This window comes from Cyanistes caeruleus, chromosome 16 (assembly GCF_971803275.1).
Source record: "Cyanistes caeruleus chromosome 16, bCyaCae1.hap1.1, whole genome shotgun sequence".
Classification (NCBI taxonomy): Eukaryota; Metazoa; Chordata; class Aves; order Passeriformes; family Paridae; genus Cyanistes; species Cyanistes caeruleus.
This window is the reverse complement of record NC_141716.1, coordinates 6971801-7194511: the sequence shown is the minus strand read 5'-3', so window position 1 is coordinate 7194511 and position 222711 is coordinate 6971801. Positions and strand designations below refer to the sequence as shown.

General features: G+C 50.6%; 12 protein-coding genes and 1 long non-coding RNA gene across 36 annotated transcripts; 7 read left to right on the top strand and 6 right to left on the bottom strand.

Annotated features, from left to right (window-relative positions):
* Positions 1 to 6008: 6008 nt before the first annotated feature.
* Positions 6009 to 14039, bottom strand: NSFL1C (NSFL1 cofactor). The gene is made up of 9 exons (XM_023939732.2): positions 13824 to 14039; positions 13014 to 13111; positions 12361 to 12435; positions 11062 to 11227; positions 10644 to 10736; positions 9880 to 9989; positions 9326 to 9463; positions 8688 to 8852; positions 6009 to 7776 (listed from the first exon to the last, which is right to left on the bottom strand). Exons 1-9 carry the CDS (start codon positions 13923 to 13925, stop codon positions 7614 to 7616), a joined length of 1110 nt encoding a protein of 369 aa, XP_023795500.1. The 5' UTR covers positions 13926 to 14039; the 3' UTR covers positions 6009 to 7613.
* Positions 14040 to 14055: 16 nt separating this feature from the next.
* Positions 14056 to 15235, top strand: LOC147650149 (uncharacterized). Its single transcript, XR_015277115.1, has 3 exons — positions 14056 to 14122; positions 14803 to 15024; positions 15147 to 15235. It is a non-coding gene; the product is annotated as an uncharacterized LOC147650149 (long non-coding RNA).
* On the bottom strand, positions 14778 to 17469 carry LOC111943935 (tyrosine-protein phosphatase non-receptor type substrate 1-like). 2 transcript variants are annotated; one of them, XM_086853350.1, is made up of 5 exons: positions 16857 to 17469; positions 16175 to 16742; positions 15653 to 15964; positions 15158 to 15502; positions 14778 to 15004 (listed from the first exon to the last, which is right to left on the bottom strand). In XM_086853350.1, the coding sequence occupies exons 2-5, from the start codon at positions 16473 to 16475 to the stop codon at positions 14898 to 14900; spliced, it is 1065 nt and encodes a 354-aa protein (XP_086709476.1). In that variant the 5' UTR covers positions 16476 to 16742; positions 16857 to 17469; the 3' UTR covers positions 14778 to 14897. The 2 variants fall into 2 exon arrangements, with proteins under 2 accessions (XP_086709476.1, XP_086709475.1); XM_086853349.1 differs by having other exon boundaries at positions 16175 to 16531; positions 16857 to 17439.
* A 92-nt stretch (positions 17470 to 17561) lies between these two features.
* Positions 17562 to 20487, top strand: LOC147650148 (tyrosine-protein phosphatase non-receptor type substrate 1-like). Of its 4 annotated transcripts, none has more exons than XM_086853354.1 (5): positions 17562 to 17652; positions 18563 to 18922; positions 19046 to 19247; positions 19633 to 19672; positions 19984 to 20487. In XM_086853354.1, exons 1-5 carry the CDS (start codon positions 17589 to 17591, stop codon positions 20110 to 20112), a joined length of 795 nt encoding a protein of 264 aa, XP_086709480.1. In that variant the 5' UTR covers positions 17562 to 17588; the 3' UTR covers positions 20113 to 20487. The 4 variants fall into 4 exon arrangements, with proteins under 4 accessions (XP_086709480.1, XP_086709481.1, XP_086709482.1 ...); XM_086853355.1 differs by having other exon boundaries at positions 17577 to 17652; positions 19987 to 20487; XM_086853356.1 differs by lacking the exon at positions 19046 to 19247 and having other exon boundaries at positions 17586 to 17652.
* An 8611-nt stretch (positions 20488 to 29098) lies between these two features.
* LOC111938123 (tyrosine-protein phosphatase non-receptor type substrate 1-like) lies at positions 29099 to 45109 on the top strand. Its single transcript, XM_086853351.1, has 9 exons — positions 29099 to 29150; positions 33834 to 33963; positions 40245 to 40601; positions 40812 to 41123; positions 41274 to 41618; positions 41880 to 41978; positions 42378 to 42399; positions 42791 to 42830; positions 43615 to 45109. The coding sequence occupies exons 1-9, from the start codon at positions 29139 to 29141 to the stop codon at positions 43867 to 43869; spliced, it is 1572 nt and encodes a 523-aa protein (XP_086709477.1). The 5' UTR covers positions 29099 to 29138; the 3' UTR covers positions 43870 to 45109.
* Positions 45110 to 45967: 858 nt separating this feature from the next.
* On the bottom strand, positions 45968 to 50569 carry PDYN (prodynorphin). Of its 2 annotated transcripts, none has more exons than XM_023939729.2 (3): positions 50364 to 50569; positions 47424 to 47571; positions 45968 to 47158 (listed from the first exon to the last, which is right to left on the bottom strand). In XM_023939729.2, the coding sequence occupies exons 2-3, from the start codon at positions 47550 to 47552 to the stop codon at positions 46598 to 46600; spliced, it is 690 nt and encodes a 229-aa protein (XP_023795497.2). In that variant the 5' UTR covers positions 47553 to 47571; positions 50364 to 50569; the 3' UTR covers positions 45968 to 46597. The 2 variants fall into 2 exon arrangements, with proteins under 2 accessions (XP_023795497.2, XP_086709484.1); XM_086853358.1 differs by lacking the exon at positions 50364 to 50569 and adding an exon at positions 48223 to 48480.
* Positions 50570 to 55315: 4746 nt separating this feature from the next.
* Positions 55316 to 72151, top strand: STK35 (serine/threonine kinase 35). The gene is made up of 3 exons (XM_086853343.1): positions 55316 to 55742; positions 61113 to 61860; positions 68023 to 72151. The coding sequence occupies exons 1-2, from the start codon at positions 55331 to 55333 to the stop codon at positions 61823 to 61825; spliced, it is 1125 nt and encodes a 374-aa protein (XP_086709469.1). The 5' UTR covers positions 55316 to 55330; the 3' UTR covers positions 61826 to 61860; positions 68023 to 72151.
* Positions 72152 to 79539: 7388 nt separating this feature from the next.
* FNDC11 (fibronectin type III domain containing 11) lies at positions 79540 to 83234 on the top strand. Of its 3 annotated transcripts, XM_086853342.1 has the most exons (3): positions 80569 to 81263; positions 81474 to 81634; positions 81733 to 83234. In XM_086853342.1, the coding sequence occupies exon 3, from the start codon at positions 82202 to 82204 to the stop codon at positions 83168 to 83170; it is 969 nt and encodes a 322-aa protein (XP_086709468.1). In that variant the 5' UTR covers positions 80569 to 81263; positions 81474 to 81634; positions 81733 to 82201; the 3' UTR covers positions 83171 to 83234. The 3 variants fall into 3 exon arrangements, with proteins under 3 accessions (XP_086709467.1, XP_023795492.1, XP_086709468.1); XM_086853341.1 differs by lacking the exons at positions 80569 to 81263; positions 81474 to 81634 and adding an exon at positions 79540 to 79684 and having other exon boundaries at positions 82184 to 83234; XM_023939724.2 differs by lacking the exons at positions 80569 to 81263; positions 81474 to 81634 and adding an exon at positions 79577 to 80162 and having other exon boundaries at positions 82184 to 83234.
* A 660-nt stretch (positions 83235 to 83894) lies between these two features.
* On the bottom strand, positions 83895 to 114505 carry HELZ2 (helicase with zinc finger 2). The gene is made up of 20 exons (XM_023939720.2): positions 114382 to 114505; positions 104146 to 105282; positions 103862 to 104045; positions 102614 to 102721; positions 101538 to 102061; positions 100568 to 101200; positions 98662 to 99445; positions 98160 to 98235; positions 93348 to 96858; positions 92445 to 92530; positions 91931 to 92062; positions 91530 to 91697; positions 91179 to 91320; positions 90585 to 90701; positions 89974 to 90166; positions 89042 to 89176; positions 88588 to 88806; positions 88182 to 88338; positions 87521 to 87688; positions 83895 to 87044 (listed from the first exon to the last, which is right to left on the bottom strand). The coding sequence occupies exons 2-20, from the start codon at positions 105138 to 105140 to the stop codon at positions 86920 to 86922; spliced, it is 8457 nt and encodes a 2818-aa protein (XP_023795488.2). The 5' UTR covers positions 105141 to 105282; positions 114382 to 114505; the 3' UTR covers positions 83895 to 86919.
* A 435-nt stretch (positions 114506 to 114940) lies between these two features.
* GMEB2 (glucocorticoid modulatory element binding protein 2) lies at positions 114941 to 130836 on the bottom strand. 5 transcript variants are annotated; one of them, XM_086853339.1, is made up of 10 exons: positions 130707 to 130836; positions 128008 to 128175; positions 123210 to 123307; positions 122372 to 122499; positions 120889 to 120992; positions 119497 to 119654; positions 118232 to 118303; positions 117581 to 117718; positions 116933 to 117055; positions 114941 to 116751 (listed from the first exon to the last, which is right to left on the bottom strand). In XM_086853339.1, exons 2-10 carry the CDS (start codon positions 128136 to 128138, stop codon positions 116105 to 116107), a joined length of 1599 nt encoding a protein of 532 aa, XP_086709465.1. In that variant the 5' UTR covers positions 128139 to 128175; positions 130707 to 130836; the 3' UTR covers positions 114941 to 116104. The 5 variants fall into 5 exon arrangements, with proteins under 5 accessions (XP_086709465.1, XP_086709464.1, XP_023795490.1 ...); XM_086853338.1 differs by having other exon boundaries at positions 122372 to 122502; positions 130707 to 130809; XM_023939722.2 differs by lacking the exon at positions 130707 to 130836 and adding an exon at positions 129694 to 130660.
* A 4095-nt stretch (positions 130837 to 134931) lies between these two features.
* STMN3 (stathmin 3) lies at positions 134932 to 154917 on the bottom strand. 2 transcript variants are annotated; one of them, XM_023939719.2, is made up of 6 exons: positions 154857 to 154917; positions 150725 to 150873; positions 141037 to 141132; positions 140516 to 140691; positions 139875 to 140066; positions 134932 to 139395 (listed from the first exon to the last, which is right to left on the bottom strand). In XM_023939719.2, exons 2-6 carry the CDS (start codon positions 150741 to 150743, stop codon positions 139336 to 139338), a joined length of 543 nt encoding a protein of 180 aa, XP_023795487.1. In that variant the 5' UTR covers positions 150744 to 150873; positions 154857 to 154917; the 3' UTR covers positions 134932 to 139335. The 2 variants fall into 2 exon arrangements, with proteins under 2 accessions (XP_023795487.1, XP_023795486.1); XM_023939718.2 differs by lacking the exon at positions 134932 to 139395 and having other exon boundaries at positions 139788 to 140066.
* Positions 154880 to 200125, top strand: RTEL1 (regulator of telomere elongation helicase 1). 10 transcript variants are annotated; one of them, XR_002868886.2, is made up of 37 exons: positions 154880 to 154962; positions 155572 to 155692; positions 157107 to 157305; positions 157681 to 157774; positions 158702 to 158783; positions 159374 to 159434; positions 159670 to 159745; positions 159915 to 159999; positions 160503 to 160568; positions 162015 to 162168; positions 162503 to 162541; positions 163167 to 163245; positions 163891 to 163988; positions 164994 to 165049; positions 167665 to 167742; positions 168614 to 168695; positions 171989 to 172121; positions 172448 to 172561; positions 173972 to 174012; positions 174795 to 174880; positions 175679 to 175756; positions 176464 to 176541; positions 177723 to 177866; positions 178634 to 178749; positions 179598 to 179721; positions 180896 to 181049; positions 182613 to 182767; positions 184793 to 184888; positions 186021 to 186228; positions 187450 to 187587; positions 188273 to 188389; positions 190163 to 190405; positions 191847 to 192017; positions 192870 to 193055; positions 193566 to 193669; positions 199022 to 199244; positions 199366 to 199892. XR_002868886.2 is itself a non-coding variant. In XM_023939715.2 (36 exons), the coding sequence occupies exons 2-35, from the start codon at positions 155591 to 155593 to the stop codon at positions 193665 to 193667; spliced, it is 3831 nt and encodes a 1276-aa protein (XP_023795483.2). In that variant the 5' UTR covers positions 154880 to 154962; positions 155572 to 155590; the 3' UTR covers positions 193668 to 193669; positions 199022 to 200125. The 10 variants fall into 10 exon arrangements, 8 of the variants coding, with proteins under 8 accessions (XP_023795483.2, XP_023795481.2, XP_023795484.2 ...); XR_015277100.1 differs by lacking the exon at positions 193566 to 193669; XM_023939715.2 differs by having other exon boundaries at positions 193570 to 193669; positions 199022 to 200125.
* A 2715-nt stretch (positions 200126 to 202840) lies between these two features.
* On the top strand, positions 202841 to 211536 carry TNFRSF6B (TNF receptor superfamily member 6b). 3 transcript variants are annotated; one of them, XM_023939711.2, is made up of 5 exons: positions 202841 to 202999; positions 205090 to 205166; positions 205640 to 206012; positions 208178 to 208372; positions 210607 to 211536. In XM_023939711.2, the coding sequence occupies exons 2-5, from the start codon at positions 205125 to 205127 to the stop codon at positions 210882 to 210884; spliced, it is 888 nt and encodes a 295-aa protein (XP_023795479.1). In that variant the 5' UTR covers positions 202841 to 202999; positions 205090 to 205124; the 3' UTR covers positions 210885 to 211536. The 3 variants fall into 3 exon arrangements, with proteins under 3 accessions (XP_023795479.1, XP_023795477.1, XP_023795480.1); XM_023939709.2 differs by lacking the exon at positions 202841 to 202999 and adding an exon at positions 204393 to 204465; XM_023939712.2 differs by lacking the exon at positions 202841 to 202999 and adding an exon at positions 204428 to 204679.
* The last annotated feature ends 11175 nt before the right edge of the window (positions 211537 to 222711 follow it).

The following is a 222711-nucleotide window of genomic DNA, read 5'->3' as shown; positions in this document are numbered from 1 at the left end:
GCATTTCAGTTCCCTTTCACAGTCCTTTTGTAGCTCAGAGAATCCACCAGTCTCAGCATCACAACCCAAAAATTACTCCTGCATGAAGAGTGATGGGAGCCGAGTTCCTTGGCGCTGGCTGTGTGGGAGCAGCGGCGTTCCCAAGGCAGCCGTGCTCACAGCTCACAGCCAGCACTGCTGCAAGTGCTGGGCAAAGCAAAGCAGAGGGAGAAAGCAGCTTCAGAGGACAGAAGGAACTGGAAAAGGCTGGCAGGGAAGGATGGTACCACCACTTTGCCCACTAATTGTCTGTTTGGCACATCTAATCCCATCGGCAGCTCTTTAAAAGCAGATCCTACCTCAGTCCCTCACACTGGATTTATCTGCAGCAGCCAAAGCAGAAGAACAGAGGCAAAACCCTCTCCCTGCTCTCAGTAGAAGCATTAAAATTGTGTTAGTGTCTCTTTACCACATCCTGTGTCCAAGGGGAACTAAGCACCCTTTCTGCAAGGTTCATTACAATGTGTCATCTTCAGCCTTGCATTGTCCAGTGGGGGTTAATCTAAACCACCTGAATTTCACAGGCTGAGTCAGAACTTGGTTAATAAGGCACAGTACAAGTGAGTCAGTAGCATCTCTCCTCACTGCTGTTTTACTGACATCCCAGATAACAAATAACACTCACACTGGACCATAGCCAGTGTGGTGGGATCCAAATCCCCATCTCCCACCAGCATATCTTGGCATACATCTCTGTAAGAAAGCAAAATACATCCCTCCCCATTCAAGGGGAAAGGGGAAGCTCAAAAGGAAATATCAAATCCCGATTTTTATTTTTTTTCCTAGGCGATTTTCTACCCACTCACCACACAATTATATTTGGACAGACACAAGGTACTTTGGAAATTGTACTCAGCACTTAATCCTCTGGCTCTTTGGCACTCATTTACTCCCCAGGTGCACAGAGCTGCATTTGCTGCTCACAGACTAGAAAGCAAAGAGCTGACCAGCAGTTACCTCTCCAAGTAGCTGAGTAGCTCTTGCTTCCTGGCTAAGTCAGTGCGCAATTATCCCCAAACACAGGGAAGCTTTATTCCTGCTCTGCTCAGCTCCTCCCAAAGCCTCTGTCGTGCCCTCAGTGCCTCACAGGAGGCAGCGTCACCCACTGGAGCTCGACAGGATGTCACGATTGCTCGAGCAGCATGGGGAGCTCACAGCTCGCCTCTCCGAGACAGCAGGGCTCAGCTTGGTGCTGGAAAGGCACATTTGGATGAAAAGCACCAGTCCCAGCGTTAATCACACAGTGGTTGACTTGCTGCAAGCAGCAAGCTCTCCAGTAACACTCTGTGCCAAGGCCTGAAACCTCACCAAGGGGCTGGAGTGAAAGGATGATGCCACTTCCATCACTAACTGATCTTTTTCTATCAGTTGCTTAAAAATATGTTTTGAAAGAAACAGGAAATACTCATCAACACAGCAGCTACACTGCATGTCCTGTTGCAGATACTCATCAAAAAGCTCAGAGAAACCAAAGCTCTGCAGCTTGAGAAACAAGGTCCTGTTGGAATTACTCACTGCAAAGGAACTTCCCCAGAACCCTCTTCTCCACTGCACAATCATAAGATCCCTGTCCAGTCAGCCCAGGGCTCAGGAATGTGTGATACCAAGAGCTTCTGGCCAAGCCATGCTGGGTGAACAGGGCTTTCTCAGGGCACTGTGACCTGGAGATGGGCTGCTCAGGCAAGGAAGCCCCACTGAAAACAAATAAAATAAAACACAGTCTAAAGCCAGCAAATGGGGATATTTTTTTTTGGCACAGCAGCAGGTGGCAGCATTTGGATGTGTTCCACCAACAAGTCCTCCAAAGGTTTACCTCTCCTTCACTGCTCCAGGCATGGCCAGAGGCTCTTGGGTTCCCCTTAGCACAGCTGCCTTCTCTTGGTGGAACAGGAGCCAGGACTTAACAGCCTCCAAGATGGATGAGGCAGGAGAGAACCTGTTGCCATCCTAGGCCCCATAAACCATTAAAGAGTTAACTTAAGGAGGGGTCATGAAATGTACCTGGGTAAATAAGAACATCTGGAACCTATTCAGGAACTCCCAGGGCTGGGACTGACAGGCTGAGTGCAGACAAGTCAGAACAGTAAATAAGGTAATCATTTAAGAACATTGTAAATAAGCCACAAAATGATAAATTAGTAAATTGAGAGGTGCTTGACACTCAGCATTGAGCTGTTCAACTGCCAAAGATGGGGGCCTGTGGCATCATTAGTATTGTACTAGTCTCTGTAGATCTGTGTAATTGGGAAACACGGGACTCATTTGGAAAAACTGTTCACAGGTAACTAGAAAAGATTTCACCTCCCATTTCTGTGTAATCCTGCAGGATTCTGGCAGCTCCATCACCTGGCCTGCACCTGCAGTGAGCTGCTCCCTTGGTTGGATGGTGTGTGTTTGTTTGGCTGTCCATCAGTGGTGCCTTAGGAGCCCACTCAGCACTCTGGAACCCATGGAGTCCCCAGGTGATCCGCAGTGACACACTCCACCAGCTCCAGGGCCATTGTGCCAGCCATGTGTGGTCATGCCATGTGGCACAGCACGTGCACTGCTTACCTGAGCGAGGAGGGACTTGCAGCTGAACTCTCAGCAGACATCAAATAACTTCAGTCTTTTTTCCTTCCTGAGGTAAATGAAACTGCCCAAAGCACACCATAAAGCTGGCAGGGCAGTGGTACCTCGTTCTCAAGGATGTAGGTGAGGAGACACAGCTCTGCAGGATTCAGTGACTCTGTGCCATGGCTGATTCTCTTCACACCAGGCAGAGCAGTGATGTGTTTGTGCCTGCAGGACAGGTACACAGACACACAGCTTGGAGAAGTTTGGTCTGAGCCTCCCAGCATGAGAGGAGCCAGGCTTTTCTTTCATGGGGATGCAGCTGGGATGCCAGGAAAGCACTCCTGGCAGCAGGCACAGCCAAGAAATGTGGGCTCCAGCTCCCAGTCCTGCCTGGAGTGGCTGTCAGACACTTGGAGGATGCCAAGGCATTTACCACACAAGCACCAATGGAAACACACAACCTGGTAAGAAAAGCAACTTCACTGCTTAACTAAACCTCTCATTTAGGAGTACCAGTCTCCATCTGGTTCACCAACAAGGCCATTCAGAAGCAGTAAGGGGCTGGCTCTCTCTTGCTTTCACAACCCAGCAATCCTTCACGCAGGTACCTCAAACAAACTCCTGCAGAGACAGCAGCTCCTGCCCAAGGATTAACACAGGTACCACAGCTCCTCCCCTCGTGGTGCTCGGCTTTGAAGAACCCCATAGCACCTTGTGATACACGACTGTGACACCAATCCCCTGGGCACGTTTTCCAATTTAACTACAGAATCAGAAGAAACATCAATTCAAAGTCCTTTTTCTTGATAAAAAAGGACCTGTAAAGCAGAGCTGTTTTCAAAAGAAAACCTCCTGACTGAACTTCCAGATAACGTCACAGGAGCAAACTGACATCCTTTTAATCACTCCTCTAAGTCAAGACACAGAGAGCTGAAGATCTACCCAAGAAGCAGAAGGTCACTTTTTCCTTCTGGAAGGATGTGGGGTTGTCCAGAAATGAGAAGCAAAGCCTAAATTAATTATCACTGATTATAACAAAAAGCAAGAAGATAAAATAAAATAAAATAAAATAAAATAAAATAAAATAAAATAAAATAAAATAAAATAAAATAAAATAAAATAAAATAAAATAAAATAAAATAAAATAAAATAATCCTATATTTCCAGTCATCCTCTAGTAGTGCTGCTGTGCCCACTGGGATTTCTTTCTCCCTACCTTTTATGCTGCTTCCATTTATCTGCCAGCTTAGCTAGTGGAGTTTGGGACCAAAACAAGCCAATCAAAACTTGCTGCTTCATGCTGTTAATTTTGTTTTACCTGAACAGGCAGCTGAAGGTACAGCTACACCTAGAAATGGGTGTTCCTCCACCAGGATCACTGAAAATCTTCATGGCCCTGGGATAGCAGAACCTCCTGAGGTAAGCAGAGCACTTAAGAAACACAGACCAGGAAACATCCCACAGCAAAGCAGCATTATAGAGGGGGAGGCAAAGTTCCCAGGAAATGGTGTGAAGTGCTATCAGAAAACACAGGAACTAAGCCTTAGCAACAAGGAAATGTGAAAGGAAAGAAGAGGAAACAAAGAATTGCAAAAAAAAAATCCCAGGTAGTCCTATAATTACCCAGTTGAGGAAAACTGTTAAAATGCAGCATTTGGAGAAAATGGTTCGATACAGTGAACGACATCAGTCCTGAAATTGAGCTGTATCTAACCCAGAAATTGAAAAGAAGTTGAGTTTTCATGTGAGACGTGGAGCACTGCCTTAACACTGGGATGTGAAAGGCCAGGAACACAGGCATGACCTCCTTGTGGGAGAATGATCAATGGAAAAAAAAGGAAAATTTTGCAGGGAAACACTTCTCAGGCAAAGGAGATAAAAATACATTTTTTGTGACCATAAATATCAGTTTTAGAAAAGCCCAGTCTATGGCTGTTAGAACAAAGAAATGGAATGACAAAGGCAAGAGATTTTACTAGCAAGGAAGTCAAACTCGCTAATAATCAAAAACTACACAAGTGTCAGAAATAAGGATTTGTCTACTGCAGTGGCACACCATCAAATAGAATCATGAAATCAAGGAGTAGTTTGGGTTGGAAAGGATGTTAAAACTCATCCCATTCCAATCCCCTGCCACAGGCAGGGACACATTCCTCTACATCAGGTTGCTCCAAGCCCTGTTCAACCCGACCTTGAACTCTTCCAGGGATGTGACTGTGCAAGTGACAAGGTGATTTTCTTTACAAAATCACAGTGTTTCTTTCCTTCACTCTTTTTTTCATGTTCCCATACCCCTTCTCGTTAATTAGCTTATTATTTTTGCTTTAGAGCTTATTTTATTTTATAGCAAAACACTTCACCAGCTCACAGTAGGAGACAGTTTAATATAGGAGATGACACATATGTCACTTCCAGTTGGTTCCACAGACTCTTTTGTCAGGTTTGTGAGAAGACAGGTCTTCCTTGGTCACTGATCCCACCTCAGCACTCCCTCAGGCAGTGCTCACAAACCAAGGAGGGAATCAGAGGCAGGAGGAGCTGGCAGCGATGTCCCAGAGGAAAGCTCACGGACACACCAGAGCACGAGGTGCAGCTCCCAGCAGGAGTCGACAGAGCTCCTCAAAGAAGCCTTCGAGGGAGAGCGGCTTTTCTGCAGCACTGCCACCCTCCGGCTCCAGGGAACATTCCCTCTTCCTGGCAGAGAAAAGTCCCTGAGCCCCTGGGTTTATCCCCTTTCCCTCCCAATGGCAAGGAGAGAACTGGCAGCAAAGCTGGATGTGAAAGTTCCCACCGGTGAGCAGAATCTGCACAGCAAAACCTTGGCATCAGCAGCTTGGAAGAGCTGTCTGGCTGCCAACACTCACTGAATTTGGGGGCACAAACGTGGCCAGTTCATCCAAAGACCAGGGACACCAGCTGGGCACCACCTCAGTGCTCCTATGCCCCTGGCTAACAAAAACAGAAACAGGAGACAAGTAACTTGCACCCTTTCTGTTAGATAAACTTTCTTTCTGGCTCTAGGGGTGCATCCTGTCCAGCACTCTGGAAGATGCTGTCCCAAGTCTCCAAAATGGCATATGTGAAGATCATGATTCAAGAACTCCACAAGGCAGTTGTGACTCTAGCTCCAAGGGAAATTCCCTTTCTCAATTCTCCCTGTGCTGGTTCACAGGGGTTACTCACTGGTTACAACATACAACAGCAAGTGATGCACAGGCAGGTGAACCCCAAGCTCTCCTGTCACAAAAAATTATCTTTAAAAATGCTGCTGAGAGGTTGAATCTCATTTAGTAGAAGACAGCTCAGCACAGGAAATCTGCTTGCAGAGCAACCCGAAGAGGAGACACCCTCAATGAACACGATCCAAAATCTGAGAGCAGATGGCAGCTGTTATTACAAAGGGTCAAACTCTGTTTTCCTGTTTGCGGGCTTTTAATGACAATTTTCACAATAATTTACAAATTGGTTGTTACGCACACTCTATGTCCATTTAGTAATGAAAAATGTGAGTTAATTCAGCTCTCAGTTGAGAAACTGCTGTAAAAATGTCCTTGCTGAGGGCTGCTCTCTGCTCCTGCTGGTTTGTGTTCTACAGGCAGCCAAGCGAGTTCCTCACGCTGAACCTGCCCAACCTGCCAGCCCTCCCCAGGCTGCTCCCGAGCTCCCTCTGCTCGCACCAAGGGGAGGACCTGGAAGTTCCCAACTCTGAGTGGGGCGGAGTGACGGCACAGCGGCCGCGGGGCTCAGGTGTGCCTAAGGCAGGATGGGGAGGGAGCGTTCCAGCCCTCGGCAGGGCAGCAGCGCAGCCTTTCCCAAGGATCCCGCTCCCAGGGAGCCGGGGCTGCAGCCCACGACTCAGCACAGCTCTGGGCTCTGCTTGGAAGCCCTGAACAAAGACAGAAGCAGCTGAGGGGCAGTGCAAAGTGCCGTGGCAGAATAATCCATGGCAGCTATGCCAGCACTACTACTGCCTGGGTGTAAGGAATTCACCCACAGGATTCTGTTGAAAGGAGGGAAAGAGACGGAGACCTGAGCCCAAAACACAAACAGAACAGATCAACACTGGACAATTCCAGTTCAGCTATGTTAGTCCTCAGGAGAGAAGAGGAAATAATACATCAAAGGGTACTACAGCTCTGAGTTTTTCCACCCAAGCTGTTGCAACCCTCTCAGTAATTCACCTCTCAGGACAGAACTTGCTTTCCAGTAAGACAGACTCAGCTTGCCTTTTACTTCCAGTCACTTCAAGCTGGTTCAGCTTTGTGCCTTCTTGGAAAGAAGTCAGCAGCAGGGCTTCTCGGAGAAATGCAATACAGCAATTTAAACCTGCAGCCAGTCTGGCCTGTCGGAAAAAGTGAAGGCAGAGCAGGTGGGGACTGCAATGAATGCCCCAAGAGTTCTACTGAGGGAAGTCAGGGATTTCTTTCCAGAAAAGCATGGGATGTGTTAAACCTTGCACTTCACACATGACAGAGCTTTCCCCACACTGAGCTATTTCACAAAGACTTCTCCCACAATGCTTTTACAGGAGTGTAACTGTTATCCTGCCAATCAGTTCACTCATTCTCAGATAGTTTATATTTAATGTGTGGAAAAAAAAGGGAATACTTTACAGCAGGCCTTGGAGGGAACAGAAAGGACTGTGGTGAGCAGTCCATTGTCAGAAACTGCTCCCTGGAGTTCCCTTCCCCCTTGCCTTCCTCCCCTTTCCAAGTGCAGAAACTCAATCCACAAGGTAACTGAACTCTCCTGGAGGAATCTGGGGCACAAGAGGCTGCAGCTCCTTTCCAAACGAATTTGTTTCGTTTATTTATTTTAAAGTCCACTGATCATCATCATCACCATTATCATCATCATCATCACAAAAAAACCCCATGGGAAATGCAACTAAAGAGAAAAAGTCCAACCAAGACCTAAGAACCCAGAGCTACGAGCAGATGTGGGCCTGCGTGGCACGGCGCCGGCGCGGGAGGAGATGACCCCGTGCGCCGCAGTTGTGTGGCCAGAGCTGGGGTCCTTTATGTCAACCGCTGAACGATGACAGCGTTGAGCAGGTTGGCTTCCTTCAGGGTCTGGTTCTCATCAGTCAGCTCTTTATTGGGGAAGGTGGTCATGAGGATGAAACTGGTGGCAGCCATTGCTGGCCGAGCATCAACTATGAAGAGCCGAATGTCACGGATCCTGTCCAAAGGGATCAAACACACAGGGTGATGCTGTTACTGCACTGCTCTGCCCAGAGTGTGCAATTGTATTCCAGCTCTCAACACAGGCCACACCAGGCTATTCTGATTCATCCTGCTCCTGTTTAGTCAAATAGCAGCAGCTGCCTTCTGGGCTACAGACTCAGCTCAGTGTTCTCTGTCTGCATTGTCAGGGGGGTTATCTGAAACTGAAAACCTCCAAACCCTTCACAAGAAACAATTAACAAACTGACACTTTCTGAGCTTCTCACACACAGCAGAACCTAGAGGATTTCAGCTCCTGTGAGCAGCCACACAGTGACACAGGGTTCATTTCCTGAACCCAGTCATGGGCAGAGGTTTTTGTAACTTTCTGCCCTGAGCTTGACCCTTATAGAAACTGGAGGAATGAGTATAAATCATGAGATCAAGAAAGTGAGAAAGATTTCAAGAGATTTCAAATGAAGCAGTGGCATATCTAAGCCAACTATGCTCATTGAAAGGAACAGAATTGTGGCAAGAGCATCCCTTGGTGCTCCATTCAGCACAGGGAACAGCCCCATAGGAAAATCCAAATTGAGTCAGAGTAACTGAGCCAGGTTCCTAATTATCTGCCAGTTTCCAAAGCCTTTAGAAGAGATTCAGGTTTTTACAGGCAACATCAAGGTAAGTTCTACTGGTAACACACTCCCAGGTATGGGGTAACTGTATCCCAATTTGGAAAGCAAATCCTACCCAACCGTTAGCAACTGTCTTAAAAACACCACAACAATTTTATTTCCTTTCACTTCTATAGAATGATGCCCAGAACTCCTTTTGGCAGGCTAATCCAGGATTTTAACATTTGCTCCACCAACACCCTGTCTTGCAGGGCCATTTATGCCTTGTCTGTGTTCCCTGTGGCACTCGTACCTGTGACTGTGGTTGAACTTCTGGACCAGGCGGCCGCCATCAGCGAGCCGGATCTGGATGTTGGTGATGGGCTCTGACTCGTTGATCACGATGGCTGAACTGGCTTTGGCTTCGTTCTCTGCCTGCTGGGCTGGCGAGCTGGTGCCCATCACCTGGGGCGCGGTGCTGCCAACAGGGAGGTGCAAGGTGAGCTGTTAGAAACCAAACTCACCTGGATGCAGGGTACCAGATCAGGCAGCGAGCTCACTGCCTGCCAGGCCCAACTACCAGGGCTCCTCCACAAGCAAGCTGGAAGTCGGAATTTTGGAGTCAGCCAGGCAGCAGGAACTTGTCTAGAAGTTCAACTCTACCATCCCCTTTGTGCCATGGATCCTTACACCCACAAGTAAAGAGGAGAGTGTGACTTGGAAACAGTGCTCCAACCATGGAGGTTCCAAACCAGCAATCTGGCTCTTGGCAGGGGGAGGCTGGGCCACCTCACAGTATACGTCAGTGAGCCTTGTTTCCTCAGAGAAACACCTCCCATCCCACAGGCACCCAGTGACTTTCTTTCAGAAGGATGAATCAGAAGGCTCCACCTGGCAAAGCTCAAGTGACTCTCTCACATTACATGTAGTAAACCACTGTCACCATCTCACCTTCCCAGCTTCTGTCCTTCTCCAGTAAAAGCTCTGAAGACACTTTTAGGTTTCACATACTCCTCATCACGGTGATCTTCCATGTCCAGGCTCACCTGTCCGCCCCGTGCTAACCTGCGCAGCTCAGCTGGGACTTCCCTGCAAAGAGAGTGTTCTAAGGCAGCTGCCTGAAGCAGCAAGGCAGGAACGTATGGACAAAAAGCCCAAGATCTCTGGAATTTCAGGAATCACAGACAGCCTTTGCTTAACTGACAGGGCAGACAACTGACAGACACAAATTAAAGGTTACTTCTCCCTGGCCTTCACCTGCAGTGACACAATGCATCAGAAATTCTCAACACAAATATGAACATGTTTGTTTACTCCAAACTCTCAAGGCCCTACATAAACCAAACCCACTCCCTGTTTACCTGAACCAAATGTTCCATATTAAGAGTAACTAACTTCTTGCAGGAAAGGTCAGGTGAAATGTGTCATGGATTCAGAAGCCTGGATTCCACAGACACTCATGCTTCAGAAAACAGCTGTCCCTTTTCTCCCCTCTCACTACGTACCCTCTGCGGATATCATCGAGGAACTGGGCATTGGACGGATCCTGGTAGCTCCTCAGCTCTCCACTGTCCAGACTAAATCCACTCTTCCAGAGCTTCAGTACAACGTGCACCTGCAGCAGCCCCAAAAGAACAATCAGCCTCACTGAGCAACTTGGTGACAACAAACACTGAAGCAAAATGAAAAGTTCCACATAGCAGAGGAGCTTCAAGGTGCAGAAACATTCCAGCAGGTTTCTCTGAGTTAAGGGAAAAATACAAAGCACTGGCTTTTATGTAATGGTCAATTCCTAGAAGGTGGCACCATGGTCCCCTTTCAGATAAATATGCCTGAAGGGCCAGGAATGTGCTGGGCCAGGAGCTGAAACCAGGCTCCCACCACAGCCATGACCTTGTCTGGTCACAAACCAAGCACAAGGGAATCTTGAACTGATGCTATCAGCTCCCATCTATGGATATATATTGGATACATATAATAATGGATAAAAAAGAGTTGATTTCCCAATGCTCTTTGCACACTATTTTTCCCAATCTGCACTTCTAAGAAAGGCTCAAATTCTTAATTAAAAGATCACCAGGGAACTACTTACCCAAGACCTAATCATCTATTATTTTCTACTTGTAAATCCCACAGGAAGCAGGATTTTCCTTATTTCTGTCCTTGTGAATTTCTATCAAGCTTTGTAACTCTCGGGGCTGGCAAGCTCTGTAGCTGGAGCAGAGAAATCCCTGGAGTGACAGCTACAAACCCCAGCAGAGATACTCACATCCTGAGAAGAGTTCTGTCTCCTCTCTCCTGCCACATAAGCTGACTCCTCCTCTGGCGTAGCCCCAAGGCGATACCCTCCCCCTGCAAAGGGCTGTGAGAGAGAGGCAAGCACAGGGTTACAGAACCACACGGACCCAAAGAGCTGCTTCCCTGTCCCCACCACCCTGTGGGTGAACAGGGGCTTCATGGCATCAACAACATCTCCTGCCCTGCAGGCAGTGACAGCTTCAGCAAGTTAATAAGTGTGGCACAACAGAGCGGCTTTTTTGCCACTGTGACACAAAATGGAGCTGCACTAAGAGAGGAGCCCAGCCTTAGCTGCTGAGATAATTCCAGGACTCCTCAGTACCAAACAGCTGGCATGGTGGAACCTTAAGTGAAATGGGAAACAGAAGTAAGAACTCTTCCCTCCTCACCTTTGGCTTGCTCGTCTCACCACCACTTTTGGCCATCCGATCGACCGCCACCGCGCCGTGTTCCTTGGCTCCCTTGAACAGATCCTCCACCAGCTCGTTGGGACTCTTCTTCCTCGGAGGACCCACGATCTGCTGGCCACTTCTCTCTGAGCCACCAGCATAAAACCTAACAGAAAGCACCAACTCCTGGTCAGCCCTGCCCGCTGCCTCTGCAGGAGCCAGTGGGTTGGATCAGGGCTCACTTGTTTGTGCTTGTGCAGCTCAGTGAAACCCCCTGGATCTACAAACACTGGCTACCACCAGTGTGTCTCCCACTGCAGCCATGTGCAAGCTCCTGTGCTGCAAAGGCTTTCTTTTTATGTCAATTACTGTAAATTACCCATGGATCAATAGCAATAAATAACAATGCTCAGACCTGGGAAGAGGAACAGCCCAGAGGGACAAGCCCAGTTTTAAACACCAGTACCAGCTCGATTACCCAGCTGAGCAAGGCTTCCAGCAAGTCTCTGACCTGTCAGAGCAACATGCAGCTGGAATTCTGAGGGAAGGCACACGTTCATGCCACACAAAGGACGGATCTCAACTGGAAGCAATGGATGCAGAGTCAGTGAAGTGCAATTAAGCACTTCTGGAAGATTGGGTTTATTAGCTTCCAGATGGCTTGTAACACGCAGAGTGAGCTCCCAGCTGCCTGCAGACCACAGCCCATCCAGGCTGAGCCACCCCTTCAGATACATCAGTTCCATTCCATTTACCTTGCCTGTCAACCTTAAGGGTATTTAACTACTTAGAGCTGACATTGCAGGAGACTGTCCTACTAATACTCCACATTCCCCCTGGAAAGGGGCCCTACCTTTTTATTCCTGACTCCACACTCCATTACTTTACCCCTAAGCAATGCTTAAAAAAAAAAATAAAAAGCCAAAACCAAAACACCAACCAAAATAAACCCCCAAAACCCCAGGCAGTACGAAAACCAATCCTTGCATAATTCCCACATTTCCATTCCCTGTGGACACAAATGAGGATCTGGGCTGTTTTCTATTCTTAAGCCAGGGCTTCCACATCCCACTTTAGGCTTGCTCTCAGTGCTGAGAGCCGGTGCTTACACAGCTGAGCACATGCTTGTGCACAGGCTTTGCACTGACAAACCTGCCCTGTCAAACCTCAAATGTTTCATTACAGGAACTTCATATCCATATAAACCTGTTTTCTCAAAGAAGCTGTACGCAAGCAACAAGTCCTCCCAAAAGGAAAGGGATAAACACCCAGCGTTTGAGCCTTCAGCTGCAAACTTACCGCTGTCCCTCCTCCTCTTCATCATCCTCCTCCTGCGCATGCACAAGGTCTCTGAACGAGGTTACTCGATGGTCACTGCAAAAATCCAGCAAGAAGGATCTCAGCCTCGAGGCCCATTCCCAGCTGGAACATTCCACACTGCAACAGGCTCCTTCTGCAAGGTGAGCTCTGTTCACCAACACCTGACCCGAGAGCACTTCTCCTTCATGACAAAGGCAGCAACTCCTCTTTGGAACTGGACAGCATTCCTTTACTTCTAAGGGATTTGATATGGTAAAATTCACTTTTTTGTTGTGTGAAATGCTCGGCCTGATCAGCTAAGGTGTCACGTAAAATGAGAAAATATTCTTCCTGCAGAGATATGATCTGCTTAAACAAAAGGTCACCACCAGACTGTTTTTAATGTCAAAAGATAAATCAAGCTTTTCCTGAGCCATGAGGCAAGTTTTCCTAACTGATCTCTGGCTTAGTTGTGCAATAACAGCCATGCTCGCGATGTACAAACACTTGGGTTTTCACAATTTCTACAGAGCCACACAAGGTGAAGCAAACCTAAACACAGAGCTACTTCTCCTGAAAATCAACACAATCAGTGCTTTAGAGAACGTGTGTTTTGTCTGCTTTCCAGCATGGAGCTGAAGCTCCCTCCTCACCTGGCTCCAGTGCCTCTGGATATGGAGCTGGGTGTGGGCTGGGGAAGGGTCAGGATGTCCTCATCACCCCCGTCCTCATAGAAACTGGCGAGTGCAATCTGGAAAAGAAAACCACCAAAGCTGCTCAGGAAAAATACACACAAAGAACACAGCTGAAGAATCTGTCACCTGGACCTCCTAAGGCATGTCACACTAAAGACACTTCATGTCATTTCCCCTGCTGCAGGCCCTGGCAAAGACGAGGCCTCAGCAGGTTGTGCTATTTGGCTGTGTCATGGCAGGACACTCACTGCAGCGGGGATGTCGCCCTCCCTGTCAGGGAATGTCAGGGCCCTCCTTCAGCAGCACTTGTATAGGAGTTGTGCCGAAATGACTGCTCTGAAATAGCAGCTTTTGTGTCGTCAATGAGCAGACTCAGAATTTACCACAGCCAGTTTGAGGAGAAGCAGGGACAGCAGCAGGTCGGAATGGTGGCTGACTCCCTCTCGGTTTGTTTGCTGACAGAGCCAACAGCACAGCACTGACAACCTCGCCAGCATGCCAGGAAAACCTACACAACCCCGGCAAACCCCAGACGCACCGTCCCTCACCTCGCGCTAGAAAGTGAACGACAGAACCAGGAGGGGCCTCAGTCTCAGCCAGCCCAGGGCCTCACTGCAAGGGCTGAGTCCGGAGACGGACGGGGGCGAGGCCTGAGCCTGCAGGACAGCGACCTCCGGCCCAGCGCTGCCCCCCGCCAGCGCCACGGCCTCCTGAGCCGCGGCCCCGCCCATCTCCGCACCGGGCCAGGGAGGGCAGTGGCAAAGGTACCTGGAGGTCCCAGCCGGCGGACTCGAGGAAGAACCGCGCTCGCTCCTCCTCGGCGCCGGTCACGGCCACGAACTCCCTCAGCGCCTCCTCCCTGTCCGCCATCTTGCCGCGGTGCAGCGCCCAAACCCCGCCGGGCCGCCCCGCACCGCCCCCGCGTGCGCCGCCAAACGCGCCCGGCCGGAAACACCCGGGGCGACGCGCGGAGCCCGCCCCGCACACAGCGACCCCTGCCGGCCGGGAGGTGGCACTGACCGCGCCCGGCCCCGGAGTGAGCACGGGCACCGGGCACCGGGCACCGGGCACCGGGCACCGGGCACCGGGTATCGGGCACCGGGCACCGGGCACCGGGCATCGGGTATCGGGCACCGGGTATCGGGCACCGGGCACCGGGCACCGGGCATCGGGTATCGGGCACCGGGTATCGGGCACCGGGCACCGGGCACCGGGTATCGGGCACCGGGCATCGGGTATCGGGGCACCGGGTATCGGGTATTGGGCACCGAGCACCGGGTATCGGGTACTGGGTATTGGGCACCGAGCACCGGGTACCGGGCACCGGGCACAGGGTATCAGGTACCGGATACCGGGTATCGGGTACTGGGTATCGGCCACCAAGCACCAGGTATTGGGCACCAGGTATTGAGCCCCAGGCACCGGGAACCAGGCACCGAGTACCGAGCATGGGGCACCGGGCACCAGGTATTGGGCACCGGGATGGGCAGCACCAAGTACTGGGCAGCGAGCACCAGGCAGTGAGCACCGAGCACAGGGTACCGCGCACCGAGCACTCTGTAGCACTGGGTACTGAGCCCTGGAACGGGCAGCACCGAGCCCTGGAACGGGCAACACCGAGCCCTGGTGTGCAGCACTGAGTCCCAGGCATGGGCAGTGCCAATCCTCCGGGTGTGAGGCCACAGGCAGGACTGGCAGCGCGGAGCAGCCCACAGCAGCCTGTGCATCGTGGCTCGTTTATTTCCAGGTTCATATGTCACCACTGGCAGTGGCCAAGCCCTGAGACCTGGCTCAAGGAGCCAGGGACTGAGGTGGAGCAGGATAGGGCAACATCTCCAGTGCTTATCTCTTCATGCGCTTGAAGAGGAAGAAGAGGAGCCCACCAAGGAGCCCCTTCTCCAGCAGGATACCAAGCCAGAGGAGGAGGAGGCTGGACACAAAATTTACACCTGGAACGGGGACAGAGGATGTGAGTGACCAGGGCTTGGGGAGAGGCATCCCAACCCCCTGCAGGGAGCCTTTTCTGGCACTGCAAGCTCCCTCAGGGGGTGACACCACACAGCTGCCCTAGCAGGCACCCCATCCCAGCAGCTCTGACGCACCCTTAATCATCTGAGACTCCTTGCTCAGTCCCTGGGCCGTGTTGGAGATCCACAGGACGGCTGAGTAGTTGGCAGGGGCCTGGGCATCGTGCACCACCATGCAGGTGATCGTGGACCCGTTTTTCTCCTCCATGGCTTGCACCTCCACCTGGCTTCTCAGCTCAAACAAGCCCTGGGGGAGCTCAGATGGCCGGGAGACGTTCTCTGCCTTTATCTCCATCCCATTCTCCAGCCAGGAAACGGACACCTTTGCTGGGTAAAACTCCTTCACGAGGCAGGTGAAGACCACGGTGCTGTTCACCTCAACGGAGCTCGGCTCAGTGCGCACTTCCACGCTGGGGGGAACTGGGAAGAGAGACAGAGCTTGGTGTTTGGTGTCCCCGGCTCTGCTGCCCACAGGGAGCCCCGTCCCAGCCCCAGGGGCCCCTGTCCTCCTCCCAGGGACCCCAGCCCCACGGGAGCAGGACACCCCAGTGCGAGTCCCCCAGCCCTCACCTCGCAGGACACTGCTGAGCTGGAACCTCCCTCGCAGCGGCTCCGGCACCGTGGAGTGCTGCACCTCACAGGTGAGCTGCGAGCGGACATCATCCTTCTGCAGGGTCACCATCACTGTGCTGGACATGTTGTAGGTTTTCATCCTCCATTCGGTGACCTGGGGCATCTGAGCCACCATGGGGTCCTTGTTCTTGAACCATTTCACCCCAATCTTTTCGGGAAAGAACCCTCCAGTCGTGCAGACAAAAGGCACCGACTGCCCTGGCCTCGCTCTCTGCCTGGGCCCAGACACGAGCGGGGGGCTGGGTTTGGCTGTGGGGAGAAGCACGGGGCCATCAGACCACGCTCTGCCCCCTGCCCAGCCCTGGGCCTGCCAGGAGCAGAGTCTTCTACAAGGGCATGGGGACGGCCCATGGGATTCTCTCCTGCACCAGCCCTGAGCCCCTTCCCCATCCCTGCTCTACCTGAGCAGAGCCCACTGGGCTGGTTCCCATCAGGAGCTGCTCTGGGAGCCCCACTCACCTTGCACAGACACCTCAGTGCCCCTGCCACGCTGAGACACCTCATCCACACCAGTGTCTGTCTTGACATACTTCACACAGTAGTAGGTGCCCATGTCCTCAGGCTGAACGTTCCTGATGTGGATGGTGAAGTCTGTGTTGGTCTCAACCACTGCTCTTGTCACACTGGGTAAGGAGAACCCTTTCTGGTCATAGATGGTCTTGCTCCCACTGCCCCAGCCCTTCAGCCACTTCACAGGACCCGGTCCAGCGATTCCAGACGTGGTGCAGTTCAGGGTGAGCGTCTCCCCCGCTGTCACCATCACCTTGTCCTGGGGCTGCTGCAGACTGAAGCCCTGATCCTCCTGGGCACCCACACCTGGGCACAACAACAGGAAGATTTGGAATTGACAAGGGGCCCCAGGGCTGGGGCACAGCACGAGGCATCATCAGACCCCAGCCCTGAGCCTGGAGCAGGGGACAGAGAGATATTCCTGTCCCTTGTCCCCCAGGCTCCTGGGGACTGCAGGATGAGGAGAGCTCAGATTCTTGCTGGAGTAAACTGAATTTCATCTGGAGACAAAAGTAAGCTGGAAGGGAGGCAGAAAGAGGAGATCCCATGGGCACAGGGAAGGACTGCCAGGCCTGCAGCATGGGGATAGCGTGCATGGGAAATGTGATGGGGCTGTGCAGGCCCCACTTACCCAGGTCTCTGCAGAGAAGGAGCAGCATCAGGCACATGAGAGGCAGTTCCTGTGTCACTGGAGCCATGGATATTCCACGTTCTGCTCCCTGATGGCTGGGCTTTGCTCAGCTGCATTCAGCTCTGTTGGACTCAGCTGGACTGGGCTTAGCTTAGCGGGGTGCTGGGCTCTCACCCCGCAAAGCGGAAGGAAAAGGGCCACAACCAGCCCAGTTCCTCCATGCAATCAAATCCCCTTTGTTTCTCAAAACCCACATCATCTCCTGTCACAAGGCTGCAATGTCCACCCCACTGTCCCCTCAGATGTGTGCCACAGCCAGGGCCATGGGCACAGGCACCGAGCAGCCAGCAAGAGGGACCCGGGATGCGGCAGGGTCCCCCACACATGGCCAGCCTGTGGCTCAGCACTCCGGGGTGCCCCTGCCAGCAGCATCGGGCTGCGGGATGCTGCAGAGCAGTGCCTGGGATATACTGAGCATCCCACATCCCGAAGCCCCGGTGCTGCTGCCCCTCCCCGGGCCGGGGAGGACGCAAAGCCGCTCCCTGTCCCGAGCCCAGAGCAGCCTCTGGGTGCCAGCTGGCCCCGGTGGCGGGGTCCCGGCAGGGCGATGCCCGGTGGCACTGCCGGGACCCCGCCTGCCCCGGGCAGACACCAAAGCGTTAACCACCCGCTCGGCTCCATTTCCTGTGCCGCTTGCTTCCCCATTTCCTTCCCAAAGTTTGGGCAGAACCCATGGCCGCGGCAGCAGCTCCGCTCCTGTCCCGGCAGCGAAGCCCCGTCCAGCGGCAGCCCTTGGGTGAGTTGGAAGCGGATCCCCTCCGGGGCCTCTCGGAGCTCCCCTGCCCCGTCTGCCACATAAACGCGAGTGGGTGGCAAAGACAAACACCGGGCGGGGCGGAGGATGGTCCTTCCCCAACACCTTTTGGTGCCAAACCTTCCTCGGGGGTGCAGAGCATCCCCAGCCCCGCAGATGGGCAGAGCCGAGTGGAACCCTGCCAAGCCGCTGCAATACGTGTCGGGGACTTTGGGCAAGAGAGGTTTGGGGACTGGAGGGCTTTTGGGCAGCAGGAGGGATTTTGGGACAGGGAGGGGTCGGGGACCTTCGCTGGGCTATAGGGCAGCACATCCTTGCCTAGAACAGTGGCTCCTGGCTGGCTCCTGGCTGTGAACCCCAATTCCTCGCAAATCCCCAGTGTTCCTGGCTGGTATGGAACAAAGCCAGGGTGTTAATGTTTAACAGCACTCGGGAGTTTTTCCTGACAGGAGTTCCCCTTGGCTCCCTCTGCACCTCTCTGGTCTCCAGGCAGCTGCAACTCCTCCTGCAAATGACAGAACAGGATGCAGATTTATCAAATCATAAAATCACAGAACTGTTTGGGTCGCAAAATCCCTCTGAGATTCTCGTCTCCAGCCATTAACCCAGCATTGCCAAGGCCACCACTAAATCATGTCCCCAAGTGCCACATCTACATGTCATTTAATTCCCTCCAGCAGTGGTGACTCCACCACTGGGCAGATTTTCCCCTTGTTCATTTTGAACCGGTTTTTGAAGGGTTTCCTCCCTCCCAGTGCCTGCACGTGGTCTCTGCCACATCCCAGGATATGCCTCAGCTACAAACTGGGGTATACTGGGGCTTCTCTGCCTGTGAGGCAGCCCTTGCCTCGTCCCATGGCTCATCCCTGAACCCTCCTGTCTCTGTGCTCAGGTGTGGGTGCCCAGGCGGGTCAGGGCTTCAGTCTGCAGCAGCCCCAGGACAAGGTGATGGTGACAGCAGGGGAGACGCTCACCCTGAACTGCACCACGTCTGGAATCGCTGGACCGGGTCCTGTGAAGTGGCTGAAGGGCTGGGGCAGTGGGAACAAGACCATCTATGATCAGAAAAGGAAGGATCCCTCCTCCCGTGTGACAAGAGCAGTGGTTGAGTCCAACACAGACTTCACCATCAACATCAGGAACTTTCAGCCCAATGATGTTGGCACCTACTACTGTGTGAAGTTTGTCAAGGGGAGGACTGGTGAGGATGAGGTGTTTCAGCATGGCAGCGGCACAGAGGTGTCCATGTATGGTGAGTGCAGCCCAGCAGGACACTGCTCCCAGGGATCCCATCCCATAGCCCCCACCCTGCCCACAGCCAGGTCCTGCTCTGCCCCACACCCACCACCCTCTCCTGCTCTGCCTGTCTCCACAGAGACAGCCCTGGTTCCTGGAATGGTGGCTGCAGCTGTAGTGCTCTGCTTCCTCCTTCTCCTCGGCCTCTTCATCGTCCTTTGCATGTACAGGAGGAAGCGCCAAGGCGGGGTGGGCAGCCTGTGCCCGGCCAGGACAGTGGCCATGGGAAGCTTCTTGTCTGTCCCTCTGCAGTGCTGTGCAGGGAGCCCCAGCACCCCCAGGTTTGTACTCAGCACCTCTTCCTTCTGCACCCTTAAATGAGCAAACTGTCTTATCCACCTGCTTTATCCTGGCTTCCTTTCTTGTCTGGAGCAGTAACTTGCCCCAGAAAAGGTCCTTTACTCACAAGTGCACTGTTCTGTTGGTTCTTTCTGCATTTCACAGAAGCTTCATGGTGGGGAGCACCCAGTGCCAGGGAGCTCCCTGCAGCCCCTCACCGTGTGTCTGAGCCCAGCCCAGATGTGTAGACAGCCCTTTGTTCCTATTCTCTGCCTTCAACAGGGGCATCCTGCTGAAATTCGGGAGGGGAATTGAGGGCTGTGCTGGGTGGGGAAAGGATCCAGCTTCCTTTAGTTCTGATGGCCATCCTTATCCTTCCCCTTACAGTGAAGTCCTGGATGCAGAGAGCTCCCACCTGCCCAGCCAGGTAAGAGTGAGCTGTGTGGGGAAGCACATCCCATGCCTGCAGGAGCCCTGCAAGACTCTGGGGCCAGGGGGGACATTGGGTGGGCAGCAGCTGCCTGCATGAGCACCATAGCACAGGGCCACCTCTGCAGCTGTGGCATCACCAGCCTGGCTTGAGCTTCTTGGGGTTGTCCAGTGCAGGGCCATGAGTTGGTCTCGGTGATCCTTGCGGGTCACTTCCAACTCTCAACATTCGGGTTTAGTGTTATTTTGGCAAGATTTTCCTTGGGGCAGCATTCCCCATTTGTGTGGGAATGCACAAATCTTTTGCAGCAGAGCAGCAAGGAAGAGAACGACATCCACTACGCCGACCTGCAGCCCCTGCCCCCGGCCCCGCGGCGCGGCAGGAGCCCGGGCACAGCCCCCACCAAGTATGCCAGCCTCAGGGCAGCTGCCAAGTGACGCACGGCACCGCTGCCTGCGCGGCCAGCCCCTGTCAGGGTGGAAGAAGGGACGTTTCTGCAGGGCACAATAAAGAAGAAGTGGAGCTGTTTGCATGGTGCACCCTGATCTCAGCTCAGCACACCCCGATCTCGCTCACCATGCTCGCCTCTCTCAGGGGGAGCTCTCCCAGGACCTGGAAGCCATCTCAACAGCAGGAGCAGACCACGAGGCCAAGCACCTCTACCTTGTGCAAGCTGTTTGGCGCTGATGACACCAAGAGGACCTCACACACACTTGTGTCCACCAGCATGGGCCTCCACTGGCCCATTCCCAGCCCACAGGTCCATAATTTGTGTTATCTTTTCACCACCCTCATTAAAGCCAGCAAACAGCCTTCTGTCCATGTCTTCTGCTGTGCTCAGAGCAAGGGCAATAATGCCAGTGCTGCAGAGTTCTGGTCAGCAGCCACTCCCACCTGCCCCAGGCAGGGAACCTGCCCAGCCCCATGAAACCTGCATCTCCTGGCAAGGCAGCAGGAAGCTCTCAGGAATGGCCCCTGGTGCTGCTGCTTCAGGCTGAGGCCCAGCCCTCGCCCACTTCTCCCTGTCCTCCTCAAGGGGCTCATGATGCTGTTAATTCCAGGGCAGCTGGTACCAGCTGGCCCTTCTGCCCCTTCCCCTGGTCTGTGCACATCTTCAGCTCCAGTCCCAGCCAGTCTGTGCACATCTGCTCCTGCACATCTGCTCCTGCACATTCCCTGCTTCGTGCCCGTGTGTTTGGTGCAAGGGAAGTGCAAGGGAAGTGGGCCAGTGGCAGGAAGCCAGCAGGCAGAGCTGGCAGTGGCAAGAAGCCGCGGATCACACTCCGCACTGGGCACTGCTGCAGCCCCCAGGAACACCCAGTCACCACTTACCTCCCAGCCACCATCTCCCCAGCCATGGCTGCTGAGCTCCCACCACGTGTGGCCCCAGCAGCCCCCTTGGCAGGAGGAACTGAGGCCAAAACAGGCTTTCCAGGCAGAGGAACCTGCTGCCAGCACCACTGCCTGTGACCTTGAAAGCTGATACAGTCACCAGTTTTCAGCTTTATCTACTTTTTTGTGTGAAATGAGAAAAGGGAAGTGAAACAAGACAATGTGACCAAGGGGAGTGGGGAGGGCAGGGAGATCCTTGAGGGGGCAGAATTGCCACAGTGGGGAGAAAAGCCACTACAGAAACTTGTTTTCATGACTGAATAAGAATCCCTTGCTCTGAGGATGTGAAGCGGGGACAGTTTGGGGTCAGTCATTTCTCAGGGACAGCTTGGGGACACTCAGAGCCCTGTAGGCATGGTGGTGATGATGAGTTTGCCAGGTCAGGGGTCTGCTCTCAGCCTAGCTCCTCAGTGGAGGGTTGTGGGGTTGGGGCATTGGGATGAAACCTCTCCCAGCATCGTTTCCCAGGTGGAGCCGTGACCATGCCATGGATCATTTCCCAGCTGAGGCAGTGGCTGCTCTGAGCAGGACTTGGGTTGCCTGGGCACTGTGCAGGGACAGCACCAAAACTGGCAGAAATCTCACATCAAGTCTGTGAACACGAGTATGTAAAATATGTGGGTGAGACCAAAACCAGGATAGACCTCGAGGACCAGAGGAAATGAAATTCAAGGGGATTTAGAGCTTTTTAAGCACTGGCGTGAATCAAGAGGGGGGAAATCCAGTTTGATATAAGCATATGCAAAGCAGGGGGTGAGCAGAGCACTGGCAGAATGCTCTACACCTAGGAAAGGGCCCAGGTCTGCAGCTTACTGGCCAGGGGAGGGATTTGGTGGTTATTAAAGGAAAATCCTTTAAGCCACCAGCCTGGGGTGTGCTGGCAGTGAAAGCACAAACAAGCGCCTGGGCACGGACACAAGGTAAGAGCGTGCTGGGGAGCAGAACCTCGCTCAGGGGCAGAGCCTTGCTTGGGGGGCAGCACCAGGCAGTGCTGGGGTCATGGATTCACTGTTCATCTGTGCTGTTTTCCTGGTGCTGCTGGTTGTCACATCCCACTAAGCGACCCTGCCGGTGGCTGTGTGTGGGAGGTCGGAGCTGCCATGGCTGGGGGGATGCACAGGGCAGTGCTGGGGTTGAGGCTGGCACCCACCAGGCTCCTCCTGCCACAGCTGGGGGCTTCAGTGCAGAGCAGAGATAGTGCCTGGGTGGGTACTGAGAGAGTGTTGGTGTCCTGGGGGGAGAGGACACGCTGGCTCCAAGCAGGTTTTGAGCTGTGTCCCTGTGCATGGACACTCTGGGGTGGTGCCATGCCAGGTTCACCTCAGCTCTTCCTCAGCATGGTGTGTGAGTCTGCTGCCAGGACCTCATGTGACAGCAAGGCCAAGGAAAAGGGCTGGGGAGGCTGATCTGGGCTGCACTGTGATAGATTTCTGGGCAGCCAGGGGATGCTCAGAGGCTGCTCTGGCATCTGATCCACTCCTGATGCTGGGAGCTGGGAAACATCTCCTGGAGGTGCCAAGGCGAGAGGGCTGGCAGGGCTTGGTGGAGAGTGGTATATGCCATGGTGTGAGCCACAGTGTGAGCTGTGGTGTGAGCTGTGGTGTGTGCCACAGTGTGAGCTGTGGTGTGAGCCATGGTATGAGCCATGGTGTGTGCTGTGGTGTGAGCTGTGGTGTGTGTTGTGGTGTGAGCTGTGGTGTGTGCCATGGTATGAGCTGTGGTATGAGCTGTGGTGTGAGCTGTGGTGTGTGCCATGCTGTGAGCTGTGGTGTGAGCTGTGGTGTGTGCCATGCTGTGAGCTGTGGTGTGTGCTGTGGTGTGAGCTGTGGTGTGTGCTGTGGTGTGAGCCATGGTGTGTGCCACAGCCTGCCATGGTGTGCTGTTCCATGCTGTGCCAGGGGGTCAGAGTGGGAAGTGTGTGCTGTGCCAGGAGCCAAGGGGGAGCATCAGCCCACAACAGAAAGCACAGAGTAACCGAGAGCGATTGGCCTGGAGAGCAGTGATGGAAGGGGCTGATCCCACAGCGAGGGGAGGGGAGCAGTGATTTAATTAACACCAAGGAAGAGCATGGTCTCAGTGCACGGGCTGGCTGAAATGGGGGGATGCAGGTGTCTCCTTTGTGTCCTGGGGGACAGGAGAGAGCTGGCTGCACTCACAGGGAGTGGGACAATGCTGAGCTGTGTTGGTGCCAGGGCTGGGCAAGGAGAAAGGGAGAGAGAGGGATATATGCTTTGTGCCCTGTCCTGGGATGCTCCTGCTCAGCAATGAGCAGCAGAGGCACTCCACAGTGGCAGTGTCTGTCACAGGGGTGGATGCCCAGGGGATATTGTGTCTCCAACTAGTCTCCAGTGTCTGACTCGGCAGTAGCTCCAGCCAAGGGCCTGGTATGTGGCTCTCTGTCCAAGACACCCTTGTGCCCCTGCTCTGTCCCCATCCCTGTGAGCCCGTGGTGGCCACAAGTCCATCCCCAGAGAGACACAGACCAGTCCCTTTGCACATCAGCATCACCCAAATAGCCACAGGTCTAAAAGCATCCGATGCCACAGGGACCCCATAGGGCCCCCACGATGCCACAGACATCCAGTGATGGTTTGGGGACCCCTTGATACCAAAGGGACCAGGCAGTGCCACGGGGACATTGTGCCAGCATGCCAGCAGGAAGCAGCAGGAGAAGCTGGAGGAGCAGCTGGGTGTTTTGAGGGGGTTGGAGGGAGTGAGAGGGTCTCAGAGACACTTTGATTGTCCTCCAAAAATGTCTCATGGGTCTTCTTTGTGCCTGCTGGCTGGTCTGGGCTGGGTTCCTTCCAGAAGAGACAACGGGAGGGAGAAGTCCTGGGATGCTGCACAGTTGGAACCTGCTCCCTCCAATTCCAAATCTGTTAGCTCCCCCCTTTGCAGCTCCCTGTTTCTCAGGCTTTTCCTTGGGAAGGAATGAAGCCAGAGTAAAAGGGTGACATGCTTTACACTGGTTCTGATTTATTTCACGTCTTACTATTGAATCTTATTCCCTGCTTTCACGGTTGTTGTGGATTTTCACCAAAGGGGACAAACAGGTCTGGGATTTGGGGTTGTCATAGGAACTGTTTCTGTGCCACAGCCTCACTGCCAGCCTCATCCCCTCCTGATAGAGTGAGGGCTCTGGCCAGCACAGTGCAGGTATCTCCAGCCCCCCAGGCACAGCCTCAGTGACAGCTGGGGTATGGGGCAGCCACCCCATGGCACCAGGACACTCGGGATGTTCAGGGAGGAGAAGAAATCCCAGGCACTGCCCAGCCATGCCCACAAAGCAAACTGAGACCCCCAGGCTGCAGACCAGGGCTTTCAGTTGAGAAAACTGAAGGTGTTTGGAGGATGCTGCTTTTCCCTGTGGATTCTCTGGTATCTAGTAGGAGGTTGTGCTATTGCACTTATTACTCTGGCCAACCCGGAATAATTTTCATTAAATCCCTGGAGCTGAAGGGGTGTGAAGTGGATGGGGGGGCTTCCCTATGATCATTCCTCATCTCTTCAGTTGCAAGGAGAGGGCGGTAGGCAGTGAAATTGAGAAGTGTCACGCACATCCTTTGTGCCCAACACTCCTTTGGCCCGTGCGGTTCTTCACTGTGGGACACCGTGAGGCCAAGACTCTGGCAGTGTTTAAAGAGGGGTTTTCAGGGCCATGGGACAAGCAGTGCTTAAGAAAGACTCACATTGTGCTTTCAGTGTTGGACGGGACATTGCTCAAGGACAATCACACTCTGGAGCCGGCACAGGGCAGGCAGATCAAGCTGCAGTGCTGGGTCCTGCCGATGCCTGAGTGAGGGTCCCAGAGAGGGTGGGAGAGGGGTCCAGCCTGCACTGGGGTTCCTGGGGGGCTCTTCGTGCTGGATCAGCTGTTGGTGTCGCTCAGGAATGGTCCTGGTCCTCCCAACACCTCCATTGTACCCAAAGTGAGCCGTGCACACGCCTGGGGATGCTCCAGGTGGTTTTGTCCAGCGAGAAGAGCTCAGGCTGGGGAAACCCTTTGGGGAGATCCCTGTCCCGAGGACAGGACACTGTGGGGTCCCTGGCGCTCCCTGCTCCTCCCGGCACCGAGCGACCTTAAACTGCGGCTGTGCTTGGCCGTGGCCCCAGCGCTGGCTGCCCCGAGCCCGGCACAAGTGTCCCTCTGCAGAGAAGCGCAGGGAAAGGGAAAAATATTGAGAGAGGCAGGAGAAGGGGGAAAGCAGGCGCTGCGGGAGGGAGCACAGCACGGCCTGAAAGCTCCCTCTCAGCGGGCTTTTGTTCGCCCTGGACGTGCCCAGCGATGCTGCCAGCCCGGAGGGGCTGTGCTGGCGCCGCTGGCTCCAGGCGATCCCGGAGCTCCGCAGCCTGCCCGGCGCCTCGTTCCGGGGACGTGCCCTTGGGCAGGATGCGGCTGCCTCCAGCGGGGACCCCCATCACCCCGCTGGGCTCGGCCCCTCGCCGCCGGCCCTGCGGTGGGCACTGCTCAACGCGCTCCCGAAAATAATTCCTTCTGACAGATCCATTTCTTCCACATGGTTCAGGCTTAATTTTATAATGGTATCAGTAGCTATGGCAACGTGTAAAAATAACGGATCCCCGAGCCCGGCAAATTCTCCGTAAACAGCTCCCGTCTCCCGGAGCCCGGCTGGGTGGGCATCACCCCTTGCCCACGGCTACCGCGGCCGCCGCGCTTTGTGGCTGGGCTGGGATTCACGCGATGATTAATTAGCAGCGTTAACTGCTTACGCTTTGGGATGATGATTCCATCCGCTAATCCTTGCGGCTAGGCTGGGCTAATTGGGTGGATATCATTAACGCTGGCGGTCAGGAGCTGCCCGTCCGGGGCTGCAGCACAGCGAAGGCTGGAGCTGCCCTCTGGCACCGCAGAGCTCTCCTCTGCCACCGGACACGGCTCAGCCCCCGCGGTGTCACCAGCCGCATCCACACCTCCTGCCCGCCCCAGAGCCGGGGATGCCGCACATCCACGCGTGTGCACACGAGGGAAGGCGCACACGAATGCAAACAGGCACTCGCAGATCACAGATCAGATTTCCCGCACGCAGGACCCCCCCATCAGCAAACATCAGCCGCTGCCGGCGTCTGCCGCGGCTCAGAGGTCTCCGGTCACCGCCGCGAGTGGATAATCCCAGGCAGTATTTTCTAAACCTGTTAGACATCACACAGACCCTCTAAATCCCTGATCCCCCTCCAAGGCTCCAGCGGGATGGCAGCACTTGGCAGCTCGGATTTGCAGCTCTTTATCAGGGCCAGCCCCTTGCAGCGATGCAGTCACCGGGAGCATGGTGGATCCGGCCGACCCAGAATTAATCTAATCCCCTAGATTTTTGTTGCCTTTCAACTTAAAATATATATATATATATATATATATACATATATATATACCAACACAAACCCCTCAGAGAAGCATTTTTCTCCATCCAGCCTCCAGCAGCAGGACCAGAATAACCCCAGCCCCACAGAGCTGAGAGTGCTGAGTCAGGCAGTGTGGATGTGTTTGATCTCAACAGGGCCAAAATAAAGAGCCAACAGGTGCAGAATGTGGCTCCTGAGCCTCGGGCTGCTGTGGGATACTACATGGGGACAGTGACCACAGGGACAGCCTGGCAGGAGGGCTGGGGATGGCCCTGAGGGCTGGTCAGCATCCTCTTCCAAGGGCTTGGTCTGGCTGTTTCAGGGGGTGCAGCCCCCCTGCATCCCAGCAGTTGTGCCACTCCCACCAAGGGGCATCAGATCCAGCGCTTTCACAAACGACCCCATGAAGCCCCTGCTGCCAGACACGCCATCCTCCTTTGCAGCAGAGTGACACGGGGTTGTACCAGGTCTCCTACAGCTCCTGTGCCGTGTCTCAGCCCTCTGTGGGGCATCACTCCGGCGATGCCCACACGCCAGGTTCCACAGCACAAATCCCACCTCTGAGCCTGGATTTTAGCACTTTACAGCAAGGGCTCTGCCAAGAAGGAAGCAATGGGCTGAGCTGGCTGAACATGATCAATCCCCCACGTTAGCAGTTTTATTTCCATCCTCAGCTGCCGCAGGACTCTGAGGCAGCGCAGCCTCGATGAGCTCCAGCCGCCGGCCCGGCAGCACAGCGTTATCTGCTGCTGCAGCCTCGGATGCGCTTTCATGATAACGATTTGCAATCAACAAAGAACGTGGAGAGGATGCAGAAAAAAACAAACCAACTGGCATTAGAAACTGAGATGATATCGCTCTTCCCTCGGCCGAGCTCCACCACGGTCCTGGTGGTACCACCAAGGGGAGATCAGGGTCTTTGCCAGCATCACTCCATGGGGCTGGCTGTGAGCTGGGGGATGTGGGTACTGGCACACACCACATTCCCATGAGCCAGAACAGTGCAGAACGAGGCTTTAGTTCAAACAGCTCCCAGGAGCCCATCAATGATTAACATCCAACTCTGAAATGTCCCTGCATGGCTGGAGCTCTCGGTCTGCACCCTGTCTGCCCTCCCCCCGTCCCTGCCACTTCTTCCTCCACAGCTCTTCTGCTCCTGGGGTTGGGGCAGGGTCCCAGGGTGGGACACCAAAGCTCCCCGTGGCTCTGGAGCCCATCAGAGCTGGGGTGAGCCCCATACAGACAGCACAGATGTCTCCCAGTTTTGCAGCCACTTGCACAAAGGGTGCAGGATTGGGGCCACGCTGTGTCCCTGCTGAGCTGCCCTGAGTGGGGCCTCTCCTGTGCCCCCATCCCTGTCATCAGTTAAGGCTGGAACAGCCCCCTAAGATCATTGAGTCCAACCATCCCCCCAGCACTGCCAAGCCCACCACTAACCCACGTCCCCAAATACCACATCCACATGTTTTTTGAACACTTCCAGGGATGGTCACTGCACCACTTCCTGTGCAGCTTATTCCCAGGGCTGTGCATGTGTTGCAGACCCACAGCAGAGAGCAAACCCTTCTCTGGGGCAAGGGGCAGGATCCTGTCTGCCAGCCAAGGTCAGCACAGCCCTGCCAGCGCTCGCAGCACCTCAGCAGGCACAGGCACCAGCACTGCCAGCCCTGTCCTTCCTAGCTGGGTTTTCCCAGCCTGTCAGCAATTTTACCCTAAAACCCCTCACCTCAGGTCAGCCAGGGCCGTTTCCAGGCCAGGCACAGGATATCAACCACCTTTCCTGCTCTGACACAGCAGTGAGGAATTCCCCCAGAGTGTGAGCGTGCGGGCTGCATTAAGGAAGCCCGAACAATTCACCCAGTTTGCAGCATCCCACAGGGCACCAGTGCAGGGTGGGAGCAGCCTGGGAGCACAGCCTGCCCCTGGGATGGCTGAGCTGCCCTGTGGACACTGTCCCTGCTGTAGCCTGTGGGTTTTCCTTCTTGCTTGGTAGACAGTAGAGGACATTCTGATGGTGGTGGGTGGTGGGACACTGGGCTCTGCTGCCACTGCTGAAGGTGACAGCGTGTGAGTGCCATGGGGACACTCAGAGCATCACTCCAACCCAGCAAAGCCCAGCGTGGGCAGGCAGAGCTGTATCCCTCCCTCATCCTCCCTGAAAGTCATTTCAGGGGCTTGGAGGGAACCAGCTGATCCTGGCAGTGCTGGGGATTAATTCAGTGCCAGAGGGACATTAAAAATTATGTGGGCTGTGATTTGAAGCCCTGTTCCCTAAGGAGGGGGTAGAAACAGGCCAAGTCTGGCCAGTGTGCACAAAGGGGCTCCTCAGAAAATGCCCCATGCCAGGGAGCACCTCACCTCCACCCCACTCATCCCCACGCACACCATCTGCAGCAACTGGGTCCCAGAGCCCTAACAAAGACCTGAGAGAGCTGAAACAACTAAGCTGTAACTCCTAAATCACACAATAAAAGCTTGGCTAAAACAATTACAGGTAGTTCCCATGAGCCCACTCAAAAGGTGAGGGGGAAAAGCCCATGCTCACAGAGCATCCTCCACAGCCTATCCCCACCCTTTCTCCTGGCAACCACAGCCTTAACGAGGCCTCTGTAGCTCATCACTCTCTCCAAGGTCTCTCCCCATATAAGAGGGTGATTTGTGCATCCCTTCCCTAGCTGCAGGTGATCATGGTGGTGGATGCTATCACAGGAGTATGAGGACACAGGTAGGATACAAACCCCTGCTTCTTAAACCCATGTTTAGAGGGCTGTGGGTGCCCCTTCCCTGGGTCACAAGTCCATGAAAACCATGCCCACATTAACATATTGCTTGTTAGAAGTTAATATGAGATAAACTAATATGAGATAAAATTAAGCTTCCCCTGTACTGCATGTCTCGGATTAAGTTGGCAAGGTACCTAATGAAGCTGCAGCTCCATTTGTTGTGCTGGAAGCCCTAAATATCATCAGTGTAATTGGTGCTCCCTGCTGCAAAAGACGTTTGTGCTTCTCTCCCAGCTGAAAGCCCTCTTTGAGTGTTGAGTGAAGCCTGAGAGGTGGGGAGGGTGTAGGATGTGTCCACTTGGATCTTAAGCTGGAGGGGTCTTGAAGTTAGTTTTTGAAGGTGGAGGATGGATGGGGGGAACATGCTGCTCTCTGGTTGTATGGAGGCTGCACTGTCTTATGGCTGCCAGAACAGACCTTGTGTGGGCCTGGTGCTCTGATGTGGTCCCACAGGGTGTTTTGTTGTGGGGGGCTGGGCTGGGAGGTGTTTGTGGCTGGGGCTGTGCCAGGACAGCTCTGAGTTTCTCCAGGGTGGTGAGTCCCTGCAGCTCCACGTGCTGCATGCTGTGCTTTTTGGCTTATCAAGGAATCTTTGCGGTTGGAAAAGACCTCTAAGATCATTGAGTCATTATTCTGGAGGGCTCCCACAAGTGCTGGTTGCTCACTGGTGTTTGGGCATGGCTCTGTGCCCACAGCCCCAAAACAGCACCTCTGGATGCTGAATTTGGGGTACTTTGCAGGCTGATGTCCAAAGTATTGGTGGGGTTTTTTTCTGTATCCCTAAGCTGGTTTGGGTTTTGAAGGGTGGACTGAGCATTTTGGGACAATTCCTGTGTCCTGGTGTGATGTGGCCACTCAGGCTATTGAGCCATCCCACTGGTGGAGGGAGAATTATGAGGGACAAAGTCCCAGGCAGGGAAAGACTGCAGTCACCTCTGTCAGTGAAATGTGATCCATTAACAGGCCCGGGTTTGGCCCTGCAGGGCAGAGACTGGAACCTCTCCCATCTCCATCCCCTGCGAGTCCCCTCCAGCCAAGTGAGCCACCGCTGTTCCCGGGGGCCACGGGGCTGGGAGAGGATCAGACAGGCAGCTGATTGAGGCATGAAAGAACAGTCTGGGAAAAACCAGTGCTGCAAGACTTTCCACTGGGATCGCTCTGGCAAGGCTGTAATTGTTCCCATTGGATGCTGCCGGGCTCTGATGAGAAATGGGGTGCTGTTGCCCTGGCTGGGGTCTCTGTGTGTGGATGGGTCCCCCCTTCTCCTGGGGAGGGAGCAGATCCTGCAGAGCTGCTCAGCTGGGAACAAGGGAACGTAAAAAGGACATTGAGCCTGTGGTCCTGGAAGGGGAGCAGACCCCTGCCTCCCCAGCACCCAGACCTATGGGGTGGCTGAGCCTGGCCCAGCCCTGCCACACAGAGCACGTACCTTCCCCAAACAAGTGCTAGCAGCGTGATGCGAGGTCCTCACTGTGCCTCAAAGCTGTGAAAATCAACTTATTCTTGAAAAGCTCTGCTGAAACACTGCCCTGTCCTCATGCTGGCTGCTGCCCAGCTACTGGAGCCAGGGAGAGCCGAGCTCTGGAATCCTCCAGGGTCTCCAGAATCCTCCCTGCCGGGGCAGGGGTTTTGAGCTGAGGCACAGAGATGCTGCAGAGCGAGCACAGCCTGGGTGCCCGCTGGCAGCACACAGAGCCTGGCAGCGCTGCCCGTCCTGCCAAGTGGCACTGCAGCCTCCTGCTCACCGTGGGTGTTCTGTGCACAAGGAGGAGGATGATGATGGCGGAGTTGCACTCCCAAAATTTTGCATTGTCCCCCTGTCCCAGACACACAAGGAGCCAAATGCTCCTGTCCCCCTGGCTCCTTGCCCAGTGCAGGGACTGCCCTGTTGGGGTGTTATCCCTGCCACTGTCCTCCAAACCTCTCGTGTTGGAGCAGGGCCCCTCTGATGCCGAGTGGCAGGGCCATGGGTAGGAGGGGAGGCAGCTGAGCCTGCCCATATGCTTCCTAATGGGGAGCAATAGCAGCTCTTCCCGGGAAGCTCGCGCCGTGCCATCTGCTCTGCGCGGTACCTTCTCTTACAGAGCTTTTTTAAGCTCTGACTTCCCTTCCTGAGCGCTCTGCGGTGGCTGCTGCTTGTGTGCGAGCTGGCTCCGCTCTGTAATCGCCTCAGAACAGGTTGTCTGCACCTTCAGCACTGAGCAGAACATCTCAGACAGGCTGAAGGCAACCAGGCCTCCAGGATCTGTGCTTCCATGTAAAAATAACCAGGAAAGGTGGCTGTGAAAGGCTGCAGTGTGTCCCTGGCATTTGCCCTCCTGCTGGGCACCCACTTGCTGTGAGGGTCCCTGCTTCTAGACTTGGGCTGGGTGGGATGCACTGCCCACAGTGGTGTAGCTACTACTAACTGATGGACTATCCAGAGCTGAAAGTGACCCACAAGGATCATCGAGTCCAACTTCTGTCCCAGTACAGGACATCCCAAGAATCCCACCCTGTGCCTGAGAGCATTGTCCAAATGCTTTTTGAGCTCTGGCAGGCTTGGGGCTGTGACCAGTGCCCTGGGGAGTCTGTTCTGGTACCCAAACACCCTCTGGTAGAAGAACCTTTTCCTAATATCCAACCTCAAACTTCCATGACAGAGCTTCATGCACTTCCCTTGAGTGCTATCACTGGTCACCAGAGAGCAGAGCTCAGCACCTGCCCCTTTTCTTCCTCTTGTGAGGTGCCTGTGCAAAGAAATTATTGCTATGTGCAAAAGGCCAAATCCAAGGGTTCTTCTGGATCTCTGCTCCTTGTTGGCCACTCTGGCCAGCTCTGTGAAGGGAAATGATGGCTGTACTGAGCTTTTCAGGACCAGTGCTGCTGGCCACAAAAGTTTTTCCAGTACTGGCCACAAGCCTTGAGCACAGCCTCCAGCTGCCAGAGGTTCGCAGAGGGAGGTGAGTGCAGAAGCCTGGGGAGCTGGTCCCGGCTCCCAGCAGTGCTAAATTAAGGCTGGATGTGCCCCATGGGTGTAGCTGGGGCTGAGGGGGAGGCTGGTGGGGCCGGGGATGCGCAGGCGGATGCCGTGCGCAGATTGGTGGTGCCAAGTCACTTCAGATATCTCGGCTGTGTTTGTGCGAGGCTCTAAATAAAACCGACAGCCCTGGCGGCTGCCTGGGGAGGGGGGGAGGAGGGGGGAGCCGGCAGCGGGTCCTCCAGAACGGCACCCAGTGCTGTCCTCAGGGACCCGGCCCAGCGTGGGACAGCGATTGGTGCGATCTGTGCTGCAGGTGATGCTGGCTGGGCTGGGCGCTCCCGCTCTGCAATGTCCACCCCATCCCTGGGAGGGCAGAGAGGACAGTGGGGCGGTGCTGGCAGCTGCCAGCGTTGCACCTGGCACCCCAGGTACCTGGCCTTGCCTGGCTGAAGCGCCCCTGGGCGGTGTGAGAAGCCACGAGAGGTGCAGGCAGTGCAGATTGTGTCCTTGCGGTCCCCTGGGAAGGACTCTGTGTCAGGGGGAAGCAGGGCGCTGCAGGGACATGAATCCCATGGATGCTGACACCCCGACACCCTCCTCCTCTTCCTCAGCCCTGCCTACCATTACAGCTGCCTTGTCCTCAGGCTCTCGCTTCTCCCTGCTGCAGGCTCCCGCTGAGGGGACATCACGGGGATGTCCCCATGCTCCCAGCGTGCTGTGCAGGAATTTCCTCTTTCTCCCCATTCACCCTCTGCCTGTCTGTGCTGCCAGTGTCCCCTCCTGGCCCTGGCCCCCTGGGCCAAGCTGACCTGTCCCTGTGGCACCGGCAAAACACCACTCGTGCCTCTGCCACGGGTTGAGAGCTCAGCCCTGCGTGGTGCCTTGGGAGGTTCCTGGGCATTTGGGACCCCGAAGGCTGCGGGCTGTTTGTGCCTCTGCCGCGGGCTGTCCTGGCTCAGTCCCAGGTGGTCTCTGGGTGTGCAGGACCCCGAAGGCTCCTGCGCCCCAATCCCAGCTCGGGGATGCTGGGCTGTGCATTGTGGCCGTGCCGAAGCGGCGGCTGCACCCGCAGCCCTGGGGCCACGGAGCCGCCTCCTTCTGCCCCGGCCGACAGGCACCGGGCACTCCGGGGCTCCGGGCTGCCGGGGCCGGGGGTCCCCTCCCAGCCCACCTTAAGGCAGCCGCACACCGGGCTGACCGGAGAACTCTGCCCCGGGGCGGGCGGGGCTGCTCTCGCCCCCGCCACGGGGGGAAGCGGCGCTAAACCGGGGCTGCTGGGAGCCGGAGGGGGTCTCCAGGCTGGGGCCAGCTCCGTCCCTCCCCGGTACCACGGCAACGGAGGCGGCGCTGGGGGGAGGCGGCTCCGCGCGGCACCGGGGCACGAGCCCGCCCGGGGCCCCGCCGCGGCGGCCCCGAGCCCGGTCCCGGTGCGGTGCCCACGGGCGGCGGCGGGGCCGCGGGTCCGTGTCGGTGCGTGCGTGTGTGCTGCCCGCCCGCCGCGGGGGGAGAAAGGGGGGAGCCCGGCCTCCTTCCTCATTTTGGGGCTGAGAAGAGCGATTTCCTTCGCCAGCTGCAGTTCTGCGCTTTTTTTGCTTGCCATTTTTTTTATTTTTTTTATTTTTTTATTTTATTTTTTTTAATTTGTCTTATTTATCAAACCCAGCCGCCGAGCCGGGCGCGGGGCCGCGCTGGGAAGCCGCGGGCTCCGCTCCCCGCACCGATGGAGCCGCATCCCCGGGATCCCGGCCGCACCGCCTGGGCACTGCCCTGCCTGCTGCTGCTCGCCCTGCCCGGTAAGCCATGGCTTCTGCCTGCCTCCCTGCTCCTTCCCTTGCCCGATTCCCCCCTTTCCCTCCCACCCTGCTGCCCCGCTCTGCCCTGTTCTCCCCGTTCTCACGCTGCTCCTCTCCTCTGCTCTGCCCTGTTTTCCCCCTTTTTTCCATCCTGCTCCTGCCTCCTCTGTCCTGTTTTCCACCCTTCCCTCCCACCCAGCTCCTCTCCCTGCCCTGCTTCCCCCTTTTTCCCGCCCTGCTCCTCTCCTCTGCCCCGTTCCCCGCCTCGTCTCCGTGCCCTGTGCGCCGTTCTCCCCGATCTCCCCGTTCCCGCACACCTCCGGTACCGATGGCGCCGCCTCTCCGCGCACGGTCGCTTTGACCTTTCCTGCGGTGACCTGGAGAGCGGCGGTGGCCGAGGGGCTCCCGCGGGGCGCTGGCCCGGCCGTTCTTCTCAAACCAAACTCCAAGGCAGGCAGGCAGGCAGGCATTCCCCTTCCCAGCGAGGCAGGGAATTCGGCAGGGGCATGAAGAGGCATGTTGTTCCCACCCATTTGCGAGCACCCCCTGCCAGCTACGGGTGAGGCAAATCTCAGCAAGCAGCCCGAATTCCCACTTGGAGATGGTAGTGGAGAAGGCATGGGGAGGCTCTGGTGAGGGCTGTCTGTCTTCTCTGCCAAGAACTTGTTTTTCTTGCTACCCTCCTGCTTCACCCCACCGTGGGCTCTTTCTCGACTCAACTGTTGGGCACTGAAGCGGTGGAATTGCAACACCTCCGGGCACCCTGTGCCACGTAGAGCCCTGTGTCGCCTCAGGGTGCCCCAGGCCTCCCAGGGGCTCATGGCTCCACCAGGCCCTTCAAAAAGCTGGGGGACACAGCAAAGGACCAGTCAAAGTGTGCCACTCTTGGCTGTTCCTCTTACCGGCGGTGGGAGGTCTCTCATCCCACCAGGAACTAAGCCCTGTGGTGATTGCTGCTTTCAAGGATGTTTCCTTTCTAGGGTGTTTCGTTTTGGGTGATTTCGAAGGAATCGCTCTCCCTGCCAAGGGAGGGACGGGTTTTTTGAGGCAAACCTGTGGCAATAGTGATGCATCTTCAGGAGCTTCTTGCTGCTGAGCTTTTTGCTCTATCCCAATCCCACCCCTTCCAGCCAGCTACAAACAGCCCAGGCCAGGTTCTGCGGGGGAAACCCACATTCTCCCAAGCCCATTGAAATATTTACCATCAAAGCTTTACTTGGGCAAAGAGTTGGATGCAAACTTGGGTAGAAAGCAAATGCTTTCAGCACAACGCTCCTTGCTTTGAGTCGCCTGATCACAACTGAGAAGTGTTGGCCTCAAACTGAGAACTCCGGCTGCTGAGAGCCAAGAAGCCTTTGGCGGGGAGAACGGCTTCCCAGTGAGCCACTGCGATTTCCTGCGTGAAAGAATAGCTCCAGCAAAGCTCCTGAACTTAATTAAATGTGGTCTTGGAGTAGGAACCCCATTTCTTTGAGTTGGCCATGGGAAAAATACCGCCCTGGGGTTGTGAAGTGATTTTCTTCCCTGATTTTAGGTGCAAACTTGCACGTCTTTTCCTTTTCCATATGGCAAATCGCTCCTGGGCCATGGCTCAAACTAAGCTGAACTCCAGCAGAGTTGGCCCAGGCCCCCACTGCCGGCTGCTCTGACAGCTTCTGCAGAAGTGCAGGGGAAAAGGAAAGGTCCTGGAGGAGACCTTCCCGTGGGGCAAAGGCAGGGAGATGTGGGAAACCGAACAGCAAAGCCCCATTGAGAAATTGTGCCCTGCAGAGCCCTTCCATGCCCGTCTTTCCCTGTAGAGGGTTTCAGCTGTGCTTCACAGAGCCTATTCCAAAGGGGAATTCTGTTTCCTGCTGGGGCTCTGGCTCTTGGGATGAATTTCTGCTGATGCTGGAGGAGGGGAGCTTGGAAATGGTGGTTGCGTGTGAGCTGAGGCTTCCTCTGATGTCACAGATATAAAACACAGCCTTTACTACAACCCTCCCCGAGCGCCCCGGGGTCTGCTCAGGGCTCAGCAGCTATACCCAGGGCTGCTCTTGCCTTCCCTAAACAGCAGATTCCAGGCCTTTTATAGTCAGCACCTGTTAGTTTCCGCCCCTGGCAGCCCTGCTGCAGGTGAAATTCCAGCAGGATTATTTTGGGGTTCCCTTGCCCGTTGGCCTGTTCCTTCAGTGAGTGGCTGTGGGGCTTCGGATGCCGGTGACCAGCTGCACATCGTTTCTGGAGCACACAGCCATCCCAGAGCTCCTTACCCAGCTCCTTCAGAGGAAAAAATTCTATTTATACCAGGAAGCATCCAAGCAGCCTCTCCTGAATTAAACCCCGGCCTCTTGCAATCTGTTCAATATCAGATACTTCAAAAGGTGGAATATAGAAAAAAATGTGTCACCGACATGGAAAACTTGCATTGCAGCGAGAGCTGGGATTATTTTGCTCCCAAATTAAACTGAATAACGGGAAGGAGGTAGGCTCTGCCAGATCATGCTTCTGCCTCTGCTCCGGGCTGGAAGTGCTCCGGGTCTGCACTGCGAGGGTGCTCCCACCTACGTGGGAATTGTCAGGTGATGCTTTTCAGGGCTCTAAAACCCTTGGCTAATTCTGGAGTGTAGGATAGAACAGATTACAGGGTCAGAGCACCTAAATTCCCCATGATCTTGGGGGCAAGAGGATCGTGTTCCAATTCCAGGTGGTTTGAAATCCAAGTGTAAGGAAAAAAGTGTCATCAAGGGAGAGGCAGGGAGGCAGTGAGAAGTTGTGGTGTCCCATGTGTTTGCAGCCTGAAGCCCCCCAACATCCCACTCCTGGTGCACAAACACGCTGTGAGCTGCTGGGAGGGAGCTTGGCTGGGCTCTCACTCCCGCTGGGTGAGCACCTCAAAAGGGGAAGGAGAAGGGGAGGCACTGGCTGTGTGTGAGGAGAAGCTGTGTTCAGGGGGAAAGAGGAAAGAAGCTTTGGTGGAAACTTTGCATTTTTCAACTTGTGTTTTCTGGGGTTTTCTGCCAACTTCCCCTTTGTGTTTTCCCTTTGAGGTGTGGGAGGGGAGGCATTGCTGTGAGCTGCTGCAGGGGGTTGGGATCATTCTGAGCAGGAGGGGTCAGGCTGGTCCTGGTGTGGGGTGTTGGATGCAGGCAGGAAGTGGAGAAGCCAGGTCTGACTGGCACTCCTGTTTCTCAACCAGGAGGTGCAAGCTGGTCTTTGTTGGGCTGTTCTGTGGTGGATCATGGCTAGAGGCTGTGTCATAGATCAGAAATCCCTGAATGGGGTGATCTGAGCAGAGCTGGATGAGGATCTCTGAGATAGCAGTGCAGAACACTTGGAAAAATACCCCAAAGCCCCATTTTAATCCTTTCTGAGGGGCTGCCTGCAGCCTCACGGTGTTTTTTGTGGTGACCAAGAGCTGCCAGTGAAGCCTCTGGACAGGCAGCGCTGCTGGCAGTGTGAAGCCCTTTTTCCCCTCAATCCTCTGGGAGCAGTAGCAGTCAGGAAAGCAGGAAAGCACCTTGCATCCTATCCCTGGACAACAGCATGCTCTGTGCCTGCTAATCCCTGGGCATGGGAGGCAGGCACGCTGCTGCCCCGGTGAGGAGGGAATGTGGGCTCGGTGCTGTGGAATGCATACAGACCTTCCACATTTGGCTGCAAATCTGGACCCTGCCAGAGTTCCCTGCTGCTTGCAGGGATAAATCCCTGCGGTTCCAGAAGGCAGGACCCTTGTGCCAAGGTAGTGGGGAGCCCTTGCTGCACACCAGGCATGGCAGCCAGCCACAGGCAGGGCACCCAGCCACGCTCAGCTCAATGTCCCAGAGCTTTCTGTGGATGTTTCTCTGAAACTGTGAGAAATGAACCTTGGGGTTGAGCAGCGCCCACCCTGACACTCTTTGGTGCTGGGGTCAGCTCTGGGGCCCCAAAGCAGGCACATCCCCAGCTCTCCCCCTCAGCACACCACGTGCCTCATGGGGAGATGGGCAGATGGAGAGAGGGAGGATGAAGAGGAGGTGCTCAGCTCGCTCAGGTTGGGCTGTGTGGGGCGGTGCAGGCAGTTCTACCCAGTGCAGGGGACCCTCAAGGAGACATGGGGGCAACCACTCCATAGAAATTGCTCTTACAGAGGGGAGCAGTGAGTGACACACTCATCACAGGACACAGAGTGCAGTGGGGGTGGCCCTGGCCTCCTGCTCCTGTGACCACACATGGGACGTGTCCCTTGCTGTACTGAGTGCTGCTCGCTAATGAGCTTTGTTTGCCCAATTTGGTGGAGGCAGTACTTGGTGTTGTGGCCCCCCTGGGTCACAACAGGGGCTGGGGGTCTGTGTGGTTGTTGGCTGGGGGTGCCAGTCTCTCTCTGCCTGTGGCAGCCTGGTCCCTGCCTGCATCACATCCACGTGCAGTGGTTTGGTGAGAGACGGATGATGTGATGGTGCTTTGTGCTCGTGAACTTCCTCTGTGCGTTTCTCGACCATTTCTTGCTAAAGTTCTCTCAGCAGCAGGAGATGGAGAAGTTCAGGAGATTACACAGAAGCAGTGGTGTTTCTGTGTCAGTACTGTGTTCAGCACATGGAGTTCACGAGGCCTCTGCTCCGGGGCTGCTCCCCACAGTTTGGGTGTCTCCTGAGAAGCATGGGGTTGCCCCACAGGTGCCCTGAGCACACTGTTCAGGTGCAGCACCAAGGCTCAGAGTGGATGACTCATCTGGACATGACACAGACCAGTTCTGTCCCTCTGTGCTTGTTTTGTGGGAAAAACTTGTTCTGGTGTTGAATGCTGCTGCCACCTTAACCCTGACATGCCTTCAAAGGGAAACACCGAGGCCTGAAGGTTCTGGCTGAGGATGCTGTGGACTGATGCCCTGGGCAAAAAGGCCTTTAACTGGGACAGTCTGGAGAAACTGCTCCTGGTTATTCTGGCCATAGTTATTGAGTAATTCCACACACTGTGGAACAGTGAGAACATCTGTGGGTACAGCACATACCACTGTGAGTCAGGAGGGATTAACAGCTGCCAAAAGTCATCTCTGGTCTCTGTGAGAGCCAGCTGTGGCCAGAGGGGTCAGAGCAGCTTGTCCTACAGCAAGTCCTCCTGGGACCATCCATCCAGAGATTATCCTGCTGTGTCCCAAGGGGAGCCTTGGCATGGGTTGCTGTCCTGGATTTCCCTGAAAGGAGGCTGTAGTCAGGTGGAGGTCATTCTCCTCTCCCAAACAAGCAACAGGAAAGGGGGAAATGGCTTCAAGTTGTTCAGGAGAGGTTAAGGTTGGAACTTCGGGAAAAGTAAGAGTAAAAGGTAAGACAGCTGTCCAGGGCAGTGGTGGGGTCACTATCCCTGGAGGGTTTTAAAAGATGTGTGGATGTGGCACTTGGAGTCATGGTTTGGTCAGAGGCTTGGCAGTGCTGGCATAATGGTTGGACTAAGTGATCTTAGGGTTTTTCCTGCCTAAAAGATTCTGTGATTCTGGTGTGAGAGATGTGGGTCCATGTGCTCCCCATGCTGCTCAGCATTACCTGCTCGAACACAGTGATCTCTGTGTGACCGTGACCAGTTCTGGGTGCCACAGACACCTGTTACCAGCAGGTGGATCTAAGTGGTTCCCCCACTTCTCTCCCCATGTGTCTTAAAAAAATGTTCCCTTAAGCAGTAACCAGGATTGAAACATTTTGTGGATTTGGTTGCAATAACTGTACTGGTATGGAAAGCACTGGTGAAATGAACCCCTGGATAACCCATGGATGTGTAGTGGGGGTTATCTGGGATGTCACTGTGTGTGCAGGGAGGTGTGGCACAGGTGACTGGACTGGGGACCAGTGGTGTGGAGATGCTCCAAAGGTGATATCTCCCTGTGGTTGCTGCTGAGCAGGAACAGTGCCTGCTTGGCTGGCATTGGTGGGGGGGATTGGCTGCACTCTGCTGGGGTCACCGGGGCTGGGACTCCATGCAGAAATGGGACAGATTCAGGACAGAAAAGAGTGTCACACTGGTGATGGGAGCTGGCTCTTTGGAGTACCTCGTTTTGTATGCTTCTTTCTCCTGGCTGACAAAGCCAGGTGGCTGTGGGAGGCAGCCCAGCATGTTGGAGTCATGGGCAGCTGGGATGTGCTCCGTGATTTATCTGTACGGAGCACAGCACAGTCACCAAGCAAAGCTCCGTCAGTCGCTGCCGAGCCCTGCAGGCAGAGCGCAGTGCCCATGGCCACAGCCCCTCACCTGGGGTGCTCAGCCTGTCCCAGGGCTGGAAGAACAGTCTGGATGTGTGCTGCCAGGCAAGACTTGGTGTCTTTTTCCTCTAGGTGTGGGTGCCCAGGCGGGTCAGGGCTTCAGTCTGCAGCAGCCCCAGGACAAGGTGATGGTGACAGCGGGGGAGACGCTCACCCTGAACTGCACCACGTCTGGAATCGCTGGACCGGGTCCTGTGAAGTGGCTGAAGGGCTGGGGCAATGGGAGCAAGACCATCTATGACCAGAAAGGGGACTCCTTACCCAGTGTGACAAGAGCAGTGGTTGAGTCCAACACAGACTTCACCATCCACATCAGGAACGTTCAGCCTGAGGACATGGGCACCTACTACTGTGTGAAGTATGTCAAGACAGACACTGGTGTGGATGAGGTGTCTCAGCGTGGCAGGGGCACTGAGGTGTCTGTGCAAGGTGAGTGGGGCTCCCAGAGCAGCTCCTGATGGGAACCAGCCCAGCGGGCTCTGCTCAGGTAGAGCAGGGATGGGGAAGGGGCTCAGGGCTGGTGCAGGAGAGAATCCCATGGGCCGTCCCCATGCCCTTGTAGAAGACTCTGCTCCTGGCAGGCCCAGGGCTGGGCAGGGGGCAGAGCGTGGTCTGATGGCCCCGTGCTTCTCCCCACAGCCAAACCCAGCCCCCCGCTCGTGTCTGGGCCCAGGCAGAGAGCGAGGCCAGGGCAGTCGGTGCCTTTTGTCTGCACGACTGGAGGGTTCTTTCCCGAAAAGATTGGGGTGAAATGGTTCAAGAACAAGGACCCCATGGTGGCTCAGATGCCCCAGGTCACCGAATGGAGGATGAAAACCTACAACATGTCCAGCACAGTGATGGTGACCCTGCAGAAGGATGATGTCCGCTCGCAGCTCACCTGTGAGGTGCAGCACTCCACGGTGCCGGAGCCGCTGCGAGGGAGGTTCCAGCTCAGCAGTGTCCTGCGAGGTGAGGGCTGGGGGACTCGCACTGGGGTGTCCTGCTCCCGTGGGGCTGGGGTCCCTGGGAGGAGGACAGGGGCCCCTGGGGCTGGGACGGGGCTCCCTGTGGGCAGCAGAGCCGGGGACACCAAACACCAAGCTCTGTCTCTCTTCCCAGTTCCCCCCAGCGTGGAAGTGCGCACTGAGCCGAGCTCCGTTGAGGTGAACAGCACCGTGGTCTTCACCTGCCTCGTGAAGGAGTTTTACCCAGCAAAGGTGTCCGTTTCCTGGCTGGAGAATGGGATGGAGATAAAGGCAGAGAACGTCTCCCGGCCATCTGAGCTCCCCCAGGGCTTGTTTGAGCTGAGAAGCCAGGTGGAGGTGCAAGCCATGGAGGAGAAAAACGGGTCCACGATCACCTGCATGGTGGTGCACGATGCCCAGGCCCCTGCCAACTACTCAGCCGTCCTGTGGATCTCCAACACGGCCCAGGGACTGAGCAAGGAGTCTCAGATGATTAAGGGTGCGTCAGAGCTGCTGGGATGGGGTGCCTGCTAGGGCAGCTGTGTGGTGGTGTCATCCTCTGAGGAAGGTCAAAGCTCCATCAAAATGTGGTTGAAGGACCAAATCTCTATATCAGGGGGCTGGGGAATGTGGTGGTGGCAGGCACCGAGCTGTCCTCCTTGGTGCTTCATGCATCACTAGGCCAATCCCAGTTGTGAGGCTGCAGGGACTGGGAGGTACCAGGTTTTGGGCCATGGTGACCTTTTCATTGATGTTTCAGATGATATGCTCATCTACATCGTGGTGGGTGTGGTCTGCACGGTGCTGGTCCTGCTGGTGGCAGCGATTCTGTACCTCATCCGGGTGAAGCAGATCAAGGGTAAGGGAGCTGACTGTGTGGCAGGGAGGCAGCTGTTCCCAACCCCGTTTTTCCTCTTTTTCCCCATGGGTTTCACATTGCCCCGTTGGACAGTAACTCCTGGCAGTGCAGCTAGAGGTCCTACCCAGTGGGGTGATGGATAGAGCTGCCAGGTTGTTTACAGGCTGCAGGGAAAGCTCTGGCTGGTCTAAACCCTGCCCTGCACCTCCTGTGCTCCCCCAGGAACAGTCCGGAATGAAATTGATTGAAACTTCAGGGAATTGCAGCCATTTGCCTCTGGGAAAAGATGTGTACTTGTCCTTGAAGCAGTCTCTGCATGTGTTCTCTGTGCCCAGGGAAAGGGGGTGTTTATCTTGTTTCCTGAATTATTTCTTTCCTGAACTTCTTCTCTTTTGGCAGGTAAAAGCTCGCCATCTGCCAGGTGAGTGCAGATCTCTTCTAGTCACTGGGTAACCTGTGGGAACTCTGAGCTGGACACCTCCAGCCCATAGAGTCCCTCAGGACTGGAACAGAGCTGTATCCCCAAAACCTGTGGAAGGGACAGCAGGAACACAGTCTGTGCCCATCTCCCCAGCTGGGGTTCTGTGCCCATGGGGTTTTTTTACTCGTGGTGGGGCTGAGCAGGTTGGTGGGAGCTGATCGCTGGCCAGCAGTGAGGCAGCTGGACCAGCACAAGCCAATGCTCAGGACCTGTCTTGCGGGGTGCAGCTGCAAGGACCTTGGCTTGCATTTGACCTCCCCAGCTGCGTCATCACCAGGGAAAGGGCAACAGGATGCTCCATGCATCTGACTGATTTTGTCCCTCCTTCCAGGTTACATGAGCCAGAGAAGAGCAGTGAGGCCACGACCCAGGTGGGTCATCTTGGGACTGGGGAGGGAGAGTGGCTGGGAGCCACTGGAGATGGGAGTGGAGGTGGTGGTTCCCCAGTGAAACATCTCAGTGTCTCCAGTGGAGGGTGGTGGTTCCCCAGTGAAACATCTCAGTGTCTCCAGTGGAGGGTGGTGGTTCCCCAGTGAAACATCTCAGTGTCTCCAGTGGAGGGTGGTGGTTCTCCAGTGAAACATCTCAGTGTCTCCACTCTGTGGCTGGAGGTGGAAGAGAGGCTGCCCCAGTAAAAGAGTAGCCACTTCTCAGAATCTTTTCTGCTTTCACCGTCCTTCCTCCTTCCTCCTCCTCCTCCTCCTTCTCCTCCCAGTAAAGTCTGGGGTGGTGCTGCCTGGAGAACCAGCTGTGCGATAGCCAGCCAGGCTATTTGTGGAGTTATTTTGCATTTGGTGACGCAGCTATGAGCAAAGTCGTGATCAGCAGCAATCTGTCCATCCCACCCAGGCTCTGCCAGCTCCCGCGTGGGCATCGCTGGGCAGTCTGGCCCTGCTGGGATGGAGTGGCTTCAGTGATAGCTCTGGAATGGTGGCAGTGGTTTTGAAGCCAGGACAGGGTGACAGGGTGGCTGACGATTGGAAGCTGGAATGGGGTGTAGAGCATGGCTGCAGGGTGGTGGCTGCTGGCATTGTTCCCCCACACAAGCAGGGAACAACAGTCCCCTGGGCTGAGCTGCAGTGGGATTGACTCCAGAACAGGGCTGTGGGTACAGGGGCATCTTCCCAGAGGAGGAACTCTTGGTGCCTCTCACAGGAATCCGACCCCAACAACCTGACCTACGCGGACCTGAACTTCGACAAGGAGAGGAAGACGATCCGGCGGATGGTGGAGATGAGCCAGCAGTCGGAGTACGCCTGCATCCAGACCAACCAAGCGCCCAACGGCGACGACAACCTCACCTACGCCGACCTGGACATGGTGCACCTCAGCAAGGCGCCCAAGCGACCGGCCCCGCGCCCCGAGGAGGCCGGCTCCGAGTATGCCAGCGTCCAGATCACCAGGAAGTGAGCAGTGGCTGTTGGGACCCCCTGTCCTGCGGGGAGCAGCTCTGCTCCTCTCCAAGACTGTTCTCTTGGAAGCACTGGGAGCGATGTGAAGATGCACTGCGGTACCTGTGTTTTAGGATGGAAATGGAGCCCACCATACCTGTGGGGGGTCTTCTCCCATCCAGAGAGACAGGATTTTTGGGGGCAGTTTGGTCCTGGGGCTCCCAGCTCCATACCTTCAGGACCCCCGTGAGGGCTTGTTCAGCCTCAGTGTGCCGGGTTTGCCCACAAGCAGATTCAGCCAGCGGAGCAGCAGCTCCTTGGGAAGCTCCAGCTGGGCTGAGGGGACAGGTACAGTGCCTCCACACCAGCTCTCATGGGGATGCCACTGCCTGGCCCATGGCTCCCCAGGACCAGCAGGGCCCCCACACTGCCTTCTGGGGCTCTGCCACCACGCCTGGACACCAAACTCTGGCTTTAAAGGAAGGACCAAAGTGTCCGCCTCTCTTCCCAAGTGTCCCTTCTGCGGGACCTCTGTCTCGCCCCAAGGCCAAGAGGCTGGAAGGCCGCTGAGCCGAGGACCCCACCCTGCTGTCCAGGGGAGCTCCAGGTCTGGCTCTCCAGCACCAAGCATCCTCTTCATCATCATCATCATCATCTTCCTGTGCACAGCCTTGCCCCGCACTGGGACCCACCAGCGCTGCCCCAGGCTTGTACAAAGCGTGTGAGGGCCCCCCCAGCCTGGCTCCCCCCGGGAGCTCCCCGCAGGTACCGTGTAACATGTTTTGACTGTTTGACATGTAACTGTTAATTTTTAGAGCTGAAACCCCCAATGTTTTGTGTTGTACGTGGGTGTACTGCTGTGTACTTAACACTAGAATAAGATGTGCAAAATTAAGACCGAGGCCTCAGTAAAGAATCCCCCAAGCCCTACAGAGTTTATAAGAGACTTATATGCTCCCCACCCCATACCCCAGCTCTGTCTTGGGGGCCAGGCAGGCTCCCCCAACCCACCCATGGGGACAAATGTCTTCCATGTGCCCCCTATCTGGGCCACCATGTGGAGCCTTGCCCTCTGTTGGCTCCTGCAGCAGTGGAAATGTGGGGGGCGTGGGGGCACTGGGGTCCTTGGGGGTGCTTTGGGAGCAATGTGACTGCTTGTACAGACTATTTCTTGGGGTTTTTTTGGTTGTTTTTTTTTTTTCTTTTTGCTTGCAAGATATTTTTATAATAAAAGTGAAAAGTCCTGTGCTGCTCCCGCACATCAACGTGTCCCTGTGCTCAGGGGGGTCACCTTGTCACTGGGGCTGCAGGGTGGGGTTGGGGTTCTGTGTGTCCTGCAGGGAGGAGGAGAGGAGGGTTCATCCTGCACAGCCCTGTAGTGTGTGCTGGAGGGAGGAAAGAGGGAGGGAGGTCGAGGCTGGGATGAAGGCTTTGGTGCTGGTTCCTCTGGGCACCATAACGGGGAGGAGCAGTGCACCCCATGGGCAAGGACTGACTAGGGGCTGGCCCTGCTGCATCTTTAGCTGAGCTGGAGCTGGGGTGCCCAGACTGGTGTGCAGGCAGCCTGGGTGCTGGCTCCAGCCCATGCTGTGAGTGAGCTGAGTGTTCCAGGGACCTCCCTGCTTTCCCAGCCTGGAGCTGGTGCCTGGGCTGTGTCTGGGACATGAACTGTGTCTCACCAGAGCCAGGAACTGCTATGTGAGGCTACACAGACACTCAAAAGTGAAGCTGCTGCCCAGGCTGGGCTTCCTCAGCACTGAGCTGCTGCTGGTGGTGTCACACATGAGTAGAAAAAGGACAGTTTGCCCTCAGCACAACTGTCCCTTCCCTACTGGGGCAGCAGCTGAGATTCCCAAGGAAGTCTCCCCTCCCTGCTGCTGCAGGACGTACTTTCCAGCATCCTACATGCCCCTGCAGCAGGCTGAGCATTCCTGCTTAGCTGTGATGGCCTTGTCACACTCAGGACATGGCTCCAGAGGTGTGTAGGGTCCCACATTCCTTTTGGCACCCTTAGCATGGGAAGGATACCACCGTGTGCTGCCTGCAGGTCTCACAGCCAGCACCCTGGCCCATTCGGGCACTCCCAGAGGAGGCTCAGCACCCAGCATGGCTTCAGCTTCGTTGGCATCTGCCTTTTATTGACTGCAGGGGGGAGTTGGGTGTTGGGGCAAGGGGCTGACCCTTCCTCTAGAGTCGTTCTTGGAGGGGGAACCCAGGGGCACCAGGTGGGTGCTGGGATTAGTGGGACACTGTGAGAGGCTCAGGGAGGGGAGTGGGGGCTGGGCTCAGCACCGCTTGAGCACCTGGTGATGGTGCTGTGGTTCCACCAGCCACCTCTGCCCATGGCCACGGATGGCAGCCACCTCCCTGATCCTGCCCTGGCTCATCCTTCCCAGAGCTCGGAGCCCACTGCCCTGTAACTCAGCTGTGATGGTTTCCAGACCCTGCTGTGCTCCGGCAGCCGCGGGAGGACAGAGGATACGTGCCCCCAGCAATGTGCCCCGGGAACCCTGGGCTGGGCCACAGCCACACCGCCAGCACCCGGAGGAGTGGCACTGTCCCTTCGGTGCACAGGATGGGCAGGTGAACCAGCGAGGGATAACTGGGGATGGAACTCATGGTCCCCTGGGGGAATGAGGCAAGGGTGACACCAGCCATAGCGAGCTGGGCAGGGGACAGGGCTGGGGGCGATGGCACAGTCGGGGTGGCAGTGTGGGGACCGTGGTGCTGCCGTCCCACGCCTGGCTCTATAGGTCTGAGACCTCCCCTGAGTAGGCGCTGGGATCCTCGTCCGACCGTGTGATCACCTTGAACTGCCTCCGCAGGAAGCCCCCGTAGCGCTTCTGATTGTCCCACTTGAGCTTGGGCCGGATGCGGCGCATGAAGCCCCCGTAGCGCTTGTGCAGCTGCTCCTGCCCCTCAGCCCCAGCACCCGTGGGCTCTTCGTCCCCGTCCCCTGCCGGCCCCAGGTAGTCCTCGGGGGCGGCTCGCTCCCCTGGCTTGCGGATGAAGCCCCCGAACTTCTTGCTGAGGCCGCCCTTGCTGTGAGCGTTCTCACGGAGCAGGGACAGCAGCTTCCCTTTGGACATCATCTTCATGAAGCCTCCGTAGCGCTTGGCCGGTGCCAGCGGCAGCTCTGCGGGGCCCAGACCCTGCTCCGGCTCTGCCTCATCCTCCTCTGCCTCCTGCGGGGATGGCTCTGTCCCTTCAGCCAGGGCCACCAGCGGGGCCAGGAGCGCCAGCGCCTTCCTGCACATCTCCCACTCGGGGCCGGGTGACAAGGAGCCCTGGCATTCCCACAGGCACATCTGCAAGACAGTGGCCGCAGTGGCCCCAGGTGCTCGAGGTAAGCCCCTGCCTTCCTCCCACCCCACCCCAGGTGTGTCCCCACGCCAAGCCCCTAGGTCTGTGCCCACCTCAGATGCTCATCTCAGTGAGAAGCTGAAGTTTGCACAACTCCAGCACCCTGGGGTGCCCATGACCACCAGGTGCCACCCAGCTTTCCCACCCTGCCCCCGTGACACTCCACTGCTGTGGCTCCCTGGCTCACGTCCGTGTGGAGCCAGCACTCACCAGGGGCTGGACGCTGCTCTCGGCACTGCGGGTCTGGGCTGCGCAGAGGGAGCACTGGGTGACACAGTTGGCAGATGCCACCGCAGACAGGGACAGGCAGAGTGCCAGTGCCAGTGCCCGCCTTGCCATCTCGCCCTGCAGACACTGCCTGGAGAGGGGAAGACAGTACAGAGCCTGTCACCATCCCTGTGCCAGCTCTGGGGCCCCACCACCTCTCCACAGGCACTGAGCACCTACCACCTCCATCTGGGAGCTGCTCCCGGGAACATACACAGGGACCTGGGCCGTGCCCATTCCCATATGACTCACCTCCAGATTCCGCTCCCAGAAAGGGCATGACAAGATGTGACCCTTTACCCTGGCTGCAGCCTGGTCCTTGCCACAAGGCCAGAGCCATAGCCAGTCCCTGGTGGCCACCAAGTCACTGTGGGCATGACCACTGTTGGGTCTCATCATTTCATCTCATCTCAGTTCCATCCCATCTATCCTGTCCATCTCTCTTACCGTACCATCAGAAAGTAAAGTCCCTTTTTTCCCCAGCACTGGGTTTCTCTGTGGTTGCCACGTCTGCATGGTGCAGGCGGATGAATCACCAGCTCTTCCCCTTGGCCTTGGGGAAAAGAACCACAGCAAATGGAGGCTGCTGTGGCAAGTGGTGATGCCATGACCCAGTGTGGACTCACTCCAGGCTGCTGTACCCCACACCAGTGCAGCCTCATCTCCCCTCCCACCCCCCAGGTCTGCTGGGTTAGTGCATCAGGAGAAAGGGGGAAAAAGAAGGACTTTGGTTCAAGCTTACCTGTAGACCACAATCACCATCCTCCAGACATTTGAGAGCTGTGATGGAGCCTCTGGCCTCTGCAGAGGAGGACACTGTGCTCAGCTGGGAGAGGGGCTCTGCAGGTGGCAGTGCTATACCTGACCCCAGGTGAGGCTGCTGGGGCCACTGCCTGCAGTGCCTCAGGATCACAGTGCCACCAGTACCTTGACAGCCCCAGAGCAAAAGCAAGCCCCAAAGGGGTGCACTGGCTGCAAGCCCCTGCCTGCCTCCATTGCTGCTTTTATCTAGGGTGGGTAAGGCATGACCCAGAGGGATCTGTTACACATTAATGACGCATATTAGAGACTATTGTGTTCTCCAGCAGTAGCTGCTAATGTACTGTAATTGGTACTGATGAAGAAATGTTAATGCCACAGTATTAATTCATGCTAGATTAAAATTTAATTTGAATTATCTGCACCATCGTGTGTCGAGCTGTCTGCATTCCTTGGCTGCACGGCCACCAGCTCCGTGAATCCTCCCAGTGCCCTGGCAGCACGGCAGGGAACAGGGTGGCAGCTGCCCAGAATGGCAGGGGCACAGTGGGACCTCAGCCAGCGCTCGCCACTGAGACCCGGGGACGGTCCCTTATTGCGTCAGGGCCACCGAGACAGCACCGAGGAGCGAGGACACACCAGCTGCACAGGTAGGTGCCAGCTGCAGCACTAGGGGGAATGAAGCTCCCAAAAAGAGATGATGACTGCTTCCCAGGAGCCCCACCGGGAACCTTTTCCCTTCCTCTCCCCACTCGTTTCTCCTCCCTTGCTCCTCTGCTGCCGGTAGCCCCGTGGGTGCCGCCAGAGCAGCGCGCAGGGACGGCACCAGGGATGTTCCCGTGCTGGGAAGAAGCTGCTGGTTTGTCTGACACTGCACAGTTCATACCTCTGGCATTCTGGACACTGTGTGTCCCATCCCTGTCACCCTACTGCAGACAGAGGATTTCATGGCACTCAGGGGAGCTGCAGTTCTCTGAGCACAGCGTGGCCAAAGAGACCCTGGCACACCCCACTGCAAACGTACCATGTCCAGGTGGCGCTACAAATGTCCTGGCAGTCCTCTGCCTGCCCCTGAAGCTGGGATAAGGAGGACTGGCAAAAGAGGAAAAGGAGAAGAAAACAAAGAGCTTTGGACAAAAGAGGAAAGAAGCAGCAGGGAGGGAAAAAGTGAAAAGAACACAAAGGGAGAAAGAAGAAAAGCAGAGTTCGAGCTCAATCCAGTGTTACCTGGAGGAGCCCAAGGCTCCGGTGCCATCCCTCCTGCAGGAACACCTTGGAAGGATCGTGGCAGGGTCTGGCAATGCCAGCACTGAGTCCCAGCCTCTGTGGCCACTCTCAGCACATTCTGCCTGTGCCAGGTGCCTGCCAGTGTCCCTTCCTCTCCTGTCCCATTTCCACCTGAGTCTTCAAAGACCAGACTTTGTGTTGGAAAACCCCCAAGCTGCATCCATGCTCCCCAGGGGCCAATTTACAGACCTGGTGACCCAAGGAGGGATAAGGATCAGGATTGTGTGTGCCGGACAACAGAGACTGACCCCATCTTGACTAACCTGTGATTATACCTAATGAAGGATGTGAACAGCTCTCCCAGACTGAGCGGATCCCTCCTCCCACACAGGTCCAACTCCACAGGTTTGGATCCTGCACATATTTCTGGTGGAGAAGAACAGTCAACCTTCCAGCAGCTCCTTTTCTCACCTCTAAAAATTTCCTGGAAACACCGTCAGGACAAGGCTTCTCAAAAAAGCTGGTAACTTTTGGAATAGAATCACTCGAAACTCAGCAGCCACACTGCTGTTTGAGCCAAGAAGGGGGAGAGATAACCCCCCATCCTCTCTGCCTGCTCCCTTTGCCCCTCCAAGCCCTGGGTGATCCTGCTGCCAGGATGGCAGGCACGGCATCAGCACGGAAATGAACCCCAGCAGAGCTCTGGTTCGTGGGCTCTGAAACCACTCAAGGGACGGGAGGGACCTGCAGCCATGTGGAAGCTCCCCAAAATAACACAAGTCCAACCACAAGCCACTCTCAGGGGGTGCTCTTAAACAGTCGCTTTTTGGGGAGCAAGAGCGATCCCCTGATCGTGCCCACGTAATGGAAGGGGAATGACAACCCCGGCAGCCCTACCTGCCGCTGCTCCCCGTCCCGCCGAGCACCCGCTTCGCCAAGTCAGGACGGGTCGTGGCTGATGGGTGTCCCTCCACGGGCGTCAGGCTGAGCCAGTCATCGGCGGCAAGGCCACAATGGCAGGTGGCCCCACGGTGCTGCCCGGGTTGCCCACCGGACTCGCCGCCGGCTGCCTCTCACCCCGCTTTTATGGCCACGGAGTCTCCTCCTGCGGCGGGGCCCGGCTGTGCGCGGCGGCAGAGCCAATCGGGGCGAGGGAAGCTGTGAATAATCAGCCCCGCAGCATCCCCGCCACCTCCCGAGCAGGCTCGCCCGCACCGCCGAGGCCTCCCCGCAGCCCCCGGCCGCCCCGGGAACCGAGGTGCACATCCCAGCACTGCGGCTGCATCGCTCGGAGACTTCCATCGTGCCCAGCCTCGGTCCTCGGGGCCGAAACGCGTGCCCCAGACAAGGCAGAGGACTGGGATGGGGTCTGTCCGTCTTCCCACACAGCTGCGTCCCAGAGGGGTTTGACTGCTGGGGGCTGTGAATCCCCTGGACACCAAATTAAAATCCTGTCAAAGACGGATAGAGGGGGAAAGATGAAGCCCTGATCTCCTCTCACCCTGCTCCCCAGCCTGGGGAGAGGCACCGTCCTCGTGGCGATGCTGGGGAGAGAAGTGAGCCCATCCAAAGCTGCTGGGAAGGGAGAGGATGTTCATGCCCCAGGAAAGGAATGTCCCAACCCACACAGGCAAGCTGCTGTCAGGTGAAAAAGCCTTTGCACAGAAATCCCCCAACCTCTGCAATGCCAGGGCTCAGAAGCACAGGGCTCCCCCCCAGCTCCACATCTCCCCGAACCCCCTCCTCATGAGGGCAAACACAGAGATGAGCCAAAGGGGCAGGGGGAGCTGGGTGGGAGGGAAAAGACACCCCCACTTTCCCCACTCAGCCCTGATTCCTGTTCTCACACATTTCCAAGCCTGATCTGGGGACAAAGGAGAGCAGCACTGGGGCAATGACAGGCAACCCCTGAACCCCTGCACCGCTGTCCCACAGCACCATGTCACAAGAGATGTGTGGGACGGGGTCCGAGGTGCAGACCCCACAGGACATCCTGTGTCAGTCCCCACACCCGGTGGGTGCAGACACATCCCCTGCGTCGCTGGCAGTGCAGCCAGCCCTCTTGCCTTGAAGATGGAGCTATTTTTATCGGAGCTCAAGAGGGATGTTTCCCAGCAACCTGCTGTTCTCCCAGCTCGAACACCAGCTGCTGGACCTGGTGCCCCCTTGCTCAGCCCTCCCAGCACTGGTGAGGGAAGTGGGGGGCCATGGACATGGCTGGGACCTTCTGCTGGGCACCCAGCAGTCATGGCTGTTGTACCTGTGGTCCTCCATCAGGGAGGGTGATCAGGTCCTTCGGCATCCTCCTGCACCCTGAAAAGCAGGCAGGACCCCACTGCTTTTGTTTGGAGGTGGATTTTAACTCATCCAGGCCAGGGCTGTGGCAACACAGGGGGACTAAGGGAGAGGGCATGGGGTGGGGAGTGAGAGCCCTGTATCCTCCTCAAGGCCAATGGAGGAACCCATCCCTCCACCTCTGGTGCTGCAGCAAGGGGGGATGGAGCTCAGGCCCCGCAGGGGCAGAGGGCAGCCACAGCCCCACCTCGCTGTACCGGGATGTGCTGGGCTGTGCAGGCACAGAACAAAGCTGAGAAGAACAAAATGCATCTGCAAAAGACCACAACACCCTGGGCGAGGGGCTGTGGGCAGCCCTCAGGCAGTTTAATCCTTTCTGCTGGGATTGATGGCCGTGCACCACAGACACGGTGGGGTGGAGCATTTCTACACCAAAGCCATTATTTTTATATGAATATGTATATATGTATATATGCACCCAGCGGCCTGGGGTGCAGTCACTTCCCCGCACAGGGTAATTGCACACGAGGGAAATGTGTTAGAGATTGAGCAAATCCCAAGGACGCAGAGGGAAACGTGGTTTGGAATAAGGTTCTTCCCTTTGGGTGGGAGGTTGAGCTGCTCCTGTCCCCAGAGCAAAGTGCCACAAATCTACTGACCTGGGTAAGAGGGCCCTCCATGGGTCCAGGGCGTGGAGGGTGACAGGGTCCCCCGGGAGAGGAGCTGGGAGCCAGCCCACCCACCACCAACTCAACTTAATATTCATCTGTCTTTTCCTAATGGGAAAGTGTCTCTGAGTCACACTGACATTTCCCTGGGACAATGGTAATTAAGTATCTGGATAAGTGAAATGAGCGGTAATAGAAAAGTTAACTTTTCCTAACTACATGAGTGAAAGGCGCGTTCGGTGAGGAGGGGGCCGAGCGTGCCAGGCACCCGCGGAAAGCAGGTGGGAGTTAATGTCAGCTCGCGTCTGTCACACGGCGCTGCCACCCTGCCCCTGAGCCCCCAGGTCCCCACCGAAGGACCCTCCCCCAGACAGAACAGGGCTCCCCATCCCGGGATGGGGTAAATCGCCCTTGCAGCTCCTCCAGCGGCCGGACTGTCCCCAAGCAGAGGGACCGCGACCCAGAGCTGCCGGCGGGAGCTTTGCTAGCAAGGCAGCCGCTGGGCTGTGGATCCTCCAGCACGGTCAGCTTTACCCCATTCCGGGACACGGCTTTTCCAGAAACTCCCAAAACGTTTGCACTCCTGCCTGGCCATGCCGGAGGCAGGAGAGGGAGGTGTTCAGACGCATTTTGTGGGACGTGGGGAGAAACGCCGGGTGGGCGATGCCCGGGGTTCTGCTGCTCCCGCGGGGGCTCCGATCGAGCGCGGCCGCACCGGAGCGAACCTCGGGCAACGGGAGCACCGGAGCAGGGGGCGGGCAGCGCTGCCCAGGCGGGCACACGGTGACCTCCCTGCGTGGGCAGGAGGCACAAGTGCCACTCGACGGCGATACGAGAAGCGGCGCTCTCGTAAACACGGCGAGTCACGCCGCTGCCACCGTCCCTGTCGCGCCAGGCTGCCGAGCGGCACCGGGGGCACGGGGCTGCGGCACTACCCCCGCAGCCTCCCCGGGAGGCCAAGTGGCTCTATTTAAAAACAAATTGAGGCCAAACCACTTGTAGGAGCTGCAGCCGGCGCCGTGGCACCGCGGGGCAACCCCGCATTAGAGTCGCCGGTGGCTCGGGGGATCGCCGTCCCGTCCCCGGGGGGACCAGCTTGACGCAGTGGGCTGGGGTACGTGATGGCACCGACACATGGCTCAGCAGTGGGTCAAGAAATCAGGGAATTTTGAGAGCTCTTCCGTAAACCGGCTCTGCAGACGCTGTCTTTGACCGGCCGCAGTGCCCGCTGCCAACGGCACCGCGCGGGGGGCAGGAAAACGGGGGAGAGGCGGCTGGAAAAGAACATTTCGCGGGGTTGGATCGCCATTCCCTCCCCAAATCCACGGGGAGCGAGGCGGCGGCGTGCAAAGCCCCGAGCCCCGGCGGGCTGCCAGCCACCAGCAGCGCCAGGAACAGAATGAGACCCCCGGGCAAGCAGGAGCGGACGGATACTCGTGATGCCCACGGCTCGGGGGGTGAAAAACAATTTGGGGAGGGGACAGAGACCTCTGTGGCCCACCCCACCTGCTCGCAGGAGAAATGCCACCAAAGCAGCCCCACAAGACAGCTCCGCGGGGACACGGCCATCCCGGGGGGACACACTGCGGTCCCACCGTCTCCCCCCGGCCCTCGCCACCCCTCGGGGTCCCGCCGTAGGGCGGTCGCTCTTGGTGACCAGTGCCCGTCCCGCCACACGGACTCCCGGTGGGTGCCCCCAAAACCCTCGGTCCCGGCCCGCAGGGCAGCGGGATTCTCTCGGGATCGCAGCCACTTTCCCGGGGAACTTCCAGTTGGAAACTCCCTGGTGATCCTCGGCAGTGGCGTCAAACTTTCGGGGTGAGCGCGGCGCCCGGGAAGGGTCCCCGAAAGCTGCCGGAGCTGTGAAACCGCCCCCGAGCCGCGCGTCCGCCCTTCCCGGTGCGGCTGCACAGAGCCAGTTCACCGAACATCCAGCACCGCGCGGCTACCGCCGGCACAACGGGACCCGGGGATTTACCGGGTCCCGGGGATTTATTGGGTCCCGGGGCACCACTCCCTCCCCGGGGAACCACCTCCTTGACGGCATCACCTCCCCACCGGGTCATCACCTACAATGTGCACACCGCCCCCCTCCCCGGTGCACCGAGCTACTGCCGGCGCACCGTGTCCCGGAGCATCACTCCCCTGGCGGCATCCCTCCCCGGTGCACCGGACCCCTTGTACCGCACGGCTACCGCCGGTGCACCGCTCCTCCCAACCCGCCCCGGGGCATCCCGCCCGTCCCGGGGCGGTGGGAGGGGGCTGCTGGGGGCGGGTCACCCCCCGCCGTTACATAAGGGGTTACGTCAGGGCGCGCGGCCACGCTCTTATCCCACCGCCGCTGCCGCCGCCGCCGCTCCCCCACCCCTCCCGTTCACACGCCGCCGCGCGGCGCCCGGCCCGGAGCCCCCGCCGCCGCTCCCCAGGTGAGCCCCGCGGGCCAGGCCGAGCCTGCACCGCCTCCCCCGGGCTGCACCCGGAGGGAGGGAGGGAGGGACAAGGGGGGACCCGCGGCGGACGCCGGGGCCCCCATGACCGGCCTGTTTACACCGGCGCGGCACGTACCACCGTGGCGGGGGAGCGGGAGGGGCCTGCCGCCGCGCTGAGCCCCGGCCACGCCGAGCCGCGCTGGCGGCGCAGCGACCCGGTTACCGCGCCCGGTGCGGGAAGCCCGGACCCCCCTTTCTGAGTACGGGGCCGGCACCGGGGAGAAGCCGAGCCCCGCCGCCGCGGTCGCGGCCCCCCCCCGGCGCCGCAGTGGTTCGCCCCGCGCGGCCGCGATTGGCCGAACGCTTAAAGGGGCCGGCAGCGCGCGCTTTTCCGCCCCGCGGCGCGGCGGCGGCATCGGCGCGTGCCCCCTCGCCCGCGCGGCGCTGCCCGGCACGCGGGGCGGGGGGGGCCATGGACGGCGGCCGCCGCGGGACACAAAGGACGTTGCGGCGGCGGCGGGCGACGCGGCGCGGGGCCATGGCGGCGGCGGCGGTGGCGGGGCCGGGCATCGGAGGTGGCGGCGGCGGCCCGCGGTACAGCCTGCTGGCCGAGATCGGCCGCGGCGCCTACGGCGTGGTGTACGAGGCGGTGTCGGGCCGCAGCGGCGCCCGGCTGGCGGTGAAGCGGATCCGCTGCGACGCTCCCGAGAACGTGGAGCTGGCGCTGGCCGAGTTCTGGGCCCTGACGAGCCTCCGGCGGCAGCACCCCAACGTGGTGCGCTTTGAGGAGTGCGTCCTGCAGCGGCACGGCCTGGGGCAGCGCATGAGCCACGGCAACAAGCGCAGCCAGCTCTACCTGCGCCTCGTCGAGACCTCCCTCAAAGGTACCGGCACCCCCGGGGCATCTCCGGCAAGGCCCCAGCGCCCTCCTGGGGCACCTCCCCGGCTGCCCTCCCCCGCCCAGGGCCTCCAGGGTCCCTGTTCCTGATACCCGTGTCACCCATCCTTACCCCTGAGCACCTGGATCTGCCACCTTCCTGCTGCCATCGATGGCCCCCACACCCAGATCCTCCTGCCCCACTCCCGGGTTACATCCGCGGAGCAGGTTGACTGCTGGGATGCCCCGTGCAGGACATCTTGGTTATGTCTTCCTTCTCCATGGCACCCTTCCACAATACCTGCACCTCAGGCACTGTCGCTGCCCTTGCTTGCTCCCCATCACCCTATTGCTCAAATCCTTCCTGGGCATTAAGACCACCCTGCACTTAACACCACTCAAAACTCCCCCCAGCTCTCACAGTGCCCTTCTTCTCGCCTTGGCTCACTGCTTTTCAGATTAACCACCTCTGGGCTCTCCTCACTGTGCCCCTGAGCACCAATCACCCCTGCACTCTTTGGGTCCTCCCTGGGATATCTGCTCTAGGCTTCCTCACATCACCCATCCCTGCAGGGCTCCCCCACAGGGTTCCTTTGCTGCCAGTTGCTCTGAACACACCTGAGGGGCCCATGTTCCTGTCCCCCATTGTTGTGCCATCCTCTCCACTCTTGTTCCTGTATGAAGCTCCCAGGAAACCATTCCCTAAACCCCACCAGTGTCTTGCAGCCAGTGGGGTCCCACCACATGCACTGTAGTCCTGCTCCCAGTCCTGAGGGGCCCTGTTGTCACGTCCAGGCTCAAACCCAGCCCTTGGGGAAGACATCCCTGTGTGCTGGACCCCTGACTTGCACCGACTCATCCTCCCTTACACCTTAAATCCTGAGGTTCTATTTGCTGCCCTGACCTGTGCCACAGTCCATATGCACATCCCACAGGGACCTTCACAGCCTGTGCCCCAGTCACACCAAGGGGACATCTCTCCCTCTCTGCCCAATGTACTGTCCCATCTCTGATCACCCCAGGGCTGCAGCCTATTATGGCTCAAGATCTCACAGCTTTAGGACTGTTCCCATGGCCACCCCATTGCTGGCTCTATGGGAACAGCCCTGGAAGCTCTAATGGCTATAGCCTGGGCTGATACACTCATTTTCCCCTGGGGTCCCTCAGCAGCATCATGGGGCTGTCAGGGGTCACCTCCTGTCACAGCCAATGGTTGTGATGGTAACATCTCCAAAATGCTCCCTCCCTCCCTTTGCTCTCTTAGCTGCTTGTCAGACCCACCTTTGCCAATGTGCTGTGAAGATGTGGAAAAATACTGGAGCCCTGATGCCCCTGTGCCCCCCAGCCTGCTGTGAGCAGAGCCAATCACCCCAATCCTTCCTTCCCCAAACTTGTGTGCCGGGATTCCTGTCAGCTCCTTGGGGTGCCCAGTCTCCCTGAGCCCCCAGACCCTGTGCTAGGCACAGAGTTCATGCAAAGCTCCTGAAATCTTTGGGTAAACCTGTGACTCTGACTGTCCCTGCCTTGCCTGTCCCCTCTATCTGTGGTGGGTGGACATGTCCAGACCTGCCTAGGGAGACCTGCATCCCAGCTCCTGCTCTTCCTTCACACAACCACCCAAGGGAGGCTCCCTGAGAAGTGTCCAAATTCCTGTACAGCCAGGGCACGCAGTTCCCTGGGAGCAGAGCCAACTCTTCCCTTTGGGTGTGTGTCCAGTTGTAGCAGGAATGGGGCTGCCCCCCCTCTGTGATGTTGCACATTCTGAGGAGAAGTGGCTTGGCTTTGGGAAAGGTCTTGGGTAGCTGGAGGTGCTCCATCTCCGGGTGGGGAAGGAGACACTTAGATGCCCCGTCTCTAGGTGGGGGCTGAGCCTCCTGAATTCACAGCAGTGGGGAAGGCTTTGCATGCTCTGGTCCTGCTGCAGGCCCTCAAGGGGAGCGGAGCTAGGTTGTGCATCCCCAGTCTGGACAGGAGTAGCTCCTAAAACCAAGCTGGAGCACATTCTCCTTTCTGTCTGCCAGGCTGCCCTCGGGGCTGTGTTGTGCCAGGCAGCCTGTGCTTGCTGCCTTCCCAAGCCTTGGGTCTGATAGATGTAAATAAATATTTTCAAAACAAAAGCTGGAGCTGGATGAGCCCTGCAGGTCTCCTGCCCTCCTTCCCTGCCGGCAGCAGAGCTGGAGCTGTGGCGGTGGCCGTGGAGCTGTGCTGCCGTGCCATTCTGCACGACCGCAGCTGGGCTATTTACGGGCCAGCGCAGATGCTGTGCCAACGTGCTGGGGCTCAGGGCATGGCGAGGATTAATCCGAGACTTTCTGAATTGGGAGCACAACTGCCGGGATACCAGGCGGGGTTTGGTCTCAGCTATGCACAGAGCCTGAACCTTTATCATTTTAACGAGATGTGAAGTAATTAAATTTAAGGGCAGGATGTGAAAAGGAAGGTGAAAGCTTGGTGCTGAGCTGGAGGAGAGGCATGTACCCGAGCAATGTGCTCAGAGCCCTGACACAGGAGCACCTCCAGTGCTTGTGCACATCACATGCCCCTCTAGTTCCTAACTAGAGCAGTGACAGAGCTGCCTGAAGTGAACAGGTATAAGGTGTTGCTTCCTGTTCCTCCCATATCATCTGTGGGTCCATCACCCTGCCACCAGCACTCAGCCTCACTCATGGGCTGCCCTGGCATCACCTACCTTTGTTGCCATCATTCCAACTGCCTAGAATTCCATTCTGCCAGCTCCTGTCTCTCTGGTGCAGCCTCTGTGCACAGAGGGAGTCAGAGGTTGCATGTGATGGTGGGCATTGGGGGTGCTGCTTCTGCTCTCACTGGATTTTTATTTCCCGGGTGAAGCTGAGCAAATCGGCACGCTGCTAATGAGCTCCCCAGGATGGGGTGGGGGAGGTGTGTGTATGCTGCTGGAAAGATGGAGTGTGAGTGTTTGCCATCCTGTGTTTGGGCAGGGAGCACATGGGGATGCTGGCTTAGTGATAGAGAACAGGTCCAGCCTGTCATTGGCATCTCCTCAGCTCTTGACTGCTTGTCTTCAGTTTGCTTCATCTTTAGGGAGTGCCTTGCCAGCTCTTTATGTTTAAAGATGTTTGTTTTGAAGGCAGGAAGATGATTTAACAACTAAAACACTTTCAGATTATAGAAAGAAAATGAGGAAAATGAGGCTTTTGGCTTAAGCCTCTACTCTCAGTGCTCCACCCAAAGTGAAGTGCCTGGTGCTCACAGCTACTGCTGGATCCCCATCATCTTTCATGCCCTTGCTGAGGTTCGGGGGCCAAGTTTTAGATCAGAGCCTTCCTTATGCTAAAAACAAACCTTGGCTTGTCAGAGCTAACATGTCCTGGCTGCTGAGCGTGTTTGAGCCACTTCCTGTGGGAAGGGGCTGCCAGCAGTGCTGTGTGGATGCTCCCACCTGGCTGTGTGTGAGGGATGTGGGGCTCTGCCATGCTCCCTGTCATGGTTTGATTCCTGGCAGAGAAGAAACAGGCACTCCTGCTCCTTGTGTTGGGGCTGTATGGCTGCAGAGGGGAGCAGGGAGGCCAAACCCTGTGTCCTGCTGTGATGTCCCTAGGGTTTATCAAATCAAGATGGTGGCTGCTGTGTGAGCTGGAGCTCTCCTGGCTGTGCCAAGGCCTCTGCTCCCAGGACAAGCAGCCTCTCCTTCAGTTTCTGTGCTGTCATGCCAAAGGTAGCTTGCATCAGAGAAACTGCTTTTCCTGGTCAGCATTTTGGTCTCCAGAGCCAAGCTGTTCTGTGCTGTTCCCAGCTGGCCCTCGGGCTTTCAATGGTGAGCCTCCTTCGAGTCAGATGAGACCCCCAAAGTGCATCCAGTATCCTGTGTAACTCCATCCTGTTCTTTCATCCCCCAGATCTAACCTTCAGACCTAATCTCAGCAAAAGATTGTTGAGGATGGGGAGGTGCAGCCAAATCCTTCTGTTGTGCAGATTTCCATTTCCATAGCAGTAGCCATGGATACAGACTGTTTGTGCAAATAACCAATATTCCCACCCACACCAACTGCTGACCAGTGCAGCCCAGGGCTGAGTGTCCCTGGTAGTCTTTGGCTTTACCTGCTGCTGGAAGCTTTTTGCTTTCCCAGATGCTCTCTAGGGCTTTGCTCAAACAAAACCCAACTTTGTCAAATGGGTGGAGTGATTTAACTGCTTTCAAAAACACTTGAGTTTGGCTGTGGGACTTTAACTGTGGCAAAGGTGAGTGGTATCCTCCAGCTTCTCTCTTATAGTGCTTGAGGATAAAAAAAAATCAATTTCTAGAGCAAAATTATGCTCTGGTGGTACATTCAGGCTCTGCCAATCACCTGGGGGCTCTCTGGAGGAGACTTGGGGTCTGACTGTGGGGTTTGCATTCCTGGCATCAGCTAATGGGGATGGGTCTGTTGCCAATGCTCCCTGGGGCATCCTGGCATCCCTGGGGAGTACCAGTGGCAGACCTGGCCCCATTAACTGATACGATGCTGTCATGTTCTTCACATGTCTGATTGATGTGCAAGAGAGTCCTTCCTTAGGCAGGAGTTTTATAAAGTCTGAGGTGCTCTGAGCTTGAAGAGTTCAGTTTGATGTCTGGTAAAGGTAGAAGCTGTTTGGGGTGTAATACTGAGTAGTAGGAGTACTTATAGTCACAAGTGTGGCTGAAATTACACTCAGCAAACATTGTTTGCAGCTTGGACCTCCAGTTTCCTCTCATTAAAAACTTGTTGACACTTAATAAAAGCTGGATGAAGTGGCAGAGTTTCCCCAGCACAAATACAATCCTTAAATGTACAAAATTGGTTGGGGAAGACCCAGTGGGCCATAGGGCTTGGACACTGGTGTGACGACTCTTGGCAAGACTGTGCTGGCACGGTGTTAAGGGCTGTGATTTACTCCCTGTGTGCAGTTCCAGTAAAGTATATGGAATGAACAGCCAGCCTTTGCCTCCTGCAGCAGAGCTCAGGTGGAAGAGGAGGCATTCATAAAAGTGTTTTTTTTATTTTTTTTTTCCTGTGGACTCACTGTTAATTGTGCTTTTAGCCTCTGCTGCTTTGGCTGTCAGAGCCTGGGGAGAATAGCCTGATGGTAGGACTAAAGAAGATGTGTTCTCTGCACTTTGCTGGGAGGAAGTCCCTGAGCTGGCTCTCAGCAGTGGGTTTGGATGAACGTGGTGCTGGTGTGTCGTGCTCAACAGGATCCCAAAGTGCTTGAAGCCACAGCAGTGCCACCATCACTGCTGGTGCCCTGCATTGCCATAGGTCCCGGTCACATTCCCCAAATTTTTGCTATCCACATAAACCAGACCTGTTCCTCAGCCATCCTGGGGTTAGTATGTTTGAAATGTGTCTAAAAAACCCACTCTTTTATCCCTTTTGGTCAGGTGAGAGGATCCTGGGCTATGCAGAGGAACCTTGCTACCTGTGGTTTGTCATGGAGTTCTGTGAAGGGGGAGACCTCAACCAGTACGTGCTGTCCCGAAGGCCCGACCCAGCCACCAACAAGAGCTTCATGCTGCAGCTGACCAGTGCCATTGCCTTCCTGCACAAGAACCACATTGTCCACCGGGACCTGAAGCCAGACAACATCCTGATAACTGAGAAATCTGGCACCCCTGTGCTCAAGGTGGCAGACTTTGGGCTGAGCAAGGTCTGTGCTGGCCTGACTGCTCGGGGCAAGGAGGGTGCGCATGAGAACAAAAATGTGAATGTGAACAAGTACTGGCTGTCCTCAGCCTGTGGCTCTGACTTCTACATGGCACCCGAGGTGTGGGAGGGGCACTACACTGCCAAGGCTGACATCTTCGCCCTCGGCATCATCATCTGGGCCATGATTGAGAGGATCACTTTCATTGATGCCGAGACCAAGAAGGAGCTGCTGGGGACTTATATCAAGCAGGGGACCGAGATTGTGCCCGTTGGGGAAGCGCTGCTAGAAAACCCAAAGATGGAGCTGCACATCCCTCAGAAACGCAGGACTTCCATGTCTGAGGGGATCAAGCAGCTCCTGAAAGACATGTTGGCTGCTAACCCGCAGGATCGACCTGATGCCTTTGAGCTTGAAACCAGAATGGACCAGGTTACATGTGCTGCTTAAATTCAGGGCAGGGCACCGCTGTGCTTTGCAGCTGGGTAAGTGATTCGCACTTTTTGTCTTATTTCTGTCACCTTTACTGGTCCAATGGTGCACTTTGTAGTGGCACAAAGGAGTCTTTTATGTTCCTAGAGCTATTTCTGTAGTGACTCATCAGAGCACTGCTTCTGAGGTTGTTTTCACCTATTCTACTGCAAAAATAAAGTAGAGGTGAGAAATAGAATTAGCAGCTGCACATGCTGTCACTGCCCCAGGGTCCAGTGGAGCTGGAAGGGCTGGGCAGGAGCCTTGTTCCTCAGAGGTGCTGGCCAGTGTCTGAGACAGGCTGGGGCACAGTGGAGACACCTGCAAGCGCTTGGTTTAAGCTTTGGGGACATCTGTCTCTCTCAGGGTCAGGGAGGAATCTGCCAGTTCTGCCTCCTTTGCTGTGTGATGTAATTTCCATGGTCTGTGCTGGAACTCCTTATCTAGTACCATCCCCTTCCCTGGTGACATTTGGACAGGACACCTCAGGGCCCATCTGGCTCAGTGGGTAGGCACCAAGTAGCACATCTGTCTTGGCACAAAACTCTTTGCTTTCACCTACAAGGCACATGGGTCCATCTTGTGGCTCTGTTTCATTTCCCTATTAAAGGCAGGACTTCCCTTTGGTGTGAATGTCAGTGGCCCAAACCCAGGAGATACTTTGGTCTCCAGCATGTGTGTTTGTAGACCTGTGTCTACTCAGGAAGGAAGCTTAAAAACAGCTCTGCTCAGACTGAGCTCAGCTCTGTCCAAACAGAGTCCCCTCCCTTTTCCCCGCCCCGCTAAACAGTCTCAAGCTCAGAGGTCCTGATCCTGAGGCCTGGGTGGTCACACATGGTCTGGAAGGACCCCCAGGGATGTGATGCAGCTGACAGTGTAACTCCCAGTGACACAGCAGGACTGGGAGGTGTTGCCTAAATGGCAAAGCTGTCTGTAAACAGGAGCTGTTACTAGGGATTCTCCCAGCCAAACATTTCAATGAAACTGAAGAATTACATATTACCAGGGGTGAGGCTGACGTCTTTCCAGCCCACATCCTTTCTCAGGCTCCTGCAGAGCTGCCTGCCCATCACTGGTCCCAGGAGATCTTTGACAGCCTGCCTGTGTCAGGTGTTGCCATCAAAGCTTGGGCCACAGCCCTCAGCTCACCCCAAAACCACACACAGCCAGCTGGACTGGAGCTGATCATGGATGCAAGGGGGCAAAGAGGGAGGAAAACGTGTCCCTGGCCAGCACTCACCAGTCCTCAGCTGATGGCTGTTTGCTTGTCCAGTGCTGAGAACAAGCCTCCAGCAGCAGGTGGTAGGGAAGGTGCAGGTATTTTGGTGAGTTTTGCTAAAACCCCTCATTGCTGCCACCTGAGGGTTTCTGAGCTTATGGAAAACGCTGTGGTGCCTGACCCCCCTCTCTCTGTGTGCCCAGGTACACTCTGTGCTGTATGTAGAGAAATAGGATGGAAGTGAAAAGAGCCATTGGCTGGGTCTTGTTCTTCTCTGTTGGTTTGTCTACACTGGTCCACAGACCATCCCCTCTGCACTTTTCCATGCACAAAATACTTAACACCTATCTCAACTGGTTCAAGCACTGCTGCCTGGGGCTGCATACTGGTCCCAGTGCAAGTGTGGGCTGGGGATTAGGGTGGGGGAGTGAATCTGTGGAAATGCGAGCCCTTAAGATGGGTGTGCTCCAGCCCCGGGCCAAGAGCAGACACCCTGCCTTGTGCCCCGGGGCGAGGCGTGGGGCAGTGGGAGCAGCTCTGCCGCACGAGGAGGGTCAGGCAGGGCTCTGCCATCTGCGCTGGCTCTGTGCTGACACGATGCTGCTGCGTTATGCAACCAGCCCCTGCCCTCGGGGGAAAATTCATCCTGCGCAGATCTGCGGAATAGTACATGAAGGGATAACAAACACCGAGGGGACAGTCCTACCCCGCGGCTGTTTGCTCAAACCCAGCTGCCTTCTGCAGCCCCCCCCCCAGCACACACACACTCCATCCGTGAGTCTGCACCGATCACTCCGTCGTGACACAGCTGCAGCAGCCAGGGATGCTCTTACATAACCCAGCCTGGCACATGGAGCGTGGTCGCTTGGCCCAGATAGAGCCCAGCACCAGCCATATGTTCTCTGCAAACCCACAGTGTTCCTCCACCTCACTTGTGGGGCAGACAGAATATTTGGTGTGCTCTACCGTACGGTTTTCCTGGTGTAGTTGTGCATTCAAAATTCAAATCTCAATCAGCCTTCTTCTGGCTGCTATTAAATGCAAATCTTAAATTGGAAACCTGCTTGAGAAGCTTAAAATGGGATTTAGAGCAGAGCCTGAATTCTGCTCTCAGGTAATTTTAGTTGACCGAGAAACTCACGTAACCTCTTCCAACTTATTTGTGGCACTGGCGTGTAGCTTTGCTATGCTGGGTTATGCAGCAGATTCTTCCCCAGGATGGCTCATGAACCCTGCTCAGCCTTGGTTCATGTCATAACCTGGAAAACTCTAACCCTCCCTGAGCCAGGGAGTTGGATTTTTGCTTATTCTTTGCTATGCCACTGACCTCTTCAGATTTCGCTTCATGTCTCAGTAGCTTTGCCTTTTCTTCTGTCATGGATGCTGCACACACCTGAGAGCTTCATGCTCTGTTACTCTTCCAAAATGCAGATAGCAAATGTCAGTCTCAGACAGGAAAGTGTTTTTGGCTTGGTTTATGCTGGACACTGGGCTGCCTGAGGTGGAGATGACTCCTTGACTTCTTATCTCCTTGCTCTTCCCACTGCTGGTGGTCTGGTGGCAATAGTTCCAGCAGAGATGGGCAGAGGGGAAAACAAAGGTATTCTCTCTTTAATTTGAACATTTCTTCCCTACCTTCTGCAAATGTTTAGATATAGCTAAGTTTATCTACAGTTCTCTAGAGTTGCTGGCAAAAGCTGCCTTTTGGGCAAAGAGGACAAAAGCCTTTCTAGTGCAATTAGGGAGTGGCTGGGCTGTGCTGGGTATCTGCTGGGTCTCTGTGTGATAGCCCAGCACTGACTGCACTACCCACTAAGGGAGTATTTCACCCCTCCTTCACACTAATGGAAAGCTGGAATGACTCTCCTTTCCTGCAATGTGACATCTTTCTTTCTGTGTCGACTTTGTAGTTGCCCTCCAGGTTCCCTGGGGATGGTGAGGGTCCTCCTGGAGATGCTGCTCCTCTGATGGACTGGGTTTGTGCAACCCTTAGGTTGCAGAGGAAAAAGGTGCAGTGGCAGTGTCTCCCTTTGCTGCTCACTGCAGTGACACAGGGGCCTTGGCCACAGAAACACAAGGGACAAGTGTATAGCATCACCCACCACAGTTAAGTGTTTAAGAAACTTTGTAGTTTTGATTCACACAGGACATCAAACTCCAATTGCTGTGATCAGTGTAGAGGCAGTTTGTTCTGGTAGATTGTATTCCATATTTTCACTTGTGGGTAAAATGCTCTGATTTTGGGTGGATGCTCAAGATGAATGGCAAGAATCCGTGCAGGCTGCAGCATCTCGGGGGCTGTCATGAGCAGGCGGGTGTTCAATAGCTGTGGCCAGTCTGGTTCTCTCCAGCTCTCCTCTGTCACTGGGTTTGATTATTCCAGTTTCAGCTGAAAGTGGCTGTTTGTATTTCCATTGTTCTGCTCTTTGCATTTCCAACGTGCACCAGGAGCTGAACAAGCTGAACAAGCTCATCTGCTCACCCTGCATGATGGTGTCTATCCTGGCCAGAGCTCTCTGGTGCTGTGCCCAACCACTCCCAGCACTGCTGATAAACTGCTGCCCTGTGGAATTTCAGAGCTGGAGGATGGACAGGGATCAGGGACACAGCAGCAGCTCCGAGAGCTGTCAGTGAACAGGGGCTGCTGCGTCAAATTAGATGTTGTCTGTTAGTATCACTCAGCTGAAGTTTTACTCACTGGCCAGTTAAAGGACAGCAATTTAATTCCTGAAACAAAGTTGGTTTTGACTTTGGACAGTTTTCAGTGTGGTTTGTGGATCTTGGCATGGACAAAAGCCACAGGACAGTAAAAGCAAGGTCAGTTCCTCTTCTCATAACTGTAGAATGCAGCATCACAGGGTCCATCCCATAGAGTGGTGACACCCTTCTGTTGATTCTACCTGGGGTGAAATGAAGCCCTGAGAGTGACCTGGACCATGTCACCTCTGGCCAATTGTATTGGTGTTTGTGTTTGCTCAGTGTCACCCCTGCTTTGCCTTCTGGGGAGGTCACTGCAGTTGGATGTAAGGATGCACACAAGGAATGCGTCACAAGTATAGGTACAGAGCATGAGGGAAGGCTCAGGAGATAAATCAGGCACTCAGCCCCCTTCCCTTGCACTCTGTGTTCCCACACAGGGGCAGATGACATGGTTAACACGAGGAGGTGAGGGGTTATCTCTCCCTCCTCTGCAGAGTCCTCTCTGCCGCCGCCCCTCTGTGTGACCGACACGCTGGTGTCATCTTGCGTGCTGGGTGCGAGGTCCATGGGCTGCTGGTTCACATCCTGCTGATGCCGAATGAACATTCGAGCTGATTAAAACTATAAGTGGCATCAGTGGAGGGATTAAATGCTCTTGAACAAGCCCCTGCAAAAACGTGCGTCAGTGGGGTGAGCTCTCCTGCCTCAGAGCAGTGAGCTCAGGGCTACTCGAGCAAGCGCCTTCCCTGAAAATGTTCCTACTCCAGGGAAGCACAAACAGAAACCCTGCCCTACTTGCTAATGAAGCTGCATAATAGGAGAAATCTTCCAGAAGAATCCTTGTGTGTTTGCCATGACCTGATGTCTGTGTGCCTCTTGCCTCCTCAAACAGAAAGGCTTTATTCTGATGGCAGCCTGCAAAAGTGGCTTCCATTGGTTAGCCTCTCCTGGAAAGGAGTGTGCCCACGACCCTGCCTTCTGCTCTGAGCAGCCTTGTCCTTTAGAAATGTGTTCCTCAGACAGGGATTTCTTTAATGAGATTTCCTAGGGCCAAGGGATTGGAGTAATTTCCCAGGCAATGGCATTTTTTGTGCAGCGGGTCTTTCCCACTGCTCCCTTGGTGTGTCTCTGCAGAGCCCCTTGCTTATCCCTGGTGGGGTGGGACCTGCCCCTGCTGAATGGGGAGCTAAATCCACCCCCCACATTTTTTTCCCATGTAACTGAGTATAGAGATCATGGACTACCCCCTCTGCTTCCCAGCAGAACCACTGCCCTCAGCTCTGCTGGTGCCTCCTTGAGTTTGGAACATCCTAAAGGATGTATTTTCAGTACAGAAGTGACATCATGTGTACGTGTGTGCTGTTCTTCTGCTGTTCACAGGGAATGTTCTGGGTTGCAAACAAATTGTGTGGAAGATGCTGGTGGCTTATGTGCAGAGTTGAACATTCCCATGTCCCTGAGCTCAGAGGACAGGAGGGTGCCAGGGCTGTGGATGAATGGGTGCAGCACCTCTGCTGCTGCAGGGACTATGGGGGTTGTGGTGTGTTGAGGCTTTGGCTAAAGCAGGGATTGGTGCAGCAAATACCTGCCTGTTCTACTCTAAAACCCCTGTCACTGAGTATTGTTGTGGGCTGAGCTGCAAACCTCTCCTGTTCTGCTTCCATTTGCACCAGCCTGGATTTTACCTTCTGCAGAGCCACTCGCAATGTCTGAGCTGCTGCTGACGCAGGGGGTGAGTGGTGCAGGGCATCTCTGGGGTTGCAGCTTGTTCCATCTTTCCTGATGGAGTACGGAGAGCCAGCACTCATTGACGTGTCACATGTACTCTCAAGGCCAGGCTCTGCTGTGGGAACACTTATCCTTGTTCCAGCAGGAGCTGTGTGGGATGGGGCTGTGTTGTGGAGGTGTGGGGAGATGCTCAGCCCCAGCCAGCCTGTCCCAGCTCAGCCCCTGCCCTGGGGCAGCTGGACATGTGCTGTCCTTGGCAGTGTGCTCCATTATGCTGCTGTCTGAATCCCTCTGGGGAAAAAACTGACTGTAAACTGAGCCCAATTCCTATCTGGATCAATAGCAAAAGCACTGGGCAGTAGAGAGATGTGGCAGCACTCGTTTTGGACTAACTGGGATAAGTGGGCAGGTGGCAGGAGTGGTGTCCTACACCCCTTCCATCCAGCAGCCAATTCCTGGAGTCACAATGTAGTAACTGAGACAAATCACTGACAAGCCTGACCTCTCTTTCTCCTCTTTTTTCTTGCAGATTTATTTACCAGGGACCCATAATCTCCATTATTTACGTGCAACAAGGAAGTCAAAGATAAGGGAAGATGATGATACAGAAGATCCCTGGTCTGCAGGATCTCTGGCAATGTGAAATATTTGGGTGTTACTTTTTGTGTTGGGAAGGGGTGTTGTGGGGGTGTGGGAGGGGGCTTCAGGGGCCTGTGGAAAAACACAAGCTGGCAGCTGTCACACTCATGAGACTTTGAAACAAGATCCAGAGAGCAGAGCTGCCTTTGCCCAGCCCTCCCTATGTCTCCTGTGCTGCTGTTTGACTCAGTAGATGTTTCTAAGAATGTGGTTTCATAAAGAAGTGGGAACCAGCAGCCTGGTAGTGAGGTGTGCTGCCAGGCACCAGCTCCAAGTCTGGCTGGTCACAGTTTTGGGTTCAAAGCTATTGATTTTGCCTAGGGAAAATGGGAGCAAAGTGGTGGCAAGGTTTGCATTGGGAGTGCAGTGCTTTAGGAAAAATAAATCTCTTGGACCACATCTTGCAAACAGCTAAATAACTTCATAACAGGCAGCTCCTGAATAGGTGGTGCTGCCCAGGCTTGTGAGCAGCTGACATTAGGATAGAGTAGGATAAACAAGCTGGAAAGCCATTTGTCAAAGCAGGTCTTCCCAAGCTGGATTTTATGATCATCTTTGTTACTGTCTTTCTACATAGAGGGAACTGGGGAGCTGCTGAGTACATTTTCAGGTTGATATCATCCAAGAGAAACAGAAAGCAGTCCACTGCTCTGATCCATTTAATGCCAAACTTCAGTCGATAGGAACAATGCTGTGGAGAGAAGGAGGTTTGGCCTTAATGGGTCATGGGCTGGATTCTAGCCTCCCACAGGACACTTTTTTCCTGCTAGCTAATGATCTCCAGGAAGCAAAAGGCAATGCTGCAGTTCAGGGTGTGTTACAGTACAGCTCAGGTCAGGAGATTGGAACCTCAGGCTGAGCAGTTAATACTCATAGCAAAACTCCTATTCTCGGGCTGCCCTGTGTTGATGATCTTTAGACTTTGCTCACTGTAAATGCAATGTAAAGCACCACCTCTTCTCCACCCTGCAGCTTCTGAACCACCTAAAATGTTTCTCAGCAGGTGAAATCACCCAGCAGTGGTTTGAGAAGTGGGCTGGTCTGACCCAGCATCACTCCTGAGCAGTCTGGAGCTGGCCATGGGTAGGAAAGGGTCAGCCTGGCCCCTTCATCCCTGGCTGTGGGAACTGCTGGCCTACAGCTTTCCTCTGACATCACTGGAAGGTTCCTAACTGAAAGCACCTCCCTGTATCTCCTCAGTGTACTATGCTGACCTCACAGGAGTGAATGGCAAAGGAGGAAATTCAGGTGGGCTCAGGCAGAGCAGGGAAAGGATGGAGAGGCTTCTTTCTTCTCTTCCATCTATTCCAGGACACAAAGCTAGAGCTGTGGCTGCAGGAAGGCCTGGTCCTTCTTAGGAGGACCAGGAGGCTCTAGACTGGTTGTCTGTGACTTGTGAAGGTTTGGACAGCACAAATGCACTGCCAAGCCCTTGTTCTCACACCGTGCTTGTGTTTGTCCCTAGGGATGCTTCTGTGGGCTGTCACTGGGTGGGATTCCTCCAGCTTCCTGTGCTGCATCCCACAGGAAGGGGAGAGTGAACCATTTAGCTCACAAGTGCAGTGTTAGTGCCCTGATCACTGGACCATCCTTCCTCCACCTGGCAGAGCCTTTGCTCCTGACTGTTACAGCTGTTCTAACCAAACCCTGGCCTGAATGGGTGCAGTAAGAGGGCAGGAGGTGAAGCTGGAAGGCAGTGAGTGGATTGCCCTGTTCTTCTCAGGACAGGAGTGAGTCCAGCAGGCCCTGGGAGGGTCAGCCCTCTTGGTCCACTGCTATTTCAGGCCATCTTCAAACCACACGTCTCCACCTCAGCTTTTGCATTGCAGATGTGTTTTTCAAGCAGCTTGATGTTAGTGAGCTAGACCGTAGTGCCTTACTTAGGATTTAGCAAACACTTCCAAGGAGGGGTCCTAGGGCTGCTAGCCTTTGGCCAACATGGATGTTTCCCTGATTAGTTTGTCCTTTTAAGATCATTTCTCTCTGATTTTGCTGCTGTTTGTGCTCAACTCCCCAGACTATACAGGAACCTTGTGTTTACAGCTCCCTACATCTCTCCTTCAGTTACCTTGGCCCAGACCAGCACTTCCTCTAGAACAAGGTGGCAACAGAGAACAGCACAAACCTGCATATGCTGTGGGATGGAGAGTGTTTAAGCTTCTCTTCCCAGGTGGGTCTATTTGGGCTCACCAGCCCAGCTCCTGCAGGCCAAACTTCTTCCTCTGCTGTGGATGTTTGGCACTAAGGTGCACTGCTGGGAAAATCCAAGTTGAAGAAAGCAGCATCGAGCCTGTGGCCCATTTCCCAGCCCAGGGCCATGCTGTCTGTCTCTTCCTGGATGCAGTGAAGCTGAGCATCCAGGTGCTGGGGGTAGCTGGTTAGTCTGGGGGGAGCTAAGCCCCCCTTGCAGAACTCTCTGGGCTCGTGTGGCCCTAGATGGTGTCCACACCAGGAGAGTGATTGTATGAAACTGTTTACTTCTGATTTTGCTGTTTACAAGAGGGATGTGGGGTGGGTGGGGGGAACAAGCCAAGCCTCAGGAGGATTGGGCAACGTGTTATCTGCACCAGCCTGCAGCAAGGCCAACACCACCGGCATCATGCAGGTGTCACGGGGATCTCCCAGCCAGCTTTGGTCCATTGGGAGGAAAGCAGTGGTGGCTCTAGCCTAGAGGGGTTAGATTAGCTCCCCTATATCCCCTTGCTGCTGTGTTTGAGGTTCAGCAGTGCTAGTGACAGATAAGAGTTACCCCTGTGGTCTTCCTTTACTCCTCAGGACCCAGCTCCTTCACATATCACAGGCTCACAGAGCCTTTCTGGAGCAATAAGATGTAAAACAAGCATTACCATCGTGGAAATCCTCCGTTGTGTGCAGTGTCAGTTTCCTCCGTATGCAGTACGAGTCTGGGTTTAAGCCTGCCAAGTGTCACAGGGTATCTGCTGCAGGACACAAACTGGGATTTGTTTCCCTGGGCTTTCTGCAGGTCAGGAGAACAGGGAAACGTGCTGCTGCTTTCCTTCCTTACCCCAGACCTGTGCTGCCCAAGCCTCACACTACAGCTGCCCGGAGCAAGGGTACTCCTGGTCCCCTTTTTGGCAGTGCTGGCATGAGAGGGGTGAGTGGAGCTCAGCACCATGCTCCACTCCTCACAGCCCCATCCCATCAGCCAGGGCAGCACTGGGAAAGCAGAGCTCCCATTTCCTTTGCATCGGGATGCAGCCAATGCTTGGGATGCAGTACTTCTCTTCCCAATGTATACTGGCATGGGAAGAGTTGTGCTGGTGGCTCCTGTGCTCCCCAGCTGCTTACAGGCACATCCAGCATGTGGGTCCTTTAAGTCCAGAAGCATTTCACACTTCAGGGCAGGGTGTCTGGGGTGGTGGATGTAGCTGGAAGGGAAGTGCAGGGAGCTGCTCTCTTCCAGCTGTGATCTGCCAGATCATTTCTCTGCAGCCTGCCCAAGTGCTTTTAGCCCTGAGGGTGTGTCTAGGCTGCTGGAAGAGCTCACAGGGGCCACACAGAAGTGCCTGGTGTACCCAGGCCAGCATGGGTCTTCAACTCATCCAGCAGACAACAGCATCTTTGCAGGATGAGCTGCTTCACTACCACACCAGCAGGGTTCTGGGTGAGCCCCAGGATGGGGGCACCCTGCCCCAGCCCTGCTGAGGGCTCTCCCTGCTGCCCACAGCTCCTGTGATGAGCTAGCAAGAGCAGAAGGCTTAAACCCAGACTCTAAACTAAAGATAATATTAGTAAATAAATCTGTATTTTTCTTTTATTTCTTTTTTCTTTTTTTTTTTTTTTGCACAGAAGCTGGTAATCTAGGACCTATGTGTGAACAACTTTATATAAATATTTTTTGTACTTGGTTTACTTGGGTTGGTATGAAACGTTCTATTTAAGTTCTTTGAACACTGTGGATCCCCTGATGTGTATGAATGCAGAGGCTTTGTAAATTAAGGGACGTTTGTGTGAATAAAGCTATTTGATGGGGTTGAAAAGCCACACACAACTTGAAATGTGAGCTCTGTGTGTTTGTCCTTTGCTGGCAGCAGTGGGCAGACCAAGGCCCTAAAGCAGCTCTGGCTCCATCCTGGAGGGCAGGATCACCTAAACCCAGCTGGACCTGGGCTAGCTGGCCTGACCTCAGGGCTTAGGGTGCTAAACCAAGGCACCCTGGCCAGTGCCAACCAGAATGTGGCTCCCTGGCATGTGGCACTTGTGGCCCTTTATCTTTGCCGTGGATTAGGATTAGCCCTGCTCTTGATGCAGACACCAAGTAGGACATTGTGATTAGCAGGACCAGCAAGCTTGGCCTCTGCCTGCACAGAAACACCTCCCCATCCTGCTCTTTCCTCCCCATCTGGCCACAAACTGGCAACCCTATGGTTCAGGAGCCAGAAAGGATGAGCAGCCCCTCACCCAGCTGCCTGCCCACTCTGGAGGTGCCTGCAAACCCCACAAGAAAAATGCCCAGCACAACTACCCCTTGAGTAGCCACAGTTTCTCCCTTTGCACAGATCCTCTGCCCCAAATCCCAGATGACCAAGCTGCTCACAGCAGCTGGGAGCCTCCAGTGCCACAACTGCCATCCACGATGCGAAAAGCATCACGAGGCTGAGCCGCATCCTGCAGCCACGAGAAGCTTTCCTATATATGTGATGTTCCACAGGTGCCCAGCAGCCTGGGGCCACCCCGAGCCGGCGTGGGACACAGGATGTCCAGGCATCCAGGGGCTGTGCTCTGCTGCTCGCCAGCCCTTGCGTAACGGCCCTGCAGCCTCGCACGACCCGCGGCAGCCGCAGCGCCTGCACCGGGACGTGCTGGGCAGCCAGTCCTTCCCTCCCGCTCCCCCTGCGGCAGCCCCAGCACCGCGTGGCCGTGGGCTCCCCCCGCACGGCCGTCAGCATTGTGCTCCTTAATCGCTGCCGACAGGCACTTAAAATGGATGTTTTCAGCCCAGTGGGGCCGCGGGGATGCTGGTCGACCACAGCCGGAGTGATGCCAGAGCGGCCCCGCTCACTGGCTGGCAAGGGGGCCCCAAGCTGTGTTTCCTCACGCTTCCTGCTGGGTTATCTTGGGCACTCGCTGTGCAGCACCCACTGTGAGGGGCAGCCTGGGGTGCTGAAACATCCCCCCCAGTCCTGCCCAGAGCATGTGGCCTGCAGTCAGGGAAGGGGCTGCATTGCCTCCAGTCACACTGGCCCCCAGTGTGGGACAAACCCCGAGACTGTCCCTGTCCTGGTGACAGGTGCAGCTGCAGAGACTCACTGTGCTACACTGCTGTTCCCCACCAAATGCAGTCACCCCCAAAATCTCTGTCACAAGTGCTGTGGCACCTCCAAGAACACTTCTGCTCTTTCCCCTGGTTTAAGCTACACCGATGACAAGGATCATGTTGCCTCCAGGCTCGTGGCATCTTGTTCTTCTTTGTGACCAGACCCAAAATACACTCTGTGAGCTCCATGGCCTCCGATTCCCATCTCAGCCCTTGAAAATGGGGTGAAACTGAACCCCAGCAGGAGCTTGGGGCTGGAGCCTCTCACGTGTGCAGCAGGTGAGGAGCCGGTAAAAGCAGGTGACCGCACAGCACAGCTGAAAAGCACCATTAATGAGGAAGTTGATGTCAGTCACCAGGAGAGATGTTTCACTCTGGATTTGCTCTCTGGAGACCTGCTATTTCATATGCAAAGAGGTTTGCTGAACTCCACAAAGGTGCTTCAAGCATTTGACAGCTGACAGAATCCCCCAAGAGCCACCAGCCCTGTGCTCCTTGGGGTTTGGGAGTGGGGCTTGTGCTGGGGCAGAACTGCACGTGGCAAAGGCCACAGCCAGGGCCAGCGTGGGAAAGGCAAGGACAGCCCTGGCAGCCACTGTGGCCGTGAGGCCAGTCACACTCCCTGAGTGTCAGCACCAACCTCACCTGGTTAAACCTCAGAGCAGAGGTGAGGTGCTGCAGCCATGGCTTTGCTCTCTCTATCTGCTTGCACACAGAAACATTTTCAAGAGCCTCCTCTCCAAAGAAGCTGTGTTTTACAGCTGAAGCACTAAGTCTTTAATCACAAAACATAAGTCCATGTTTCTTTTAAGACCTCTTGAGCTCCTCAAGCAGCAGCCACTTCAGCAGCCCTCTGTGAGCCAGAGCGACACCAGCTGCTGCTTGAGCTGGTGGGAGGAGAGCAAGGTCCATTGTATCGGCAAAGGACATTCATTTGCCTCATCCCCACATTGATGAATTGCTCCACTTGCCCGTGTCAGGCTCCAGCACAGCAGAGGATGAACAGCTAAAGCAGCACTAAGCCCACACACTCCATTGAGCTGGGAGATGACTCAGAGGAGGCTCTCGGTGCGGGTGGAGGTGACAATAAACACAAGGGACAAAAGCCAAATGAGCAGGGACTCTGCTCTCCCCAGTGACCCACTATGAGGCAGAAGCCTGGACCCTCCTCATCCCCTGTCCCTCTGTTCAATGGCAAGACAGTCAAGAGGGTCCTTGGACAGCCCAGCCCCAGTGCTCTGCCACAAAGCACACAAGGCACGGATGGCACCAAGCTTAAATACCTTTCATGCCACTGCACACAATATCCCAGCACCTCCCCAGCGCTGACAGGAGCAGTGCAGTGTGTGTGTAATGGCCGTGGCCCCCATTCCTCCCTCTGCAGAACCCAGGCAGCCCTGCCCAGGGGACCCAGGGGATTGAGCAGGGGGAGCAGCATCGCCCAAACCACCTCCTGATTCCACCCAAGGCTTCAAAATATGTGATTTTTGCCTGCAATCTGTCTCAAATGCATTGTGCAGTCTGCCCACCCCACGCACACCCCACCTGCCTCTCCCCACAGTAGGGACTGCACGTGGCAGCAGCAGCAGCATCACCCAGAGCCACTTCGGGTCAGTCTCAGTTCCGTGAACAAAAGCTGCTTCCCCAGCTCATTTCCTGACAGAGCTGATGGCCTGTGCCCCTCTGGGGACCCAGAACTTGCTGGGAGGCATCAAGGGAGGGAATTAAGAACTATTTCCTCTGCCAGAGATAAGATCTCTAAACAAGCTTCTCAGCCAAGAACTTTAATTTTTTCATTTTACAGGTTTTGCAAGGGAATCTTATTCTCCAGAATTGCATCCGCCTCCAACCCCACTTAGAGCTGCCAAAGCCTGCACTTCCCCCGGGACCAGCCTGCAAGCAGCAGAGATGGATGGGATGACATGGGCATGACTTCACCCTTCTGTCCTGCTGCTGGAGCCAGGGGCTCTCAGGGCTCCCAGAGGAGCCCCTGCTCTGGCCCTGTGCTGTATCCCCTCCATCTCCCCTGGATCACAGCCATAGGGTGCCACAGCCCCTGCCTCAGCATAGGGGATGGATGAGCCCCTGGGGAGAGCATCCCTGTGACCAGCAGCAAAGCTCAACATGACTCCTCGCTCTGAGTCTGCTCCCTCTGCACAGATCCAGCCCCACAGTCAGTTCCATTTAACCCAGGAAGGGCCAGTGTCTGGTCGTGTGAAAGATGCTCATGTCCCCCCACTCCCCCGAAAAGCTTTCTGGGGATCAGTGAGGGCACTAAACTGGCTGTGCAGTGTTCACCTCCCCTTCTCCACAAACCCAAGCAGGTTATCTCACTGCGAGCCTCAATCCCTCCTTGTGGCACAGACATGTCACAGTCCTGGCCTTTCACACAGACAAATGTTCCTTAAACCACTGTAGCATTCAAGAAATAAAAGTCCCTGCCTTGCTCCTGCCCTGGAAGTTTGCAGTTCCCCTTGCTGCTGTGGGATCAAACGCTTCAGGCTGATTTATCCATGGGAGATGGAAGCCCAGACAGATGGGAGGGAGCACAAGCCCAGCCGGGCGATAAATCACAGCAGGGCAGCTCTGCCTGCCCTGCTCCGCGGCTGTGCCGGTCCCCACGCTCCCAGCGGGATCAATGCCCGAGCCCTGAGCTGTGTCCATGTCCCATTCCTTGGGAAGGGCAGATATCCAGCTCCCCAGGCATGCTGCACCCCGGCATCATCCCGGCTGTGCTCCCCGCCAGGCACAGCCCGGAGCAGTGACCAGGGGACAAAGCCGCAGGCTCAGCAAGCTTCCCATTTTCCGTCTTTGCTCTCCCACAGCCGAGGGAACGTGACCCCCTTGGGAAGTTTCCTGGAAAAAAGGGAAGCACGCTCGCTGCTGGAATGAGGCTGCCACAAGGGATGTCTCATGGGACCTGGGACAGGACAACCTGCCTTGAACTTACGCTCAAGGACATCTGTCCTGCAAAGCTCAGCACAGCACAAGGAGATTCGAACGGGCTTTTGATGAGCTTCCAGCAAGATAAAGGAGCTCCCCTGACCCTGCTCCATCTCCCTGAGCGAGATCATCAATAAACCAGAGCTGCTGCAGCCTGCGGCTCAGATGGGCTCTCCACTCTCATGTCCGCACGTGTCGGGAGCTTAAATTAATGTCACCGCTGGAGAAAGGAGGGGGTGCCCACCCCAGGGGTCCCCTTTGGTGCCAAGATTTGTCCAGGCTGTCCATCCATCATCAGGGGAGGAAAGAAGAGCCTAGGAGGCAACTGCTCCTGTGGAAATATGGGGCACTCAGCCCTGCATGATCGCGAGGCTCAGACCAGGGAAGATTTTTGTCCCGAACCAGTCTCCAAACCCCCAAATTTATTGACCTGCTGTATGCAAACAGCACTACAAAACTCTGGCACGTCCAGGCTTTGGGGCTCCTTCCTCGGGTGCCATTGGTGGGTGTAATGAGCTGGAGATAATTGCAGCCTCGGGGACACAATTAACTCTTTCCTGCCCTGGTCCAGCTGGGGCTTTTGCATCCCACAAGAGCAATTCCCTCCCTCCTTCCCCCGGGTTCCTTAGAAAACTTTAATTCCTCTTCCTTCTCAAAGCGAGCCTCTGAATCAGAGTCTGACAAACGCCACGAGTTCACTGATGTGTGGCTGTGATTTAGAGTTGGAATATATTTGGAATGTATAATTTATTTCAGGTATTTGAGGCACCAGTGAAACTGGGAGAAAGCAGTGAGTAAATCAGTCATACCCTTGTGATGATGGGGGCTGCAGCCTTTATGTTGCTCTGAAAATCCTGCTTCCACACAGCCAGGTGAATATCTTGAAGGATGGGTACTATTTGGGGCTGCAGGGATAACTCAGGCACCCTGGAAGAGGTGATGCTGGGAGACTTTCATGACAGTGCTGCCATTGGGACACAACCTCTAGCAGAAAGGTGAGTGGTGCACAGCCCTCTGTTCTGGGACAGTGATCACCTTGAAGTGCTGCCCAAAGAGCTGCTCCAAACCTGGGACCCACCTCCACCTGCCAGGTACCACCTGGAAGCAGCAGAAGAGGAAGCAGACACAAAGTCCACCCTCCTCTGTGGTTGTTGCCTTTACAGCGAGTCTCTTTTTCAGAAATGCAGAAGATGTGAAATATGAAGACAGAAATTGCCAGCGACTTTTAATTTGGGTTCTGCCAATTTTTCTGTTCCAGCTATTGATTTTCCATAAAGATTAATCCCTGCTCCCAGCCTTATCTGACAGGCACTATCTAGATGTTTTGCTTACCCTGAGTGGGGAAATATATGTTTTATTAAGTGTCAGAGCTCACTAATGAGAAGAAGGAGGAAAATCAATTGTCTGCTTATATCTTGATCTCAGACAGGACTAACAAGTTCTTTATTTTGATGCTGTGGACAGGCAGAGTGACAAACAGAGTGACAGTGGCCGTCAGCTCTGTCATGGAGACAGCTCAGCTGATGAGGAGGGCAAAGGGTTACATGGTGTTGAAGGCTTCAAACACATTTGTATGTGTATTAATTCAAAGAGATTCATAGAATGCTATAAAATCCTATAGTTGAATTGATCCCTGATGAAAAGTGATGGAAAACACTAAAATTTCTGCAGACTCTAAGCAGGTTTATTCTCCTATCCCTAAAACCAAGAAAACAGCTTAGCCAGCAGCTCAGGGTAGGGACAGCCAAAGGGGTTCCATTTTTCCACGCTAAAGTTGGGATTCAGGTTAGTATTTATGGCAATAGAAGTACAAGCAAGGTCAGTGCAAGTCTCTGCACAACTCCAGCCATAACCCCATTTCAAACACGCACTATGCTGTGGTTATAAAAAGTGCTCAAGTGAAAGGACACGAGCATTAAGGTCCTTTCCAGACCAAGCCATCCTGTAATTCTATGATTCCATGATTCCTCCTTGGGTATCTGGCACAGAACCCAGCTGGAAAAGGAGGCAAGGTAAGCTGGACCTCCACAGGACTCTTCTCATACCCTCAGACCACCAAGGCTGATTGGAAAGGACAGCTCCATTTCCCAGCACACACAGTCCAAACAACAGGATCGAGACCCATGACATTCATTTCCCACAGAAACTTTGTGTAATTATCAAATACTAATCTCTGCTGGCCCTCCTCTCCAAACAAGGCTACCAACCTGCTTTCACTCATATTTGTTATCTCCTTTGTCTGTTAGAGGATCACACCTGACAGTTGTATAGTTAATCTCTTGGCAGCTGTGAAATGAAATGGTAAGCTCTGGCTGCCTTGAGAAGATGCATTGATTTCTTAAAATGACACATCGCCTCCTCCCTTGATGTTCAAGCAGGAGCTTGGGGCTGTCGTTATGGATCCTGCCTGTCATTCAATTAAAAAAGCTTAGCGGAGATACTCCAGCTGAGTGCACCAGACAGCATTAAGGCTAAGCCCTGACCCAAAGATTTAATAGCAGGGAGTACAAAGGCACCTTCAGCCCCAGAGGCTTGACCAGCTTGCTGAGGAGTTCACCAGTTGGGGTATGGAGCTTGCCACCATGAACCAGACAAGGCACGCTCTTCTCCACAGTAACACAGCTGACTGGGTGGCCAGGTCCCATAGGAAAGCAGAGCAGGAAAATCCCTTCCTTCCCAGAAGGAAGTTTGCTGCACTTAATGGAACATTTTATATCCTATTTCAACACAGCTCTTTCATAAGGATTATGTGTTTAACAAAACTCTTGACACTGTGAAACAGCTGCAGTTTTACTGTGGAGAGTGAAGCATTGGTGTCTGGCCTCAGATGGACTTTGCAAGATTCTCCCTCGAGATGCAAATAAGCCCCCATTTGCAGCAATAGCAATATGCAGCCATAAATCCCAGAGGGCTTTATCTGAGATTTAGATCAAATATTAGGAAGAAATTCTTACTTGTGAGGGTGGTAAAGCTCTGGCACAGATTACCCAGAGAAGCTGTGGCTGCCCCATCCCTGGAAGTGCTTAAGGCCAGGTTGGATGGGGCTTGCAGCAGCCTGGGACAGTGGAAGGTGTCCCTGCCCATGCAGGGGGTGGAACAAGGACCTTCCAGCCCAAGCCATTCTGTGAATCCATCACTTCACGGTTCCACGGTGTTACATTCCATCTTCCCCGGTGCCACCATCCCATTGTGACACAGCAGTGGGCATCGAGCGCCGTGTGCTGCCCCATGTCAGCACTTAGCAGACGCTGCAGACACGTCTCGTTGCACGGGCAGAGCAGGTCCCCTCTCCCCACGACGCCCGCTGTCACCGAGCCTGCAGCCTCCGAAGGTCCGAGGGACCGGGGAAGGGGAAAGCGGCCGGGAAGGAGATTACTGGGATTTACTGCCATCGCTACCCATGGCAGGGGCTTGGAACGGGATGAGCTTTAAAGTCTTTCCGACCCAAACGATTCTGTGAATTACGGAGGGGAGGATACGAGCGATTCCAGGGCTTGTCCTGGTTCGGCCGCAGCTCCCCAGGCCGAGGGGTCGCCGTGGCAACGGCCGCGTCCTGCCGGGCCTGGCCGGGCCGGGCCGCGCCGGGACCGGAGCACCTGGACACAGCTCCCGAGGCCTGAGGAGCACCTGGACACAGCTCCCGAGGCCTGAGGAGCACCTGGACACAGCTCCCGAGGCCTGAGGAGCACCTGGACACAGCTCCCGGGGCCTGAGGAGCACCTGGACACAGCTCCCGAGGCCTGAGGAGCACCTGGACACAGCTCCCGGGGCCTGAGGAGCACCTGGACACAGCTCCGGGGCCTGACAAGGTGGGCCGGAGGCCGAGGGGGCAGCCCCCGGGACCTCTCCAGGCCTGGGTGAACACAGAGCCCCCTCCTTGGGTGATGCAGCCCCCGTTCCCCGGCTGCAAACAGAGCAGCAGTGCAGGGAATGCAGCCCGCCCTCTCCGGCAGGAGGGGAAAAAAAAACAAAAAACGGGATGTAAAAGCACGGGAAAAAGCAAGGGAAAACAAGCACAATGACAGCTCGGTCTGTGGGCAAACACATTGCTCGGCAGAGCCAAATCCCTCCAAGAGTGGGGAATGTCACCTGGCACATGTGCTGGTCCTGCTGCTTCGTGCACGATGCCGGGAGCTGGCACTGCTTTGGTTTAGGTCGGGGTTTTTTTGTGGAAAGAAAAACGTGAAAAGGAAATACAGCTTGTTTTTCTTTTAGTTGGCAGCTCTCTTGGAAGATAAAGTTGCAAATGAGTGACTTACTATAAACTGTGGTGCAGCTCAGGGCCAGACAGCTGAAAGGTTTACAAATGCTTGGAATTCCTATGAGGAAGTGTTATTAGTTCTGTTATGAATTTAGGGAAAATGAGACCAAGAAAAATGTCTTTGTTAAGTGGATCTCATTATCTAGCTTCTATAGGGCATGTAAGAATGAAGATATCCCAATTAGATCTTAGTTTCAGAATACTGTATTTATTTTGTTTTAAAATCAAGTGTATTCAGCTTGTGAAAACCACCTAAATATCTGTCTGAGTTCTCATTACAGTGTCACTGAGAACAGGGACACAGGTATTTATTTAGCTAATAAATACATAAGTATTTATGGTACATAAGCTGTGTGAGCCACAGGCACTTCAGCTAAAGCACAACAAACACCTTCCACCTTGGCACAGATGGCACCATCAGCCAGGGCACATTTTTGCCAGTAAATGAAGTATAAAATCATCCCAGAATGGTTTGAGTTAGAAAGGACCTTGAAGCTTATTTCATTCCAATGCCCTGCCATGGGCAGGGACACCTTCCACTATCCCAGGTTGCTCCAAGCCCCATCCAACCTGGCCTTGAACACCTCCAGGGATGGGGCAGCCACAGCTTCTCTGGGCAACCTGTGCCAGTGCCTCTCCACCCTCACAAGTAAGAATTTCTTCCTAATATCCCATCTAACCCTGCCTTCTGTCAGTTTGAGGTCATTCCCTCTTGTCCCCTCACTTCAGAGCCCTGTAAACAGCTAAGATTAAGCCAGCAGAAGTGGTGCTGTAAGAACCACTGCCTAAACACCCCCACAGCAAACTGTTACTTTACAGGTGCTTTACATTTATGTCATTCTCTTGCTGTACATTGCAGAAAAGCAAATAGACCTCATGGTCTGAGATGATGCAAACTGAACCCAGAGATAGGGAAAGCAGCACATCACAGAAAACACTGTCAGGTTATGACTGTCAATCCACTGGTGAAGGTAGAAGCACAAGGAAAACGCTGTCATTCCTCTTGGAAGCTGTTGTGAGGTGGCACTGGGTGGATTGTGTTGTTCTGCCTGCTGCATTCCAGCTCACGTGGGGGCAGAGGGTTAATTTGAGTCACCAACGTGATTATATATCTGTAGGAACTGGCTGAGGAGATGGGCCTCAAACCTCAACAGCCTGGCAGATTACAAAGAGAGAAAAATAGGCATCTCCAGAGAGGCAGAAGAATGGAAAGAAATTGCTTACAGGAGTACAAAGGCAGCTAATTAAAATGAAACAAGATAATAAGATAGGGAGAAATTTTGGCAGAGTGTATCAGAGAATAGTTCCTGTCAGTGAATCTATTAAGTAGAGGTAGAACCTCTCAAGGGCAGGTAGAGGGAGACCAGTTGGAATACATATAAGTAGAGGATACAAAACATTAGAAACCATACAAGTATAAAGGATAATTCCTCTGGAACTACATCTAGTCTGACAGTTCTTTATAAGCTAAGCTTTAATTAAGAGAGAAGAGTCACAGCCATGATTGTACTCCCTCACAGCTGCTTTCCCTTTGGTTCTTAATGTTATTATTGTTACTTTCCTACACAGCACCCAAGCTTTGGAAACATGGCTAAGGTTTCGCATGAGAATGAAACCACTTCGGACAGTACAGCACCCAGAGAAGAACAGGATGACAATGCCAGCATGGAGCAGTACCTGAGAAACAAAAACCTTGTTCTGGATTTCCTGCGCTCTGACCTGAACCCTCACCACCTCCAGTACCACTGGAACAAAGTTCATCTTCTGAAGAAGTGTTACTTTTACTTGAAGTTTGAGCCCAGACACGTGTGCGTGAGAGACCAGAACAATATGATGATTTTTGCTGACATCTTGCAAATAGCAAACCCCTGCCAACTACAGAAGATCAAGAAGGTGGGAAAAAAACAGACTGAAATCCAGCTGGCACTTTTAACTGAGCTGTTGGAACAGTTGGAACGAGGTCGGGAGGAGCTCAGCCGTTACGTACAGATCTGTGACGTGGAAACTTTCCTCTCCCAGTGGGACTTGAATATAAAGAGAGTGCTCAAGCTCTCCATGTTTTTCAATAAGCTCATCTCCTTGGAGGAGCCAAGGAAGCTCCATGTCAAGCACAGTTTGGTGTCACAGATACATCTTGGAGGTGCTCTACACCCTCCCATTAATTTTTCTATCTACACTAAGAAGCCGCCGATTTTTGATCGGATAGAGTCATTTGCATGCCAGACCTGGGCCCAGCTCAAATGGTTCACTGAAAGTCAAGAGTCACACCTTGAACGATGGCAGCTGGAGATCAAGCTCGTGACAGATGACAGTCAGACAGAGCCAGGATACGGTCGGACCCAGGAAGTCATCTCCAACCCGTGTGTAATCAACCACCTGCTGCCTGGCAGGTTGTACGAGTTCAAAGTGAGGAGATCCGACACTCACACGCTCGTCTACTCGCAGTGGCACGACTGCATTGTATTGAAGACAAAAACTCACCCTACTGAAGACACCAAGGAAGCCCCCAACCGCAGCCTGATGCGGAGGCTCTCGAGACCGACTCCCCCAGTTTAATGGTTTAATGAAAAAGATGAGTAAGAGTAATTAAAAATAAATTGTTTAAACAGTTTGCTTAAAATCAAACTCGTTCCGTTTTCAATAGCAATTGTACAGGTGCCTTCCCAAAATCTTTCCAGGTTAGCAGTAAGCCATTCGAAATTTTCTGCAAAAAATAACATCTTTAGGCAGCATTTGGGACTCAACACTTTTGTCCCACTGCCAGAGGCAATAGGTGGGAGCAGCCAGAACCAGGAAATCTTGCAGGACACCTCCAAAGCAGAGCACAGGAGACAGAAGCATTTCTGCCATCCAGTGCTTTCCATACATTGAAATATGTGAAACTCAGTGTCAGCTTCTTCCAATGATGTTTTGGGTTTTTATTGTCCTTCCTCCAAAATACCTGAACTCTTAAGCTCTTCAAATCACCTCCCCAGACTTATGTCCATCACTGGTTTCTCTCACCCTCTACACCCTGTGCCATGTAAGAACCTAAGCATGACTTTACCCCCTATAGTGCATGAAAAGATCCCTTTAATAAAAAAAACCCACAAACAGCCAAAACCCAACAATAAATAATGCCCAAGCCTCCCAACAAACAGGGAAGGGTAATACACCAATATGTAAAAAATTATTTTTCTGCCTAAAACCTGCAATTAATGTTAATTTTCTTTTTTATCATTTGATTCAGTCCAAACAGAGCTGTTCCCACACAGATTCTAGTCAAACCATCACATAAATAGACCTTTTCATAATAAAATTTATTATTTAAATAAATTCAATCATTTTTACAATTATGGCTTAAATATCAAAAAAGGAATGTTGAGGTTCATTCTTATGAACAGTCAAAGCAGATAAAAATATTTGTATCCAAAAGGTCATTTGAGGTTCGCTGCAAGTCACAGACATACAAAAGATAAAAACCTGCCCCATTTCAAGTTCCTTAATTCAGACTTCATGCCACTTGACATTTCATTTCTAGTTTTAAAAAACCCAACAATTTATTGCAGTAAATTGATTGTCCTACACAGATCTGTCCAAATCCTCAAAAACAGTCCAGCCAGCCTGATGCTGGGCTCACTACTGGCTGCATGCACAGGTTCCCCTTGTTCAATTTGTGCTCCAGCTCTAGCTAGTGCCGAGGAAATTAAGTTAATGCTGTCGGATGAACTGACATTTGTGTCCTGCAGCCATGTGCTTTTGTCTTTGTCTGTGGAGAACACAGAGCCTGTGACTGGACAGATGCCCTGGGCACCACACTGCCAGGGTGTTCCTACTGGGATTACCAAAAGTTTGGTATTTTAAGAATATTGCTTGAACATAAAATTCTTCCAAAAGTAAATTCAAAACTCTGCGTGCAAATGAAACCAGACTAATTTGAACTGTCTTTCCTCTATTGATTTCTATGATTCTCTCCATGAGCATAAGGACAAGAACACGATACTCAGCTGTCACTACAGTCTATAAAAAGTTTAATTGCACTTTCTGCTATCCCTGACTATTGCATGACCAGCTCTCCAGGAACCTGCTGACAGCACCAGCAGCCCTAGGGCCCAGCCTGGCTGTAACTGCTGCTTGGGTGCATTTCCTAATCACCAGTTATAAAAATACATCCTCAGAGGAAAAAATAAAAATAACATGTATATTGTCTTGCAACACAGAAGTGATCAAGCAAAACATTTCATTCTACCTCCTTGGAGTAGAAATAAACACTTTTTTTCCCACTAAGGACAAAGGGACCTGCTTCATGAGGACTCTCTCTTGGCCAAATCCCCTCCCAGGGGCACTGACTAAGCCACTAAATCTGGGGTGAGTCTCCTTTTTTGTGTTACCTGTATGAAATAATCAGCACAAAACCCAGGGGAGAAACTCTTCACTTACAGGAGATCATGAAAATGAGACCCACTGGTTCTAAAGGAACCAAAGTTCCATTGTTAAATGAAGCTGGCACCGTGCTAAAGTCGTTATCCCAACAATTCCAGCATTTTTTGCAATTCTCCATAGCATCTGAGTTAGATGATTGCATTTCAATAGTCCACAGATTGATCCCCAGACAATCTTATTTTGGAATTGCAATAATATTTGCTAATCAGGCTGCTGAAGAATCTTTTAAGATCCCACGCAGGATGACTTCAAATAGGAACAATGAATTTTACACCTTACCAGCTTTTACCAAGCATCTTTAGAACCAGCAGGAGATACTTCCTATGGGTTTTTATCCTTCATGGAGTGCCAGCCATATGCCCACTCTTATGCTTCGGTAGGACAAGAGCAAGCTTGGGTGGTCTTTGGCATGCAGCTCAAACCCCCCAAAGGCAGACTGCAGGAAGGTAGCTTAAACTAGGAAGAGAACAACAAAACCTCTCCATAGGTTCTGGAATCAAGTCTGACACAGATTCAGTAGAAGAAACACAGCATTAAATGGAGACTTTTCCAGATACAATGATTTCCTATTGCCATTCCTCCACACAGGAAAGAGCCACGCTGGATTTCGGTTGCAAACAGGACAAAATTCCTCCTGCCACAGTGCTGGGACATCACAGGGATCCCTGCCACAAGGAAAACTTGTGTGATTGCATCTCAGCTCCATCCCACATGAAAGTCTAAGCACAGCCAAGCATGTGGCTTGGGGAGAGCCGAGGCAGGCACTTCATACATTCAGAATTGAAATGAGATAAAAGACACCCTCCCTCAAAACTGTCATGCTTCCAAAAGCAGCTCTGTGATTCTCAGAGAGCACCATTCACCACAATACATCTCTACCAGCCACATGTCACTGGGTGAAAGTAGCCTCTCTGATGAACCACAGCTTCCAGCTCACAGCAGTTTGGCTACAGAAAATATAAAAATACATTATACACATACACTCGTTCACTGCTCTTAAAAACTCAGGCCATAAGGCTGTGAAACAAATTCACGGAGTTAAAAGTTAATAAATTAAAAGCAGCTTTAAAAAAAGTGGGGGAGGAAAAGGAGGGGGGATCAACAGGAGATATCAAATAAAATTCTGAACAGTTTAAAATGGGCTGACAAATCCCAACTTTTCCTGGTAGGAGAGGTCCCCGCTTTTCGTTGCCTTTATGCTGGTGAGGACAATCTCCTTCATACAAAGAACACATAAATCTATTTACAAAATCACCTTGGTCTTGCTGTTGCGATATTTACATGCTTAGAGAACATTTTGGCTAGACAAAGAGTGGTGCATGCATCTCTTGTTGCTTTCCTCCTTCACTTAAAAAAAAAAAAAAAAGTAAAAAATAAGAAGTCTTATAAATTTCCTGTCCTTGGATTTAAAATGAAAGGCAGTACTCAGAAACTTTGGTCCTCCATGGCAAACAGCAGCTTACTGTGCCACTCCACTGCATGCAGTCGTTCCACCCTGATGAAAGGACTGAGCATTTGATCCCCAAAGTACAATCCTGGCAGCTGGAGTAATATTTGCCCCCCCCAAACTGCAGCTGCTGTGGCAGGTAGGATGAGGGTTCTGCTGAGCAACTTACAGTTACAAAAATAGTATCATCATCAGTAAAGTCACATGCCCATCATCTATCTCCAATGCCTTTTTGGTTTGCTAGAATTGAAAGTTCCTGCCCAAGATTGCACTGATTAAAAACAGCTCAAGATGCTGAAGCAGACGCTGAAGCTGTCATGGTGCAGGAAGCTCCCAGATCCCCTGCTGCATTTGGCTCTGTAGGTCATTGAATAATGGAAAGCTTTGGTCCTTCCCAAGGCACACATAATGCAGTTCAGGCAGAGGGGGCCTATCCTCACCGGGAGATGGCTGAGGTCCTCCTGACTCGAATCTCCTGGGCTGCAGTGTAGCTGTTGTGCTGGTAGTAATGCTGGAGCAGTCTCCTCCACAAAGGGTTGCACTCCAGGAGGTACCGGTTCCCTGTGGGCACAGGGATGGGGACAGCAGGTTAGTGGCCAGAAGAGGCTGGGCTGGTACCATTTTTGTCTTTAACCTCTAGCTAAGGGGGCTGGGTCACTTGCAGGGACATAGATATCTGTGAAATCCCAGCTCCCTGATATGCTGTCATATCTATGAGCAGCTTCCCTACACATCACAGCCTACACCTGCATGATTAGGAGCAAAATGAGCAGCCAGATTTTTCTTAGGACAGAGCTCTAGCACGAAAGCAACAGAAACAACAGGGTCTAAAACAAAGAGTGCGAAAAAATAACTACACTTGCTTGTATTCAAGCTGTGAATGAGCTCTGCTTTTCCCAGATTGCCCAGTTTCAAAAGCCCAGACTAAAGGGCAGAAGAATAAAGCAAGACCACTTGTTGTGCTAGCTTGGATCACCACCCTTTTATCTGAGAATCCTATTTCCCTGAAGGCTTGTGCATGTTCCAAGGATACCCACCTATGATGCAGAGTCCTTCCTGAGCTCGTGTGATGGCAACATTGACCTGGTTTGGGTCGGTAATAAACCCCAGGTATTTCTTCTGCCAGCTCTTTGTGGGCTTCCTATCGATCTCAGACCGGGGGCAGGAACGTACAGTTGACAGGATCACGTATTTCCATTCACTTCCTAGAAAGTGGAAGCAGACCAGATTTTCTTAGAAGGAAGCATCTGGCCATTTCTCTATCCCACTCACTTCTCTACTGCCACCCTCAGGGTTTCTCCAGCTTTGGAGGCTTTGGACTCCTGATCATTGCTTTCCAAAGAGAACTGTCTTCTGACAGTTCTTTAACACCCTTCTCAGATACAGAAGCACAGAATCACAGAATGATTTTGTTTGGAAGAAACATTCTGTGTTCCAGCTTCCCTGACATGGGCAGGGAACCTTTCACTAGAAATCTTCCACTGGAGACCCTCCACCTTCCTGCCTTCAGCAGCCTCACCCTGCCCAAGAACTCCAGAGGCTTCCAAAGGATTTATTATAATCACAGATCACCCAGAAATCTGGTCTTCCCTGGCTGAAGTGACCCTGGGGTAGGGTTTGCTTGAAGGCTGTATCTGTGAGGAGCATCTCAGGAAGGCAGGAGGGGTCAGACCCAACCTCCCCTTCCCATCCCCTCACCTTGACTCTTCATGATGGTGCAGACGGTCACCCCGCGGATGCCTTCCCTCTGGAGGCTCTTGTTGATCTCGGACACCTGGGCACTGTAGGGGCTGAGGATGGCGATGCTGTCCGGCCGGATGGTGCCATCTAGTGTCAGCTGCTTGGCAATCCTCACCTGGGGGGACCAGAGTCCTGCTCACCTGGCAGCGGGGCCGGGGGGAAGAGCCCCCTCCCCAGTGCCGACCTTAGGATCACATTGCCCTGCACCTGTTTCTGCCCAGGGGCGTCCTGCTGTGCTCCAGACCCGGGAGGCACCAGGCAGACGCTATTCATCTTTATATCTTTATATCTTTATCATCCCTCCACAATTCCAGCACAACACCCTCCCTTCTGCACCCCCAGCAATTCCCAGGACCCTGCTCACCGCGTGTGCCACTTCCTCCAGGTTAGCTTTGGAGTTCTCGTTTCCTTCCTCAGTAGAAATCATGAGGGAGTGCTCCTTCCCTTCCACGTGCCCAAAGATGATGGGGCAGCAGTTGTTACCTCTGTGGTGGAGCATGCTGGGCTTCTGAACAAGCTGAGAACTTGTTTTCAGCCGCCTTTCATAGAACTCCTGGGATGGGAACTCACAAATGCTCTTGTGCTGGCAGAGAAAAGGGAGGAAACTGAGGTGAATGAAACCCAAGGAGCTTCTCACCCTGCAGCGTCTTTCTGGGCCGGCTTCACCCACAGTGCCATTCACCTGGAACTGGCACTGGCATATTCCTAGATATAATCCTGTGTCTAGGAAGGGGAAGCACTAATGGAGACTATCTGCTGCTTAAGGCAAGCCTCGATTTTCTGTGATGGAGAGAAGGCAATCCACGGGAGGGCCTCACCATGCGGTACTGCGTGTCCAGCATCCACGCCTGTCCCTGGTAGCGCTCAAACAGAGACATCTCCATGCCAAGACTCTTGCAGACATCGTTGTTAACCACTGGCCGCAGCTGTTTGTGATCCCCCAGCAGAACAACCTGGAAGGAAGAGCAGACTCCTCAGCTGCGAGGTGGTGGCACTGCAAAGGCCATCAGCTCTTTGAAAGGCTGTTTGTGCACAGACATTTGGTGCTACCTATTTATGTTCCGTTTCCAGCAACCTCAGCCAAAGACCACATTGGACATGATATAAATATCCTGTTCTAGATAACGTTTCCATCTGATGGGAGGAAAACAAAGAACCATAGAAATCTGGAATCACAGAATGGTTTGGGTTGTAAGGAACCTGAAAGCTCACCTCTTTCCAACCCCGTGCCATGGGCAGTGACACCTTCCACTAGACCAGACTGCCCCAAGGTCTGTCCAACCTGTCCTTGAACGTTTCCAAGGATGGGGCAGCCACAGCGTCTCTGGGCAACCTCTGCCAGAGCCTCACCATCCTCACAGGGAAGACTTTCTTCCCAATATCTAATGGAACTCTGCCCTCTGTCAGTGTGAAGCCATTCCTCCTTGCCCTGTCACTCTGTCACTTTGCCCTTGTCCAAAGTCCCTCTCCATTGCTTTTGGAGCCCCTTTAGGCACTGTAAGAGGCTCTGAGGTCTCCCTGGACCCTTCTCTTCTCCAGGTTGAACAGCCCCAGCTGTGTCTATGCTTCTTGTGACACTAATACTTTGTACCTGGGCCAGAATATTTTTTCAGTGGCAGCAATACCCACCCCATAAAGAAGCACAAACCTTAAAATCCTACCAGGTCTTGTAAGAGCATCATGGTAAAGGATGGAAGAGGTTTGAGAGCCCTGAGCAGCTGTCCCGGAGACATCTTTGGCAGGGACATACCTTCTCAGCACGGCGGTGGCAGACCAAGGGGATGAGGGTCTCGGGCTCTGTGGACATGGCACACTCATCAATGATTATCTGCTTGAAATTGAGCTGCTCCAGGGCGTTGGCAGATGAGACAGAGCAGGTGCACAGGATGACATCGTGACGCTCCAGCTGATACGAGCGACCTTGTGACAACCAATTTTTGTACCTAGTGTTGATGCAGAAAACACCAGGTTATGCATAAGGGAACACCTTCAGATTCCTCATGCAGGAACCAGGCAGAGGTCATGCTTTCCCAAACGATTATGGCCTCACATCCCTCCCCAGGATGAGCTGGTCTTCCCAGAAAAGGGCTTTGGATGGACACTGTAGGAAATGTACTTTGTCCTGAACTCAACAGGGGAGGGGCTCTGGGTGCAGGATTCAAGGGTCACACAGGCAGAATAGGAATTTTGGTTCAGATGGACAACAGCACCAGTGCAAAAGGGATTCTGAGGCTCTGTGCCTGTAACCTCCAGCTCATCATTTTTTATCACTATTCTGAACACACAGTTTATTAATCTGTGCTTCAGAGGTGACACAAAGCCAAAGTCAGCCATCTCTCACCACGGTCTCTTCCTACTCACTCCTTTGTTTCAGCTTCTGTGATCTCCTCTCTGTTCCTCACCCGAGTGTCAAAGTGACAGATCTTCTCCCAGAAGGGGCTGGGCGCCCGCCGGATGAGATGATGCAGGATTATTTTGCTGAATAAAGAGTCAATATATAAATATTTTCCCTCAACACTGAGACCTGAGTGATTTCTTCTACAGTGAAGCAGACCACACCACCTGCCTATGTGGAAAAGCCCCATTAGCTAAAAAACTCACAGCCAAACTTTCCCATCTTTGTAGACCAAATAATTCAACCTTGAGGACATAAAATACAACTGCTTCCCTTTAGCAGCTGCAAGTAGGAATGAAGCCAGAGACATTCAGGGCTGTTCCAGAAGGAGATGAAAACATCTATGGAATTTTCAACAACTTGGATTTCCTGACTAGGTGCTACATTAGAATGTACACATTCACTTGAAAAAATTAATTACAAATTATTTAGAAAGCAGGTTAATAGTGCTGCTCTGCAGTGGTAGAATGAAACTATTTGCTCTGGTTTGTTCAGCATTACTGATGCAGAAGCTACCTCTCCCCAGCATCCTAGGAGCCTGCAGGGCCATGCTGTCCTACCTGAGCTCATGTTTTGGCTTTGCATCCCGTAGGGATTTACGGGAGATGTTCCGGTTGCTCCCTGGGTATGGGAATTCCATTGTCTCAATGGCCTCCCCATAAACCCTCAGTGGTTTCAGGTTCTTCACCTTCAGCAGCATCTCTGGAGAAGAAAGGCAGCTCTGCTCAGACAGCAGCAGGCACTGGTGATGCTCTCTCCCTGCCCCTCACTCATCATCCCATCTCCACTGGTCCTCGCCCTACAGTGCAGGGTCTTCTGTAAGGACCAGCCCCACTTTCTGCCCCTCCACACCACATGTTCTCCCTCCCACCAGTACAAGCCACTTCAGGGGCTTAAGAGATGATAGTTACCAGCAACAACATCAACAGACTTGTTGGATGGGCCACAGTACAAGATGCACTTTCTCTTCTTGTCCTTTTCATCTTCCAAGCATGCTGTTTTGTCCTTCTCAACACTCTCCTCATTTAATTTATGGAACCAGTAGACAATGTGAGTTCCAACAACGGTCTTCCCTGTGCCTAGAAAAAAAAAGGAGTATGCTGAGAACATTTTAACCACAACACATGCTCTGGATCAGCATCCAGCTGATGAGCTACAAAATCAAGAATGGAGGGGACTGCCTTGCACAGCTGTAGGTGATGCCAACCCACGTTCCCTTCTCCTGGCTCACTGAGGGTCCTATGGAAAGCAGCAGATCAGCTCTCACCTGCCATCCATACCACAGCAGGAGTGTTCTGCTGTCCCCCCTTACCTGGTGGGCCTTGGATGAGCATGAAGGATTTTTTTAGAGCATCCAGAACAGCCTGTTTCTGACTCTTGTTAAGTTTCCAGCTGTTACCAGGGATATCAAAGGAATTTTGCTGCAGGAATCTGGATATTGTCACTGTTACAGCAAAGAGCCAAGAAAACAAATTTAAAGAAAGTTACTGAGGGCAGCACAGAAGTGATTCAGCAAGAGGGTGCAGCAGGTACCTAGTGATGGTGGTCCATTACAAGACCACCTAGAAATAATCCTTATCCCGTGCCAAGATACTCTGCCCATGAACCATGTCTGTCAGTCCTGGGGATGACAATCTCAGCTGTGCCAGCCACCAGCAGGGCATCCCAAATTACACAGCAGCTCCTCTCATTCCCTTGCCAGGGGAACCTCCCGGTGTGGGAGCATCAGCCCTATGACAAGGGCCCACAGAAACTGCCAGGGCACCTGCCTGGCCAGAAGCAAGTAGCCACAAGGTAAGAAAGGTTTGCACTTTATTTGCACTTACGTTTTTGAGGAGGTTCGTGGCCAAGGGCGATGCTTTTAGCAAGATCAGAGGCATACTTGAGCTTCCAAAGTGCTTTTTCTTTCCGTCTGACAGACAAGGAAAAATAGGAATGAATGGAATGTAGCATAAAATAGCAAAAGTAGTAATTCAGCTTTGCATAACAGCTTTACTTATTCTTTCTCTCTGCTTTGTTATTGCATTAACTCCTTCCACAAAGAACTTAAACCACAAGTAACTTTAACTTAACTCTGCTCCTCTGCATCTGGGACCATTTCTCAACTGACTGAAGAGCTGAGCCTGTAAAGATGTTGAGAGCAAGGAACAAAACTACTGTCCCAACTCTGTTTTGTTATGGCCCACTCCCTTTTACTGGATTAGCTTCCAATGTTTCCTAAAATTCATGATGGAACAGGAAGCATATTCTGCCCTGAGAATGCTACAGCATTGGGGGTGCATAGCAGCCTTTGCTGTGTATGAGGAAGGGCAAACTAAACATCAGCTCTGATTTAAAAAAAACAGAACTTGTTTTGCAGCAACAACAAAGGGGAATGATTTGGAAATCAGGGAGCTCTTCTAAGTAAACCCCACTCCAGAGCTTCACTTGGCCTTTTGTAACACATATTGCAGCAACCCGGTAATATAAGAAGCTGGTCCTGAGGGAAATTTCAGCACCTTCCCCTATCTCCCCATTCTAAAGGACAACCAGAAGAGCATGATACTCTCTGGAGAGCAGACCCAAGGAATGCTGCCACACTCCCCAGAGACCCACAGCCCAACAGTATGGCCAGTCAGAATAAAGATAAGGGCAGGTTTTTCAGGGGATCAGCCACAGCAGTGAGAAAAGCCCATGGGGGTGCAGCAGAGGGGTCCTGTGGGTTGCCAGGTGAACCAGAGCACACTTACATGTCTGGCAGCATCTTTGGAATGAGTTCCACCGTGAACCTGGCAGAATCCTGTGAGACCTCCACAGGGATGGTCTCCATAGACATATAGTGGACGTAAAAATTCATAGTCTGCTGAGCAGACCTGTCCAACTTGTCATCATCACTGAACTCCTCCGTGACCCCGTGAGCCACCCAGGTGTAGGTATCAGGATCAACCACAAGTTTGTTCTCCAATTTGCCATTGTCAAGCAAAGACAGGTTCTGGAGGCCATGGCTAAGGCATTCCTCAGCATTCTGGGGGCTCTTGGGAAGCTTCAGCCCACCTAAACGAATGCACAGGTAACAGTTGAAGAAGTCCACTTCAATGGAGCAGTCCTCCAACCACTTCTTGTTCAGCATAAAGCTCCCTTGCAGCTGTCCTTTGCTTGTCCTTTGCTTTGCCCACTTTATTTTAATATCATGGAGGACAATCGAGTCGTTCTCGGCCACGGCACACGATGCAGACTCCATGGCACTCATGGGCATCCACACCTTGTTGTACTCCGTTGGGTTCTTGTACCTGTCCTTGGATGGCAGCGTGGCATAGGCCGAGAAGCAGTCGATTGGCTTCTCCATGTGCTGCAGGCAGACCTCAAACCCCGGTGTCACACACCACAGCTGCACAAAGGGCACCAGGAAGCCGCGGCTGACGTCGGTGGTGAGCTGGAACCACAGCGCGTCACCGGCGCTCAGCTCCAGGGACAGCTCCATGTAGTGGGAGCAGGAGCTTTTCCGCACCCAGCCTATGTGCCGGTGGTACAGCTCCTTGCTCTGCCGCAGGAGGGACGCGGCCTTGTCAAACTCCTCGTTCCTGATAGCCGTGAGCACGTCTTGCCACGTCTGGGTGCGGAAGAGGGTGACGCTCTTGTCGCAGAGGGGTCCTTCCCGCAGGCTCTGCTCCTTTGTCTCTGCAGAGTACATCCTCCTCTTCCAGGTCAGCCTGATGCTGCTCCGCTGCTGGATGAACACAGGCTGCTCTATCAGCTGAAGGGATCTGTAACTAATTCTCTGGGGATCCGGAAGACTCTCATTGTTCAGGGGAAACAGGGCTTTAAAAAACCTGCTCATCTCTTCGATATCCACCACAAAGGCAATCTTCTGCAGGACTTGGTCCTTCAGCTGGCAGGCCATCTGCAGGGAGTGGGCTCTCTTCTCGTACGTCATCGCCTGGGTATTCTTCCTGTTGAAGTCGTGACAGAGAAACTCAATGTCGTCCGCAGAATAGATGAGGGGCTTCTTGCGGAGCACAGAATGCAGGTGCCGCTGGACCACGACATCCACGTACCGGCGGATGGGAGAGGAGGCCCAGGTGTAGGAGTCAACATGCAGGGAGTAATGGCCTGCCTTAGACTGGACAGTGGAGTTGGAGCGACAGAAGTAGGAGCGGCTGAGCAGCCTCCTGAACTCCAGCACCACTGGGGCCAGCTTTGGGTGGATGTCATCAGTGACAACGAGGTCGAGCATCTTCTGGAAGTCATGGGCATTAGCAGCTGACTGCAGGTGCTCCCAGATGGGGCCCAGAAGACTGAACTCCACATTTTTAGGGGAGTCTTGTCCAGGAGGCATTTCTCCCAGGTGATGTAAGAGATGGATGGACAAAGGAATGATGTGGCTGTACTTTTCTTTCATGTGTGACAGCTGTGTAAGGCTTGGCTCACACTGACACCGGAGAGGAGTGACATTTCTGGTCACCTCCTGATTGGTGAGGAACTCGGCCACAAAACTATTGAACATGATCATTAACTCCTCTATCATCTGATGGGACCCCCTGTTACCTGGGGAACTCTCCTCATCCAGCCGGTCATAGAAGCAGTCCTCCTGCAGCCGAAACTTCCGATGGATCCTGGAGAAGTGATAAGCCACAGCTATGCAGTCCTCCAGGGTATCAAAACGAAGGGCCTTTGCTGCTCCCCTGTAGCAGTTCTTAATGCAGAGCTCTGCCTCTTCGTAGGACAGCTGTCTGTCTGAGCGGATCACGGAGATGGTGAAGATTCCCTTTAACATCTGATCAGTCTCCTTCTCTACGGTGACAAACAGGGAGATCACCCGTCGATCCTTCTGCGGCAGGAGGCTGCAGACATCTTGGCTGATTTTGGGTGGGAACATGCACAGAGGCTCCTGGTTGGGAGCATAGTAGGTCACACCTCGCTTCTTTGCTTCCAGGTCCAAGGCACTCCCTTTGGGAATTATGCCAGCCACATCTGCAATATGGATCCCAACCTCATAGTGACGCCCAAGATCCCTAATGCTGATAGCATCGTCCAAATCCCTGGCGCCTTGGGGGTCAATAGTGAAGGTCATGTAATTCCGACAGTCCTTCAGAGCTTCCTTGGTGAGGTTTATGTTGCTGTTGGAGGTGTATTTGGCTGTCTCTCTGGTGACAGCAGCTGGGTATTTGTTCTCCAAACCATACTCCAAGGCAAGGATCTTTAAGCCTTCTTCCAAATTCAGTGCTGCCTGCAGGATCTCTGTTATTATCCCCAAGGGGTAGTAAAACCCTTCCCGCCAGGAGATGACCTGGACACAGAAGAACTGGCACCTCCTTGTCTCCTGGCTGATCTTCTCACAGCTGACCACTTTGTACTTCCCATTGACAAGCCTGCGGATGGGAATGACATTGGGTTTCTCCTTCAGCCCCGGGACAAATATTTTGGTGACAGTGGGATCGATGGGTATCATCACACGGGGATCAAACTCATCCATCATGCAGATGAAGGTCCGTTCTCTCTCAGCACGCTTCAGGATGCCCACCACCCTCCCCTGTGGGCGGTGGCTGCTGCTGTTGCCTGTGCTGTTCTGCAGGATTTCCACCAGCACCTCGTCCCCAGTGAAGGCTGTCCCACAGTTAACTCTGCCTTTGATCTGGATGTTCATGGCAGGGGAGTCATTGAGGGTGAAGGCAGAAGCTCTGTCAAACGCCTCTTTGACCAGCTCGCACCTCTTGTACATTTGTGGGTGCATATGCAGGTACTGCTGCATCATCTGAGAAGAGAAGCTGACATACTCCCACTTGTCTTTCCACTGGTTTGAAGCCTCAGACTTCACATTCAGCAGCCCTTCATCAGACACTGTCACCAGCATGTTCTTGCTCTCATCTAAGAGCTCCTGGAGGATGGGATCATCAGGATTCATGCTCTCACCCTCAGAGCTCAAGGAGTCTGTGTCACAGTCTTCCTCGTCCCCCTCCAGGCTCCTGCTCCAGCTCTCCTTGTCACACGCAGCCTGTTTGATCTGAGCCATTGTCAGGTTCTCTGGGAAGATGCTCCCATTATCAATGCACTGCTGGATGAACCGTTTCCATACTTTGCTGCACTGGCCGTGAGAGCACAAGGCCACGGCGTCCCCCACCACAGCCACCAGCGACTGAGCCCGGGTCATGATGGTGTTGAGCACTCTGGCCTCGTTGAAGAACTCGAGGTGGTGGGAGGCTGAGACATGCAGGCTCTCGCTGGTGTGGACTGTGCTGATGATTATGACTCGAAACTCACGCCCTGCACCAGAGGGGACAAGGGAAAAGTCACCCATGAGAACACAACGGGGAAGACCCTGCCTGGCTGCTACCTGTCTATACTGTGTCACCATGGAGTGATGTAACCTCGCTTGGCTGAAACGTGGGGGTCACCCAGTGTGGGTAAAGCAGCTCTTGGTGATCATGAGATCCTCAGTGCATGAACCAGGGTGGACATCACAAGGCACCACCACGCACACACCAGGGAGGAAAGGACAGCTTGGAGATGGGATAAAGACAGCACTTGGGCAATGCAGCCATGAGCACCCATAGAGTAGTCCAGCGTGCCCAGTGCCACCAGCAGCCCCTCCTTGCAAACACAGGAAAAGTTTGCTGTGAATCTCAAATTCCCTGAGGAACTGAGGGTCTTGCAGGAACAAGAGCAGTGATCATTTGCAAGGATCCCTCTCCCCTCAGGAAGAGCTGTGCTGATCACACAACAAATAATAACTAACAAGAGGCATCCTAGTGATGTCAGAGCTGGGAAGAGGCTGTAAAGAAAGGGTGTGGCAATCACAAACACCCCCAGGGGAAGTTATTCTCACCATGAGGAGTCCCAGCTGCACAATAAAAAAAAAAAAAAAGATAATGAAAACACGGATGAGTCATAAACTAAGTCCTTGAGGACAAAATCAGCCTTATCCCTCTCTTGTCATCCAGAGCAGGAGACTCCTCCTCTAGTGAGCTGTTCTGTGATTGGTAGCCATCCTGGTTTCAATTCCCTTCTGTCACCCGCCTCCCTCACTGGTACTTAGGGCCTCACATGATTCACACATACTCAAGTCTCTGGGATGGCACTTACAGGGTTTTTACCCTCCTACAAAGAAACGTCCATATATTTGAAATGAGTTGACAGCTGGCTGCAGATTTAATTCAATGTGAAATCTTATTCACTCAGGAAAAGACAAAATCAAAGATCTACCAACCCGAAGGGAATGGAAATCAGCCAAAGGAGTTCCAGACACTCCCTCCTAATTGGTGTTAGGTGGACTGCATTGGTGGCAGAGACATGGCGAGGGCAGGGGAGCTCTGCCTGGCAGCACCTCCCAGACAGTATTTTTCCACAATAGCCAATATTTTGCATTTTAACAAGGAGGAAAAGGTAAAGATGTTGGAAACTCCTCTGCTAACACCCCAATGTCTCTTCCCCCTGCCTGTTACACAGTGGCTGTAGTTGTTATGGACCCTCCTGTCCACCAGCATGACTGCAAAAGCTGTGCATAACACACACAAAAGACCCCAAAATGCAGCCAGGCATGAGGAACTGTTGCACAAGACACAAACCTGGCAAATTTTCGTAGTTTTCCACCACCACATCTTGTAGATGATTTTTCCTCAGCTCTTGTCTTGTTGCAGAAACCTGGTAAGAAAGAGGCACAACTGAACTCAGCTCAGAAATGCCCCCCACCAAGCACCAGGGTCCCTCATCCTGCCCAGCTGCAGGTTCCCCAAATTACTTGAAAGCAGCCACATTTCTGGGCTGACTTCAGCCAGAGCTCCCACTGCCCTGTCATTAACCTGTTTAGAAGATGCTGACAGAAGAGTTTAACTAGGTCATCCCACCATCTTTCCTCCAACCACCCAGGACACACTGGAGATTCCACAGTGGAACTCTCCACAAATGGAGAGTGCCTAAAAAATACACTGAAGGCACGTGAGACCCCAGATTTCTTATTTTTACTAGCACAAATAATAATAAATAGATTAAAAGGTCTTTCTTAGGGGATGTTTAGTCAGCAGTGCAGGCACGGCCCCCTCAGATGGAATGCAGGATTCCTCTACGCACCTGCGTCCCATGGGAGACCACACAGATTTTCTTCAGGTCCCGGACACCCCACTCATCTGGCCACCTCTGGTAGATCTCCTTCACTTTCTCAATCACTTGTATTATCTCGGAGACATTTTGCCAAGAAATCATGGAGATATCCCTTTCAGCCACACCAGACACGTGGCAGAACACAAGGGGATAAATTTCGGGATGGGGTGGGATGTTCCCACTGGCTTGGATAGCATTGCCGTTGCCGATGTAGAAGTGCTTGGAGATGAACTCAATAATTCCGGCCGTGGATCGGTAATTCTCATTGAAGATGATCCTGCTCTTCATGGCCACCTCATGCCTCTCCCTCTGGTAGAACTGGAAGAGCCGGTTCAAGAGGGTGTGATCAGCAGATTGCCCACTCCCAACACTGAACAGCTTTGGGGTTATCTGCATGTGGTCCCCAGCCAGGACAATGCGGGTGTCAGAAGTGGCGTAGGAGAGCGGAACCAAAGCTTCGCACTCCAGCATCTGCGCAGCCTCGTCGATCATGATGTGGGTGAAGTAGCCCCGGGGGACCTTCAGGTCCTTGGATAGCATGGAGGTGGTGATAATGATGTGGTGCTTATCAATCTCGGCCTGCGTGGGGTGGCGGAAGGAGCGCTGGTCTGGCGAGAGGCAGCAGTACATCTGGGTGATGGGGTCCGTCATGTTGATGGACCGGTCGGGGGAGATGATCCGCAGGGGAACAGCCCATGGATGCCCCGTGGTCACGTAGTTGTGAAAATACTCCCGGATGTAAATGTCAGCAGCGCTGGAGGGCAACAAAAGGGAAAAGCATCAAGGAATTGTTGGTGCCGTTCCTAAATTCTGTGACACAAAGTTCTCTCACATTCTGCAGCACACATCCAGTTTCTCTCCTGGCTCTGGTGACACCACACTTGTCACAGCAGACATTTACAACTGCACAAAGGAACCAGTGCCTACGCAGCCACCAATTCCCAGCCTCTTTCAATAGTATGATTTAAAATAGGAACTGGTATTTGGGACTACTACATCTCTTGAAATACTTATGGAAAAATGTGATGTGCCCAACAAAACCTATGGCCCTGATGCTGTCCAGGGCCAGCCAAGTGACAGGGAGCTCTCCTCTGAGAGAGGATTCAAAACAAAGCATTCCCATCCACGGGTGAGGCAAGACTTACAGGAGAAGCTTCTGTGCAAGCAAACAGCCTGGAACAGGCTAAGATTAGCAGTCACCATCTATTATGCATTAAAAACTGAGGCAGTAACAGCCTGCAGGATCAGATGTGGACACTCTTTTCAGTGTAACTGCTCTAATTTTAACAGTCCTGGCCTGGTTTCTCTGAAGGCAGATCCAATGGCATTCAGACCAGATCTGCTTTTACTCTTCCCCAAACTCCGTGGAAAAGTCAATAGATTGGCATGTACACAGAGCCAAACAGTATTCAAGGGCATCTAGAGCACAGTATTATCCCAGCATGGTCAGACAGCAGCTTTCTACTTGTTTCAGTACACAATAAAGGCTGGAGAAAACTGTCCTTCCAGCCACATTCCCATTTTATCATGAGGTAGGAATATGTTAAATGTTCAAGGCCGGGGTGGACAGGACTTGGAGCAACCTGGTCTAGGGGAAAGGCTTGGAACAAGACAAGCTGTAATGTCCTTTCCAGCCCAAACCATTCAGGGATTCTGTGAGTCTGTGTTGCCACTTCCACAAAGACTTCCACCCATGCCAGGCTTCCTCCTAGCAGGAACTAGAGCAGCTTAAGACAAATTCAATAATAACTAATTTATTTAAACAAGCAATTGAAGGGCAGCTTGCCTCCTGTTCATACACCTTGTCTCCCATTCAACCCCTCAGTGAGCAATGCACCAGCTTGCCCACAGTTCTTGTTGCCCCTTCCCTGCTAACCTGTTTGTGTGGGTGCAGATGAGCACCCGTGCATTGGGCTGCCTGAGGATCTCCAGGGTGGCCATGGCCAAGGTGAATGTCTTCCCTGTGCCGAAAGGCCCATAGATGAGCAGAGGTGGCACCTGCCGGCTGGTGGTCGTCTGGCCTGTGATGAAGGAGATGGCTTTTTTCTGCTTGCTATTGCCTCTCTGTGGTGACCCAAGAGAGTAGGGGATGGAACAACTGGCAACATCTGGCAGGACCAGTTTCTCATCCAACAGGTTGTCCACAGCCTGGTGCCACTGCCGGAACAGCAGCTGGTCTATTTGGAACTGGATCTCCACCTTGTGGGAGGTGTTTGCCTTGAAATTCAGCTCCGAGCAGCATCTGCTAGGTATCTGTAGCCAGATGGTCTTCTCCGTGGTGGCTTTATGCTCCACAAAAACTTCATAAACCCGATTGTTCACAGGTGGGTCAAGCGCCAGGAAGGCGGTGGGCACAGACCTGCTCAGCAGGTACCCCTCATCCGTGTCCGGGGAGAGGTTGTAGGGGGTAGGCACTTCAGCAAACAGCTCCCCAGAGAGAGCAAACTTCGCCCCCATGGAGAGGCTCTGCAGCATGGGGGTCAGTGAGATGAGCACACGCAGGTTGAGTCTGAAAGGAGGAAACACCCAAATGAAGAGCAGAGAAAGGATCTGTCAGTTCTTGAGCCTTCCCCCATGGAGAGGGGATTGCCACCTACACCCAGAGAGGGTCTGCCAGCCCCCCGAGCACATACAGACAGAAACCATGCTCTAGATAATCCACAGCCACAGGATGAGACACAGCAAGCCATCCTTCTTGGCAGGTTTCCAGTTTTCTGGGAAGACACCACAAGACCCAACCCGGAATGGACAAAAGACCCCAAGAGCAGCGTGGCCCCAAGGGTTAGCAACAGGCTTGTGGTCCCCAGTGAAGGGGAACCCCAAAAGGGTCCACGCCTGGCACTTACTTGGCAATCAGAGCCTGCTCAGCTTCTTCCTCACGGAAGAGGAAGCTGTGCATCCTCTCCCGATAGTTGAGGCGGGTGATGGTAATGACTGCACTACTCTCACTTTGGAAATCCAGTGCCAGAGCAGGAGGTTTGTACTTTGCCAGCAGAACCACATCTTCATCAGTCTTTGGCATGCTGGGAATGATGATCCGGTTACCCCGATCCCAGCGCACGAAGTTGACGGGGCGGCTGCTGTCCCTGGTGCTGGGGACGTGCTGGGGGGTCTCCCGCCGGCCCACCTTCACCTTGATCTTCTGCATGAGGACGGGGCGCTTGCCGAAGTCGAAGACCACCCACTGCTCAAAGATGCCCAGGGTGCAGCACTCCATGCTGACCTCCACCAGTGCGGCGTGGCGCGAGGAGGACACGGTGGCCACGTGCTCCCCACAAAGGTACTGCAGGCCCCGGGAAAGCCCATTCCCCGAGAAGTAGAAGTTGACTCCAGGCTTCCGCTTCAGCAGGGCCACGTGCTGCAGACGCATCTGCCATTCAGGAGAAGACAAGGACACAGTGAGGGCAGCCCACGGGAAGAGCCCAGCAGCTGGTGAGATGCTCCAGCAGCATTTCCTAGAAAAAGCTGCTAGAGGAACCAAACACTGTGTCAGTTGCACCACAGCTTATTCCTCGTGCAATCCCGCAGCAATTAGTCTAAGGTCTCAGAGAACCTCAGGTTTCAGTTCAATATCAACCAGTGTGCAGTAAATGGGAGATCTACTTTGAAGAAGACAGGCTTTTGCCCCCAACATCCACAAAATCCTGGGCAGGAAAACAGTTGAATGTTGTTATTAGTGATGATAGAGGGAAGGTGTTGAGAGCAGCCAGGTCTGTCCCAGGACCACTGCACAAGACAGGAGACACAGTGGCTGCACTCCCTGCACACAGCCCCAGTGCAAGCACCACCTGAGCAGCTCCTGAATACCCAACACGTGTCCTCATTTAAACATGCCCAAATCCCCATCCTTCTGCTCCTTGCAGAAATAATAACTAAATAAAAATCCCCAACCAAACAAAACCCTCCAAAGGTCTGAGCTTACCTGAGAGTGGACCTTGAACCGCCATTGGTATTTCTTCTTCCTGTCCTCCAGCTGCACATGCAGAGGCTGCTCACACACTACTTGGACACCCTCGACATGCTCAGCCATCTGTGGGGAGTCATGAGAGGAGAGGGACTGAAGGCAGCATCCCAAGGACACACCTCAGAGCCCTCCACAGTGCCACTTTATCCTTGCCTTTACGCTACATCCTCCCAAGAGGGATCAAGAGGGCATCCTCATATTCCATCCTCACCCACAGCTGCTCTGAGTCCCCACGCAGCAGCCTTGGGAAGCAAGAGAACCCACGGCATAGCATGGCTACCCCAGCAGGCTCTCCTATCTCCAAAGAGATGAAGGAAGGAGGAAGCCACATCCCTTTTTGCATCTCCATTAGGAAGGTGATCAGTGGTGTAATAAAGAATTGAATGAATAAAAATTCGAAAGAAAAGGTTTAAATAAAGTATATGTAATTGTAAATGATGAAAATATGGAATGAGAAATCCTCCTCCAAGTCGAGGCAGGATTTCTCTTCCAAAGCAACAGATTGCAGCCAAGCACCCAGATAACAATCGCAAGCAGGCACATCAGCCCCGAAAGAATGGGCAGGACACGGGCCATCGAACAAACAAAAGAACGGGCCGGACGAGATATCGCCGAACCTGAGCATCTCCGCCCTGCCCACCTGTGCTGGAGAAATGGAGAAACTAGACAAAGGAAGAGGAGCCAGCCGAGATAGCCATCGGCTCCAGGATGAGTCCCACCACTCCACCCTAATGGCCCGGACCAAAATGATATCAAAAAGACATCCTGGACCTCTTTACATATGAGGAGCCTCTGCCCAACGTCTATTGACCCTATTCTCCAGTGCCAGGAAATCTATTCTTCGAACAATTAAGAACCTCTTAGCAAAGGGTGCCTGCTTGGAATTTGGCCTCGGGACACAAACTTCCTATAAAAACCCAGGCCAAAGGACTCTCAGGCGTGGATTTGAGAGCATCTATACCTTGTGTATAGACCCTGTCCACCCAGCGCTGCGCTGCTTATTTTATTGTAGTTTTTTCTCTTTGTTCGAATTTATTATTGTTTGATAATAAATTTTCTCTTTTATATAACCCGAAATTGCCTTTGCATTTATAACAGTGGGTTCCATTCCCAAGTTCTCACATCAGAGGATTCTCCTGTGATGGGCTGGACCAAAGTGCTCCCACCCTGTGCCCACCACTCACAATTAACTCTCAATTAACTCACAATTAACACCTCGTTGGAGCACATCCTATACTCAGCAAGGAGCCGGTCCTGGTAGGACAAGAGCCCATCCTTCATGGCTTGCTTCTTTTTCTTCACGGAAACCTTCACCCTCTGGATCCACTCCTGCAGTTCCTCTTTGGAATGAGCCTTGGTGCAGCTGTTCCCCATTTCACACACCTCCGCTCTGTCGGGAGAGAGGTGTCCAAGGTGCCACCTGTGCCTGGTGGCATGGGGATCCTCAGGGAGCCAGCAGCTCCTGCCCTCTTCCCTGTTGGTCACCTTACCTGCTACACAGGGAGAACTTGGTCAGCCCGAGCGGCGGCGCGCGGTGGACCCACTGCATGGAGCTGTCGGCCGAGAGCATCTGCACGTGCTCGATGGAGGAGCAGTGGTTCTCAAAGCTCTCCTGCGAGCCGCAGGTCACCAGGCAGAGGCAGCAGTAGAAGTGCACGGGCGCGGGCGCTGCCGGCTTGCCGTCGGTGCTGCCGGCGCCCGCGGATGGCAGCAGGTCGGAGCGCAGCAAGCCGTGCTCCCTCTCAGCCTCCCAGATGGCCATCTCCACGTCACTGTGCGCGTACTGGCAGCGCTGCGGGCCGTGCCTGCAGGGCCGGCCCCGGGACATGAACCGGCAGTAGGTGAGGGTCTCCATGAACTCGGGGCAGGGCCGGATGGCCGTGTACTGCTGCTTCTTCTGGCTGTCCAGCACCACGTGCACCAGGAGCGGGTCCCAGGTGCGGTGGGACTCACAGAGCCACCCAGGGCCACCCACTGTGATGCGCTGGGGGCAGCTGAAAAAGCAGCGCTTGCAGATCTCTTGGAAGTACCCCCCAAACTCGCTGGTGATCTCACCGGCAGCACTGGCAGTGGGGGTGGCAGCGGGGTGGCCCCCCAGCTGCGCCTGCAGCACCGCCGCCTTCAGCCAGCGCCGCTCCAGCTGATGTTCCCTCTCAAAGTTCCAGACCATGGCCTCCTCCGCGCTCCAGGCGAAGGTGCACTGGTTCTTGTGCCTGTTGCAGCCCAGCCCCATGACGTAGTACCTGCAGACGGCGTAGCGTGCCGGGTTGGGGAAGCCGGGTCGCCGGGACACTTTCCTCCATGCTGTGCTCCTGCGGCTGCGGCAGCGCGCCAGCAGGATCTCGTACATGCACTTGTGCTCCACCTCCCGCGGGTGGTAGGTGATCTCGTTCTCCTTCACGCTGCACTTGGAGCAGACCAGGAGCAGCTCCAGCTGCTGCTGGAGGCTGCCCAGCGGCACCTTCGGGCTGTTGGCCGTGGGCATCTTCGGCTGCAGCTTGAGCGGGGCAATATTAATGGCAGGAAGATCCTAGAAGGTGATGCCGTGGGGAGGTGGTGCCATGGAGTGAGTGGCCTTGTCCTAGCTCACTGCATACCTGCCAGTCATCGGTGCGAGCTCATGAAGCCTGACAAAGGAACAAGGAACAAGTGACCTATCAGGAAACATCAGACAATCCCTGGCTGGTTGTACACAGAGGCACCGGCACTGCCAGGAACCTCACCCAGGCAACCTCGGCTTTGGCACCCTCTCCCACCAGCCCAGTCCCAGGGGAGTGTTTTGCACAGCAATCAGGCTGCTGAGTGGTGCTGGCTCCCAGGTCTCAGCCTGGTCCCCAGTGTCCCCATAGACCATCAGTATTTACCATCCAAAGTGGCAAAGCAGTGACTGCTCCAGAGGGCCCAGCACAGTCCCAACAGCGGCCACTGATCTCCCCAGACCATGGACACATGATCCAACTTCCTGCTGCCAGCGCCTGCCCCACCTTGGGTCCCTCCAGCCAACTTTCTTTATCCTGTTTGCTTCCCTGAGTTGGCCAGGCAGCCCCACGCCGAGCAGGCGGAACCCAGCTCCAGCCCCTCAGCCCCGTAGCACAAAAGATTAATTGGAATTAATTAATGAAGCAGCCGCCCTCTTTGCTCCTGGGACACAGCACCCAAGGCTGGGAGATGGGCATGCTGGAACAGCAGCCTGCCGGCATCTCTCCATCTGACAGCTCAGTAAACATCCGGCTGGGAGAGCTCGGCCCTGGCGGCCAGGAAGGCAACTCACAGCTCACTGCCCTCTCCAGCCACCAGCTCCAGCATTTCCCATCAGTTTCCTGGGTAACCAGAGGCCAGGAGCATTCCTGGGAATGATGCTGCAGGGTTTGGTGGCTGGGCCACGTGGTCAGGGTGAAGGGAACATGCCCGAGCACATCTGTGGGCAGAGTGTGCTGCCAAGGAAAGCCACCAGCCTCATGCCGAGCACCCAACTCGGGCTCCTGGCCAGCAGCCACCATAGACTGATCTCTGGCAATGCCAGGGAAGAGCAGGATTTGTGGTTGAGGTCCAGTGGAGGAGGAAGGCAAACCTTGCATTGCTTCTGCACCTTTAATTAAGAATCCTTTCCTCGCTTCTGGGTTAAATAGGGTATTGGGCAAGGTGGGAAAGGGATGCTGAGGCTGCTGCTCCAGCTGGAGCTCCAGACAACAAAACCAAGCTGGAAGTGGCTAGAGCATCACTCACATTCCCAGCATACCCTTAAAGAGCTCTTCACCTCCCATCCCAGTGTCACAGCATCCACCTGCTGCTGAGCCATGAAGGAGTCATCTAATCCTGCTCCTCTGTGTGCATCAGGTCAGACACGTGCTCGGTGGATAAACACCCGCCCAGTTTATCTCTCAAGGCCTGGCAGCAAGCCTGGCACTGGGCAGAGCTGCAGGTTTCCTCTTCGGGAAGCTGTGGGATTCCGTGGCACACTCCCACGCCGGCGCTGGCTCGATTGGGGTCACTGTGCCACGCCACGAGCTCTGCACTCAGAGCTAAATCACCCAGACTTAGCTCTGTGACTTCGCTTCCAAACCTTTACTTGAAGCACTCAGTGCAGGCTGGCAGTGCAAGAAGAGCAGTGACCCTGAGCTGGCTGGGGCCAGCAGAGAGCCAGGGTATTCCTGTCCTCTGGCAGTAACAAGGTCATGGTCATTGGAATAAAACTTTCTGTGGTTCAGGGGTCAGGAGCTCTTTGTTCTGGTTCTACCACAAAAAGAAAAAGAAAAATTGGAGCCTCAGCTGAGGTTCTGGTGCTGCCTGATGCCAATAAAATGCTTTGCATGGGAATGAAATAATTCGGGAAAATTTGAAAATAAGCACCTATAAAGAGAGGAGGGGGAGTGGAATGATCTGTCTCATGCCCCAAGGGCATCAAGGGATGCTCCCCTGATTCCCAGCAAGACAGCAAAGGCAGCACGGTGCTGGTGGGGGCTGCAGACCACCTGGAGCTGCTCCTGTCAAATTTCTCCAGGCTGTGAGTACCAGAAAAACTCACAGACACTAAGAACCAGGCAGAAGTCTGGGGAGACACAGCCTGCTCCGAGGGCTGGACCGCAGGAGAAAAAAAGACCCGCACCTTTTGGGGTCACAATCCCTCCTGTTCGAGCGTGGGGAGACTGTTTGTTCGAAGGGAGCATTCCCACTCGGCTTTCCTCGGGAGATCAGGGATGGGCTGGTGCTAAGCGGGACCCCAGGGCAGAGGGAGCATCCCTCGGGACCGCAGGTTCAGCTTGCCCCGGGAGCTCGGCACAGGGCAGGGGCACCCGGGGCCAGGCTGTTCCCGAATTTCCACAGCGGCATCGCCCGGAGCGGGACACGGGTCAGGCTCAGCCGCCGAGAGCCTTTCAGCTCCTTTGAAGCTGGCGAGGGCAGCACGTTCCCAGTGGAACTGAGATCTGCAGTTTCGGGAACACTTTGCTATCCCTCCGATAGCGCTTCCACCTTCCTTCCTCTGGAAGTCTCCGCCTCCGGCCGAGCCCTCCTGGGAAAGGCGCTCAAGCTCAGGCTTTGTGCGACATCTGTGCAACACAGTAACTGCTGAATACTCCGGTGTACCTCACTTAAACACCGGAGAGAAAGAAATCTGCTGGCCGGCACCCGGCTCCGTGCAGAGGGAACCGAACATCCCGGTCCCGGCACTTGCACAGCCGCAGAGCTCGTGGGAGACGCGGTCCTGCAGCACCACCGGCTTAAACGCTGAAGAACTGCCCATAAAGACCGTGCTGGACAGCCAGGGTGCCGCTGGAATTCATGCCTAGGCAGGACATCCCAGTTGGAAAAAGCTAAGAGGGAATATTCCACCTTTAAAAGGGTCAATTCCCCTGCTGTTTATTTTTTTAAGAAGGCGTTTGATTTTGAGCAAACTGCCAGAACATGCTCTGGGTCTGGAGGTGGGAGGGAAGAGGAAGGGGAAGTGCAAACTCCGCTCAAAGTCTCTGCACAGCACTAGTGCTGACGCCAAATTAAAGATTTTTTTCTCTCTACAGCACTCTTATACTAGAAAAAAAAAAAAAAAGTGGGGAAAAAAAAAAAGAAAAAGCTAAGGAAACTTTTGCAATCCGAGCTCGGGTGGAGGGAGGACACAAGGCATGAGGAAGTTCGGGGAGGTACGCCCCAAGACAGCTGCCCCACTGGGAAAAAAACTCATGTCAACAGGGCAAAATCCAAGTTTATCTCCAGGGAAGGTAAGAGTGGATGGGGAGCAGTATTTACCAGCAAGCCACAGACCATGATTTACAAGCTGAATTTTGTATATTTCAAGAAAAAACAACCTTTTTTTATACTGATCCTGAAAAGCTCAGCCTGGCATTTAAAGCCGTTCGCATCCTGCTGATGGGTCCCAAGTCCCCATGACAGACAGAGGCTGGTTTATTGTACCCCCAGCCCCATCTGGGCGAGTTCTGCCTCTCTCCCAGGCACCAACACACACCACGCACCCTCTGCCCAGCCCTGGTCCAGCCTTGCCACAAAGCAAACCCAAACAGAGCACACCACGGCCTCGCCGATGGCATTTCCTCCGGGCTCAGGAAGACGCTTTGGGTCAGGGCCGGGCCATGCTGTGTCCAAGCATCGTCCCTGGCAGGCGCCTTGCAGGGCAGCGCTGTGGCCAGAGATAATCACATTTCCCTGGAAATGGCGAGGGGAAGCACGGCTGTGGTAGAGAAATGCTCATCGTGCCCCTGCATCCTGGTGCTCCGCACCCATCCTATCCCACCAGGAGGGAGGCGGCCCTTCTGAGCTCTTGGCTTTGTTAATTATTGACAGAATATTAGGCAACGTGCTACGCTGGAGTAAGCCAAGTGCCCCTCGATCAGAGCAAGTGACGTGGATCAGTGTTTGGGAGAGGGATGGGGACAGGGGACCCTGTGTCTCGGGGGGCTGCAGCCCCCCAGCACGGTCACCGGACCTAACCAAGCACTGCCCCTTGGAAGTTCTTCCTCAACTACAAGCAGCACTCAGAGCAACAGTGCGAGACCTTCCCAGCACCTCCAGCACCCCGCCAGCGATCAGTGCAGCCGGGCTGGCCGGAGGGTTTGGAAGCGGTGGAATGGAGCTGCCTGGCAGATGCTGGTCAGTGCCACCCCACCCCTCCCGGCTGTACCGAAAACGCACCTCTCTGGAAACTCCCTCCAGCGCAAAAACAGCCTCCAAAGTTCCTGGCGCCCCCATTTCCCAGCCTTTTTCAACCAGACAGCTCACTCCACATCCCACCCAAGAGCTGGCACTACCAGCCTGGCTGCTGCAGTGGCAGCTGTGACACCACTGCCCGAGTGTGTGTGCAGGCACAGACCCTCCAGTTTGTGCGGAGCCCCGAGACACGTGGACCCCCGGATGCTGCATTTGCTTTTATCCAACTGTAAGAAGTTCACCGGGAGCTCCCAGATGCCATACCCGGAGCTGAGAGGCGGCAGCAGGGTTAGAATATCGCTCTCGGGGACCGCTCACCGAAGGACGCAAGCCTGGCGTTCTCCCCACCCTCTGAACGGGGCTTTGCACCTCAAAACCTGCACCCTGGCTATGACCATCCTCTCCCGAACGTATCCCAGCCCGGGCAGCGACGCTGCGAGCCGGGGATGGGGCTGAGCGGGATGCGCACCCCGCACGCCCTGCAGCATCCCGCACGCCCTGGAGGACCCCACGGCTCGCTGCGGGGCTACCGGGGGCACCCTCGGTCCTGCAGCCCCCCCAGGGCGCTCCGCTGACCGCCCATCCCCGGAGCTCCCCCATCCGCGGAACGCCCCCGCCGCTCTCACCGCCGCCGCCGCTGCCGCCGGGGTGGGGGAACCCGCGGGGAGCCGGGGACTCGCCGCCGGCGGCAGTTTCGCTTCTCGGGCCTCCCTGCATTCAAACCGGGACCGGACTTCGCGGAAATTGCATCACGGCGGCCCCGCCCCGCCCCGCCCGCCGGCATCGGGGGGAGCAGGAGCCGGCACGGTCACCGGGCGGGCGGGGGGATCGGCACCGGCACCGCCACCTGGAGCGGAGAGCCGGCACCGGACAAGAGGGACGGGCAGCGGGGTGGGGGGACCGGTACCGGGGGGAAGGGGCACCAAGGGGAGCGGGCACCCGCATCCAGGGCAGCAGGAGCCGGTCGGTACCGGTAGCGGCACCGGCGGGACGGCACCGCTCACATGGCGCAGCCGGCAGGACGGGCACTCCTGGGGATGCCGAGCTCCCAGCCCGGTCCCGTCCCAGCCCCGCATCCCCGCGCATCGGGGCCGAGTCTCCGCCGCTCCTGTCCCCCCCGAGTGCACAGGGGCCGCTCCCGGGGGCGCTGCTCACCTGCAGCAGGTCGGGATTCCCCGCGCTCACATTCGGTCCAGAGCCGGGAGCGGCGGCACCGGAGCTTTAAGCGAATGTTGAGCGGCAGTCCCGGTCCTCGGCCCGGCCTCCCCGGCAGCCTCCTTTTTAACGGGGCTCGGGGGGGCGGGAGTGGGGGGCAGAGCGCTGCCCTCCTTTCTGTTCATCATCACTTTCGTTTTCCGTTCGGTTCTCTGCCTGGTGCGATGCACCCGCTGCAGAGTTCAGCCTCGAGCCAAAAACAAACCCCAAATCCACCCCCGGCAGCAGCCGAGTCTCATTTGCATCGTGTTTCGTGGGGCAGCACCGACAGCCTGGGGCAAGGTCCCGCACCCCAGTTTGTGGGCACGTGTTACCACACCAGCTCCATCAGCTGATGCTCAGCGCCCGAGGAGTGCTGTGGACCCCCTTCTCAGCCCCTTCACCAAACCCATCCCAGAACAGCTCAGCACCCAGCACTCCATCATCATCACACTCATCCCAGCACTGAGCAAACCCTGGTGCGGTTTGGTGATGGCGAAAATTTGTAGAACCAGAACACAGCACCAACAAACCCTGCAACCTGATCTGACCCCAAAACACACGCACCCGAGCAAAATCCCAAGAAGCTCCTTTAACAGCCCCAGCCCCAGGAACCCACAAGAGCAGCTGCATCTCACCAGTCTGGACACAGGGCTTCAGAAAAGCCCTGACCTGTAAATCAAAGTGCCCAACACTGCGGTCAAGCCCCAGCATTCGCACTTAATGGAATTATCTTCATGCCAGAAGCCAGCTGCAAGCCTCGGAAACAGCCAGGGAAAATGAACACACCTCCAGCTACAAGTGGCTGCAAAAAATCTCAGGCACCAGAGGTAAAGTGTCCCTGCTGACAGGGATGCTGTTCAATCCTTCCATCGATCGATGGGCGCGTTGTTCATGGTGGTGCCACCTCAACACAAAGCCAGCCTTAGCGACAAAAGTTTTTCCTCAAAGCAAATGGGAGGAGGAAACACAGAGCCAGCCCGTGGGGCATGGCACTGGAGCAGGGAGGAAGGAGGGGCAGAGACCAATTTCTGGCACGTTTGTCAACACCAGTGGAAGAAGGAAGAGAAATTATGTTTTTGACCTTCCTGCTTGTGCAGTTGCAGCCACTGGGTGCCTCAGAGGGAGCTCTCACCTCGCTGCCATCCAGCAGCACCCTGGGGAGCCAAGAAAGGTTTTCCCACCAAGAAGAGGAGTGGGGCAGCCCAGGCTTGTGGGTGCTGAATGGGTCCCCCTGGAGCAGAGGGCACTGGATGGATCCCAGCAGAGAACGTGGTGGAAAATGACCAGGCATTCCTGGTCACTGCTGGACCCATGGCAGGATGGCCACCTGCACAGGACCACGGCTGCCAGGCTCTGCTGCACTCTGTGCTCTGTCAGTGAGGAGCCTCACAGCAGGATCTGACCCCATGGAGTCCCTGTGCTCAGTGTTCCCACCCAGGAAAGGGCTTCCCAGCTTTGCCCTTGCAGCTGCCATGGGAATAGCAGTTCCCATGTTTTTCCCTGGTTTGAGCAGCACCAGGGCCACATCTCTGCCTGGGAAGGGGTAACCAAGCGAGGCCTAGCCCTGGTATCAGAGTGTTCCATAGTGATAGAGTCCATCCCCATTTGCTGCTGCCTGGGGCAGGAGTCATCCTCTCTGTGGCCCTGACTCTAAACCATAGCAAAGGTCTCTGTGACAGCGTCAGACAGCAGGGAAAAACAAACAGAATACCTGGCACTACTCCCCTGAGGTGCCCGAGCCAGGACAGGCAGTGCCCAGCTCACCCAGGCGGAGCAGCCTTGGCACTGAGGCTTCACTCTGGTTGTACAGGTGGGCTATCTGGAGGTTTCACTGATTTAACAGGTGGGATATTTTCCCTCCAGCTCTAGAAGCAAACAGCTTTCACTGTATTATATAAAGCTTCCGGCCCTGCTCAGCACACAAGGAGGAGCAGCGCAGGGAGCAGCCGGCTCTGCCGTCCCTCCATCGCTGGCGGCAGAGCGCAGGAAGCCGCTGCCGGAGCAGGGAGGAGGCAAAGCTGCGTCACCACATCCACAGCATTAGGGCGGGGGAGAGCCGAAACCCAGGATCTGCCGGTTTTAGACAAACAAACGCCGAGCCGAAAGCTCTGAGTTTCGGTTTCCATTCCTTCGGCGACAGGGCCGACAGTCACGGTGCGGTTTCCCCAGGAAACCATCGCTGCTGTCCCCTCCCCAGCGCCAGACACGCTGCCCTTTGTGTGCCGCACACCCCCAGCTCGTCCGGGGAAGCTGCTGGGAGCTGGGAGAGCCTTCCCGCGAGGATGCTGGAGCATCTCCTGTCCCGGTAACAGCCCTAACGTGCCCAGAGAGACGCAGAGAGTGGGGAATGGGTTGTTTCTCACAGCCCCCTCTCCCCCGCACCCCGCAGGCAGGTGCCAGGCAGGACCGGGGCAAGGCTCTGCTCGCGGTGCTGCTGGAAGTGGGAGCCTCTGCCCTTTCCCAGACACTGCTCCCGTGTGTGTGGATACCTGGAGGAGAAAATGCAAGTGGCCGAGTCTCCATCACCACACAATCCAGGGAAAAACAGGGATTTGGCGTGAGTCATCTGCAGCCCTTATGTAATTTTGTCTCTGGGTGTGAGTTCACTCCGGCTGTGAGTGGAGCAGTCCTGGGCTCCCCACGGGAGGAAAGGGGAGCAGATCTCAGACTGAGCACCCAAAGGAACCCCAGGAAGGCAGTGCTGGCAGCACCAGGCTGGTAGAATGGGTGTTGAGAGCCCCAGCCCTCCCACAGGGTCACAGCATAGATTGACCCACTGGGATGCACAGCAATGTCCCAGTTGTGGGGTGCAGGACACCCACTGCAGCCTTGGGAGCCCCCAGTGATGGGTGCTGCCCCTGGGAAGGGCTTGGGGCTCCACCCTGCAGAGCCCCAGGTCTCAGGGCCGTGGGGAGGAAGAGCTGATCCACAGGTGAGATGTGCTCTCCACGAGCAGTGTTTTCCCACCCCTGCTGAAACCAGGGCTGCAAGATCAGGATCCACTGCCAGACTCACATGGGACTTCCCCCCGGCCAGGGAAAGTTGCCCAATCGCCCACGGTCGCATTCAGCCCAAGGCCACTCATCCAGACACTGATAATACAACTCGCTGCAGACAACTTCCCCTCTTTGCTTTTCCTTCTCAGCCCTCATTTTACCAGGAGCCACTGACTCTGCAAGCCCCCAGCTGGGCTCGGCCGGGCAGGGAAGCACCGCGGCACACTCGGGAGCAGCACAGCCACCCCAGGAGTGGAGCACATCACCGGGGCATCCCTGAACATCCCAGGCGGGCTCTCGAAGGAGACAGGGCTGTCCCATCGGCACCTCCATGTCTGGCTGCCCTGAGAGCTGCTGCAAAGGGAGGGGAGAATTGCACCAGCCCAAATCTGCCTGTCGAGCTTTTATTGCTTGGGGAGCTGTTTACATCCCGAGGAAGAGCTGCTTTGCCGGGCAAAGTGCACCCACGCTGGGAATGCTTTGCTGGTGAGGTGATCTATAGTCTCCAGGGCAGGTAAAGGTGCATGGAGCCAGAGGGGAGCTGCTGCCTCCTGCTTGCTCCGCTCTGCCCCAGCTCTTGCTGCCCACTGCTGCACCACACCAACACAGAGCTGACAAAATCCTGCCCCAGCCCATGCTCCAGTGCCACCTCTCAGGTACCTTTAAAGAGAAGCCAGGAGGTCTGTTCCCTTTCCACCTGAACATTCCCCCTCCCACAGCCCCTGGACAATCAGGATGAGTTTGGCCAAAGGAGAGATGGCTGGAGTAGTATGCTCAACCCACAGCTCTCCAGGGCTGGGCAAAGGCACCACAGCTTTCCAGGCCTGGCCCTGCTGGGGAAAGGTGACCCTGTGTTGCAGAGGGACATTCACTCACCATTGCAGCACCGGGAATTCGGGCTGGAAACACACCTCAGGTGTGGCTCAGCACTGCTGCTCACGCTGGAGAGGCAAAAGGCAGCTCAGTGTGATCACAACCCTTTATATGTCCTCGGTCTGACACGCTGCTGCTGTCCCAAGTACAGAGATATGACAGCAATATCTCAGCAGCAGCCAGCTGGGAGGGAAAAACCTCTGATAAGGCAGGACTCCTCCTCACCAACTGCAGCCCCAGCTGAGTCTCAGCCAAAACGAAACAAAATCTAATGCTTCAGAGGAATAGATCACTTCTTCCTGATTACGTGTCAGAACTCCTCTAAACATAGGTTGGGGACCACTGGTTATCAGCACTGGCTGCAGCCAGGCTGTTCCAGCTGTGCCATGGACACCCAGACTTTGAAGCCACATTTCAGGCTCCCTGCACACCCATGGCCAGAGGGAACACAGAGGACATGGACATTTATATTTAACCAAGTGTGTTTCTGTCCTGCCATAGCCCCATTTCACAATCGCAGCTTGTCATACCTGGACACAGAAAACACAATAAACCAGCCACATTCTTTCAAAAAAATATTTATTACTCAATAAAGTGACCTGTTGTTGCTGCTGTTGCCAGATCAAGTTTGGAGAAACCCCAACACTCCAAGCACCCGACTCCTTCCAGCCAGAGACAGTGTGAGACACACAGGCCCTGGGATGGGACCTGGTGAGAGTTGCAGTGAGTGGGGTGGCTGAAGGAGAACTGGGGGCTCGACCACCCCGTTACAGAACAGCTGCTTGAACCCAGCAGGGAGGGAATGGCAGTGCCCAGCTCCCACGGGATGCTGGGACAGCAGGGTCCCCACTTGTGAGGAAGTGTGAGTTCCTTGAGCACTTCTGTAGGGCTCAGCTCTGCAGGCTCTGCAGCACAGCTCTGCTGTGCAGAACGAGCTTCCCAACCAGGGCTTTGCTTAAAAATCGCCGTTGGCTTAAAAAAATCCCAAGAATGGATTTTTTATTTTTTTCTGAGAAAACTAGAAAAAGACCCTAAATCCTCAGAGGTCACAGCTCTTCTCAGCCCTGTGGGTTCCTCTGTTCCTGCTCCTTCCCCAGCAGACCAGGGCAACCATCATGTCCACTGTCTGAATAGCTCCCACTTGTTTCTGCCACCCAAAATCAGTGTCACACACACCACCCGACCTCCCAGGGCCTGTGCCCATGCTGCCAGAGCCCTTCCTGGTGTCAGTGATTGTACACATCCACAGAATACCTGCTCTTGGCATCCCTCTCCACTCCTGCAGCCCCCTAGGAATGGGGAGCAGCCAGCTCCCTGCACACCAGATCCCCTTGGCAGCTTCCTTTTGCTACGGCCTTCTCCCTGCTCCTGCCCACTTCTCCTCAGATGGATGCTGCTCCAGCTGTGCCAACAAGGCTGGGCTGATGACCCAGAGCAGGAAAACTATTCCAAGAGAATAGGGGAGGAAAGCTTGATAAAAAAATAAGCTTTTTTTTCTTCCCTCCTCCAAACAAGGCAGAGTATTTCTGCCTTTCCCTTCTCCAGGCATCCTTCCTCCCCCCTCCTTCCCTCTGACCTGAACTTCCTCACTCCCAACACGAGCTGCTCTGAGTCTTGTTAGCCCGTGCCCCTCATGACACCACTCCTCGTCCCACAGCGCAGCCAGAGAAGAGGCAGTTCCCCCCAGAGTGGCACGGCCAGCGTCCCTCCAGGCAAGTCCCCCCTCTCACTTCTGCTCCGCCTCATCAGCCACTGCGGTCACCTCGATGGCGGCGGCAGCGTGCTCGTCCCCGGCAGCCTCGGTGGCACCGGACGGGACAGTCACGACCGTGCTCCCACTGGGAGCTATTTGTGTCACGTTCTGGATGGCTGTGCCAAGTCCTGGAAGCGTCAGGAGCTGGAAGGGGCTCATCACCTTCACCACCGTGCTGCCGTCCTGGACCGCAGCCGTGCTCAGCACCGTCAGGTTGGAAGCGTCCGGGTGGATCTCCACCGTGCCGGGGAAGGTGGAGCCGGCAGAGGCCAGCACCGTGTACCCCCCCAGCAGAGGGGAGGCCGGGGAGCTGGCGGCGGGGGGCTGAGCTGGGCTCTTCCCCAGCACCGAAGGAGGGAGAGCCGAGACCACTTTGCCGAGAGGGAGATTGGCAACCTGGGACACTGGCATGCCAGAGGTGACAGCGAGCTGTGCTGGCTGGGACAGGACTTGGGAGGTGATGGCAGCTGGTCCAGAGGTGGCCCTGGTCAGCCTGGGGCGTTTCAGAGGTGTGGGAACGGAGACGGGTGTGAGGGTCATCAAGACATTGTTGAGATGCTGCGCTTTGTGCTTCAGCTCCTTCGCTCGCTTGCGGTGCTCGTCACACTGCTGCTCCAGAGCTGGAGAGGGAAGAGGTTTGGCTCAGCCTGGATCCTGGACGAGCTTCCCAGAGGCCTATGCCAATGCCTGGTGTGGCTGGTTTAACAAACACCAGCTTTAACACAACCCCCACTTTCTCAGCCCAAAAGAAAAGGTGCTGGCAGCGATGCCCGGTGCCACACCGGTGTGTCCAGGACATACCTGCCAAATCCCGTGTGTACTGCTCCCTTGAGCGATCCATCTGGCACTTGTGGCTGGCCAGGACCTTCTTGACCAGATCCAGCATCCCAAAGTTCTGGACAACGTTGTTGAGTAAAACAGCATCTTAAAAACAAGACACAGAATCTTTGAGGAAGCAAAATTCCCTGCGCAAACTATTTGTGGCTTGGCAAAAGCCACCCAACAACAAACACGTCCAGCTGGGACAGCCAAAATCTGCAGGAGGATAATGAAAGAGGCTGGGGGAAAGAGGAGAAGGCAGAAGCCATGAGAAAGGGCAGGAGGTCACTGGCATGTAAACAGTTGTCTCCTGCCTAGTAGGGGTGATAAGAAATCTGCTGGCACAGTAGCTGCTTGCTGCATCATTATTCCAACGGCCTAAATTCCACATCAGTCCCCAAGCCAAGCATTTGTCCAGACCCAGAGCCAGCAGAGAGGAAGCCACAGGCATGGAGAATTGGAGAACTGAGGTCACCTGAATTATCCCCAAGTGCAGCCTCACCAATCAGCCAAAAATGAAATTTTTTTTATGAGCTATGTCCCTGTCATGCTATCCAGACATCCCTAAGGATAAAAAAGTCCACAAGCTCCTCTCCCAAGGTGACCGACCACCCATGTCCAGGTCCTTACCCCCGAGCTGCAGCGGGGGATCCTGTGCTCGCTGCTGCAAGCCTTTCATGGTCTCCACCAGCTCCTGGTGGAACTCATGGATCACTTCTTCCAGGAGACCACTGTCCTTCAGACCTTGCCAAAAAGCAAAGGTGTCATCTGGAGAAACAGGAAGCAAGGGGAGAACCTCAAAATCTTTGGCAGGGCTTAATGGTAATCTGCTAGGGGCTCCCTGTGGACACCTCTGCAGGAGGGCAGTCATGCCAGGCTGGGAGAGACCCCTGAGGTCACAGGGCTGGGGCAAAGCCCACCCAGAGCATGGACCCAACGGAGGATATGCTCTCCTGACCCTATCCCACACCAATAGGACATTTTGCTACAGCCAGTAGAGCCAAGGAGAATGATTTCACGACCCCTCTGATAAGAATTTTTTTGCCCTGGAGCTGCATCTGGCCCTGGCTTTGATATGTTGGTGCTTGGAAACAACTTCATCCCAAGGCTGTGCAGCCAGGGGATGAACACTGTGCTATTCCATAAGCAGCAAAGGAATAATCTCAGTGGAGGTTCATGCAAGGCTGCTCTGGTAGGAGGGTCCTTCTTGCTGCTTACCCTGCTGCTTCCCTCTTTCCCCACATCTCCACCCAGTGAGCCCTGCGGGATCTCAAGCCATACCTCCAATGCTGGTGGTCCAATCGCTGGCATCCTCGCATGTTTCTATGGTTATTGTAGCTGGGGATCCGTTCACTGCAACCAATAGCAAAAGAGAAGAGAAAAAAATTCCCAGGTCCTGATTTTTGCCTGTATTTTCACAGGCTGTTTCCAAGGGAAGCACTCCCTTGCTGCATTTCTGACTTCTCCTTTATACAGGATCACATCTGTTTGAATGCAGATCTCAATGCTGAACAGAGACGCCCCAGTGGTTGCTGTGCCAGCTGTACTTATTTTCCTACATTAGAGTGCAATCCCCAGGGATTGCTCCTGCAACCTTTGCAGCACAAGGACACATGCTTGAGAGCAGCATTTCCCTCCTGTTCTTTTCCCCCTGTAACCATACCAGCACTGCTCAGAGCAAAAGTCAAACAGATTTCGAGTCTAATTTTTTTGGCAGCCCTTTTTACCCAGCCACCGTTTGTCTTGAGGGCTTTTAAAGCTTCCAAGGGAAGAGCAGCCCTGCACTGCACAGGGATGCAGGGGGGGATCCCTCCTTCCCTCCAGCTCTGCCAAATCTCAGCAGTTTTGTTACCATAGAGCTGGGGAACAGGCGTCATTCATGCTGTGCGCAGGAGTAGGATGGATGGGAATCTGGCCAGAGCCCCACAGAGCTGTGCAGAGCCTTTGGAATGCTCAGTTGCAGCTATTAAACCCAGTCCCTCTGCTCCTTTACTCCGTGGCTTTCAGGGCTCTGGTTATTGCAGCACTGGCCAGCAGCTGGCAAACATCTTGCATTGGGGAGCTCATATTTAACGGGGGGGCTTGGAGTGGGCTGTGCTGTGCATCAGCATCAGCTTCCCCACTACAATACTAGGATGTGGTGGATGGGTGTTCTGCAGAGCCAACCAAGAGGCTTATCCTGTTCCAGAGATGCCACAGGAGACTGGGGTGTGGAGCACTTTGGGGGCTGTTCTTAATACTCAGGGGCAAAAGGAGTTAAATATAGAAGTATTTCAAAATCAGAACGCTTTTCAATGAAACAGTTGTTTGTAATTATAGGTCAAACTCGTAAAATCAGAGAATGGTTTGGGTTGGAAAGGACCTCAAAGCTCATTTCATTCCAACCCCCTGCCACGGGCAGGGACACCTTCCACTAGACCAGATTGCTCCAAGTGCTGTCCCACCTGGCCTTGGACACTTCCAGAGATGCGGCAGCCACAAGAACCTCAGTTATTTGTGTGCTTTGATGCGTCAAAGGCCCTGCTGAGGGTGAGGAATGCACGTACCATCGGCAGAGGCAGGAGTCAGAGGGATGTACTCTGTCGATGTCTGGCTGGTCAAGGACACCCTGGCTCCAGTCAGGTCAATTTTGGTGCTCCGGCAGGTGTTGGAACAGACCTTTGTGTGCTGGTAGAAATCCAGCTCTCCTGAGTCCATAATCTTCCTGAAAGACAGGCAGCAAGCACAAGGACAGGGACATCAGCAACAGCTAAGAGCTCTGAGATGCAGCTCCTGGTAGCCTTCACCCCAAATTTCTGAGTCCCAAAATGCCAGGAGAGAAGGCAGAGCCAACAGGAGCCCTTACTGGGACTGATTAACTCATTTCTTGAGGAGGGAAAGGGAAGAGAGAGCACCACCGAGGCACATCCCCTCCAAAGCTGCAGCTCCCAGCCAAAGGGTCAGCTGGAGTCTCAGTTCAGGGTGAGACCACAGGGAGCATCCTTCTTGCCTTTTTGACACAAAAGGAGACAGGACATAACCCTATTTATAAACTAAAATCAGGTCTCTCGTCTCAAAGGGAGTGACAACATGAACACGGGATCTTCCAATCCAAGAACATTATCTCCAAAACATTCCCAGGCCTTGCTGGCCAACACCCACCTAAGCTTCCGAAGATTTGCTCCCATGGGATGCTGGATTTGCCTTCAGACATTCCCCTGAAGTTTTTTTCCCCCTTCTCAAAGCCCTGCCTTGACAAAGCTTAAACCTATTATGCAAAATTTATGTGGAGCAAAAGCTGCTTAAAAGGAATTTGGGAGATGCCTGCATTGGAGCAGAAGAGTACAGGGAAAGGCAATGTCACCCTGTGAAAAGAGCACAAAACCACTGACAATTCCTGGGGAAAGAGGTGATTGTTTTTTATCCTGCCCAAAGGCAGAGAAAGACTTTAATTAAATCACAGTCTCAGTCTGGTGTTCAGGAGGACCATAGAGGAATTGAATTACTGCAGTTAATACTAGAGAAGAGAAATGCTTGCAATAAAGAAGCTTTTTTTTTTTTTTTTTTGCCAAGGACTTATTTAGAAGTGATGTCAAGCAGGAGCGTTGCAACCAGAGCATTGGTGATGACCAGACTGATTTCATTTGGTAGGTCATGCTGAGAATCCACAGACAGCATGGCCCACCCACAAACAGCCATTAAAATTTCCAGTGTCCCTACACCAGCTGGAAACTCAGTGTGGTTCAAGCCCTAAAAAGACTAGAGAAATATTTCTTGCCCCAAATTATTCCCTAGGCACAAGGACAGAACAAAGCCATTGGACCGACCACATTTGGGACCATGTCATTAAGACATTTAGTGGTTCATTTGCTCCCTCAGCAGCAAAACTGCCATTCCAAAGGTTCTGTTCCATAATCCCCCAGAAAGAAGTGTCCAGAGACACAAGGGAAGGGACTAACCGGAGCATGATCCCGTTCATCCGGATCGCCCGCTTCCAATCCTTCAAGGTCGACTTGCCTGCCAGGTGGACAAACTCCTTGGGGCTGATTAGGTGATCGTGAAACTGCAAAAGGCAGGGGTGCAACATCAGTGCCACAAGCCATAAACAAGCCAAGGGTGCCCTGTGAGCAGGGTTCAGCTGGAGCCTGGCGGCGTTTCCCGGTGCCCGGCAGTCTCCATGTGCCACTGAACACCACCAGAGCGGATGGCTGCCAGGCACTCCCTGCCCCAGAGAACACTGCCCAAGTTAGAAAAATTAAAGCCAAACATTGCTGTCACAGATGGCTAGTTAACAGCTGCTCCAAGCTAAGGGTGCAGGGAGTGCCCAGCTCAGGCAGGACAGCTGGGAAAACACCCATAGCTTGTGCAAAGTATCATTAACAGCACGGAGCTGTTCACACTCAAGTGAAAGCTGGGCTGCACTGCTAACATTTAGGTCCAGGGGCACCTTATGCCCCATAGGAGAGAAGGAAGAAGCCCATCTGGTCTTTGACCTCCTGCTCCCAAGCCCAACCATTGGTATCAGGGAACCTCTGGCCTCTCTGGCAGTGCACACCCACTGCTACTGCAAACCAGCTCCAGGGAGCTGGTGCACACTGTGCCAACTCTTCCCTTTCTTTTATTGCCCTACACACCCAGCTGTGCCTGAACCCACATGCTGACCTAACAGCAACCTGCAGGATCACACAATTATAGAATCACTAAGGATGGAGAACACCTCCAAGATCCTCGAGTCCAGCCATGGCCCAGGCAGTCCTCCTAAGAGCTGCCTTACAGCCCATCTCCAAGGACTTCGTAAATCCAGGCCTCCTCTTTTCCATGGCCATGTTGACCAACACAGAGCAGCTCACTGTTACTGCATGAGAAATTGCATCTTTGAACAAGGACAAGGGCTTCAGTGCAGAGAGGACAGATTTTAGGAGGCAGCAGCATCTGTCCTCTGCCTCATGGACAGAGAAGATCATCTCTGCTGGAAAGGCCAAGGACTATCCTTTGGGAGCCCAAGGAGACTCTCCCCCAGCAGGGTATTGTTTAGGCTGTGTACAAATGCCAGCAATGACTCACTCATGGCCTGTTCCTGAATTCATGCAAATTTTAACCACAAGTTACCCAGGACGCAGCAGCAACTCTTCCCTAGGTCCCCAGTCAATACATTCCTCAAACTATCAACTTTGTAACTAAGCAGACACTGCAAGTAGCCAAATTTCTCAAATTTACAATAACATATTAAATTGAGGCACCATCTCTCCAGCCAGAACTACACAATTTAGTCAGGACAAATATCAGGTATCCAGCACCAGGAAGATGTCATCCTTTCCTACCATGACATGGTTCTAATGCAAAGCAGCTGATGAAAGCTCATCACAACCAGCACAAGCCAGGTCACCTCACAATGTGGGCAAGGGGAAAGCACAAGTCTAGTGCTGGGCTCTCTGTTCTCACCTGCACACACTTCACATTGATCCCAGGGCACACAAACTTCCTCCAGATGAGGTTGGCTTTGCTGTCCCCGCAGGTGATGGGGTAGACAATCTCTGCCTCCAAACTCTCCTCATCTTCAGCCATCTTCACTTCTCACAGGGATCAGAGGAAGGGACAGATCAAAGAGAAACATGAGCCACAGCTCCTGAGTGCCACACATGTAATGATAGTTTTGAAACCCAGAAATAAAAACGAAATTAGATGATGCATGCTGGGGTGTGCTGGGGTTTGTAGCCACCGCTCACTCACACTTTGCTATGAAAACCTTCAAACACCCAAACTTCTCAGGCAAAACAGCACAGGCAGATTTATGCAAATCCAGCTGCAGCTGAGCATAGGGAATACGAGATGTCATCCATTCTTGATAAAAAAAGAATGATGTTATCTGGGTGGAGTCACTCTTGGTTTTAAAGTAAAACTGACTTTAAGTCAACTCCAGCCCAGCTGACCAGTCTTTGTTCCCTAAACTCACTTTTACTTGCAACCAAAGCCAGCAAGTTGCTGCAAAACTGACATCCCCGTGGCAAGCTGGAATTCTGGAGCCAGGCTGGACACAGGGACTCATCCCGGACCAGGAGAGGGCAGCAGCAGCCCAGCCAGCCACTGCCAGCTCCCTGCTGGTCCCCGAGCCTCCCTGGATGCTGGGAGAGCATCTCCAAGGCCCACAAGAGAACACCCCCAGAGCCCCAGCAGCTGTGCACAACAGTGCTTGGACTGTCCTATTTGACACCAGCACAGGGCTGCGGCACACTGGGGTGCTGGAGCTGGCACCAAGGGGCTATGGAAAGAGCTGACCTACCTAGAACCGCTTCCTTCAGGTCTGTGGAGGCTGTGAAGGCAGCAGCAGCTGCAGCAGCTGCATTTTCAGTCTCCAGAGTGTCTTCGTTGATGTCACCACTGGGAAGAGAGGCAGAGGCATTCTTAAGCCATGTGGCCATGTGCCACCCCCACCCCCGATGCCCTGTGGAGACAATGCCTCAGAAGTCCCTTGGATCACATTTTCCCACAAGAGCTAAGAGTCAGCTCTGGGTTTGGGAGGCTCAGCTCCATTTTTTCATGTGGAGATGAAGAACCCCACAGCAGGCAAGCCCCTGTCAGCAGCCTGGCCAGCTCTCTCTTGCCTCCCCTTTTATCCCAGCCCTGTGGATCTGCCTCCAGCCCAGCCTGTGCTGGAGAGCTGGCATGGAGAGATGCTGTCAGCACAGCCCCTTGCTCAGAAGTCATTGCCAGCCTTTGGGAGCTTTGCCTGAGATTTCCCCAGGAAAAACATGTGTGAAACATGCTGCTGCTGTCTGGGCAATGGACTGGCTGAATCCCCTGGTATGCAGGATGCTCCAGGGAGCAGGACCTCAAGGAGACACAGAGACACTATAATAGAGTTGGACAAACCCCAAGAGCAGATCTGTGAGCAGAGATAACATAACATGAGCTACAGACACTTGCAATATAATCTCTGAGCCTCTTAGAACTTGATATATCCATGATATTCATTAATAGCTGGCTATCCATTGTCCCCACACTGAGATCTCTGTCTTCTCTGGGTGCTTTGCCCACGGAGTCACACAGTGGGTCCTGCACAGCACCCTCTCCCTTGCTGTTCTCCCATCCCAGCTCTGCTACAGCAATACAGAGCCCTAGGCCCCTCCAAGGAGCTTCCCACACTCAGAGGGAACAGGCACTTCTGGCTGGGATGTGGGACATGCTCCTCACCCTCTCAGCTCTGCAGGTCAGGTCCCAGAGGGAGGGAGCCCACATTGGTGTCCTTATGGATCCCACCTGAATATCACAGCCAGTGCTCAGCAGGGACCATTCCTGATGGGTTTTCACAGAAACACAGAATAGTTTGGGCTGAAAGGGCCCTTAAACCTCATTTCATTCCAACCCCCTGCAATGAGCAGGGACACCTTCCACTATCCCAGGTTGCTCAAAGCCCCATCCAACCTGGCCTTGAACACTTCCAGGGATGGGGCAGCCACAGCTTCTCTGGGCAGCCTGTGCCAGGGCCTCACCACCCTCACAGGGAACAATTTCTTTGTAATATCTAATCTAAGTCTACCCTTCTTTTAAGATGTACATTTGGTGGTGTTACTGAAGCTAATTGCTGCAGAAAGCTTGACCTGCAGGGGCAGGGGGAAAAATACAATTAGCTTTTCACACACTTTGGCATATAAACTCCCTAGGAAGACTCCACAGAGAAAATAAACCTGAAACCTCCCTCAGTTTGGTACCATGGATGAATTAAGACAGTCCTAGTGACTCACTGGCAACCACATTTCTCACCCTCAATGCCACGGGGACAAGGAAATTCAAGAGCAACTGGTTTTTCCATTCTGGGCTCCTAACACACAGCTCCAGGGTGGAACTGCAGCTTCAAAGCATCCCTCCCCTCAGCAGCTGCAAGGCAGGTACCGGTGGGGAGCAGCACAGAGATAAGGAATGGTGTGGGCGGCAGCTCAGCCTCACCAGGTGAGTGGCTCGGAAATGTTGCTCCAGAGAGAGGGGAGACAACTCCTGCTGTGACAGAAAGGAGATGGACACAACTCTGCCTCTGCAGCCCACAGCCCTGGCAGAGCATGGGGAGGGATAACATGGAAGGACTCAAAAAGGTAAACTCTGAGTTAAGGCATTTGCACACAGGTGATTATTACACGAGTGGCAGTCTGACAGAAGAATTCGAACCTGGGGTTTTCATCAGTTTGCTACTGGGCTCCTGCATTTCTCCAGGTAAAAGGCCAGTAGTGGCACTTCAGCAGGGTGCTGGAGGAAGCAGCCCCTTCTGGCATGCAAAGCCCAGCACCCCACACCCCTGACCTGCCTCCAGATCAAGAATCTCTACTAACTTACCCAGAAGAAACCCCCCAGCAGAAAAGCCAGCACCTTTCAGAGCTTCCTCCAGGACTCCACCGCATTTGCACCGCTCCAAAAAATGACCAAAAGGCACAACCGGATGTGGAGGAATAACCCAGACCACACCTTAAACCTCCAGAAGAAAACAAACAAACCAACTCCCAGCTTGTATGAAAAATTCAGGCAACTGAAGTCTGTGTCTGCTTGTGGACATGTGAGGGAGAGAAAACCACAAAAAAAGGCGAGTGTCTCCACGCTGCTTCTCCCATCCCATTCCAGTGAAACAGACTGAGGCAGATGCAAGGGAAAACACAAACACCTTCCAAGTCCCAGCAGTGCAGCCCCCCAGCTGGTCCTGCCTTTGCCAGTTGCCATGACGAAGGCAGAGGAGAATGGTTCTCATCTTCCTCCCCAAGAGGATTCATAAACCAGATGGGAGGAAGAGAAGAAAGCACGTGCAGATAACTCAGCGGGCTGGCGTCTCCTTTCTTTTCTGCTCCTGCCTTGCCTGGAAATTTGAGAGAGAAAAGTCTCCCCCAGAATCCTGTGCTGATTAGAAATACAAGCATTTCATCCGAGCACCAAGCTCAGCCTCCTCTCACAGACAAAAGAGAAAAGCTTCTTTCTCATTATTATTTTCCCATTTCCCTCAGCCTTTTCCTTAAGAGCACATGAACTAATTAAGCACTTAACAATTGGTTGTATAGAGGGTTTTTTTAATAGCAAACCCATACCCAGATGAGCACTAGAAAAAAAGGCACCAACCCCCAAGCTGAGTTTGGTTTAAGTGTCACACAAGGGAAACTGAAAGCTCCCCATGTGCTTGGTGACCGAGTCAACACCAAGGGATCCCAGCCTGTGCCTGCAGCTGCTCTCCTGACACCAGCTGGGGCTGCAGAGGGAAACCACAGGGAAAGGGAGGAGCCAGAGCCACACTTCCCCAGAAGGAGCAGAGCCTGGAGAGGACAACTGTCCAAGGCCACAGAGAGACCATGGGTAGCTCATGCTGCCACCCACCACCAGCCCCACTGCCCTGCTCAGTGAAGGGAGTCAGGCAGGTTTTACTTTGTAACCCCAAAATTCACATCCTTTCCATCAACTCACTACCATCCCCAAGAATGATGGAGGAGTAAAGACCTGTCCAGAGGCTCTTCTGCAGAGAGATGCATGGAAAACTCCCAGGGAATCTCTTTGTACATGCCAAGACATGTCTGCTCATAGCTGCAACTAAATGAAAGCATTCCTCTCTGTGCTGTGTAGAGCCGTCCTGCTCCTGACCATTCAGGGGACACTGGCAGGGTGAGAAAAGGTTTCCAAAGAAAAACAGGAAGGGAACTAAAAGTGAAAGGAAACCAACTGATTGAGCCAGCCTCTGCCATGATCGATTTTCTCAGACAACACCACAATGCTGCACATGGGTCTGTAGAGGCTCAGAGCCACATGACAGCCAGGAACCATTCTGAACATCCCAAGTGTCATATCTGGCTGCTTCTCCACCGAGGAAGACAAGCGATTCTCCATGGGACAGAAAACAAGAGGAGTAGAGCCCTTCTGGTTCTACCCATGGGTAGAGCCCATGACTGCTTTTCTGGGAATTGAAAAGGTCTTGGAAACACTCACAGACCCAGGGTGTGGAGGCAGAGAGGGCAGATCCTGCCCATCCCAGCACCAACAGCTCTTACCTCTTCCTGTCCCTGCCCATCCTTTACCAAAAATTCATCTATTAATGGGCTTTATCTCCGCTGGAGCAGCACAAGGGGAGGCACCGGACTGGAACAAAAGCTGTCACTTTCTGCCGTGCCCAAAGCCCCAGGGCACTGACACAAAGACACTTTGAGAAAAGAAGACAAACATCTTGTGGAGAGCAATAAACAGCCATTCAACACCTACTTATTTCAGACAAACCTGCCTGGATGCAGCTCCAGGTGTGAACTAAGATTTTCTGCCCAGTGAAATAGCAAAGCACAGAACTGTCTCTGGGCTCTGTCCCAACCAAAAAACGATAGAGAAATAAAGCAAATAGTCCATTTCTGTGTGGGCCTCCAAGGTACCAGCCAGGCTCTTTGGCCATGGCAAACCTGCCACTGAACAGACCAGACCTGAACAAGCAGCAACCCTGAATGTGAAATGCCAACAAAAAAGGTAGAAAATGGCAGAAGAACAGCACTGGAACAATCAGACCTTCACTGTTTTTTCTGAGCAGTGCCTCTCCATTCAGGGCAACATTGTTTCAAGGACACCTCTCTCATCTCATTCCTACTGCTGGCAGTGGAGCTTCCTGCAGAGCTCAGCCAACCCCAAACCTCCCCAATCTTCAGGGAAGGGGAGCTCAGCTGCACCACTCTCAACCTGGTGTGGACAGACTTGTCTCTTGGAGTCCAGAGCTTAGCAAAGCCACCATGAAATAAATAGTAGAAAAACACTTATTTAGCTACTGGTGTCCTGTTCCAATTGGATTTGTGTCCAGTCCAACATCCAAACCCACTCAGAAAAAGGTATATGGGGTTGGTCTTTTTTCCCCTTCTCAAAAGAGGGAAAGAGTGGAGCTTGTTCTACACAGAGCTGCAGAGCCCTGGGTATGGGAAGCCTTAGCAAGGAACTGGACACTCCCTGGCCACCACTGTGCTCACTCACATACCACAGTGAGCAGGGAGGCAGAAGGAAGCACTGGGGGATCAGATCCTGACCTACAACCACACGTGGGAGGTTTCCAGCACATCCCCTCAGCGTGCACCAACCCCATCTCTTACCCATGCTGGGACAGGTTGGTGGTGACCAGCACTGTCTTCACCTCCTCCATGCCACCACCGTCCACCGCGCCGTCCGGCGTGGTCACCACCACCACCTCCTCCATGTGGACACTGACGTCCGGCGTCGCCATCGTGGCAGGAGCGGGGCAGCCGTCAGTCACCAGCTGCCTGCGAAGAAAAATGGGGGGGAAGCCCAGAGTCAAAAGGTCTCCCTGCTGAACTCGGTCTTGGAAGGATCCTGGGCGTGGTGGGAGCAAGGAGAGAAGGGACTGCAGGGACCTCGTGCTCCTAAGGAGAAGAGGATGAGCAAATCCCCAAGAGCTCCATCCCAGGAGGAAGGGTGAGGGGAAGCCCAACCCAACACATGCTCTGCAGGCTGGGTGAGAATGATGGGCATGGGTGGGACTGAGAGGTGAAGGGCAGAGTGTGAAAGAGGTCCAAAAAAAAATGTTCCTGACATCCACCATAAACTCTATGAAGATACTCAGTTTGAAGGTGCGTTTCCAAATGTATTTCAAACTATCTCACGATTTCACACTGTTGGAGGAGCTTGTCACTGTCTCCTCCACAGTAAAACAGGGATTCTTCCCTCCTCCAAAGTCACACACAAAAAAAATCAAATTAAAAAAGTACATCAAGCCTGCAGAAACAGTGACATCTGGAAACTATTTCAAAGTGTGCATTTCTAATAAATCAGCAATAGATGTAACACAGCACTCCCTCTCCAGCTCTCTTGGAGCCTCTTTAGGAGCAGAAAGGGACTCTCAGGTCTCCTCAGAGCCTTCTTTTCTCCAGATCTCTCAGCCTGTCTCCAGAGCAGAAGTGCTCCAGCCCTCAGAGCATCTCCATGACCGCCTTTGGACTTGTTCCAGCAGCTCCACATCCTTCCGATGCTGGGGGCCCCAGAGCTGGAAGCAGCACTGCAGGTGGGGTCTCAGCTGAGGAGAGCAGAGGTGCAGAATCCCCTCCCTTGCCCTGCTGCCCACAGTGCTGGGGATCGGCCCATGCCCAGGTTTGGAGAAGTCAGTGCCTACAAAGCACCTCCTACAGTACCTACAGCACTGGTGCCATGCACACAGAGACAGGTAAGGGAATGTCTCGTCCAGGTCTGGCTGCTCCAGGCTCAGACCCCCATGGAGTACTCCAAGCAGTGGCACAGAGAACAGCAGAGATGCCACATGGCTCCCACCTCTTCCCCAGGCCACAGCTGGAGCAGAGCAGTGACCCAGCATTTCCATCACAACCAAGTTCATGCCCTGCAGAAACACCTGCCTGCCCCACAGGGACACCATGAGGTGCTCTTTACCTCCACAGAGCCCACAGGGTTTATCCAAGGTGGAGTGACCCCTCTGCGCCAGCCCAGCACAGAGCCACCAGCAGAAGCACTTCAGTTTTCACAGCAGCACAGATCCTCAGTTGCCTCCAACTCAACCACTCCAATTTTTGTTGTCACTCTATCCAAACCCTTATCCTTCATTTTGGGGTAAAACCCCTCCCACAGTATTAGAATCACTCACAACACCCGTGAGCTGGGACCTGGTTTGAAGAGTCTCCAGACATCCTGCCCAGCATCACAGGATTGAACTCCACGTGTGCTGCTCAGATGCCTCTGGGCAGGAACCAGCACTGAATGGAGAAAAAGCGGGCTGAGAACATAAGTAATCTAAAAAGTGGCTAAAAACACACCAGCAGTGGGGCTGTGGATGAGGACAGGGGGCATCCCAGCTCTACCAGGACTCAGGGTGTCCATGCACAGCCCTCCTGGTGCACTTTGCAGGCTGCTAAGAGCGTGTCAAGGGCTGTGGGAAGGATTTGGAGTGAAGTGAGGAAAAAAATATTAAAGGAAAAAAAAAAAAAAGCATAGCACAATTGGGAGAGGAGAGAGATTTTTGGGGTGCAGCATCAGGAGGGCAGAGAGCAGGGAGATTACACTGTGGGCAGCCAGCAAGGCTGAGCACAGAGAGGGATGCAGTGTGGATGCAGAGGTACTCAGAGAGAGAGGGGATGCATGGGGAGGTGGCTTCAGGGGGGTTAAATAGAGGTGCAGAGGGTGGGGGGGTCATGGGGGTGCAAGAGGGTGCACAGAGGCACATGGAGAGAGATGGAGAGCAGCACGGTTGGGGGGCTACACATGCTGGGGGCTGCTTGGGTGGGGGCTGCCCGGAAGAGCGGCAGGAAAGCTGCAAGACGATGGAGAGCGGCCTCAAGGAGGGGGAAGAAGACAGAGTGCATCACAGGGGGACACAGAGAGGGTGCCCGGGGGGCTGCGGCTGCACGGCAGGCGCGGGGGGGCGGTTTGCAGAGTGGGGTGACCGGGGTTGGAGGGCGCTGCACGTGGAGGCTGCCCGGGGAGGGTCTCCCGGGGGTCCCCCGGCGCCGAGGCGGGCGGGGGGCGGCGGGCGAGCAGGGGGTGCCCCGAGTGTCGTGGTGGTGTCCCCCCCTCAGCCCCCGCTGCGGGGCGGCGCGAGGGAGGGGGGGCTGCGAGGGGGCGAGAGGGCCGCGTGGGCGCGCTCCCGCTGGCAGGGAGGAGGAGGAGGAGGAGGAGGAGGAAGAGGAGGAGGAGGAGGCGGGGGGGGCCGCGGGGCGGGCGGGCGGCCGGGCGCTGCCGCCGCCGCCGTAACGTCCTGACGCTCCGCAGGGACCCGGGCGGCGCGTGCGGCGGAGGCCCCGCGGCGGGCGAGGCCGCGCCCGGCGCTTACCTCGGGCCGGGGTCCCGCGGGCCCCGCTCGGGCTGCGGCGGCGGAGCGCTGGGGCCGGGCGGCGGTGGGCGCGGGCAGGGCGGCAGCGGGGCCGGGGGGAGCGGGGCTCCGCCGCGCGGCTCTCGGGCCCCGCGCAGGCGCAAGGCCCGCGCCGGCTACCGAGACTTATTTGGCGCGGGCGCCGCGGCCCGCGCTCCCCGTGAAATAGGGACCGGGCGGGCGCTCTGCGCCTGCGCCGCCGCCGGGCGGGGGTGGGAGGGGGCGCGGCGCGCGCCGCCCGGGGGTCCCCGCGCGCGGGGTCCTGCGGGGGAATCCCCCCGTGTCCCCCCCGTGTCCTCTGTACCCCCGGTACCCCCCCCCCCGTGCCTCCCGTGTGTCCCTTTATCCCTCCATGTCCTCCCGGTTCCTGCTGCCCGCCGTGTCCCCTGTGTGTCTCCCCTCTGCCCCGCACGCCCCCCCCTCCCCAATGTCTCCTTCCTGCCCCCGCAGCCTGTGCCCTGCCTCTCCCTTTGGCGTCCTGCATGCCCCCGTGTCCCCTGCGTGCCCCCCCAGCGTTCTGCATGCTCCCCGTGTCCCCTGTACGTCCCCCGCCCCGGGCTGTGAGCCCCATGCGTGCCTGCTGTGTGCTCCCCATGTCCCCTGCCTGTCCCCATCTGGGGTCCTGCATGACACCCTTTCTTCTGCATGTCTCTTTCCCGGGTCTTGCATGCTCCCGTGTCCCTTGCATGTCCTTATTCCAGGTCCTGCATGCATTCCATGTCCTCTCTGTGTGTGCCCTGTGCCCTGCATGTCCCCTGTGTCCCCCTCCTCAGTCCTCTGTGCCCCCCCATGTCCTCTGTGTATCCTTTTCATGGGCTCTGCATCCGCCCTGTGCTCCCTGCATGTTCCCTCTGGGCTATGTGTCCCACTCCATGTCTCCTGTGTGTGTCCCCCAAAAGCCCTGTGTCCCTTTGTGGCTTTCCAGGGCTCTGTGAAAGCCCTCAGCTGTTCATGGCTGAACACTTCCTTGAACACCTCCAGGAATGGGGCAGCCATAGCTTCTCTGGGCACCCTGTGCCAGGGCCTCACCATCCTCAAAGGGAAGAATTCCTTCCCAATATCCCATCTAAACCTGCCCTCTGGCAGTGGGAAGCCGTTCCCCTTGCTGTGTCACTCCATACCCTTGTCCAAAGTCTCTCTCCATCTCTCTTGGAGCCCCTTTAGGCACTGGAGGGGGCTCTAAGGTCTCCCCAGGGCCATTTCCAGCATTCAAAAAGTGCCCTTGACCAGTTTGATTCAGGCTCTGTTTTCCTGATCGAGCTGCTGGTCCTTATCAGCACTAAGTCTTTAGCTGTGACTCTGCTCTCTGTTTCCCCAGCCACCACGAACTGTCACAGGTTTTGGTTAATTTTTGCCGTTTCTGTGCCTGTGAGGCCCAGAGTTTGGGAGGCACTCAAAAATTTCTCAGAGAGGACTTTTTGCATAATTTTACCACATTGCACTTCTTCTGTGAGTAGGTGGTTAACACGTTCTGGGAAGCGATGAGCGAGGCCAGAGGCCCCCAAAAGTCGTGAATCCCTTTTGGAAATGCTCGCTATGTTTCCATTCTGTCAGCTTTTCACAGCTACTGGGTGGGTGGCTTTTCCTGACATGTGTTCAGGTGACGTTTGGTCTGTTTAGTATTTTTTACACAAATTTCTAATGATGCTGTCTGATACATTTGTGGTGGTTTATTTAATGCTTTTCTTTCCCCCCGAGGTTCTTCCTTTTTTTCTTTTTTGTCCCCATGCAAACCAACCTTGCCTGATAACCAGCTGCCACCTCTATTTCCCTCATGTTCCTCACCAGTCTACCCAAGCTAATACCATTAAAGTGATATTCCACAAGGAACTGTATTTCTTTTCCTTCTCCAAGATAACCAGAGGTAACCAGCAAGGTTAAATCACCCGCTGGAAATGGTGTCTCCTTTTTCCATGGAAGTATGGCTGTCTCTGCCAGTGCCACTGCTGGTGTTTTCTCTGGCAGCTGCATCCTCGGGACCCCAGTGGGGTTGGACAGGACAGATAAAAGGTCCCTTTTTCCGCTAAAACCATCTTCCTACAGTGCCCAAGAGCAGCAGCCATATCAAGTTGGTATGAAGGCAGCAAACCCTCAGTAATGCTGCCTTACTCCGGTTTTCCCAGCAATCAGTGGCCTCTTGGACAGCAAAACCTGGCTTTTGCTGTCAGATCTCAGGATGGTCTCTGGGATCCTCCTAGCACAGAGAGTGGGATGATTACACCTCCTGGCACCTAATCTGCTCCCTGCTCTACCCCTTTATCAGTGGGCAGACTCACTCCAGCCATGGTGCCAGCAAGGCTGCTGAAAGAGGATGAGCTGTTGTTTTTCAAACCAAATCACTCTGCAAAATTTCTGCATTTTGCCTGCCCAGGTGAGCCTTTGCTTTTACCTTGGCAGAGCCTCTAACCCCTTCCTTTACTCAGGCACAGCTCAAGCACTTTGTAGGGATTCCTTCAAGAGTGATGTAGGTATTTTGCTTTCTTGACTTGGTTTTGATTTTTTGCACAAGGGAACTCTTGACGTGGCATGGAGTGACAGGACAAGGGGCACTGGCAGAGGGCAGGGTTAGATTGGATATTGGGAAGAAATTCTTCCTGGTGAGATTGGGGAGGTGCTGGCACAGGTTGCCCAGAGAAGCTGTGGTTGCCCCATCCCTGGAGGTGTTCAAGGCCAGGCTGGAGAGGGCTTGGAGCAGCCTGAGATAGTGGAAGGTGTCCCTGCCCATGGGAAGGTGTTGGAACCAAACCATTCCTTGATTCTATGATTTTGTGAGCTCTAGAGTGTGGTACAAGCCTTCAGTATTGTGTCTTCAGCACGCAGGGCTGCTCAGTGGTGGGAGCCTCTCCACAATTCCTTCTGCTCCTCCCACCCCATCCTTCCCCAACAGATCCCATGCCTCCATGTTTTCTCCTTCAGATCACAAGAGGATGAAGTGTCTTGAATTAACTAGTTATGAGGTGACCATGCTTGGTTTCATCAATATGTCTCAAATTGTGTGGCACCAAGAACTGTGCCTGTTTTCCTAAGACAAATGCAGAGGTTTACTTAACTACATCCATGTTTTAGAAGACCCTGGGTTAGTAGACTGTACCAAATCTCAGAGGAAGAGTGAGCAATGCTGCATTAGCAGTCAGGTTGTTATCTCCAGAATCAGGAAGGTCAAGCTGCAAAAATAGAATTCCTGTTTATGCGGGCAGCAGCGTCCTGAGGACACGTGGGAAAAGCATCAGGCATGGGCTGCTTGCCACTGCCACCACCGTGATGGCCCCAGCACTGTCCTGGCACTGTTCTCCCTGCCCTTACAGAGCACTGCCCTGGGAATTAAAACTTACCCCCCCCCCGCCTTCCCCTCACTTTATCTTCTTGTGCACTGAGTGCTGCTGAGCTCTGTGGAAAGTCTCCCACCCTGGTTATTTTGATGGGATCACAAGATGTGGGACAGTCCAGGAGGGTGCTGCTATTTTAATATCCCATCAAGGACAGGGAGGACAGTGGTCAGTGACATTGGGCACTGCTTGTGGTAGCAAAAGCCCTCCCCAAAAGGGAGGTGGGGGAACCTTTCCCCAGCAGCAGGAAAGCAGCCAGGCACCCTCTCCCACATGTCCTTGTGGATTACAAATTTCCCTATTTTCAGCTACAGCTTTTGGACATTTCTGTGTACTTGGCTCCAGGGATGGGGTTGGGAGCATTGACCATGCAGGGTCTCATTGGCTGGGGTTCCATCTCCCTGAGGAATACAGCCCTGCTCCCTCCCGCTCTGTCTAGCCCACGCTGGATACTTTCTCAGGAAAAACTCATGAAGGAGACATTGGAGTTTTAAATAAGGAAGTTCATGTGGTTTCTAGAACTGCATTTGTTGTATTTGTTGTATTTGTAACTGTTTTATATCTTTTTCGATCTTCCTGTGTAAAGACTTTGCACACCCTCACTCCCAGCCACAGGGGGTGGCAGCAGGACCTTCATTCAAGCATTTATTACTTTGTTCCTCTGAGAATGGTGATAAACTGTCGATTTCTGCCTCTTTTATGCTGTGTGAAAAAGCGATCACTGAGTATTCAGAGGATTAGGGTCTATTTTGTTAAATCTTTAGGTCAATTTTCTGTCTAATGCTGTTTATTAGGATTCTCACAATACAAAGAGAAGCCTTGGAACAAAAACAACCCATTTCTGGAGAGAGACAGACACATACGGTTTCATACCAACTTTATTTCTTTTTTTTTCCTTTATTTTTTTTCATGATCACTTCTTTTGCACAACAACAACCTCAAGTTGACAATGAAATGCACGTGGCAGACCAAAGGGAACCGGACAAGGCTCTGTTAGGGATGGAAAGTCTTTCCATGACACTGCGCCAGCTCTCCACCCAGCACAAGGGATGGTGACCCAGGCTGTGGCAGGAGGAGCACATCCTGCCCGGAGGGCAGCCAGGGTGCTGAGCCCTGGGGTGACAGCTCAGCCCTGTGCCCACACAGTCATCTTCCAACCCTCTCCTGCAGCCACAGGCCGGCGTGTTCCTCCTGGGGTGCACAGCTGCATATCCCGACTCCATACTTTGGTACTTTCCATTTCAGAGCACTTTAGAGATGTGGAGGCATCGTCTCTCCCGTGGTCCCCATGGGGAGGAGCATCTCTGTCCCCTTGTCAAAGGGTGTGGGAAACTGAGGCACAGGGGATGCCAGGGCAGGGATGCCCAGCTGTCCCCTGTGTCCCTGCACCCCGGGGACCACGGAGCACCCACGTAGGCATGGGCCAGTGCCTGTCTGCTGCTTTACTTAAAGACAACTGACTACAAAGGTGGAATTTATTGGTCTTACTATGTCATCTCGTCCCTAGCATGGAGAGTAAGAAATCTCTAGCACCGTAAACAGCCATTCCCTGACTCATTTCAAGTGGTATCAGAGTGTATGTGCATATATCATTTCCACGGATGCGTTTCTGTGCGCGTGTGCACAGCCGGGTGCACAGCCACTGCGAGGAGGACGGGAATGCCATGGGAGGGATATAACAAATCCCATGAGGCAGGATTGCAGAGCCAGGGCCAGAGAGTCACGCCAGGCTAAGCTAAAGCAAGCAAGCTGAAGTTTACATTTGAAAGGGAGCAGCAATATCGACCTACCCCCGAGGTAGGATGCATGCAACTCCTCAACTCCCACCGGCCCTGGAAGGTCAACTCAAAGGGAACCCCACAAGTGGGTTAGAGCAAGATTTTTTAATGGCTCCAAAATAATAAGACAAGGAATAGGCTCAGACCAGAAGCAGTTGGAGGGGCCAGCATCCTTGGAAGTGCCTATTTACAGGCAGAGCTGAGCTCTGTTGTAGGGAATAACGTGGGTGCAGAGCTGTAATTTGGGCTGCGAGGCCCCAGCTTTCCTACAGCTTCACCCATCACCTGGCTCTTGGTGCCAGTTGGGAGCTCATTTAGCTTCAGCTCCTGTTTCTTGCCCCAGTCAAAGGCTCCTCTCCAGGAGGGTCTTGGAAGGCCTATGCATGCACATGATGATGTCACCCTCCTGACTTTCCTCCCTCACACCACTGCCACACTTGAGGTCTGGGTGGGGATGCCGTGGGTGCCCTGAGGATGCTCCCCCTGCAAGGCACATTCCCGTGTCCATATGCTGCTGCAAAAGTGGGGCTGAAAAGTGTTGGTTCAGAACTCGATTCATAAACATCCTCAAGGATCAGTGGAGACCACAGGACCCACAATAAGAAAGGTTACCCCGAGAACTGGGGGAGGGTTACATGCCATGTCCACATCCATGGTACATGGGAATGCTCCAGGAATGACACAGGCTGGGGCAGTAAGGATGTTAATGAGGATACTTAATTAGTCTCATCTGAGGCATGAAGTATGCAGCTGCACATAGCCAATAGCATGAAAGGATATGGAAAGGCATGGAATAACCATGATCCTGGCCCGAGCCACATGCTGCAGGTTTGGCACAGCGCTGCATGAGCTCCTGGCCACTATGGGTTTGGAGCAGTGGGTGGACACCCCACATCCAGCCAACACCGTGCAGCCAAAGCAGTCATACATTTCCCTGATAGTGCCCAGTGGCACTGGACAAGCTCCTGAACATCCCTGCTCCATCCATCTGCACCAGGCAAACATGGCTCTGGGACACGTAAAGCCTCTGGCCCCACAGCTGAGGCTGTTTCCTTGGCACAACGTGTCTTGGCAGCAGCTCCCTGACATTACCAATGCACAACTCTCCCTGCATGCCCCTGCTCCTTTGGTGCAGGAGCTTCTCCTGCAGTAACACGTTTTCCAGCCATATCCACCATCCCTCACTGCACCAACCTGACAGAGGGGAAAAAAATTAGTTTCCCAGTGCTCACACCTGCATGAGCACCATCTGCCAGGTCATTTTGCGCTTGCCATGGGAATTTTTGCCAGGAAAAGCTATTGCAAGAATAATTCCCCACTTGAGACCCATCTGGGCTCCAGAGAGGGAGAAGAGAGGGGTGTGGGGCAGCACAAGAGACCAAGAGAGAAGCTCCAGGTAGGAATTGAGCCTGGAGACTCAGGAGCTGTTTGGGAGGACAGCTCTGACCAGTACAACCTGTTACAGCCCTCTTTCAACACATGCTAAACCTGACAGATCCTCCAGCTTCTGCAGGGTTGCAGGGAACCACCTGGAACCTCCACACGGGGAGGTTTAGATCAACACTTAATTAATTATATGTACTAGAATTGAAGCATCACCTCTACTCTTCCTCTCAGCCCTTCCTTCTCCTCCCAGCATGAGGAGCAGCTGTCCCCGCTCTCACTGCCCTGCCCGCAGGACTCGGCTGCCTCCAGCTCCCAATTCCATCATTTTCCAGCTGCTCTCTGGTCCAGCATCCCACTGGCACCCTGCCTTCACCTGGCCCAGCCTCCGACTCCTTCTGAGCCCCCAGGAGAGAGTGAAAATGGCCATTTCTCTTGTTTTCAACTCTTGCTCATGAGTACAACATTTCTGATAATAATAATCATAATAATCATAGTACTAAAAACAGTATTTACAACAAGCTCCAGGTCAGAATTACACACCAAGCAAACACTCAGCACCACAGAGAGTAGGACAGGGTTAATATCTCGCAGATACCTTCTCAGATCCCACCAACGTGGGACACAGACATCTGACAGTTTCAACCATTTCTTACACACAAACATTTCATTTAAATTACTTTTTAAATTTTTTTTTTAAACTTTTTAAAATTTCTCGTCACTATATGAATGAGGTGATGCTGGCGGAGATGCCACGCTCTACACAGATGCTTATCTAAGACAGCTGCTACTATAAACTGATCATTAGCTACTGTTAAGAAATTCAACCCTCAGTTTCCTTCTTTGCCCTAAATCTAATTTTCTTTTGTCACTGACAGCACAGGAGCTTTCTAACAGCCCTGTCCTCCCCCAGCCCAGAAGGAGGGATTTGGGAGTAAGGTAGCCCTTCCTTTTAGGAGCAGAGTCCCCTGACATCAAGCCATGGCCATGGAGGGATCCTTCCCACATCCAGCTGGGAATTCTATGGAGAACAGAAAAGAGCCCCAGGATTTGGTCCCCAGCAATCTGCCTTGTGATGGCCCCGAAGAGCCACATCCATCACTGGAAAGAGGGAAGGATTCTTCTGTTCACTAAAAGGCTATTTCACAACCCTGCACCGTCTCTGCTGGATTTTCTCTCCTAACAGAGTGGAATCCTGTATTGTGGGAGCACTGGGGAGCCCACAGGAGACTGAGGGTCTCTCCCAAGGTTCCCACAAAGCTGGGAATGAAATCACCACCCACAGCTCTCCTGAGCAGAGCAGCCAAGACCTCTTAGTCCCCCCTCAGCTGGGGAGAGGGTGGCTCAGTGGCCAACCAGGGCATCAGGCAGTGCCTGCTGTGACAGGGACTTGCTGTGATGTGGCACCTGGCACCAAGCTTTGGGTGGAGCCCCTCAGCTGCTTCCACACGGGTTCTCAAAAATTACCCAAAGGTAAGGGCTGTGGTCACTGCCTAACTGGGCTGGCTCTGGAGGCAGCCAAAAGATTGGGGTTGTGCCCACTGCAAGTCCTGAGCCATCCATCCCTCTCCTTCCTCACTCCCACCATGGGCAAACAGGGGGCTGCTCCCTATTTTACTTCACACACAGAAATTATCACTTACTTCCCATTTTTCTGAAACTGATATTTGGCCCAGAGGAAATACCAAGAGGAGGAAAAGCTCCGGATAAGAGATCCATATTTCTCTGACACTGCTGGTTGAATTTATTAATATCTTCATTTGGGTTTGTTTTTTTTTAACATCAGTTTAAGAAATATTAAAAAAAAAAAAAAAAAAAAAAAAAAAAGACAAAATCCTCCAAAGAAGCTGTTTGATTGACTGATTGACTGATTGATTCTCTATTTGATGTGAACTAGTTGCTATTCTGCTTAGAGGTCCCTATGATCTGTGAATCCCCACAAGCACTGACGATTAGGGATGCAGAGAGAAGCGTGTAGCTGGGGGATGGGAGGGGGGATGGAGAACTGAATGACGCATCTAGACAAACAAAATAAAACGTGTTGGTTGGTCAATTGGTTGGTTTGTTAACAGGAATCAGGTGCTAGATGTGTAGAAAAGCCCTTTATCCAGAGATCTCCTCCCGCTGTTCCTTGTTCCTGCGGACTTCGGCTGCGTGCAGTTCCTGCAAAGACGGGAGAGATGATACCGAGCTGACACGCCCTGCTCTTGTGATCAGTATTTTCCTCCTGCACACAGGATTTGCATCAGACATAAAGAAAGAGACCAATTTCCCATCCAAAACACCCCAAGGGTGGGAGTTACACTTGCAAGAAGTTAAGGATCATCTGTGGGAACTTGGAGGCGATGGAACCTCCAGTGAACACGGTCCTGGCTCCTCTCTCCTGCAAAACCCTTCATTCATCCATCTCTCAGTGAACCTGATGCTCTGGCTTTGCACTTGAACTTATCAGGATTATCCAGGCTATGTTTTCTACTGACCCTGAAGGACGTAACCCACCTCCTCATGCTGCTCTGGAGCAGATCTCCTCAGCAACCACCACCAAGAAAACACCCTGTCCCTTGTACCCATCACACTGGGACCAGACCCCATTTTTCCATAAGGATCAGCACCCCCAGCCCTGTCCCGGGGGTCACGCTCACCTTCTCGCGGAGCCGCTCCCTCAAGGCAGCAAGATGTGCCTCACGGATCTCCCTGCTCAGCTCCATCTTGTAGTTGAGCTTCTCCTCGGCCAGGCGGCTGAAGTTGTTGTTCTCCTCCAGTGCCTTGTGCAGCACCTCCCGCTCATGTTCCCGCTTCTCCGCCAGCTGCTTCAGCACCTGCGCCTCCTGGGTCTGCCGAGGGAGCGGGGTGAGGCCACTGGAGAGGCTCTTCCAGCCTCCATCTCCCCAGGGAGGCTTTCTGACTCCCTCCTCTGCTCAAACCACTCTGCCACCCTCTCCACCCCATACAATCTTCCTGCTTGGAAGATACTTTTGACACCTTTTTACTGCCATCATAGAATTGTCTAGGTTGGAAAAGCCCTCTGAGATCACTGGCCAGCCCACCACTAACCCATATCCCCAAATGCCACATCTACACAATGATGATGATGATGATGATGGAATAGAATTCTCTGCCTAAATCACACTGCAGAACCTCACCCATGTCTCACCTGACAATCTACAGTGGAATAACAAGTGTCAGAACACTTGCCAGCTGTTTTGGATTACTCCCACTGAGTTTTAAGATTTGGTGCAATTAGTACCAGAAAAGTCACTGCTTCTACAGGACATCTCCTTACCTTCCTCCTCTCTTCTGCAGCCTCCAGCCTCCTCTGCAGCTCCTCCAGGGACAGGTCCTTCTTCTTGGGAGGGGAGGAAAGGATTGGGCTCTCAGGAGATAAATCTGAAGGGGACTTCAGGATCACTTCGAAGCTCTGGCCTGATGCCCTCTTATCCAGTTGCTTCACCTCCATATCTTTGTGGAGAAAAAAAACAGTGACTCTGTGAACCTGTGCCATTCAGGAGAGTGACCTGAGGTCATCAAGCTCCTCACACTGGAATTAGGATTTTCCCATGTTCTGATCTGGGTGATTTTGTTTTATCTCCAGAATTTCTTGATTAGCGATCACCTTCATCCCCTCCATGCAAATGCAATTAATTTAAAGTCACGGCATAATTACAGAAAGGTCACATTGCTGTTAATATCTTGTATGTCACCCCAGCATGAAGCAGAGAGACTCTGACTGTGGCAAGCTCCCACATTGCCTTTGGGAGAATAATCCCAACACTGCTGGAGCTCCTGTGGGAGCAGATTACCTACCTCCATACTGGTAGATGGTGTTGGGATGGGGCTGAGTGTGGAAACAGGAGCAGATGAGGGAGAGCAGAGACAGCTCCTTCATTTTCTCCTTGTAGGCTGAAAAATATGAAATAGCAATGAGAGAGATTCTAATGGCAACAGCATCTCTTTTTCATTGAGAAATTAAGCAAGTACCCCATTTGCAGCTATCAGTCTCTATAGAGGCTTTTCTATGCTGCCAGGAAATCCCATTTGCAGCTACCAGACTCTGTGGAGATGTTTCCATGCTGCCATAGCTTGCCAAAAAGTCCCCAAGGAGTGTCTGATCTACAGCAGCCTAAATTAGCTGCCAGTGTGGCAAATGTTATGGGAACACACACAGTAGGGATTTAACACATCCAGAGGCATAAGGTTCTGTGCAGGGTTTTCCCTCCAAAGGAGCTGGGATGCTGCAGCCCATTTAGTTAAACATGTTGGGACAGTTGCCCCACCCTTTCTCCACTGGAAGTGGAATTTCCAGTCTCTGAGATAAATGATGCCCACTGTCACCTGAAAACATTGCTCAAGCCCTGGTGAGTTGGGAATATTTCACAATTCACCATTTCTGAGGTGAGGGTGAAGAGGCAAGAGGAACTCAGCAATGTGGAGAACAAAGGGGCATGCTACTGGGGGAAGAGCTGGGCCCCAGCAGGAGGTATCTATCACAAGATACCTCCTGCCCTGCAGCAGCTGATCAGGGAGGATGTGAGTGGATTCTGCCACCACCTTGGCCCACACAGGCAGAAGTTGGCCAGTCACAGTCTGTGACCACAGTAACCATCTTTCTGTAAAGGACAGGAAACACACAATCCTTTTGAGCTCTGCTGCTGTGAGTCCTCCAGTTTGCTCACTGTTCCTGTGATCAGAGGATTCACCACAGCATCCTCAGTGATTACAAGTGCTGCCCCAACACAGATTGCAGTAATCTGCTTCTGGGGCAATCTTCACCTGTATTTTTGGAGTTCAGCACATTTAAGACAGTGAACTGTTTGCACACTGCTGACAAAGAACCTCAGAATAGAAGGAGTTGAAGTCAGTGAGGTGCTCTGTCAGGCTGTCACATTCTTTATCACATCAGTAAAACCTTGACAGCATCAGTCCTATAAGGCAGGCCAGCAGCTGGGGCTCAGCAGTGGGTGCTGCTAGCTCATGGGTCCTGTGAGGCTCTGTCCTGGGCTGGCTCCTTGGGTGACACCCAGGCTCGTGGGGACAGTGTCTTTGTGGCTGCATGTCCTGACAAACCTACCCTGAGTGTCCTTGTGCTGCCCTTCCTCCTGCCTCTGCCACAGGCACAGGCTGTGCTGTCCTGTCTTGGCTCTGCCTCTGGATTTCCCACAGATCCTGGTGCTTCTGGCCTTGGTTTGTCCCCTCTGTACTGAGCTCATTTCGTGCTCCAGCCAGAGGGGACTCTGCAACACAGCTTCCAATACCACCTTCAGAGCAAAACCCTCCCCTGGGCCAGGACAGGGAAATCCCCAGAACTCTGATCTGCAGAGGCATTAGACACAGAACAATTCTGAATGAAGTAACATTATGTGTATCACGTAGCCTTAGGAATATCTTTCAGGTATTCTCTGCTGCCTTCCCACAGCTAATTGAGTGAGAAAAGCTATGCCTGCTTCATGCTCGAACTTATTTTTCCTCCTAGGTACAGAACTTCACTCAAATTAACACTCTTCTTTTGCTAAACCACCATCCCTGAAGCTCATACCTTGACTGAACAAGCTTTTAGCTTGCTCCCCATTCTGATTTGAACCTCCTGCCCAGTTCTTCTGTTAAATATAAACCAAATAGGAATAGTTTGGACCAGCAATGGCACCTGGACATCTTTGATTTGTTCTTAATGAAAAAAAGCTCTGGAGAGCCTCTGAGAGGCCCAAAGTCGTGACACAGAGCAGGAAGCTAATGCATCTCCTAATGTGCTGCCAAGAACCCTGAGGAGGATCCCAGGGAATAGATGAGAGACATTATCATTTATTATCATTTCGACATTATCATTTAATACAAACAAGCCAGTCAACAAGGTCATTGCTCCACCATTATGTCTGGTCCTGGGTGGAACCAAGGCACGAGGCAGATGTGCCACACCCTTGACCCCCTCATTTAATTCAATTTAATTCAGCGCTTGTTGCAGAGCACAGTGCTGTGTATTTCACGACTTGGGCTGTGTGCAGATGATTCCATATTGCATTCCCTGCCTTTCAGGCGGTTTGCCGTGGTGATTTCACAGCTACCTCCATTCCATCGGGATCTCCCCTGTCCCGCTTTCCCTTCTGTAGAGCAAGCTGCCCGTCCCTCTCTGTCAATTAAAATGAAGAGGAGCAAGAGGACAAAAGGGCTGCGGCAGGGCTGTGCTGAGCGCTGGAAGCGCTCTGTGTCCTTCCCCCGCCCCGGAGCCCGCAGCTGCCCCCGGTGCCAGCCGGCAGCCGCAGTTAGCGGCACACGGGGCCCGGGCAGCGGCGGGGATGGTCCCGAGCAGCCCCTGCTGCCGGCGGCGAGCGGGGGAGCAGCGGGAAGGGGCAGCGGACCGAGCCCCCCGCGCCCCCCGCAGCTGCCGGGGCAGCGCTCCCCGGCCGGAGCTGTCCCTTCAGGACTGGCTCCTCCGGCGGAGCCCGGCCGGAGCTGTCCCTTCAGCACCTCCGCGGGGCCGGCCATGAACGGGGGAAGGACTGAGCCCTGAAGAAATTATAGAACCTTAGGAGCACGGAATCGTCACGGATTTGTTCGGATTGGAAAAGCTCTCCAAGATCGTCAGGTCCAAGTGTTCCCCCAGCACGGCCAAGCCCACCACTAAACCATGTCCCCAGGTGTCCATCCACATGGCTTTTAAATCCATCCAGGGACGGGGACTTCACCTGTTCCCCTTGACAATCGTTTCGGTGAAAACATTTTCCTAATGTCCAATCTAAACCTCCCCTGGCACAACTTGAGCCATGTCCTCTTGTCCTGTCACTTGTTAACTGGGAGAGGAGGTCGACCCCCACCTTGTGGGGGCTGTACCTCCTGTCAGGGAGTTTTAGAGAGTGAGAAGGTCCCCCCTGAGCCTTATTTCCTCCAGGCTGAGCCTTCCCGGCTCCCTCAGTGGCTCCTGGTGATCCAGACTCTGTTCCCTTCCCTAGCTCTGTTCCCTTCTCTGAACAAAGTCCAGCCCCTCAATGTAATTGACATCCTGAGGAGCCCCTGATCCATGCCCCGAGAATTACAGGGATCCCTGAAATCTCCACACCTGTGATCCAGAGCCAGCAGTTGCACCTGTGGGACACAGAAACATCACAGTGATGTCCTTGTGCTCATGACACATTCTGTGACAAATTGTTTCATCAGGCCAAGCCAAGAAAAGGCATCCTGTGAGGAGAGGTACATCCTCTGACTCAGTAACTAAAATAAAGACCCATGACCTCTGGGTCACAGTTTAGGAACCTGTGTCAGTGAAGATCAAACCTGAGATCTACTGAAACAAGACTTTGTCTCAATCACAGCTGCTTAAAACTCAGGGGCAAAAGATTGCCAACCTCAGCACTAGAATTTGTTTCAGAGGTATCCACACTCTTATTTGCAATAGATTCAAGGTTTTGAGGACATATTTATGCCAGTGGACAAACCCCTTGAACCAGGAAAAGGCATGTGGCTGGACAGAACATGACATGGCCAAGGAGTTCCTGCCCAGAAAGGCTGGATCTAGAGCTCAAATGTACATATTTTAAGAACAATTAGACAGGGTATGCTGAACTTTTTACTTGAGCATCTATTAGCATTTTTACTTTTGTTAATTTAGTAAAAATAAATTCAGCTTGCACTGAGCAAATATTTAATTTCTGTATAAATTAATCTTACTCAGGTCCTCAGGGACTTGATACCAAAGCATTGCTTCAGTCTCAGAGGTGTAGCAAGAATTCTGCCTCCCTGGTGGGCAGAGGATTAGGATAGGCTGCTCACTCAGGTATGAATTAGTGATATTTTACTTCTCTTTTAAGGCAAACACTGTAATAGAAGGATCAGCAGCAAATTCATTCACTTTGGTATGGTCTTCCTCACTGTCATAATGTTTTACTTCTGTCATATCAAACATATCAGGGTTCAAACACTGCAAATAACTGAGTTGTGTAAACCAAGAAGTGAATAAACTGTAGAAGTTAGAGAAAATATATCAGCGTCCCATCCTGTAAAGTGGAGTGAACTCACATTTTGTTGGCTTTAGAGGAATCTGAACAGTGATTAAGCTACAATCCATAAAGATGCAGTCAATTCCTCAACCTTTCTGAAGATTTATGCCCAGCAATCAGCACAGGCTGATTCTGATTTGGTTGTATTACACCCCACACCCCATGAGCCAATCAATCTTTATTAAAATTTTTTGTCTTACTATTTTCTGCACATTGTATTACAATAGAATATATTGCCTGGGAAAAAAAACACTTTCTTCCTGTTGCAAAGAGAAGGAGGGAGGTGTCCTGAGCCTCCACCAAGGCACCAGGAGGCTCAGGGTGCTCCTTTCCTGTGCTCCCTCTAGTGCTGTAGGGAACATCCTGCATTTCCATATCCCCACGGCTTTGCAGGAGTGCTGTGCACACCATCGATCCATGTAAAGTGTTTATCTCCAAGTCAGCCCCCGCAGACATTATCCAGCTGCTCCCCAAGTGCTGGTGGTGCCAGAGATGGAGGAACAGCTGGGAATGGTGTGGTGCAGGAGCAATGGGATTCATTTTCCTGCTCATGATGTGCCTGGATGGCTTCAAGCCTGGGGGCTTGAAACCTATTATTCATTAAAAAGTTTTGTTCTGTTTCCTGAATACATAAAGCAAAACTGCAGCCAGCTTTTGGGGTGGTATTTAGTGGCATCCAGCAAAAGAGAGCGAGGCCATCTTGACACAACACCAACAGCATCAGTCACAGTGAACCACAGGCAGAGCAAGGCTAATTGATGTGAAATTTAAATGGAAGAGACTGGATGTGCTCTGTCTGATAGCAAGGTCAGAGGAAGGTTACTACAAGAAAATAATTTGGTTTGTGAAGATAACTTTAGAGAAGTAAGAATAAATTTCCATAATGAATATTATCTCATGAAAAAATAAGAACTGGCCAATTGTAAATGCAGTCAAAGCTTAAACAGAAGGTACAGAAGACAGAGAGAACTGAGACCTCCAGCACACACTGCAATGCCACACACACAACAAAAGCAACCAGAGTCCTCCACAAGCCTTGAGAGTACAGCAAGCTCTACATTTTCTCCCCTGCTATGAATCATATCATAAAAATATTGGCCAGACCTTCAGCCTAATGCACTTCCACTTTCTTGCTCCCCAGCTTCCACAAACAAGTCAGCAGCAGATCTTACAGAACCAGAAAACACTAGTGGGATTTTTGTTTAGCTTTTTGTTGGTTGGTTGGTTGATTGGGTTTTTTTTGTGGGTTTTTGGGTTTTTTGTCAGCTCAGTAGTTGTAGCCCACACTACATAAGGACCACAAGATCCAGGCCCAGAAGATACCATGGGCTCATGTGGAATCATCCATGAGAACAGGCAGATGTGAGGTTTACTCTGCCTTCTGTCAGACATCTGCTCAACTGTTGCCCAGGAATGGTTTCCAATCACCCACCTCCTTCCCCCCAGGTTTTATTGGCAGCTCATGAATGTCACAACAACCTGTGCTCTGCACAGCCAAAGCATCAGCAAATCACTTGAGCTGTAGCACTGGAACATGTGGGCTGCTCCCAGGAAAATAGGCAGGGAAATCTCCTCTTGTATGGGCTCAGCAACAGAGAAGGCCCCAAGCTGTGCAGCAGAGCCCTGGCTGGGGGGTTACTGTTGGAAGGAGAGAAGCATGGCCTGTATTGCTTGAAAAAGCAGAAGAAGGAACCAAATGGAAGCAGCTGAATCCAGAGTTTGTGGATTTGGGGCAAACACAGGTTTCACAGTCAGGTTTGGGTGAGACAAAGAGCTACAAAAGAACTGTGGAGCTACAAAAGAACTGAGGAAGAAGTTATGAGACAGTCAGACAGAGCCCAGTGCCATGATGTGTCAGGTACAGACATGCTGTATGACCACAGACAGTCATTTGACCTCTTTGGATCTTGGTTTCCTTTCCATTAAATGAGGATTATTATATTTCCGCATAATATAGTGGTACTATTTGTGTAAACAAATTCAGAAAGGATAACATTCTCTAGAAGGACAATAATCATGTAGAGGTACCTTGAAAGAATAGAAGGATTATTTGGAAATATGTTGGAGGAATATCACCATTTGGGAGGTGCCAAAGTGCCACAGCACATGCACATGGTCTTCAGTTGCTCTCTGGCTCTTTTGTATTTTCTAAATTGTAGCCCATTGATTTGACTCCCTTCTGGATGGGAGACTTTAATTTTTAAATCATAACTCATATCTGGATGAATAAAGCCTTTGTCAGTAGAACATCTGGGAGGGATTAGCCAGGCATGTTGTTTACAATTAATTTAAGGGTATAGAAGTTTGAGTGAGTTTCAGGTCCCTCCAAGGATTGTCCTAAAGAATCATTGGCCCCGTTCACCTCTCTGCTTCCCACGCTGCTGTCACAATGGGCTTATTTGCAGCCTGCTGGTTGCCACATCAGACCACTAAATCTCAGCTTTTACTCAAAAGAAGGAAAATGTGTTCATCTGATGAAACAGTGCCTTCACCAGATCTGAACCAACAATGACAGATTCCAAGAAAGGGCTCCTTGGAGATGTCTGAAGCATCTTCCCAGAGTCTACATGGTGCTGATAAACAAGGTATTATTTATATTTCAGAAAGAACAAGTTTTTGCTAACTATTTAGAACCCTTGTTTAGATACTCTGGTAAAAACATATAAATGCCTACAATAATAGGCTCCTTTGGCATGTAAAACTGAATTCCCAGTAAAAGAACCATAATTTTTTAAGGCCACATAGACTTCTTCAACAGCCAAAGAAGACATTAATTATTTCTTGAGAACACAGAGAGATGGAGAGCTTGATAGAAAGGACTCTGACTCTCCAGCATGGGCAGAAGAAATGTCAGGACAGGGTAACACCACATGGTGTCCTTCAATGCCACCCAAAAAAGCGATCAGAGGTACATGAAGTCCCTCAGCTCTCACATTTCAGTGCAGGATGGGGAAACCTTGGGATCTGCCAAGGCCCATTTACCATACCCAGTTATGAGGCCAGGAATGACAACCTGGTGTTTCCTCTTGGCTCCACCTTCTCAGACACGCCAGCGCTGGAGAAAGCCGGTGGGGATGTCACCTTCTGCATCATTTCATAATCTCAGCTCTCTTTATTCAACACAGATGCTACAAACTGTGGGGGGAGTTCCTTAGCCCTGCAGAGCCCAGCCAGACCCTTGGTCCGCGGTGCACAAAAGCACGGAGGCCCGAGCAGAGGCTGCGGGAGGAGGTGCGAGGGCTCTGCCCTGCAAGGGCTGCCCGGCAGCAGGGCCGGCACCGCAGCCCGGCCGGCACTGAGCATGTGCCGCCCATCCCGCGGCTCCAGCACCGACAGCAGCGCCCGGAGCCACCAGAAAACGCCGCAGGTGACACGGAGAAAAGAGAGAGGGCAGCCAGGCTCGGGGGAGCAAGCCCTGTTTCTTTTTATCCCAAGGATTTGGTTGGTTGTTTAAACAAACCAGGCAAATCTTCCCGAGGGGGATAAGCCCGCGGGCATCAGCCGCAGACGACTGCAGCTGCCCTCCCCTCGGCACGGGTCGGCTTTCGCTGAGAATAAAGAAGGAAAAAATGAAGAAAGCAAACAAGACTCATTCCTTAATTGAAGGATTCCTAATTCTTTTTCTCCTGCTTTACCAGGCTACTCTCCATTGCTGCTGTACGAGCTGTAGGCGATGGGGAGTTGCTCCTGCAAAGGCAGCTGGGCGAGGCTCAGCCCCGACCCTCCCTTGGCACACAGCGCCCTATTCTCTCCCCTCCTGCCACAGCACTGCCTTCCATGACTTCCTACTCCTTGAAATTGCTTCTCTACTTGATCTGAGTCACAAGGAAGCCCCATTTCACGCTTCTTCATGATCTTAAGTCTCTTTGACAGTAAAACTGCATCTTTGGGAGGACAAAATGTGCTATGGGCATGCAGTGGGTTGGGAGGGTGAGAATGCACCAACTGGAAATCTCATGTTCTGCCTACGGGTGTTTCATCCACCACCCCGTCCATCTCAAGTTTGATGCAACCTTGGTTTAGAGGGCTGGTGAGTCTGATCCTTCCCTCCCATCCCCACTCTGCAAGCGAGGTCCAATCCTGCTCGGTAGGGAAGGCAGAAGATGGGTGGCACCTCCCAAGAGTGCACTGCTGCAGACATTCATTGAGACAGGGATACTCACAGGAATATATACAATATCTGCAGGATTTCTCTCATAAACACATTTTTACAATGCTGCTTTATGTCTTTAATTGCATGCAAAGCCCACTCAGGATCGGCTGCACCCTTATACTCCCCCCACATACACGCCCCTCCATCTCTCTGTCCTTCTTCCCCCTGCATCTACTGTCTTTTAAAAGGAGCAAGGAATAGAAAATGCACGGCAGGAAACCACGGCAAAGGGCAGTGAAAGAAGCAAGAAGTGTTGCCTGGTCTCCTGCGGGCTGGTTCCCTGCCTGGGGGGGCACAAAGCACTGCCTGCTCTTCTTTTTTGTCTGTCACTCCTGCTCAGCCCTTCAGGATCTTGCTTCCCCCTCCCAAGCCGCTCTTTGTGAGCTGCAGAATTCAGAGTAATAAAAAAAAAAATTCAGTTTCCTAAAAGAAAAAGACCCTCTAAACCCACCCACTCTTCATTGTACCATTTCAAGCTTTTCTCCTTCACCCAAACTCTCAGTTTTAGCCACCTGAATCTCTCCTTCCCAGTCAAAGGGGGCAAGACGGGTCTTTAGGAAGCTGGACCGAAGCAGCACAGCATCCTCGGGCTGCCATGCTGAAGCCAAACCCGAACAGGCTCCCGGGCAGCCGAGCTGTGATTCCCGGCGCTGCTGCAGGAGGGAGGAAGGGCTTCCCTTGCAGCATCTCATTTCACCCAACGCCATCAGAGGACCGCTCCCCTGTAGCATCTTCGAAACAAGAAATGTGAGCTGTGCAAGAAATCTGGGGCTGGGAAGCCCGGAGAATACACAAAACCCCATCCAGGTTCTTCTGGCTGGCTTTGGGGGATTTTTTAGGGCATTAATGACTCTTGCCCATGTCTTCCTCTCCATTACAAATTTAGGCAATGCATGATCTTCACAAAACAAAATGTAATTTCTGATTTCCTTACATCCAGCTGCACCGCATGCAATTTTTCCTCAGAAAAAAAAAAAAAAAAAAGCTCTACGATGTTACAAAAATAATATTTAATTGGCACGTAGCAGCATCTTCTAATGGCACAATGAAATGGCAGCAATACTTTAAACTGGCAAGTTTATCACACGTGTATTCATATTAAAATAAAAAGCCCACCTGCTATCTTGCATCAGAGGGGTGTGTGTGTGTATGGGGGAGGAAGGGGAACAATGCTGCCATACCAGCTGCCTCCTCAGCACAGAACTCCCCCACGAGGGAAAAAAAAATAACAAACCAAACTCAAACCCTCAGAATAATTATATATATATATATATTTATATATATACATATATAAAAAACTTGATGGTTTTAGAAGTGCTTTGATGTCAAGCCCCCGAGAAGCCGCCTGTCCTACCTGAGACGGTGCTGGCCATGCTGCGGCGGGAGCGGAGCGGTGCTGCAGGAGCAGGAGGGAGCGCAGGAGCTGCGGAGGTGCTGCAATGCTGCGGGGAGGGAGGACTGACTCAGCTGGAGGGGGCTGCAGCCATCCGCGGCGGGGAGAGGCTGGAGCGCCCAGAGAAAGGCGAGGGGTGGAAAGAAAAAGAAGGGTCACTAGTTCAGAATATTAATGAGCGTATCAGGCCTCCTTTCCTGGGTGGCTTTGACGGCAGATCCCTCCCAGGCAAGCCTGCCTGCCAGGAACACAGCCCCACGGCGGGGGGGCGAGACACACCCAGCTGGGCGCTGGCAAAAGAGGATTTTTTCCTCCTCTTCCTCCCTTTCTTGTCTGCTCGAGATGGGCTAAACCGCTTTTTCCCTTAGAGTTAAGCAATTTTTTTTTAATTTTATTTTTTTATTTTTTTGAACCAGCCATTCCTAGGCAGCCTCACCTGCAGGGCCAGGTTGGGGGTCTGGCTTGACTGGGCTGAGGTGTGAAACCGAAATCCCAAACCTTGCAGCAGCTTTAGGCAAACAGCAAAGGGAGGAGGGATCCCAGCAGGTTTTTAGGCATGGGATTAGTTTTTTGGGTATTTTTTTTTTTTTTTTTTTGCACTGGCACTGAGGCACTAAAGGAGCTGCAGTTTGGGGAGGAAACTGCTGTAAAAGTAGAGGAGAAAGAGCAGAATGGAGCCTTTTGATTTCAGTGAGAATTCTCTGGGTTTCTCTCCCACCCTAGGCATCCTATAATTTTCTGTTTTCTATAATTTCCATTTGTGGCTATTGCCGGGGGCCAACGTTTCTGTGCTTTTAGAGCACCACACACACTCTTATGAGCAAGGAATCCTCCCAAACCCACACATCTCCTGGCACGCTGCAATGCAGACACTCCCAAACAATTCCAGCTGCTGCAGAGAACCACAAGTTGTTGGAATACCTGCCAGTGCTCTGGCTTGCTCAGGGGCAGAAGCCACAGACACTGCCTACAAAATTCAGCTAGAAAGACAAAGACTTCTTCTTCTTTCTTAATTTTTCCCTCAATCTCCCAGCATCCTATTCTAACACTGTCATGGAAGAAAAGAAAAATAGAGGAAATGTCTAACTCAGAATAAAATGAACACTATCCACACATCTTCAATGTGTGTTTGCAACAGTAGTTTTTTTTAATAACCTTTAACTGCTCCCTGTTCTGTCCAAGGCTTGTTTGTAGTTCCAACTCTCTCTACTTTCTCCTTGGATTGGATAGCTACAACTTGACAGGTTATCTTGTGTGTATTTCAAAAATGAAACATGATCAGAGGAAGGCAGCCATCCCAGGCACCTGACTGCTGGAATGATTTCCCCCTTCAGGATGATTTCATCCTTCAGGATGAACTGTGCTTTTGATATTCCCAGCAGTCCCAAGAGGGTCTGGCTACCTCCTGCAACATTCTGGATCTTTTGGTATCAATCCAGCATGACTTTTATTCCTTTTATTAAGGAAAGGGTGTGGAATGATTTCAAGATGCCATGGCCATGTGTCCCACTGGAATACACTGCGTGAGAAAAAGGAAGCAAATTATTTGGAAGGTGAAGGTGGAAGGCTGCGTTGTTATTTCTCAACAGAAAATGGACTGAAAGGCTCTGGACTATCAGGATTAAAAGAAATCAAATAATTTGAAGAGCAAACAAAAGACTCAGAAAGATAACAAATGGCAACTCAATGCTCCCCTATTTGGAAAGCTGCAAATAATCTTCATGCCAACCACAGGAGTGTCACAGATGGTCTTCGTGGCTTTTTTGTCCCATTACTGCTCTTCTGGCAGCATCTGGATCTCATCTGGGACAAGAGATCCTGCCTGGGCAGCCTCTGAACAAACATGGCCATTATTCACTTTGCACTTCTGCAGAGCAGCAGTGTTCCCCTTGCTGGAGTCCCTCGTGTGGTTCAGCCACTTCCCCACAGAGGTTAAGGATCATCTTTCACAAGGTTTTGGTTTTGTACGTTGCCTTCTTTTTTTCCTTGAAAATGAAAAATAGGTTATTGAAGATCTTAAAACCCAGTAATGAGTGAGAAGTGGAGATGGGCTGGTTCCTCCTGGCTGGGCTGGCAGGGACAGGCGGGTGAGGGGCTGTCACACAACTCTCTGTGCTGCTTGGACACAGTTTTGAAATCTCTCCTCCCTCTCCAAGCTCCAGCTTTGAAAGAACTCAGGTTTTATCCTAGGCAGACAAACACCAAGATGACAATCCAGCAGGAGACCAACACCTTTATTTATCACGTCTGTATCCCAACAGATGCTGCAGCTTCACTAAACCTCCACAACAAGGAATATATTTTTCTCTCTAAACTTATAACCCATTTCCTCTGTTCTGTTTTTAGAAGGCCAGCAATGCTGGAGGGAGCCTGCAGCCCTGGTCAGGTGAGGTCACTGGTGCAGAGGAGCAGCCTCCAGGAGCTGCGGAGAGGCCGGTGCTGACTCATGTCTGCTGTTGGACACGGGCACCTGCTGACTCACAACCCACTCCTGCCTCGGGCTGGGCACCTCCCAGCTCCCCTCTCTCAGCAGGTGACACTGCTTCTATCAACAGCACCGAAATAAGGCAAAATAATCTCCTTTGATACACTATTGATATTGTTCTTCCAGGTAGGAAAGACGTACTTACAGGAAATAACAACAACACAGTATTCCATGTATTTATGAGGAGTTCTAAACACTTTTTCTGCCATAAAGTTATCCCACATGCTCACAAAATTTCTTTTGCAGCTTAATTGTGTGTGACTGGTATCACATTAAAGCGTTCACAGTCAGAAACATGAGCAAAAGCAGCTGTTAAATTTTGTATGGAGCACACCAAGATCCACAGGAATCTCAGAACTCAGAGTTCTTCAGTCTATTCCCTGCAACTAAGACAGTTCATGATCCAGGTTCAGTTTAAGATCCAAGTTCAGCTCAAGGAATTTAAGGGCTAGCAATAAAAATAGCAACACCCATGAGCTCCTCTGACCCAACACCATGACACAGGAGGTACCATAAGTTTGGGAACAGATCACACAGTGTTTAGCTTATACAGCTTAAGGTCTGTTCCTTTTAACATCAGAACTGTTCTACACACAAACAAGCCTTGCAGCTGGCCAGGAGTAAACTAATTTAAAGCTACATTAAAAGGAGCCACATCCTGTTCTACACCCATGCAGTGACAGCATGAGATACAGCAATAAACCACAGAGATGAGTACAAAATATTTTGTTCCTGCCTTCTCTCTCATATGGCTGCATAAAACATAGTTTTACAAAATCTGGGGATCCAGATAAACCAAGCCTATACATTTATTAAACAGATTCTGACAAAACTAGCTAGTCCATCAGTTCAGAGCAGTTCACCACAATCACACGGCCTAAGAACCTGGAATGCCGACAAAGCCATTCCTGGATGTGCCTGGCAGGGGACTGAAGGGTGGGAGCACCGCGCTGGAGAAAAGCCTGGAACAAAGGAGCGGCACATTCACCCCTAACAAAAGAGACCCGTCAGAATTCATTACCGTTCCTAACGCAGGAGCTACAGGCTCAACATAAAGCCACAGAACCCTCCCACCTCAAACGCCGAGGGTTTCACAAAGAATCCTGCCGTGCTGTGCCCTCTCCTGCGTGCAGCACCGCCCAAGGGTGGCCGACCCCAGCACAAAGCACAGCAGGGCCCTGGAGACAAGCGCTGGCCAAGGACATCGCTTATCACACGCTCCGGAACCGCTCAAAAGGGGAGAAACGCCATTCCCGGGCGGCCCTGGCGCGGGGGACCCCTTCAGGGCTGGGAGGCTTTGGAAATGCAGCTTTTCGCGAGCGAACAGCCGATATTCCGCCTCTTCGGGGCCGAACCTCGGCCTCCGCCCCGGGGGAAGCGGCTGCGGAACCCTCCGGCTGAACCGCCCGGGCCTGTTTGGGTGAGCGGAACCCGCTTCCCTCAGACCCGGCAGCGCTCAAACCCCACCGGGCTCGCACCGCTCCTGCCCGGGGCCCCTCATGAGCCAGCAGCTCCCAGCCCCGCTCGCTCCCCGACACTCCGGCCCTGGCTCCGCCAGGCTCCCCCCGGCCCGGGCCCGCCATGGCCGCCGCCTTCCCCGCTCGTTACCGGGGCAACGCCGCTGCTCTCGCGAGAGCGCGCCGGAAGTGACGCGCCGAACGCGTTGGTGTGGCACGTGACAGCGGCGCGGGGATTCCGAACGGCGCAGCGGGAGGTGCGGGCCCCCCGGGACACGGCAACATGGGGCACGGGAACGGGGGGACCCCGGAGCACAGGGAACTGGGACCCCGGGAACGCGGGGACCCTGCAGCACAGGGAACTAGGACCCCGGGAACGCGGGCTGGAGCGGGCGGTGCGGCCCGGCCCGGGAGTACGGGAGTGGGAGCGGATCCTGAGTGCCCGTGAGCCTCCTGCGGAGCCCCTGGTACCGGCCCGAAGCCGTGTGACCGAATTGCTCCTCCCAGTTCCTGAAGGGGCCGACAAGGAAGACGGAGGGAACCTCTTATTTGGATCTGTAGTGACAGGACAAAGGGGAATGGCTTCAGCCTGACAGAGGGCAGGGTTAGATGCGATATTAGGAAGAAACTCATCCCTGTGAGGGTGGTGAGGCCCTGGCACAGATTGCCCAGAGAAGCTGTGGCTGCTCCATCCCTGGAAGTGTCCAAAGCCAGGTTGGGCAGGGCTTGGAGCAACCTGGGATAGTGGAAGGTGTCCCTGCCCATGGCAGGGGTTGAATGAGATGAACTTTCAGGTCTCTTCCAGCCCTATCATGGCACGATATCACTGCGACAGCAGGGTCATCACGTTCTGCCCTTCCTTGCAGGCACCTCTGGGGGTGAACCATGCCCAGGATCACTCTGAATGGGATCACGGTGGATTTCCCCTTCCAGCCCTACCCATGCCAGGAAGCCTACATGGCCAAGGTGCTGGAATGCCTGCAAAAGGTGCGTGAGTGTCCATCTGTGTGTCATTTCTAATGGTACAAAATTATTTCTCTAAGAAGATACTGTCACAATTCAAGTTTTTTTAATATGCTTTGTATGCTGTCTTTCCTTATTTTCCCTGATCTTTTAACTGTATTTTTATTTTACTCTGTGGTAATTATAATTGCAGCTGGCAGGTGACAGTCAGTAGAAATATAGATGTGATGCTTCTGCCTAAATTGGGAAAAGGAAGAAAAGCTGAGAAAGCAGTGCTTGTATTCATTCAGTCTGTCCTTGGCTCTCTGGAGTTCCACAGAATTACAGAATCATGGATGGTTATATTTGGAAGGGAACCTAAAGCTCACTTTGTTCCCACCTCCTTCCACTATCCCAGGTTGCTCCAAGCCTCATCCAACCTGGCTTTGAACACTTCCAGGGATTGGGCAGCCACACCTTATCTGGGCTCCCTGTGCCAGGGCCTCACTGCCCTCCCTGGGAAGAATTTCTTTCTAATGTCTAATATAAACCTACTCTCTGTCAGTAGGAATCCATTCTTCCTTGTCCCTTTCCATGTTTCTTGTAGCCCCCTTCAGAAACTGGAAGGCCCCAGTTAGGTCACCTTGGGGCCTTCTGTTCTCCAGGCTGAACAATCCCAGTTGTCTCTTCCTTGTAGGAAGGATTTGGTCATCTTGTTAATATTTGGACTATTTGTATAATTTTCATTTGCTGTGCGAGAGGATAATTTTACTGAATGAATGTCAAAAGAATAAAATGCTTTCTTCACAGTAGTTATATTTTTTTTTTTTTTCCTGGACACATCTTCATGTTCCCTGTTCTCTTGAGGTTCCAAACAAGCTTATTGTGGAAACTTTGGCTTTCCACCTGGCTCTGCATTGCTCTGTATCACAGTGCCTGCTTGGTGCCTCCTCTCATTGAACTCAGTGAACTCATGATATAAATTCCTTTCGTACACTTGAGCTCACTGCTGCTTTTTTCCAATTTTTAGTATTGCCACACACTTAAAAATTGTACCTGTAGGACAAGGTGTAAAGTTCTCTACCTAAACTGACATGGGAGAAAACTTTAATCCTAAAGTAAACCAGCACTCTGATATCTGGGAGCCACTTTCTGGGCTGGTTTTTCCATAACTTCTCATATTTTCATCTGTTTTATGCTGAAATGTGACACAGTCCAATGGCTCTAATGTTAGAGAATTGAATTCCTGTGCTAAATAAATGTGATGCTAGCTCTGGGTTTTTGATTGAGCCTCATTAAATTAATTAGAGAGTTCTACAGGTTGATCAGACCTCATGTGTGGATGTTCCTTGGTGATGCTGCCAGCTGGTGTTTGCCCCTTGGCAGGGGACATTCAGTACTGCACCAAGACCTGTCCTACTGAACCCCTAAATCCCTCTTTTATTTCTCTCCAACAAAGAAGGTAAATGGCATTTTGGAGAGCCCCACAGGCACGGGGAAGACCCTCTGCCTGCTGTGTTCCACCCTGGCCTGGCGGGAGCACTTCAAGGACACCATCTCAGCCCGGAAAATCGCACAGCGCATGAATGGGGTGGAGCTCTTTCCTGACAGACCTGTGTCCTCCTGGGGCACTGCTGCCACAGATGGAGATGTCCCAAGTGAGTACCACCACCTCTGCACTCAGGGGTGTGAGCCAACATGGGCTTTTATCTATTTTTTTATAATAAATATGCAATTATAAAAGTTACAGAGCTATTGCTGAGCAGGTGAAGCACAGTTTCACCATTTTATACATTTTCAAGGTGTTTTCTGTAGTTTGAATTTTTCTTAGAGCTCATTTAATTCTTTAGTTTCTTAGAAACTCATTTAACTCATTTTATGTATGTGAATAATTAGATGACAGCATTTCCTGCTGTCTCTACAAGGCAAACTGTTACCATAGTACCAGCTGGGGAAGAAGGCTAAGAATATCCCTGGTTCTCCTTTCTATGCTTATAATGTCTTTCTGCTTTTTTTCCTCTTGTTTTTGGCAGCTTATTACACTGACATTCCTAAAATAATTTATGCCTCCAGGACTCACTCCCAGCTCACACAGGTCATTAATGAGCTAAAGAACACGGTGTACAGGTGAGTATGATTTAGGGCAGTGTCCTTATTCAAAGAAAAGGTAGAGAAACCCCTCTGGTGTAGTTATTGTTTGAACTTCTGTGGATGAATGCATAAAAGATGATATCCAGAGAAATGTAGTTCCTTTAATGTGAATGTTTAGAACATTTCCTTGTTGATGGGTTTGGTTTATTTTAATGCTTCACAGCTTCTCTTCCCTCCTTCAGTCACAGAATTTTCTGAATTTAGTCTGGTTTTGTTTTTTTACTTGACATATTAGCTTATAAAATTACATTTTTTAATTTTTCCCTCTTAATATTTTTCTGAGGGCATATTTTTTTAGGCAACAGGAAGCCATTACCAAGTGGAACTTTTCAGGCTGATGTACACCTATTAAGAACTTTGTGGGTTTTTTGTACAGTGCCTGTCAGAGTTTTCAGCTCTTCACATGCCAGCATGTGGCTGAGCTCTTTGGACAGGTGTAGTCATTTGTTTGTGTAGTTCATGGAAATACACAACCTTGTAATAGGCCAAAAATCCCAAACCATGGTGAATACTGGCAGTGAATCAGTTCTGTCCTAACCTTGCTCTGAACGTCACAACCAGCTGGGAAAAGCTTCTAATGGATGACAGGCCCCAGCTGACTGGGCTGAGCTGTCATAACAGAACCCACATTTTGTGGTGGATGGTGTAAATTGCTGCTTGTGACTGCTTGCTGTGAGCTGCTGCTGCTTATTAACACCTACTGCTGCCAGCAGAGATGCAGTGCCTCAAAGTCCAGTAACACACCCAGCAGTTACAGACAGACTAATGGACTTGTTCTGGCTCTGACCCTTGCTTTGGGCTCATCTGTTTCTCCTGAATCTTAAAGTTTTGATGTATTGAATCTAAGCATGTACAACTCTGTTCTTTCTTGCTTGGTTTTTAATGTCAGTTTTGTGTATCCAGGCCAAAGATTTGTGTGCTGGGATCCAGGGAGCAGCTCTGCATCAATCCTGAAGTGAAGCGACAGGAGGGCAATCACATGCAGGTGAGATCAGAGCCTGGAGAGGATGTTCAGGGAGAACATGGAGGCTTTTGTGTCATTTCTGTGTCATTCTTCACTCTGACATGGTTTAACTACAAGAGGCTGCAGGGAAGTACAGGAGTTGTAAATGTGTTTTTAGGAACGTTTAGTTTCCAGTTTTGTGAGTGCAAAATGTAATTCTGAGTCTGTGGTGACATTTTCTATCCAGAGAAATGTCACTGTGTGAACATGATAGTTAATAATTTGTAGTTTGCTTTCTGATCTGCTATTTATGTGTTTGTCAAGAGCAATAATAATTTCAAAATATTGCTTCAGTTATTGATTTAGCTGCTATTTTTACAATATCAAAGATTACTGTTTTGGAAAGTATTAATGGTAAAATATAACACATTTTTCTCTAAGCCCATGAGTGTTCTGTGCTGCAAAAGAAAAGCTTAATTTGCAAGGTGAGCAGGACATGGGATTTTAAAGCTGAAGAACTGTGATTAGCATTTATTAATTAGCTGGTGTTAGAACTGATTTCACTCCTTAACCTGCTTTCAGTGGTTTCACAAGCTGTGCTTCTCTGGGCTGAAATAGGCTTTGTTTTACAGATCTACATGTGCCGAATGAAGGTGATGGCTCGTGCTTGTCATTTCTATAACAATGTGGAAGGTGAGTGTGGCTCACCTTAACTTCCCCTGGAAGCAAAGCCCTGTTTTTTGGGGAGGGAGGGATTTGCTAGGCAGGTGGAGAGGTCTGTAAGAGGTGGCAGAATCCACCTGTGTGTTTTTCTATTACTGTCTTTCAAGAATGAAATATTAGTGGATGAGTTTGATGATTAGGGTAACAACAAATCTTTGTGTGATGCCTTCACCTAATCTGGTGGTTTTAATGTCATCTTTTACAGAAAAGAGTACAGAGAAAGAACTGATTGAATCAATCATGGATATTGAAGACTTAGTTAAAAATGGAAACAAGCACAGGTGAGTGATCCCCTCTGACCTTCCTCCCCTGACTTGTGAAAAATAATGAAAATTGTTTCTCTGTTCACTTTTATTAATCCATTTGTGTATCATAGTACATGAATGTTGAATACTTTCTTAATATTTCTGCAAGTATTATAGTCTGTACTGTTTGTTTTTCTTTAAACAGAGCTTGTCCTTATTATCTCTCTCGAAGCCTGAAGCAGCAAGCAGACATTATTTTTATGCCTTACAATTATTTACTAGACTCAAAGGTAAAATGTTACTTTGCTTTTAAACATAATTTTTCTTCTGTTTGTCTTATGTTGGCTTTTAGTGGATAAACAGTGAAGAGTGATGCCTGGCAAGACAACACATGCATAAAATTGTAAATACAAGACAAATCCTCTGCTTTACACCTCACTTCTCCCAGATATCTATTGCCAAAAATGACTTAAATTAATAGTTAAACTTTCTCAAATTAGTTAAATTAATCCAAATATGGCACACCTTGGGGTTTTTTTTCTTTATTACAAATTGTAACCTCTGTAAACATTTACATGATACATTTTAGCACCTTCATTTCTAGAGAAAGTGTTTCTGCGGTTTCTGTAGTGGGCATCCACAGCCATTGCTTGCTGTTTCCTCATAGGAAAAAAACAACCCAACTTTAAAATACATGAAAACCCAAAAGTATATCATCCACTTTCTCAGCCAATCAAATCCATATTTCTCAGTGGCCTTTTTGCCCATTTCCTTGCTCTGATTTTGTCTTTAGAGTAGGAAATCACACAACTTGGACCTGAAGGGGACTGTGGTGATACTCGATGAAGCTCACAATGTGGTGAGTTGTTCTGGTCTGTTAACATTTTTTTATCTGCATCCAAAGAGTAAAACAGGCCCTGTCCTATTACAGACAGCTTGTAAAATCTGTACTCATCATTATGAACACTTCTTGTTTCTGTGACAGTTAAATTTTGTAGTTTAATTTTAATCCTTTTACACTGCTGATTTCTTTAGAAAGTGATGGTTTCTTTCTAAAGGGTACATCTCCAGATTTATGAGGTGTTTCTTTTCTTGGAGACTTCTGAGAAAACACTGTGTAAGGAATCACGAAAGACCCATTCTTGAAGCTCAGCTGCATCAGCTCTCCCAAGTGCAGTAGATGTTGACAGGAAATATTACTCTTGTAATATTTCCAAGTCCTCGCTCATAGAGGAAACCAAGAAAAAATAAATAATGCTGTTTTATGAGTTCTTCCTTTTAGCTGGCTTGAAACTGCAGCTCTTTTCCTAAATGATGAAATGCAAAGGAATATTTGAAATATGTCCCTTTCTCTGCCACATAAAGCCACAGTCTCCCAGTGGGATTTCTGCTGAACAGCTGTGGTTTGTTGTCTGAGTGCCTGGTGTCATTTCAGTAAACAGCCACCCGGGTCTGCTCAGCATCACTGGAGTGACTTGCATAGCTGCATCCAGGGTTTGCTCCTTTCATCAGAACCTCTCTCCTTCTGCTGAAGAAATGTGTGGAAATCCTGTCACAGTTGTTTGGGATTTAGATTTTTTTTTTCCCCTTTGTAGTGTGCAAGAAATGCAAATGATGCCTGCATGCAGAAATTAGCCAGAACAGCTTCTTGTTTTGCAATAGTTTTCTGATGGTGCTATCTGTTCTAGGTTAATATGTGGAAATTTAGTGATTACCCTGAAATAAAATTAATTTCTTTCTGATTAGCTTCTTTACACATGCAGCTCGCTCAGCATTTCTTTTTCTTATAACTTATTTCTTCATAGCTATTGCAGTCAAATATTTGTGTAGGCTAGGCCTTATTATTTATCATCATTCCTCAGGGAAAATGATTCTTTTTGTGAATGAAAATATCTGGCAAAGCAGTGTGTGATTTAATTTTCAAAGTAAGAGAAAGTTTTGTCAAACTTACTATTCCTGAGTGTTTAAACCATTACTACCTTTTAAAGAGAAAGTATAGAAATAGCTTTTTTGAAGAACAAACCAATTTTCTAAGTAAAAAAAAATTTCTGCTTGAACATCAGACAGTGTCTGTACTCTCTAGAATGTTGCTAATGGGGAAGAGGCAAAATCCCTTCTACATTTCAGAAAGAATGATGCTTACTAGTAGCCAAAGTCTTCAGGTGTTTAAAAGATATCCTCTGGCCTGAGCTGGAGATCAAAAATTAAATCAAGCCTGGTTGTCTGGACTTCATCATGTCTGAAACTACCTGAACAAACAGCACACAGAGTGGTCAGAATAATTCTTCAATTCCTTATATTTTAGGAGAAATTGTGTGAGGAGTCCTCTTCTTTTGACTTGACTCCTTATGATTTGGCTTCAGCAATGGATGCAATAAATGTTGTCCTGGAGGAACAAGCCAAAGTGATTCAACAGAATGAAATCAATGCTGAATTCAACATGGAGTTTGCCAGTTCAGGTGTGTTGATAGTGACACATCATTGTTTCTCTGGGATTATAAAGTGCCACTACGAGGAGCTGGAAAATAGCTTTTAGGGAAAGTTTCTGGGAAATTTGCACTCTCATTAGTAAATAAATTGTTAATTTCTAATCGTTGTCAGACACTAGAAGATTTGATCAAACCAATGTGACATGAGGGGTTATGAAAGAGAACAGTGAGGGGAACACAAAAAAATATCTTTCCATGCACACAATTCTGTCCTTCATAACCATAATTTCTGGAAAGGCATAAAGAAACTGGGAATGAAATAGGTGTGAAACAACCTCTTTGAAATCCTTACTTTTTTTAACAGGACTGAACATGGAACTAGAAGATATAGCAAAGATCAAGAGTAAGTTTATTTTTTCTGTTGAAAATTGTTGTTGAAACAGTTTCAAAAGGTCAGCAATTATAAATCAAGCTCATGTAGCATTGCCATATACATTACTTACAACTGAGACGTTAAGTTGTTTGACTTTTCCCATGAACTTTTTAGAATGTTTAGTCAGTTTTTTCCCAAGAAGAGAGATTTGGCAGATAAATGTGTCTTTTCCTTCTTTTTTAGAAGTTCCCATGTTTTCTAATCTTGTCAGTGTGTTGGAATTGCATCAGTTGCATCACTGCTCTCAGAACATGATGCTACCTGAAGTTAACAGCAGGAGCTTGAGATATCTCATGTATAGAGAGAACAACTTTCCCTGTCAGCAAGGAGGAATTTAACATTTAGCTGCTGACTTCAGCTTCATCTAAGAATTGAGGTCATGGAAGTTCTTAAGAGTTGAATATGAATATTTAAAATTGATATCCAGGAAATTGGTTTTCATCATTTTAGTTTATTTACGGAGTTGAGAGAACAGCTGGGCTGTTCTCTTTTGTAACAGCCTTTGTAATAAAGTACTTTTGAAAAAGAGACTTAGATGTGTCCCAGATGTTACTTTCTGTGCACCCTGACTTTTTTCCTCTTAATTTTCCTAAAGAAATTCTTCTTCAGCTTGAAAGTGCTATTGATGCAGTGGAGCTGCCAGCAAATGGCAGTGGAGTCACCAAAGAGGGAAGGTAAATTTCTTCTCGTTAATGTGTTTAAATGTTAAAAAAGTACAGCAAATTGTAACTGAGTGAGCTGTTGTGGTTATAGTTTTTGGGAATAGTATTTATTCAAGGTTTTGGTTTTCCTTGAATCCCCTATCTGTAGTGTTCATTATTTTTGGAGGAACTCCCTTTTCTAGTGTTTCAAGACTGGAAAATTCTCTGCTTGGGTTTCTTGAGGTGGAAGAAGCTCCTCTCTGTGCTTCTTTCAATTTTGTGCCATGATTTAAGCAGAGGTACCAATGCTCCAGTGATGTCTCTGAGGTACCTCTGAGCTCTGGAAGCCCGTTTCTAAACTGGTACCTGCTGTACGTGGTAAAAAAAAGTCATGGGAATTGCATGGCAATCTGCTTCTAAATTAGTAATGGATTGTATGTTGGAGAGGATTGATGGAAAAAGGGAATGACATGGTCTGTGTGCTTTCTGCCATGGCAGTATTGTGCACTGTCTTTATAAGCAAGTAATTACTTTTATTCTTGTAAAGTTTCAGTTCTCATGGGGACAAACATGTTTTGCTACTTGATGGTGAAATTGTTCTGAAAGAGTAACATTATTTTTACCTGTTTGATTATTTACAGTGTTTACCCATTTCTGCTTTTTCTTTGTAAATTGCAGCTTCATCTTTGATCTGTTTGCAGAGGCCCAAATAACATTGCAGACAAAATCCTCCCTCTTGGAGTCACTGGAGCAGATTTTACAGTTTCTTTCAGGCCGTAAGTGCATGAACGTTTTAGCTGTTTTACTCAGACTTTCCTCTTTAGTGTAAGTAAATGGAAATTTGTTTTAGTGAGAGCAATCAAATGATAAAGCTTCTGTAAGCTAAAATCTGACCTTAAGGACTTGTGTCTTTTTACTAAGATTTGGAGGGTCCTCTGATGGGAAACATATTTTATGTCTGTTCATGTAACTGAAATAATGCTGAGAACCACCTTGTGTCAAAAGATGAGTGTGTACCCATGTATGGGTCCATCCATCCACATGGAGGATTTTTGCACAGACACAATTTTTCTCCAAAACCACGTGGATTGTGGTGTGAAGCTTGCTGTCACTTTGCTGATGGTACTTTTAGTGTTTTGAGTTCTTCCTAGGTCCTGGGTTTTTTTGCCTTGATTTAACAAGCTTCTGTTCTAATGTCTGTCAGCATCTTGTTCTTAAATTGCTCTTATGTAAAGAAAATTTTTCAAGTTCTACATGTGTTAAGAAATTGATTTAGCTCTTACCAGCAGACTCTTCAGAAAAGCTTTGAAGAGTGTAGAATACAGACTGTCAGTTCTGCAAGGACATCCTTGGATGACACATCCACCCTTCATTTTTTCTTTGCCCAGCACCTTTCTCCTTTTAGGCCATGTGCATTCTGGCCTGACAGATACATCATTTCTGCTGCAAAATTCCCACCATCAGTATATTTTGTATGTTATTTTAACTGCTCCTCTAATTGCTGCTTTAATTAGCTCCTTTCCCATTTTTAATGCAGAGGAGCTTTAAGAAGTGTATGTAATTTTCTGGGATGACAGCTTCCCAGTGTGTCAGACATGGAATGCCAGTTTTATATTTCTCTTGGCATCTTGAATAATGATGAAAAACTTGAAATAAATTATTTGTTTCTGAGAATATTTTTAAGCCATATTCAAAGTGTTGAGCTGCTCAGATAAGGCGTGGCTGTACACAAGAGGATGTGTATTTGTGTTTCAAGAGTAATCTTGTGCTGCTTTCTCCAGGTACTGGGATATTTATCAATACATCTGGATTGCATAAGGTCTCAGATATTATCCAGGTAAATATTTAATGCTGCTTCTATAAATATCTGAAGGACAGAAGAGTTGGTTTAAAAGACGTGGAAAGATATTGGATCAATTTTATCCTTGTTGGGATGTACACTTGTGCACTGGTGCAAGTTTTTAATTTTTGAGGAGAAAATTGCCTGGTGGGGTGGATTAATCTGATTTTTACCCAGGTTGTTCTTTTGTAGTTCTCTCCCTTTTTGGAGATGCAGGATTTAAATTCTGGCTGGGCTTAGCATCCACCAGGTGGAGCTGGGTCATTGAACTTGTTTGCAGCAGTGTTTGGGAATATGAGATCATCTCATGAAATAACAAGATAGGCTAAGGAAAAAAACAAACAACAGATAACTTAATGATGTTTTTTTCATTTAATTACTAACTTATGAGATGTCTAAAACAAAAATCTTTCCAGTTCCATAGGAAATGAATGTAACACTTGTGGGTATCCACATAATGCTGCCAGTCATCTCCCTTTTGTGCACTTTCAAAGCTTTGATTGTGAAAATCCCAAGCCCCATAAAATTCAGAGATGCAGTGGGCCAGTGGTCTGTCCAATATATGTGTGCAAAAGGGCACCAGAGATTAATACCCTGTCTAAAAGTGAAAATAAAAAATGCATTCAAACTTTGCAGACCTGTATGATAAAGAGAAGTTACCTGGGTGTGTTTTGAATGGTCCTGGCAGGTTTGTAGCACTGAACTCTCAATGCATGGGTGTTTGTGAGGGTGCTTTCCCAGTGGCATACCCAGGATTTCATTTTTCTAGCAGTGGTTAAGCATAACCTTCATGTGTGTTCCAGTACAGAGTAGTGATTTGTGTACACTGGTACCAAATGGTTTGTACTGGGTGATGTTGCTATTTTGAGAGAAGGTCAGGTGAGCCTAATTTAAATTACTTTCTCTGGGTTTCAAAGCTGAGAGATGAGAAAATTCACAAGTAGAAACCAGGTCCCCTGATTCCAGAGGATTGTTGTCCAAGACTGGGAATAATTGTCTGTGTCTGCTTTTGGGCTGTGGACAGATAAAAGGAGATTTGAATTTGGAGAAGAAAGCTCAGATCCCTTTTCTGCTGCTGAGGTTATGCACGTGGGGAGTGACTGCAAAGGATCTGCCAGGGGATAGTTTGCCATCTTGAGATAGGTGGTACTAGGACAGAGTTTTTGTTGGGTAAACAGTGTTTGCTTCTTGCAGAGCCTTGTCTCTGAGTCTTAATTTATTACCAGCTTGTTTTAATTAATAGGAATTCTTTTCTTCCTTTTCAAATAACACTTACTTAAAATCTCTTTTGTACACCATATATTTGGCTATTTTTCAGAAGTAAATATTTCCAGGAATTGTGCTTTTTTTTTTTTATTGCTGGGGAACATCTTGTGACTAGATGATACTCTTATGAGCTTGGGTAATTCCTATCAATGTCTGGAGAAATTTTGTTTAGAAAAATTAACAGAGTTGTAAATATTTGAGAACCACAGCTGTTTTCATTGAAGTTGCACTGGGATGCCTTATGTTTGAAAGAGCATCATCTGTAGTCATGAAACATCCCATACAGAAAAGGGGGAGAAAATCATAACTCTGATAGAAGCTTTTAATTTAATATGTGGACAACTAGATATGATTACAACTTGATTGTTTTTCTAAGCAGAGTGTTATTAGCAGAGGGACCACTGATGAAATTTTAAACTGAAGGAACTCAAAAAGTTGTTCTCTGCTTGGTTGTGACTGATCTCTTAAGAGTGTTTGTTTATCCACAGCCAGAGACATGAACAGTGTGAATAATAATGCTGTCATTTGTATAGTTTGGGTATATTTAGATACTGGCTTGTAGTTTTTAGAACAATGAGAGCTCCATGAGGGTAGCAGGAATTTCCCAGAAGAACCATGTTTATTGAAGGTTCTCTGTCTTGATAACAAGAATAAGGAAATAAAATTAAGATTATCACAGCAGTAACTTTTGTGGAGACACTTCTCAGTGCAAAGATGCATTAGGGGTTGTACTGGAAGCAAAAATTAAAAGGATGTATGTGTCAAAAATAACGTGGGCAGCAGGAGCAGGGAGGTGATTGTCCCTCTGTGCTGGGCAGTGGTGAGGCCTCACCTCGAGTTCTGTGTCCAGCCCTGAGCTCCTCATGGCAATGAGAGGGGCTGGAGCATGTCCAGGGAAGGGAGCAGAGCTGGGGAAGGGCCTGGAGCACCAGGAGAGGCTGAGGGAGTTTGGGTAAGGCTCATCCTGGAGAAAAGGAGGCTTAGGAGGGACCTTCACACCCTCACAACTCCCTGACAGGAGGGGGCAGCCGGGTGGGGGTCAGGCTCTGTTCCCAGGGAACAAGAGACAGGACAAGAGGAAATAACCTCATGCTGTGCCAGGGGAGGTTCAGGTTGGACATCAGGAAGAATTTCTTCATGGAAGGGGTTGTCAGGCATTGGAAGGGGCTGCCCAGGGAGGTGCTGGAGTTCCCATCCCTGGAGGTGTTTGAGGAACGCCTGGACGTGGCACTCCATGCCCTGGGCTGGGTGACAAGGTGGGGATCAGTCACAGGTTGAGCTCAACGATCTTGGAGGTCATTTCCAACCTAAATAATGCTGTGATTTTGTTTCCCTCCGTTTTCCAGACAGTGTTCAGCATTGATCCCCCAGAAGGAGTCACAACAGGATTCCTGCCACGTCAGGCAATATCTAAATATTACAAGGTGTGGGAGGCTTTGTTTTTCCTCACGGCATCTTATGTCTGTGCTTTGTGTATCTAAGACTTGGGAGGATGTGAATAGTACAGCAAATGATGTTGATTACAGGGAGAAAAAAGTCACAACAAAAAAAACCCCAAAAAACAAAAACCAACCAAACAAAAAAACCCCCAAAAGCCCCCCCCAAAAAAACCCCACCAAAGGAACTGTATTTAATTTAGATTCTTAAGAGAAACACACTTTTTTAAGGGGGTTTTAAATTAAATTATGAAAGTGGAGCAAATGGGAATTTCAGAGAATTTTAATATTGGATATTAAGCAAGAATTGACGTGTTCTTCCAATAATGTGTTTTTAGTTTAGCCCAGTGCTAAGCAATTGCAATAGCACCACTGACCCGCCTCCCTGAAATTGTTTTAATTTGTTAAAAGTTTGGAATTTATGAGATGTGTTGTTACGATGAATTTTAGGAAGGTATTTTTCTAAGTATCACATTAAGACTTGATACTATTTTTGTCGCCAAATGAAGCAAATCTTTCCACCACAATAGTGTTCTACATTTAATCTGTGTGGTTTATGCTGGTGGAAACACCCAAATAATTGGGTTCTGGGTCTCTGCTTAGGTCAGCCCTTGAAAAACTGCTCCCATCATCTGACTCAAAAGTGACTGGTGGGATGCTGATGCACTTTTTTCCTTCGTAGTTATGAAACTCTGGAAGCAAAATAGAAAAGAGACAGGAAATTCTATAACCTTAGTAACACTATAAAAGTGACACTGATTGCATTAATTACTCTTAATGTGGGCCAGGTTTTTTTGAGGGATGAAGTGCAGGTTTGTTTTAGCAGCCATTGCTAGAAATGTTTGTTACTTTCCTTCAGGTACATATTCACGTGGATAATGGTAATCAAAAAAAGAAACAAAGGACAGATCTCTGGAATTCATCATCTTCAAAAAAACAAGGTACAGGACAGCTCTTGGGGAGGTTCATGCAAAAGCTGGATTGAAAACTCCTCTACTGCTCCTTTCTGATTGAAATGGGAGCAAACAAGTGCAGCTCCAATGTGGATGCAATGAGTTGGGGAACAAGCTTTTCACTCAATAGTTATTTCTGTAGGGGAGGTGACACCTGCCATCTCAATATAAAAATTTCTTGTACCATTGGTGTTTTGTGCACTGCTGGAGTTCTTTCAGGGCAACAATTCTGGTGAAAGAAAATCATCTCCCTTATGGAATTGTCTTTTGTATTTGCATAGGGAAAATCTTCAGAGCAGCCAAGAATGGGGAGCTCTCCTCCAACCCTCAGGCTGATACTGAGGCTCATGACATGTTCTGCTCTCATCTTACCAGCTGGTTTTCTCTGTACAACTGTGTTGAGTTAGACACAAAATTGCTGTTGAATGAGGTTGTAACTGCCCTGGGCAAGAAGGGGTTCAGTTACTATGGCAAAAATGTTTGTCAGAGGTGATATAAGAGTAAATTCCATGAAAGTTCTCATTCTCTGTTGAAATGATTTACATTGTGCAGGTGTTAACAGTTTGTTGGCTCGTTTTGGAGCTCTGTAAGGAAAGTTCATGGGATGTGCCAGAGATCTTGTCCAGATCATGTGAATTCTCAGACAAAAAATGCCATGCCTTGGGGCACATTTTTCTTTTCTGGGATGACCTGCTTTGCGAAACTTCCGACTTTGAACAACTTTCTAAATTCTTCAGGATGTCTTGTCAGTTCTTGATAGTTTAAGCTTCAACTTCACTTTCCAGTTCAACTGGGATTTCTCCCTCTCCTTGTGTCTCTCTTCCCACCTGTTTTGTTCCTTATGCTCTGCAGAACCCAGCATCTGGAATTACCTCAATATAACCATTCTTCAAAACCATATATTTAGAAGAAAAGAAACTTGGCTTCTGAATCAAAGGCTAATCCTATAAAGCAACACCAAGCTTGGCTTCGTTGGACTGAAACATTCATTCTTTCTGATTTTTTAATGGGTTTTTTTTAATAATTAGGTTGAAAACAAAACATTTTCAGTTAGAGAAGACAGATACAGATCCCTTCACCTAAGCCTTCTTAACAGAGTACTCTTCAGGGATTTTAGTAAATAGTTTGCCTCATAACTATCTACTTAATTACTCAGTTAAGTGCTCTTGAGTATGTAAGTATCTGTTTCATGGAAGTCCTTCTTTTAAGGACAAAAGTAACATTTTTCAGAGAATGAATTTACTGGTTTTGCACATAATATCCCCTTAAATGTTTCCACAAAATTAGTGCAGTTTGGTAATCTGCAAATGTTGTTTTCCTGAGATATTGCTCAATTGAAGTTTCAAGATACAGGAATAATTCTGAGTAAATTTGGTTAAGGATGGGTGCAGGAAGAGGCTAATACAAACACTTTTAGGTTAATTGCACAATTTGGAGGATTTACACACAAAAATACAAAGCAGTGGGAGAATTCTGTGATTCAGTAGATGGATTCTGATATATTTGTTTTTCAAATAAAAACAGTATTTGCAAGTACCTGTGTAACACACCTGAGTATGCTGAAACTTGTGCTTTATGTAAACCTAGCAGAGGCCAGACACGATAGATCGAGTCTTTAGTTTCCTGTGGTGATACAGCAAATGGTATAGAAATAATTAAAGCATTTAAGAACAGCTGTTTTCCAGGGATTTTGTGGAAATTATCCACTCAAACATCATTCTCTACAAAGTAATTGTTGAGGAGAAGGGGCATAGCTTGGAATAGCTGATGAGATTCGTGCCTGAGTCATCTGGGAACAGATGCTGTTTGTCAGTAATATTGGACTGTTGCAGTTTAGCATTAAGTTAAAATGCTTTTATTCATGGCTCTAAATCATCATGTTGTAAACTATTAGCAAACCATTTCTCCTTGCATTAGCTCTCCTTGTACCAGGAATGGAAAAAGCTGCTGCAGAGATCAGCTTTGTTTCATCCCCAACACTTCCTGCTGGTGAATGGGACCTTGAAAATGGATTTATTGTTGTTAAGCTTAAAGACATAATTGCAGCACACCAGACTAAAAATGTACAGCAGTCTCAACTTGTCCAGGAACTGGGAACTGGTGCCTGGCAGTTGTCATGCTGGGTTACAGAAACGTGTTTCTAGCTGAGCACTGGAGGAGCAGACATGGGGGGCTGGTGTCCTTTTCCAGGCCATCCCATATCAGCCCAGTTTGGTTTTGTGCTGGGATTTCTTGGGTTCCTGGCTGAGTGACTTTGTTCTTGTCTGTAGATGCTCACTGGCCTGTCCATACACAAATGCATACTAATTTGCATCAGTTATTAGTGTGAGTTAGAAGGATACAGAATTCGCTGAATTTTGGAATCTGAGTCTTCTAGAATTTGGGCATTGTCTGGTTGTGTTTGTCCAGATGAGATGGAAGGGTAAAACTTCAGCTGAGAGTAAATGTTCGCTTGTAATTCTAAGCAGTAAGTGACTCACTGGGCAGATATTAATGGGGATTTCCTGAAAACGTCAGCTTTTTCTTTTGGAAATGAAGGCTTTGCTTGGTGTGTGTAAATTTAAAAGAAATCCACATGATACTTGGATTAGAGGTATTTATTTTTATCACTGAAACTAATCATGTAAAACAGGATCAGAAACAAAAGCTGATGTTTTATTTGGCTGCTCTTGTTCTTGACATGGATATTGTTTTCATTCCTTTTTGCCTGTGTCCCTGAGAAGCTGATGGAGTTTTCAGCAAGCTTGAGCTGAGCAACGAAAGAAATGGCTGATGCAATTTTTAAATTTTCCTTAATATTGTTTCAGTTGATAATTTACATACTTTCAGAGTCACACACTAAAATACATGTGTCTGTGTATATATATATATATATATATACATATATATATATATATATATGTCACCACATCCCACAAAAGATTTTAGTAGAAATTGAAATGTTTGCGAGTTGACTGTGGGGAAAGAGGGAAGTTTAGGTGAAGGATTTATAGCCTATATAGATATATAGAAAATTCCTCATAGAGAAGGGCTTCTTTTTTCAAGCAAGTGCAAGGCTGGACATACTTTCATAATAGATTACAAGGGAGCAGTGGTGTTTTAATTAAAAGTCATTTAATCTGGGAAGAACCAAAGCAGGACATAACATACATCTGGAATTTTAACTTTGGATGCTGTCTGGTTTACTGTCAGAAGTTCAGGTGCAATGAGCCATATGCTGGTCATAGTCTAGTTTTTCCACTTTGACTGACTTCTTAATATTTCCTCTTTATTTAATGCAGGGAAGACTTTAAGCTATTGGTGTTTCAGCCCTGGCTACAGCATGCACGAGCTCGTTCGACAGGGAGTCAGGACAATCATCCTCACCAGTGGGACACTCTCCCCCCTCTCATCATTTACAATGGAAATGCAGATGTGAGTACCTGGATGTGGGACCGCTGCCATTCCTGAAAAATGCACAATCTATTCTTATGGATTTAGGTTTTAGCTCAGGATTTTAAAGTGTTCTGTTTGCCCAGAGAAGCTGTGGCTGCCCCATCCCTGGAAGTGCAGGAGGCCAAGCTGGATGGGGCTTGGAGCACCCTGGGATAGTGGGAGGTGTCCCTGCCCATTGGCAGAGGGGTGGAATGAGATGAGCTTTAAGGTTTCTTCCAACCAAATCATTCTAAGATTTTATGGTTCTGGAGCTGGTAGGGAATCACATCATGGGTATGACTGGGATCTTCTTTTTTTTCCTTCAGTCCTTTTCCTGTGTGCCTGGAGAATCCTCATGTAATTGATAAACACCAGCTCTGGGTTGGGATCATTCCAAAGGGACCTGATGGAACTGTGCTTACTTCCACCTATGAAAGAAGGTAGTAAACTTCCATGTGGAATCCTGCTTTGAAGTTTTGGGTTCCAACTTTTTGGATTCTGTTAACAGGGAGTATGCTAGTTAAGTAAGGGATCTCTAGTGGTTTTCTTAAATAAATGCTGTAGAACACCATCCTTTAACCACTCCTACTGAAAATTTAGAGCTGGAGGTCTGGAAGGGATCAGGTACCAAGGCACTGATAGTCCTTGATGGCCCTGACCAGCCTCAGCTGGGACCTGCACCCACTGCCATCCCCCAGGAACTGCACTGAACCCCATCCAAAATGTTTTTTGCTGACAACTTAATTGACTTGAAACAGGACCAGCCTTTGTAATAATTATTTTTATATTTAAAGCTTGTCACCATGCCCAGCCTCTGTTTCACCTCTGAGTTGCTTACTTAAGGAAAACATGTCCAAATATTTGTCAAGCTCTTTACATCATCATTTTTCTTGCTCATCTGGTCTTCCATCACTTTGCCTCTGTCTATCTGTTGTTCAGAGTTGCCAGTGCTTCTGCTGCCAGAAAAGGTCAAATGTTCCATAGAACTGGAAGGGGACTCAGCAATTGTAATGGAGTTTTACAGAGAAGTTGTAATCTGGAAAATCCTCAGATTGGATTTCTCATTTTCAGAAGTTTTAATGTGCCATTTCAGTGTATTTCTGTTGAAGATACTGTCTTTAAAAGAAGGAGGGTTGGAGATTCCACCCCTCCAAGGCTTTAGAACATGGGGAATTTTTGAGGGAAAGGGATTCACAGTTGTTCACTCTGTTTTGACAACATCTCTGTGTTGATACTGGTATTTGTAGGTCTTAGGAAGGTACATATGTTAGGTTTTTTCCCTGCATATATAAATTTTCTGGGAAAACAGTAGACAAAACTGCAGGGTACTAAAAAAAAAGGAACATAAAGGCATGAGAGAACAGGGAATGTTTCAGTCAGGTCTGGAAGAACATAAATATGGCTCACTGGAGAGCAGGACTTCCTTCAGCCAAAGGAAAGTGATTTACTGGATAATAACCATAGTAACCAAACTTGCCCTGGAGCAACACCACACCTAATGCATCAATTACTATTTTAAATTGTTGTAATGTTAGTCAGGCTTGGCAGACTTTTCTGGTAGAACTTTCACGTGTGTTGTTACTCACATGGGTGCTCATTTCTACCTGCACACGTTGAGGTATCGAAGCTTAGATCATCCTCAGAGCTATCAATAAGAATATTTCACAGTATTAGTAAAATGTAGTCAAGGTATTATTAATTCTTGCCCTTGGTGTTGGTGCTTGCCTTAGGAGGGAGAGCAGCTGGGAGTCTGGAAATGCGATTTTAGATGAACATCAATGGAAGTCAGTGTGGCTGAAAAACATAGAAAAGGAAATGCAATGGTGGCATTTGATTTCTCTTCTTTGTAGGTTTTCAGAGGATTATTTATCTTCTCTGGGGAAAACAATAGGTAAGTGAAGTGTGTGGATTTCAGAAATGGGTTAATGCCCAGGATTTTTGGAAATTCAGAAAGGGCAATGCTAAAGAAGATGGAGCAAGAGGAAGGTAAAGGATTGCAGTGCACATCTCACTGCTGTCTGGTTTTCTGTGTTTCTGCTTGCTCAACGAGCTGGCTTCTGTCATAGCACACAAAATTGAGTCCCTGGCTTCATATTTCCAAGTCTGGACTACATTTTTATTGTCAGGAGTTTGTGTTTGGTTCAAAAATGTGATTTGAATGTGGCTCAAACTGGGAAATCAATAGCCAGAGATGATGCAGCCAAGGATGAGCAGAACAATTGAGGATCACAGGAAATCAGTGCAATTTTTTGTGATATTTTAATATCACAAATATGTGTGATATTTGTGTCAGGCCTGCCTGAAGTCAGCATTTATTGTTGCGGTAATTTTTTTATAAATACAATAGAATTACAAAGTCATTACACATAAGGACAGAATAAAAGAAGAGCATTTGTGTGGCTTGGCTAACATGGCTAAAAAGAATGTTAAATCTAGAAATGCTTGAAGGATGTGGAGGAGAAATGAAAGCTAGTTTGGCTTCTGTGTTAAAGCTTACACTTTGACAAGATTATCAAATTGTTTTAAGAAACAAAATAACTTCTAATACACAAACATTTGTGTCAGGAAAGTAGAAAATATTTTGGAAGGAGGCTATGCTGTTTTTTCTTCTGCAGTCTACGTTCTCCAGGATGAAAATGCCCTCATCTACACCCTTGTCTTATCTCACTGCAGGTAACCTTGTGCGAGTTGTGCCACATGGGCTGTTGGTGTTCTTCCCATCGTATCCTGTCATGGATAAGAGCCTGGAATATTGGAGAGTATGTTCATTGCTCTGCCTTTGTTAGGTGGTTATGTTGAGTTAACATAACAGCTTGAGTTATTCCATTTAACCACGTTAATTAAAAACCTTCTAGTGGAAGATGTCACTGCTCATGGCAGGAGGTTGGAGCTAGATCATTATTAAACCAACTCAAACCATTCTGGGATTCTATGAAAAATTCTTTGTTAATAAGTAAATTATAAAATCTACAAAGTAAAATCTCAAGTAAGGCTTCTTTTATTTTGATCACAATATACTGAAATGTGGTGCTCTAGAAACCAAACACAAAAGAATCTGAACATATTATTCCATCTGATGTCACATTTTATTTAGTTCATCAGACCTTTTTTTATTAAGCCTCTGAATTAGAATTGCTCTCTGTGTTTCAACACTTGGAAAATATCCCAATATGAGCATTCCTCCTTCATTTTTAGTTTGTAACCATTGCAACTGTAACTTCTGGTACTCCTGTGCTCATGAGCTGAATGTCCCTGGTGAGATTTGCTAGAACAGTTCTGGTTTAAATGCTCCTTGAAAAGGCAAGGTCAGAGGTTTTAAGCTGTGGAGTGGCACTGGGAGGTGAGTGCTGGAACTCTCCCATCTGCCTGATGTCTGAGGTGCACCAGCTGCAAGGAATCACTGTTGGTGTCCTCAGGGGGTTGCTTCCATCTCTTCCTGTGTTTGGCAAGAGAGGAACAGGCTGTGGTGGGGAAGTGTAGTGACCATTTCTGAGTGTTTCTGTTCTTGTGGTGTGAGCTCACTTGGTGTTCTGACCTGCTCCTTCTCTCTCTAACAGGAGCATGATTTTGCCAAAAGAATAGAGGAAGTGAAGCCAATGTTTGTGGAGCCCAAGAACAAAGGAAGCTTTTCAGAGGTTGATTATTTGCATTACATACCTCTATAATTTTCAGAAACTGTTTCTATGTTTAATGATCTTCTCTGTTTGGGTGTGAAATACCCCAATTTTTGGCCTAGGGTGAAAGTAAAATTCTGAATGCTTCTTTGAAGTGTAGTTTTCCTGTGCATCCTTCCTTTTCTCTCTTGTCTGGCCATGCAGGGTTCAGTCTTCAGATAAATCTGGTGATGTAACAGCAGCTAACATACACAAGTGCTGAGTAATTGAGCTGGTGGAAAGCTGTCATTTCAGTAGTCAGCATTTGTGAACGTTCTGTAGGACTTTTCCTCCCAGCTTATCCTGCTTTAGATGTTAGAGAATTGTGCAGTGTCATCCCGATTATTTAAAGTATATTTATTTATATTCTGTTTGCTTCTTAGTATAATTAATATCTGAGAATTGCTTTCCTGTTTTGCCTCTTTTACTTAAGGATCTGTGGAAACACAGGATGGTCCATCTTCTCATCAGAAGTATCTGAATTTTTTTATGCTTACCCAGCTGTGTTCTGGATTTCACAGTGGTATAAGGATTTTGCTAAGAATATGGCTTCTCACATTTGCAGTTAGTTAAAAGTAAAGACAATTATACTAAGCCAAATTAATCACAATTTATATCTTAGTGTACAAGTCAAATTTAGTTAGTACAGGATAATACCTTTCTTCTTCTTAAACTTGTTTATATTTTAGGTTATTGATGCCTACTATGATAAAGTCACCTGTCCTAAGTCCAGTGGAGCTGCATTTTTGGCAGTGTGTCGGGGCAAGGTAAAGTAACTGAGTATTTGTTTCATCTGAGATCAGATTGTATAATTTACAGAAAAAACCCTTCATTTTCGATTTCAATACATTTCTGTTATTTGACTAAGTGTATGTGGGGAAAAAAACAAGTGCTCTGAAACTTCTTCAAGATTAGGTCACATTTCTGTATGATGTATTGCTGTTTTTATTAAAGGGACACATTTTGATTTCTCTGAAGTGGATGAGCATCATACTTGCGTTTCATGTTGGCTGCTCACTGGAAACATAACCCATTAAATGAGAACAGCTCTTCTGGAGAACTGTAATGAGACAAGTTAAAACAACACTGCTGCAAACCAAACATAACACTTAGCTTTGAAACGCTTGCTTCATTAATGTGATGTTCTCTGGACACATTTGATGGCCTTTCCTTTACATCTTCCAGTGCTGGTAAATGGACTTATGTTTATCAGTGGAAATATTTGTGAAATTACACTTAGAGTCTTTTTGCTGCTGTTTACTGTGTACCAGGAGAAGATCCAACTTCTTTTGAAACTTTGGTCCCAGTCTCCAAGGAAGCTGTTGAAGTGAAGAAAACACATAGCTCTCTCAAGTCTCGTTGCTAAGATTTGGAGAATTGATTCAGCTGAAAAACTGAACAGCTTTTTTTTTTCCTTAATTTTTTTAGTCTGTTCTACTTCATTAATTTCACAAAGTGATTTTCCAGCACAGTGAATGTGTACAAGGGACGTGAGTGATAAATACTTGATGGAATGTCAACAGCACAGCTGCTGAACATGGCACTATAGTCTGGTGAATCTGATGGGTTTCTGTTATTGCTTAGAAATGATTCTGTTAATTTTTACTGTCAGAGAAGGTTTGCTATGTTGTTGTTCTTGTCAACAACTCAGGGTGTGAAAGGTTTAAACAAAAGTGTTGACACGCTCTCAGTACAGCTGTTCTTATCCAGAAGCAGGACAGCCATTAACAGGGTTGGCTGAGCCTTGCTTTGGCAGAGGAAAAAGCTCAGTTTAAACTCCTGGTAATAAAAGGAAAAAGAAAAATATCTTGTTGAAACTACTCAATTAAACTATTGATAAACTACCCTTGGCCAGGGAATTAATTGAATGGAGAAAAACAACAACTTTGGAATTGCTCTGAAATGTCACTTCAAACCCCGCTGATGATGGAAAACTCTGTCCCTGCAGGCCAGTGAAGGACTGGACTTTGCAGACATAAATGGACGAGGAGTCATCATTACTGGGCTTCCATTTCCCCCTCGTATGGAGCCCAGAGTCATTTTAAAGATGCAGTTCCTGGATGAGATGAGGAGAAGTGGTGCAGGTGCACAGGTAAGACTGGGCAGCTTCTCACTTTTGGCTGTTCATGCAACCAAGAGTTCATGTAATTTGTTCATGTCATTGGTTCTTCCTCTTGTGCCAGTGGGTTTTGGGTTTTGTTATCCCCTTAGCCCCATGGGACCATGAATATCAAAAATGCAAACAGCCTTGGAAATTTGTCACAAATACAGACACCTTTTTTTAATAGTATTGCAGGTTCCAAATTCTGGTACAGTCTTGAATATAGGCCCCAGAAAAGGATGTAATTAAAGTTTAAGTCAAAATCTTTGTATGTTTGTTATCCATCTCTCATTCTGAGAGATGTATTTCATCCAGAGTGTGGGCAGGAAGAATGGCCTGTGCTGGCTGCTTTGGGAATTATTGTTTTGGAAGTGTGGTGGTGTGTGTTGTGGTGTTTGGGTTTGGTTTTCTATTGCTTCAGGCACAGGAATGAATGATCCACTTTAGTCTGTTCTGCAGGTCTTAAAGAATATGGTGAGTCTGTTGTGAAGGCTCTGAGTGTATTTTGTAGGAAATAGCCTCTCCAGCTGGACATCACTACTTGAGTGTTCTGTGTTCTGTAAATCAGGTGTGACTTTTGAATCCACCCGTGTTTGGTTTTCCTCAGCTCTTTGAGATTTGTCACTACATCTGGGTGATACTATCAAACATCTGTTCTGTACTTCTTATTTCTTTATGAAAAAAAATAGTGACTGTATGGCACAGAGAACACATTTTACCTGGTAAATAATGTTAATTCTTCCTCCTTCCTCTTGCAGTATCTGTCTGGGCGTGAGTGGTACAGTCAGCAGGCGTCCCGGGCTGTCAACCAGGCCATCGGCCGGGTCATCAGGCACCGCCAGGACTATGGGGCCATCTTCCTGTGTGACCACAGGTACACCCTGGCTCCCTGAATCCCACAATATTTTGGGTTGGATGGAACCTTAAAGCTCATCTTGTTCCAACGCCCTGCCAAGAGCAGAGACACCTTCCACCAGACCAGGTTGCCCCAAGGCTCATCCAACCTGGCTTTGAGCACTTTCAGGGAGGGGACGTCAAAAACATCAACAGCTTTATATCCCAACATAGGCATTGGTGTTTTGAATATAAATGTGCTGATGTTGCTGTTTGGAAAAGGCTGTGGTTCATAATAATAAAATTAATTCATATAACAGGTTATATAAATATTGCACTACCTTGTGAAAGTAACTGGATTGTTATATTCTGCTCCCAGCTATGTGGTCTTGGAGCTGCAGAAAGAGGTTAATGATTTTAATGGAAAATAAACCAATTTTTGGAATTCAGGTTTGTAATGTCACAGGAAGCTATGTGACAAAAACTTATGATCTTGCATTTTCTCCATCTTTCATTTGAGATGGCAGTCAGCAGCACTGCAGTGTTTAGAGAGAAGAAGAATGGAAATGAGGACAGATTATATTACTGAAACAATGCTATTTATAGTCATATCCTATATTAACATTATACTGCATTATTATCCATTTCTGTAATGCTAATTAGTATAATATGTATATTATAGGCAACAGGAGTTTAATTGATAGTACATGGAATCAGCAAAGCTCTTTTCTCCTGAGTGAAGGCATCACCCCATTATATTTACTGCACTCTTATGTCTTTATTTGTGTTGCTGCTCCTCTCTTGTCCTTTTGGATAGTGACCTGGGGTTTGTTGAATTAATTTAGCCCAACCTGGCAAATAATTCTCAGGTTTTCCCATCCTGCCCAGGTTCACAACTGGTGATGTTAGAAGCAAACTGCCTTCGTGGGTCCGTCCCTACGTGAACGTTTATGACAACTTTGGACGCGCGGTCAGAAGTGTCTCCGTCTTCTTCCGTGTCGCTCAAGAAATTGTAAGTGTCTTTAAAAGAACCCCAAAAATAAACAGCAACTTTGCTGAATAGTGTTGGAAACTGGGAATGCTAAGCTAGGTGAGAGATGTGAGAGAATCACAGATGGTCTCAAATTGGAGGGGATGCATAAGGATCACCAAGTTCAGCTCTCTGTTCCTCACAAGCCTGCCCAACATGGAGTCACTTGTCACTTCTGAACACTGGAAGATTTACTGGAAGGAGATATGCCTCATCTTCCTCCATGAGTGATCTGGGACAGGATGTTGTTCTTATGATGGGTAACTCATTAGGTTAGATCACAAAAACTTCCTCTTCCAGTTACTCCTCCTAAATAAACTTGTATTTATTGGCTAGTATGCAAATTCTGGAACAGATATTGGCATCCAGAAGCTTTCTGTCTCAGGGAGAGGTTCTATGTATAGGAGGATTATACCCTAAAATTTAAATTGTAGCTGACTAGTAAGAGTAATACAAATCATCAGTTCTTATTGCAGTTCATTACTGGATCATCTTTACTAAAACAGGTTCTCTATTAGCATTAGGAAGCTGATGTTGCCTGTAATAGTTCCTTGATTTAAAAAGTACTATTGTAAAAAGGCTTCCTAATTCACTGGAGAAAGTCATAGCAAGAAATAGGCTGGAAGCCAGAATGGCTCCCAAAATGGAGGTTAAGATTAAAACAAGCATTTAAAATTTCTTGTACAGACTTGGACAACTTTCTGGAAGATGCTTTAGCCAAATACAAATTGTTCAGACTAATTAGTTACAGATGGATGATGCTGCAGGACTTGATGATCTTTTCTGATCATGAGTGAATGTTTCATGGTAAATCAAAACCACAACCTGATGTGCTTTGTCAGAAGGAGCTGTTCCTGCAGGAATAGCATTAGGAAGTGATTGTTCTTTAGCAGGTCGTGATCCTTGTTCTGGTAGCAGGTCACTTAGAGTTAAGCCTGCTTACTGCATTTCAGCTGTGTCACTTGGGAGATGTTTGATCCTTTTTTCAAAAGCCCATAAACCCGGAGTGTGTAACAGCCTTGCTACCAAGGGTTATTTGAGGAAAAGGAGATTGGATCGCTGTCTTTGGATTGTTGATTGTTGTTGATATTTTTGGTTACAGATGGAGTGGAAAAGTGGCCTTTGCATATTTTAACACCTTGTAAACTGCTTGCAGATGCCCCCACCCCTGCCTCAGTGCCCTCCTGGACATACTGGTTCCCTAAGTGAAAGCAGTGCAGCACCATCTACTTCATCTGAGCAGATCCTCTCCCTGCAAAAAGCTAAAAACTTGGATGACCATGTTCCAAGTTTGAAGAGGAAAAGGAAAGGTAATGTTTGGATCCTCACAGATACACTTTTTTGTTTTAAGCTGAACCACAAACAGGAGGAGTCAAGAGTCTAGAAACTGAAATGAGAGAGAAAGCAAGGAGAGCTCAAAGATGTGTGAAAGTCTGGTCAGAAGGGACATAGTTAAGCATTAGAAAATGGGGGGAAACTGTTGCAATTGCAGAGAAAAGTGGCAGATGGGGCTGGCAAAAGTGTCCCACAGAACAGGAGGAGTTCTTTGTGGAGTATCACAGATAGTTTGGAAAATAAGAACTGGAAGTCTCTTTCTGCCAGGCACTGGCTTCCATATGTCCTCTTTCCATCCTGTTGTGTAGGTGACTCTTACTCAGTCATCTGTCTAAGAAAACAGAAGAGATATGGGAAGAAAACAGTATTTAAAATGTTGTGGGTAGCTAATGCCAAAGCGTTTCTCATGTCAGATATTCTTTCAGCACTGTAGACTGCTTGCTGGTTTGGAACAGAACAGTAAAGTTTGTTTAAAGCTGTGATTCCTAATCAGTTATGGGTGAGGGTGAGATGTTTAAGCCAGCTGTTACCTTTATGCAGCCTTGCCTATCGGTAACAGCCAGTGTGATTGCTGGTTGTTGTTAAAAGAGATTACTTTGGCCACCACTGTTTCCCCCCCTTCTCACTTTCCAACTGTGCACTTTTTGCTCCTTCCTTTGAGTCTGTCTTCTGTGCAGTTGCAGAGTGAGCAGCTGAGCTTTACTGAACCAGTTTATTTACCTCTCATGCACTTGACTGGTAGATCCATCTCAAAGGATGGGCTGGAATGTGTACCTGGAAGTGAAGGGAAGAAGCTGCATTTCCTGTTTAATAAAGATTTTCATTGCATAGGCTGTAACATTAAACTCCCCTGTAGTCACAGTGATCATAATATATTCTCATTCTTCTCAAAATAGTGACTTTCCTTAGAAACTGACTGTTGGAGTAATTTCACAAAGTAGTGGAAATTCATTTTAATGTAATGCCTTACAAAAATATCAAGCTGATACTAATTTAACCCTATTTACTGAGCAAAATTCTTATGTTTGAAACATGGATTCTGATTAGTGAGAATATGTAATTTGGGACCTTGGTGACTTATGGGTATTGATACTGTAAGAATTGTAGACATTAAAAAACTTGCTCTGTTTAAAAATAATGAATCATGTTTTGTACCAAAATCTAAAAACTCTGGAACAGAGTTCTGGGAAAGTCCATAAATCTAAAATAATTGAACAGAGACAGCTGCAGCAGTATTCCCATTGATCCTAAGCCATTTTGGGGTTAAATGTCACCCTCACTTAAGGAAAAGTTTGAAAGCAGTCTGCCAGGTTGTGGTAACAAAAGCTTGAGTAATTTTGGAAGTGATGTATAAAAGCAGTCCTCTTCTTAAATTAAGTAATGCACTTTTGCAAGAGGTGGAAGATTGTATAATTCACCAACACATATTTATGGATTGCTTTGTAAGATGGGGAGCTATCCCTAAATTAAAAAAAAAAAAAATTGCAGGAGAGAATGTGGTATGTTAATTTGTCTCCTGTGTTCTGCTGTGATGGCAGTAAATGGAGATGGAGCACCCAGCCTATGTGTGGAATATGAACAAGAATTTGTCTCACCCCGAAGAAAATGTGTTGGGCTCTTGGATGCCTTGGAGCGCAGTGAGAAGAGCAGTGAGGATGCAGAGGAGGAAACTGATTTGCCAGGAGAGGAAAAGGTAATGGCAAAATACTTCCTTGTAAGTAAAAATTGCAGGCTCTGAAGCCAAATGGTTTTGGCATCAAGAGAATCAGCTCAACCCTCTTTCAAGAAAAGCTCACTGTAATCAGCACCACTAACTGCAAGTTCTCATAATTAAATTAATCAAAGACTTCCCTTGCCACTTTCAGGTAGGTGATCAACAGGTAGGTGCTTGTTCTGTGCTCTAAGGCTGCTAACCAGGACTCCTGGAAGTTAACCACACTTTTCTGAGGAGCAAGGAGCTCTCAGAGAAAAGAGGTTTGTAAATACACAATTTGTCCTGGGTGGAGTCTGTGTCAGCACTTGGTATGAGACCAGATATTGAATTCAAAAAAGATTGGGAAGGGGTTTATGGATTAGAAATTGCATTTTCAGATGAAAATCTCTGATTTGCCTCAGAGAAAGAATGTTGCTGACTTGTGGAATATTTTATCTGAATCAAAAATCCACTATCACATTAAGACCAACGAAGCTGCTTCTATGCTGTGAATTTTCTTTCCTCTTGGTTTGGTATTTTTGATACCTCAGTGATTGATTGGGCTGTGTTCTTGCTTTCCCAAAATCTCTGTTTGCAGTAGTTGGAGGGGTTGGCTCCCATACCTGCTGGAGTATTTTACTGCTGGCTTGCAGACCCATCCATGGACTAAAGCAATGCCTATTGCAGCGTTCTTAAGTACTTTCCTTAGGGGAACAAAGCCTGAGGTAAAATGTGTAAATGTAGGAGTATCTGGGGAATATCTGGGTAGGCCCAAGGACATGAATGGAGACACATACAAAACAGAGGGAATGTACAAAGGGTAGCAAATACTTAACTTGTGTGCAGCCAAGTGGGAATGGGCTCTGTTGGGTGGCCATGACAGACACCAAAACCTATTCTTTGGAAAGCCTGGCACATTTCCAGGGACTTGGTAACAGCTACAGAATATTCCTAACACAGCTGCAGTGCTTTTGGCAGAGCTCAGCATTTCCTGGAGTCAAGTAACCTGATAGACCCAATAGCTTGGCAGTTGCTCAGGTCCACTTCCTGTTTGTGTGTTTGGTTTTGCTGTTTGTCTGAGGCTTGTGGAGAGCTCTGAGGTCACCCTGTGCTGCTCCCAAATTGGTGACCTGGCCCCAGCAGTCTGGTGAGTGTAGTCCTGAGACAGGCAGTGGCTCTCAGGCAGCCAACTTTCACTCTGAGTCCAGCACTGAGCACTGGATTTGGACTGAGGATGGGATTGGTGTCATTTCCTGTCTTCACCATCCAGCATAGTGTCTGTGTTATAATTTTTCCTTTTATCAAAGTTAATCAGTACTCTTGTTCCCTAAATAACAAAAGTTTAGCTGCTCTTAGTCTGAAAGAATTTGCTTTGTCACATCAAAAATTCACAATAGAAGTAATAATTTCTCAATCCATTTAAATAATAGTAGTTCCTCATAATCAGATTTCCTTGTGAGTTACACCCCATGAAAACTCTAGCAAGCTTTATTTCTGCTGAATCATGCTTTTCAAGGTGCTGCCTTTACATAGCACAGGACTAAGAAGATGGTTTTGATCATTTTTCTGACCTACTGCATGTATCATAAGTATTTGACTTGCTGCTTATGTTCCAGTTCTTCATTCCCTTACACACCTTCATGCCCTTACAACTCCCTTACAGGAGCTGCAGGCAGGAATGTGGAGTGTGAACCACCAGTTACACACAGGTCTGTGTGCACTCTCAGGCTGCCCTGGAGCAGTCTGCTGTGAGTCCAGCTTTGCTTAGTCAGGAATTTGCACCCTCAGGATCAACTTTGTCTTTAATTTCTTCTGGTTTCTCTGTGAGTTACCAGTAAATTTCTACCCTCTAGAAACCAGGTATGTGCCCAGGCTCTGTCACAATAATTTAGGTTGACTTGTTTCACTTTCTTGAATGGTGTCACAAACTGAGTTACCAAGTTTTACTGCTAGAAATACTTAAATTAAATGGGCAAAAACTCTGAGAAGCACTTTTTGTACCTTACTTTCTTTTCATCTTCACAGGCACATCGTCTGTCCACACTTTCCCTTCAGTATGAGAAGAGATTAACAGATGAGCAGAAAGGAGGAAGGAAGAAAATAAAGCTAGTCAGCAATACAGTATGTGTTTCCTTGTGTCTGTGCCACTCCTTTGTAGATTGCTTTAATTTGAATTGGAAATTTCCAGGCAGACAGGTGACTGATGCCAGAACAAGTGTGGTTCTTTCCTCCAAATTGTAAATATTCATCAGTGCACATCTGAAATCTATTTGTCATGCTCTTTCTCAAATCCAGACATCCCAGTCCAAATCAAGCACAGGTCCAAGTAGGGGTGGTAGGTGAAGAAGAATTGTTTTCTGACACTGATTACTTTGTGAACAATTTGACTGGGGTGGATTCATTATTTTCATTTAAAATGGGATAGTTTGGTTGGCAGGGACCTACAATGATCAGCAAGTCCAGCTGCTGTGGTAGAGCCTCAAATGGTTGAACTGACCAGTTTGGGGTAAGGGATCACATCCTACTTCCCTGAGGTGGGTCATGGTTGTGTGTTAGCTCTACAGCTGTGCATTATTGTTTTGCCCTGTCTCCAAACCCAGTTAACTCATAACGCAGCTAATTGCTTAAGTCGCAATAAATTCAGGAGAATGCCCTGGGTGATGTGAGTGCCAGTAGTTGTCCAAGGTGCTGTCCTAACTGGATGTTCCCTGTCTGTCAATCTGCCAAGCACCTGGCAAACAAAAACTGATGCTGAAGCCGATAGTATCCGAGAGAAGGAAGAGAACAGGTTCACGCAGAAGGTTGTGTTTGCAGTTTGTTGCTATCTGACGTCACGATGAGTCAGCTCAACCCCCAGCTTTGGAATAAATGTCATTTTTTTAACCTTCTCCTAAGAATAGAATTGTGCAATGATACTTGGCTGCCTTCTCTAGCAATTTTTCCTGAAGCTGTCTATTTTGTCAGGGGGGAAGTTGAATAATGTGTGGATTACATGGGTGAGTGCCATAACTACAGTCTGTTAGGTGAAAACATTTGTGGTTTAGTGGTGATCAGGGTGGTGCTGCTGGGTGGCCATTGGACAGCATGCCCTTAGAGGCCTTTTCCAACCTCAGCAATTCTATGATTCCTTTCATTATCCTGTGTGCCGTAGGAATTGTAAACATATTGCTTCCACCTAAAAGTAACTCCAGGAACTCAAAAAAGTAACTCCTCAAGTGCTGCTTTTTACTGAGGAGCCTTTCCTGCCTTGCAGCAGGAGCGGAGAGCGGAGCAGGTGGAGCCCAAGAAGGCAAGGGCAACGTTTTACATCGCCACGGTGAAGGACACCCTGAGCCAGCAGAACTATGAGCTCTTCTCCAAGGCTCTGCAGCAGTACAAGAAGACAGATGACTTCCATACCATGCTGTCCCAAATGAGCTCCCTCTTCGTAGAGGATGAAAAAAAGCACGTCTTGCTGCGAGGTACATTCAAAGGATTTGTATATTTAGTGTATTTGTAAAAGTGACTTTTGTCTTTTAAACAGGCTTGGGTACTTCAGAAGTGTTTTAGATATGAAGCTCGATTAGGATGATTCATTACTTTATAACCCCAGAAAACAAAGAATCTCATAAATCTAATTATGTGTTAGGTCACATCTTGACTTGAAGAAAACCATATTCCATGGAAGTTTCTGTTATTTTAAACCTTGTCTAAAAGTACAGTGACCTATTCCTGGTAATTTAGCAGATCTAGAATGTGGTTGTGTGATTTGGAGAGATGCCTTTATAAGGGTTCAGTGCTAAAGTAGTAAAGAAATAGAGTATACAGAGAAGTTTTCTGTTAAAATAATTGAGTATAAAACAAAGGGTCTGGGCAAATATGGATAGTTACTGCATTAGTTTGGGTTTTTTTATTGACTTTTCACAATTGTACTGACAGGAACTGAATTTCCACCAAGACTTCTTCTAGTTTAACAGTGTTTTCTGAGTAATTTTTCATTTCACTCACAGCTTTGGAACAAATGGACGGATTTTTCTGTGACTTTTTCATCAGCTGAAATAATAAATGGGTAGTTATGCATCTTGTAAATTGTTTCAGGGAAAATCTAAGGTTAAAGAATGGGAAACTCAATCACTTGGTTTCCCAATTTGTATGATTTACATAAATAAGAAAATATTTGATCATCAAATCAAGGTCTAAATCTAGTTTTGAAAACTGTCAGGCAACTGTAACCTAAAGTTGATTTGATGTTTAGGGTTCTGGTTGGCCAACATTTTGTGGTAAGTAAGTAACATGAGGTGTAAAGTTTACAGTTTATCAGTTATTTAAAGTATCAGCCTAGCAGTTACTTGGATCTCATGGTTTATGGGACACCTCAAGGCCTGTTTCACTGAATTACTTTATATTTACAGTGAAAAAGATGAGTTTTTACCCACTAGTGATAATATGCTCAATGTTTTTATGATAGCTGCCCTTTGTGTCATTTGTAAGTGTGCTTATTATATAAATATTAGATAAAAACATTTAGATTTAAATTAGATTTAAATTTAAATTAGATTTTAAATTTAGATTTATTTAGTTGCACCTTTTTATCTAACCTTGAAATCCTGCTGCTGTAGGTTTTGGTAGCATTTATGGCCTGTTATGGATTGATTCTTTTTTTCTTTCTTTTTTCCCCCCATTTTCCCTCTCTCTGATGCAAGATTTTTACCAGTTTGTTAGACCCCAGCATAAAAAGCAGTTTGATGAAGCGTGCTGCAATCTGACTGGAGTGGGCTGTGGCTACAAACCTGAGCACAGCCTCCCTCGGGAGGAGAGGGAGATCCTGGCCAGGAGAATGGGTGAGGAGCTTGCTTCAGTTGTATCATTTGAAGGACAAATGTCCTTTTTCACCCAGTCATAGAGCAGGATGTCTCTGATGTGTAGCAATGCAAGGAAGTTCAGATTAACCAACTCTGAGCTAAGTCTCTGCTCTCCTCTTGCCTTTCCTTGAGCTGTGCAGATGCCTGAGCAATGGTGACTGCAGAGTTAATAATGATGTAATTTTGTTTTGAAAGAGTACTTTACTGATCTGCTTAAAATATTTAGTCTGGGGAATTAAACCACCTTATGTGTGTCTTTTTTGCTGCCCACATAGTGCCACCAGAATTGTGAATAGAGGGTGATTGTGTTCTCACAGAACTTGTGAAATCTGTGAAATCCTGGAGCAGTAAAGTTCTGAAAAAGTGGGATGTTAGCTCATCATCAGAGAAATAAATCTGTGTGGAATCTCAGACTGGTTTGGGTTGAAAGGGACCTTAAAACTCATCCAGTTCCAACCCCCTGCCATGGGCAGGGACACCTTCCTCTATCCCAGGCTGCTCCAGACCCCATCCAACCTGTCCTTGGACACTTCCAGGGATGGGCTAGCCACAGCTTCCCTGGGTTGCTCAGATGTTTTCAGCATAGGATGGCATACTTTGAAATGCTTTATCCATGTTCATTTTTCCCTAAACTCACTGTTAATGGACTGGTTTCATTTAACAGAAGAAAAGCAGAGCCAGCAGAAAAGTACATTCTCCAAGGCCTCGTGTGCTCAGCTGAACCCTGGGCTCCACCTGAACCAAGGAGGATCCCACTTGGCAACAGGACTGAATAGTGCAGGTACACTCCATGTTCAGTAAAAACCCAGTCTAATAATAAAAAATAAAACATATTTCATCACTGACTGGAAGTTCTCCTGGGGCAAGCCAATGTTCTTTATGCTCACCTAGCTCAGTGGCTCACTCTGTAGGTAGGAGGGATGGTAATTCAGAATCTTCAGCAAGGATTGTGCAAAACGAAACACAAAAGTCAATAAATTAAGTCAAGGTGGATGTGGAAGAAACCAGCTGAAGCCAGACATTTGTACTAAAGACTGAGCTGGGAAAAGTGGGTGTTTGAGCACAGGTCTGCTGGGCTTCCTGTTTGTCCAGAGTCTATGAAAGGGAGCCAGCTATGGAGTGTGAGTTAAGATTACATCAGTGTGAATTCAGGTGTGAAGAAACTGTTTCATTTTGTTCTTGATCTAATGTGTACACTCCCTCTGTGGACAGCCTGTTTTTTCTGCAGAAACAGAGAATAGTAAACGTAATCTCTGTGTGCATCCCTCTAATCTTACTTTGTCCAGTATTTATCTTCAAACTCATGGGCTCATTTATTATTTAATTATGGGTTTTCCAGAGAACAGCTGGGAATTTTTTGTTTTTCTCACAAGGAAGTGAATAGGATCATTGGGCAGCTTAGAAATCTTTCTTCAGAGGACAAAGAATAGTCAAATACTAATCCTTTATTTAAAAAAGCAAGCCAGTTTCCTGGAAGGGTTTAAATGCTTTTCATGTGTGAAGCCATATTGTTTCTTTTGATTTGTTTTCCCGTTTTCTTTTGTATTTTGAGAATAGTTGAACAAAGCAGAATCTTTAGTGATTATCTTGTCCTGAAACCATTAGAATGGTTTCACAGAAAGTTGTTTCCACTAAAAGTAATTGAGAAAATAATAGGAGTAAATGGATGTGTTATTTCTGTGCCTCACTCCTTAAGAAGAGAATACTTCTGTGGAAATATAAGAAAGCTTTAGGATATGCAATTAATACTGGTTATAAAATTCACACTCAAGTTTTTTCCCTTCCAGCAAATTGAATGAAGCCTATGTTTCGAAACCTAATTATCTTTATCATACAATAAAGGATTTATAAAGATCTATGGCAGGTTAATTTAAATCAGTTTCTTACCATATCCTTCACCCATATTTGCATGCCTGTGATATGCAAACCAGAACTTTTTTCTCTAAAACATACCAGAAATCAGAGAATTGTATTGTAAATAAAATTCACTTGGCATTTAAGAGGATGTTCCAAGCTGCTCCTACCTTTTGCAGACCTCCTACATTGCTCTTATGCTCTCTTGAGTGTTGTTTCGAGTTAGATGGTATTTTTGGACATTGTTTTCCTGTTGGGAAAAACCTACCCCACCCCATGTCTGCCCTTATTGTTAAGGGGTGAGAAATCTGCACTTTAAAATTGTCCATTTCAGGCCAGCAGAGTTGGTTAACCCATCTGTTTAAGATGTTTTTGCTCCTTCACTGGATCACAAAACCTGATTTATTCCTGACCTCCATGCCCCTTTTCCTCATTCCCTAGTGACCTTCTGACACACTTCTCCATTTAAAATGATCAAGGAACTCCAAAAGATGCTAAAAGAATAATTTTGCTCCGTTGCTGTTTCCAGGAGCAGGTCTGGCCATGCCACAGGGAGGTGCATGGCTGGGCAGTGGAGTTGGCTTCACCACTTCAAAGTAGTTCATGAATTCCCTTCAAATGGCATGAGAAATGGGTATGATGGAGTGACCTGTTTGTCTCTGTTCCTCTAGCCCTGCTCACACAATTCTGTGTCTCTCAGGGCAGAATGCCAGTACAGCTCCAAGGAAAGAGGCTGAAAAGGCTTCAGGCTGCAGGAGAGAGCATCACCAGGCCCTCAGGACTGCCTATCTCAGTGATGTGCAGAGGGCTTTGGACAAAAGCAGCTACAGCCAGTTCTATGAGGCTCTGGTGGCTTACAAGAAGACGGATAATTACGATGCGATGGTGTCGGTGATCGCAGCCCTCACCACCGAGAGGCCACAGGACTTTCACCTCCTAGAAAGTAAGGGTGTTTTTTTTTTAAATCACCCTTGTTTATTTGAAAGGAAATTGTGGGTGCTGTGATCTCATGTGAGGTCTCACCTTTTGGTTTAGCTGCCCAGATCAATGGAGTGTCAGGAACAATGTATTCAATGAATGACATTGAGAGAGCAAAAAATGTCAAGTTATAAAATGTTATCTCTGTTCAGGTAGAAATTATCCATTAAAAACATTACACAAGAGCTCAGTAATTCCAGTCCTAACCTTCATCCCAGCTAACTTCAGTCAGATGCTTCCATGACTGTTTTTTCTCCTCAATTACTACAACTGCTCTTTAGAAAGGGCAGTGCTGACGATTGAACTAACCCAATTTTATTCCCATGACCAATGATTGCTATACTGGTGCTAAGTTCTTAGATCACTTCCAGGTTTCAGGATAAACAGTCAGGCTTTTGATTTACTATTCTTCTTCAGAGCTTCAGCTGAAAATATTTCTGGAACTGTGTCATCACTTATTTTCTCAGAAGTGGTTTGTTTTGCTTTATTTTCCTTTCATGGGTTTAACAATGGAAGGATTTAAGGAGCTACAGGTTTTTAAAATTTGAAATTTGACTTAATTGTTTAAAAGAGGAAGAAGAGGCATTGTATGCTGATCCTGATTGCCTCTATGGTGGTATCTTGTGTGATGTGACTTCTCAGTTCCACCTTCTCCCATGTCTCTGGGGTAACTCTTCTGCTGGAAATTACACATTCGGTGTATGCTGGGAAATGCTGGTGAAATTTAGTTTATCATCTTCAGCAGATAACAATAAATATTCCACTGGCCTTGAATAGATACCATAGTCTGCAAATTGTGAGACAATACCCTTTTTCTGTTGTGTTAACTGGTTAGATTAGTCTTGGCAAAGTGAAGAATGGGAGGAAAATGAGCTGAGTGACACCGTAAGTTATAACCTCCACTGAACGCTCTTTCACAGTCACTGTCTCTACTCAGCAAATGTTTTGACCTTAGAGGACTTCGTGGTAGAATTGTCTGTGCTTGGCAGTAAGTCATAATTGGGTTTTTTCAGTTCTGTATGTGTGCTGTGAATCCTTGTTGACAAACAGTAACGAGAAATTTCCTTCCTGAGAGTCTCTCTGGATACTGTGTGCATACCTGATGTTCTCAGATCACTCATCAGGTGAAGTGCTGGGGCAAGTGTTCAGTCTGAGCTGTAGAGAGCAGAAGAATTTCAAGATAAATGGAGAGTATTTTCAGTACTAAATACTCATCTGCCTTCTGGCAAGGAAAACCCCATAATTATAAAAGTCACAAAAGCTGACTTTTGTGAAGCTGAAGGTACTCTGAGGAATCTGACTGATGCTATTCAGCTTCCAAAGAATTTCTCCCCTCCAAAGCAAGGAGTCTTCCATGGTCAGTCATTGATTTTCCTGGGCATTTGACTGTATTTTCTTTTGGCCAGGGTTTTACATGTTCGTGCGTCCTCACCACAAAGAGCAGTTCAGAGAGCTGTGTAAGGATTTGACTGGAATGGTCTGTGGTGATGGAGAGAAACATCTGCAACAGCTGGAGCAAAGTGAGGGGAAAGCCCAGAGCTTGGAGAGATGCACAAAAGAAATCAGCCACGTACAAGGTAGGGAATGAACAGTTGTCAGAAGTTTAGAATCTTATTTATTATTATGATGGGTGGGACTCAACAGTCTTAGAATCACAGACTGGCTTGAGTTGGAAGAGACATTAAAGCTCATCCAGTTCCATCCCCTGCCATGGGCAGGGACACTTTCCACCATCCCAGGTTGCTCCAAGCCCTGTTCACCCTGGCCTTGGACACTTCCAGGGATGGGCCAGCCACAGCTTCCCTGGGAAACCTGTTCCAGGGCCTCACCACCCTCACAGGGGAGAATTTCTCCCTAATCTCTAATCTAAACCTGCTCTCCTTTAGTTTAAGGCCATTTGCCCTTGTCCTATCACTCCCCACCCCTGTGAAAAGTCCCTCTCCTGGGCTAGGGCCTCCCTGCCTGAGGCCTGTCAAGGAGAATCAAAGCCATTGGTTATCTTTACATTAGGTTAAAAAAAACACAAATAGGAGTAAGATAAAAGGTAACATGAGATGGGGAAGTACAAGGAAGTAAGAAAGAAATTAGTTCTAGTTCTGCCATGTTTAAACTGAATGGTGAAGTGAGTTAAGGGTGAAGGCAGAATTATTATGCGGGATGGGAGCAGGAGTGGATCAAGACCCATTCTGTAGGAAGAATTTCCATAGAACTATTTCAATATGAAGGGTCTCCTTCAGCAATATTTAATGTGTTAGTATCTACCAAAAGCATCTGTTGCCAAGCAGTATGGCATAAAACCTATCTCTTCAAATTAGTCTTTCTCCTTCTACAATGACAACTGAGTAAATTTACTATTGGCTGTGTTTTGCAGAGTCTTAGTGTTCTGCATGGTACAGGTTTATACACTGGTTTTCTACTTTTCTCCCCAGGCACAGCCTCTTCTAAGAGTAGGGCACCAGAAAAAATTCAGAGTAAGATTTCCTCCTTCTGCTTTAGCCAGAAAAGTGAACTTGAGTTGCCAAGGACTGAAGCATCCAAAGAAACCAATAATGTGAGAGCACCCACAGACTCTGGAGTTGTGCCCATCTTTCCCCTAGAGATGGAACCAGAGCATGGTAGGTACAGGGGAGGTTTGGGATGTAATTTTCTAATATTTGGGAATAAAGATAAATTACAGAAATGAGACTGAGACTGATGGTGTCTGAAACCACTGGTTCCTGCCTGTATTTGCTCAGGTGCAGTGTAGTTGGTGTGGTTTGCTGAGTAGAATCTGTACTTTCTGTACCTCATGTGCATGTGCTCTCAAAGTGCTTCATTGTCTTCATCACAATGCTGTAGTAGTTTCCTGAGAACTTCAGGGATTTTTTTCTTGACAACTTCCTTGTAAAGGAAGGATGTAACCCGAGTTCCTACTGGGATCTGAAGCACCAAGAGACTGTGAGGTGACTTGAAAGAAATAATGTGGCAGGGCACTGTTGAGGTAGTTCATTACACTCATTCTCATTGTTTTCTGGACTGCACTGGAAGTGTGGATACATGAGAATTTCACAGGTGATTGGAGGAATTTAGTCATTTCCTCCCTCTCTTTCTCTCTTCCCCTCTCCATACCCTCCCCTCTGTTCTAGGAAGATTCCACTGCTCTAACTGCAAATCCGAGGATGATGTGCCTTTTAAATGCCCATTATGTGACTTCACTTGCTGCAAAACGTGCTGGATGCAGTTCTTAAAGGTTCTCCTGTTTATTGGTTTGGTTTTTTTTCCAAAACTGCTGGGGAATTTCAGGAGAATGATGTGAACAAGCCTGGAATCAAAATTCTTGTGTTTCCAGAAAGAACACCCAAATGCCAATGGAAGATTTACCACCTGATCCATTGTTTCCCATGGTTTGCAGTATGATTGGAGGCAGATCTTGGCCCTAAGCTGAGCTTTTACACCTTTGTATCTTTCTGAGCTGCCTCCACATGTTTTCTGGTCTAAAACTACATAAGCAACAAGCTGTGGGGTCAACTTGAAAAACCGTGTTGTTTTTTCAATATTTTAATCTTTATTTTAAATTTTTTTACTTTCTCAGTTTCATAATTTTCCCCATCAAAATCCTACTGTAAAGCTCTGTCACAAGAACGAGTCAAACAAGGAACAGGCTGCCCAGGGAAGTGGTTGAGTCACCAGTCCTGGATGGATTTATGATGTGTGGATGTGGCACTTAAGGGCATAGTTGAGAGGTGGACTTGGCACTGCTGGGTCAACCATTAGACTTTGTGACCTTTAGGGTCTTTCCCAACCAAATGATTCTGTGAATCTGTGATTATGAGTTCCTGCTCAAAGATCTCCTCTGTCATCCTGTCTGTTGGTTTTCCCAGCTGAGTAAATTAGTGGCTGAAATTCTTCAGGTAAGAGGATGTAGCTGGTCCCAGGGTGCCTGTATTTAGGAGCATCATACCCAACATTTGATTCAGCAGCCAGGTGTTAAAAGACTTTCAAAACCAGAATAATGCAAGGGTTGAGGGATTTCTAAACATTCATATGTGATGAGAAGGCTGCTGATCAGTGGAGCTCAGGAATATCCAAAAACAGTACAGAAGGAAAAGAAACTTCTTCAGCTTGTCAATCTATAAGCAGGTACAAAATAGTGGGTTATTCCAAGTTCCAGGGAAAGGTCTTTTTCTCAGGAAGAAGACACTGAATTGTCAGCTAAGCATAGAAAACATTGGACAGACATCCAAACAAAATATAATAGCCAAGACAAAGTTGGTCCAAGAGGAATATAGAATAAGCATAGGATCAGGGTGGTTTGGGTTGAAAGGGACCTTAGAGCTCATCTCATTCCAACCCCCTGCCATGGGCAGGGACAGCATCCACTATCCCAGACTGCTCCAAGCCCTGCCCAACCTGGCCTTGGACACTTACAGGGATGGGGCAGCCACAGCTTCCCTAGAGAACCTGTGCCAGGCCTCACCACCCTCACAGGGAAGAACTTCCCAATATCCCATATCTGCTCTCCTTTAAAGCTGTTCCCCCTTGTCCTGTCACTCCAGGCCCTTGTCCAAAGCTCCTCCCAGCCTGGCTCCAGAGCAGAGCTGCTTCAGCCCTGTGATTAACCCAATAGTGTCCTCTGATTCATTCCATGATGTCCAGGCTGATGTCTCAGACTCATCTCCTGGAATTCAGAATAGCTGTTCAACTAGATCTCCTTCTCAGTCTGTTCTGTTGTATTTCTTTAAAATGTCAAAAATACTGGATTATAAAGAACATACATAAGAAAGTCAAAGAAAGGCATCTCATGTTTGCTGCAGATGGGACAGTCAAATTTCTTGTGGAATATGTAATTTTTGTGCTGAAGTGTAAAGGGGATGAAAATCAGACAGGCAGCATCCTCCACTGCAGAAAGGGCTCCAGCAAAGTCACGACAAGAATTTTAAAAGCATGTGTTCATAATCTTTGCCATTTGAGACTTGAGTTGATTAAGGACTGAATGAGGTCCCTGGGGAGTTTTTTTTTTGGTTAGGCAAAAATTTCAGCATTCCACAGTATGGTTATGTTATCTCAGCCAATAAATACTGACCTTACAAAGAGGGAAAAATTCTCTCCTTTTACCAGTAAGATAAAACTTGTTATTTCATCAGTTGAACAATCCACAAAATTAGAAATGTTGTATATTGAGCAATTGTACTGTACTGCCCTGTTCTGGTTTTTGTCTTGAAATTGGTCATTTTATGGTCTGGGTTTCTTCTTAATCCTCAAGTTAATGTGTGTTTTCGTAGCTCATAGATAATGAACTTGGTCAGCCTAATTCTTTATTAATATTTTATTAATTTTTATTATTTTATTAATATTTTTATTAATTTTTATTAATTTTTATTAATTTTTTTATTAAACCCTTACCTAATTGTACATTTCTCAGACCAGAGATTAAAATAGTCTGACCTGCCAGACTAGATAGTGTTTCAGGTTCAGGTACTTAAGAGTGTCCAGAGGAGGGGAAGGGCTGGATGCTCCTGGGAGGGGTGGCTGAGGACTCTGGGTTTGTCTGGTTCAGAGAAAGGAGGCTGAGGGGTGAGCTCGTGGATCTTTGCAGCTTCCTGAGGTGGGGACACAGGGAGGGGCTGGGCTCTTCTCCCTGGATTTCATGTCAGGATTCATGGGAGCTGTCCAAAGCTTTCATCAGTGAGGTTCAGACTGGATATTAGGAGACATTTCTATACCAAGAGAGTGGTCAAACACTGGAAGAGGCTTCCTAGAGAATCCCTAATGCTCTTTAATATTACAATGCTATGCACTTGGATTATAGGATCACTCTCTCTTTCACTTGGAAGTCTCTTCCACTTTCTCTTCTTTTTAGATATCCCATGTAAAACCATGTTTGAGGAAATGAGTCATGGGTCATTTGATTTCTAATGATTTCTCTATTTTTTACTTACCTGAATAATCTTACTTATGCCAGACATGCCTGTGTAGTGATTAATGTTCTTGCTGTACAGGAGTGTTAAGTGGCTCATGATGTGATTCAGGTATTGCTTGGTTAAAGAAAACAATACAGACTCATAGAATCATTAGTGTTGGGAGACACCTTAAAGACCATCAACCCAGCAGCACCACTGTGTTCACCTTAGAACCACTGAGGTGCCACAGCCACATGGTTTTTGAGTACTCCCAGGGTTGGTGACTCCACCACTTCCCTGGGCAGCCTGTTCCAGTGCTTTACTACCTTTTCCATGGAGAAATTCCTCCTATTGTCCAAACTTCCCCTATCCCCTTGTAGTTTAGGATATGACTTGGGCTGATGCAGAGAGGCGTCTCCAGTGATGAGGCAGAGCTGTGCTGGTCATGCAGCTGGGAGGGAAGCACAGCATTACAAACAGGAAGATTATCCTGTGTTTCTCTGAAACCAACCCCAGAGAAGCCGTGTTCTACCACATCCATCCCCGTTCCCACTCATGCCTGGGGAGGTTGGACTGTCAGCCCTATCCATGTGTTTGCCATAGGGGCAGCTTCACCAGCAGGAAATGAGCAACCATGTCCGAGCTCTGAACTCTCATCAGATGGGGTTGGGCTTTGTCACCTCTGACAGGGCTGCATTTAAAACTCCTGTTTTCCTTTCCTAATAATTTACTCACTGTTTTTTCAGCTCAAAAGCCCTTTGGTGCATATTGTCCCACCAAGGAAGTGACTCAGAGTGTCACTCACAGCGAGGAGTTTGCAAATCAAAATCTTGTTCTATTTGTTATTTTAGCAAAAGAGTGGTGGGGAGAGGTGGTGAATAATTTTGGAAGCTTGTAGAAGCTTTTGGAGGAGCAGAGCAGACAGAATTCCCTGCAGGTAGAGGGGGATTAGGGGGATTTGTGCTGGAGCATGTTGGGTGATTCAGTGTGTTAGGGGAAGCCTTGCAGAGACTGGACCAGAATATGCTGCTTTGGGGTGTGGTTTTCTCTCCAGAGGTTCTGTTGCTGCTTCCCAGTGTTTAAATGCATTGTTTATTCATGCAGGTTTCCAGGAAGACTAAGTTATTTTCATTTGAACTATCTGTAATATGGGCAAATAGTTGAAGATTTCATAATTAAATGTTAAAGTTAAAATTGCCTTTGGCAAAGCACTGGCTGTTGGGAGATAAAGTGAATTTTCCTCTCTCCTTCTATTTATGATACTTCAGTTAATGTTTCCAGAACCAAAGTCCTACTGCCCGAGCCTACTTTGCAGTCTGCATCTTTTCTTGCAATGGCTCCCCACTGCCAGAAGTTAGATGGGATATTGGGAAGGAATTGTTCCCTGTGAGGGTGGTGAGGCCCTGGCACAGGGTGTCCAGAGAAGCTGTGGCTGCCTGAAAGTGTCCGAGGCCAGGTTGGACATGGCTTGGAGCAGCCTGGGGTGGTGGAAGGTGTCCTTGGGGTGGTGGAAGGTGTCCCTGCCTGTGGCAGGGGTTTGGAACAAGATGAGCTTTAATGTCCCTTCCAGCCCAAACCAGTCTGTGATTCTAATGATGAACTCCCACATTGCAGGGGACGCTGTGCAGTGCCACTGATGTAGCTGACCATCTTTTTAGGCCTCCTGAGCTGGCAATTTTCTCCCAAAGATTATTTAAAAAAAAAATAAATTTTTACTATCTCCCTTCTGAAATGAACAGAGCAGTTCAGTTTTACCAATAATTTGCAAGCTATGAGAAGAACAGTTGGGAATCATCTGCAAGAAGAACAGTTGGGAATCATCTGCAAGTCAAATGACTTTAAAATTGATGATTAATGAAGCAGCAAACTGAAACCTGAGTGAAGAAATGGTGCCTCAAGTGCTTTCATGTCTTGTGCTGCTAACGAGAAAGATGTGGGATGCTATATTTAAATGTACTTGGTTTCCCTACAAAACCCCACGTGTGTCATCCATGTCCGGGTCTGCTCGGAGACATTTCCTTGTCATCTGTGCAAGAGGAAGCAGGAATTCAGGGAACTCATCAGCCACTTGACAGGATTTTACTCACAAGTGCAGCTGTACTTCCTCTTGCAGCTCTGCATCTCCTCATTCCTGTATTTCAGTCCTCCAGATGTGTCATAGCTGGGCCAGGTGCTGTAAAATCTGGTGCCACTTTGCATGGTGCCAGAAAGCCTCCTCTTCTTCTTATTGCACCAAAGAAATAATTGGCTGTGAGGTAACAGTGAGATTGCAAACAGCAAATACTGTCTCAGGGACATGGCTGCTGTGGCTTGTAGTTCATACTGGACAAAGTGTGGTGGAGATATTTAAATATCAGAGATTCACAGACTGGTTTGGGTTGGAAGGGACATTGGAGCTCATCCAGTTCCACCCCCTGCCATGTGCAGGGACACCTTCCACTATCCCAGGTCGCTCCAAGCCCCATCCAACCTGGCCTTGAGCACCTCCAGGGCTGGGACAGCCACAGCTTCTCTGGGCAATCTGTTCCAGGGCCTCTCAGCACTCTCTGATTAAAGAATTTCTTCCTAAAATTTAATTTAACTCTTCCCTATTTCAGTTTAAAACCTGTCCCTATTTGCCCACATGAAAACTCCCTCTCTTTATGGCATTTCCTCTACAATAAATACATTCTCCCTGGGTTTTTTTTCATTGATTTCTACAGGTGAGGAAATGCCCCAAGTGCTGCAATGATGTGAAGAGGAAGCGATTAATCCAAGTTTTCTTCTGGTCCTGATCCCACACAGAAAGGGCACTGCAGGAAGCAGAAGGCAGTGGCTGTGCTCTGGCTCTTGCTGAGCAGGAGCAGGATGGAGGTTCCTTTGAATCGCTGTGATCCTTGTCTCTGGATTATGAGCTGAGCACCAGCACAGATTGTGCTGACAAAGGTGATCAGGTCTGAAAGGTCTCACTGCAGGAGACTAAACACAATATTGCCCTCTGTTAGAACTAAGAAAGTTTAGTTTTTTACTTATTTTATCCTCTGAATTCTCCTGTGGCCACTCTTAGGCAGAAGTTTTATATCCTGAAGGCAGCTGTCATTTATGGGTCCTTCAGGTGATACCAGATCATGGAAGAACCCCAGGAATTATCCTACAGTGGAACTGAGCTGGCTAAGGAGGCCAAACTACCCATCCCTTCCCCACTGGTGTTCCTGGAAGAGGTGATTCACATTCCCTCTTTGGGGTTTGGCAGCAGCCACTGTCTCCAAGAGCAGAAGATACCGAAAGGATGATTTTTTACAGGCAAATTTCACTGGTGGAGGGTGAGGAGAAGCTCCCTCTCATCTGCTGTGCACCCCAAAGCCTGATTCCAACATGCTTCTAAGGAGGCTTCACTTATGGAAATACCAGCACTGTGCCTGTGTTACCTGATTTGTTGTCCAAGAAAAAGAAGGAACTAAATTATTTGAAACCTTTAAATTAATCAAGTTCGATGGGTTAATAAATTCCTTAATACTTCCACTCTCTGTGAGTAGTGGGTATAAGTGGTTAATATAAAAAATTGTATCTATTTTATATCTTCTGTAGCTGCTGTAAATTAGACTGTAAAATAAAACCATTTTGTCTACATTTTATTTGATTTTAATAAAAAAAAAAAAAAAGAAGACAATAAACAGATATAAAAAATATTGGCTATTGAGTCCTAATGGCCCTGGTAGGAACAAGTGGAAAGTTTGTACCCTGTGGCTGATTTTTCATTTCAATGGAATTTGGAAATTTTATGTTAATAAACTTTTATTCTTAATAAAATTAAAAAATGAGCTGCATTTTAAAGTTTCCTATTTCTTCTGGTTGTAGAAGTCAAACCCAGTGTCACTTCAAATCTAAGAGTTGCTGACAGAAATGGGAACTTTTGTATTTCATCAACAATTAAAATAACAAAGCCTTAGACAGGAATTGAGGTAGTTCTGGACTATCATATATTCTGTCATGTTTAAGTTTGTGGATGAATATTACCTTCTAGCCACATCTCCAGTGCAGCAAAACAAGAATAAATAAAGCAGATAAAGTCCTGGACATTTCAAATATAAGTGGGGGAAATGACAGAAAAATGTTATGTAAATGCAAGTTTGTTGTAAAAATGAACAGAAAAAATATTTGGAGCGAGGCTGGAAGCAGTGAGCAATAAAATGTCATTTTTTGGTGAGTAGTTCAATGCCTCATCTCCTGAAAAGGTCCCCCAGGACAGCTGCAGCTGACTGCTCGTGCCACTGGAGGGAAACCACAGCACAGCCATGAGTGTCTTCAGGGGCGGTGACACCACAGCTCTGCTCGGTTTTGCTGATGGAAATGATCTGCTGTGGGCTGCAAAAATGCTGTCACATCCAGCAAGACAGAAGGAAATACTTGAGAAGATTTGTGGGGTTGAATCGCCCCACATGCTTGGAAAAGGGTTGGCTGGGATAAAAATGATGAAGCTGTTTTTTCCCCTCAGCCAAATCAGTTTTAAAGCTGTGCTTTTTCCTGGAGTTTTGGTCTGAAAACTGTTCCAACCTGGGGATGCTCTGTTCTGACACGGGGCAGAGAAACAAGGCCAAGGATATCTCAGTGCCTTCAAGAGATTCCCAGAATGGTTGGGGTTGGAAGAGACCTCTGGAGATCACCCAGTCCAACCCCCTGCTAAGGCAGGGTTACCTGGGGCAGGGAACATGGGAATGCTTCCAGGTGCCTTTGGAATGTCCAGGGAAGGAGACTCCACACCCTCCCTGGGCAGCTGTTCCAGAGTTTCCATGGAAAACTCTTCCCCATGCTGAGGTGAAACATCTTGAGCTTTTGTTCATGGTTGTTGCTCCTTGTCCTGTTGCTGAGCACTACAAAAATAGTTTGGAACCCCTTGGAGACATTTATGTGCATTGATGAGATCCCCTCTCAGCCTTCTCTGGACTAACCAGCCTCAGCTCCCACAGTGTCTCCTCATCAGAGATGCTCCAGGCCCTTCATCATCTCTGTGGCCTCTGCTGGATCCTTTCCTGTAGCTCCTTGTCTTTCTTGTACTGAGGGGAAAACTTGCTGAGGGTACTTTCTATCCCTTCATCCAGGACTTTCTATCCCTTCATCCAGGACTTTCTATCCCTTTGTCCAGGGAACTCCTCTTCATCTCTTACTCTTCAGCAGAGGGATCATCTTGCTGAAGAGGTTTAGTCACTGCCCTTCACTGGCTGAACCCACCCAGACAAGCTCTGAAGCAGCCCAGTGTCCCAGCAGCAGATCTGCCAGTGCAGATGGGTTTGGTTTGGGTTTGGTGCTGATTTCTGCTGCAGTGGGAATTGCACTGCAGTGGATCTGGGAATGGATCCTGCTGTCGGTGGCTGGGGCAGGATGGACGGATGCTAGCGGCTGCTGGAGATGGGAGAACTGGATCAGCTTTGGGTCCCTCTCAACCAAACCATTCTGTGATCCTGTGATACCTTGAAGAAGAGGGTCCCCAGCAGTCAGGACCATTCTGTCATCTGGAAACTTGTTGAATTTACAATAAGGAAAGACAGGGACAATTAATTATAAAGAACAGAAAGTGAAAAACTTGTTTCAGAAAACTCTGTATTGCTTTAGGTGCTTAGAGGAACTGATGCAAATTACTGAATGCTTGGGGAGACAGAAGCCCATCCTGGACACTCCTTACTGATTTTCAGAAGCAAATGACACATGGCTTACAGATCATGAAGGAAGTAATACTAATTTTTTGATTGCCCCTGCCTTGCAGTGCTATGACTAGACCTGGAACATTGTCTGAAATTTTAGTGGTGTGTCATTGAACAAACCTTTCCTGCTGGTTTTTTTCCCCCCCCCCAGAAAAAAACCTGAAAGGACTCACAAAAGAGACCGAAAACAGCAAGCAAAGCAAAATGTTTAATCAGGAAAGAGATGAGCCCTGTCTTTGACTGGTGAAGTGGTTATTGATAGGAAGAGAGGGATTTCTTTGCTTTACAGAATTTTCTATGAATATAATAAGAAACCTTATTTTGCAAGAGTAGTTTCGGAAGGTGGTGCTGCTGTACACCCTGGAGTGTGAAACTATGCCCTGTATGGGGAAGTGAAGTCATAGCCATGGTAATATGATGCTGAATTCCTTTTCTGTTTTACCTCTGGTGGGAATCAGTAGTGACTTGTGTTGTTGCTTTCTGGTAATCAGGCAGTGACCCATAAACCCATTCTGGGAGGTTTGTGGGACCAACATAAGAACAGACAGAACAAGATTAATCGAAGGTCATTATTCCACCAGACTCTTTGGAGTCTGGGGAAGCCACTTCTGTCCCATTAACATGGTGTTTCTCTCTCTAGGAGCATCCATCTGACACATTTTTGTCATTATCAAATTCACAACAAAAATAATCGTTGGTGAGGCATGGCAGTGCTGCGGACAGGAGTTTCCCAGCACGCTGTGTCCATCCCAGCAGGGCCATGGCTGGGACACAGGGGCTGCCAGCAGGTGCCTTTCAGGATGTAACCACCTGCTATTGTTTCATCCACCTTGTGGGTTCCACGTGAAATCCAGGGATGGAAAACTGAAATTGTGTTTCTGCCCATGGAGAAGGAAACGCTCTGCGGCTCCTGGATGGTGAAACCTCAGGCAGAGGGATCCCACTGAAACTCCCCAGCTGGGTGAGCCCAGAGCAGGGCTTTCTCCTGGGTCTGGTCCAGTGGTGAGTTTCACCCCAAAAATGTAAAGGGTCTGTGCCTCAGTGCCAGGGCAGGGGTGGGAGATTAGCTGATTAATTACTGAGCTGATGCACACTGACGAAGCAAAATCCTCGCAGTCCTTTGCTCAGGGATTATGTCAAAATGTGTTACAAATCATCAGGATTACTTTGGACAGCTACAGAGGAAAAAAGATAAACAAGCAGTATAATGGAAAACCACTTTAGAGTGGCCTGTGAAAATCAGCCCATCACCTCTTCTGTGTAAAGTGCAAATAAACACAGCCCAGGCCCTGCCGTAGTACTGACCCCTCTTGGCTCCTGCTGGAGTCAGAGGATTTTCTTTAACCAAAATGGGTGGAAGCTGACCTTACTGGAAGGAGCTTTGGATTCCTCCTGACCATTGGTGTTTCCTTCTCCTTCTGGGTAGTGGAGAACTGGGTTTGATTTTCTTGGTGGATGGTGTGTTTAGCTTTTGTAGGTCTGATCTTTAAGAGTGTTCAGAATAAAGTCCATGAGATTCTCCATCTGCAGCCCCAGCAGCTGAGAGCTGGAGGGAAGAGACAGAAGGCAGATGTGGAATTGTTAATTCTCTGTAGTGATCTGCAAGAGCTGGCTGCTGACTCCTGAGGAGAAAAACCTCCACGTCCTCTCAGATCCTCACTGTGGTTCCCTCATCCTTGCAGAGACTTGCACTTGCTTTTTGAGCCCTTGCTCTGGTTTTGACTATTCACCAGTGTCTGTTCAGAGGGAATCTGGAGAGACAGAGCAGGACAAAGTGCAGGAGTCCCATGTCTGGCACTGGAACGCACACAGTCTGCCAAGGCTGGACCTGCAAGGCTGAGTTCAGTTTTCATTTCAATCCTTGGGGTCCAAGACTTACAGCACTGTCACCTGCAAGGGATTTAAACCTCCTCAGCTGCTGGATGTTGTACCTGTGTGTCACAGCTGGGGTTGGTGTCATCTCGGTGCTCCTGAGAGGAGAGGCTGAAGCTCGGGGCCGGCTTTAGCAGCGCAGTGCCCAAGCGCTGCCGGTCGGGGCTGTTTTGGCAGGCTCGGTGCCCTCGGAGGCTGCGGGAGGGGATGAAGGCTCCGGGCAGAGCCCGAGGGATGCTTCCCACAGCGCCGATCCCACTCCCCGCAAGCACAGCCAGAATCGGCCCCTCGGGGCTGCCTTTGACGGGGCAGACTGTGTCCTCACAGCCAGAGGTGACTGCTGGGGCTGGGGAGTTATTTGGCGTTTACAGCTGGGGAACAGAACGTTCGCAGGGGGAATTTCCCTGCCTTTCCCCTTGCCAGAAAACAATTCCTCACCAAAACAATTCTTCACCAAACCCCTGGAAAACTTAGCTTTGAAAAATATGCGCCAATCCCACTCGTCTCCTTCTTGCACACAGCTGAACGAACTTCATTGCTCTGAAAGCTTCACTTTGAGAGGCGAATGCAGAAACGAGAGCGAAAGCAGCGCTCGGGTGAGGGAGGGCGCCGGGACGCGAAGGCGGAGCCGGTGCAGCAGCAAAGGGGGATCGGGAAGGGCTCGGGGGCCGGCGTGGAGTCGAGGGGGCCGGGATGGAGCAGCGATGTCACCTCCCTTTGCCCAAGAGGGGTCTTTCCCAAGGGCAGGTCTATAAAGGCGCTGCCGGCCGCGGGGAGCGGCGCGGAGCGGAGGTGCGAGGCGGAGACGCGGTGAGCGGAGCCGGTCCCGGAGGATGGAATGGGCATGGGAGGGAAGGGGAGGAAAGGGAGACCTTGGCTGCTTCCCCACCAGCTCCTGCTCCCTCTCGGCTGCGGTGGGCTGGGGGTGACTATCCTCCCCCACCCCCCCCCCCGGTCGATTCTACGTGTCTGGAGCTGCGTGGGTGCTCGGGTGCTCAGAGCCTCCCACCCGCAGCCGCTATAAGGCTCTGCTCCGTCCCTGCCCTGGGGAGAGCCGGCATCTCCCTCGGAGGAACGGCTGACTCGGAGGAAAGCCGGCGAGGAAATCCAGTCTTTCCCAACAGCCCTTCCCTATCAGCCTTTACCTATCCAGCCCCGCTGCAGGGAGGAGTCCGGCCCAGCCAGCAGCAGCCCCCGAGAAACCATCTGTGTCTCCCCAGGTTTGTGAGCCCGGCGCTCGGAAGCCCTCGGTGCGATGCCATCCTGCCACGTGCCCAGCCTGAGGCATCTGTCCAAGGTAATGGATCTGCTGCTTGTCAGGCTTTGAAAGGAAAGGGAGGATAAACAAGCTCTGAGATTCAGTCTTATCCTGAGAATCTGGGTTTCCAAAAAGTGCTGAAGATCCTAGAGAGCATGCTTTCCATCTGCTAGTTGGGAAAACTTCCCTTCTGCTTCTTGGTTTGCAAAGGTGTCTCCTGCTGCAAGTGCTGGGGAACTGACGGGGGTGAAAGAGCGGAATGTGCTGGAGCTGCTTCAAGTTCTGAATGAGGGAAACTGGGTTCTGAAGGCATCACAAATGGGTTTGGGTAGGATGCTCTGTCACCTGGGATGGCAAAGGAGGGCAGCCGCTGCTCCTTGGGAACATTATAGGGAGGGAGAACAATTTCTTGTATCTGCCACAATACCAAGTTCTGTAACAGCAGCTGCGTTTGCTGCTCCCGCCTCTGCCCGAGGATGGGCTCAGGGCTCTTTGCTCTGTCTTTGCCGTAGTTCCCCGCTCTCCTCCTGTTGCTGGCTGAGCTCGCCTGCGGTGCCCAGCCCACGTACCAGTGGAAGGATGCTGTGACGAACGAGAGGATCACCTGCCGGCAGTGCCCGCCGGGGACCTACGTGGCACAACACTGCTCCAAGGACAAAGCCACCAAGTGCGACCCCTGCCCGGATTTGCACTACACTCAGTACTGGAACTACCTGGAGAAGTGCCGCTACTGCAATGTCATCTGCGGGGAGAAGCAGGTGGAGGTGCAGCAGTGCAATGCCACGCACAACCGCGCCTGCCAGTGCCAGCAGGGCTACTACTCCAACATGGAGCTCTGCATCAGGCACTCCGAGTGCCCGCCGGGCTCTGGTGTTGTGAAGCCGGGTGAGTACCCAGGTGGGCACTGGGCGTCCTCACAAGGCTCTTGTCACACCCCAAAATCTCCGCTGGAGATAAAAATCAAGGACAAATACAGCAGCCAAAGACAGCAGCCAATGATTGCCCATAGCCTGACCCGACTCCCTTTTAGCTCTGGTACTGGCACAGTGCCATCCTTGCTGGCGTGCTCCTGCTTCTTTTCCAAAGAGGAATTTGCTTGGGTTTTTCCCTAGCTATCACTTTGAAAGCCTTGAAATCCCCAGCAGCACACTTTGATGGGATGTGTCAATCCCAGTTACCTGCCTCACCTGCCACAACAGGCAGAGCCAGGCTGTGACTTGGCCACCCCTGGAACAGCCACTGTCCCTATTCCACAGGCCAGTGGGAAGCTCCAAGCTGCTCCTGGTCCTTCATCAGCTCCCTTCTCCTTGCATAGACAGCCCAGGAGCTGGGAATGCTGATCATCTGGGCTGAAAAAGGTGGCTGATGATGTAAGGGCAGGGCTGGTGAATGCATGAAGCTCTGGGGTCTGGTTTTATAGTTTTTCATTGAGCAGTTTGGAGAGGCTGTGTTGAAAACACACAGCCAGGTTCCAAATCCACAAAAACAGCTTTATTTTGACTCCTGAGTCTGAGACTCCATCCCCTTGTGTGATCTAAATCCCAAGATATTTTAGGGGATTTATTTTCCTGCTGTTTCCCCAGCAGGGAAGCCAGGAAACTAGGACCAGATTTCTCTGGTCCTTTAGTTGTTCCAAATGTGTGTAAGCTCATCAGTCACTGAGGACCAGGCTCTGCCTGGAAACCACAGCAGGGGACAGCAAACCAATGTGGGCAGCACCAGCAAACCCAGCAGAATCTTGCTTCACACTTTGAAGTGGAGAGGCTTTTGAAATATGGAGTCTTTTGAAGTCCTTCCATGTGTGACCTGGAAGAGCTCCAGGCTCACCAGCCAGAGGGAAAGTATCTGTTGTCTTCAGCTGATGTTTATGAATGAGATTTGGGGTTTCATTTTCTATAGAACATAACAAAACAGTAGTTACTTTGCAGTAACACAGCAAAGGGGGAAGAAGATCTCCAAACACTACAGGAAAGCACTTTGAAATTAAACATTAAATTTGCCTGGAGGGTTGGCTTTAGGACTGGGGAGCCATGCATGGCTTTAGGACTGGGGAGCCTGGTTATTTAGGGAGAAGATTTTTTTTTTTTGTTATTATTATTTATTTTTGAAAATGGCTTCTTGTCTGCAGAGGATTGCACCTCAGCCCAGCCACCTGAACACCACAGCAAGGACTGAGTGTCCAGTGTGGTGGGCAGAGCCCTGGACCTGCCAGTGCTGGTGTCTGGAAGGGGAAGCTGTGGACTGGGGGCTGTAGGCAGAGTTTTCTGGTGTTTGGGTTGGATGATTTTGATCTGTGTGCAATCACCATGGGCAAACCAACTTCTTTGGGATTTCCCATTTGCAAATAGTGGGTCTGATGTTGGGGGTTATGGCTGGGCCTTAGAATTACAGAATGGTCTGGGTTGGGAGGGAATGAAAGATCAGACTGGAGGAAAAGCCTAAAGGCAGTGGCAACAATGTAGAAACCTCTTGCAATTTGATTTGTGAAGAGAAGGAGAATGGGGTGAGGAATCTCCCGGCCCCAGACCCTTCCCTCTGCTCCCAGGGAATGGGAAAGTTGCCTGGTGCAATCCTGCCTGTGAGCCATCATCCTTGGACAGAACAGAAGCGCTGGCCCGGAGCCAGAGGGAGCAGTGACAGCTCAGCCAAGGACAGCTGAGCTCTCACCTCCACAGAGACTTTTACTTTCACTTGCTCGGGAGCCTCTGGCTCTGGGAACCAAAGGGCTGGTTTGGCAGCTCAGCCACCAGCCTGGCTGCTGGCTCCCACCTGGGAGGTGGCCTTTTCATTGCAAGATGAGATGTCCTCTTGCTGTCCTCTCATGTCTGTGGGCTGCTGACAATTTATCAGCACAGGCCTGGGAGAAGGCTGGGGGAAGCGCTGCTGTTTGCCCTACGTGAGGACATGCAGTTGCCAGGGGAGATGCCGGCAGTGATCATTTCCAAAACATCACCCTCATGTTCAAGTGGTGTCTGGCATCATCCCCAGCTGCTCCCTCTGCCCCTGTGCCAGCTTGTCCCCTGACGGTCCCGTTGTCTCCCCGTGCACAGGTACCCCCTTTGAGGACACCCAGTGCCATGAGTGCCCCCACGGCTTCTTCTCCTCCAACTTCAGCACCGATCCATGCCAGCCACACCAGGACTGTGAGCAGCAGGGGAAGGTCACCAATGTGCAGGGCAACAAGTACCACGACACTCTCTGCATGTCCTGCAGGCTGGGGGGAGGCAACAGCACACAGGGATCAGGTAAGCCATGGGCACAGCGTGCCAGGACTGATACTGCCAGGGCAACGGCAAACTTCCTCATGACTTTCTCCTACTTAGATGCAAAATGAGGTTAAATGGCTTGTAAAAGCATGGAGTGACCCATAATTAATAATAATTACAGATGAAATAGTCTGTCTCCTTTCATATCCTTCCATTGTCAGTCCCATAGAGCAAGGACAGGGTGCTGGGCTTAAGCAACAGTCACTGCACAGTGAGAACAAAGAGCTGACTGTGAAATCCTGCTGGATCTTACCAGGGACAGCTGGGAGTGCTGGGACAGGGATAGTTCTGGCAGCTGAGGCACCCATCTTGGTGCTGGCACAGCTCCTGCACTCCCTTTTCCTTGTGGCTTTTATGGCAACCACAGCCTGGTCTCGTTCAGGTTGAGTGGAGCAGAGCCCAAAGTTCATCAGAGCTGAGTGTGGGGTGGATTTTGCCCCTTCAGGTGTAAAAGTGCATGGTGCAGGTGCAGTGCTGAGCCATGGCAGAGGGGGAAGCTTGGGTAGAAACAGCCAGTGGGCACAGATCAGAGAATACCTGAATCCCAGGTTGGAAGGGACCTCAAGGACCATCTGGTTCAACCTTTCTTGGCAAAAGAACAGGTGCAGGGCAGAAAAAAAAGGCTCTGTTTCAAGGGTGCTTTGTAACATGCTCCCTCCCCAAGCTAGGGGGTGAGAAAGGGACTGAAAAACCATCTCAAGGGCTCCCAAACCCATCTCAAAGGCCTGATGCCAGTTGAGGTGAGGCTGGAAGCTGTTTGGTACTACTTGCTCCACCCTGAGGATCCAGGCATGGGAAAGAAATTTCATGTGACTGGTCTGGATGGTGGTGTACCTTCATCCTTAAGCTTCCAAAAAGATATAAAGCCATAGAACAGCCCAGGCTGGGGGGGACTTGGAAAATTTATCTGGTCCAGCCTTTAATGGAAAAATGAGCCTGGATGAGATTATCCAGTGCCATGTCCTGAAAATCTCAAAAGCAATGGGGACCTCACCACATCCAGGGGAGATTGTTCTGGTGTGAAAAAATGTCATTCTTTCATCAGGACAAAGCTTGGTAGAAGAGCTTTAATAAAAGTCACCCACAGGGTGGTCAGGCACCAGAACAGGCTCCCCAGGGAAGTGGTCATGGCCAAAGCTGTCAGGGCATGGTTGTAGGAGTTTTGGGTGGTCTGTGCAGAGCTAGGACTTGGACTCAATGAACCTTGTGGGTCCCTTCCAACAACATCCCATGACCCCGAAAGATTTTCCTCTGTGGTGAGAGAATGTGGAGGCTTCCCCACCTGCAGCTCTTGCCTTTCCATCCTCTGCTGGCACCACCAGTGCAGAGATTTCTCCTTACAAAGCCTGACTCACAGCATGAGTTCCCTGCCAGCAGTGTGATCCCAACACACAGACTGGAAAGCTCCGTCAGCAGTGGGATGCAGTCCCGGGGTGGGGGATGGCCAGGTCAGAGCAGTGTCAGCAGCACGTGCGTCAGGCACCGGCCCCCGCAGCCAGCCCAGCCCTTTGCAGATATTTATAGAGAGAGGAGGCCCCAGCAATGGGAGCTGAAGGGTTTTTTCAACTCCAGTTTTTGATGATTCCTCTCAGGAGTCACACAGGGATCTGCTCATTGTCAACCAAGACTGCCAGAGAGGCAAAGCCTGAGCAGTGGAGCTCAACCCACCCCAACTATAACCAGTGAAATCGTGCCCAGTTTGCAATGGCATGAAACTGAGCTAATCTCTCCCTGATTGAGTAATCCTTTGGCCTTGCCCTTCTGAAAATTCTTTCTGTTTTCATTCCTTATGCTGGATGCACTCCAGCAGCTTCCACCAGCTGGGGCCAGATCTGTCCCATCCTAGCACCCTGACTGGAGCTGTGATAGGGATAGTCCTGTTACAGATTTACAAATCTGCATGGGAAAACAGAAACTTTCAGGAAAAAGAATGTGTAAATACTTGATATTTGGGCTTTTCCTCTATTCCCTGTTGGGGAAGAGCATGGAATAGATACAATGACTTTCTTCAGAACATGTTGTTTTCCAACTGCCCCCTGTAGGGTGTGTCCCTGATAGGAAGTTCAGCCTTCCACTAGACGAGGTTGTTCCCTCCAATCTAGCCTTGAACACTTCCAGGCCTGGGGCATTCCCCACCTCCCTCTCCCATGGAGAGCCTTGGCAGGGCTCTGCCCTGCTCTCCCTTTAACCTCCAGGCTTTTTTCCCCCACCAGCTGCAGAAGATGATGACTGCAAACAAGCCATGATAGACTTTGTGGTGTATCAGAACATCCCCGTCAAGAAGCTGAAGCGCCTGCAGCAGATCCTGGAGCGCTCCCCGAAGAAGCAGGCATCATGGACCAGGGCAGCCATCCAGGAGAAATTCCGGGCTTTCCTCACTCACAAGAAGGAGGAGGACTCTGAAGTCACCAAGGAGCTGCTGGATGCTCTGCGCATGGTCAAGCTCCGCTCCATTGAGGAGAAGGTCCGCAAGCGCTTCCAGCTGCCCTGAGAACATGAACTGGACTTTTTGGGTGCTCTTTGTTTTGGTTTTTATCTTCTGAGGCTTCATTAATTTATTCATCTTCCCAAACATAACTTGAAAAGCAGCATGAGAGATGAGTGATGGAGTGGCACGGTGCCATGGCAGCTGTGTCACTGCTACTGGGATGGGATGGGATGGGATGGGATGGGATGGGATGGGATGGGATGGGATGGGATGGGATGTGTGAACAGCAGCATCCCCTTGCCAGTGGCTGGGGCAGCTCCTGGGAGCTCACCAGGTGATGACCATTGATTTTCCAGCCCTCATCAAAGGTCAGTATTTTATCAGAAGAAAAACCTGCATCCAGGGTCATTATTTCTGGGGAAGAACATATTCCCTTTTATAGAAAACTGTTTGGCTTTGTTTTCAACTATATAAGTTTGGGTTTGTTGGGGGTTTTAGTCATTTAACAGTATTTCCCACAGAGGATTTGCTTGCATTTTTTTGTCATGCTTTTGTTTGAGAAGGGAATTTGCTGCTGAGGCACAGGAAGGGGGAGGATGCCCCAAACTTACTGATACAGCTGGCTTGAAAATTACTCCTTAACTACCTGTTTTTATATCATGTGTGAAAGATGTTTTCTAAAGAAAGAAACCAAAGAAGTTATTTTATCATACAATTCTCTGTCACCAGAGTAATTTCCTAGTCTCACTTGGAGGTGGTGCTGGGAGTCCCAGGCTGTTGTATCTGACCCTGCTTACCCTTGTCTGTTTTTCCCATGTCCTTTTCCACATGTTGGCATCCCTGCCTATGGCAGGGCATTGGAACAAGATGATCCTGAGGATCCCTTCCAACCCAAACCCTTCTTGGGTTCTGTGATCACACACCCCCAGCCACCCCCCTGTCCCTGTGAGCCACGGTGAGGCTGTGTGCAGAGGGATGCAGGCAGTTTGCACTGGGACTCATGGCCAGGGTGACACTCACGTCTCTTGGGTCAGCCCAACCGTGTCCCCTGAGCCCCATCTCTGTCCCCAAACCTGACTGTGTGCTCAGCCAGCCACGAGCTTGGCTTGGGGCAGTTGTGCTGACTACAGGAGGATTTTTTTAAACAGATGTTGCTTAGGGAAGTCAACAAGAGTGACCCCCTCAGACATTTTCCAGCCTGTAGCAATGATGATGCAGAGCTACATTTTATGCTGTGAATGAGTTTGGCTTTTTATAGTTCATTTTTAGTGGAGCAGATGCCAGGAATAGTTTGTGGTTCAGAGGATGATATTTCCCCCAGCTTGTAGCTGTTTAAAGTTCTCAGAAGCAAGTGCTGCATGAAAGTGCCCCCGCACTTCCCCTGTGCAAGGAAACTGTGGGGGGAAGAAAGGAATTTTACCCTCCCCTCGGTGCCCACAGACACATCCTGGGCTCTTCCTGCTGCAGTGACAAGTCAATCCCTGGCAGTCTGGATGACAAGGGATGATCCCAAGTGGCAGCGCTTGCCTCTTCACTGCTGCAGAGCTCGGGAGTCCCTGGATGTCTGCTCACACCTGCCTGGCACCACAAGCTTGAACTGAGGATCCCAGGCTTGAACTGGGATCCCTGACTTGAACTTGGGATCTCACCCAGTTTTGGGATCTGAGGATGAAGCAGCTCAGCGACCCTGGTGTTGTCCTGGGTCAGTTCAGCCAGGGAAGGAGAAGCAAATGGCTGAAAAGCAGCTGAGGGGAGCACTCACCCCTCTGCATTGAGCCTGGGCTGATCCTGGGAATCCCCTCAGTCCTGGCAATCTCCTCAAAACTCCGTCAAGCCTGGCCTTGAAATCCTGCCAAGGAGCTTCACAGGAGACCAGAACTCCCCTTCCCAATGCACAGTTTTTACCATGTCTGATCTCTGCCCTCCCAAGCTGCTTTATCCCAGTGGGATGCAGCTCAGTCCCTGAGCGCCACTTACTCCGAGTCCCTTGGCAGGAGCCAAATGCCGCTGGCACGGTCCGAGAGCAGCTGGGGCAGGAGATGAGGAGGGTTTCCATCGGGGTGCTGGGAGAACTGAAGCACAGCTGCAGCACTTTGCTCCAGGGCAGAGTGCAAGGCAGGACACCCAGTGCTGATGGGTTGAAGGATGGAGCAGCCGGAGCCTCTGGCGTTGGCTGCAGCTCCTTGAGGGATCCCCATCCTGCTGCATTGCAGTTATCCTGACTCAGCACGAAGGACTTGGAGTTTTTGGTTTGAAGTGGAACAGGAATGGAGAGCTGTTAGTGCAGGAACTGCATCCTACTGCATCTTCAAATATGCATTTACCATGGGAGCTGAGAGGGAGGGGAAGCAGGAATTTTACTGGCAAGAAGCTGAATGCTGGTTTAGTTGTTTAGTTGGGTGACTTTTCCTGAGGAAAAGGTGCTTCTTCTGTGTATTTTTGGTGATGAAGGACCTCAGTGCTAGAGGTGGAAGTCCCTGTGGGGCCTGGTGGCTGAGCTCAGGGTCCTTGGGAACACTTCTTGTTGTCCTTGGAGCTTCCTGCCCTTCTCACCAGGGAGAAGAAACCTGGGGTGTCTGCTGGAGGCCTCCATCAGTTGTGCAGCAAGACCCAAGGAGTCAGCTCTGCTCCCTGTGCTCCTGGGTGAGCTGTGGCTGCTCTGGTGGGGGCTCATGGCCAGGTCCTCAGTGAAGATCTAGGTCCAAGCAGGCACTGGCAAAAATGGAAGCAGAGCAGTTGTGGTCCAGCCATGCCCAGCCCTGTGCTCGCTGGGCAATGCCAGAGCTGATAAACACAGCCTGGGCAGTGATCTTGCTTCTCCCAGCACACAGCCTCCCTCTGGGCTGACCTGGCCTGTAGGAGAGCCCAGGAAACAGTTTTTCTGCTGAATGCTGATGCAGAGGAGGGAAGTTTGGGGTCCTTTTTATTATTTCAGGGGTTTTTATTTAATAATCTGAGTGCTCCATCCCACTTGGACACCAGTCAGCACAGATCCTTTGTCCCTTCAGACACAGTGGATGCAGCAGATGCTTAGACAGGCTTGCTCTCACACAGAGGTTTGCCAGAGTTTATGTGCCACAGCTGTGACTCTGAGGGTCACTACCCATGTGCAGATGTGGAAGGGTGAGGAGAGCCACCAGCTCCTCCCCATCCTGTCAGGAAGTGATGCCTTGCCGACCCTTGTGGCCCTGCCAGCACTGGATGAGGGTCCACCATGTCCGACTCTCCTTAGGGCACCGTGTCTGGCACCCTTGTGCCTTGGCAGGTTGCAGTGGGGACCACAGAGCTCAGCTTGGTGAGGCAGGAGAGGGGGGATTAAAAAACAGGATGGTTCAGCCAGTGTCAGAGAGCTCTGCACTCACTGCCAGGCTCCCCCTGCCACCGGCCACTGCAGCACCGAGGGGCTGGCAGGGGATGATGCCCTGTGCCACCAGCAGCTCCCCAGCTTGGTGCCAACACCCTGACCTGCTCTGCCAGGGATTCTCCTGAGCACCCACGTGTTATTGTGCCTGTTCAGGGGATTTGGAGCCTCTCCTCAGGTCTCACCCAAACCCTGGTGCCCTCATTGCCAAGTTAGCTGGAATTGCTGTGCAGGGAATTTTCTTCTCACGTGGGCTTATAGGCAGGGTGACTGAAGAGGATTTATCTGGTAATTATTAACCTTTATAAAGGTGGCTAAACAGCCTAGCACACGAGTCCTGCTGGGCTTCCAGGAAATGGGCTTTGCTGGAAAAGCTGGGATGAGCATTGCACGGTGCCAGCCCCAGCATTCCCCACCTCCGCTTCCACTGCCTGGCACACAAACCACAGCCAGCACTCTCAAACCACCTGTGGCTTGATCACGAGGTATTTCATCTTTTCAGTTAATTGACATTAAGAGGATAAAAACCCCTTTTGGTTTCCCCTGAATTTTCCAAAGCCTGGAGAGAGAAGAGGAAGAGCTGGCAGCGTCAGCTTTTTCCTGATGGTTTAAAAGACTCTTTCCTCATAAGCTATGGCAGAGGGGAGCACATGGTAACATCTAAAAGTAGATGCAGTGCTATCCCAGGATGACTCAGATATTTAGTACACAGAAGATAATTTTCCAAATGCTACAAGCACTACATAAAAAGCCAAGTCCATGCTTTTCTCCATGTCAGGCTTCCACCTGCTGTTAAATGCTTAAACCCAGATAAAATCCCAAGAAACCACAAAACCAAAGTGCTGAGGTGGCTTAGGTCAGTGCCATGGGCTCTTTGGCCACCTGTTACCACAGCCAGGTGTGGCAATGACTCAAGCTGGTGGTGATTCCTCAAACCCTGGAGCCCTGGAAGCAGGAGCTGACATGCTCCCAACCTGCTCGTTGCAGGAGCAGTTGGGACATGTCCCTCTTTACCCAAGGAGAGCACTGTGGGTGCTGGCCCAGCTGCAAAGCTTGGAGTGGGGTCAGGGAATGACTAACGTGAGTGGAAGGATGCAGAGGGAGTTTTCCTGGTGAGGTCACACACAGCTGGCTCATGCCTTGACCTCCAAGGGCCAGGACTGCTAGAAGAAACCAAGACGGGGAATTTTTGAGGTGTGCAGAGAGATGCAGAGAGGATTAAACCAGTGCAAATGCATAATCCATCTTGTCAAAAAAGCCTGCAGCCCTCTTGGCCCTGAGGCTGCCAAGACAGATAAATTCACTCTCCTGCCTAGAGATTTTGCCACCCTCCCATGTTGCTCAGCAGCTGACAGTGGGCTGGGCCCTCCAGGTTCTGTGGGAGAGGACTCAGGGAGTGCTAACGCAAACTAAACTTATTTGCATTCACCCATCACTATTCCAGAGGTGCCAATTGTATCTTATTTTGAAGCACTTCTGTTTTCCTCCTGATAGCAGTGTTTTCCCTTCTACTGTAATCCTGTGTGATGTGTCCAGGCTGTCCCTGCTGGGACTCATCCCTCACAGCAGTCACCCAACAGTGGCACCAAATTTCCTGGTGCCAGGGCCAGAGGGGGACAGTGCCAGCCCTGCTGGAGAAGCAGAGGCGAGCCTCGGGAAGTCAATCCTGTCCTAGAGCAGGAGCAGAGAGGGCAGAATCGTGCAGGGCAGCCCAGCCCATGGGGAGAAAACGTGGATGTTGGGAGGTCTTCCTTTTCCACAGGGTCTCACCTGATTCCCTGCCCTCATTTCCCTCCTCAATTTATAATTTTTGTTCCTCTCTGTGTTCAAGGAGCTTCTTAAGAGTGGGAGGTCTCCAAAAGCAAGCAAGAGATGGCACAGCAGGTGACCTGTCCCAGATGGGGCCAGGGGGATGCAGGGGAACTGAGGGTGAGGACCAGGGAGCCCCATGACAAGTTGGTGTCACTTTGGCCAGGTGAGGAGATGGATCGGGTGCTCTTGGGCTGAGTGCAGCTCATACCATGGATCTGCATCCAGAGCTGGGTGAAACTCTGCCTCTTGAGCACATACCATGTATTTTTTAATAGAAAGAGAATTTTGCATCGCATTGAACAAAACCAGAATCTGACTGATAAATCCTTCCAGTAAAACTATGAAAACCTCCATGAAAAACACCAATAAAAGGAAACAGTTTGGTTTGTCAGTACAGTCCTATTAAAGAAGCTCAAACACATTTTGGTGACCTGATGACCTCCACACAAGTGTTTCTGGAGGGTCACCAGTTTAGAGCAGTGTCTGGCCTCGGGGTGCAGGAGGAGCTGGGGGGTCATTCCCTCATTGTCCAGCTGCCCGTGCTGGCCCCCAAAGGGCCTTTCTGTCCCCCTTGTAAAATGGCAGAATTGGAACTAGATGGTGTTAGCATTCCCTTCCAGCTCAAACTGTTCTGTGATTCTGTGAAACAGGATGATCTCTCCAGGTTCCACATTCCAAAGGTGTGGGGATGTCTTTGGTGTAATCACCTTCCACAAAAGAAAATTACTGCTGCCTGATACTGAGTAAGTTGAGAACAGATGACAGTACCTTTTATCACCATACCACAGCGTAAATTAAATTATTCAAGAATATTTATCTTATTATCCTAGCATCTGTGCTCAACAGACTTGTTCAGACAATACTGTAGTACTGAGTCAACAATTTAGAAGGCAGCTAAAGATATACTAACATGAAATTGTCCTTTTTAACAAAAACTTGGATTTGGTTTCTTGTGGTAGTTACAGAACACGATGCTGCAGTTTTCTTCCTAGAGTTTGCTTCTAAGCAAGTGTTGGGACACCATTGTCCTTCACAGGACAGCTTGGTTTTGCTCTGAGAGGTTTAAAGGGTCACTTACAGGGGCAGTACCTGTGCTCTCTGGTGACCAGTGACAGGACCTGAGGGAATGGCTGGAGCTGTGTCAAGGGAGATTTAGAAAAAGATCCTTCTCCCAGAGGGTGGTTGGGCATTACAACAGCCTTGCAGAGGTCACAGCCTGAAGCCTGAACCAGAGCTCAAACACCATTTGGACAACGCTCTCAGGCACATGGTGGCATTTTGGTATGTCCTGTGTGGGGCCAGGAGTTGGACTCAATGATCTTTGTGGGTCCCTTCCAACTCAGGATGTTCTGTGATTCTATATGGATTCATATTTCCAAATGATTAAAGCACTACATGAAAAGCCAAACCCACACTGTTCTTCATGTCTGGTTTCCCCCTGATGTTAAATGCTTAAACCCAGATAAAATCCCACAAAGCCACCGGCTGGTTTAAAGTGCTGAGGTGGGTCAGGTTGGGTTAGACATTGTTTGGAAGGTACTCTACATTACAGCCCCTCACCATGCTCACAAGGTACTTGGGCTCTAATGATCAGGCCTGGGCACTGCCTCCTCTTAGGTGAATAAAATTAGAATATATTAGTAAACTTTCAGGTGGCCTTTCACTTAAAAGAGTTTTTTCTTGGTAATAAACCCATGGCCACAACTACAACATCCATACACAACACTCTCTGTTTGGAACCATGAGCCCTCAATGTGTTATTGTCTGAGTCAACAGGAGCCTTCCCTCAGCAACTCTTTCTTCACCCTTGAAAAACAATTGTAATTACACAATATTTAGGGAAAGAGGGCAGAAAACCTGCTGTGTCCAAGTGACTGAGCAGTACTGGGGATCCCACACCCCACAGGGCCATGTGGGTGTGGGGAGAATCAAGGTCTCTGTTGTGGTGTCCTTTGTCACTGCCCACCCAAGCATCACCCTGGGCCACCCAGTGCAGCAGAATCCTGTGCTTGATGTGAACATGGAGGAGCTCCAGCAGTGTGGTGACTTAGCTGTAACATGGGAGGGGAGCTGGGAGACTTGCTCATTTTCCTATGGAAACACAAGGAATGACAATTTCCCAGCTATTGCTGTGAGGACATGAGCACAGTGAGGATGTGTGTTGGGTGGCCAGTGCTGCTGAGCCTTGGGCACGTGGATTTCAGGGTGGTTTTGAGTGTAAAATGTAAGACAAAGAGTCCAGATTGGCTTCAGATCACACAGATTCCCTGCTGCTGGTTTCTATTCCTGTCTCTCTCTACTTCCTTCTGTGATACTGCATCTTGGTAGGTGATTTATTGGACTTCTTTCAATCTTCCCAGAAGCTAAGATTAGAGCTCTTTAGCTGGGAAACTTGGGAGATAAGAATAGGAGTGTACATTTCCCCCTCCATGACTCTGAACCTGAAAGAAAAAATCAGCTCTGAGCATATCAACCCCAAGTTCTTCTTTCACCCAGTTTCATGTGTTGTGTGCTGTCATGTCATGGAGGAACAACCTTGCCTATGATTCAGCACCTCTTGTCTGCAGAGATCCCCTGCCCTTTGACACACCACATGTACTCACAGGCACTTATTAGTCTTCCACAGCTTGTGGTGTAGGCCATCCCATGATCCTGCCTCTTCTCATGGCATGGAAATGAGCTGTCAAAATTTCCACCACGCTGAGGATGTGGGCACAGCCCGGGGAGACCTTAATCCTTGCCATGTGGGATTGGCTGGTTTTGGCTCAGTTGTCCTTTCCCAGGAGGCCAGAGCTGCCTTTGCCCCCGCTGTTGTCCCTGCTGATGGGCAGTACTGGGGGTTTCATGTGTAACTGCCAATATCTCAGTTAAAAACAAACCTTGTTTGTGTTGGAGTAGCAAAATCTTTCAACAGGGCAGGATACACCTCAGCATCCCCCAGGTCCTCCTATTCCCCTGGCAGAAGAGCCCATCTGGAAGCCCTTGGTCACAAAACCCAGCAAAAGCTCACCACGGAGCTGAACTTGATGATCCCTGTTGGTTGCACCCAACTCAGGATGTTTAATGATTCTCTGAAATACTTTGTTGCCCGTGCATTCCTCTGCCTGTTACTATTACAGGCAGTGAGGACGTGCGGTGCCTAACACCAGCTTCTGGGAACAGCAAATTCCTCAATCCTCCTTATGACCGCCCTATAGAATGTCTTTATTCTTTGTGGGAGTCTGACTCGAAAAAATTCTAATGAAAATTTCTGATGAAATGGTATCAGATTCTGACTTCTGAGAACTGGCAGAGGAGTTCCTGGCTATGAACTGAACTGCAATGTAACAGAAACAACTCCACAGGTTTCTGTTTCAGGAAAGCACTTAAGAATACACTTAATTTTACAGTGAATGTAGTTTGCCCTCAGAGAAATGCTTCAGGTATGTGCTGGATACAAATGGCTTAAGACTACATGGAATCAGAGGCTTAGGTTAGTTCCTACAAATATTTAGCATGAAATGAAGGATATACTCTTCAAATGATGGAGAATCATAGAATCCCAGAATTCCAGGTTGGGAGTGACCTCAAGGATCATCTAGCCCAACCCTTCTTGGCAAAAGCATAGCCTAGACAAGATGGGTCAAGCACAAAAAGAAGTCACCACTCATTAATTAGCAGTGCTAGTGAGAATGCTACATATTGGTCCAGCTCAAGGAAAGGACCCTGTGTGTTCCTAAGTGAATATATCCACCACCTCACCTTCACAACGACTTTGGGTAACACGTGGGAAAGGTGGGACTGCACAGACATGGAAAGACAGGAGGAATGTGGTATTCAAGAGGACACTCATAACAACATGGAAATTTTAAAACTCATTTAGCATCAGCACCTTTAAGGAAAAAGTACAACCAAGAAGGAATGAGGAGATTCCTGCCTCCTGATTTTGTGTTTAAGAAGAATGTCAGGCAGAGTTCCAGCACCATGCAGCTAACTGCCAATCTTCCTCCTCTCCTTGCTTCCAGATGACGAGTATCTCATTTGTGAAAAACCTTTAGGTAATTTTTTCCCCTGGTGTTATTGCATACTGTGCTGTCCATGTTTTCTGAACCAGATCTGTGCCATTTTCCAGGAGGTCTGATTCTTCTTAGTACTCATTCGTTGCTTTAGCAGGAATTTTAAGCATCACTCCCTTCTGATGTAATGGGTGAAGGTTTGTGATTGGATGTAAGCTGTGCAGATGAAATTATCTGAGAACAGACACTGCTGAGAGTTGGGACTAGATCCTCATGAAGGCAGTTTGGGAATAAAAAAAGCTTGAATATCCATAAAGAAATTAATGGAAAGCCCCCAGAAGTTGTCATGGAAGCTGGTTTTACCAGAGGAGCAGAGGGAACAACTCCCTTAGGGATTGCAGAAGCAGAAAGAACTAAACCCAAGGGTAAAGTTGCAGGAAATACCCAAGGTCAAGTAAACAATAACTAGTGTTATCCACCAGGAATGTTTCATATGGGATTTCCAAGTGGTATAAAATTCCAGCATAAAAAGAACCTGCTCCAGTTTTTCTAGCATCCATTGTAAGAGCTCTGCAGAGGGGAGAAGCTCTTGACATCTCATCACTTCCCCTTATCTCTCAGGAGTGAAATTTGAGACAAATTTGAGTAGAAAACTGTGCCAGGAGTGAATTTTGAGAGCTCACCCAGCCTAGAACCCGTCTGCAAGAAAGGGATAATTCAGCCTGCCTTCATTAATTGTTCAAATTGGTTTTGGGAAATCTATAGACAAATACTCAGGTTTTCAGGTGTCTGAAAACAGCCCCAAAACTGAAGGCAAACTGAGCCTGTGGTGCTGCTTTGGGTAAAAGCTGAGGAGCAGCAGCAGAGCTGGACATGGAGGCAGAATCCACTGTCTTTCATGTGTGGATACTGCTGGCTATGGCTGCCAGGAATTACCATCCATAATAATCAGCTTTTTTGATTTAAAGGGTTATTTGTCAAGTGCAGTGACAATACTACTCTGCCTTTCCCTAGAAGTTCTCTCCCTGACACCATTTGCCAGTGGAGACATCCCAGGATACTGTTAAAAATCCAGTAAAATGCCTAGATCAATTCAGAACCCTCCAAAAGTACTTTAAGGCAGGTTTCTAGCTGTGCCTTACATTTCCAAACCTGTACTAGTAGGTCAGTCAGTTAATCAAGAACACTTCTGGAAATCATGACTAACCCAACAATCTCATACACAGCTAAAACATCACTGCCAAGAGACTCATTCAAGATTGTAATCTGTACTGTAACAGCAGATCCTTTCCCTAAACAAACTGCTGGATTTGCTGGATGTGTCAGCAAATCAGAAGCAGGACGATAAGGAAGAAGAGACTAAAAATAACTCAGCAATAAAACCATCCTACTGCACTGGATATTAAGGCCACTTCTTGATAATTGCTTGATTTCAGCTCAGCAGAGTAGGAAGGATGGCTGGGGGCACAGACCTTAAAGAGCCTCTGCTTGCTCCACTTTCTGAGACAGATGTTAGCAGCCAGAGACCGGACTTTGAAGCTGGGTCTGATTTGTCTTGGCCTTTTGTGTGGTTCTGTGGGACAGAATGTCGTAGGAAGTGGGATGAGCTCTGACCTCAGCACCAGTGCAACCCTCGGTGCACTCGTCACTGCTGCCTTGTGTGGGGACAGGATTAGGTCAGACCAGCCAAAAGTGCTGTCATTCAGCTACTATGTGTCTTTCCAGAGTTCCAAATGAAGATGGAATTGCCAGCACACAGGCAGCACTGGGACTCAAAGATTCACTGGGAGTCTAAATGCTTTAGAAGTGGTTTTTTAGCTCTTGCGTCTTGCAGCTATTTAATGTTTGCATAGGAAATTCCAGATGGGTGAGAGAAATGTAATCATCTGCCAATGCTCAAATATGGGATTCTCTGCTGAAGTTATTAAACTCTTACCTTTATCTCACGGACAGCATGCCAAAGGAGACAGCAATTGCAAAGTGCAGATGATCAATCTGTTTCTCCATGGGAAGATAAAGCAGTTTTTTAGGCAATTTCAAGCATGGGCAAAACAGGTCAAATAAAAATGTATCAAAAATCTGGAAAACTGAAATTTGAACTTTGAATTCAGTAACATTCTTGCTTTGTATGAGGTCTGGTAGAGGGGTCACTTAAAAAAACCAAACATTTCAAATATGTCTGTGCTTCCTGTAAGCATAAAATGTGACAAATCATTAAACTTCTGATCAAAATATAGAAATTGTCCCATCTGCTGGGATACTGCCGTGGAAGGTCACTTTGAATTAGAGTGAACTTTTCATTGGTGGTTTCAGAGAAATCCTCCCTGATTTGTTGTGGCCAGAGCACACCCATACATACCTATTCCAGCTTGGGCATGTCTCTGGGAAAAGGACTCTCCCACGCCTGAGAACTTGGAATCCTGAAGTCAAAACATCGGCTTTAAGACCCCCTGCTGATATGGACAACAAAGCAGACTATGTCTAGAAACTGTTTTGTCCTTTCTGGTTTCTTAGGGAAAAAAGAGAGCAAGACATATGAAAATAATGTGTGGAAATCTTGGAAAACCCCTTGTGTCCCAAAGAATAGACATTTCAAGCTACTTGACTAAAGTGTTTTGACTCTCAGCAAGGTACTTTTGTTCATTAGTTACTGTTTTACATCTTCAGTTTAATTATCAGTAACAACTCTGCCAACCCAAACAGCCAGGGCCACAAAGTCACC

Excerpts from the sequence above, each read along its gene's own strand:
- NSFL1C (XM_023939732.2), bottom strand. The coding sequence starts at position 13,925 with ATGGCGGACAGGGAGGAGGCGCTGAGGGAGTTCGTGGCCGTGACCGGC. Across the intron at positions 11,228-12,360 it reads GAAGAGGAGGAGGGACAGCG|GTTTTATGCTGGTGGCTCAG; the intron begins GTAAGTTTGCAG and ends GCTTTCTGTTAG. Across the intron at positions 10,737-11,061 it reads GTGAGACGAGCAAGCCAAAG|CCCTTTGCAGGGGGAGGGTA; the intron begins GTGAGGAGGGAA and ends TCTCTCTCACAG.
- LOC111943935 (XM_086853349.1), bottom strand. The coding sequence starts at position 16,923 with ATGGCTCCAGTGACACAGGAACTGCCTCTCATGTGCCTGATGCTGCTC. Across the intron at positions 16,532-16,856 it reads CCTTCTCTGCAGAGACCTGG|GTGTGGGTGCCCAGGAGGAT; the intron begins GTAAGTGGGGCC and ends TGTTGTGCCCAG. Across the intron at positions 15,503-15,652 it reads GCTCAGCAGTGTCCTGCGAG|TTCCCCCCAGCGTGGAAGTG; the intron begins GTGAGGGCTGGG and ends CTCTCTTCCCAG.
- LOC147650148 (XM_086853354.1), top strand. The coding sequence starts at position 17,589 with ATGGCCGCGGCAGCAGCTCCGCTCCTGTCCCGGCAGCGAAGCCCCGTC. Across the intron at positions 17,653-18,562 it reads CGTCCAGCGGCAGCCCTTGG|GTGTGGGTGCCCAGGCGGGT; the intron begins GTGAGTTGGAAG and ends CTCTGTGCTCAG. Across the intron at positions 19,673-19,983 it reads GCTCCCACCTGCCCAGCCAG|CAGAGCAGCAAGGAAGAGAA; the intron begins GTAAGAGTGAGC and ends AATCTTTTGCAG.
- LOC111938123 (XM_086853351.1), top strand. Across the intron at positions 42,400-42,790 it reads AAAAGCTCGCCATCTGCCAG|GTTACATGAGCCAGAGAAGA; the intron begins GTGAGTGCAGAT and ends CCCTCCTTCCAG. Across the intron at positions 42,831-43,614 it reads GCAGTGAGGCCACGACCCAG|GAATCCGACCCCAACAACCT; the intron begins GTGGGTCATCTT and ends TGCCTCTCACAG.
- PDYN (XM_086853358.1), bottom strand. The coding sequence starts at position 48,242 with ATGGTGATTGTGGTCTACAG. Across the intron at positions 47,572-48,222 it reads ATGGTGATTGTGGTCTACAG|GCAGTGTCTGCAGGGCGAGA; the intron begins GTAAGCTTGAAC and ends TCCCCTCTCCAG. Across the intron at positions 47,159-47,423 it reads AGAGCAGCGTCCAGCCCCTG|ATGTGCCTGTGGGAATGCCA; the intron begins GTGAGTGCTGGC and ends ACTGTCTTGCAG.
- STK35 (XM_086853343.1), top strand. The coding sequence starts at position 55,331 with ATGGACGGCGGCCGCCGCGGGACACAAAGGACGTTGCGGCGGCGGCGG. Across the intron at positions 55,743-61,112 it reads CGTCGAGACCTCCCTCAAAG|GTGAGAGGATCCTGGGCTAT; the intron begins GTACCGGCACCC and ends CCTTTTGGTCAG.
- FNDC11 (XM_086853341.1), top strand. The coding sequence starts at position 82,202 with ATGGCTAAGGTTTCGCATGAGAATGAAACCACTTCGGACAGTACAGCA.
- HELZ2 (XM_023939720.2), bottom strand. The coding sequence starts at position 105,140 with ATGCCCACGGCCAACAGCCCGAAGGTGCCGCTGGGCAGCCTCCAGCAG. Across the intron at positions 96,859-98,159 it reads AAACTACGAAAATTTGCCAG|GGCGTGAGTTTCGAGTCATA; the intron begins GTTTGTGTCTTG and ends CCTCTGGTGCAG. Across the intron at positions 92,531-93,347 it reads CCAAAGATGCTGCCAGACAT|ACGGAAAGAAAAAGCACTTT; the intron begins GTAAGTGTGCTC and ends CTTGTCTGTCAG.
- GMEB2 (XM_086853338.1), bottom strand. The coding sequence starts at position 128,138 with ATGGCGACGCCGGACGTCAGTGTCCACATGGAGGAGGTGGTGGTGGTG. Across the intron at positions 120,993-122,371 it reads TCAATGTGAAGTGTGTGCAG|TTTCACGATCACCTAATCAG; the intron begins GTGAGAACAGAG and ends TGCCTTTTGCAG. Across the intron at positions 117,056-117,580 it reads TCCCCCGCTGCAGCTCGGGG|ATGCTGTTTTACTCAACAAC; the intron begins GTAAGGACCTGG and ends CTTGTTTTTAAG.
- STMN3 (XM_023939718.2), bottom strand. Across the intron at positions 140,692-141,036 it reads CACCATCTACCAGTATGGAG|ATATGGAGGTGAAGCAACTG; the intron begins GTAGGTAATCTG and ends TTCTCCACAAAG. Across the intron at positions 140,067-140,515 it reads CTGCAGAAGAGAGGAGGAAG|ACCCAGGAGGCGCAGGTGCT; the intron begins GTAAGGAGATGT and ends CTCCCTCGGCAG.
- RTEL1 (XM_023939713.2), top strand. The coding sequence starts at position 155,591 with ATGCCCAGGATCACTCTGAATGGGATCACGGTGGATTTCCCCTTCCAG. Across the intron at positions 157,306-157,680 it reads CACAGATGGAGATGTCCCAA|CTTATTACACTGACATTCCT; the intron begins GTGAGTACCACC and ends TGTTTTTGGCAG. Across the intron at positions 172,562-173,971 it reads ACTTCCACCTATGAAAGAAG|GTTTTCAGAGGATTATTTAT; the intron begins GTAGTAAACTTC and ends TCTTCTTTGTAG.
- TNFRSF6B (XM_023939711.2), top strand. The coding sequence starts at position 205,125 with ATGCCATCCTGCCACGTGCCCAGCCTGAGGCATCTGTCCAAG. Across the intron at positions 206,013-208,177 it reads CTCTGGTGTTGTGAAGCCGG|GTACCCCCTTTGAGGACACC; the intron begins GTGAGTACCCAG and ends CCCCGTGCACAG. Across the intron at positions 208,373-210,606 it reads CAACAGCACACAGGGATCAG|CTGCAGAAGATGATGACTGC; the intron begins GTAAGCCATGGG and ends TTCCCCCACCAG.